Source organism: Neodiprion pinetum, chromosome 3 (assembly GCF_021155775.2).
Source record: "Neodiprion pinetum isolate iyNeoPine1 chromosome 3, iyNeoPine1.2, whole genome shotgun sequence".
NCBI lineage: Eukaryota > Metazoa > Arthropoda > Insecta > Hymenoptera > Diprionidae > Neodiprion > Neodiprion pinetum.
Genome location: NC_060234.1, coordinates 23,061,284 through 23,332,066, shown reverse-complemented (window position 1 = coordinate 23,332,066; position 270,783 = coordinate 23,061,284). Strand labels below are relative to the sequence as shown.

Genomic DNA, 270,783 nt, shown 5'->3' with positions numbered 1-270,783 from the left:
TTAACTTCGTTGACAAACCTCTGACGATTAAACGCGACCACGATTTCTTCCTTTGCCCTGTTGTTGGTTTATGAATTTTTTCGAACTCGAGTATTTGCGTGATTTCATCTTTCGTTACACAAGATACATTTTCAAGAAGCAGTGTTTAAAGAAAAGGACGAAATGAATTTTGAAATTGCAACAAAATTTTTTTTCGATCAAACATATTATTTTTCACCATTTATAATTCTTATAAAAGGATCTTGCGTTCTACGGCTATTTAGACAACTTTTGAATTACAAAGTGAGAGTGAATTTGTTTACTTGCTTGGAATCTGTTTTATCTATACGCTGTAAAGGTCCCACTATGTTGCCAATGAAGCGGTCTACGTTTCGTGAATTTTAACATTCTTATTAACCACGTTTTCCTTGTGAAACTCCAAGTTCAGCTTTCACTCAAATCATAACTATAACTCTCACACTTTTCTAACAAATTCTAGTTTCCCAATTTCCATTAACCAGGTCGTTAGATAACTTGGTTAGTGCTGAATGACGAGAGCTGGTCTTGTAAACTTGCAGATGCGACATCAAGCAGTTGGTTCATCAGAAATTAGTGAAATCACGTTTGTCGGATAAATTTTGAAACAATCGCTTAAACTTATATTCATCCCCGTCACTTTCACCCGAAAAAACTTGATAGAAACGATCTTACACATTTATCGATACTGCAATGGAATATCTCATTGAACGAAAAGAATCTTACAATTATGCATGAATCGTCCTTGGTTTGTAACAGATTATACCTATAAAAATTCTACGTGCGTTCGATTTACTACACCTAATATTTTCCATTGGGTTTCTTTTCTTTTTTTGCCTTTAAACAAGTACTTTAAAATTGTTTCTGACGCTTCGGATATTGATTGTTTCAACATCTTGTTCGAGCTTACCGTTGCATACCTATCATTGAATATAATATTTTATATTCCGGCACTTGCAATTAATCTTCAAAGTCAATCTCTTCTATAGGTTCAGTAAGAAAGGGGGCGGGGGGGAAGGGGGGGGGGGGGCGAAAGAAGTACTTGAAAAAGAAGTAAAAGATAAGTCACCGCTTTATGATTCCTTAATAAAACGTACTTTTGCAAGAGCTTGAGATACGTTCTGAGCAATAAATGTCGGCCCTGCTCTTTGAGTTCACGGGACGACAAGAAACACAGAGAAATTAAAATTGAAAAAGGTACGCCACTGCGTCGTGAGGGTACTCGGGGATGCGCCCGGACCAAATAAACATCTGCAGCTAAGGCAACAGCAGCCAGCGGTTTAGTCTTAAGCACGGTTCGAAGGGATCTGTTGACAGATCGAAAGACCGGTTTGAGGTGGTCCAAGCTCCGAGTTATTTCACGGAAGGTTATTTATTTTCACTTTTTTTCCTCAATTTTATTTATTTCGGAGGGAGGGTCACGTGTGTAACTGTATACCTTATACTTTTATACATGGGGTATTCCACGACATCTCGATCAAGATTCCACGTCGATGTCTCATATTTGCTTTACGATTTTTTGCATCAAAGTACGTCGTGATAAACGCACCCGCAATTTTTTTCAGAAATTTTCGACCCGGCGCATCTGAACTATAAATCGAAAACTTGGAAAAAAAAAAAAAAATAAAAAAAATAAAAAAAAAAAACAACCTTCTGCTGTTTGAAAAAATTCTGAAAAACCATATAAAATATAACAAAATTTTTTACACCTGTTATAAGATGGATATGTCCTAACTTTGTAAGATAAATAAGAAAAATAAGCGACAAAAAATTATTATTATACGATCGCATTTTTGTCATAAGAATGAACATAAAAGCTGATAATAATATGGGCCAAAAAATGTCTGTTTAAAGAGTTACAGGGAATCAAATATATTATGATAATATGTATTGTATTTTTTTCCATTTTCATTTTTCTGCATGCCTGTAAAAATACTAGTTTTTCATTAATTTTAGGCGAAGTATCATTGTGGGCTATAACTCGTTATGTATTTTTATAATTTATTTGGATCTGAATTTGGTCAAGTCTGTTTCAAAGAAAGTTCATTTCCCGACATCTGACAAATTCATTCCATGACATTTGTAGTTAACTTAACGCTGAATCTAAAAAAAAAATATACCAGATCGCAAAATCGACTTTAAAATCTTATCAGATTTAAAAAATACCGATCCTATACTCCCGAATTATACGTAAAACGTTCCCTGAGTGCAGTTTCAAAATTCCAGCTCGATAGATACTTGCAGCTACGATTGAGCCGTGTTAACCTCCTGCACAGACACACGGATACAGTGTTTTGCTTACACTTCAGATGGTTCAACTTTTTTAATCTCAGCCAGCCAATGGCCGCACCAATTTCAACACCGGGTCTCGTAGCTTCGGGCACCGAGTTTCGTAATACGCGATAGGCGTGTACATCTACCTACCCAGTGCACAAGTTGAGCCACTTGTCTTGTGGTGCGGACAGGGGAAAAGCAACTTGAGATGAATAAGGTGGAGGCATGGTGGTAGTTGGTACTTAGCGTGGCGCCAAGCTGGGAACAATTTTGACTGTTGGTGCAGGATTTTCTTTTTACGGTCTTATCGCGCCTCGGTGCTCTCGACGTGTCAGCGACTCGAAAGGGTGAGACGTGTGAATGTTTTTTTTTTTTTAGGGAAGTTTAGAAAAGCTTTGCCGATGATTCTTGTATCATTTGTTTATACATACGATACGAATTTCTTTTTATCACACGCTTGACTCAACTTCCATTTCTTGGAAGCTGCCCTCGGTACACCGATAGAAATTTTTAGTTCCGGTTACCGCTCAGTCCTTAACTATTTTCATATTTTACCGCAATCGAAAAATACAGTTGTAGGTACAAAATGAAAATTAGTTTTCTAGCTGTTACCAGAATTAGCTACTGTTCATTATTCGCTTGCACATTCATTGCCGCGTGTTTAGATAAGAGAAAAAAATAGGTTGTAACGAAAATGGTCAAGTAACAAACTCCTGAAAGATATGGTCGTTATTCTGTGAGCTATAATTCAGCCACTGAGTTATTTCTTCTTCGATTTACTCGGTAAGCAAATACAAAACGGTTACGATACAACATCTCACAAAAGTCGAATTATGTTGTTGTTACTGTTCAAGTATTCACGTTCCACGAAGTACGTAATTTATGAATAAGGATATAAGTAATGTTTACTCGAAATTAATTTCTGAAATTTCAAATTATCAACCAAACAATGGTAAAAGAAAAAAAATAAAGAAAACAGAGATCTACAACAAAAAAAAACTCTAGCTTACAGGGCTGTAGAATGAATTCAATGATCGATAAAAACAATTTACTAATTAGCGGATCGATCGAGAATACTTGAAAAAGTCAATTCACAGGTCAATCAAAAAACTGATAACTCAAATAACCCAATTAATCGGGAAATGATTGATCAAAAGAATCGATTAATCGAGAAGACACGTGCATTTAAAGGAGCCGATGAAGCGATTGATCGCTACATCGAAAAACTAATTTAACGGAAGTACCAATTAATCGTTTAATCGGAAGAACACGATTATAGATAAATCGAATACTTCACCCAGAATAATAAAAACAGGCATTCGTTTAAATAATTTCTAAACAATTATTTCCATATTGTAAAACTCAGTTTCGTGAATAATTGAACATGTCGAAACCATGTACAATACTTTCCCCTTTAGCCATGTGCAATTTACGCTACCGATATTTACTTTGCAAAATAAACCCGTACACCCTGTGTGCGTTACGTGCAGACACACGGGCAGAGTAATAAACGTCAGTCCGGAGTAACGAATGCAGACTGCAAGTGGTCACGGCTCATTTCACCTCGAGGTGAGTTTCCCGCCCCCTTTTTTACTCACTCGTCACAAAGTGGAGCACTTAAATACGACCGGGTCATATTGTTGGTGGAGAAAAATATTATAGGTTTGGTTGTTAAAGTTCCGCTCGTGCGTCGGTACGCGCAGAACGCTGTCGAGGCTGTTGACACAAAATAAATTAGTTCCAGGCCAAACCAACACGGCATGCTGCAGCCACGTTTCCTATGCCTGGCACTGCGGTCTTCGGTTCACCAAGAACTTTAAAAATATACCATATTTGAAACCGAAGACCCGAAGGAATAAATTAGGGCCATGCGTTGAACCCGGGTTTACGACCTTCGAAGTCGGATACCTCACGTGTTACACGCGTATGCTGTACTCGTGAATAAGTTAACGCCGTGTAATATTGTTCTTTTTCAAACCTGATCTTAATTTTTTCTTTCAAAATACGCAGTACACGGTATTTTTTCACTCGGAAACGACATCTTGTTACCGCTTGTGCCTGAAAAAAATTCACGCCGATGGATATCTCTCGAGTAGGGATTAAGAAAATGTCTAATAACGCGAGAAACATCACAGTTCTTTCTTAATTGTTACCAATTAACCGCATTTATTGATATTTATTTAATCCCGGAAGCATTTTCGACGACAAAAGTACGATTTAACGTCGTGGGAGCATACAGAAAGAAACACCCTAATTATAGACTGTTATAAAAAAAACTCAAATTTAATTTACGTAATCGCACATCGTTTAGTTTGCATTTGCAAGCATCGTTCCAACCGTCCAGCCCAGAAAATCTTTAATCGATATCTCGAGATGAGAAGCAGTGGCTGTCGACAACTCCTGTATGGACAGAGAGTTTGGACTAAAGTGTCTTGGAACACATTGCCGGGTAAACTCTGTGCCAAGTTTCACCCCCGTCCCAGCTTCGACGTCTGCGTTAGTTGCATACTGTTCCCGAATGTACCTAGTTTAGCGGTAAACCATCTGCGAGTAGCAGGTAGGTATATGAGTACCTGCTTTGGCTGCAGGATTGCAGCGTGGATATGGTATATGCGTGTGGATATATATATATGTGTGTGTGTGTGTGTGTGTGTGTATACATATATCCTGTACGTGCGAGCCATTGCTACACTGTAACGATCTGCAGCTCGCCACAGCAGGCAACGGATTGCTGAGTAATCAACTAATGCAGATTACTATTGATAACACAGGTCAGCGAAGAAGATCGTTTTTTTTTCAGCTGCATGGGTAATTATTTGGTAAATAGCACGTTCACGAGTGTGCTGAATCCAAAAATTACTTCCATTTTCCTCCATCACGTACAGAATAATGAAAAAGAACCACCATTTTATTACAATGGAGCGAGCAATATTTTTTATATGTATAACTACAAACAAAAAATCTCTTTGTGGCATGGATCTAACATTCCGTGATCATTCTTTTCGACTGTGAAAACTTTCCTTCTTCTCTGTAACGATTACTCCTTCGAATACGCTTCCGCTTTCCATTTTCCGTTTCCCTGTTTGTGCTTATTTCTTGAGTCTCACTCTGATACGTATTGAGTGGTGGTAAAGTTTTTGATTAACGGAAGTGGCATAAGAATCATAAAATATTATGTTTATAATAAATTTTTTATTCGGAAAATCGACAAGAAATATGCGATATTTTGCAGAAATCTCGACAGCAAAGAATGAAATGCCAGTGCATTCTTACATTTCGAACCGTGGTTTCCGATGTTTAAACAGTGAACGTCAAGTACGAATTTCGGAAAAGTTGGAAAATTTACAGCCACCGATGAAAATTTGATCCATATCTACTGTTACCCTTTAATCTAAGACCACACCTTCGTTTCCAAACAAGAACGACGTCCCGACAATCAAAGGTTATTCTGTATAGTAAATATTTAGGAAAATTGTTGAACTCGTGACGAGTGTGAATTTAACGAATAGATTCACTTTGACAACGTTGACACGTAGCCGTCACTCACTTAGACGCGAAAACCGCAAGAAAGAAAAGTCGAAGCAATTTATACGTTCAATCTTAAGACCGCAAAATTGCATATCGTGTCGGGCTGTGAAAACATTCAATGAACTTGCCATCTACAGCCTGAATCCAACGCTGACACCCGATCAGCCATGCGGTAGTCACTTCTCTTCAATTTGCTTGCATTTATCACGATATAAAAAAGTTTCACCTCACGGAGAAACTCAACGTCACGCAACCTTCTTTGGTCAGAGATGCAGCCTCGCACACTCACCAGAAACAGAGCGTATGCAAGATATTGATGATCCGTGCGAATTCTCTTGACGTGTTAACGGTACACTAAATAAAATTGTTCCACATGGCGAAGAAAGAGAAAAATTAAATACTTGCTTACGAACGAAAGCGTTGGAAAACCGTAAACTGTTGAAACAGTTGTCGATGTCAGTGACACGTTGTGATCAACCGTCACAAGCATTATTTTAAGTATTTATCGATAAAATCAAAGTACCTTTAAACTTTTTTATCAGTTCTATCGGTTAATGATTGAAAAGATTCGAGAGAATTGACGTAAGTGTACAATGGAATTAATTTCTCTGATCAAAGTGTATGCGTATAACTTCCTTGTAGAAATAAAAGAAAACTTTTCACAAAAACACAGTATAAATAAATATTCTCAGCCTCACATACTACTGCCAAGTATATGTCTGTTCATTAACAACGGAAGCATGATTTAAATTCAACCTTTTTCTTCCACATCTCTCTGGAATCACACTGCTGTCCCACTGGGGTCAGACTGACCCTAAACTTTTCCAATTACAAATGATAATTAAGTATGGATAAAAAACAAAATAACTCGTGCAATAACCCCCTTTTCGAATTACAGATGAAATAGGGTGGTGCCAATTGGACCCTGATGTGAGAGTCAAGAGTTAAAGCTTTCCGACCGAGATATAATCAGATTTTTATCTCAACTCTAACCCGTGCGTATGAAGGGGTGGATTTCCCTTATTTAAAATACACACTGAGAGAAACATTTAGTTCCGGTTATCGCTCAGTCTGTAACTATTTTCATTTTTTACCACAATCGAAAAATATAGTTCTAGGTAGAAAATGAAAATTAGTTTTCTAGCTGTTACCGGAAAGTCTAGAATCCGTTACTATTCTTTCTCATTACGATCACTGTTGCTATATTTTCTTGTAACTGTTGCGAAAATTTAACGCTTGTGCAGCAACAAATTGACGTTGAAGTCTTATTTAACTAAAAAAGTAGAGTAACCCGAACAAAGTGATTTTGCGTTGCAATTACCAAAAAAGGACCGACAATAGCGCAAAATGGTTACGTGTACCTCGTTTTTAGTAATCCCAACAATATTTAAACAGTTTTATTTAACGATACCTGTTTTACTGAGTTTTTGTAGCTACTGTAACAAATGAAATTTTTCTCAGTGCACGTGTTTCGGACACATTCTCAGAATATATTTTATTGTTGGATTAATAATGTTAAAAAAAAATTCGTAACTGCGAGGTCTTAGCGGGCATTAATGCTACTATCTGAGAAAAAAGCCACGTCATCGTGCCATGCAATCTCGATGAATTGCACACCCTCGAAATCTCACTTTTTTCCATTTAGAGAAAGTGCAATTCGTATATTTGCACATATATACTAGGGTGGTCCTTGAAAAGATCTTTTTTGAATTTCGACCACTTCGCCGGCCAAATTGTAAAGGATAAATAAAAAGTATACCCAGAATTCTAAGGCTATACCGATTCAGCGCACAACTGAAAACCATAAACTAGGGAAAGCGGCCTGAAAATGAGTTGAATTCTTCGAAGAGAGGCGTGGATACTGTGTTTCCATGCACTTTCGGCATGTAGGAAAATCCCAACACTTGGTGTGAAGGGTTGGTTACTCACGGTCAGTCCTCTCAGAAAAAGCTCGAAAAAGGTAGATCGAAAACAGACATTGGACAGGAATGTCGATCTTCAACGCCACTTCAACCAAATTGTTCCTTATTTTCCAAATACCGTTTGTCAGCCTTAACCAATGTTAAATCAATCACGTTTTTAATCTGTTCTCATACAATTAACATTTACTTCTGTTCATTATCAATCATATAGCTCATTATCTTGCTCCTAGTTGATTCTGAGCTTCGTATTCAAAGATCGACGTTTATTCGTTAAAGCTACTACACTCGGAAAAATTTTCCGCTTTTTTGATAATATAAATGTGTAAACGCATTTTGTAGAAAATTTTCTCATGAGAACACAATATTTCGTTGTAAACACAAGGTAAATGAAACAATTTTTTCAAAATTACAGTATATATTTTGTGGAATAGAATATACTTGTAAATACGAAACCTCAAATGTAATTTAGTCAATTGAACTAAATCGCTTTGTACAGTTCATTAAAACTGTCAGGTGGATAAAGATTAGTCAAATTTAGAAAATCATGAGAGCCACCGATTGATTACCGCTATCAAATAATACGTTACATCGTAAATCTATAAAAAAAAATTTGTTGAAGTAGCAAAATACTTTCTGAATCGCGTGAAAAATTCTCTCTCGCGAGAGATGTAAGATGAAACACGATTGAATCAGCCCGTCAATTCACAATGGCATTATTCTTAGTCATTGTTTGACGTGGCACTTAATTCATTCAGCACAAATTACAATCAAACGATATTCTTTTCAATTGCAACAATCGAACAATCATATGTCAATCTTTGCAAAATGATTTCACTGTGTGGGTCTGATTTAGCATTCGCAACAAAATCTTTGAGATTGTGCTGCCGAACCTATTCTCAAAAATTTCTGAAACATTTTGTTTTCCGCGTAATATAAAATAAAGTAAAATTTTTGGTTGTGCCAAAAAAAATGTTTGCTCCGACGTGTATTGACTCTGAAATTTTGCTGCGAGGACGAAATTTTTTTCCGAGTGTAATCTGAGCGAAAATAGGGTATCTCGGGATTCGTCTTGAGCGTGATTAGTAAAACGATTGTGGCGGGAGTGAAGACGCCCGACAGATTCTCAAATCCTGGCTTATAAAGGCTAAAAAGGACCGCGTATATCAAGGAATAGCTTAGATGGTGCGCTGAATGATGTTCAAACCGATTGGAGGATTGGAAGCTAAGAAAAGTGAGCCAAGGAGTAACCCAGAAGGATTCCGATGGCGGGAAATTGCGGAGGCTACGAGTGGAGCTCGTGAAATGAAAGAGGCACGTACAAAAGAAGCCTTAGGTGTCTGAAAATTTTGCTGTCGGTTCCGATAAGAACGAGTTATCAGATTCGGTCGCTGTACTTGAAGGCACGCTCTTGGACTGTTTCTTGTCAAACCGGAATTCCGCTGACGACTGATACTGACAATAAGTCAATCTCCGTGGTCTCCTCGTCTTATCATGTGTGTGTTATTGGCACGTCACTCTGAAGGAATATACCGTCACCTATAGTCGCGAACAGAGTTTTCCCCGTCTTTCTGTTTTTCTTTTGACGCCTGCAGCAGTTTCGAGATACAAAAGAGAGGCATATTGTACACAGTAAACAAATAGCTGGCGGAGGTGGGTCGATCATGTTTGGTAAATAGAAAGGAGCGAGGGTGGCACGAGATTGGTTCCGTTTCTCATAAAAGCTCGCTTTTTTTCAAACTCGCGGGGAACAACTACAGTACCTACTGCTACCAAAGAACCGTGGAGAAATTGTCCTGCGATTTTCGTATGATCCGATAACGGGATCGCGACTAATTCCAATTTTACTTATTATTCTAGAAACGACGAAGTAACATAAGCATTGTTCATTTTCAGACTTAGCTAACTGAAATCAACGAGATTCCAGCTCACTACGAAAGTCACAGCGAGGGGTGAACTACTCATCAGTTTATGCGTAGTTTCGCAATTTTAAAAGATTTCACGCAATTTCAGCGATCTCAGACAATCTAAATGCTTCACGAGATTTTGTAAGATTTCACAAAATTTCACAAAATTTTAAAAATTCGATTCGATTTCAGGTATCGCATGTGGTTTTGAAGATTTCAAAGATGCCAGAAAATTTCAGCGAGTGATCAATTCAAAAGATTTCGAATCATGGCGTAAGATTTCAGGATTCTTATCCGATTCAGTAATTTCACAGATTTTCACAGAGCTCGTTTCAAGTGATTTCATGAGACTGCGAGTCGTGTGAACCAGATTTCAAGAGTGGTCAACTCGTCGAGTCACAGAGGTACCTAAGTATGCCAGGTTCCGTGTAACCCGATAAGTAAATAGCAAGCACAACACAACACTCCAATCGTGAAACAAACGTATTCTGGTAATTGGACGATGCTGAGTTCACGATAATTACCGAATTGTTCTCCAAAGACACGCGGAAGGGAAAAATCGCTGTGAATTTTTGATCGTCTAGGTCAGCTTGCGGGAAGAAAGAGACGGGTGTCAGTCTTTGCCGGTCTGCGGTTGCAGCCGGCCTGCTGTTAGAAGATGCGATCGCTGGCGTCAGGACAACAGCTGCCGGATCGCATCCTTCCCCGTAATAAATGACGTGACGTAAATTGGCTAGGAGTATATCGCTAGATTATCAATCACTCCGTTCCTCTCGAGTTCGAGCCGTCCCATCGACTTCGCTCGAACGAAAAGAGGAAGATAAAGAGGAAGGTTCGGGTGCGAAATCCTTTAAAAAATGGCTGTTTCGTTTCATTTAATGTTTCGAAACATATTTCGCCTCGCATCGGTATTAGTGGAGATCTTATCTAATCACGAAATGCGCAAGCATAATGACAACATTTTCTTTCACCCTACCATGCGAAAGTGATGGATATTGATAATCATGTATCCCCTTGAACTGAGGAACGGAGAGCCGAGCAATGGGTACGATAAAAACGTAATCGGTAAGTATAGTGCATTGTTGTTGCTCATTAGTTATGGCCATTAATCACAGAGCAAGTAGGAGCTCGATATTAATTTCCAATTGTTATTTTATAATCGAATGTTATGCACCGCGTGGATAACAAACCAGACTCCGCGATGTGTCATCGAACTTTTTTGAGAAATGTTGCCGAGGCTTTGCATTTGACGGCCACGACAATGAAACAATCCAAACGAGAATCACAAAATCTTTGGAAGAATCAACACAGATGTCCGGAGAATCAGAAATGTCCCAAAACTAAATCTTAACATGGATGTTAATACGGTTCGTCTACTAATAGCTCTGAACTTGGGTACGTGTGAAGTCTTGGGCAGAAGATAATCGATTCGAACGTATATGCAGGGAAAATTCAAACTATTGTTTATAAACCTGTATCAATGAAAAGCAAATGACAGGCCGCTGCTGAAATTTGATCAAGACTTTCAATGTCCGAGTAAATTCCAATCACGATTTCCTGAGAACATTCGGGTTACGGATTCTGATGAACTCCGGTAAGGGATTTCCTAATAAGAGCATCGACCTTATGATTGCTGAGTATTATCTGGCTGGAGAATTTGGGACGAATGCACAAACCTACTGAAAATTATCAGATAAACCCGCAGGAATTTCTAGAAATTAATTTGAAATTCCCTTACGATCGTGGAGGCATGGCAAGATGGAATGAGCTGCTATGAAATTTTCCATATCAATTAAATTATGGTAGTCATCTCAAATCGATACTCGAATGTCGCGTATGAATTGTCATCAGAATTACGTCGTTACGATATCCCTTCGAGTTTCTGAGAAATGATTTAATTGTAAAAAAGACATGATTTCCAACCTGTCCTGGATTAACGTCGCAATTTCTGCTCATGGGGAGGAATCGAAAATTGGAGCCGAGTAACCATAAGCTTTCAAAACGCTTCACGGCCTTTGCTTTTTTCGATTTTTGATGAAATTATCGAACTCTGAAGTCACACGATGAAATCTTCTGCACCGGGAATAGATTCTACTTTATCCGTATTGCTGATTCGATTCAGAGTCTATTGTTGTTTTTCATATGAATATGATCATGTTTGTGTATGGAGCATTTCACGCAAAGTCAACTAGCACCCTACACAATTTGCTATGACATCATGTATAGTGCCAAAATAAGACCACTCTGGTCAAAGTTACGAACGTTTGTTTTTTTTTTTCAGGTTTTCAGAATAGTTTCAATTTTCAAACTTCATTATCTGATACCGCAACATTGTTTACATTATCGAATAAAAACACTTTGCGATATTTCTGGTTCCCTAAACTCGCAATATACACTGATATTATATTCCACCTTGCCACAGAAAATCACTTCAAGCCCTGCACTGTACGGGGCAGCGAGTCACTGGCGATCTCTCAAAAAAGACTGATATGAGTGCGTTTACGTGTCCACCAAGTTAGCCGGAAGGTAATAAAGCTGTCGTATTTCCGAGATAATTCTCGTTCCTTTTTCTATTTGCGATTACGTTAACTGAGGAAGAAAAAAAAATGGATGAAACAAAATAACTGCTCGAGTCCGCTATCGGATAGAGTTACTGATCTAACAGATTGTAGAGACGAGTTCTCTCGATTATTTACGTTGTCACTTTTACCCTCTTACATCTCACTCCCTTACGTTACTTATTCAAAAGAATACGAGCACTGGTCAAACTGGCAGTGATAAGACCTTACAATAGTAGCAGGTGGATGGTTTTGTCATTCGCCAAGTTTTGCTACTTCGTTGATTTCGAAAGCTTCACCAACAGTTTATCATTATTCGTTAAGTGATATTTCAAACAATTTTTCAGTGTGCCTCTGTTTTTGTGTTTCGTTCTGTACACTGGAAAATCTCAAGTAACGACTTGTTCAGAAATGACTTCAAGTGATCGTATTAAGAAATCTTTACTATATCACATTTCTAGAAGTTGAAACTCGATACTTTGCAGAATACCTACGAAGAAGGTGAATTCGATTCATCGAACAAACTTCTGTTCAACCAAGTTTTTAATCAACGTACTATCAATACTCGTTTGCACCTTTTTTATAACTAGGATACGAGAATTGACAAATAGAAAAAAATTCAGTCAAAACTAACTCATTTTTCAGAAAATTGCGATCAAAATGCGATGCCTGAAATTGATTTTTATTTTCCGAGATCTATTTTATCGACTAAGGATTTTTTGCCTACAGTCTGTAAATGGTCGACAAGAAAACTCAATCATCCGGCAAACAAAACATTTATCCGAGGGATCGATTTATTATTCTTTACTATATTATAAAATTACGAGAAAATAATAAGAATAAGGAAAACTACATGCAGATAAAGAAGTGCGAATAACTGTACTCCCTTATGGCCGAACGGAGTTGAAGAATGTTTGGAAAAGTGACTCAGTGCAAAATTTATGGTATTTTCTATAATTTGTGACTCTAATGTTATTTCTGGAGAACTGAAAACTGTGCCGTTCGTGTAGTTTGTCCGCAACCGTCTTCCATAGAAAATTTAACGTACTTTTTCTCAACACCGATCGATCAGCTCCGTATCGCAAAGAATTCTGACAGCAATCTCTCCAATTTATCAAACCTTTGCCCGATCCTCTGCAAACGTTTTTTTACCACACTCTTGAGTCTCGTGACTATCTATAAAAAAGGGCTATTATCGTTTAGCAATCTTTGTATAGTGAATATATACGTGTGTAACTACGATTTGGTCGTTTTCGTAAGTCAATTAGCAAATGGTACCAATCTGCATGCTGGCGCAACACGCGCGGTTCCTATTATTTATTTTTTCTCTTGCATTGACCGGTTGCCGCGAGGCCAGTTCTAGACACGCGAATGGTGGGAAGTAAAATAATTATTTCCGGTACGATAATAAGGTGTGCCCATTGCTCACTTGTACGATGTTCGAGAAACGTCTTCGGATCAGCTATCCCATGCCAACTGGACCTGTATCTAATCCTGGCCATCGTGATTACAATCTAAGTTTGTTCTTTTTCGTCCGCAAACTGTTATTCATAATTTACAATTAATGATTTCGCACAATTCGTGTACATTATAAATCATTTCAGTTGGGATTATGTGACCTAGTAATCAATAGTCACCATTACCAAAAGGTTCTATAAGTCTACCTCTAGGAGCTGTCCAGGCTTCAAATTTTCTGTGATAGTCAGAAGCTCCCGGTAGAATGTTGAATTAAAGTAAGTCAACCCAAGTTGATTAATAATGTCGTTTATTGATAACTGGCAATTTTCTTCCTAAGCTTAAGATGCGGGGGTGTGGATGGGTGTGTTTGGCCATGAGTCAAAAGTCAAAAGCTGGCTACCTGACAGGTCTATGTTGTTGATCCTGGATGACGCTGGTCGTGAGACAGGGGTTAATAACAACCCTCGGAATCTGGTGTACAAAAATCATAAAATCTTGGCTTATGCAACCTTTTGAAATCCTTTGAAATCTTGTAAAATCTTGTAAAATCAAATGAATTCTCTGAAATCTTTCAACTCGTGTTAAGTCTTTTGAAATTTTACAATCTCGAATGTTGGTGTAGATGTAAGCTAATAAGTGGTTAACGCCTTGCACTCGGAGCAGGTTACTCCACTCACCAAATTTTCGACCTTTGATTCACAAACATCCAAAAGCGTGGAATCTGTACACACCGGTGTGCAAACACATCCGCACGCCCGCATCTTAAGGTGGTTCTTCAGTCAATCCAAAGTTCTAAGCTGTATATGAGACTTGGAGTGATTGCTAATAGAAATTAAGTGAATCCTCTCGTTGAATATCAGACTAGATTACCGGCCAAAAACGCGAAAACGAGCTTCTTGAAAATTTGATTTTTAACATAGCGCTTATGGCCGTTTCAAGTTGTTTCAACAGAAATGCTATCACAATTATTTCATAAAATGTATGGACCTTGACAAAAAACAAAATAACGGTTGTTGGAATAATGATCTTTCCAACGATATGTGAAAAAGGAGACGTTGCCGACCGTTTTGAAAAGATTTTTAACGATCAATATGACGACTTATAGAGTACAAATGCCGCGTCCTGGATCCGATGATAATATATGGCGTGAAATTGAAACATCGTGAATCGTATTTTCACATAACCTGGATTGATTTATTACTAATAATAACAAAACGAAGATTGAAACGTTCGGTTTTGATTTAAGTAAATTTATAGTACATTGAGATTTACGAAAATAATGAAACTATAATATACACTCGCTATTAATTGCATCCGATGACTACGGTAGTCTAATGAAACACTATGGACCGAATTTTATTAGTAAAATCATGATAAACTACCATCCAAAATGTTCTTAAAATTTATGAATTTTATTTTCTTGCATTATTCCAACAACTTTAATGTTAATTATACATTTTATCCAAAGGACGTTCTAATGACTACGGAGTCACTAAAGAACCACTCTAAGGCTACAGGACCCTCAACGGTACGAGAGGTTGTCCACTTGGTGTTTTACTATTTACTTTTCAACATTTGACAACAATCTTCCGACCTCTCACAGCTCTTAGAACCAAATCAGTACATCTAATCGACTCGTGAGATTGTAACTATACATTGATCAATATGAATTGATCTATAAAATAGTAGAGTTTTAATCAATTTGATCTAAAGCAAGTTCCCTGAAGAAGAAGAAATGTGGGATCCTGTTTGAACCATGAAAATTTCTATTTATTAGTTTGGTTCTTCCGACAATTAGAAATAAATGAAAAATGCTTCACCATGCGTTGATAGTTCTGATCCATTTTCAGAAATGCAACTGATTTTTTTTATCTAATCGACCGGTACGAGTCATCGTTTGATTGAAAGAATGCATTTTTACCCGGTACCTGTTAGCATTTATTTGAGCGCGAACGAAAGAAAATTACATCGGTTGGTCGCAGTTCGAAGTAAGGCAAACGTTACAGCGGCGGATCGATACCAGTGAAATCTGATTACGGTCAGAGTTTAACGCTCCTCCAGATTGCGGGCGGTGATACCCACTTAGGCGGAATGGGAGAAATGAATTACATCGCAATGGGGTGCCGCAAGTCATGCGTCGCGAGCCCCGAAAATATTGTACCAAATAAAGTCGGGCCAAGTCGAAATCCCGTTTGACGGTCCGTACGAAGTTGATCTCTCGGACGGAATTGACTTCTTTTGGCGTTAAGCACGCCTTCCAACATTCGACAGCATCGTCGACTTTTCCCGGTGTAAAAAGTTGCTCAATCGTTTATCTATCACGCGTTGGAAGTATGGATTATCCGGGAAACGGAGAACTGACAATAACAATAATAACGACAAACAGAAAGAGTATCTTTCTGGTAACGAGAGTAACGATGCTGCACTTTCATGGTGTTTATTTATTATTTCAAACCTTGTTCCCTATCCTCTTGCTTCCGCCTGTAAGTATCGACCCATCTACGCAATGAATATTCATCACACCAAATATGATATTCTCACAATCAGTCCATTATTATTTGATTACATTCCGAGTTGGGCTTTTGTTTGAGAAAGGATAAAACGCAACTCGTGGCGCTTCTCACAACTCGGGGGTAAAGCTGGTACATAGTTTGTTTATTCCAATTAAACAAGGCGCGGGCAACAAGGAAAGGGCAGTGGCTTGCGAACAACCCTCGTGTATGCGCACGGCCCTGTCATCCTGTACGTACATACAGTATCCCATATGGTTTGGGATTTGGGGTTCGGGGGTTACGGCGATGCAACACATTTATGTGGGAATATGATAACTAGGGTTGACGCCTTGCATTCGTAGCATTAAGAAGATCATTCGGTTTATTGTGTCGCCTGATCGATCGCTGTTTGCCCTGTACCGTATAAGCCAGGCCATTATTTATTTGTTTAATTAGTTATTCAGGTCAACGTTTCATGGCGCCATAAAATAGTAAGTATCACACCCTAAAAGATGGCTTCCTGATACACGCCAGCATTCGAGAGTACGTCACGTGATGGTCGAGTTTTTAATATCCGATCGTAAGCTTTCATATTACCTAAACTCTAAGCCGAGCCTTCCAGCACTTTTTTTGATAATTGATTTTGTTACACTTCCGTGCGATAATTTGTCAACTGTCCGATAGTTGGAATTAAGGGTCTGTTAGTAGTTCATAACCCATTTGAGAGTTTTTAAATCTCAATTTTCAATCACCATTTGTTTATCAGGAATTTATGTCAACTGCGCCACGTTCCGACCTCGACCCTTCCATATTTGATTTCCTTTAAAGATTTTGTCGTGATTTGTAAAGGTACCTTCCCTGACTTTTTTCGAAATTTCATCCTGACCCAGTTCCGGAGTTCTCAAGAGTAAAAATTTGGCAGATGACGAAATCCAAAAATTTTTCATCGATGTTATTTTGCCATTTGATACTCGTATCAGGAAAAACAATATAAAGCATGAATTTATATTGAACCCAACTGTTTGGGATAAAATGTTCTGGAGCTTTGTGACAACATTTCGGTTGCCAAAAGTTAATTTTAAAGCAAAAAACCTAAATGTTGTTAATTTTGTAATTTTTGATTGAAGCAAAAATTGATAACTATTTTGCATCATATTTTCACATACTTTCAAAAATCGTTGCAATCCTATTAAAAATTAAATCCTATCTCCCGTTTGAGATTTTCTCTATTTTTATGCTGAAACCCACTGACGTTCATTAAGCTAATTAAAACTCGATGATATCCCGAGATTAAATAAATAGATTCTGATAACTTGGGCTCAATCGATGCAGTTGTTGTCGACTTAGGACTGATTAGGATTTGAGTAAAAATTTTCGGGCCATTTCTGAAATATTTATAAAAATTATATTGTTTCATCCAACAATAACTTGAAAATGAATAGACCGATTCAGGTAGGATTTGGTTCTTAGGTTTGGCTTCATTGAACTTGACAAGACTGATCAGATTTTGAGTTTTTGCTTGTACTGTTTGGTCATTGATTAATTCTTTCATTTAACCGTACGCCCGATAGATCCAGGGAGTTAGACACCAAGGACGTAATAACAAAGATAACCGATGTGAATTCCAATCAGCTGCCACGTTTTCTCAGCTCTGCATCGTATTGCCTAAAAGGGGTTTCTCTAACCGGAAATCCACACAGTCAGATCCACCCTCGGCGCAACGGGATTGTAGGATTCTATTTTCATCAGGGTAAAACAAAAGCAACGCCTTTCCACACGTCCCAAAGTACCGGCTAGAGAGAGCCAATACACCGGAGTACATCCTCCTCCAACTCCAGAGGCTCAAGCTGCCTGGACGAAAGCAGTTTTCGCTTCGTCACTATTCGAAGTGTACGGGCTTTGTTTATTCCGGTCTTTCTCCATCCCCCCCCGCATCTAGAAGTCAAGAAGTGACCCTCATATTCAAAAGGCCAGCAAATGCCCGTAGGGCGGATGGAGGAAGGCAGCTGCCATGGGTGAGATTGCCGAAAGAGACCCGACGCGCCAGGGGAGCTCCATGCTGGCCACGTCTTGCTGGTGTCGTGCCTCTGATGGGACCCCAAGAACTGGTCGGCAGATGGCACGCGCTGGGTCCTCGCCACAAGCCGCATTCCTCGGGGGGTCCGACGCGCATTCTTCAATAAGATCCTATCTTAACGACGCTTCCCTTATTACGGGACTATTTATCCGAGGATTTTAGTCCATTGAGACTTCCAGAGCTGCGTCATGAAATTAACCAACATTCGCTGTGGAGAAAGGTATTTGGATAAATGATTCTTTTCCGATGACCTTTAATGTCTGTGACATAATTTAATATTCATTCGACATCGTTGAATTTAGGGGGTGATGAGGAATCGGCATCGTCGTTTGAATCAAAAGCTGGAAATAGACGTGAAACCATTTAAAAAACCTCCACTAATGTTACTCGAACCAAGAATAGTGAACGCGAGTGTAACAACATCCCTGCTGCATAATGAAAATTAATCTGAAGAAATTTAAATAACACAAACTGAAGTATTAAACATTTGAAAAATGGTCGGTTTGTAATGAGAACTTTCAAGATGATTAATCACTAGTGTTTTTTTTTTTCCAACTCTAATGTTTTTGAGTGTATTTTCGTCACCGATAGAGGTTTCTAAACATTACTCGAATCTTTTAATTTTATGAATATAGTTATTTTCGAATATCCCCTTAAATCTTTTGAAACCGTTTGAAATCGTATGAAATATCAAGATACTATTTAGGTTCTCTGAAATATCTGAAGTAATGTAAAATGTTTTGAAATCACGAAACCTTGATTGAAATCTGGTGTACACACAAACTGACGAGTGATCTATTTCTTGCGACGTTGTTTCATCTTCTTCATTGATGTTGACCATCAATGTCTCGAATTGTAACATCGCTGTTGCAATTTCCAACTGTCTTTTCTTGATCCGAACGCCAGGGCCGATTCATCCATAACACCTAGACTGACTTGAGCATAATGATCTTATTCTTCTGCCAAAGATTTTGAACTATCAAGTAAATCCTCTACAGAAATACCCCAAACCCACCAGTCACATGGGATTGACGGCATAACAATTGAGTCACAGTTTCGGAGCGTAGGTTTCCATAATCGGAGAAGACCAGAGTAATTCAATCGTGAATAAAAAATTCAAGTTCGATCAGAAACTTTCGCGAACGGTATCGTCGAACCAGGATCAGGTATCGTAAATTCGATTTCAAATTTTGGTATCCGGGTCGTGTCAAAGGTTGAGATGTAAAAGAACCCCACGACCCGAAGATGAATCCAAAAGGCGACGCGCTTGGGGTGTGACGGTCTTGAAACGTGAGAAGACGAGTGACTGAAAAGTGAGCCTTTCTTAACACGGCTGTAAAGGGTACTCGGCAAAAATGACGTTATAAATTGATCACTCCGTTAGTCCCACTTAGTCAGCCGTAATGGAAGTGGCGAGAGAAGTTTTCCGTCCAAGTTTCAGCTCCTCGGGCCTTCTTCTTCTCCCTCCGGCACTCAAATATTCAGGAAAAGTACGCGGCGCAAGGGTTAGTTCCTCATAAATCAGAGGCTGGAGCGGGCAGTCAACTCGCGTGCGGCACGCCTCGGATTCCAGCTCCTGCGGCCAGGACGCGTCCTGCCGGACGTCGACAGCTGCGCCCGCGCACCCCGCCCTGGTTCAGGAGGGGCAAACCGCCCCAAGAAAAGGCTCGTGTTCCGCTCGCTCTGGACCAATTTCCTCCGGCAATATCGATCCCCGATGCAGGACTCGGGTTCGACCAGTGCGGCATCCCTCGAACCCTGCTCATTGTTACCCCACATAATTGACCTTACTTGATAGGTGATCCTCTAAGTGCCGGGACGAGGCGAGGCGGGGCCTCGACGTGTTTTCAATTAAACACCCATTACAACGAGGAGTGCTGCAGTTATTCCTGCACCCGAGACAGAGGGGTTGGGACTTAAGGAATGGGGAGAGGGTGCGGCCGAGCCCAAGAAGATTTCCTGTACAGACACCGTGTTCCCAACAGATCAGCCGTGCTCTGCATCCAATTATTCGCACCGCTGGTCCTGAGCCGCCACTTAAGTTGTGTGCTTCGCCGAACACCGTCAAGCTCCATACTCGATTCCACCTTCTCACCCCATTCTCCACCCATTCTCGATGAGTTCTGTGCATCGGTACATTCGAAAGACTGTTGTTCCTTGGGATATTTTTCCTAGTTTCGGTTGTACGTTGGGCAAGTAACGTAAGTTACGTTACTTGCTACCAGAAAAATTTACCAACTCTTGACGGATTACGAGAGATTATTAATAATAAAAATAAAAATCCGTCCATCAAAACGACGGGTAATACAAACCACCTTTGCCACGTTGAAGGGCATTAGATAGAAATAACATAATCGTACGATCTTTGTATTATTATATTATATTTTTCACTCGAAAAGTTGCTCCCTGTTAGATGGCGTTGGGATCACAATTTGAAAATACTTGCCCAGCGTATGAAATGGAAAGTTTCTAGTTTCATTTTAAAGAGCAGCTGTTCCAGGACAGGACTCACTAGCATTCATTCATTCAAATAACGTGAGTTCAGTTGAGAGAATTCTAAATGAAAAAAAAAATTGCACCAAGGTACAATAACCGGCAAACTCGGACACATTGAATCACTACTCGTTGAAGTACAACTCACAACAGACCACCACTTGCATATTACATTAAATATTTCATTTCAAAATTTGTCGACACCTTGTTCTAAGGCGAGGTGGTCATGATATAGTATATTGTGCTACAAGTGCGAAAAGTGGGTGATTGAGGTATGAGCCGCAAATTAAGCGAGGGCTGCTATCGCATGAGTATTAGTATGATCGCTAAGGACAGATGCCGAGTCCATGGCAACCAGCAGCCCTCTTCTGAAACATCACATACCACCAGATTGGCCAATTTCAAGTAGCTATAATTCGCAAACAGCAAATTTCCTAAATATATATATATAAATCTATTTTTATACTGTTTTTTTCTGAATTTATTTTTCGTCCTTCTCCCGCAATCCTAATTTCTTCTGGTGCCATCAGAGTCGCTTGGGTCATATTACGAAAATTATTTATTTATCAGTACTCGGTTCCATTTAAAACCCGATATTATGTTAACTTTTGATAAAGCAAGACCATTCGCGTTAATTTTATACATGTTATTTTTGAACAATTAAAACTGAAATTTTCCTAGACTTCTGACAACGACAGAAATTTGAAGTATCGACGTCAGTTTCGTTCGCCACTTCTAATTTTGTAGAATTATGCCAGTAGCTGCTCGTAAATTCTTACGTAAGGCCGTTAATATAAATACCGTTATCTACGATCCCTTCTGGTTTATTCTACAACCAGAAGTATCATTTCTAAACAACAAAGAACGATCCATCCTTTCCACAAATTCTCCAGCTAAAGTAAAACGATGGAAATCAGGTGCTTTTCGCCACGCATTGGTTCTGTGAAGAATCGGAATCAGGGAATAGCTGGCACGAGCAGGTGCAGCATGCCGTTCAGTCAAGGGCTTCTTGTCTTCTTGCTGGTCTCGCCTCTGCCAGTCCAGTAGACGATCAGGCATCGTGAGCCATTCCACCTGCCGATCACGTGATACTCACCTTACCTCATACTCGATTTGGTTTCCAAAGTAGGTACCGACATCGTTGAGTACAAGGTACAGGACTGCACGTTAAAAACGGGTGAGCCACATCCTCTGGATCTATAGTCACGGTTTAAAAACCGTTCAAAAAATTTCCAAGAATGTTATTTCTGCCAATTATGGTGAACCCGAGTGAAAAAAACATCCCTACTATGTGACAGAAATGAATCCGGGAAAATCCCAATATCACAAGCGAAGATATGAATGATTGAGGAAAAAATGTTTTTTAATTGAAAGGTTTAATATGATGTTTCAATAAAAAAAAATCTTACGCTGTAGTATAGTTATAGTATTGACAAACATGTGTTGTACCGTAATTACACAAATATACTTTTATCCGCTCCAGACACGACTATTTGTAAAAAAAATCTGGAAATCTCGATTAGTAAAGAAGATAAGCCCAGTAACATCAAAATCAGATTAAAGACACCAGAATTCAATTTTCTTGAACGTTCGAATTCAAAACTTTTTTCGAATTCTTCTGATCTTAGTTTGGGTTATTCGCATTTCCTGGCAATCACTTCTATTAAGTAAATAGAAACGCTGTCTTATTCTTTTTTAAACGGTCATTTTTCTTCTATCTTTTCACTCCGTCGGTGCGGCCAATTTATTCTCAATAACCTGGAACCGACTAGTATGGCCACACTTGAATTTCTGCATGCTGCTGTAACCGCAAGATTTAAAAAGGTAACATAAATGCACAGCGGCTCCGATTTCAGCAAAACCATCAGCGTGCATTCCTGCATATACTTATTTCCTTGAGTGGAAATTTCTACGTTATCTACTACTTATCTCTTACAATTAGTCACTGGCACGATTGAATACTGCAGAGTTACGATATTATTCATGTGTGCCGCATTTTTCCATCGCCCTTCGCTTGTTATGCTCACCCGGTGTTGGATCGTGGAGGTTATTTTATACAACACAAAAGACTCCTGTACCTGATATGTTCGCTCCTTCTGATCAACCCTGATAACAATTGGCTCGTAAAAGAAAGGGTGTAACTCCATGTCCCGGAATATATCGACCGTATAAGTAAAAGAATGCGTGTGTTTCGATTGCCTTAACGTGATCCTATCCGCCCCAACCTACAGATCCCATAAACCCCCTCAGAACGACGAAGACACATATTAAATTGGGCAGTAAAAACATTGTGTCCGGAAGTGAGAGAGTAATTTTATTGAAATGTAAGAAAGAAAAAATAAATGATTTAAAAGAAAGAGAATTAAATTGTATGAAAAAGGAATTGATAGTCAAGAACACGCATCTACGAAGATCAAAATTTATAAGTAGCATAGAGAGAGGATTGCAAAGGAATGAAGTATATGCCTAGGCCATATGTAAAGGTTTATACGAAAAATAATGCAGGTCCTCTAAACTCTATGAGATTTGAGACATAATAATACAAACGTGAAAAATTAAATACGTAATCTGGATCCAAGATTTCAACTACCGATGACTAACGAGGTTATTACAGTGAGTTATCTGGTGAAACGATACACTGATGAATTAGATTTGTTAAGAATGGTTCTTTGTTATTCGTCGCTTCGTAGCACCGCTGTTTTAAAGGCTTGACTTTATCTTTGTATTCTACTTTATTCTTATCTGCACTCACGCAGCATTTGCAAACTCATCGTAAAATCAAATACTGACTGAATACCGAATCAGTGATCGACAAAATTGCAATTAGTCTTTTGAAAAATTACAAATCAGGAATATAATTTTTAATCGAGACAGCAATAAAATATAAATTATCAGGTTTATAATTCGTAATTGAAACGAAATGCAGCATCGATTGCATTTTTATTTTATCGTTAAAATAAATGTAATATAATTTGTGAAATTTTATTTTACTCTTGTCGTTACGTAATTTGTATTTCATTGTTCTCTTATTACAAAATACAGATGTTGGATAGTTTTTATTTTAGTAACTTACTAATTATAGGATACCATTCTTTTTTATTCTTACCGACATACGTTAATTTAATGGGAAAAACTTCAAGACAAAGCGGGAAGAAATTACTCGTTGAATACACAATAGTTTGTAAATATTTGGAAACGATCATGTCAGCGACGAAACTTGTCTTGAATTTGAAAATGTTGTACATTTCCATATGGATAAAAAATTCTATGACAATGCTCATCACAAAGAACGGCAGACTTTGTTCGACGAATTTAAATAAAATTTTCATTAGGTATTCGAACCTGTCTTTGCCTCAACCCTTTATTCACCCGTCCAGTTTCCAACATTATTAGTTATTTGTCTGCTGCCTAATTGTTGGTAGTTCCTACTGATTCCGCTTACCAAGTTCAATATTTTGAATGGAAATTGCTCTTCCGCTACCGATACGAGTGAGCATCTCACACAGTTTCACTTGAATTCCCGAGATTTAATCATTCATTTACATTTTACGCACCGGAATTTCTACTCCGGATTTCACTGTACTGTAAAAATGCAATCTGCCTAGAGAAAATATATTACGAAACAAAAACTTTTCTATCATTATATCGACTGATACTTTTTGATAATAATTTTCTGCTGACATTTTAAGACTGATTTATGAAAAATGTGCATATGTTTACATTATACTCGAGGTATTTGAATAAAACAAACGCATACGTACGTACTACGTAAATTAACGCATATTGATTACCGCTTTAGCAAATACATTCGAAACCTTCCACGTAATAAGTTGCTATTTAATGGATGACGGTTAATGATGCTCTATTTTCTGGGGACTAAAACTGGTGTACACTTGTTGACAATCAACGTGAGACGGTTAATGTTTTGGACAGTCGGTTACGTTGGCAATGGAAAAACAGCCCGTTAAACGTAACATAACCCATTCGAATTTCGTATCGTTGAATCTATTCTGATTTTCCATTGCCAACGTAATCGACTTGTCCAAGGAATTAGTCGTCTCTGAATCACACACTGAGAAAATTTTCATTTGTTACAGTAACTAGAAAAATTGAGTAAAGCGGGTATCGTTAAAAAAAACCGTTGGAACATTGTTGGAATTGCGAAAAACGAGGTACGCTTAACCATTTTGCGCTATCGTCGATCCTTTTTTGGTAATTGCAACGCAAAATCAGTTTCTGAGGTTTACTCTACTTTTTTAGTCACACAAGGCTCTAACGTAAATTTATTGCAGCACAAGCGTTAAATTTTCGCAAAAGTAACAAGAAAATATAGTAAGAGTGATCGTAATGAGAAAGAAAAGTAACGGATACTAGACTTTCCGGTAACGGCTAGAAAACTAATTTTCATTTTCTACCTAGAACAATATCTTTCGATTGCGGTAAAAAATAATAATAGTCTAGGACCAACCGGTAACCGGAACTACAAATTTCTCTCACAAGTACAGTTGTCAAGTGTACCCGGAACAATGTCTCATGGCTTTAGTATTCAAATTGCAAACTCGCGAAGCTTTTTCTGACCTGAGATACATACCCACGTGTATCGCAGGCGAGAGTTTAAAGCGCGCATTAGGTTCTAGTGAATTGGAAAGCCGATGGCGACGCTTGTCCCATAGAGGTAGCTTGTATCCACTGTCGTCGAGAATGACGAGGGTCGACAGCAGGGATGGTACCGGACCTTTGACGATTTTCTCGACGGCTAGACAACAGGGGTAGGTACATCAGCGTCGAGATGGCAGGAAACAGGAGGTGTTATTAAGGAATGCCGCCTCATAAATAACTTCCGATCGTTCAAGCCACGAACATTTCATCCCGGTGCATCCGTGCTGAACGTTGAATGCTGGAAGCGGATGATTCCTTTTCCAATTACCGTTCAAGGAGGCTATCACCTTTTTACGCGCTAGTTTTTAGATCACTTGGAATAGCTGCTGTTGCTGCAGCAAGGCTCGCTGATAATCAATAAATATTTCACTGAAAGATACTAGTTTTGTTCCGTTTTTTAACGTTTTGGAATTCAAAAAATTCATACAGCACGTTACGTTGCAGCAAGTTCGCTGCAAAAAACTTTTGCAAGATTTTTAATGTTATAGTTAATCTACAGCGATGTTGTGACAACGTTGTCACGTCTTCGTCCGTGAGGAGATTCTGGCTAGATTGCTACGGGGTAATATTGCAACCATACAAATGGGTGAATAGTTTGATACTCACAATCAGTAAGAGTAACAAGATCGGACGCAATTGGGAGCGATGCAAAATGCTAATACAGCAACATCCTTTTTGTGAATCGGAATGAACAAATTTTACTCAAGCAAAATTCGCTTCGACTATAATTAAATATCCGAAATATCAAGTCTTAACACCCAATATCCTCACGATGTGATAATTGCACTATATGATTGGATTTGTCGCACGAACCGTGATAATGAATTGATGGGCAAAATGTTACAAGAGCCTAATTTGTTTAACGATTCAACACGCGTAAAAATAAATTCAACGAAAAATTATGCTAATGGAATATCGTCTACGTACCGACGTATAATGTAGAAATTGCAAAAAAAAATGTATCCTGTAAGTAACAAAAAAATGACTACCGCGACGTTGCAATTTTGCAACAATATCGTCGAATCTTATTTCGCAGTCGGAGATAACCGGAACATTCCATCAATATTGCGAATATGATGCAAGATTGCAAGCTCCGTTCGATATTGCGGCAATATAAAATACTGTAAGGGAACAGAATACGATATCAGGAGAGCTGTGGAATTACTTTAAGAGCTGTTAAATTTTTATGAGAGAAGGTTTAGCGCAAGAAGCTTTCGAACGAACGTCAATTTTTAACGTTATTTGACACAATGCTTCGAAATTCACTAAGTACAATCGATCCAAACATGCGAGTAAAGAGTCGTTTATGAAACTTTACCGATAAGTCGTTAAAATTTCGTGTCAAAAGAAAAACTTTACTTTCTCCGACGTGTCCCTTCAGACAAGGTTGCGAGTATACCAGAAATTCGTTCAAATATCTGGCATCATTCGAATTCTGGGGCATTCAAGACGGAAAAAATATTACTATTGGCATAAATTTTCTCTATGATTAATGGCACTGTCGATCTAGTAACCCAGATCTAGTATACAGTAACTTCAACAAAAACCTGCACGCATATTTGCATACCAAACGTCGTTCAGTTTTTCAATCTCTTAATTGTCAATATTCATATACCTTTAATTTTTTTAGTTCTCAACTCTGAAATCTAGTACTTTTTTGAGTGTAATCAAAATTTGAATCCAATTTATGCTCTCCGTAATAGTACATACGGTGTTACTAAGGTTTCAAATTTTTCACATTCCAATTAACCAGCATGCGTTCTAATCCACCACAGCAAGATTTTCTCTACTAAACTTCACCAAAGTTCACCCATCCTTGAGGGATGCAGTGGTAATTTGAAACCCACAATCGCTGAAGATAGCAAAAATTTTCTTTCCGCGAACCGAGCATTCGGAACTCTGATATCGAACATTATGCAAGTAGCGTAATAAACTACCTCCAAATATAACTTTTCAATCTTTACTGAGCACGGCAAGTCTAAAAGGATTTCGCAAAGGTACAGACGTAAAATAAACGGCGCAGGTAGCTTGCAGAGAGGTAATTGCAGCAGCGAAGAGACACGCGTAACTTTCCTTGAAAGCAAAGGAAGGCGTCGGTGTTAAGGGGAACGTGCAATGTAATAAAAATCTCGAGGTTCAAGCGCGCTGCACAAATATTTAGTTCCCAAGGCGAAATAACAAGAAGTTACATCGTCGCATCCCGGCTTCTAGGTACATGTCCGTGTTAATTGCCAACACCTGGTTTCGCCTAGAGTAGCTTGCACGTTTCGCGTATTTCATCCCCCTAACGAAGATGGAACTATCAAAAAAGGTCATCCTGGTAGTCGGCAGAGCCACTGCAATATGTTCGCAGCCATTTTCTCGGAAACATCCAAAGGGGGAATAATACTGTTTGACTGAACCTCAACGTGTTCTGCTGTAATTGAGAAAAAAACTAGAATTTTCGATGGAATATTAGGCTTAGTGCAGATGTTATTTAAATCAATACGCATTCCAACGTCAAAGAAGCTGAATAACGATTGCTTAATTAATTACTCAGTCGTGGATTCTGATACAGATAATTTTTTCCCTAGTCGATTACATTGGTAATGGAGAATTTCAGCGATCCGGTCGATCCGAAAATAGCTAATCAGCTAATTCTAACCGGCCAGACTTAAAATTGGAGAAAATTGAAAAGTAAATGAATCTTTCACGTTTTCGTTACGAACTTTTAACCAAAATACCACGTAAATAGATGTTTGCAACTTACAATCAGACCCGTTTTTGAGCGAACCTAACTTCAATATTACTGAATAACGTACTAACTACAATTGGGAAATAATACGCATTAAGTTATTCGAAAATATTCTGAGCTTCGTAAATTTCTTTGAAAAGTCAATCCAAACAAGTATCGCGATTTGACGGATGTTCATTTTTATTCTCAGTTTAGCTGATTACACTGGTCTGCAACAAAATCCTCCTTCAAAAAACTATGTCATAAATATGAAGATTTTGATGCTTCGAATCTGTTCCCGATTGCCGATTTTTTCTATCACGTCTCAATTTTTCGATATGAATTTTTTTCCGAAATATCATAAATTTAGGTTTTTGTTTCATTCGTTTTATGCGTTAACATTATAAACAACGTATATACGTACGAAACAGGTTTTAGCCAGTCGTAAGAGAAAGGAGGAAAATGGTCAGCAGCAATGCTTGCTGATTTTTGTTGGTCGATTCGCCGAGAAACTTCAATGGAAACGATGGAAAGAAAAAAAACCACAAAATAACTTGAATTATATTACCATAATAAGATGAATATACTGATATTTTTATAACTTGTCGCTGTAAAATTAGTATTTTTCGTTGTGAAACTTAGACCGTAGTCTTTTAGTCTTTTTTCACTTTTTTGTAATTGTTGTTACTTTGATCACATCGCTTTATAATCAAATGAACATTGTATTTAAAATCTATGTGCTGTATTTATTTGCATGTTAAATTCCGTGTTTAGAGCACCAAATACGATGTTAACATGCGTGAAAACAATGAGGACAAAAAAAATAATTTTTCTTTGCAGACCAGTCTTATTATTGACTGATCAATTTTTTTAGATCACCTCTGACAACTGAATAACAATAATTTTGTAAAGTGAATGTAATGAAGTTTATTTCAGTTCCAAGTTCAAATCCAAAAGGTGAAAAATGCATTTGCTTGCCGATTTTCTAGGCTTTTAGATCCAGCCGACCAAAATTAGCCAACCATCAACTCAATCAACTACGCCAGTTAACCAGCAAACTTTTTTGACCGGCTAATCGTTTTAGCCAGCTAACTTTGAAGAAATTAGTCAGATTAACGGTCCTGGCCGGCCAAGCCGGCTAAATCTCACAGCACTATTATTTATCATCGAGATCAATCGTACAAATGCGCTTTGAGCATTGAAAGAATATAGTTCCTTCAACAGCGGAGCGAAAATGCTCGTTTTCACGAAGGGTACAGGTTAGATTATGTGATCAGCTAGCGATATTTCAAAGAAGCAATTTTCCAGGGATGTTTGCAAAGCACGCTGTGTGCACCAGGTCCTTTGAGACCCGCAACCATGTTCCGCGAGGCATCGTGAGCTACGATTATAATCAATGCGCGAAAAGATATTCCGCTCTCGCAGAGCCGAGCTCAATTAACTTTAAACGAAGCGTGAGCAAATATAATGGCTGTAATGTTCGTACAATAGTTCCTGCAGCTTTTGAATAGTTCAAAAATCCAACGGTAGAGATTTATTGGCGAGAAAAATTAGCCCGTTACAAAGTTTCAAGTCCCGGAACGGTGCTCAATTCGCTGGTTGTGTGCCGTAATTTCATGAAATGTAACGTCCCTGAGGTGGATAAAAAACAGCTGGGTTCCCCCTGAGATATATCGGCGTCGTTATGCTCAATTATCGCAAATCATTGCCTCGGCACTATTCGGAAGTAGCTTTCCTTGGTAATATTATGCTAGAATTCAGCACGTTAACCCTCACCGAAGAAAATGCCGCGGAGCTTTCAGGGATAATAACGATTATTTGAATTTGCATACTCGTCTTGGATGATTTTTTTTTCAGGATAGAATTTTTTAATGTCCCGGTCTCACGCATTTATCTGCTAGGGCAAAATTTGTATACGAAATATTCCAACACAAACATTCACAAATTCTCTTTTCCCTTAATTGTAGATTTTGGCTTTGATCGGTTCAGTACTTTTATAATTATTTAAATACTTGACAAAATTTCAAAGAATCAAATAAAAATAAGGATATCTTGAAAATGGATGAATGGATTTGAATGAAAATTGGCTAATCACGCATCTGAGGTCAGATTTGTAAAATTTAAATTATTCAATAAGCTGAAGAGAAACTAAAAACATTTGAATTTTTATGAAAATCGGTACTCGTTGGGTGGTTGGGTGGCTGATCACGACTCTGAAGTCAAATTGCAAAATCGAAAATGACAATCCAATGTGGTGTAAAATTCCGATTCACGAAAAACATCCATCTTCGATTAATTCAATTACGATATTTAGTTGCATTGAAAATACGTTTTATCGACATAACAGGTACAGTCGAATAAGTGGCAGTTGATTTAAACAATCCTTTGCCTGAGTTATACAATTAAAAATGTTTGTATTTATTTTACTTTTTATCTCTTCGGAATTCGACGAGAAATTTTGAAAAAAAAAAAAATGTTTCCAAAATTGTTAAAAATTTTTGATAAACCGCCGATCAAATACACGCCGACACTTTTCAGAGGTTCACCAACGGCCGTACGGACCACCCTTATAATATAAATATAATCAAATTTCAACGCTGGCTGATGCGATGGGGGACAACCATCCCTCCAGGAGGTCAGATCTAATTTTGGTCGACCAGAGTCAGGGTCGTTTGGGGTGCCGGGGGTGCAACGTGACACGGCGTGTCATATCGATATTGTAAATAATTGATGAGTTGATTGCAGCCCGTCGAGCGTCGGTCACAGTTAGACCGGCAGGGCGTGAGGGGGAAGAAAAAATATTTCCCGAAGCCGAACAGGAATGTGAAATTTAGCTCACGGTGAGGGCGTAATTTCAACGTTCGCTGGCTGTATTTTTACTTCTTTTTTTTTCCGCACATGGTTCTGCAATTTTAGTCTTCGATACAGAGAAGAAGGCAAAGCCTGCATCAAGACTATCAAGGATCTCGGATGGCTGCCGATGACGTTGATTAAAAAGTATCGGGAGTTGAAAATTGCCGTATTTGGTGAAAAAGAAATGGACGATGATTTTTTCATACGATTGATCGCCTTTCCGTTTCCGCGTTTCTTTTTCTTCTCCTTAGACTTTTTACCTTGTCGACAAGAAATAAAAGTCGGCCAATTACGACCGAGCAAACAAATTGGCCGAGTTCAAGCACGTGCTGTGAAATAATCCATTATTTGAAACGATTCTCGCGAGTCTCTGTGTTGCCACGACGTTATGAAGCTCAAAACGAATTCAGGGATTCTAGGGAGATGTGTACCGAAAATATTTTTTCAGAATTATAGAAAAATAATGAACAAATTATACATTCACTTTCTAATAAGGTTGAAATGAAATTCGAATTACATTTGTAATTAGTCGTTATTCTCGGTTCAATTACAACTTTTGCGAATAATTGATATTACTATTATTATTCCTGTCAATTGTAATTTTCAAATCCAATCAATATTTTTGATGCAATAAATTACTGCATTAGGTATAAAGTTTCTTACAAGTGAGTATCTACAGCAAAATGCGAATGTGTACGGAAGTAAGTATTAATTATTTACACGTATACTGACATATTTTGTGTTCCATTTTGTTTTAATTACAGAGTAAACTTTCAATTTATACTACTTTTTCATAGGCCGTGATTATGATATGAAACGTTTAATCTTGAATATAGTGAAAGTCCTTGTTTATTCTACTTTTGTGTATTCAACCGAATACAAATTGTATATTTGTGTTTTTCAACCTCTAAAAGTTGACGCAGATGCGACCCTTTACCGATGACTCGACCGAGAAGAAGAAATTGTTTATCGATTAAAGTCTACCTTGAGTTTTTTTATTCGACATTTCATTCCTGTTGTATTCAATTCATTTCACCGTTTTGATTTGATGTCTTTCCTTCACCGTTCAACTCTTCGTAAAGAAATGAATGTTCATCATGCTTGAGTAATTTTAATTTCCTAACAGTCACAGTACGCTTGCTTCACAGTATCAGCACGGACGAATGAATAGTGCTCCATTTTCAAACGATTTGTTTGATCTTTATCACTGGCAAACGGCAACATCGTTGAATTTACGTCGCATCTGGGGAAGAAAAACCCTATTTCAGATGATGAGAGATCCGTTAACCACTGGAGGCTGCCATTTTGTTCGTTAAAAATAAAGCCTATGATCATTGGCAACGGCACGAGAATAGAATGCTTTATTATCGAATTGTAGCCCAATAAAACCCGTAAATATATCCTGAACTAAAACAGATTTATTGCAGCTCAATATTCCAATTTAGATTCAAAATTAGTATATTGAAATAAGTAGTGCTACTCGTTGAAATTTGCACAGCCAAGATTAATTTTACGGGGTTCTCGTCAGAGTTTGATCGACAGCGATTGATATTTTCTTTTTCGATAGCGAAATGAATAATACACTTCGTTTCATCACCAGCATTATTTTTACAAATTTGAACGTACCTTTTAATCATATTTTGATGCTTAATCAAACTCAAGGTACATTCAAATTTGTAAAAATAATTCCGGTGATGAAACGAATTGTATTATTCATTCCGCTATCGGAAAAGAAAATATTAATCGTTGTCAATCATATTTTGATGCTTAATCAAACTCTCGCTAAACTCAAATAGAAAATTAATTCATCCGGTAGAAGAATCGAGGAGTTATTCGCTTAGCGCAAAAATTGAACAGGCTAGAAATTTGTGTAAAAAAAAATATAACGCAAGAAATTTGACGATGTCTGTTTCTGAATCAAGAATAGAGTAAGAAAGTAATTAACGATTCTATAAAGATTTTGTGCAGTTTACGGTCATTTAGATGACCCAAAAATATCTAGTCCAATTTTTTTAGCAACTGAAGGACTATAATCATCTAGTGTTTTAAGAGAACGAATGAAGACGATCTTGAACGGCGTAATCGTCTTATTGATAGTTTTCCCTTTTGATTCCAACGTTTTCACAATACACCTATTTTTATAAAAAATATCTATATAACAATGCCTAACGTCCCTGAATATTAGACCCATTCAGCATCACCTACGTATTTAAGGGATTGATATACTCTTTTCATAATATATTCCAATCTTCATCGTTTCATTTCAAATCAATCTTGTATTTTCTTCTGAATATCTTTTATCTTCCAACCGTTTTGGGAAACATTTATCTACGTTTACGCTAACCTTGTAGTTAAATAATATTAACGGCAGTGTAAACCCGAACAGACTTACGTGCACGTGCGTACCAGAAGGACCGTACCAGAAAACAACTGGTATCCTCTCAATATGACATGGCAATGGTCGAAGGATCTTTACAATGCCTTTTACAGTTCCATCTATTTGTTTTGTCAGAACTTAGACGAAACTGTTACGCATCGAGCAACAGTCCGTTAAGACAAACCAGATGCCTATAAATCACCTCACGATATTTTCGGACATGCAGGAACTGGCCTGCACGTGTAGTGCAATAAAACCTTTTATCCTTCAAGTGGTGGTTATTTGGGCATCGATGACCCAAGGCTAGAATAGGGTATCTTTGTATACGTTGTGCAAGTACGGAAATTCTTACCCTCATCGGTGGGAAAGGCTGAAGTTGGCGTAACTAATCCAAGGCGAATAAGAAGGCCCAAAATATCATCTCAACGTACGTAGATCTTCCTTCTTGGTCCTCGTTCTGTTAAAAAATGGATGGAAATAATTAGGAAACACCGTAGAAAACTACACGCTTAATAATGAACTCTAAAAAACGTTTCCCAGTACAGTTCGTACACGTCATCTAACCAGAGCAGACCATAAGAAACCTTTCGATCAGCCCGTTCGAAACTATCGTCTGAACAGAGTAGTTCACAGAATCTCTTTATATCGAGACAAGTTAAGTAACTCTGAAGAAATTTCGTACCTCTCTTCTTAGAGAATATTATCATTTTAATGATACTGGTGCAAGGATCTTGTTTGAAAAATAATTAAGGGCCCCCCACTTCTTTGTCGCCCTATGGCCTCTACGCCTTTAAATTCGGCCCTGCAACTAACATTATCCAATAAAATATTCATTGAGACAGATCTAATTACCTAAGTAATTCAAAAACTAACAGTTCAATCGAATCCAGATGTTGATGAGTTCTCAAATTAAAAGATCAGCGTCAGTAGAGATCAAAATCGTAAGAATCCGTTCATTCGTTCTCGAGATCTATCGTTGGACAAAAAATTGATCACACACCCAGCCATCTGTCTAAAAATCGTTCAAGGTGATCTTCTAACCTTAAATCGTGAAGATCTGGTGAAAACTCAACTTTTCATTTTTGGGATGGTTACAAAGGGGTTACACGGGTTTGGAAATGGAAAAAAAATCCATTTTTATTTATCTAATAGTACAATATGTCAAGAATATTTTTCCAAACTTTCGAGTCAATTGGAGTAAAAGTCTAGGAGAGAGATCCTTTTGAAATTCCTCTCATTAAGCTCGACCATATCTCGTTCTTTTCTCAAAACTATATTTTCGAAATGTTATTCAAATTTTTTACACGTCTTCTAATTAGCATCGTTGTGGATATATCTGCTGCTCCGAGTCCCGCTCAGCGACTTATCGCACCGAGTGATAATTTCTGAATGATCTCTCGCGCCGAGCGCTCCGATCCTCAGCTTGATCGGTTCGATTGCCGGTGGCGCCCTCTGATCGCGATACGGATTTGTCGCGTATTTTCCACGATAAAGTCGACAACAAGTATTGATCAGTGATCGATCGAAGGATTTTCTTTTCTTCGATCGCAATTTATTTTACAAGGCAATGCAAAGCGTGGATTTCACCGAAAATCGCACTTTTCTGCATCCAACTCTGCCAAAAATTCAAATTTCAATTTTTTTAACAATCTTCCATTCAATCACGAGCTACACTTACCTACTAACAGAAAATATTTAATCTTTTGATTTCAGATGAAGCTGTCGGGAGTTATCATGGGCACCGAAAGGATACTTCTTTCCAACGCGGCTGAATTTTCGACATTTTTTGATAAAAATTTCACAAAATATTGTTCGAATGTTGTTCTTTTACATGCTTAATAGATCGAAGAAAGTAATTCTTTCATAAAGTAAAGTAACTCCTGAAGGAAGCGGAACGAAAATTGGAAAGTTGAAAAAAATGTTGAAACGACATGTTTGTACACTGTGTCTGAATTATCTGGAAATAGGTATTCCTCACATGCGAGCCACAAACCTCCCAGCTACTCCGGCTCAATAACGATGCACCGTTGCACACGGGATACCAGGAGAACAGCACAGCTCGGTGCATCAGAACAAGTAGCATCCCGGTGCAACGTCGTTCGCCTGCACTTCCGCCTCCACGTAATAGTTATATTCTTTTCTGCCCGCGAACTAAATTAAGTTCCGTCTGCATTTCCTTCCTCTCAGCACCCCTTCTTTCCGCTTTCTCTCTCTCTCTCTCTCTCTCTACCTCTCTAAAAGCTCTCTCTAAAAGATACCAAAATAGCAAAGAAGAAGAAGAAGAAGAAGAAGAAGAAGAGAGTAGCGTAATTGATGAAAAAAAATGTAAAAAATCCTTACCTTCCTACACTGAGAGAAATTTTTACTTCCGGTTACCGCTCAGTCCTTAACTATCTTCATTTTTTAGCACAAACAAAAAATATAGTTCTCTAGGTAGAAAATGAAAATTAGTTTTCTAGCCGTTACGAGAAAGTCTAGTATCCGTTACTATTCTTTCTCATTACGATCACTGTTACTATATTTTCTTGCAACTGTTGCGAAAATTTAACGCTTGTGCAAGAATAAATTGACGTTAAAGCCTTGTTTAACTAAAAAAGTAGAGTAAACCTCGCAAACTGATTTTGCGTTGGAATTACCAATAAAGGATCAACAACAGCGCAAAATGGTTACGAGTACCTCGTTTTTCGTAATTCCAACAATGTTCAAACAGTTTTTTTAACGATACCCGTTTTATTGAATTTTTCTAGTTACTGTAACAAATGAAATTTTTATCAGTGTACAGTATGAGCTCATTAACCTTTACCAAGAACAGATTAGGATTCTTTCCCAAAATCATCGAGACAGTATAAATTCTAGCTGCAAAGTGTTAGAACTAACGAAGGCAATGGCGCGACGACTGCAGCGACAACTAACTACTATAAGCACTAGAAGTACTTCAATGTTCTTTGGCAAGTGGCCATATCTCTATTCCGCAGGGCGCACATTTTCCTGATAACACGAAGAGTGCACCTCGAGATAACCTTCGACGTCTAAAGGGTGTAGTCTCACATTTCGATGCCTTCTTTTAATAAATTTTTTTTCGTAGTATAATTTATTCAACAATTTCAAAGTTTGTCCATATAACTTTCATCGATCTGAAGAAAAAAAAAAAAGAAATTATCAAAACGTACACTTGTCGCTATTTTCTGAAGCACTATGAAAATTACTTATCAATATTTAATTCATTGTTTAAACAATTCAAGTTGAAAAAAGGCAGAACATTCCAAAAGTTCGGGCCATTAAATATATGTATATATTTTTTTTTTTATCGAATTTACATGATTCTCCTTCAGACGATCGTGAAAAATGTAATTTTTCATAATCTCTGTTTTTTTTTTTTTTTCAGACGCGTGAAAGTTGAGATATCGTGCAAGCCAGATCTTAAAAAGGTAACCAGGAAGATTTACCATCAAAAAGGAACAAACAAATTTTCCGTGTTGCTTTACAACTTTCTCTTTTATGTGTAAAAAATTTTAAATTATAGCAAAAAGTCATTGAGATGTGAGACTACCTCCCTCATTAGGTTTGGAAAATATTCCGACCCGCGTGACGATGAAAGACACCGTACTGATTTACACAGGGTGTTTCCAAGTCAACATCGTAGCATGTCAATTAACTACTTGCACCGCATTCCATCCAATCGATTTCCGTAACAGTTGACTATGCAAAGTGCAAACACATTCACGTCCCGCAGCTAAGATCGTGTAGCGTACTCATTTAATCGTCAAAGTTTTGGCGGCCGCGTAGCGTCGAGTTTAGGATAATTCGATGTGATTAGTACAATAATTGCCAGCCTAACCGCCACGTCTTCATCGTGAGAGCGATCGTTTACTAGCGTAATTATTTAATCGATTTACACGTGACAACGGTCGGTGTAAAGTTTTGCGGCAGCAGCAGAGTGGCGATTACTGGCAAATTTTGAGTGAAGAGAAGAAGAAAGTGTTTTTAAAAAAAAAACGGGCATGTCGATGGATTTGTGTCGACCAATGGCTTAAAGCCAAATATTTGTAAGTAAGGAGGACCGGATACCATAAAGACAAAATAGTTGGCCGATATCAATGCGTTCACTGAAGTAATCACCGGACCTCGAAATACAGCACACGTGTGTTTTAGAAGAGAATATTTACCAGCGGATGTTGCGTCCAGATTCTACTATATGTATATGTAGACAGTTGCAGGATAGAGTAAATAATTGGTTTCTGCTATCTGACAAGTTCAACCCCGAAGTACAAACTACGGAAACAATTTTACGGAAGTCGCGAAAAATGTCAATACGTTACAGGTTTTCAGTTATCTCCCGCACTGCTTTCAAAATTGTCCTCAATATTTTCGTCACAAATACGACAAACTGCCGTCAAAAAGCTGCATGATATTTGCAAACGAAAACTTTATCGGCGATTTCCATAGGAATTATGTAATTTTGTCCTTCGCTCTCCAGGATACGTGAGATGTTTCTTCATAGCAGTGAATTTCAAGACAAAGATCTGTGCAAAGATCACGTGAAAGGAATGCGACTTTCCGTTATCACTGCACGTTTTACGTGTGACGATCAGTTCCGACACATGTAGCTGATGGTTTATAAGATAGTTTATCTTTGAATTCTGCGGAATAATTTAAATTACTTATCCTGAATTAGCCAGTGAAGCGTCCAAAATTTTCAGATTATTCGAAGAGTGAACCCACTTAACGATCAGTATCACGTACAAGGCCTCGCAAGTCTTTATCGAATGTAATCCTGAGTACGGAGAGTTTGATAATATAATTTACGTAAGAAATTGGTCTACACAATGCTTCGAGACCCCCGCTTGTTTCAATTGGCTGCGCAGATTAAAATCGGCAGTAGATACCTGACAGTAAGCAGGAAGTATTGACGGCCTCTGAGTAATTTCCTCGTACATTTCACAGCCACTGCACAAAATGCGAAAATCAAGGGTTCGAAGAGGACAGATGGGTTCAAATCCACGTCTGTACCTCGACTATGGAACCTTATCAAACCCCGATCGTGAGCAGCCCTTATCTGTCTCAATCTTGTCTTTATATTCTCCTGGACCAGTTGCTGCAGTGGGCAACATTCTTTCTATCGCAGTGTTAATCACACCATTTTCGCATTTCTCGTCATAAGTATGCGTCAGTGTAAAATGTACATGAAGCTGTGAGTTAAGTAAGTCGATAAACCTGTAATTATGTATACGGTGTACCTCTAATCATGGCCTCTTGGTAGAACTTTGATTGGAACTCTACGAAGTTATCACATTATAGTCTATATTAGCAATGATCTAGATAACCAAATGTGTCTGTGTAAAGAGTGAAAAGTCTCTTTCACTTTATTAGTTCGATTCTTATTGCCCCTTCGACGAACACTTATCGAGAAGGATTCCTTTGCAACAAAGTTACTGTAATAATTGTTACGTCACTTCGTGAATACATGATGCTATCTGGCATGAGTAGAAGTGTGGCCATAGGGTAAGTTGCTGTTGTAATCTGGTGTGCATATGCCCTATAATCTCATGTGCCCTTTGTTATCTTTTGTAATCCTACATGAACCTTGTAATTTAGGTAATCCATTGCAATCCCTTGTATTCCTCAAATCATCAGTGTAATCCATGTAGACACTTGTGATCTTTTTAAGCCAATTTATGATGGAATGTTGATATTTTTGAATCTTCAAACGCAAATGAAGAAGGAGGAAAAGAGCAATGATGATTAAATTCGATATTGGATGGGCTGAAATTAATCTCTTTGATCAACAGGTATTTTCTCACCAGTCGCTATCGTTGGATTGAAATATCGATGGCTCTCCATCCATGTTGAGTTCCGACAAGCTGTTAGCTGATTCGTAAAACCCCTTGGAAAAGTGGCGAAAGCGAACGAGAACTAAAGGCAGAAAGGCGGAATTGAATTGCCATCAACTGTCTACGGCTTCGGTCTGGTCTTGAACATCGTTGCGCGGAACACAAATATCATAAAAAATGTCCTCATCGAATATTTTTTCGTCGAGAAAAGTTAACTTTTCTGCTGAACTTTGTTAACCCCGAATTAATATTAAAATTTCATCTAGACGCTGCAATATCCAAGTGATGTATTAATACATTAATCTGTGAAATTTACTATCAGTAACAATTATCGATTGTCACTGCATTTGTTTCTTACAAATTTATCAACCTTCTGCCGTTTTGCGATACTCGATAAAAATAACTTATTCATACGTATCTACAACACTGTTACGGTAAGCAGGATATTCGTGTAATAATTTGTTCATAAAAATCACATAGATTCAGTAATTAGCCTGAGATCCTATAACGGTTTGTTTCCAATACGATTCAATAATAATTAGAAATAATTTTTGCAATGTCGAAACGTTCGTCTACGACATTTGGTATTATAAAACCAGTTTTAAATCCATTTCAGGGAATGAAAAATCTCAAGTAAATGAATAACAATAATCATCAAACGGCGTGGAATTTCACGTAAATTTCGACCCATCCAAGAGTTTCAAAGAAGAATTTTTAAAAACTTCGTACATCAAATCGATGCTAATACAATATAATCGGATATTCGACTATCGTTTAGCTTACTAGTCATACGACTAGCGTATCGTAATAAGCACCGATTACCATGCACGACGAGTGTGCGGCGGAAGGAAGCGGTAGTAACGTGTTCCGGAGCCAGTCAATCGGTGCCACATGACATCCGCGCCTCTACGATGCTTGAGGAACCGCATGCGTGGCGTCCTATTATAGATCATAGAGTAAAACCCAGTTTGTTTGGGCCAGCTAGAGGCTAGACAAATTACTGATTACAATTGCAATTTGTAATGAGATAAAAAAAAAAAAATAATAACTGTCAATTACGATTGTAATACGTAGAAAACTTTTTGACATCTAGTTACTAATCATATCTGCAATTTGTGTTAAAATTTTGTTCAATCATAAGATACAATTGTATTTAGTCTCGATTTTTTTCTAGTCACTAATTGTAATTGTTGTTCCTGTCTAACCAACCATAGTGCACATGTGTGTATACACGTATGCAAGTAATACGTTTTTTTAATATGTTCTTCACCTCCGTTCTGAATATCAAGAATAATCGTATTTCGTATCGATAAAACTATTCCACATGCATCCTGTTGTAATAAAAGCATCTTGCCCGAAATCGTTTAAATAGCAAGATTAATTGTGATTTTGGTCGATATCTTTCTTAGTTTTAAAATAGAATTATGACTAGCACCAAATTTTTTTACAATTTAAAATAAATAAAAAAAAAAAAACAAATTTCAAATGTAGATTCGAAATTACGTCTAAGAATAGTTTGCTGCGATGTCTGAATCGTTGGAATAAAGAAATAGCTTGACTTTATCAATTGAAAAATGCAACAAAGGATAAAAGACTTATCATTCGAAAGATTACGTATCTCAGTTTTACAAATTATTGTTAAGTTGACCATAAATTGTAAAACGCAAAAATAGAAAGGTGTTATTATCTCAGCATTGATTTCGGAAAGCACTACGTAGTAGGCATACAGAGACGGATGATGTCATTCTTTCATTACATTCTTGGTTGGTTTCCCCGATAGTCGGCAAAAATTTCCCATATGCGTTATCTTCACATTGCATCACCGGATGGGATTCGTATGGACGGCAACGGAAAATTTGGAGAAGAGAATTTTTGGCTCTCAATCCCTTTTCGAGAGAATATACCAAAAACCGTAAATGAAACCCGTGTGTCACTTAATTAAAAACGTGAAGTTTGTATAATGAATTACAATATAGATAAGATCATTCAACGTTCAGTTGATGGAGTCCATTTTCAACCACTAGGAAAACTTATCTTGGAATCCCGTATATCTGCCTGCGTCAGTAATCTGTGGTAAAACGTTATTAACGTCACTGTTGATTAGAGGAATAAAACCTCCGTAGGATGCGGTCTGAATTGTTAGTTATATTTATAGACTTCAATCGGAGCTGCGCCAACGTAACAGATCGTGTCGGAAAACTTGTTTCCGGAAGTATTACATCGTTCCGGTAACTCTGTTACCCTAGCACGAGCCGAGTATAAAAAAAAATACTGTAAAGATCTACTTATTGTGAACCAATAAGAGAATTTCGAATGTAAGAGGCATCACGGAAAATTTTTCTTATTACCTTCATCGGTACAAGGACTGTTCTTGTTAGCCCGTTTCGTTTTCCATTTGACGTAGATGACAATTTTGGTAAGAACATCTATGAACGCGAATTAAATAATCCAGATTGTAATATTGGCCAACTGAATTACCACGGTTCGTCGATCATAAAAGAAATTGCGTTTAAAATGAATTCTTCGAATTTTAATGTGCAGGGTGTCCCAAACGGTCCGGGACGCAACTGAATAACTTTAATATTTCGAGTCGTGACAAAACATTGGGTGCTGCGGTCTAGGATTTTTTCTTGACTATCTGGTCGAGACTTTGATTTTGATACAACTTTTGGCACTACAAATCTTGACCTCTGGAGGTAATCTCAAGGTCAAACACTCGGCTTAGACCATGGACGAATCACGATGTAGGTTCGTGTAATAGGTTTCTGAGGTCGCTAAAAGCGAATCCGATGTTGGGTTATAAAAATTAAAGATGGCAGATCCGTCATAGCGGTCGAAATTCGAGGTGAGGTCCAACCGCAATGCAGGTTCGTTTAATTTTCAGAATACGTCATAGGATTTGCTTTCACCGACCTCAAAAACCCATCACACGTTCCTACATCGCGGCTGGTCCTTGGTCTAAGCTAGTGCTTACAAGTGGATCCAAATTATTCGGATATCCGAATTGCTCGGACCAAGTATTTATGAAAATTCAAATACGAATCGTTCAAGTATATCCCGGTGATTCGGATATCCGGATGTAAGTAGAATCTGTATAATTGGATATACGGATAATTAATATGTCCAGACCAATTGTTACGGGATTCGCAAGTGAATTGCGTTTACACCACACGTTTAGGAAATTTCAAAAAAAGTAGTGTATTTTTTCAACACAGTTTAGTAAAATTGTGAATAATCCGTGAAATTCATACGGAATGTATGGGAATTCCACTTTGCTGTACGGAAATCGTACTCTCGATCCATTCGGCGTAGTGAATTTATAGTCGATTCGCATACGTTTTCATAAGTATACACATAATAGTAGTTATAACCAACACGTAGCTGTAATATTTGTAATACGTCAATCTTAACACAAACCCCGTACGGGAAACCGAACTATTCCTATTATTTGGATGTTTGAAGTATCCAAAGAAATCAACTGTTCCAACCATTCGAATAGTCCGGATAGTTCGGGTACTCGAGTCCGGATATCCGAATTTGAAGCATTGAACCCGGTAAATCCGGATCGTTCGGATAATCCGGATACCCGAAAGAGAGGCAGTTCTCGATCATACTATTTCCGAGCGAAAAGCATGAGCCCCGTTGTAAAAAGAAATCAGCTTGGCCTTAAAATGACCTTCAAGGTCATTGTCGAGGTCAAATCGAAGGTCACGACTTAAAAAATTCGTTTCAGAAAATTCTACTGCCTTAGTACCCCAACATTTTTTCTGCGACTCGAAGTATTCATGTTCTTCAGCCATGCCGGAACTCTTAGGACATCCTGTCGAACGTGATAAGTAAAGAAGCAATCCTTCTGGAAAGATTGTTAGCGGTTAGGATTAATGCAAAACGCACGTTGCCGAGACGCTTGCGTACGCGGATAAACACTGGTATGGATTTCCCGATATTTCCCCGTGATCCGTAACTTTCGTGAAAATACACTTCTAGACGGCAGAAAAACGACACTTCCGTGACGGGAATAAGATGACGCTTATCAAGCAGGACATGGAGAACCGTATATATATATATATATAGAGTAGAGCATTATTGCAAAGTAGTCTATTCAGTAGTAGACGGTGCTCTGCGAAACATCGAACACGATGAAGCCGACTGTTGCAACGATGATTCTGCTGGGATGTGCTCTTTGCCTCACGAGAGGACAGAGGCGTTCGGGACCGGGAGTCGTTACGCCGTTGGGACTAATCATAGGACGCTACAGTATTTCGAGTGGAAACCGTTCGTACGCAGCTTACGAAGGTGTACCTTACGCCGAGCCGCCGATGGGAGAGTTAAGGTTCAAGGTGAGTCTATTTCCGACGCCGCACTTACGGAACTGTTCCACGGTATCGGCGCACTGCGTGATACGTGATTCTATATTCCAAATTTTCACAATTACTTAGGTCGCAAGACCCGTCTCGCCGTGGCTGGACGCCTTGATCGCGAATCGAGTCAGTTCGACTTGCATGCAATACAGTCTCATGACACAACTGATGGGTCCAAACGGAATGACCCAATCGGAGGATTGTCTGTACCTCAACATCTACACCCCGGTTATGAAATCCACGAACGCAAGCAAGCCGCTACCCGTGATATTCTTCATTCCTGGAGGCGCGTTTAGATCCGGAAGCGGCGGCATGTACGGACCCCAATACTTGCTTGACAGAGACGTCGTGCTGGTCACGATTAATTACAGACTGGGACCACTGGGTAAGTCTTGGCTCGCGTCAAGTTTCTTCGACAACGTTTGAGAAATTCTACAATTTTCAACGTACGTTCAGGATTCCTCAGTACGGAGGACGACACGGTGCCCGGGAACCTCGGACTCAAGGATCAAGTAGTCGCGCTGCGATGGGTCCAGGATTACATCGAGTACTTCGGCGGGGATCGAAAGAGCGTAACGATCGTTGGGCAAAGCGCGGGAGGTGTCAGCGTCCAGTATCACTACCTGACGAACGTCACCAAAGGCTTGTTTCACAGTGCGTATAACTGATTCAACGACTTGACGGAAAAAAAATCCAATCTTTGCCGTCCTCTTTCGGATCGTTTAAAACCATATCACTTCTTCTCTCTTAGGAGGAATTTCGATAAGCGGTACTGCTTTGAACAGCTGGGGTCAGACCAAGGGGTCTCTGGAGAAGGCCAAGAAGTTAGCCACGATATTAAAATGTCCAGATAACGATGTCAAAGTCATGGTGAAATGTCTGAGAACACGAAACGCGAGCGACATCGTCAATGCAACGAGCCAATTTCAGGTAAGTGGAAGACAGCGATCGGCTTGTGACCATTCGAAAAATTCTCGACGCGACTTTTCGCTACGGAATCATACTGTTAGGTCTCGTTATCATACGTCTATGTAACATTAGGGATGGTTGGACAACCCCTTCGTTCCTTTCGGTCCGGTGGTTGAAAAGGGGGTCGCGGATGACGAATTTACTTTCATCGATCGTCCGCCCATCGAATCACTCAAGTCCAAGAGAGTTCAGGATCTACCCTGGATCACGAGCGTCGTTAGCGAAGATGGCCTCTTTCCGGTAGCCCGTAAGTCACGCGTTCGTCTGATTGTAAATTATACGATGTAGCGATATGCTTTCGCCGTTGTTAACAATTCTTGATTTCATATTTTCAGTGCTTACGGCAAACAAAATGCAGCTAAAGGATCTGAATGACAAATGGGAAACGATCGCGCCTTATTTACTGGATTTCAATTACACCGTTCCAACGGCTGACCAAGCCCAGGTCTCTAAGTCGATACGGAAACATTACTTCGGAGACAAAGAGATCAGCAATTTGACATTCCGCAGGATCATAAAAATGCGCAGCGATCGTTTGTACTTCTACCACGCCGCGGAAGCTGCGGAATTACAAGCACGAGTTACAAAAAGCCCCGTCCTGTTTTACTACTTCTCGTACAGAGGAGAGCACAGCGTAACCGAAGCTCTCACCGGCAAACGAACGAACTTTGGTAAGTTTTCATCGAGCAGAATGAAGAGCATTATTATCGTTACGTAAAATCTTGAAATTCTGTCGCGAATCAAGAGCGTCGCTAACAAATTTTTCTTTCACGCGTTCCGAAGGAGTCAGCCACCTCGATGACTTGGGATACGTGCTGTACACGTTTTTCAACGCAACGACAACGCCCAATGACCGAAACATGCAAAAGAGGCTGATCGATTTGTGGATGTCTTTCGCAACTAACGGGTGAGTACGATACGCCTGACGCATTCCGCCGGTTATCGAAACGGCATTGACAGTGTGTTACATTATTCTTCAGCACGCCCAAGGTAGGACAGAATTGGGATAGAGTGGAAAGCGACGCGGAGGCGCTACGTTACCTTCACATCGCAAAGCACGACGATCTTTACATGGCCGGAAACGCAAACTTTGGTGAGAGGAAATTTTGGCACTCTCTCGGGTTTCAGGAGAATCACGATTCGAAGCTATGGATTCCTCAGAACGAGTATTACAATTATCTTCTCAACGGCCAATCGCGAAAGGATGTGATCGATATCGTGTTCAACGACGTATAAGGATTTACTTTTAGCCAAAAATTTTTAATGACGATTAAATATACCTGCTGTTTTCGTCGCGTCGTTTGTGAGAATTTGAAAATAATATTTAAACGAGTATTTATACAGGTATACGTAACGTAGCTAAATTATTTCATGTTTATTGGTGTTTCAAGAAACTTAACGATACAAATGTCTAAATATGGAAAGCAGGGAAGTTTCCTGTGTACTTCAACTGATTAGTACATGAGAAAACGGCTTATAGAACAATAAGTTTTCGTTGCATGAGTAACGTTGCAACAGCAACCTTAACTTTAATTATTTATGTACTGTGGAGTGCAATTTCAAATATCCAAGAAGTTCGCTCGTATGTATTGTATTTATATATTTATCCTATTTATTGACTAAATAATAAACTTTTTTGTCCGAACGGTATCAAATGTTTGATTTCAACCCTCAAACGCGCGTACGAATTCAGAATCCGATTAATATCGCTCGAAGGCTGTTCATCGACCTTACGGTTCTTGCGAACCTATCGATCAAAATAAATAATTGTAAGCAAGTTCGGCCACCAGATTTATAGAAATTCACAAGAATATATGCGAATCAACATGCTTTATAGAATGATGCCGTGAACATGCGTGGTACCATTCTTCCAATTGTAATATTTTCTACAGAGAGAATCGTCAACACGGTCGTACCACAGGGAGCAATAACCTTCCCGAGTTACGACGAGTGAACAACCTTTTTTCCATAGGTTCTTTTGTTAAAGTCTTATCGAACCTCCTCATTTCGCAGTGTACGTATCAATAAATTTGACCGATCCCTTCCAGCCTCTGGGAATACCCTGATGTTTCATTTTCGTAATGGATACATCGTGGAATATTGTCAGTAGTTGTTATTGATTAATGCCGATGTAATAAGGATCATCACCAACGAAATATCATTCGATTGATTCGTTATCTACGTCTGTCTACTCCAGAAATTATTACTGTTGATAAATTTCTCTCATAGTCACTTACTTACTCAGAGTCTGCGTGCGTGATTCAAGGAGATTGAGGACATCCCTGGTCATCTTCATCATTCCACCGAACCTGTAACTGAAAATGTGCATATCAGTATTATTTGTAACGCGAGAAGTTGCTCAAGCTATTGATTATTACAATTATAACACATGTTATGTAACCTCACTGTACAATAAACATTTCATTATCATTCATGTTTTCGTTTCAACGAGAATCAAGTTAGCCTCCTCGGACACCCATTCGGTACCACACGATTGTGTTTTCGTTTCCTGGCCGAATGCAGAATAGGATTTACTCCAGAATCAACAAAGTTTGAAATTTCAATGGCACGACGCCATGGATCAAATTTAAAACCGACCCGTTCAATCGTTCAGTAAATATCGAGAGCACTGGCGGCTGTCTGGTAAAAACGGTCCAGGGAAGAAGAGAAAGTTGTGTTACTCCGACAAATTTGACAATTAATATCTCCGGAATAACTCGGCGCATTGTAATCAGATTTATTAACCGAGACAATGTGAGTCGGATCTCCTGATCCTGTGAGTTTGATCGGAAAATATTCACGGCTTTCGAATGTAGTTACATAGGGGCACCCAAATGATGAGGACGAAGACAAGAGCGGGGACTGATGGCAGCTTGGCAACATCAACAGCGTTCCATGTGTTCCCATAAGTTATCGCTTGCGTGGCACAATGCTTATGGCTCTTATCCTGAGGGAAATAACCCTGGAGCGCGTTTCGCGGAGGGTTTTTGATTCTTTGGAGCCGCTGCATTCGTGCGTTGCAAATATGCAACTATCGCCGCGCCCAAGGACCGAGATTGGTGGCCCACATTTTCAGACTAACAAAGAACACATCTTCCTCGTTTCCATTTCACAGTTTCTACTGAACTAGGACTCCGGGCAAACAACCTGTCTAAAACAATGGCGCTGTACTCGGCTTTGTTTCTCTGGACTACTGGTGGAAACTATCATGGAATTCCGGCACTGCTCAATTGCCGGATAAAAATAAACTGAAGGGAGAAACGATTTTTTTTGAATCCGAATATCCCAGCCGATCAATGTTCATTGTTTGCTTTTTATCTCGGACAATTATACATTCAACCACATTTTTGCCGAACTGTCAAATCTATTCGATAGCTTTTCTTCAACATTGTAGTTTGGTAAAATTCTCACTCGCTCTTAGGATACAATTCTACTACGATTCTGTTAAAAGTCCAATTGTGATTAAGTGAATTGAGAGATTGAGGAAAACCTAATGGTTTTTGGGCATAGAATATGAATGTGGCCGTGAAAGTTTCCTACTCGATTAGTAATTTACTGATTAATTTAGTTTGAACTAAAAAAAAAAAAAAAATACTGCATTTCACACGTTTTTGAGAAGGTTCAAGATACATTTAAATTTCCGTCGCTTATCCTGAAAAATAATGTCTTTGACTGACTTCTCGCGTGAATTCTGGCGTAGAATTAGGGTAAGCTGTCTTACACTCAATGACACGTTGCGTAAAATTGAGTTATTCAAAAGTGTGCAGCCGCCAAAGAAAGTCCTAGAGTGTAAAATATAGCATTTCAATTGTGCGTTTGTGCGAACGTCGATTTGTCAAAAGTTTGGATATGGCGCACTCTACGAATGCTCTACAAGCTTCGAAAATCGAACTTTCCAATGAGGTGTTGAAAGTCTAACTTTTCGTACCATTCGGTGTTTTGCCGTTGTCCTATGAAATTCAGAACCCTTATATAAAATATAAAAATACGATGTCAGGATTATTTTTTTGATACGATCTACAATTCGAAATTATAATTCTACCAAGAGCAGCTCTCCCGGTCCTTCTGATAATCTATTAAAGTCAGAATTTCAATATTCATTACGTGTATAAGCTGGCCGGTGACTTGGCTTAGAGTTTTGCACATGGAAAGATACAATCGTCAGCCTTAATATCGCGTGTCTTATGGCATGAGGTCGAACCATTTCTTTTTCTCGTATTTATGCTGAGCATATAAAAATTCGTTTAGAAACGTAAAAATTTAATTCTAGGTCAATAAAAGTAGCAGGTTTTACGTATCAGTGGTTGTCGCTTTCAACCCTGCTTTAAAAAATAATTGCTTTTACTAATTGCATAATGTCACAACCGCCAAAAAAGAAATTGATCCTTTTTTTAACTCGAGTATAAATTTATCAAATAATGCCAAAAGGACTTATATACTTATGTCAGATATGATTTTTTAGTACAAAATGAAATTAGCGCTTACAACCTTCTGCTCCTATATACTTATAATATATTCTCTCAAGTTCTTTGAAACACAGTTTTTTTCAATTCATCTTCACATTTCATGGATTTACATGGCTATTGCGCGAAGATAGTGAAAAAGGCGCTTACGACTGGTTTTAACCTACGGATACTTTTTCGGAACTCTTGAAACTCCGATCACTTCGATTTTTCCATGCGTACGAGTAGTTTGTATCGCAATTGTACAAAAAAATAAAAATACGTCCTTATGCCTCTCTTTTTTTACGTATAAATAAATTCGGTGAATTTTTATTAATTCACTAAGTTCTCATTAATTCAGTTATTGTGCACAAATTTCGATGATTCTCATTGATTCAGGTAAATTATAGTTAATTCACAAACATATTGACACGTCAATTAAACGACTTATTTCCCCCTCGGGCGTAATCTCAATATTGCGTTTCGACGAATTAGGGCGTTTAACATTCCTAAACACACGAAAGCACGATGTACTCGAAAATCTTGTCATTCGGCAATCGATTCGTTAGTTATCGCACTTAACACCGCGCTTGGTATGCCTGCAAATATAAATGACAAATACCGCGCAGGCAAGTATTTGAAAAAAAATTTGGAGTTCATATGACTGTCAGAAAATTCACGGTGTTAATAAAAAGTCCACACCGATTGGTGTAAAATTAAACATGATCGGTGTAAGTCGTTCGATTATTGACACCAAGTGGTTTCAAAATCAATACCAAAACGTTGTGGACTACAGAATATTTTCGGTGTTACATATAACACCACATTTCCAACATCATATACGTACGTTAATATCTATCATATCTCGTGTGAATTACCGATTGTGAGAAAGAAAGAGAGCTGCGGCGAGAAAGGAGAGGGTGACGGGAAGGCAAAGAGGGTTCGGAGGTCACGGTAGCAGGGCCACGGTCGGGGCCATATTGATCCCCCGGAGATATCCTCTTTACACTAACTCCCTCGCTCCTGGCGGCTTCAAGGCTTCCTGCTTTGTTCAACCGACCAAGTATCTGGTTTTCATCTGTGAGTGATTCTTTCACTAATATGCCAAAGGGGAAATACGCCAAGACTTCCGACTGCCCAGCAAAGCTGTGGTAGCCTTGCATTCGGTTTCCTGTAACAATGACGTCACGTCAAGCCCGAGCTGGTTTACACAGTCGATAAATAAGACATCGTTGTTTAGTGCCAATGGCGCGTAAGAAGCCTGACCTAAAAAATAAATAAAAAGAACTGGGCGCACCGAGTTAGTTTTTCCGATAGAGCGTGCTGTGTCTGCAGGCAAAATCGTATCAAAAGTGCTGACAATGTCAAATAATTTATGCGGTTCTAAATAATGTTCACTCGTCCAATTTACCGAAACAACAAAACCGAAGCAAAACATAACAATTCACGATGAATGTGATGAAATTTCAATCAAAAATTATATAGAAAAACAAATCACACTAATTGATTGTTTTCCAACTAATGCACGTGATTACCAAGCCACCCAATATCTGGACGCACGCGGTCATCAAGTCGTCAAGTACAATTTAATGTGATTGGTTGAAATGAGTTCAATAAATCCATCACAAATAAAATTGCTTCACGTTCATTTACGGTTTCATTAACCATTAAGAATACAAAAACATCGTAGATCCCTGACTATAGAAGCAGAAGTACATGATATTTTTATTAATAATAAAAATAATAATAATAATAATAATAATAATAATAATAATAATAATAAATTTACAAAAATAAATAAGTAAAAATGGCTACGTACAACGACAGTTACATTTGTACAGATGTTGATGAAATTTTGTTTTCTATTTTCAGATAACCTTTTACCGGGATATCATTGCCACGATGGAGGGGAAATTTTTTTACTAGTCGTCAAGTCAAGGCCCATATTTTGGTTAATTTTGAATTTTTTTTAACAAAAATTTTTATAAAACAAGTTAAATATACTAAAATATATATAAAACGTCGTCGGTTGAAAATTAACACGGCACCGTCGGTTCATCACTTCGGAAATTCCTCGTTTCAGGTTTTTTTATATTTTGTTCTAGGCTGGATTTAACAAATCCAACCATCTCAATTTTATAGCGTTGAAGCTCCACTGTATCTCATATTCAGCGGGGCGTTAAAGAGTATTCACGAAAAATGCGACACATTTTTTCGCATAAAAAAATAACAACATCCAATTCGAATTTTTAAGTATAAATTCGGATTTGTGATTAACGATTCAAATTCCCTCAGTCACCATATTACATGTGAATATGATATTTTTTTTATTTTCAACCACTATAATGGATCCACCGTTACAAATTTTGGAAGTCTGATCTTGGATACGTTATCGGTGACTAAAAAAATCTTCGTCTACTAATTTCTACCAATATCCGAATATTTTCAGGTTTTTTTTTTCACAATCTAGGATTCTCCATTTTGTATTTCGCAAGTCTGACCTCAGATTTATGATCAGCCTCCCAATAAACCTTCGAGTACCAATATTCATAAAAATCAATGACCGGATTCCCCAAAATCGCAATAGTAAAATCGTAAAATTCGTGCGATTTCTTTATATTTGCATCAAATAAAAATAAACTGGAATATTTTCGTTCGGTATTGCGTACAGAATGGATCTGTTAAGCCCTTTTTTGTGTTCGAGATACGTGGACTTCGATATTTGGAGATGCATACCTTCGGGTCGGATCACCTACAGGCCGTAACGTGCACTCGCACGAGGATCCGACCAATCACGTGTGCGAATGAACGAGCAATCCGTAGGTGATCCGGCAACCGGCGCAAGTCGTTTCTTGTGCTCCAGGCATTACTAGGGTCAAGGATCGAAGCCTTGGAGCCGGTTCGCAAGCCTTAGCTCTGTTATACGTACAGCACACAGGCATGAACCGCGTCACATTTGCGATCCGCTGAGCAGGATCAACGTGTGCGATGTATACCTGGTCTATGCCTGACCTGTTCGTAGTCCGATGCACAGGTAAACCACTTACGTATGTACCTCGTTAGGCACAGTCATAAATCTAAAGGAGCGTGGCGAGAATTAGAACTGCGAGCGTGCAACCGTCTCGGCACGGACTCACATTGGTGCCGGAAGACTCGCCGAGGCAATAAGTCCGACCGGACACCTTCGCTGCCTCACCGCTACCTTTTAAATAATTATTATTGCAGTTGTTGTCGCTTTTTAGTCGTTTGCGTTAAGGGCGGACTTCTCATTGGCAGGGGTGCGATTGTGGATGAATGAATTATATTGTCATTGAAAAGAGATGCTTATGTTTAATTGCAAGTCATGTTACGTTTCGTAGTTTCGTAGCAAGTGTGACCGAACCCTGCCACCATAATCGGAAGTTAGGACAAGCAAAACAAAAAAGTCTGGGAATCTCCAGTGGTGTAATTTACCCCGATGATGGTGAGCGCGAATGAAACAACATCCGTACTATGTGATAAAAAAGAATCCGAGCGAATTTGAACAGCACACACTAATTGGATATCATGAATTTCGGAAAAAGCTTCATGGTTCGACATTCTGAATGACAGAACCCTGGGTTTTCAACCTAGCCAAATATTTTTGGAGTCATTTTGCTCCCTGACCAGATTCCCACAAATTGTTACGCTAAAATTATTATATCAGATCTCTATGATGAAGAAAATAATCCCACAAGTATTACAGCTATAGTTTGTAGACAGCAGAAAAATTCAAATAGTAGCACGTCAAATAATGTATTGGCTGGGTGTGTATGGAAATATCGAGTTGATAACACAGATATGTAAAACATGCGTGATATTTATTTTAACCCTTTTGATGCCATCAAAAATATAACAGATATTGCATTAAATGGTTCACGAAAAAACATTACTTTTTATGCTAAAATATTTTTTGTCCGACTTCAACCATCCATTATATACGGGTTTAAAAAAAAAATCATTTCCGAAACGAGTAAATTAAAATATCTCAAAAAATTCACAGAGAGTCCCTTAAAGTAGTACTACTATATGTATAGCCAATTACGGCACAGGTCCAAGAGGATAAAAAAAAAGTGACTGAGTTGGTTGAGAACGCCTCGTATATGGAAATAATAAATCGATCCTGAAACTCATTACCGTCACAAGGATCTCATGCCAGTGTAATTTTTGAAGGAAATTTTTATTCAAGCCCATTATATCCTAAGCATTAAAATATTTTTTTTAGATTTTGTATAGCAACAGCTTTGACTGAAGTAAAATCGATATGACGTGCGCATGGCCAGCTAAGTTTTTCAAATATAAATGGCCAGTCGTAGGATTGAAAACCATAATCGAGAGGCCATTCACTTGAGAGATTAGTTGAAAATCAATAAGACGACGAAGAATTTTGAACGTTTAGTAATCACTCAGAGATCAGTCGAATTCTAGCTTTTTTTTAATATTGGGAATCACTAGGAAATCACTTGTAAATTGTTGGTGATTTTCAAGCGACGGACCCTTTCGGCCATCATCGTAGAATCTGGCCAAGTAATTTTATAATATTGCTTTAGTAAGTTTGTAAATTTATAGATTTTCAGAATCTAAAGTCGAGTCTTTCTGAAAGATCATAGTAACACCAATTCAACAGCAAATTTTCACTTTTGTCCACTTCTATTTCATTGAATATTTAATTATCAATGGCCTCAAAAACTTGCGAACTCCCTAAAAAACATCTCAGGTAAAAAAATCTTTTCCCAAGGACATTAAAGTAAAAACTACTAATAAAAATTTACTTTGCCACCAAACTGACAATGTACGTTGAAATAAGTACCGACAACGATACCTTCACCTACAAATAATATTTAAAACAAAATCCTTACTGCCAATTAACTTTTTTGCAAAAATAAGTAACGAACGCGAATAATAAAGAATGGGGGACGATATGAAAAATTCGAAGTTAGTTGTACTTGGTGGGCTTTTTAGAAAATGAAGAACGAAATACGGTGCACGTCGATAATATTTTTTCTGGTACTTATTTGAATGTTCATTGTCATTTTGTTCGTTTATAAATCACAACGTAAATTTTTTATGGTAGTTTCCACTTTAATATGTACTTGACACAAGAATTTCGCACCTTTAATAAACTTCTGTACAGCAGGCCAGAGGAATGATTTCCAAAAGTCAATCCAAATAAATCAATCCTCTACGATAATTTAACAGTATTCTTAGCGGATATGTTACGATAAAAAATTGCGTAAACTCATAGCAATTATAAGAGAAAAACTTTATTACAGGCAAAACATCGGATCATTTCGAAAGAATCACTTATGCAATAAACATCATTAAATTGGGATTATACAGAATCGATTTGCCGTAAACATATGAACGCGTAGCCTGCTCAAATCCACCTTATTTCAGCCAAATCTGTTGAAAATGAAAAAAAAATCCCCCGAGTTCGCGTGCCTGCATGTAATATTAAGTTTCATAGAGGGAAATCGTGTCTATCAACGCAAGCGAAAAAGTGTCCGACTGTTCGCGGATAATCTTCGTCCTAGACGCCTGCAGACTTTGCAATATGGAAGTTTGAGGAGAAGATTTACCACCCACCAAAGAATCGGAGCTTTTCAAGATGACGTGGATATACGTATGCGTAAGTGTATATCCGCATATACTATACAGTGCAAACTCTTGCCTGACTTATGTAAGCCCCCCCCACCAACTCCCAAGTTCAAGTACATATAAAGTATAAAACACGGAATCTTCTAACGCAGGTGTGACAGTTTCACAAGTTAAAAAATTCTACCATAGACGGAGCAATTTATTCGGAAGAATCTTCACGGTTTATACTATTACGGACGTAAGTGAAAGGTGAAAATAATTTCATATAACGCGAGCATGCTTTACACGGTTTTTCACACGTGTTTTCCGTGTACAAATTACCCGTTTTTACGACGATAGAACGAGTCTGCGAATACGCGTGTGGGGAGTACAGAAAAGACCACTTTTAACTTCAGTGATTTTTTCTGTACTGCGTGAATGCGTTGTCGCAAAGAAATCTAACGTTACGCGACCCTAAACTCAATTTCGTGCTTCGTGAAAAACCGCGTAACATACTCTTGTTATGTAAAGAATCGTATGCAACAAAAAAAGAAAAAAAAAAAACCGTTCGGCCCGAAAAGACCGAGTTGGCCTCCTTGTTACAAAATATAATATTCTCGTCCTGTCCAGTGCGAGAAAATGTGCTCACCGAAAGGTAAAAAACCATTCGACGTAGGCCGACAAAAGTGAATATAAGTAAATCTCTGCTGAGCCGAAAAGGTGGCAGGGTGGAGGAGGAAGTATTAAAAACTTTTTATCACGTTAAAGAAAGCACGCCTCCAACGAATTGGGGCTCGACTCTGCACGATGTGTAAGGGGGCATCAGCCTCGAGATAAGAATGTGCTGCGTCGCTTCCATCAGCGCGAAACACTTTAAAAATTTTTGGTTTTTTTTCCGCCGAAAATTTCATGCTGAATTTTAAATCCCCGAGTGGCTATATAATACGTATACGTTCAATGTGCATCTTTATGACACGCCATCAATTTAACGATACTTAGGTTATAATTGATGATAATTATACCTTGGTAAAATCACAAAATGGGTCTGTTTCATTTTACTTGTTTCACGTATTAAAAAATGTCTACTTACTGCAATTTTTATTTAAGGATATATTAGGCTGTTTAATATTGGAACAATTTTATTTTTGCTACATCAAGGTCTGAACATTAATTCCCGCCTGCAAAATGAAAAATCCAAGAAGTCATAGCGCTACATCAAAAATTTAACGAATTATAAGGCTAAAAGATGCCTTACAGTTTCTCACATTTTCCCCTTTAAAAAGAACGGTCTTACATGAATATAACCGTGTAAATAATTAAACTATCTTCAAAAATGATTCGAACAGCTTCTTGCACGTTCCAGTAACCGGAAATTTCATATCAGCACGATCAGGACTTTTTCTATTTATTTTACAAAGTGGATGAATAAAGTCGACCTTCCAGCCGACCATTTTCGTGCGATCACACTTTTCCACTTGTCAGAAATTTCCTACCTTCGGCACTTTTAACACAATGTACTATTTTCATCCCTCTTGTTAAATTTTGCTGGGATGTTTACGCATTTTCATATTTAATAATGAAAAAGCGTAGATTCTGCTAATATCCCGGAATGTGATATCAAGAGCATGCTCAGAAGAAACGAGCGATACCGTAATCAGGGCGGATCTCAACTTTAACACGGAAGTTCCTTGAGAGAAAATTAAGCAGCCTTCAGCCAGAAGCGCGTAGGCCGTTCCCCTTCTCGCCGCAATACTGCCAGAGAGGCGGAATCCGTAAAAATGGAAAATGAGGGTTACGCTTTTTTGGATATCCGGTCAAAATTTTGAGGATTTCGAGCGCTTTTTACGTGCATTACAGCGTAGATGTTTTAGTTCGATTACAAAGGATTATTCGAGCGATTTGTTGTTGGTATTGATCAAGTATTTTTACTTGTAACCATTCTTTTAACCCTTTCATGCTTAGTGGTAAGTATACCTAGCACCTCTTTATCCTCACAATTTCTTCTTTTCTACGTATACGATTACTATAAAAATGGGTATGCAGGGGTTTTCGAGGTCGCTGATCACATATTCACGATCAAATTGTCGATATTGAACATGGCGGTTCCAATATGGCAGACAAAAATTCTAAAAAGCCATCAGAATTCAAAAAAAAAAAAAAAAAACAGTAAAGAAATCTTACGATTCTCGAGCCACTGAACGTAGCCAACATAAGTCTGTGAATCGGCCACACTTTTGAATGTTTTACTGCCTCTTTCAAAGCATGATCCATACATGAAACGGCAATGATAGAATTCGATTTATTCCTCAAACTATTTTTCTAAAACGCCCCATCAATTACCACTTCTTAGTTAAACCTCTTTTTATTTCTGGATTCTCGACTTCCTTCGCTTCCAACAAATCAAACGCTGTCTAATCACTATTTGTACGAACCAAAACGATTCCCTGCGCAAACAGATGTATTACAAAAAACCTGCCCGTAATCCAGTAAAAAGGAAATCAGAGAACCTTCAACTTCATATTCACTCTTGTATCAAACAGATGGTAGTCAGATTATTTAACGTCAATACGTAGCCAAATGATGCCACAATATCTCGGACTATTGTTGATACTATGGGACACATAAATTTCAATTGCTTGAAAAAAAAGACTGTTGCAATCGATATGAGAGTCGAATTTCAACTAAATCCTATCGCGCTGATCAAAAAATTTGTCTGCCGTGCGCCTTATTATACGCATCTAGATAAACTGTCGCGTAGTTGCAGTTCTTGCTGATGATACTCAGGCGGAGTTAGAGTCCGACTCAATGGAGGCAACCAAAGTATCTATTGCGATTGCTTTTTCCGACAACGGTGCAATATAGAGCTACAAATTATTATTAAAACATTTTGGAGCGGAAATTTTATGATACCGTTTAGGTGCAGGTGGCATGGTAATTGCCTACCTCCGGGAGTGAATAGGAAACCTGCTGTTTATATTGTTGCATCGATTGTCAATAACAAATTGCTTTTACAAACGACGAGATTATAAAATTTGAAAAACGTGAATAAATGGTCCAATTGTTGCGTTAATAAGATTCCAATTTTCGACAGTATTCTATGACGGTGAGGTAATGATTTTACATTGCGAGACATATATTTAAAATTGATTATCCGTTTTGTGTATTTTTCGTAGTGCAATGAAAACTTCGACATACAATTAACACTCATTTTCGGATATTTTACCAACATTCAATCAATAAGAAAATTGCATTTGAGACGAACAGCTTTTTATTATTCGTCTCGGACTAAGGAACAAGGTGAGGGAATGACTTTTAGCGAAGTAAATTGACCGAATTATTTTTCCTCCAACGATATCTCGGCAGACTCATCAAGGGCGTATCCAACAAGAATTAATAAATTAACGGTCACGCTTTAATTTTGTGGGTTACGCCCTTTCGGCAGCAAAAAGGCGTATAATGCACGAAAATTGAAGAAAGATGTTTCCTCCCTCAGGCCTTTTTGATTCTCATATCTCGATATTAAAGTCATGGCAGGGTCGCCGTAAAATATGGTTTCCCATGTCTCCGAATATTTCGCCAGACCGACCAAGAAGGCAGCGCTGTGTAAACAGAGAAGGTATTCGCGTTTCGCAGGAACGAGGGTCGGTTTGATGTATAACGTCATTTCCGTACGAACTCGAACACCGTGAGCGGAAGAACGTGTTTATCCGTTACGATAAACTACACTGGAAGAAGTCGCAAAAAGAACCGAGGCACATCGGCGGAGATATAATTTCCCACCGCTGTAATGCCCCGGGAAATTATTCTAATGCAGAGACTTTTCTGCAGTAATAGTAGAAAAAATTCAAATTGATAAATGGTGATAAATTTGTTAAACCGTAAAAGGAGGTCGAGAAATATAAGAATACAGGAGGGATATTGTTTTTTCAATTCGGATGAAATTTGCATGGAATATTTTCGATTTCTTCCGTTTGTTTTCGAAAGCAGCATTAACGATTTTTTTGAAATCTTATTCTTAGCTTGTTCTCAAGCTATGATTTTTCAAAAAATTTCTTCTTCAACGTCTTCAAATAAGCATTACTCAATAACGAAACAAGACGTCAAAAAAGGCGAAATATATTTACGAAATTTTGCAGTCGATTGAGCGATACTTTGCGAGAAAAATTGATTTTATTTATCATAAAAAAAAAATGTTTTTATTACAGGTAAAAAATTAATTTTACAATAAAAAAACACTGTCTTGTACTATTACCCATTGGACTACTTTGAATAAATAATTTTCTCACTTGGTGAGAAAAAAACATCAATGATCCTTTGGATAGATTGAATGGAATAAGTAAAAGTGAAATTCGACCTTAAAATTTCATAGATTTCAAAAATAAGGCCTCAGATATGTGTTTTAGGAATATCAGAACGTCGTTTCACATATTAAGTAAATCGTCGCCAACGCAAAATGGTAGAAACAGGAAAATCGCTTGGAAAGGATCACTGTGCCAGAAGAGAATCTCCCAATTATTGTAATCTCCAAGACAACCGAGAAACAAATCAAAGACTTCTCATGTTTCCTCCAGTTTCGTCTCACCCGTGTTCGTGTCAAGACCGTTCGTTCATCCCACCCCCATTTTTTCGACATTCTTCTTCACTACCAATCCTTGCAAGATGGTAATGTACCACTGTTCAACCATCTCAGCGGGTCTGATACTGCCTCGCACCTCGCGGACAATGTGCTACACAAGTGATTATACGTGAATATAAGAGAATGTTGTAATATCATCACGTAGTAAAAAGCCAATGCCTGCGGGGCGAGAGACAATATCATGCCAGCCATTGCGGCTGCATAACTGTGTTTCGGAAACTGATCACATACCTGACCCGAATTAACCTGATAACCGTCGTCATTCGCGTAGCGTGAGGTGCTTTCAATCCACATTGGCCAAGGGGGCGTCCAAATGGGAAATGCATGCTGGGAGCTCTATTGTCTGGAGCACGGAATTCAGCCCGACGGTATGCTGCCCCCTCAAACATGCACCAACGATGAGGGATTCCAGACCTTCTTCAGCGAGACCGGAGGCGGAAAATACGTGCCACGAGCAGTCTTCCTCGACTTGGAGCCCACTGTCATTGGTACGAACCTTCGTACGCCCGCCGTTTTACATTGCTTTGGCATCGATTTCGCCGTACAACCGGTTACACACATAGGATTGGAATAAGAGATTTAGTGATAATCACACTCATCCATGCGCGACAACCCTTTTCACTCTTTGTTCTTCCTGCCACGCCCTGATTCTGATTCTCGCAATCCATACAGACGAAGTCCGTACCGGGACCTACCACCAGCTCTTCCATCCGGAGCAATTGATCTCGGGGAAGGAAGACGCCGCGAATAATTACGCCCGAGGGCACTACACCCTTGGTAAGGAAATAATCGAGCTGGTGCTGGACAGGATCCGCAAGACTGCTGACATGTGCGCCGGTCTTCAGGGCTTTCTGATATTCCACGCCTTCGGTGGAGGAACCGGGTCCGGGTTCACATCCCTACTGATGGAGCGACTCTCCGTCGATTATGGGAAGAAGGCAAAGTTGGAATTCGCTATCTACCCGTCGCCCCAAATCTCGACCGCCGTCGTCGAACCCTACAACGCGATTCTGACGACACACACGACCCTGGAACACTCGGACTGTGCGTTTCTGGTCGACAACGAGGCCATATACGACATTTGTCGCCGGAACCTCGACATCGAGAGACCGACCTACACGAACTTGAACAGACTGATAGGTCAGATAGTGTCGTCGATCACGGCGTCGCTCCGGTTTGACGGGGCTCTGAACGTCGACCTGACGGAGTTCCAGACGAATCTGGTGCCGTACCCTCGCATCCACTTCCCCCTGGCGACGTACGCGCCTATCGTGTCAGTGGAGAAGGCCTACCACGAGCAACTCACCGTCATGGAGCTAACCTCGTCCTGTTTCGAGCCCGCCAATCAGATGGTGAAGTGCGACCCGAGAAAGGGGAAGTACATGGCCTGCTGCATGCTCTACAGAGGTGACGTCGTGCCCAAGGACGTGAACGCATCCATCGCGGCGATCAAGACCAAGCGGACCATCCAGTTCGTTGATTGGTGTCCGACTGGGTTCAAGGTCGGAATCAATTACCAGCCGCCAACTGTCGTACCGGGCGGTGATCTGGCCAAGGTACAGAGAGCCATGGCTATGCTGGCTAACACAACAGCCATCGCGGAAGCCTGGACCAGGTTGAACAGGAAGTTCGACCTAATGTTCAGCAAGCGAGCTTTCGTGCACTGGTGAGCTGCAGGCTATGTTGTTTCCATTCATCTTTTTTTCTTTCAGTAAAACTAAGTGATTTGAATTCGGTGATGGGCGATTTGTTCGCAGGTACGTCGCGGAAAGCATGGACGAGAGCGAGTTTAACGAAGCTCGCGAGGATCTCGCGGCTCTTGAGAAGGATTACGAAGAGGTGGGCATGGACTCTGCGGAGGGTGGTGAAGGCGGGGACGAGAACTGACGAGTTAGAAGAAATGTTGTGGCGTGGCTCGGACGGCGGATGATCGGAGAACGTCTTTCTTCGGAGGGAATAACCAACGATCGCCGACATCCGGAGTGCCACAGCTTTAGGTGGGATGAACGAACACACTCGTCGCTGACCAAGCGACAATGTCCTTGTCATTTATATTTTGATACAAAGTATTGTACAGTTTTTTGTAATCGTGGGTGTTTTGTGTAGTATTTTTATTCAAGCCTATTTTTTTTATATTGTCTTTTTTGTCGTATTTATCGTCCTAGAAAATACACATCTATAAAAACGTTGATGTAACTTTCACAATTAGCATGATTTTTTTAATGATCATTCCGAAAGTCATCGCTTGAATCTTAGTCTTTTAGAATGAGTCCTTCATGGCATTCACTATGTTCAGTTACGAGTGCATTTGAAGCTGTTCAGCATTTGGCGGCAAATACAACGCTGTTTTATACTGATTGTAATCCCTAACTGGGGAAATTTCATCTGGCACTAATTCGGAATGCATTTCAAATTTTAAATCCTTATCAGGAACAATCTCTCATCATGGCACTTCCACTTTTTTTCAATCGCAAATAAGGTTACAAATACGGAAACGACTGCCTAGATGATTTACTGAAGATTACTCAGGGAATGATTGCATACAATAAGTGAGAGTTAAACTGCACAAAACGAAATCGGATACGTAACTTTTTATTGACATTGATGCCAATTCCAAGTGAATCGATCTCCTCGGTTTCGAGATTTTAGATTATTTCGCGAAAATGCAGCATGTTACTTTTTGCGATCGATATTATTTTGTTCCTAATACATGCAAATTTACCCTGTGTTAAGTTATCCACGCGACACTTCAAGGTTGGCAGTAGCCTACAAGCAATGCCACGATTCGTTTTCATCAGTAAGGATTGAAAAAGTAATGGTACGTAATAGTGGTAATTGCGGGTACTCGAACTCGGGTCATTATTTCACGATGATGCGCTAACGAAGCAGATACGAAAGAATTCGAGATTATATTTTTCGGTGAGTCTAGTCTGATCTTTTGAGAATAGAACCTCCGGAACTCATAATTCCAGACAGCTGCGAAATTATCCTTTAGATTGTCCGGGATTTCGGAAATGGCTCTAATCCGAAATTTGCGAAAGTCGGATTTCATTTTTGAAGAAACGAAAACAGCCATGACGAAAATTTTCATAAACTTCGCAATTTTCATCAAACCCGATATTTCCGGGTACCCGAAATTTTTGGGTAATCCATTTTACCCGACCCGACCCGACCCGGAGAATTTCAGTACCCTAGTGGTAATTAACATTACTCTAGCTATATTATGAGCAGAGCAATCCGAAATCAACATTTATGCAAGGATGAATATTTTTTTCTCTAATTTCTGGTAAACTCTGTGAAATATCTCACCAGAAGTTTGCGAATTGAGACTGTGTAAAACATAAGAGAAAAGATAATCAGAGATGTTTCCTGTAAATTTTTTACTTTTTTTAACAAGCTCTCCATTCTTCACACAATTTCATTCTAATATTTCTGAAAAATGAAACAATTCTCTGCATTTTGACATACAGTTTCTTTACATCCCTATGAAGCTGTGATTTATATTACTACACTAGTCTGAAGAATTCAACACTACGAAAAAAAGTTTCATTAATCGTACCCAATCAATAACATTCAACGAGTTATATTCTGCATATTTATTTAGTATACATCAATATCAACTGATATCAACGGAATCTTATTAAAATATTGACCACATCAGTATCAGACATACGATAATAATTTTTTTCATCCTCCCAGCGACTTTTTCAAAACCCGTTTTTCAAGAGCGCGTAACTCAGCAAGAAATTAAGATTCTCCATATTTTATAAGGCAAAACAAAAGATTCATTCTTTTAATTTTGAGCAGAAAAAAGTTCTTGAAAATCGGCCAACGTGTTCGAATTTTATTCTCGTTTTAAATTTGTCGTTGTTTCTTTTTTTTTTTTGTCCACGGTATACGTAACAGCAGCCCGCCGTGGCTCTGGTCATAAATATTTTCGTTTGCTTCTTGTGGCAAAACTATTAGACATAGCTATATGCTCGCGTAGACTTTTTGCAGATCTCACTAAGACCGTGAAAACTCTTGAACGTAACTTTCCACTATCTGCAAGAGCTTAATTGTCGTTCGCATAAGTGTGAGATCCCGTTCTGTTTCGACTTACAAATATCGTTTTATTTGATTTGAGTTGATTTGAAAAATTGGCACGATTTACATTTTAGGGAAAACGAAGCCAACGGTAGCTACCGCGGAATGATATTGTCGAACGAAATGAATGTTCCATGTAGCTGCGCTCCGTAACGTCGACCAACTAAGTGACCGAATGAACGAGCGATTGAGGATTCTGAACGATGTACGAGTATGTGTGGTACAGGTATATCCGATGCAGAGGATGAAAATCGAGCAATATATATACTCGGATTCACGTTCTTACGTACCACTTCGCGGTGATACGGGATGGAGAAATAAAAGATTACCCAGTCGTCACATGATTATTCCATGAGGATAGCGACCTTTTTATACCATGAATCGTGAAAAGCTTTTAAGACATACCACTCCGGCTCCCTAGGCGTGAAAAAAGCCCCGAATTAATCTGCTAAGCTTTCATGGAGTTATCGGATGGGCAGCTTGACTCTGCGTGTAGATGCATGCACATGGGTATGAGGAATTAATTGATTATCGAGTCTAAGGTTCTTAGATTGAACATTACCTAATTGTGGGAAATTCAGGTGGATAATTATGTCTGTACATTGATCAGAACTTCATTTTAGTCAGCTTAGAATGAGTATCATTTTGTACCATTTAAACTCTGGTTGGTTGACTTTATGCATTGAAGTGGATGTCAGATTGATTAGCGATGAGAGATAATATTGATGAGGCGGTTATCGTTGCAGTGAGGATAAAGAAATATCACGGCCGAGATGATCATCGATTACTTTCGAGCAAACGCGTTTTTTAGTACGTTCCAACCCACCACAGTTTACCCTTCCAAACTGTTTAGAGTTCAAGTCCTCTTCCGGCACCAGAATGGAGCAGCCAATTAACTGTACTCTAATAACTCCAATATTCCAATCGTACTCTCTTCGCTCTATTCATCCCTGTGTTTGTTTATTCCATGACTCACCTCTTTTTCACCACGCAGAAATATTATATGAATTTAATAAAAATTTCGTATCCAGAATCAACATGTGCCTGACATTGAATATCTTGTTACGAGTTCGCAGATTGGACATTATCATATGACTACACGCGTTCTAACGTAATTGATGTAATTAATGGTTGAATATTTTGCATCGATTTAAGTGAAGTGGTGCCTAATTCCGTTTCATGGATTAGTATAGTCGAGGAGCTCGTTAATTAGTTTGCCCTGTACATAGACCAGTACCTTCTCCCCTGTACTTCCCCGTTTCCCAGGCGAGGCGTAGCAAGATCAATGGCCAACCACGATGCGGTCAGCTCTGATCCGGTCTGGCAATCTACTGTACAAACTCTCGAACAATCAAATTCAATGCAACTTGATTTGGAATACACTTGTGTTTGCGTCTACGTTTGTTCGGGAGCCTATAAGCTCTTTCTAATTATCGAGGTTCTCTGTATCTTGCGGTCTCCGAGAACGCTGAATCCGAATCTGAAATCAGATTTCCAAAATTCTAAATAGTAACTTCGTATCATCGAACGTCGGACTTGCCATTTTGACTTTTTTCAGCATCAGATATCAATTTTAACTGATTGTGAAATCTAGATATTTTTTCAAAATTCGAATCTACCATAATGGATCAGCGATGTCGAATTCGGAAGTTCTGTCTTGAGATTCAGATCCAGCGGCCTGATTAAAAAACTTCAGATATCGAAGTATACTTGAATTGTAATATTGTCAACAGGTTTTTTCCTTTTAAGACGCGCATGTGTTTCGTTCTGCAAAAATGGCACAACATTTTCCTTGCCCCTACATACGTGTAAAAAATATTACATATGTAAAGAATATCCGATTTTTCAGTCTATTTTTTGCCAACAATGGCTAGCGATTTTTTTATTTGGAAAAAACGTTGACCATTTGTGATCAAATGATAGTCGATCTCTGGATAAGGGTGCTACCCGGAGCACACGACTTAGCGAGAATAACAAACAAGTATCAGAATTTTATTGCAATAACTAAACTCCATGAGAGGGTATGTAGGTCTCACTAGCGCTGTCATAAGTCCGTTATAGTCGGGGCATCTACTTTACCAACAGTTATCCCAAACGTTTTTTACTGACAATGAGTCTGAATTCCGTTACGGGTGTCCATTCACCTAGATGTTTAAAGCTCCGATCGTAATTTAAGTATTTTATTTGCAGGCTAACGTTGAAGATGTAACGGTTAGATGTGAAATTTATATATACGTTAACTACCCTTGTCTAGATATGATGTATAAAAATTAACGATATGGATCTAGGATCTACGGTATGAGCGCATGAAACTCTCTTATGGTAAGTGCGTATATCGATATGAATCTAAGAACTGTGGTAAGAGCATATAAGACACTCTGATGATAAAAGCTGCGCGGCGATAATTCATGTCACAGAGAGCGCTAAACGGTGAATTTATCACTTATCGTTACGTTGTAATATAGTTTTTCTATAAGCTGCGAGGGAATAAGAATAATTTCAAAGCGATTTGCAAAGTTTTATCGCGTCTACATTCACTAAAATATAACTTCACGGCGATTTTACCATGAGTTTATAATTCGCACTCTTGGCATTGCATCATTTTTTTTCGCAAATTCAATTGATTACTTGATTTTGTAAAAAATCCAAAAATTATTGTAATCGTGAGAAAAGAAACATTTTTTTGTAAATTTTACTCATTTGCGCGGAAGCTAATTGACTCATACTAAGTTTTTCCAATTTCTAATTATTAATTATTAGATATTCTCATATTCTTCATTTTTTCGTGCTACCTTAAATCTGGCTTTTTTTTATCCCTTGATGACATTGCAGGCGAATATTATAGTATTACCAGTGCATCTTCCTCTGTGTCTTGGCAAAACTCGCACCACAGTATTCACTGTCGACTATTGGATATTATACTCTGTTAATGCGATACAAATAATATCGACCGATAGAGTCGGTGAGCATGGAAAACCTGACTTTACTTCGGCACCAGTAATTGTCAATACGACTTTGGAAATAACCCGCAAAGACTGATACTACACATAACCCACATCCTCACATGACGATTTAAGGGGGTGCCTGGTCGATTTCGACGTTCACCTATATATCCTCAAATATCGAAGTCTACGTATCTCAATCGCGAAAAAAGACTCAACAGCCCCATTTCAAACACAATTCTCAACAAAAACACTCTAAAGCATTTTCATTTGACTCTTTGACGCATAAATAAAAAGGTGGCACGGATTCTACAAAATCGCAATACTAAATTCCTAGAATCCATGCCATTTCTTCGTCGATGAGAATTAAAATCATGTTCCGATGGTGAATTCAACAAATCATCACGGTAATAGGTCAAAGTGACCGATGAGAGTAATACTTTATACTAAAATGGGTACTTAATTTCACTACTTTTCATGAAACGTATCGTTAGTTTGAACTTGGCTGTCACCAGTTGCCAGTGCTCTATACCGATAAAAGAACTCATCGTCATTCCAGCACCAAGTCATGTCTAACAGCAGTTCCCAGTCATGTGTCAAGGTGGGATCTTACGGTTGTACCACAACCGGTACAATGCCTCGCTAATGGTCAGCTGAGATATTGGGCCAATGATCCGCCGACAATGAGACTTTGCAATAGTCCATGTCTGGCACAACGTCCTGTCAAAGTGGGACCAGTGACGAAAGTCATCGATGTACCGATGGAAAACCCCAGCCCAACGGTGGCCCAGTATTGGTACTACCTTCTGCCGAAGGTTAGCAAGTCATTAGCTGGAATTTTGTTACCTGCAGTGTTGGGATTGAGTGCCGGTAATGCCCTGGGCCATGTGATAAATACGGTAATGTCATATTCCATTCACCATTGGTCCCGTGTTGGGCAATGGTCTGCTGAGCTTTGGCTTGATGTTTGGCAAACGTTCACGATGTCATTTGGTGAGTAGTGTTGTGCCGGTATATTTGGTAATTCGTAAGGATAGGTTGGACACCAAAATTTCTACACGGCCATGATGCGAATTTTTTGTAACTACGCAGGTCACAACTAATCGTGATATAAGTGATTCGTGAAGGGCTGGCAAACATTTAATATTAACTGGTTGATGACTGCTGCGAGTCGTCAAGACATCGTAATTACATTCGCTACTTGACGCGAACAATTGCCATTCGTTACTATTGATCGACCCAAGAATATCTGCATATCTGATTTTGAAAATTCTTAAGTTATTACAAGTATCAAATTACACAAATAAATATTTGAGCTGATTTGTGGATGCAATTAAAAAAGATATTTTGTGTCACATCATGGCTAGACGTAATCATCGTGAAATTCGATAAAACTAGGAGGAAATTTTTGAAGTGGCTTATCAAACAAATCATTTAATATTATCAAAAATTAACGGAAATTATTATCAGCGGAATGTTTTCCGGTCATTTTCTATTATGTCAGGTTTCATCACTTACAATTGAGGCGTGAAATATGGAAAGAATGTTTTATGTATTTATTTATCTGTTTATTAATTTCACAACTCTCATGGTGTTTATCTAATGGCTTGTATGTTACATTTATTCCTTATTTCGTGTTTTCCATTACCTTGTCCGACTACAATTGCAAGTTAATCTTGTTCCGATGACTATTTTCGACCATTTCTACTAATTTCTAATAAAACTGAAGTATGCTCCATTGTACGTGAATAAATTTTCGTTTTGTCTCCCTTCAGAACATGTACCGATTAAAACTTGCCCAGTAACAACGTGATCGTACTTGAAAAACCTGCTGCATTCCTCAAAGAAGTAAGTAAGTAGAATGGAGTTTTATAATCACCGTCGATGCAACCATACGGCGCATAAGACATTAAACCGAGAATAATAGCGCGCTTGGGAAAATATGCAAGTAGCGTATCGTAATTTCCATTCAAACGCGGATATATCCAAGTATCGTATACTTACCGGCGTTAATATCCCGTCTCTCGTATATATATATATTTTGGACAGACATTCGTATAATGACGTAAGCGATACGGCCCGGGGCAAACCGGGCATCGGGACATCCCGGATAAACCGACAGCTATAGTCCGAGTACCAACTGACCGCGAGAGTGACCAACGACGGAAGAAGAGACGGGGACGTGCAACTTCGGTCAGACGAGAATGGGACAGGCAGATAGGGAGTAGGAATAGTTTAGTAGATTAGTACGGACGCGTTGGTTATCTTGTTTCTTCGGTCGATGTGGAATCTTCACTCCGATACCTCCTCACGTCGCGCAACGTGAACTTCCGAGCTTTGCAACGTATTCACCTGGCGTTGGTTAAAGTCCTCTTATCGTACTTACTGGCAGGAATACGATTCAAGTTCTCACTACCCCGGGAAGTGAGGTCTTTCGAACAGTTTCATCAAGTACCGTAGTATCGAAGTGTAGGTAGCTGCACTTGGCTTTCCACATGCGGTGGGGTACTTGCATCTCTGTTATACTGGTCGCAGCAGCCATCGCCGAGACATTGTGCAGTGAGTACCACCTGTCATTCATAGACTTTAAGGTCATCGAAGTGACGATCGTCTGGCGTAACGAATACCTCATACGCGGACAATGATTCGTTGTCTTAATGTCACGACGTACATTGCGCAATACCAAAGTAAAAATACTCCACGGAGTTTCCTTGTTACATCGAAATCTTTCGTTCTTTTTTCCTGACGTGCCTATGCTCGCCTATGATTTGTCAGATGTTCGGTACCATGACGCTCGGCGTTTCTACACGTACCCTATTTTACAGTGTGCCCGTTTAATCACTCCAAAAATTTGTCCCAAAACCAAGGTAATACGTACGATTACACTGTGTGTATGCTGACAGTGAAGTCAACTCTTCGTGTACATCGAAGTGAAAGTGCAAATCGATCGAATCATATGTGTTGGTTCAATATCGTGCCTCGGTGTAACAAAGATTTTTACGCACAGGCTGCACGCCTTGACAGTGTTCATTAATTGCATTCTTCAATCGTTAGAGCGATGTTGCTCACATATATGCATAAAAGTTTCTAGTGAATCTTACAATACAATCGCTTGGTAATACAATATGTCGTTTACCACACATTTCATAACAGTACCGCGAATTATCAACGCACACTACTTTCAATATTCGGAATATCTTGCCCCGTTGCTCGCGTGTTTCATGAAATCCGTAATTTTTTTTCCTGCTTGACCGTAACAGGAATGTATTGGACGGATATTGTATACCTACACCATCCCAAATGTTTAATGAGCTGCGACTGTTTCCATCTTCAGACTGATTCGTTACCACGAAATGAAAACCTTTGTGTCGCATGATTATGTCGAAGGAAAATTTATTCGTACTTCTTTGTCGTCTTTTTTCTCTGCTGCAAAGCAGCAAATTCATTTGCAAGACATATACAAATGCATTTCTCTTATCTGAAGCTCGTTACCGATATAATGAGTAAAAGCTGAGTATTGCACCATTCTATGCAAGAACTTCTTCCCGTTTAATTTCAATTATCATCTCTACCACAACGCACGTTGTATTTTCAATTAAATTCCGTCACTGTTTTTGAATTGATCAATACCGTGATACGTCTCAATTAACGAATAATTACTGGCAGTAAAAGGAATGAAATTAATTATAACGATGAAAGTTGAAGGCAAAAGAGTATTTAAAAAACTTGTCTGAAATTAAATTCTTTGCAAACAGTCCTTGTCGCATTTACAGTGCGGCACACTTTTTTTTTTTTTTTGTTCATGTTTTGTCATTATGTAATTTTTCTTTTCTTCTTCTATGTTTTTCGCCCATTAGGATCTGAGTTTTTTCCAGCTTAGCCATCGATGATAAACAACGAGCTCTTTTGTAGAAAACGATCGATAAGTTTCAGTGCCGGCATTTGAGTATCAAATCTTCAACCTCAGCGCAATATTATATTAATATAAAATCATATTATTCAGTAATTAGTGAAAGCTAGTGAGGCACAGTAAATCCAGAAAATTACCAATCTAGTAACAAAGCTCGTACTCTGTAAAACTTCAATAGTTGCAGTAGCTAAATTTGTTTCCCGCACGTTTGTCATAATAATATGAGTGCCAACTTTAATCTAATATCAGCGGCATGTATATATACATTATATTATTTACGTAACGGAGTCGAATGTGTGATGTTAAAACTAGACGTGAAGTTTAGCATACTGTAGCATGCTGTATCTCTCGAAAACAGTTTCCAGTGACCCTGAAACGGTCGGGTCACGGAAACGCATACTTATATTCGATTCGTCAATATTTCGGAAGATTACATTACCCCGAAGTGTGACGAGGTTTGATAAGTCGATCCACTTCCATACCAACATTCATTAATTTATTCACACGTCTTTCTCGTATACGTTTCTTGTTATGTTCACCCGAAAACTTTTGATATCTCCAAAGGTTAATATTATAAGTAAAAATTGATCGCAATACGCAGAACAATAATATATATAATTTACAGATATGTTTCGAATATTTCTGCGAAGTAGATATATTATTATTCAGTCAAAATCGGGTCAGAGATGTTAGTAATGAAATCTGTTACCGTTTTCCGAACTAACTGAAAATATTTATTTCCGCCCTTGCATTGAGTTATTTATTAGACCCTGTCATTTCCAGCGTATTTATACAATTTAGAGTACATATTACCGATCAAAATTTCTTTCACAATTCACGATTAGAGTCGGTCAATCTTAAACAAGGAGACAAATGACGGTCGATGAAATGTATTTTGAATTGCTAAAAACAGCTGTATGATAATGTAACTTAAATTGCATAAATCCAGTCGAATTTACCCTGTGTTAAATTACCCCTGTAACATTTCCACGAAATACTGCCCTGTTGTGAAATATAAGACGAGTCAAGTGTTTCGGTATCGGAATTGAAGTTGAAATCTCTACGCGTCCAAAAGCCAAAAGCGGCAAATGGCAAAAAATATCAACTCAGCCCTCCTTCAACCCACATGATTAGCTAATCGCTTATGGGAAGATACCCGAAAAAATATGGCAAGCTTGATTTAATTATTATTAATTATTGTTATTAAACAACCGCTAAGCAATAATTCCACTTTTTTTTTTCAGACTAACAGGCTTGACTTTTTTGACCAACCAAACTTAAGCATAACATATTTTTATACGGTTTGGAACGTACAAAAAGACGTATAACTCGAAATTTCTAAAAACTTGTCCGCGATAGCAGAAACCATCATGATTTTGATACCTCAAGTGCTCAAATGAGACAATTTCAGCTAGGCGAAAAATATAAGAACAGTTGAGATTTCCAATACGCAAATTTTTTGCTTTAGAAACAGTTGTGAAAAAATGTTGAAAGCAACGTGTAAAGCATTGGCAAAAATGTGTAATTCATCGTAGTTATATTGGTAAGTAACAATTACTAACGTCGACAGCCTTCGGCCAGACATGCTCAACATACCTATAATATGCGAAACTAAAAAAAAACAACCGTTTCCACTTTTTGTGTTCCTAACTGTGAAATACGAAATTTCTAGAATCTCGAAACGATGCTGATTTATTTTTTTTAAATATTAATAACCCACTGTAATGACATTAAGTTAATAAAATATTCCACTAGGATGTTCATCAGTCGTTGAACGAACTTCTTCTGCGTTGAAGAGTATTTATCCTCTAGCTATAAAATTATTTACGTAATTCAAAAATAATCGAAGAAAATGACGGGCTTTTTATTGCACAATAAATAAAACTTCGCATCTGTATAATTTCGCGTGTTTCAATACAATAAATTTGACCGTCTGCAGTCGGTAAGATATAACTGCGATTTTTAAACAATTATTTGGTTAAGAAGCAACGAAGGTTGAAATACCTCTAAGACCGTGTAAGCACAATCATGTTTTTAAATAAATATGAAAGCCTAGGGACAAAAAATAAATAAATTATACAACAGGTGTGTTTTAACATTCCAAAAAATCAGCTGTCACCATTTATTCATCCACCATTCATTATTCCTAATTGTTTTTCCGGTAGCGAGTTCCTGGTATTTATCGAAAAAAAACTGTACAGAGAGGTCAACAGAAAAAAAAACATGTAGTAAATAATTGCGAAGTAAATCTGGTCTTGAGTATGTTGTACGTTCAAATTTACGTATTATGTTTTGTATCAAAACGTACGAAAATCGTGAATAAATATCCTCAAATTTTCATAGAATTTTCAGTTAATAGATGTATTTTATGTAACACTAGTATGATTTACGCATCATTGTTACCTGCGTTCCGTACGTAAAGTAATCATTTTAGAAACAGTACAAGAAGGAGAAACGGAGTACGTAAATGTACACTTTTACGTCCTAGTACTTAAAAGTGTTCTTTTGTACACTCCGCCATAAAGAAAGAACTTGTAAACCCCACTTTTGCTACATAAAGTATTGTGTGCACCATGGAGACAGTCTTTTTCGCCTCGCATATTTGCGATATTCGTCTTCGACTTCCGCGAGCACTGGCTACTTTTGCATGGGTAATTCCAGAATGATTTCGCGGAAAACGACCCTGGGTTGAATTCATTTTTGGCTTATAGTTTCCTTTTAAGATCAAGGCGGCCAGTTGTCGCTTCAAGAATCTTCTTGCTTAAGCATGTGCAATAATAAAAGATAAAAATAAAAATTTAAAAGCAGTTTCAAGTTAATTCTGACCTCGGATTTCCATACACTTTACTAAATTCTCTCCAAACTGTTTAATTCCAAAAGTATAAAGGTTACTGCTAACAACCCTACATCTATACATGCACGTATATTGTAGTGAATAAAAGTACTCTATCGAAGTGAATAGAAAGTTCATTAATGTACATAAATATATGTACATTCATAAGCTGTCTATCATCACACGCGTGTGAGTCGACACAGAAGCCGGAACCTTGAATATGTAAGAATCGGCGCCTCAAGATCATAACAACCTGTACCGGTTTTACCTATAAAATTCCCAAGTGTTTTTTTTTTTCCACTCGGGCCCGAAGCAGCCTCTGAAGTACAGTTTTTATCGGTAAACGTTTCAGAGATACAAGTTCCTAGAATTTTTCTGTTCTCTTCTCACAGATGACGTGGTGTCAGATCTACCCACCGAAACACGCAAGAAAAGACAGTTTTCTCTAGGATCTCTGACGCAAACGCTGGGAAGACCGAGTCGCCTTAGCAGCAACAGCGACAGGGAATACAGCAGGACCACAGATCGCTACACGGAGGATCAGCCTTCAGGGCGGCAGATACTCGGCTTTCAAGCCCAACCGGTGATGAACGGCCTTGGTGGAGTCTCTGGTATAGCGTTGGATGTCCAGGCGGGCGGATTTGGAGTTTCAACCGCCCTAGGTCTGGGCGTTCAGGGACCTCAGAGATCAGAACCCAACGGGCCTCAATCCGGCGAGGAAAGGCCGCCAAGTTTCCAAGGACGGCCAGGCAACAATCCCCCAGGTCTCCAAGGACGGCCAGGCAACAATCCCCCAGGTCTCCAAGGGCGGCCAGGCAATAATCCCCCAGGTAACCAAGGTGGGAGGCCGCCGGGAAGGCCCGATGATAGACCGGGAAGACCCGATGACAGACCGGGAAGACCCGACCAAGGATTTGGACCACAAGAAGGAGGACCTGGAGAACGACCCGGACCGTATAATAGGAGACCGGAGGAATCGAATGGCTTTCAAAATGGAAGACCTGACCAGGTTGAAAAACTATCCGTGATTACTCTCGATTATCATATTCTTAAATTGAAGCTAAGAGATTGTCCAGATATGCTTTTCATGCTAACTTTTTAATTTTTGATCGTGTCTTTCAAAATTTTTAGAATTCACGATCTATTTCTCACATAAATGGTTTCAAGTAAAACAACAAAACACACATGTCTCTTAGATCAGTCATCCGATACTTTGGCTTGACCAAATCGAGGGACATGGCTGTTTTGTTTTGAAATCTCTTCTACAAGCTGGAACCACAGTCAATAAATAAAAAAATACAAATAGTGGAAGAAGACGGTTTTCTTTTCGTTTCTATTGAAACAACTCCGAAACGAAAGCTTTGAGCATAAAGATGTATCGGTTATTTTTTGTTCGTCGTGAAATTTTCTAAATGATGAAGTTTTTTCCAAATTTGCAATTGTAAAGTTCAAGTTACAAAATGCAACAAAACAGCCCAAGAAAGAGTCTTTTTCAATGGCTGTAAAACAATATTAAAATTCAATATATGGTTACGAAAATCGAGGATTGAGTGGTTCGTTCTATCCTGAATTTATACCCAACGCGCCGTTCTTTTTTTATGTTGTTTTTATTTATTGATTGAACGACGGCTTCAGTTTCTAGCAAGTCGCAGATTTCAAAGTATACATTGTTTCGAAGAAATTTCAGAAAAAAAAGCAGCCGTGTTTACCAATTTGGTCACATCACTGTAAAGTTGACCTCAGTTTTGTCAAAAAAAATTTGGATTGAAATACAGAAATTTACAATTTATTGTTCGGAGACAAGATTTAGTAGAAATAAAAGATTTCAAAATTTTCAAATGAACCTTTTTTCAACCAGGGTGGAGTTGATTCACGAGGACAAGGTGGGCAACGTCCAGGGCAGCAGAATGAGAGACCTCAAAGCACGCAGTATGATTTTGAAAATAATAGACCGATAACTGCGAATAATGGTAACCAAAACTCAAGGCCGACACAAAACAACGCAGGGAGACCTGCAGGGAGTGCAAATGACTACCAAAGCAGTGGAAATAACGTTCAACCGTCAAATAACCAAAACCGTGACGAAGATGAAATCAACAGTTACAATGGCGTATCCACCGCATCTCAACCGCTATCAAACCGAGGACAAGGGAATAAAAAATGTCGGCAAGTAGGAGGATCTGATAATCAAATGAAATCTGACAATGAATTTAAGGGGAAGGGCCCAATTCGCCTTATTTCGATTCGCCTCAGTTAGCCGATCTTGCGTAACAATACATTACGCACTATCTTATTACATAGAGTATTATTCGACTCAGGGATTATTCGAAATGGCTTTTCTCATACGCGATTACTCTACTGGCAGTTGGTTGCATGTATGTTATTAACGTTATTTGACAGTATCTGTGCGATGGTAAAGGTGTTGAAAAAAGGGTAATTTTCATTGTTGTGCCACATAATTACAGTATTAGAGTGACCCGAGCAATGTCTTCCAGTAAGAAAGGAATCGGGTTAAACTTACCTTCTAGAACATTGGAAATTACATTTCGCGCCACGTTCTTGGATAATAAGGTAGTAGCGCTACTTTCCGCTAGCTATCAACTTTGAGTGTACGATGCGTTGTCGAGTTTAGCTTCAGAACATTTTTTGTCCACTGCGGCATAGCAAGTTTAGTGTATTTGCAGTGGTCGTTTTTGAGCTTTTTAGAAGTCTCTTTTGAGAATCTCAAGATGGGCCACTCACGCAAGAGAGAGCTGAAGTTGCGCGAGGAAGGAAGTTCAGAACCTTTGGTCTGCGAAGTAAAAAAAAACTACGAAAGAAGCTGAATCGCCAGAGGATGCGCAATAGTCGTGATAGTAGCAACAAAACCTCGAGTCAAACGGGTAATGCTTTTTTCGACACCTGTACCCTTGCACAGATACCGGTAAATAACTTTCTACTTTTGACAAATCGAAGTAAAATACACATCCCACAGGACATAGGAAATGAAACCTACATGCAATCACGTCCCGGTAGAATAACGCCGTAACAAATATCACACGTGTAGATTAATGTTCTGTGGAATCAGATCGTGAACAATGTGTAGTGTACAAAATATCCATCAACCGTACCAACGATATTCATGTGGTGACGCATTAAATGTTTTGAAAGAATTCAGCATGTAATTTATTACAAATCACATAGGAAATTACAAGAGCAAAAATCATCAAATATACTAGATCAAAAAGTACAGTAACAAATCGTATATTCAACTACACAGGATGAAGTAGAAATAAAAAAATAGGTATCCCCTTATTCTCCGCGAGGAATAACCCGTAAAGTAGGTGAAGGAAATAAAAATGGCGAGAGTATGAATATGCAAGTTTCACGTAGAATGCCTAATGAAAACTGCAGCAAAATTTTTTAAAGAATTCTTATGAAAATTATAAATAATGATTGCATAATCTGACGGTTATTGCTTACAGTGGAAACCAGTACACGTGTCAGAACCGAGAGTGCGTCCCGAGGAACGCCCGATGCAATGGTATCAACGAGTGCCAAGATGGATCCGATGAAAATAACTGCCAAACAGGACAGTAAGTTTCTGAATTCTGAGCCACTTTCAATTTTAACAATATAATGAGATAGCAAAGATCAAACAAATTCCCCATCAAACGGTAAACGAACATAACAAAACTGGCATAAAACGTTCATCAGCTTCATAGATGAGTCGCCTTCGAGTCTCGCAACGACGAATCGCCGCAAAGTATCCTTAGACCAGTAAACGCTGATCAAAAATCATTTTTGAGTTGCTATCAAGGTTGCTATCAGGCATGAAATTTTCTGCGGTGTAGCTTCCTGACAATGAGTTTTGACTACCCATTTTTGGATTTATAGGAGTCGTCCAAGCCAGGATTCGTCTAGCGATTACACCACAGCGGCACCAATCACTCCGACATCCGGTAGTACCACGGGTGGGTGTATTCTGCCGGAACAACCGACGGGAGGACGCTATGAGCTCGACTCATGCAAGAGACCATGTGTGCCAAGCACAGGATCCAGAGTCCCCCTCAGCAGCTTCCTAACCTACATGTGTAACGAGGGCTACACTCTGAAGGGAAACAACGTTTCTTTTTGTCATAACAACGAGTGGTACCTGCCCCCAACTTGCGTCAGTGAGTTTACACGATCGCATATACGATATTGTGCAAACGTGATCGGAGACTTTATCAAGGGAATGCTATAGTTAATCATTACCGACTGAGAATTACCTGAAAAATGATGAATCGCGATCACGGTTTCGCATTTTTCGCGTTGTATCTTCATTTTTTTATAAAATCATATAATGTATTGGTTTGATTTTGTTCAGAATTATGCCTATAGTCTGGCTGATATTCCTTTTTGACATGCGTGATCCGTGGACTTGGATGTTGAGAGATATCTAATTGTAAGTCCACGTTGAAATCGAGTATAGCATCCCCTTAAGGAGCTTGATCGGACAACAATCTATCCTTTTTATTCACTTTATTCCGAGATACTCGTTCGTTCAGTGCTTATCAAATTATTATAATACGTTAGCTACAAGAGTGTCTGAAAATACAAAAGTAGAAAACACTGGAATCATGAAAAAAGACTTAGATATCGATCCCTCGTTATAAATGGCTTCGAAAATCATAGAAATATAATAGAATCGTCCTTATGTTGTTCAGGCGACTATTTTTTACGAATTAACCAATAGACTTTTTTTAACATGTTGGATTTCATATTAACATTGCGCCGATATTAATTGTGAACAACAAATGGCATTATTAAATTGAATACGGGAAAAATCTGTTTCGGTGATTTTGTAGAAAATAGCCCGAGTAAAATAAACCACCGTCAAGTCAGATCTAACGAATCTACTAGCTTTCTAACAATTTTGAAAGCTCTTGTTTGAAATTTTAGTATTTTTTATTTTTGCATTTTTGAAGAGAATCTTCGTAGTTTACGGATATAATAACTTCCTAAGTACTGTAAAATAAAACGATATCAAGCTTTGGCCAATCAACCTCCTCAACGGTCGATTAATTTCTCATAATCTAATACTAATTACATGAATCCTTATCTTTGTTTTTGAGCCTTAGCTCTACCTACAAGCAGTTATATTCTTACATGAATTCTTCAGGACTTGACATCTCCTGATTTATATGCAACAATACTGAGATACCTAAATACTCCCACTTTTCTTCATCTGTTTGCATTGAGAGAAATGAAATTTCGAAGTGGACTGAATGAATTTTTGTCGTTCCATAGGGCAGTATTTGCTATTCATTGTCAGATAAATCCTCAATTGCTATATACGTATTAATTTGGCTGTACTATTATATTAATCAATTGATTTTCAACTCACTAAACTCTTTGAGGAACTGTTTTTTTGCCGCTCATTGTCGTGCAAACTGCGTCATTTAGTAAACGCTTATTGAAGATAAATAAGTCATACGCGGCTAGGGTTAGATGCCGGAATAAATCAAGAACAAAGTTTGTCGCTACCCTTTCAGCAATTTTCTAGCGTATATCAACACGGTGATATATGTCCGCATTTAATCTTGTGTTTAACGAATTTGAGATAAGTTATTACATTGTATCGATCTGTGTCAGAAAATCACTGCTAATGAAAACTATAGCCTTTCAAACATGAAACCAAAGATATCTCATAGACTTCTTTAATCCATGCAGTAATGAATAACATTTAAACCATACCAGAAAATGTTAGATTTACCGTATTTTAAGCCTCTTTCAATTAAAACTGACAGACGTACCTTCGGAATTTGACAAGTCTATTCAACTTTACGTACGTACGTACGACGTTGTCTGGTTAAATATTCACATTTCTTTTCGATGAAAGCATTACATCGCCATAAATAGAGAATCAAAAAATACAGATGTGCGTATATTCAAAATGCTTCAGAAACTTGCTCACCGCTGAAATCGAACAGCGTCGACATTATCTGCAAGCTTAACGGTGCGATCGTTTCCTGCGAATCCAACATCTCGCCGGGGACCAAGGCCACATTAAACTGCAAGCATTCCTACAAACTTCCACTTGCTGATGATCCTGTGTACAGGGATCTAACATGCCTTGAAGAAGGAATCTGGGACCGTACCCTGTTTCGCTGTCTTCCTGGTAAAATAGCAGTTTTCTGGATCTTGATATGCTCCTGGAATAAATTAAGTTAAATCAGAATGGGCCGAAAACATTTTTCGATAACAAAACGACGTTTTTTTGACTAACAAAACATTATCTGTCTACTCTTTTGACGTATATTTTGCGTAAAAAAGTTGCTGTAGATTCAAAAATTATAGAGTCAAAAAACTAACAGACGTTGACAGTGTCATATCATATGAAAAAAAAAATCACTCTTAGTAAAATAATATACATCGAAACAAACCGGTACATTTTAGAATTTTTTTTTCTTACATTTTATCCATTTCAAACTGATATTATCATTACACCTGATAATTGGATTTTGTTATCATTCTTACTAGTCAAATAAAAAAGTCATGCAAGTATTGTTGACCGTTGGATTGTATATTCTGGGATATATGAGTTCTCAGTTAAGCAGTTAAAATTTTTTTTTGTTCTTTGAATTCTTTCTTATTACGAAGTCTCATTGCCAGTCTAACACAGTTAGCTATTCGTCATTATCAAGTCTATAATTTTTTTTAAAATCACTGACATTAAACTTATTCAAGATTTAATACCAATGTGTATTTACATGATAACGGGAGGAAAATTACCATTGCTCACAAGAGTCAGTCACTTCTCGCATCAAAGGTGTTTTTCGGTGAACACATCGTAAAGAAGTGACAGGTATGAAATGGAATTTAGAGACTAACGACCAATGTCAGAGAATGATTTGAAACTGGCGATTACACAATAGTCTCAAAACTTGATGGTTTCCATCCTTACTCGAAAAGCCTTTTTGGTTGTAAAAAAAAACCGCTCCGAGTCGGAATTGATTACTAAGTAATAAGTTTTATGTGATGATTAAGGTTTTAAGAAAAATTATAGATAAGATGATGGTTAGCCGTGCCTAGCCGAAACATCATTATACCGAAGGAAATTTTTGAAAAACACGATTGACCGCGCATCTCTAAACTCACACGTCTCACAATCAGCATACAACATATTTTCAAATTAATGATATATATTTTCACAGACTTGTACCAAATTTATCAACCTTTCAAAATCATATTCAACAGAAGAACTGTAAAATAAGATCCCGTTAAGATGTGTTAAAATGTGTATTTCGTTGGGATTTGAGAAATTACATTGCAAGTGAAAGTTTCGCAACACAGGCTAATATTTGTGTATTTTAGAATGCGGAACAGCGGTGGCACACGGAAATACTCTGATTGTCAACGGTTTTACGGCGAAACTTGGCGTTTTTCCTTGGCACGTTGCCATTTATCAGAGAAATTCGCCTGGCTCTTTCATGCAAATATGCGCCGGAACCTTGATCAGCCCTGCCCTCGTCGTATCCGGTACGTAACCAATTTCTTCGCCGATTTACCAATTTATATGTAAAATTTTCAGACTTTAATTAATAATATTTCAACACGCTGGAACAATCTGTCGCGGGAATTAGTATAAGAATAAATAGCAGAATTACAGTCGGATAAAAATAATTTACGTGACATTCTATGAAAATACGGAAAAATCTTTATTCATTTAATTTTTTTTTTTTTTTTTTTTTGCGAATATTTCACAGAAAACAATGAAATTATCTATAACAAAAAAAATCAACTACCAAAAAAAATTAAAATACAAGTCCGTGAATTTTCGTAATCGAACCTGAACTTCTACAGAAGTTATGATTGCCGACAGTTCTCTGCGTCAAAAATAAAATAAAAACTTAATCTGCCACAGGAATCAAAATAAAATTCCGCGAACTCGTTTAAAATTGTACTAATTTATACGACGATATTTACAGTTAAATAGAAACGGTTATAGATTCGTGTAGATAACTGCGGAAAATTGTGAGTTCTAACAATAATTGAGGAACTCTACAACTCGGAAACGAACCAATTTTTTTACCAGATTTCACGGAAAAATATTAATTCCTAAAAGTGATATGACTCTATTGGATTACTAATACGTACGATAAAGTGCGAAATACTATTCTTGACCCACCGCTAGATTTCGCATCTCTTTCACAACTAAAGCTTACTGACGAGTCGTTAAGTATGTAGCCGATGATGATTTTAAGACTCATTTTACCTTCTAATCATGATCGCAGCAGATTTATATTATTTTTTGGTCTATTTTCGAACTCACCTTATCTCGATAAGTGAGTTTAATGCAAAAAAAAACAAAAAAAAAACAAAAAAAAGAAAACATTAGTCATTTCTGCATACCAGGAATTCCAAGATACTGTAAATGTTGAGTGCATTGTAACAATTAATGTACGTAGAATGATCGCTAAAAAGCAAGCCATTCTACAATTATTTATAAAAAACCGTTCGATCAAAGAAAAATCTTTTTAAAAAACTATTACAGTATTCCAAATGCTGTAAAGAAATACGGTAAAATAATATAAATAAATTTTTGTAGAAAATCATATAAATTTTTTCGACGACAACTCAACTTACAATATCATTCCTAGTCACACGATAAGCGATAGTTTCAGTTGAACTACATGCTTTGTACTGATAAAATTTTTTCTTCATAATTCTCTACTCGTTGCCCGTTCACAGCTGCGCATTGTTTTTACGAAGATACTATCAACGAAGTGCAAGATGCGAGCAATTACGCGGTGGCTGCGGGTAAACATTACCGATCTTATAACGCGCCAGAAAAGTACGTCCAGAAGTCTATGGTCAAGAAGATTGACGTTGCTACGAGGTATTACGGAGCCAGCGGGAATTTTGCTGAAGACATTGCTTTGGTGCATCTGGAGACCACGTTCAATTTGTCGACATTGGTCCGTCCGATTTGCATGGATTGGGACAACAGATACGAGAGAGAACAGCTCCAGAATGGGAAAACTGGAAAGGTATGCGAACTCTAACGATTCGACCCCATCAGCTGAATCAAAAGTTGGAAAAAGAGAGCAACGGTTTAAAAATTTTCCAGTCAATTTGTTTGCGCCAACAATAGTAAACGCGAATAAAATAAGATCCCGAATATGAAGCAGAAACGATCCTAAGCAAACTCGAATAACGCAGGCAAAAAGTCAACAATTTGAGACAAGTTTTTACAATGCTGTTTCTCATGTGTTAAATTGTCGATGAACTTTATTAAACTATGAGTTTTCTCTTCTAAACAGGCTGTGGGCTGGGGCAAAACCGAGGCAGGGGTTCCTAGCGAAGAGCTTCAGGAGATAAACTTGCCCTTCATCCCGTACCAGGAATGTGTGTCCGCAGTTCCAGAAGAATTCAAGGGTTATGTCACAGCCGATAAATTTTGTGCTGGTTACTTGAACGGTACGTATGTGCACAATATATTGTGTACACGCATGCAAATTTCCTGTGAACTTGTCGGATTGTTCGTGATATCTGGAAATCAATCGTAATCCATTCTGATAGATTCGAAATTGAGCCAATTTTGATTGTGTTAGTCGTCAGACGATAAGAAAAATGTATTTTCCACGAGAAATCGATAGGATGTTAACTATTGGGCCGGTAACTCAGGCAGAGTTACAGTTGTTCTAATTTCTGATCATGTACTAATTCCATTACGATAAATTGTATTATTCAAGATGGGATGTCCATTGACAAAAAGGAAGAAATCGGGAATTTTTTTCCCCCTATTGTTAATCAGTTTTCTTGTTCAGTTCATATTCAGAGAAATAAATTTCGAGGAAAAGATGGTCTGTCATGTTTTCTTACTGTTTCTACAGAAATTCTACTAAAAAACTTTTATAGCCTGCCAACGTTTTTTCCAAAATCCAAAATTTACCAAAAATTCACGGAGGCTCTTGATAATGCATTAAAAAATTCGGTTACCTTAACCTCACCACCTTTATCCAAAATAACTTGAGCAACATCGTGGAATGCATTTTTTAAGCCCTATAACGGTGCAAATACTGCCGTTGAATTTTTATCAAACTTCTTACACACTTATGTACATTTTGTTTGATCCTAACTACAAAATAAAAACTACTTTATTCCATTAAATATCATTTCAATTTCGAAATACAAATGTAATTTGCATTCCGTTGCGTTTCAATTACAAAATTATAGAAATGCAATTCGGTTTCTATTTTATCATATCAACATAGAAAATACAAATTTCATTTGTATTTCACGCATCTCCAATTACGAATTACAAATGATGAACTTAATATGTATTTCATTGCCGTTTCAATTACAAAATGTATATATTATTTAGAATTCCAAATTGACTAATTACAATTTCACCCGTTACCGCTACTTCTTTTCATAAATGGTATTTTTTTTTTTTTTTACAGGATCGAGTCTTTGCGAGGGCGACAGTGGCGGTGGATTATGTTTCCAACTTGATGGTCTCTGGTACCTTCGTGGTATCGTTAGCGTCAGTCCCGTGTCCCAAAACACGTGTGACAACCATTATTACACAGCGTTTACGAATGTCGGACGTTTCCGGGAATGGATACGTGCTGCCTATATTGGTGTAGCATGAATGTAACCATACAATTATGTAGCATGATTTCGCACGATCTATTAGTCTTTTATCCATCCACGGTATATTCAACCCAGGATTACACGTCACTGCAGGAATCGATTGATTAGAAACAATTACTCAATGTTTACTATACAACCACGGAGTAAAGGGTCGTTCAATTATCTCTACGTAACTGCAACGACTTTCTAAACCAGTTTAACCACCTCCTGGATGTCGCAAAAATCACTTTTCAACAATTGAATCTTACCCCAATTATACGATATTTTGGCAATAATGTTTTGCTATTGTATAGCCTGAATTATTTTACACTCTGACGCATATATATCCAGCTATGTTTCATTTCAAATAAATTTACCGTTTAATTGTAACATCACTCGACCACGGATTGGAGTCGCTCTATACATGCACGTGTATGTATATGGGAGAGTTCACGTCAAATCGAACGAAAAAACGAGATTTTTTCTCTAACCACTTTTGATGTTTTCGCCATTTTACTCACTTGAAGTTTGCAGATTTTCCTGATCAAACATTTTCTTACCACAGCTAGTCGAAAAATTGGCATTCGACGATTTCTTATTTTTTCAAGTTAACATAGCTTAAAATTCAGATAACATATGAAAAAAATTCCTACACAAAAGTTTCGGATCTTCGTATGAAATTAAAAAAAAAAATTTTGCGCGATTTTTCATGCCTCGTTAAAGTATAGTTTTAATAAAAAATCCACGAAAATCGTAACAAAATAGTGCCCGACTCAAGTTGGCTGAAATTTTTACACAGCATGTCTTTTTCAATACCAGAGATTGTCTGTAAGTTTCGTAGTGGGCGGAAAAGTAGTTCAAAAGTTACTTACAAGTAACAGTTTACATGGAGCTGTGAAATTTGTCATTCATACGTACTGTAATGTAGCGGTATGAACGGTAAAAGTTATACAGTCGGTATTACGATACGCAACACATCGTTGAATTTTTACCTTCGATGAATACTCTTCAAAAATATTCTCCGGCCTCACGTATCGTGTCAGGAATCGTAATAAATGACGGACTGAAGCATGCTCCTCAAGAAAAAATCGTCAACTGTTATAAACAACACGCGTAACAATTGAAGATCACGCTCGAGTGCGCAGCAGCGCCACGCGGAGGGTAAGCAAATAACTTGCCGCGCCGCGAAGTTTGAACCGAATTCTCGCCACTTGGTGAATATTCGTTGATAAGTATATCTTCTGAACCACTGAACCGCCCACTGTGAAATTTTCAGACAACCTTTCGCATCGAAGAAGGCATGTTGTGTATAAATTGAGGCCCATTCGATGACGGCACTTTTCACTTACGAATTATTTGCACGCATTTTGTAACAAAACTACACGGAAACGGGGTATGAAAAATCCGAAAAAAATACTCTCGAGAAGTTCACAAGAGAACCTGAAATTTTTGTCAAGGAACTTTTTGCATATGTTATCCAGGAAAAATCAAAACATTGTTGAAAACAATTTATTGGATGAGTTGTGAATAAATCATGTGTCGAAAAAATTTGAAAAAATTCAAAGTTCATCCTTTCAATATGTACTTTGACTGTGTGAATGGGCAATCAGATTAAAATGGGTCAGAGAAACCGAACGTTCGGTTTGACACGGAATACGCCATATATATGTGTAACAGAGTGCACCAAAAGTACTAGAACTCCTGACTAATTTTTGAAAAGGTGTAGATATCGAAATGAAATTTAGATAAAACGTATCGGACCCAAAAATGAACATTTTAGAAGGGTGTGCAATTCCTCCACACACTTAGGGGGATGGATCAGTGGAATAGAGTGAAAATTTTCAGTAGGGGATTGAATGCATCAATCAGGCTGAAATTTGGTGAAGACACGCTGTTCGAAAAGATCTTTTAAACTAATCATCATTTGTCCCTGAGTAGTTCAAGATTTTCATCTCACCTTCCACATCCATCCCCCCTGGATGTGGAGCGAATTACCGATCCTTCTAAATCGTACCTATTTAGTCCCATACATTAGATCCTCCACATATTATTTCGATAAATGCATCCGTTTGAACGATAGTCAGGGATCCCAGTACTTTGCCCTGTACATGTTATCTACCAAATACATTGCAAATGACCATAATTGTAGTTACACGTTCATTCCTATTTAAGTGCGTATACTCTACTTTAAAATGCGATTCCTCCTGAATCTAATATAGGTATAAAACACGAGCAAATATCAACGAACCGTGTATATAACTTATAATGTTTTCAATCACATGTATTTGTAAATGAATAATAATGTATGCAAATTTTAAGAGCTTGAATATATAAAAAATTTTCCTCAAAAGTACATACTTTAAGTTATCGCAGTGTTTTCTGACATTCCACTCAATCGATTTCCCTAGAATTTTGAAGTATCCCCATTTGTTAACAAGCGGACTTGGGCTGACCATGAGGCAGCTTTTGAACTTCTTGTTTTCAAATTCGTTTCGAGCTGAAATAATAACGATGATGATGATGATGATGATGATGATGATGATGATGACGATGACGATGATAATGCTTACTGTCATCTTTGCTGCTGCGATAACTGCGGCCAAGGTGAGCGGGTTCAAGCTCAAGAACAGAAGAGAAGCAACTCACCGCCGAACGGACTCAAAGTCCGGATTTACCATCAGATTACCAAAGAAGGATTTACCATCAAATCGGGCGCAAATTATAAAGTCATGTAAATTCAATGCAAGGTACGGACGAAAAACGGTTAAGAAATAAATCGAATCGATCAATTTATTTGCTTTACATATATCTGTATCAATTATTAGAAGCACCGTTTGGAACGAGCAAAAGTATATTACCTTTCGAGACGCAAAATATGCAGCAAATTTAAAAAAAAATGCTTAAAGCTGTACAATTTCTACATCGGATTCATGTTGAGGGCCGACTAAAAATAAAATTGGTCCACATTCAAAATCGACTTATGCCTACAAATATGTTCACAGAATTGCAGTATTGTCACGTTCGTATTTCATCTTCGACAGCTTGGTTGTTTCCAATCTTAGACAGTTACTAATTCCGTCTGATTATTCTTAGTGATCAGCTGCAAAAGGCTTCCATTTGACGGTCTGTCCTGATTTTGACCCCATTTGAAAAATAGCCTGTAATGGAAATAACCAGTTCGTAGAGATGAACAGAGAGGTATCGTGCTGAAATTATTTACAAGGCACAGGTATGAACAAAACTGCTACATATTGTCCAATTGTCTTAAACATGCAATTACCAGGTGAATTATGAAACATTGGATAATGAACACAAAATATTATTATTGGGTAGTGCAGCGTAAATTTAGCAGAATAACATCTATGATGATTTCTCAAGTTTACGATACATAAGAAAGATTGTTGGATTTCAGGTAGCAAAAATTATACTGCTTCATCCGGGAACAACAAACTCCATCACTAGAATTTCGAATTCGAAAGATATCATTTTTCCGAAAATTTGGCTTTAGTTCTCACCCTGCTACAAATTCCAATGGCGTCCACGTTGACGTATCAGCATCTGGCATCCACTTCCTGTTCATAGGAGTATCTAGTGTGACGGGTAAAATTGTGGCAACAAGAGAATCCTTAGGAAGACCACTTCCTTCATTAGCCAATGACTTTGTCAATTGGTGAACAGCCGCCTTGGCCATTCCGTACCCAATCATACCTGAGAAGAGCAGCAATAAAAAAATATTCTCGTCACAAAAGCGTGGAATCTATGAATTTATACAATAAAAGTTTTCAAGATTCATTTGAGGTTGATGAAGGTGATTTTACTTGGAACAACTCTACAGTACGACAAAAAACACAAGTCGAAAAAACAATTTCTGTCGTGATACTTTTCGTCAAATAGGAAAAATTATTGGTTGGCCGGTATAGTGACAAAAACGAAAAGTATAAAAAAGTGTGAAAAAAAATGGAATAAACTTTTATAAGCTTCAGAGATCATTGCGGAAGTTTGTCCATCTGAGGATTCATCTGAGTATATTTGCCACTAATTGTACATTTTCAATTAAAATGATGGCCTAGTTTTTCTCATGATGAAAGCATATTTTATCAATAAAAATGAAAAGTATTAATTTAAAATCTTTCTTCCGATAGGCTTCTGCGACACTCTAGGAGTATGTTTCATCCGTGCATGAATATTTCTTTTTACATTAAAAAATTAAAGAATATGGACTTAATAGCTTAAGGTATCGTATCGATGTATAAAAGTAGGTGTAGTACCGGAAAAAAATCTATCGTTATCGGCTGTAAAGTTTTTAGAAAGGATTTCTGGGAATCACAAACCAGGTGTTCCCTCAATTGCAGGCTTGGCACCAGTCAGCGTTAGGAAACCTCCCTGTTTCAAATGGTGGGCAGCAATACTAGAGGCAATTACTGAACTCCAGACGCTTTGCTTCCACATCAGATCACTATTTTTGACATAATCTTTGCTTGCTGCATTACCACCGGCCCAGCCACCTGCCACGCAAATAACACCGTCCAGCTTCTCCCCTTTCAGAACTTCTTTAATTTGCGACAAGATCTGGTTTTCCTGAAAATAAATGTTCAAAGATGAATAGGCTGTTCTGCCTGAATAAAAAGTTAAGAATAGAGAAAAACTCGTTCAAGGAATTTCCATTGGTGTTATATTTGCCAATTAATGAACACACGTGAAAAAACATCCTTACTGTAATAGAGTGGTTATAAGCAAATTCGAATGATACAAGCTAACGATTAGATATCAACGATTTGAGACGAGGTTTTATAATTAGAACGTTCAAAATTCTCAAACTCTGATATTTTTCACCTGAATTCAATATTTTTTGGCTTATTCTATGCAACATTACGATTTCCAGGGACCATTTGAAAAGATATTTACAAATTGTTATCCCAAAAGTGGGTAAAAATAGATTTGTGTAAATACGATACAATACATGTTTGTAATCTAAGATTTCTTGGACGTTTTTAGACAATATGTGAGGGTCTGATCAGAAAAGAAAATGTACCCAAAACATTAGAATTGGATCTAAAGTATCAGAATCTAATCATTTGTCCTATTCATTAAATCTAATTCCAAATAGTGGTGAACAAGAATTAGGTGATTATCTGTTTGAGTACCTGTTCTTCCCATGTTGCATTGGATGGGACGATAACGTTGACGTCTGCGAGGTCATTCTCTCTCATGTCGATGGACCCAACCCACTAAAACAACAATTCGAAATTGATACGAAAAGTATATGTTGGTTATAAAATGATAAACAAACAATCGTAGAACTATTGAGATGTCACAATTTCAACATATTTTGTTTTAGTTGCATAATTAATTAATTAACTTTATTGACTATCAAGTTTTTTCTTCCGAAAATGGCATCAAATCGGATAACCTTTGGCTCTGCTTTTATCACAGTATGTCAACATTTCTAACGTACTCGTATGGCCTGTTTGCTGTTGGATTGCTGATGAAACAGTAGCAAAATATCAATTCCACCGTTTTAAAACATTAGTTTTCAATGTTGGATGACGACGACTTACCAAGTATTTAAGAGAATTACATTTTTGTACCTGATTAGCACCTACAGTATTTTCTTAATTTTTCACTATTCTGTGTTTAGAAAATTTGGGCAGTTACTACAATATGTAAGTCCAAAGATGGTTGAAATAAGTTTTCAACAGGCGCAGTGAAACCAATTTTTGTCCTGCGATCTCTCAGGAACCAGAGAGGATAGGACGAATGAACAGATTTTATGATTTTCGTCTTAATCGATGCGGTTCTCCGTAACCAACTAGACGTTGTTAGATTTCAATCGAAATCTGTACTGTTTGTCGATAATTTCGAGCAAACTACTGAAAAGATATCGTAATCCGAGCTTGACTGAAAAAATGTATCAGCGGACGTTTGTAGATTTTTTTAACCGCATTCTAGAAAAAACAATTTCTATTGTTTCCTAAAAATTTCCAATTCCTCGCAGAAATCCATACCAGTTTACCATAGTACGAAACAGTGCAGAAACACGTGCAGAATTCTGATTTTTCCGGTTCACAATGCAAACTGAAGTTGTGAAAGATATTCTTACAATTAGTAACAATCTGAGTGAAAACTGGACAGATAACTTGATCAGATTCTACGGGTTATCCGGCATATCGCTAATCGTCTACGTGCTTATTTAATTGCGACTCTAAATATGCTTGTTAGATCCGTTTGCTCATATGGTTTTTGGCCTCTGGAGGTGGTTTCTTTTTCCAAGAGAATTGTTTTCTTTCGTGCCGCTTTGTGGTATAAGCTTAGTATAAATAAGCATATTGATAACCGATTGATTGGCCTTTGGGCCGGCTAAAGTCTTTGACGTCTTTCCCATCCCAATGAAACATGATACAATACACCAGTTACCTGACCACTTGTGCTATTTATGCAACTTTCCATAATAATAACACTTGCTTAGTCGACAAAACACAATTTTACGCACTGTGTCAATGAGTGTAAGTTACCTAATCCAAATTTTACGCGCTGTCAGTGGCACCGTAACTGAAAAATTGGTGAAAGGATTTTTTTTTATATGACTTCTAGTAAGGATTTTCAAAATTTCACCGAAGTCGCCCCTTATTCACATTTTCCTTCATAGGAGTTGGAAAAAATAACGTATGTCACACGTGCAGATGGTGGATATCTGACTCGTGTGTACAGTGTTCGCCTTGGCTCATCTTGCAGTACTCGTATTCGTGTGATTACGCTGCAACTTCACACTAATCGGAAATCACCCACCTTCCGCACTTGTAACACAATATACTATTTCTTATTGTTTGAATATATACGCCTGATATGTTTAAGGTTACTTAAGCCAAAACTCGATACTTTTTATCAATTTTATTCCGAAATAATTGTGCATTGAGTATTTATCAAATTACTATACACTACCGCACGTCAACTTAAAACACACCGCCAGAATCAGAGAGTTTGTGAAAGGTAGTGTATACAGGAGAATCTACTTTGATGAATTTAGAATTATTTGAGCAAATACAAATTAAGATGTCTGCGAATGCTGAAAATGTTTTTAACGACAGAAGGACTTATTTTCATGCAGAACACACGTATTAAGTTCATTCTTTATAGGGAATCTACAAATCTGAGGGTGCATTGGAATTAATGATCGGCAGTGTATTCGTAAGGTCTCTCTAACAATTCACAATATTAGAATTATAAGCAAATGCGTGTCGTTAGATATCCATGCTGCGTTTCAAACTACTTCAAAAAGGTTCAAAATCTAGTAGATTAGACCGATCTTACTCCAGGGTAATTCATTTTAATCAGAAAGACTTTTCTTTCAACATGTTGGCATCAATATCTTATTTCAATACGTCGCACCGATATTGATTATGATAAAAAAATGTCGGTTTGAATTTGGCTACCGACAAAAATCAACGTTGCGATCTTCAGTATCATAAGCTTTCCGTATAATCTAGAACTTTCTGACCACAAGCTAGATTCCATGACTTTCTCCGACTTTCACTTTAACTAGCAAAATTATCCAATATTTTCAAATCTCACCAGTTTTCGATTTATTGCTTGCGTTAACGTTTCTCCACACAATTTCGGACGTTGCAAATATATCAGAACTTCATGTCATACCGAATATTTTCATACTTTGCCGAATGTGCAATGGAAAAGTACTCCTGTTCAACTCAAGTTATTTCTTTACGTAATAAATTTTTGCCGAGCCCTTTACCCATGTAGAGAAGTGCATGAAACATCATATTCAAGAAGTATTTTTCAGCATTAATCGATAAAATAGACAGTCTGAACTCTTTCATTGCTTTCTACTGTCATAATATATTGAAATCTAGTAAAAAAAAGTTGATAGAAGCAGTAGTTCAAATAGAGAGTCTAGTATAAGTTGAATTATTGAAATACTATCATTTTTACGGCTTATTCCTTACTGCATACCCAACAAGTACACCGAGGTAGGTGAATTTCACAGTAATGCAGGAGATTGTAGCAACCTAAGATTAAATGGTATCTTTCGCGTGAAAGGCTCCAGTGGTTTCTAGCCTTGGCCTTGATACAGTTTCCCTCTCACTTATGCAACATTGATCAGTATAAATCTAACGATTGAAAGTGGAAGGAATCGCACATAGAAATAAAAAATAATATGATGGTGTACATGTGCTTATGTTAATAATAGTCAAATTGGAGGGCATTTTTCTTTCGCAATATATAATACGTATAACATATGTACATATGCAGACAATCGGTCCAAGCATAAAACGTTTTGACGCAGATCATACGCCGAACAGTTATTTCAGTAAATGAATACGGGTTTGTTTTTTTTTTTTTACCTTCCCGTTCTTTTTTTTTCGAAAAAAGGAATAAAATAAAAAGACGACGTTTGAAGATTTAGAAAATCATTCCGATCATATTCGGATGGGCGTCTGGGTTTTTGTGTGGGTCAATTTTTTGTCCTACGATATCTGGAGAACGAATGAATAGATGCTGATGATTTTGATTTCAATTGTCAGGGCTTTTCTTAACTTGAAATTATTTAGATTACCATGCAATTTTTGAATTTGCACTTCTTTCATTCTGTAAGGGTTTCGAATTTAAAGTATTAATTCATTCATGAAAACGAAAAATTATTAGGTTTAACTAATACAATTTTTATGAATACTTAATTTTTGTATTTAACTTTATTACATAACAGGTGTTCGAGAAATTTAAAATGTGCTTCAAGTTACTAACGTCGATGTTATGATGCATTTAGTTTAAAAATCGTTACTTCGCAGCATTAATATTATCTGAAAGTTCATTATAGTAATTGTAATCTCAATTCTTTCACAGTAATTCTAAAGTTTCAAAATAGCGGGTATTTGAAAAATGTTTCGTTGTGTCAAAGTTACTAACTTCAAGCACGTAATTTCAATGAGTTCAATGAGAGAATTATCTGAGAAATGAACATGGGATGCCATACAAATTTGAGGTCCATTTGGAATCTAATTTATTTTCCATACAAGATTTATATTCATGACACGGGCAATAATTATAATATCGGTCTGTGTAGTATGTAGTAATCGTGTGTCTCCCGTGTGTATTTTTTCAAACTCACAAATTGTTATGTTACGAATTGAAAAATTTTATCATTAGTAGATTTCCATATAATCACATTGTGACGTAATATTTAACTCCGGTAACTTTTAAATTGCTACATCCCTATTAATTTTCGTAAAATTCCAAATAAAGAAACGAGTTTAATACTGTGTAATTTATGATAATCTATCAAAGAACGTCGGCATGAAAAATCGATTAATTGAAATGTTCTAATTGAAGAGATTTCATTCCGCGTCAATAAATAGGAAGTCCAACAATAAGTATTTAATATTGATATAATTTTCATTTGGGATTTAAACGACGGAGAGTTTCACCTGCTGATAGCTAAATGGTGCAATCTGGAAAAACCCAACAGATTTTGAAATATGACTGTTACTATTCGTCAATGTATGTGTATGTATGTGATGCGATTTAATTATCGAGGTGAAACTAAAAAGAGGATAAAATTGAATGGAACTTGTTGCTCATATACACAGACGCATTTACGCAACGCGACCTCGATTAGTAAAATACGGAGAAAATGAACTTGCGGTTTAAAAAAAAGTGACTGTAATATCGTCAACGTCTGTATCAATATAAAATTTCGCAATCCGGGTACGGCAAAATAAAATTGCGCCAGGCGGCACTAACAATAACTTGTAGTCACGGCCTTATTTTATTTTATTATTACCTATACGATTATGAGCAAGTTATTTTTCCAGATAACCGGATATCCGATCGATTGCAGGAACCGAGAGCAAGTCCTGAGAATGACGAAATACTTTTTTTCCCCTTTTTCTGACAGTGCCGGTTCCCGCCCATAAAAAAGTTCTTGAATTATCTTCAAAATTTCGACCACGAGCCACGTCGAATAAAAAAGGGCATACAACTAGACTAAATTAAAACAACGTAAGAAAGATTCTATCAACTGTCAATAAAACATTTTCCGAATCAACAATTCGACACGTGTAAAGCGTCAATGAAACGACAGCTGTCATAATTTCCTTTACTATAATGCGAGCAGCCAAGATTTATCCGGATAAAAATGTACGAATTACAGACCGCGCGACATACACATCCTCTCGAGGGAAAATAAGTATACTGTTGAACCGTATGAACGTCGACATATCAAATAAAACGTTCAACTCACCCAGTTTTTCGATTTGAATTGAGTGACGCAAGTAGAGCCGAGGGCTCCTTTGCCCCCGTACACGAGCACGCGACCGAGAACGGCGGCTGCCATTGTTCAATAAACATCAATAAGTGAATATAACGATGAAAATCCAGGGTAATATAGGTACGGATGCGTGGAGAGAAACGCGTGGAGTTCAGCGCATAGAGGTATAAGGATATAGTGTAGGAAGGGTATAAGCTCTCGTAACAAGTGGGAGTGTCTCGTTATTGGAAAGAGACGGAGAATGTAAAACCACTACTCTTCTCACTCTAATGACGCATGCGCAGTGCTATAACCGTCGCAGCCGTCATAGCTGACTACCAGACTCGATGACATACGTTGGGTTACTTAGTAATCTGCGCATGCGCTAGTAGAGAGAGAAGGGTAGTGGTCTTACGTTGTCTTTGTCTTTCTACAGGTCGGACACGTTCAGAGCCGCCTTTCCTACTCTATCCTTATACTTCTATGGTTGAGCGAGCGGCGGCGAAGATGGCCGAGCGTGTTTCGTGAGCTTCCGCCGGCGATCGGAGGACCTCGAGTGACTTCGGCACAACTCGGCACTTCCCAGCCCGCAACGCACTCTGGGAGTGTAAATCTAGTGTGACGTCACAGTAGCCTAGTTGGGTTAGGTTTTACGCTGGAATTTGTAACGAAAAATTTTTTGTTTAAACGATTATTGTTTTTTACGCTGCACCTGTCGACCTGATCGCCGTGCAGACTGGTTCAGCGTCGGTCAAGTATTCGTCGTCTGGTATAAAGTGCTCGCGCGCGGCTCGTGCTACGCGGCGTATATGAAATTATTAAATAGAAAATGAGTCGACATGAAGGTACGTGTATTTCAACTTCTTTCGTGGGCTGATCGCGGGCTGGCTGACTGCGAAACGTCGAGCCAACAAATTTCCAAAATCCTAACACTGGGCATCGGATTATCCCCCTAAAAAAGCCAACTCATTCCACAAATACGTCCAGGTGCTTCTCCCAGGCCTGCCGTTCCCGATTAATCATGATAAAACATATTTCGTATGGCCAGGGCATCGGGATATCCCCGAGGAGCGATATAATGTCACCATACAGATGGCACCACCTCATCAGAATCTATTAGAATTTTTGTAAATTACCTTTTGAATTCGATTTTATTTCAATTCCAGATTAAGTGACGATTGCGTAACCTAAGATGACAGGAATTCCGATTTTTCAACCGAACCTCGTCCCCGATTTTCAGACCTTTAAATCCCCGTCTTTGGTGACGGCCGAAAATTTTACTAAGCAACTGTCATTTGGAAAAGCTTACTCTTACACCTTCCTTGAAGTCATTATATCCTTCCGTTTTCTCATGCAGCCTTCCTTTCCCTTTTATTCATGATTCAACACATGTCATATAATGTACCCTTAACTTGCCATATTTGTCATTTTTTGTTTCACAAAAAACACTCTACCAGATTCTTATTCGCCTGGACTTGCAATATCATGCACGACTCTTCGTCGGAGAAGCAACAATAGTTGTAGTTTCTCTTCATTTTCTTAAACTATTTACACACCTTCCACAATTACTTTGCTGAATAATAATTTCATCGGATATATTCCCTTTCAAATAATAAAATATACAGTAGATTCATACAGTCGATTTACTTTCTCTTTTCTCTCACACTTTTTCTCTTTGCCATTGTTTCGAAGTAGCTATTTTACAAAAATAAACATAACTGGGGATATACTTTTGGCTCAAATCCAGCTTACAAGTTGCGTCTTAGTTCACTGTATAGAACTACATATACTAAACTGTTTGTCAACAAGTTGATGAGAGATGAAAGACTTCCCATTTAGCAGACTCCTAGAACACTGTTAATTTTCTGCCAATGATAAGAGCAATTCTGTTATTACCCTGTTATGTTGACCACTCTTGTTTCTTTTTCCTTAAAAAATATCACCAAAGTTGTAAGGGGATGATTTGTTTCTTTGTTCAGTTGATAAAACTATGAACTATAATTAGATCATTTACCAAGAATTGCGTGTTTTGCATTCTTTATTTGAGTAAACATTTCACCTCTTGGTTTTATACTACGTGCAAACACATCGAGCATAGTTGCCACATGCATTCCTAATTTCTACGATAAAATAAGACAGCAGATAAAATATCCATTACCCTCTGTGCTCCAATTTATTACTGGTTGTAAAATTTTTCATTGGATTGTCGGTTTCGAATGTAAGAATAATTCACTTTTGTCTTATGCCACTATTGTATCACAAGTGTTATGTGTGATTAGTTAATTACTTTTTTATTTTAAATTGTAAGTTAATTTGTGTACACATATTTTTGTAGTGTATCATATAAATAGACAAGTTGACACAGTAATCTCGACCCAGAAACTAAACGTACAGGTTGCTGTCTATTTAAAGCCCCCCAGTAACCTGGATAACTTGACAATTTTGCATATTTATTGAGTATTATAGAAACATACCCTGAGATTTTGATCGATCAAAGTATTTAGCCATAATCACACCATTTCGCACTCTGAAATGACCACCCAGATTTTATTTACTCATCAGAAATTTACCATCAAATCTCAGTATTAGGAGCAAATGAAGTATTCGGTAAAACCTGACGGTTCGAAACTTGAGATCCATTCAAACAACATGCGAATATCTTTAGGCTTGTAAATTTAAGACACAAAAGTAAGCATTTGCGATTCAATGCTGAAAAATGAATTTACTTGTATAAAAAATAATCATTTATCTATATAATCTTCTCTTATTTCTATACGATGTGCATAGCATACACGTATACTCAATGTGTTGATCAATGTTTGAAAAAGGCTATGAGATATTGATTAATTAATTCTTTTAAATGATATGCATTTGGTGTTAATCTCTGTTCTTGCTTTTCTTTGTGTTTTCAGGGGTAAGTTGCGATTCCTGCCTCAAGGGAAATTTCCGTGGACGCAGGTATAAGTGCCTGGTGTGCTACGACTATGATCTGTGCGCAAACTGCTATGAGGCAGGTGCTAATACAACACGGCATCTCGTCGATCATCCTATGCAGTGTATCCTGACAAGATCCGACTTTGGTAAAGCTCAATATCTTTCATGTAGCATTAAGGTAGTCGAAAAGTTACAAGAATTCCGCAAATGAATACTTTTCAAAATTTTATATCTCCCTGAAGAATTTTTTTTCTATTTTGTACTGCAGTTTAGTCACAGCAGGTCGGCGTAACTTCTTTCTTAGCATAATTAAAGCAACTATCGTGTATTCAGTTTACCTTTTTGATAGGTAGGAATAGTTTACTATAATGGAATTATTTCCAGGTAGACTAAGAATATATTGAAAGCTATGCATACAAGAAATAAGGACACAAAATAGTTTTTCGAGTTCACGCAAGGCGACGCTAAGTGGCTGATTGTAACACTAATGCACATGTATTGTTCTTCCGACTAGCATACACCGATCTATGCTTAGTGTTCAGAAGCTAGTAGCATATTTCTTCCGATTTTTCGGTTTTTTTTTAACTCTAAACGAAAAAGATGTACCTCAAATTTTGATTCACTAAATTTAATCGCAAACTTTATCTACAACTAATACTGGCTTACGAATGTAGATCAGTGCAATATTAAACCTCTAGTTAACTTACTAAGATGTTTTTATTTCTTGAGATCTTGTTATCAGAATTCAATGTTGGAATTCTAAATCCAGCTCACATAGTTTAAGAAAATAATCGAACAATTGAAGAAAATATATATGAAATTGTATTCGTTCCACAGATTTGTGAATAATTTGGATCTTGATTGTGTTTGCTGATCAACTTACACAAATGTAATTTATAATTAAATTATTCAGCACAGGTTGTAGTAGATAAAAATATTTTTCTTAATCCTTGGTCAAAGTCGACTTACAGCCGCAGCTTTTAACAAACTTTTTTTCTTATCCTTATATTCACACTTGTTATAATAATTTGGTGTAATAATTAATATTGTAGTAATTGAAATAATTCTGTTATCACAACTGTGAAGTTTCATAATTGAAGTGTGAAACGTAGGTCTAGAAGAGGTTTCACTTTAATTATGCAATATGCATCATGTACAGTAGATTTGTAATACTAGAATAATCCAAAGACAAGATGGTTGCTATGAGTAACCTACAGAAGTGAGGAATTTTCTTCAAAAACGAAGTATTCTTGAATAAATAATATATTTGTATCATATTTTGCAACCTTCGTAAGAAGTACACCATTCACAGTTTTGCTCTGTTGTGTGCAATCTGGATAAAACAAGTAAAAATAAAAAAAATCAAAGCTTTTCGTGTTTTCCTTCGTTCACTTGGTCTTTATTATTGCTGTATTTTGTTTTTCAAAACGTGAAGAAAAATTTGTTTATACCTTCACTTGTGCTTAATCCAAATTTTAAAAAATTTAAATTTTTGAAATTTCATTCGATGAAGCTTAATTCAAAATATTTGCAATACTGGACGAATAAGTCAGTGCCATGTTTAGTGTTGGCCATAATTTCACCTCTTCGTTTTAATCCCAAATAGCTAACATACTTTTGCTCAAATTGTGTAGTCTTCTTCCAAATTTTATTTTCAGTTCCAAACTAATTGTAATAATGAAATTGAGAATCTATTGTAACAAAATTTGTTATTAAGGAATTTACTTGAAACTTTCCAATCTAATAATAACCAGGTTGAAGTTAGTAACGTTAACGTAACAAATTATTTTTAAAAACATTACTATTATGTAACTTTAGAACTACTTTGAAAGACTTGAATTCGCAAAATATGATTATGTTTTGTTGTATTAGATTTTACCAAATTTCAAACAATGCTGAGGTTGCACAATAACGATTTTCTTGACAGATGCATCGTTACCATAATGTTACGAATTTCAACCTTGTTAAAAATAGCGTTATCTCCTTCGGTGGAGAACTGGATTAATTAAGGTAACAATATCTAATTTCAAATATAGAACTCTATTACGGCGGAGAAGGAGTGAGCATTGAGCAGCCGCAATCTCTGACGTGTCCTTACTGTACTAGGATGGGATTTACAGAAGCTACGCTGCAAGAACATGTTGCAGCAGATCATCCAGATACGTCGTTTGAAGTGGTGAGTACATCAATGTATTCCATGCAGTAGCCTCTTCATTTGACACACATCAACTTACTCGTTTTCTTTTTCTTCACTTCTCCTTATTTAAAAATTTTCAACAGGTATGTCCAGTGTGCGCATCTTTGCCTGGGGGGGACCCCAATCATGTGACTGATGATTTTGCTGGACATTTGACCCTTGAACATCGAAGCGGTCCAAGAGATTTAATATCCTTCCTTGATGAACCAGCTTCTAGTCGCCACAACGTTCGACGAATGCCACACCCGTCTCGAGGTGTCGGTGCTCCGCGAGCCCGGAGGTATGAGAAACCAGTAAAATGATCACGCCAACAGTGGGTGATGGATTAACCATCAGGTCTTTGTTCTCGTACATTTATTCCTAGCTAAAAAAAAGTTCTCTACATTGTGTCTGTGAATGCCTGCGAAAATGTATGTTAACCTTTAGACGGCCAGCCTGGCTCCTGTTAGAGCCAGCAGGTAACTTGGAAACTCGACTGGACGTATTAACTATTTATACACGCTATACGATATAAATCATACCTCTAAAAAATATGGAATTTTAAGGGAAAAATGTCAGCCCTCTAAAGGTTAAAACTTTCCTATAACAATGCGAAATTCTTTGATTAGTTGTGCAAAAACAGTAGATACTCAATGTATTACAGAAACCTCTCCGCTACCTCATTACACAGAATTTTGTGGTTCTTCCATCGGTACAAGTGAAGTTTATTTTACAGAGGAATATTATACTTGAATCAAGGAGTTCTTTGATTACAGAGCATTTTCTGTAGAGGAAAAAATTACCCTGTCATGTTATTGGAGAAAAAAATAATGGTATACTGAAATTGTCTGTAGAACGATTTAACGAAAACGTCAATTTTTCATAAATGCAGTAAAATACATCTAGTCTATAATTTATCTTGTTATTTTCTGTGTTTTTGTTATTTGCTCCAAACGTAAAGTAGATTCTGTCATTTATTATCAATGTACAAGATTGTATATTGATAAAAGTAATTTGAGCATATCTATTTTAAAGTAATATTGATGCCAAAGAGAAGCTATGAATTTGACAATATTTTTTTGTTGAATTTAAAAAGCTGTATGAGAGAAAATTTTAAATATAACAACGTAAGTTGGAGGAATAAATAGTAATTGATTGTCACATATAAATTTGGTTGTAGAGACAAATCTAATCAGAAATTCTTTCTATCACATTATATAGCAAGCGAATTACTATAGTCACTGTATTTCAATAGTTTCTGTGTAAGCGATGGACCTAGAACTTGAGAGGCGGAGAATTCTCAGAATTCGTTTTATGAGCCAAGAAAGTCGCTAGAATCACAAACTATTTGTTTTTTCATATACCATTCTCTGTGCACAATATCTACCATAGCCACATTTAGTAGATCGCATCAGTACCTGCCACCTTTCACACATCTCATCAATGTTTCATGAATAAAGACTTGTAGACTTTTACTTCATTTTATGTTTATTGATATGAAACTGGTCCATTTTGTCATGTATAATCTGATGATCATTTCATATAATTCATTGGAAAGTCAAGCCCGTCATCTCATCTTAGATATTGTTCATTGGAATGACATTGGACCTGCAGGTCCAACATGCATTTTAGTTCATCAGGAGCGCTGAGTCCCAGCAGTCGAGAAGGTATCGATCCAATCACAGAACTCCTGTCTCAACTGTCAGGGGTACGACGAACTGGAGCTGGCACAGGTCAAGGATCCTCTGCACCTTCGCAACTACAACAGTTGCAAATGCAGTTGCAGCTTGAACGTCAGCAAGTCAGGGTACGTTGTAAAGACTTGCCTAGTACACAATGATTTTATTTTTTACAATAGTTTTCTTTTGTTCGTCTTTTGTTTTTTGCTCTTTGCTCTTTTTCGTCGTTATCATGCGGCAAATCGATTAATGTCGAAGTAGCATGTCAATTGTGAAAGATTGTCATGAATATGTATTTCTTTGGTATGACTCCAAGTCTGTCTTAATTTATATCGTACTTGAGACGAATGAACAAGATCGTGCACAGTGTGCATTTTCATATGTTTAGATTTATATATACATGTATGTATGTGTCTGTATTGTGTGTGCTTATGCGAATCAGGCTGCACGGCAACAACTAGAGAGACTGCCAAGGAGACAGCCGCAAGTTATTGGCACAGTTAGCGGGGGTGTGGCCAGCAGTGGACACTCAGCCACGATGGCCAGCGTGGTTACCAACAGCTCGGCCAGCAACAACAACGCTGCTGTCAATGCTAACAACGCTGCTAATCCATCCAACCCATCGTCGCTGAACTCTCAGAACTCCATGTTTCTGTTACCCAGGTAAGTTTTGTCTGAAATGCGTCACACTGTAAACTCAATTTCAATAAACTTGCCTAATAAACTGAAGACGGAAGATTATTTGACCATCAAGATGAAGAAAGGGTTCTTACGAGGCATGCACTGTGGCACCAATTGCCATTGCCGATTCTATATTGTGCCTTTAATATTTTATTTGCATTCTTATCTAGGTCAAACCAGTATATTTTTATCAAATCGCAAAGGTGGTTATTATTAACCCTGGTACTGCAAAACTGAAAATCCATGATGTGACTTGGTTTAATTTCATTTAATTACGGAAGGTCATTATTCCCTATCTTTTTCATAAATTTTTCCCTAAAGTTCCATTCACCGAATGGTAATAGAAGCTGAGACTTTGAAAAACCTAAAAATATTACAATAGTTTCCATAGTCTAAAAAAATAAGGGAAATATCGTGGAAATATTTCAAACTGATTCATATCAACAATGGTAATAGCACAATCAAGTGTAATTTAGTGTTTTAGTAAAATCAAATTTTTAAATCAGGTAAAAGATGAAAACAAATCAATGGTAATAGTTAAATCATTGAAATTGTGAAACACTGAAATTCTTCAATAAATTTCACGTCCCACTTAGAACTGAGAAACATAATGCATTAACAATTACTTTTATTTTACTTTTAAAGAAAAAAAATAATAATCAAGTTCGGTGAAGATAACTTTTCACTATTGAATGAAACAATATGAGACCCCAAGACCGTATGAACGGTCAATGTAAAGTTCCACAACCACGGAATTACAAAGAACCTGAAAACAGCCCGCTGAATATTAGAATATTGTATCACATATTTGAAATGAGTCCAGAACGAGTCTCAATTCATACTGAGAATTGTCTTTTCGCTTACAGCATTTGGGAATATTGTCGCGGATAAAATCTCTGGTCATTAGTAATCATGATGTAAACCTACTGCTTATCACAAATGCATAGTTATAAAAACTGTGGTCTCATGTTAGAAAGTATAATGCCGATACTTATACATCTTGATTAACTTGGATATTCGTTGCATATGAAAAATGTTTAATAAATGCTGTAAGGTTAAACTCAGATCAACAAATAATATAATTTCTTACATGTGTGCATCACACGTGTGTTACTAATGATCACGGAATACTCATGAAAGTTAACAAAGAAATGGAAACCTGAATTTTTTTTAATAACCCAGTTCATTACTCTTCGTTAAATTCTGAACAAGTATAAATTTAATGAATAATTGAATAGGTAATCAAATGGTAAATCTTACTGATAATTCACAGTGATAATAAATTTGTATATTTCAACGAAATGTCTTGCGTCGACATGGAAAAAGTTTTGTTAGCAAGTTTAAAGTTTTTTTAAATTACGACAGAGCTAGAGACATCTTAAAATTCTTAAATTTCATATATTATTGCATGAGACTCTGCTACCAAAGTCCTATCAGTTTATAAAATTAATTACAAGCAGTGAAGTCAGGTTGAAGTATCAAGTGAAATAAAAAGTTGTTGGCAGATTTATATGTGAAACACCTGCGCTGTTAAACTATCTTTAAAAATGAATGTTAGTGTATGTTTGAAAAATTTTACAGCACATATCTTGTATGTGCATAATTTCCTGACATGATTGTACTTGAATTCGCGATTTTGCTGTTTTCAGTTTTCGTAAATTATCGAAATCTTTGAAAAGCTGTAAATTAGTAACGTAAAGTGCTGTAACAGATCGCACACTTAATTTCGTAAAAAGTCTACAAAAATTCCAGAGCTGATTTTCTGATCACATGTGATAATTAAGTTTGGAGACTCTTATTACCAGCTTTTCCCAAGTAAAATATTGTAAGAATGACTTTTTCAAATAGATCATGAACCTATTTTTTAATACCGAGTATTACAGGACTTTATTTATTAAATGTCTGAAGTGGCATTATTAATTCGAATTTCAGGAGGGAAAAATTATAATTTGGTCAGAGAAACGACAGGGAATTCATTCAACTATATTTAGTGACCATTATGTTTCGAAGCAAGCCAAGTAATTTTGTTGGATTCCGTCTTGAGGGAAATGATTATTATTATCTTAAATCAATTTAGCAACTTCAAAAATTTGTTGTCTCTGCTCTTCATAATCATTATTAATGCATTCTAAAGTACGGAAATGAATGCATAATTGGCCTTAAAATGATTGAAATTTTTTTTCACGTATCCTATAATCCAAATAAATAGTTAACAGCTGCTCCAGTGTGTTCAGGATGTTGACGAGCATTGGCATGATTTTCATCAGCTTTATTCCTTTACTATATCACTTGTCTTAAAAACAACAGAAAAAAATGATGAGATATCTTTGATGGGAACAATAGCAATGGCTCAATTACAAATTGAAAAATACAAATATAATTTGTAATTAAAATAAAATCATGTACAAATTGCTATTAATATTATATAAGCGAGATACAATTGTTTCTAGTGTCTTTGGGCGGATATAAAAACTAGTGCGACCATTGACAAAGTCTACTAAAAACTCGATTACATTTTTTGAAAAACAGTGATAATGGGTTATTTGTCTAATTTGTAAACCTTGAAACCCGAAAAATTTTTTTTTATTCACTCACATTTGCTCGTTTTGCATATCTCTATTCCATTTTTTATTGGTGTGTCCAGAAAAAAATCATAATGAGATTCTTACTGTGATATTTTAAAATCACCGAAACTTTTTATAGGATTTAATCACACTTTTCCAGCTCTGAATATAGAATTTGAAAGTATAGACATTTGTTGGATTTGTACACAAAAAAGTGCTATAAATAGGAAAGGGAAAAAAACAGTAAATAAAAATATTCTGTATTGAAACTGAACAAAGATCCTCTAGACAGGCTATGTATACATGTAAACCAAAAACTGCATGTCATCTGTAGGCTGGTCATTGCCAAACTAATTTGCGAACACTATATTTTGCCAAAAAGTGTGCAAAAAACAAATCAACCTCAATGATCACATCACATTAGATTTTGTAAACTTCAACCACTGCTGAAAAATCTGTTATTCATAAAATAACTGAATAATTTGAAAACGGCACTTTTCAAGTGATCTTTGCGTTTACAATGGCATCAAATTTGACAACAGATCTTGAAGGTTATACAAAAGTATTAATATATCCTCCTCCTCGGTTGCGCAGGTGCATGACGAATACGCTGTCCGACTCCCAGCTGCAGATTATTGAACGAGAGAGTGCAAACAGGAGTTTGTTCACGCGGGAGATTGTCGTAAGCACATTGTCTCAGGCTCTGCCTGAGCTGATTCAACAATCGGCTGTCCAGACTCCTGGATCGACAGCAACGACAACACCAGAAACTCCAAGTGGTGTAGTGGCACTGGTTCCGGCGAAGAAGAGTAACTCGAACCAAGAAGTGAAAAGGGATCAAACAACCACGAACAAATATGTTGTCCAACAAAATCCACAGCAGCAACAATCGCATCAAACTCTACAGACAGCAGCGGCTGCCACAGGAAGTCAGTCCCAAGCCGCAACTATGGTCGGCCCTACAAACCAAGGACTTCCTCCTAATCCCAATGCGGTCTCTGCTCAGAATACACCCATAGTCCAGACTTTAATGCACAGCGTATTGCCGCAGCCATTGGTGAGCTTTGTTACTTTGTATGTTGATGGAAGAACGTAGAGATAATTGGCCTTACGGGACTTACTGTGTTTCACTAAGGAGTTCAAAGCTTTGGGCGGAATTTTAGTTTGGAGTAGTTGAGGACTTGTTCACATTTGAATGGAATAAGGTTCGGTAAATTTAGGAAAATGAAACTATTCCCTGGTACACCCAAAGCCACAAACATTTACCCGGGAGTAACTGTGTTTGCTTATCTTTAGTCAATACATTCTTTGACAAAAGTTTTTCATTGACTTTATTTGAACAGAGTGTCAAACGTGAGGTCTCATAGTTTCGAATCAGTTCCTTCTACTTTTCTTCCAAGACATCGAAACCAATTTGAAACTGTCTGCAAAGATGAGAAATAAAGTAAAACTACTAAAATTTCACATATTTTTGAACACTTGCTCTACTGTTACAAAAACCGTTATTCTAATTAGTGATTGGCACAAAATTGTTGTCTTGGATTCAACCACCGGTTATTATTCCTCTTCGATCAATTTAGTTATAGTGATATGTGTAAAAACTCTTCCAAATTTGAATTCCGCCAAAAAATATGTTTAAGCATAAAGTTGGATTATGCATCCTCGCTTCTACTTGAAAAAGTCCTAACTGTGCATACCATTATAGAGATTTGCGAGATAAGGCACTTTTGATATTAATTATAAAAAATTGATCTCATTTCCACTCTTGCTGTAACAAAGATAATTAACAGTCTTCTGAATTAAAACTTTGGAATTACATTCTTGAACGTGTTACCTTTGCAGTTTTTTTTTTTTTAATGTTGGTTTAATTGGAATAACATTTGAAGAAAAAAAAAAACTTCTTTGACGTCTTCTGAACATTTCGGCCACTGAAAATTTAAACCTACTTGAACATCTCTTGAATGCCAAAACGTTAAACGCATTGATGTGTTATTTGGATAACGATTTGCAAATAATATAAGAACTATATTCAGTAAAACATTCCATAAATTTATAGCACACTATTTATTGCAGAACACGTTCAAGAATATGCATAGCAACATTCAAAGTCAAAAAACCACTGATTGTAGAGATATAACGAGTTGAAGTTATAACAATAAAAACTTTCTGCATATATTTCATATATTTTGTAACCTTTTTTTTTTATAATAATTACAACGATACGCCATTTTATTTTATACTTGAATATTTTTGTGGAAATAAGAAAAGAATTATAAGACCACACCGCATACGTATGACCTTATTTAAATTATCAAAATATTGCTACCCTTTATCCGAGGATGATTGAACAAAGACATAATGTTTCAGCACAAAAAATAAACAACACAGAAGTGAAACAAAAAGTATACAAGAGACTGCATCCTATTGATGCTAATACGTTATATGCCATGATTCATATTATTTTACATAATGACTCTTTAAACTATGGAAAATTATCATTTGTGCTGACACAGATTTTGAGGAATATTTTTTCAAAATTTACAGAATAGGCGGGTTACTTTACTTAGAAACTTAAAACTGAATAACGGCTTTAGAAACAAATATTTGAACAATAAGAACCGATCGTTTTATCTTTAGAGTCAAGGTAATGATGGGTATGAAAGAATATGGATTAGATTCGAAATTGTGAGGGTCAGATGTTCATGAGTTGGTATTGAATACTCCGTACAGATATGCATCCACACTGAACTGAACCACCAAGTGATTGCACATTTTGCAAAATAGTTTATATCTGTTATTGCTTATTAAAGAATAGCCCATCGACACATATTTCAGTGGAATACAGGTAATATGACTCAAAAAATTCAAGGACACTGTATAATGGTAATTCTGGCAGTGGCACGCAGGAATTTAATCTATGGGAAATATGATACAATAAGTTTTTGTCAATGCACATGAAGCTTATTACAACGATATTTTCTTTTTTCACACTGTGTGCGATAATTTTTATGAGCAGACAAACATTATATCATACTTTCCAAGTATTACCTGCGTGTCAAATAAATCACTTTATATCAAATATTACGTACCATAATTCCTGTCGACACACCACACAGTTGTATCTTAAATTTTCTGTTTTATAGGCAGCAGTGTATCGAAAGAATTTAGATCTACTAAAAATTTTGTGTGCAATATTTCTTGTGCGCTGAAATTACGAGTGGTAGTGCTCAATGAGCCATTGTGCTATATAACAAAACATTATGCCAGTGTACCACTGACAAGGATCTTTCTATTTCGTACTTTCGTTTGACAGAGCAGATTTGTAGCATTAAATAGGGATGTGTAGAGATGCATAAGTGGTTTTTAGAACTTCATTATACCAAATAAAAACAAATGTAACAACATCATTCAATTTACGCGTGCTTATTTTAATTCAATTTAATTATCATTTAATTCCATTGTTATTCTGTGTGGGATACAAGAAGATAGGATGGTCTGATAATCACTCGCTGTACTTCATACGTACAACAAAAATGACACTGCGTTTGATGGACAACAGTGTTCGGTAAAATTGTAATTTGTAATTGACACAAAGTCTATGACAAAATACAATCGGGTCGTTCCACGTGAATACGAAAAAAATAGTAAAACAGATTCTCACAAACATGTTAGGATATTTGTTACCGTGTAGCACAGAATAGTTTGTTTTTTCATAAATTTTCATAAAACAACAATTTCATAAATGAGCCATTGATTTCGAAATTATGAAACGTTCTTAAAATCACACATTTTTTAAAATGATATATCTAGACTAAATCGAGCTACAGAGTTTGTCATTTCAAAACTAATAATCCAGACTATCACGAGATAGACAGAGAAAAATTTGTCAAACAATTTTTTCATATTTTGTTTATATCACGACATCTTTTCAATGCCGCTACCACGTCGTTTTTCTCATTATTTTACATTAACCTAGAGTAATATTTTTGTAGAAATATGAAAAAAAGATTTAAAAGTGAATTTTCTTGCTTGAGATGAAAAATAGAAAATGGTTTGAACATGAGAGTACAGTTTCTTTTTCAAGTAAACAGATTTGTTTTGAGTTTATACCATGTAGGAAATAATTAGAAAGGTATTTGGTTGAAAATAAGTATCTACATCCGGTGTTACTATATGAAAATGACTAGTTGAAATACCCTGTAGCTCAATGCAATCTCCAGATATTATTAAAAAGCTGTGTTTTGCAAAGTATGTTATGCATCCGAAATAAATGACTTTTTCGACGTTTTTTACTCGTGCTCGTTTGTTGGCCATTATGACATCCCAATATTTATGACGACATCGAAAGAGGTGAGGTTTAGTTCGTGATAGGATTGGCATACACTGATTCAACTATATCTTATTTTAGATACCAAATCCACACATAATACATTTGTAATATGCAATTCAGACCCAACCAAATACTTACGTTGTGAAATATCTTTCCAATTCTTAATTGCTACGAAGTCAACTACAAAATATATTGAAATTTCGCATTGGCATGAGATGAATAACAAAATGCATTTATGATGCAGAATTAAGATGAGACCAAATGCAAAGTACCATTGTAAATTATAATTGAGCGGAGCTCAATTACTTGAATATTGATATTTTATCGAATAAAAATATCCAATTACACTTGAAATCTATAATCAAAGCATATACAGATATGAACCACTTTCAAAAATTGTAATTGAATTTATGTAAACAAAAATTATAAATGTAACCAACATAATTTTTGCTTTTAGATTTTTTTTTTCATGAAAATTCACTAGATTGAACTGTTAGCTTAGATTTTCAAGTATTACAAAGAGAATCATTAAAACGTCCAATCTAATGCATTAATTCATTCCCTAAAGTTTCTCATACACTAAAGCCACATACTCGTTTGAAAGTTTAATCTTCTGTTTTCGTTAATCAGCCATTGAAGAAAAAAAATTTTGTCTAGATTAAATTTTTAACATTAAGTAAAATCCTCCCATCAATTATCATAATTAATTGTGAGCATATCAAAAGAAAATCATTTTCACAATTGCTAACAGTTGCACAGTTTTCTAAAAAAATCCACGAAAAATCCTAATAATTTCTAGGAATTTTTTAGGAATATCTTAATTTCTGTGCAGCAAATTGAATTTGTCAAATTTATGGAAAACATTGGGAATTTTTTTGAGATACTCAATAGAAAAACAAGTTCAAAAAGCATCTCGAGCTGTTCCTAAAAATTTATTTGATGTTTACATGGAATTCGTCTTAGTCAGGGATAGTGATAAGAGCTTTCCAGGTTTTCAATATAGGAAATGAAGTTCACAAAGAACATAAGTCCTCTCCAGGAATCCAGACTTATTAGAATAGTTCAAACTTTTTCAGAACTAATTCAGAATTTTCTCTCAGGACTGTCCAAAAATATGGAATAATTTCTAAGAAACGTTTACAAAAAAATTATGAGAAACTTCTAAGAACTTTTTTTCATCAGAGTAATAAATCATAATTTTTCGCTTCACCAGACATTCTTTGTAAAGTAATATGTTTCTGTATTTTACATTTATATTTAAAACTACACAAAAAGTGGTAAAATTTAATGGTATTTAAGAAATTCTTAGCTGTAACTCGTATGTATATTGTCCAGCCCTGCGCGCAGCTAATAATGTTACCTCTGTAGAACTGCTATATGTACTGGATTTAAGTACATTGTATTTATAAATTTTTCTGGTTTCAATAAATAATAATAATATTTGTTTCACACTTTAGGTACTGCAACAGCCTCTGTCCCCAGCGCCAGTAAGGAACACTGGAACTGGTACGATTAGGGAGCCAGTTGCTGCTCCAGCGCCAGCTTACATGCGGGGTGGCGTAGGTCCTGTAAGTGTGACAGGACCGTCACGCAGAAAACCTGTAAGAGCTGTCGATGGGAGGAACCAATCCACTGAGCCGCCGCCACCACACTAACCCCACCCTTTTGCCGGAAAAAATTACCCCTATAGGCCCTCTAGCACTAGTCCTAGCACTGTTTAGAACACCTCATCATTATTGTTATTATTATTATAATATTATATATTGATAATTATTTGAAATACCCCCGACCCCCCACTTTATCTTCTTCTGTACCTCAGCGTAATTTCTTTTGCTGTAGTACTTTTTCTGCCTCATTTATTCCACATGACAACTTAAACCACCTTGGTGAAAGGTAGTCTGCCGATAGATGGCGAGAGTTGAAAATTTACTACTGCTGCTACTACTACTACTACTGCTACTGCTACTGCTACTACTACTACTACTACTACTATTACTATTATTATTATTAATTATTATTAATTATTATTATTGTGTTTGAATATCGTGATATTTGAAACAGTATGCATATTTTGATTGAAGAATATTTAATAAATATACATATACTCTTGTGCTTTTCCGCTGATTGAAGGACTGCTAATTCGGTAACATATACACACACGAACTTGCTACATGTAGACTGTGATATGGTGAAATTTCATTTCGCAAAAAGACTCGAGACATACGTATATTTCTGGGAATGGTGAAATAATAGTAAATGTAAAATAAAAAGAATAAACTGTTACACGTCGGGTGGAATAATATTTTTTGCTGTGTCCATAATTAACGCGGCTGACTACCTCTTGCAATTCGAAAGGCTTTAACAAGGAAAATGAATCAAATGAAATAATAATTGATAATAATTAGGTTATATAATTTGAAAGAATCGTATCGGGGTCATTTTTGATTATGATACACTACTGCTATTAGTATTACGACTACTACTACTATGACTACTGAGTAAAGTACTGCTTTTGAAACTCGCTGCTGGTGCCGCTTCTGTGGATTTAGACTACATACTGTAAAAAAATATTATTCTGTTTGTTAACTGTTGTCATTTGCCAAATCCTTATTGTTCAATTGAGTTTGATTCTTTATCTGTCACATGACTAATTTATCTTATTTTTTGGGGGGTAGTTGAACATTTTTGAAAATTAAACTACAAATCTGTGAATTGAATGTAAAAAAAGAAACGTTACAACCAAAAATGTTTTAATATGCGTGAATGAGAAAATATTTTATCAAACGAGAGGTGAAGAAATAAATTCGGAAAAATGAAACGAAAAATGCAAAATTGCAAAATATATTACCTGGCATGTGATTCTTGTTTGATAAGGACGGCAAAAAAAAAAAAGGAAAAAATACTACTCGTTTGCAGTAATTATTACTATACTAATTATTATTAATATTATTATTATTCGTTGAGTACGTTTTATACCCATGTGCTAACTCCTGGACATGCTGAAGTTTCCTGGTAAATGCATATTGAATTATACCATACGCTGTAGTTTAACATATAAAATATAACGTGAGATACGTTTGTAAAATCAATTGGTGTCTCATCAATTAATTAATTAACAATATAAAGAACACTTGAGTAATTAACGTGGTGAGTAAGTATTATCATTGGGTTAATTGGATTCTAGAAGAAAAAAAATTCTTGATGCTGTTGATATGTACAAAACGAGAGAAAATGCATTGAACAAAATCAATATATGAAAATCAGAAAAAACAAAATGTAGGTACATGAATACTAATTTCAATCTAACTATATCTATAGTCAAGAGCATTATGATATTCTTTGTTCTATCAGTGTGCATAGTGTACAATAGTACTCGCTCCGATGTGATTCTGATTTATCAAAAACAAAAAAACGAAATTTGTAAAATAACTTAAGTTATAAATAATAAATGATAAATATAAAGTTTTAAAAATACCTAGAATTTAGAACATGGTGTCAAACTTACTCAATTTCAAATATCCCTAATTATTCCTAGAGATTATTACAGTAGGCATCAATTGAAGATAAATCATTGGTGGATAAATCAATCTTAATTTATTATTACTTGGCAATCAAAGAAATAACTATTTTGAACAGAATTATTACTTTACTAATGATCATTTTGCATCTTTACATCATATTACCATCAATATTTCCTTCTTACATTGGCGCCAACTGACTAACATTTCAAGCGACATGAAGGATGATAAACGTTTTCTGATGATGGTCGGCCGGGACCGGGGCCAAAACGTCAAATAAAATTATGTGACTGTTTTATACCCAAGAACTCCATTCACTCATTACCTAATTACGGCAATGAAGTCTGTCAATGTTAGATCAATATTTAGTTATGCGATCCACTCTTTTCTATTTTCGACCTCATTATCGCATTATTTTTCCTCCTCACGTTTCAAATCAATTATTGTACAGTACAACCTAATTTTTATCTAAAACTTGTTGCTCGATTCTTTGGATTTACGATTGTAATTTGAGAAACTCTACAAGTAACACGCACTATTAAAAAATAGAATGAACGAAAGATGATAACTTGCTAAATTTTTCACATCACCTATTGTAAAAATGAACGGAGCCCAACTGGACACGTATTCGATAACATCCACTACATTATAGTACATTTTTACAAAATTGAATTCTCTGTAATGCACGTTCATCATGTGTATTGTAAACGAATAAAGCTGATCGGTATAACTGAATTCTATGGTCTGTCTTAAGAAATTAATTAATTATCCATGAATTCGCTTGTTATATTTCTTACCTGCATAGAAAAGACCAGAAATTTTCGGTAGTACAATAATCTACCATATTATATTGTGTTACAAATGTGGAAAGTGGGCGGTTTCCGATTAACGTAAAGTTCGCAGCGTGAGCCGCAAAACTGCCCATCTGCACGCATGACACACGCTATTCTATTTAACACCTGTGAAGGTTTGATTTGAGAAGCAACGAACGTGTCATTGGCAGTACGTAAAATTGGGGTTAAAGAACTTACGCTCACTAACACAGGGCGTAAAATTAAATTTTTTATAATTACCCATGTGCCAAAGAAACCCCGTGTGTAAAATCGAGCACTTTAATTATGCGCATGCGCTGGCGTCGCTTTACCGCACTGTTCGGAAATGAGGCGCTTCCCGCACATTCCACAGGCTTCGAAACTTAAACTTTTCAAGCAGGCGTTGAAAAACATATTTTTATTACCTTGATGAACAAAATAAAGAGAAAATCGTGATAGATAGAATTTCGAATTTTTCAACATCAAGACCCCAAACAAATATATTTATGCGATTTTCTTCGTACACTATAATTCACACGCCGTATGTACGCGCCCTTAAATACATACCTATGCAAAATAGTATCATCAATAGCTGTTTTTTAAGAGTTATCTTCTCTGCAAATGGCCCCCTTCTTTGTTATAAATAGCTTAATTGTTAGCGAAACTATGAGTGTTGTCGAAAAAGTTTCAAACTAACAATTTTTATTTTTGGACTTTTGATAACAATTGTCGCATACACTTGTCTTGTCTTTAATCACCAATATATAACTGTGACATTTATTTATATTTACATGAAATAAAAATATATTGGAGTGTTTTTGTTGAGAATCGTGTATAGAATGGGGCTGTTAAACCCTTTTACGCGTTTGAAATACGTGGATCTCGATCACCAGGGATATAAACGTCAACGTCGAAACCACCAACGCACCCCCTTAAATTGTGAGGTATTAGACACGCGTATTACGTACTTATATATGTCAATGTCGTCAGCATATATATTTATCTTTATTACATAGTAGGATATATAATATATATTTAGTACGATGTAGTATATTTTATTCGAATGCGTTTATATAATAATTACAGACGAGGATATTTCTTATCTCATTATAAAAACTGTCTTATCTAAATGTAAAATGCTTTACTTTTTCATACTTAATGATTACCTAAAGCTTTTATACTTTCGAAGATATAAAATATGCATTACTTTTTAATAATCTGTAAACTATAGCAATGCACATAACACTTACTATTATATGAACACATTTCCCTACTGAAAATGACCATTTCTTAAATCGTATAATGTTATGACCGAAATCAACGTATAATTTATTGCATGATTTATCTTGTAAATTCGAGTAAAATATGTTAAAAATCACATATACTAGATAAAAAATGTCATATCGTCAACTGTATAATGACTTTTGATATAGTATATTTGATGATTTGTGCTTTTGTAATTTATTATACATTTACTATACCTGAATTTTTTACACATTTTTCTGGAATTTACAATCTAAACATAAGTTTCAGTTTTTGCGTTCACAGACTCACGTTATGTATTTCTTACCCTAGTTCTGGAAATGGATTTATTTTAAACCCGTATATCATGGAAGATTGCAGTCGGGCAAAAAAAATTTAATATAAAAACGTTTTGTCTGATTTAAATCATTTGTTACTATAATCTTTGTAGTTAAATGGAGTCGTCCGAATGCCCTAAGTAAGAATATGCAAACACAAATGCGATATCTACATTTAGTAAATATCGATTTAATAAAGAAGACAGAAAGGCGCGAAAGATTACCTTTGGAGGAACGTAACTTTTAAGGTGCCGCCGGATCATTAGTGACCCAGGTGTAGACCAAAGAGTTAATCGTATCCGTAAGTTATCTGAAAACAGATATCTCAAAGGCAGAACACTGGGAGCATTCTAGGTAGAGTACGCTTACACAGCGGCTGATCTTTCGGTTTTACTATGGCCGACATAGTAATACCGGATTTACAAATGCGTGCAAAATTAAATCGGATATAACTGTGTTATGTGAAGAAATAACCGACTTGCATTAAATTTATTTACGAATTACATAAATATTCCTATTCGATACCGTACAGACTTCAACTGTGTTTCTGGTATCTATTGGTATAAAAATATCTTACTTTTTCCAAACGAGTCAAGAAAATAATAAATAAAAATTAGTCCAAGGTAATCGCAATACTGCGCTATTCACTTAATTTCTAAATGGTTTGTATGTGGCGCGCAAATACTTCCTACCAAGATGGCCGACATGGCTGATCCCCCTTCCGTCTGTGCCGTACACGCCGCAGGCGGGGAAGGCGGGGAATGCTCCGCCGTTCCGTCCCCTCCGTCCATAATATAAGTCCGGGATGTTTCAAATATGATATTCAAATCTGCTGTAACACGCGTGGCGATCTCAAAGTCCGTTCCAAGCAGAATCGGACGTTACAGATACGAACAGTTTTCCAAAGTCATGGGTCCTCTCGAAAGTGCTAAAAAAGCTGCCGCCTATAAAGCGGTTGACGAATACGTGAAGGTAATGTAATATGAAATACAATTTCATCGTACTTTCATAGTCCTCTCGAGGAAAGTGAGCTGCGTTAGGTTAGGTCAGGCTAGAATTATTATCAACCCGGTACAAACTATTTTCCTTTTTCATTGATTAGTCAATTTTACACAGGATAACAGCATTATCGGCATTGGCAGTGGATCTACAGTTATCTACGCTGTTCACAGATTGGGTATGAATTCACATAATAGTGTTTTTTTTAATTGACTGGTTTATTTTTATCTTGATTTATGTAAAAGTATCCATAATAATAATTTAGCATTATTATCTGTAACTTCAATCAGTGAAATTATTATATAGATATACGTCAAGTGTTCTGGCACAATTCAGCAAAATTGTTACTGTTGTTCCTATGTTATTACACGTCCTTATGCGAAATCATAATCATAGTAGGCTACCATCGTTTCTTCGCATGTATCAATTACAGAAAGTTACGAAGTTGAATTTGCTTAAAAAAAACCACATCTGTAAGATATGTTAATTTATGCTTTTATGACAACGTATGAATTTTATTTCATGTTCTCATGCATTATATATACTTGTGATTTGAAGTTCTTCAAACATTTATTTGTTAACATAATCTTTATTAATCTGATTTCAATTAATTTCTATAAGTCTTGTTTTTCTTTTCCTCTGCCTCTTCATGTAATAGTCATGTAATTGTTGAGCTACCTAATGTTAATATGGCAAATGTATAAATGAAAAATGTAGGTACTGCAATCACCAAAGTTAGTTTAATCACAGTATGTCAGGCTAGGAAAAATTAAAAATAATTACCAGTTGTGAAATGAATAACAAATCTTATGCCTAGTTTTTTGAGGCACTTGCTGCAATAATGTTAAAAACTTTAATCACGTGCTATTGAAAAATCTTTATCCCATGCATTTCCTTTACTTTCATTAATACTCTTATCAAATCATTAGTCGTTTATAAAATTTGCTTCATTCCTTTTCTATGTACTGCTGCTAGTACCAGTTAATTTAAAATGTATATTGATTCTAAGAGTTTTAAAGATTAAAAATTATTCATACCTGGTGAATTACTCACATTTTTTGGTGGAAAAAAAGGAGGTCAGGTAATATAATAATATGGTCAGGTATATATAATAAATCTACTCAGGCTTGCGATCTCAGAGATTTTTGCAACAAATTCAGTCTCATAAATTATTTACAGCCGAGCGTGTGAAAGAAGAAAATTTAAGGGTAATATGCATTCCAACTTCGTTCCAGGCCCGTCAGCTCATAATAAATCATCATCTGGCATTGAGCGATCTTGAAATCCACCCAAAAGTAAGATTTCATATTTTTCTTGTTAGATGTAAGTTGATTACGTCTATTGAAATGGCGATCACAGGTCAAAGGAGTCTTGAACGTCAGGTATTGTGAGGAAATATATAATTAGTCTGAGTAATAAATAATAACACAGAATATTTTGTTATTATGGAAAAGTTTCAGTTACAGGATAGAAGATGCAGATTCATGTCCAACAAAAATTTATTCACATCTTATATATTCATCCTCTTTGGGGTCATATATTCTGTGTGTGAACATTGTTGATAGTGTGATTTTGGTCAGAAATCTTTTCTCGTGGCCATTATGATTGACAGTCATTTTGTTATATTGAACTTCTTTTGTACTGCAACTAGGTTTTCGTATTCTACTCACTATTATAGTTGCAAACTTTTCTCTACTTAGCTCAGCTGCACCATTGATGGAGCTGATGAAGTGGATGCTGAAATGAATCTTCTAAAAGGTGGAGGTGGATGCTTGTTACAGGAGAAAATTGTTGCATCTTGTTCAGATGAGCTCATCATTGTTGCTGACTATACGTATGTTTGAATACATTTTTTTTCACTCTTATAATAAATTATTTAGAACTTTGCGTATTCTGAGTAAAGTAAAAAAATTATTCATTGGTTTATTAATATCGATAACTATAGCAGTGTAATTAGAAAGTCGAGAATTTTTCGTCAGATTGCTTATTTTGTGAACTTCAAACATTTAAGGTTGAGATTACATGGTGATGATGTAATTAACTATATTATTAAATCAGCCTTCTTTCGTTGAAAATGAGCCTATAATGGAGCATTTAGAGTTAAGAGTGGGTTTCTTTTATACGCATAGGAGGGGTCGATCTACCTAGGGTTCCTTGTTAGTTTAAACTTCAAATATTTAAAATTCGCGAAATAGGCGAACAGTACCCTGAATATTTTGTAATAGCAAGGTCGAAGATCATTGTGTAAGTTCAACACGACCTTTGTATTTCACCTCGTTACTTACTGAACAATCCTAATAGGTGTAGAAAACAAGTATGTCAAATAAGTAGTTCATTTAATTGGCAAGTTTACGAGACACCGTTCAAATTGTCACATTCTGAATTAAATTTTATTTTTCCCAATCTTGTTAAAATTTAAGCAAAAACTCACAGAGGCTTGGTGAACAATTCAAAAAGGGAGTATCGATTGAAGTAATTCCACTCGCCTATGTACCGATAAAACAAAAAATACTGGAAAATCTTGGAGGTAGTATCGATCTCAGAATGGCAAAGGCAAAACTTGTAAGTATTATTTTAATTATTCCGATAAATTTAACCAACATTATTACATACCTAAGTAGCCTAAGCCAATATAGAAAGGAGTTTTACAATTGCATATTGACAAAACCCTACTACCAAATATACAAGATTTTTTTCAACAGTGGTTCAATTTTTGAATATTGCTTTGTAACTTGGGAACTATAGTGTTTGAAGTAAAATGTCAAGTAAAAATAGCTGATTTGTTTTTTTTATTTTGATCATGTTATAATTTTTCTTCTAAATCTTTTCACCACCATTTGTAGTCGAAAATCTGACTGCTATCTTATCAATTTTATGGCTTAACTACCCACCAGAAATTGAATTTAAAGTTCACAAGTGTCGAACATAAAATTTTATTGCACCGTTAAGCAGTTAAATTGATAAAACAAGGGTAATGGTGAAGCTGTAGGAATATGAGCGAATAGATGGGTCACAATAACAACGCACTCACATTTTCCACATTCAATCATTCGTGTGTGAACCTCATAATAAGAATGCCCAGCTTACAAGAAAAGAAAAAGAGATACAGAGAGAGTCAGTGAGCGAGGAATGTGGGCATGATGGGGGTACTTGAATTTGTGGAAAAACTCTTCCCCTTGAGGGCTTTAGCATTCTTATTGAGAGGTCAGACTAAATCTAAAAAAAAGAAACTCGAAAATCTATTTCATATTATTTGTGAAATGTAGAATGTCAAAATATGAAAGAATGAAAATAGTGGCAAGAGAAAAACCATACCATCCAGTGAGTGCGAAGAAACTTGTAGAAAATTATTAAAAAGTGCGTAATGAAACTGGTTCTTTCTCATTTCATTTCCCAATTGGATGATTCGTTTTCACCTTTTTACAAAATCTGTTTACCAGCGCTACCATATTGTATATTCTAAATGATGTATTTTCTACCTTTTTTTTTTTTTTTCTTCACTTTTGCAGGGCCCAGTTTTAACTGATAATGGGAATTTTATTCTCGATTGGCACTTTCCAAACAACATTACTGATTGGAATAAAATAAATACAGAAATATTACTGCTACCTGGTGTGGTGGAAACTGGCATCTTTATTAATATGGCTAAAAAAGCATATTTCGGAATGGCGGATGGCAGCGTTAAAGAACAGTCTCAAGTTTGATTTCCCATAATATCTGTGAAATGAATCTTAAGTCGTATGATTGCGTCAAAGATGAATTTCCATTATCTCTGTAATTATTACGAAACATTTATAACTATAAAAGTAAATGCAGCAATGATTTTAACTCATTCTTCCAGCATTTACTGACTTGCCATTAGCATATGTAACTAATAAACATCTTGATGTGTATGAAAATTTTTTATATTTATAAAGAATTATTTTGCACAAGAATTAAACGTCAGTTTGATTGAATTTTTTTACTTGTAAGGGAACACGTACTCAAGTGTTGACTTGAAAATTCTGCATTGTATAAATAACGTTTAACGGATGTAATATATAATGGGCTGTTATAATCTTCTGTTTTTATTATTGTTATTCTTATGAAACGTATAACCAGTGTAAATTTGACAGTTGAAAACAATAAAAAATCAAGATTATAACGGGTCGTTATTTATTACGCTCGCTAAACGTTCAACGGACGTTCGTAAATTCAGGGGTTAGAAGGGGATTGTGATTACCACGTGATAGAATTAAGAAGGGGAATGCCGTGATCACGTGATGTAAACAATAACAAACGGACGCCATGGATCTGACATCTTAACACCATGCTCGAAACGGACTCTGAAATCCACTAGATTTCATCTACATTCTGATCAGTCATTCAAGATTCCGGCGATTCGGCCCTACATGGGACGACACCATAATTGGTGACCCAAACTACTGATCATGAATCTAACTGTGCTTGCGCGATCGATACTAGTGTCTAACTTCTGGAAATCGTCGTGAAGTGCTGTTCGACATCACACAAGATTCAATCTGATTGGCGCTTTCTGGAACTTTTCCTGCATCAACGCCATCTTAATTTTCCTCTACCTTACGGATACTTTAGTCCTTAAGCAAAAACTATGGCGCATGCACTGTGACAAAAGTCCAGTGAACAGTGCGCATGCGCCATGTCTGCATTTTGCTTTATAGCATCTGAATTTTCCTTGAAATTTCGACCCACACAAAAATCTACAAGCATATTGCACGGCATAACGTCAAACCAACGCTGAACCGGTAGAAATTAAACAACATAATACATAATAGTAATTTTGCCAAGAAATGGATTAATATCAACACAAAAGTACTCTTGCATCGTGTGAATAAATGTATTTTAGATAAATACTATTTGCTAATATGCGAATCGATTCAAACATAAGCATGTATTTGATTATTTCACTTTTGTAAGAATACAGTACTTTGAGGTTAAGCTGATTTTGTATAAAAGTGAAATAATCAAATAACTGCTTATAATATCGAATCGTACGTACATAGCGAATAGCTTTTATCCACATACATTTATTCAAACGTAGCAAAAGTACTTGCTTTTGTAGCAGCGCATGCGCTATGGCTTCTGCGTTGTGCCGAATGTTTCTGGAGTTTGATGTGCTTCAGCTTTTACCTCTGCGCTCCATACATACTCCGGCCAAACGCGATACAGCGGGTGACATTTTGTGACGCTGTCACGTTGAGCAGACAAATATATGTATATACACGTATGCAGGACATGCATATTCGGATTGCCATTAAACGTTCACCGAAGTCCAACTAAATTGCAATATTGCATACTTGCAGCGACCGCAGCGACTGCGATTACCCGTACGTGCGGGGTGTAGTTATTCCATTAGTGTAGTATAATGCGATAAGTAATTAGCTGTACCACCCGAATAAATAAAATAGAAGGCCGCGTTTTCTATCAGGCGGTTCATAAAGAGATTAAACGGCGCGGCAGGTAGTTTAAAAATTCTGATATGGTTGGGAACGTGACACGGTGCGGTGGTAGGAAAACCGTTTTTCTTGTCGGCTGTGCCTGCGTCGGGGCTTACGTCGCCTACAGATACTGGAGGAAAAGAGAATTGAAATCGATAGACGAAGGTTTCGAGGAGGTCTCGAAGGTTAGGGAGACTCATTCATTTACAGCTCCATATTATCGCTTATACATGTATTAAGTCCAACAGTACTTTCACTTGTTCCTTTCATTTAAAACTTCACTCTTATATCTGATTCGTCATCACTTACCGATGGAACAATGAAATTTCAAGTTTTTGTTAACGGCTCATTTCCATTGCTGTATCGAAAGTCGATCTTTTGAACTGCTTAAGTAGCTTACATTAAACTTGATGAAGTCACAACATTATTTATACATTCCATTTTCCATGTAGTAATCATACGTTCGTTATTGTTACGTAATAGATGAAAATTTTTCAATTGCTACTGTCATGAAGACAGTATTATAAAGAACTGCATCGTCACCGTTGACCAATGTACATGAAGTGTTGAATGATCAAGTTTGAACATCATATGTACAAGATATCACTGATGTAATTTCTGCTGATAAACAAGCAGTTTATTTTGATTTTGAGCCATGATTTCACTACTTGTTGCTCTTGGACTCAAATTATTTTTAGATTCTTGGAACTTAGTATCAGCTCAAACTTGACTTTGCATTTGAGCTTGATCAATCAAAACTTCATATACATGTTGATTATTATATCCTTAATACAACTAAATTATTCTGTTTACAGATCGATGATAGCAATGAGAGGAGAGTGCTTCTCCTAGGCTTGGATGGAGCTGGGAAAACTTCAGTTATGAACCAAGTTATAGCAGCTACTGTCACTGGAACCTCTTACTCAGTTCCTCCACCATCAACAAACGGCTTTGCTGTCTTCAAATTCCAAACTGGATCCTATACACTCAACATTTGGGAAAGTGTGTAGATTGTTCAATATATCATTGTCCGTTTGCCCCACTTAGATTCCATTAAATTTCTCTAAAATTTGTCAGAATAACATAGCAAGTTTGAGATTTGATTACTGTTTTATCCAATTTTTTAACAGTCCGTTAGACTGGTATCAGATGATTGTAGTATATTATTTTCAATATACATGTATCAAGATTTTTGATGCTGCATGTGTTTGAAAAAAACATCCATATTTAGAATGTATTAAAAAAATAGTACTGAAACAAAGTCTTATTAGAATCAGAAGTAGGCTTATATTTAGGATCAACTATACTTGGTACAATATACTAATATTAGTGAGGAGATATATATGAGTAGACGGCTGAAAAATTTGGTAAATTTTAGGAACCTATATCCTGACAACTAATTGTTCAATTTAATTGCAACTTTTTTTTATTCAAAAGTAGATATGTCGAGCTTCATTTAAATTGTTTATTATTAGAATCAATTATTAGGAAGCATTTTTACTGGCAATAACGTCAACCATTTTGCTTGACATGTTTTGCAGTGCCTGTAATACCTAAAAAACAGCTCCACCAATTTATTTTTAATTTGGAGACAGTATTCTTGGATAGTTCACCCTTTTTGCCATGATGAAAAACTTTTTTCTTAATGAAACTGTGACCGTTCAAAGTTGAAATTCGATTTATCGCCCAAACTTTACATGTTTTTTATTCGATTTTTGTTAAAGTACGGTAGTTGAAAAAATGCGTGATCGCACCAAAAAAAAAAAAATATCCAATAATAAATCGATTTGTTTCTAAATTTGAAGTTGGGTTAACTTTATTGGTAATAACAATGCTTCCTATCGATTGATTCTAATAAGCAAATATGTAAATGAAGCTCAATCTACACATTTTTGAATAAATAAAATCCTCATCGCATTGAATAATTTTTTATCGAAATATGAATTCCTAAGTCACCCATTTTTGTAGCTATCTATTCATATACACCCTCATCAAGCTCTTTATTATCACACATAATTTCGTTCACACATGACTTATGAAATTTCAACTCATAGTTGGCGGAGCTGATGGAACAAGAAACTATTGGAGCAACTTTCTTCAAGATACAGATCTGCTAGTGTTTATGGTAGATGCTGCGGACACGAATAAATTATCACTAGCAGTTTCAGAGCTGAAGCAATTATTGGGTGATCCAAGGATGGATACAGTGCCGATTTTAGTTATTGCAAACAAACAGGTAAATCCTTGAATTTTTGTTTTTTTCATGTTTTCATCGATTCTGTTCCTCTCATCCCCTTTTAGTAATTAAACAAATTCAATCAATACGTATAAAGAAGCATTTCATGTCAAATCAGATGGAAAAGCTTGATTCTTCCTCTAAGGCCATTACAGCACTTACACGTAAATCTCGTAAGTTTCGAATAGTATTGCACCATATTTTTTTAAATTCGTAATGGTTTGCTGTTATTTTGTAAATGAATGTTTCTCTTCGTTTAAATGTAGTTTTTACATGAAATCTGGATAAATCATGTGACGCAAAATGCCAATCAAATGTCAGATTTTTTTCACAGCATGCATTATCGTTTGTCAATGTTACTCAATATGGGAATAAAATTATTTTTCCACCACGACCTGGTTTTCAAAAAGTGATCATGAGAATTCTTTTATGACATTATTTATAGTAACATTCTAAAATTTGTAGCAGTAATAAGAATAATGAAGAGTTAACAAGTCAGAAGTAACATAATTATTTTCTTTCTGGTGTTAGTGGTACCTTAACCAGGAAAGTATACAGTCATTTATGCATTAATGAGTATTAGCAATATACCAATGTAGTCATATAAAAATGTATAAACGAATTTCGATTAAATTTTAGCAAATTTTTAATTTTATAAAGCCTTTGAAAGCTATGCAAATACAATTCCACTCCTGGATGTCAATAATTATCAAAATCGATGCAACGAAAAAATCATTCGTCTTCCAACATCAATATTTCGAACAATAAAATTTTAAACCCCCCCCCCCTATGTCACATTGATTATCCCGTTTTATTGATGGATAAGATTTATGAAAACATTACGTGAGAACCATATTTCTAATGGTTTGGAAAAAACTTCTATAAATAAGTAGTTTTAGAAAATATTCATACCAAACTGTAAAGTTATATATAAATTATAATCTATTTAAAAAAAGCTTTTCCCCTGGATGAAATTCATTTCAAGATGTGTCAATGTAACGAAACCATAAATTATTATAATTGCTTTTTGTGAATGGTAACACAAAAACATGGTTTAGTAAAATATTCTTGAAATTTGAGATGAAATATGCCATATAAATGGGATGCATATTATATTGTGCAAAATTTTTGAAAATCATTTTCAGGACTCACCTAACGCCTTGAGGCCAGATCAAGTTAAGGAGGCTTTAGACTTACACAGCATCCCACCTAATAAACATAAAGTTGTAGTTATCGGCTGCCAAACTCGACCACTACCAGACCTTCCTCCTGGACTCACAACTTACACCTGGCATCATCCGTCTATCGAAGCAGTTCGAAAAAAGCTATTCACTATGGCCGCATGAACTTCATTAACTTAATTTCAACATATGCTTAATCTAAGAAATCAATTTATTATAATAAAAAAACCAAGAAAACAAAACGGCAACAAAAAACAACTACAAAAAAGCTCTAGCCGCAAAAAGACATGAACAAAGTATATCAATAGATGGTAAATAAACAGCGCACTAATACTTTTTATGCATTTGATGCATCGGTTGAGCTAGAAATCTTGAAAATATCTTCAGGATACCTCATTTTGTAAATAAACTCTACTAATTGCAGTAATCTTACAATAATAGTTTGGTTAGTTCGCTACTGCAGTTATGTATATTTTTTTTTTTTCGTTCTTGTAATGCAATTTCACAAGCTCATCTGCAGTCAATGTTTTTCTGTCAAATTTGTAAATCTTACGTCTACGGGTGGTGGTCTTCGAAGATTTGCAATCAGGGAGGGTGTCATGGATGGATCAAGAGAGAATTTACATGTTTCTATACTATTGTTTCTGAAATGAATTATGTTCCGTCTATTACAAATTTATTGCCGTGATTTACAACGAGCTTTCCTTAGTTTTTTTTTTCTATTTATTATGTACGCAACTCAACGATGAATTCTGCGATATCTAAACTATTATAGTCGAATACAGTCATACTTAAACCAGATATTCGTACGGAGCATATTACCAACTGAGAACCTTGGAAAAGGTAGTTGAAGTTTTTTACAATTACGGTATTTTATGTTGATTCGAATTTACTTTCGACCTGATAATATTTTGATACGTTTTCAGCTACTAAAATGTTGAAATTTGTCTGATATTTCAAATTTATGAGAACCGAAGCTGACACCTTGAACATTTTATGTAGTATCCAGGACTGTATCAGTTTGTATGAAAGAAACATTTGTAGAAACGGAAACCACAATTCTGATACGAATCAAATTATCTCTGATTTCTTTTGACAACCGAATGATCTTACATTCTATTGTATACCAAGTATTAAAACGAATAAGATATAATAAGGTAGAACCAAAATCAAATTTAGACAAATTTGTTTCAATTATTCGTAATTATGAATGATGGTGGAATGAGATTTATTTAATGAGAATTGCAGCTGAAGTATAAATAACTTCTGAATTATTGTTAATGTATTCACGTAGACTGTATAAAAGGATGCATGAGTCGCATTACAAAATAAGACATTTGGTTCATATCAATATTGAGATGAGATGTATTTTTTTTAAAGTTATATATTTTTGAAGTGTGAATAGCGCTCATGTTTTGGCTCTTTTGTATTTGCATTCACTGTTACAAATCTGTAAACCTATGATTAATTATTATTACACCCCGTGAGGTACTGCCCGTATTGATTTTCGCTGATAGAAATAATCCTCATGAATTCGCAGGGTCAATAGTGAACGTGTATCGTGTTAAAATCTAGTTCTCTTTCAGGCTTCGGCATGTGCATGTCAAAAATGGTAATAATTTCTATTGATAAAAATCTGAGGAAAATAAAAACAACATTTAACCGTCAGGGTAGTGCCATATGAGAAATCGATGTACTGTTACTTGTCATTAATATAATAAAAATTCATTCAATAATATCACAGAGTTTTCATTCCGCTAAAAATGCTGTACCACCAAATAAAATGGAGATAGAAACGAAAAATCTAGATGCTGCATTTACCAAAGAATTTTAGATTTTTATAACAGAATTTTTATTATTATATTTACAGCAATACTTGGTCAGAAAAGATATGAATTTTGTACAATACAAAAAGAGGGTACTATTTTAATCACTCTCATCATTGCTGTCTGTTAGGAATTCACCATCATCTAATATATCATCTTCCGAAAGTTCTTCCTCGCCCATATCGCTCAGATTAACAAATCCATCAGCTGGGTTATCTCCATCTAGTGATGCTTCTTCATCATCATTGTCGCTGTCACTAGAGTCGCATTTTTGTAGCACCAAGTTACTCTTTCGACGCTTAATAGCCGAATCTTCAGTTTGATTTTCTTCAACTAAGTTACAGTAATTCCGCGAATTAGAATTAAGCTTATGGTCTATCGGTATATTTTTTTCATTCGAATCCAGTTGTTTTCTATTTCGATTTGCATTCTTCAGCTTAGCAGATGTTTTTTTATTTGTTTCAACAGGTGGATGTTCAGCATCACTCTCATCGTCAGAGAATAGTTTCAATTTTTTCAATCCATTCTTGCTGTGAATACTATTGGCATTGTTTGTATCATCACTCAAATTTTTATTGCCAATATGGAATTCATCAGTCTCATCGTCATCTCCAATGGACTCAACTTCCCACAGTGATTTTCTTTTTTTTGCAACTTTTTGTTTTTTCGGAACAGAATATTTCATTGCATTCTCTTCACCGATCCTTTTCTTGGTTTCTTCAAGCGGCGTTGGATCATCGAGTACAATTTCACCAGTCTTCAAAAGGTATTCTGCATACTGCTCTGGTATACTTTTGAATTTGTCTATTTTACCTCGGATTTGGCACCAAGTCAATTGGTAATAATTCTTTTTATCCCTAGCCATAGCCTGGAATAGAAAAAAGGGTGAATTCAGAAGAGTAGTTTAAGAGATCCAACTGCTATTACAATTATTTCTTGCAAATTTTCGTAGCGTCAATATTCTGCAGCATTACATATCAGTACCGTTAAATAACCTCAGGAATAATTAGATGCATAAAGTGGTTTTCATTTTACATTTTGCAAACTGAGGTTTCTGGAAAATTTCTCGATTGTGCGACAAAATGTTAATATTACATATACATTTTGAATGTAAAAAGAATCCCGGCAACTTTTTTTGATGAGATCGGAGTTCAAAACAAATAAGTAAGATATGGATTTAAAAAAAAAACCTCGTCAGTCCTATATTTTTGTTTTCTCCTTATGGTTTGATTGGTCCTTACCTTATAATCATCTCCATACTTTTCCATCATATAAGTGATAAATTGAACCTGATTCTTGGGCAGACGGAATAAGCGTTCCCTTGGTGCCTTGGCTTCATTTTCGAGATCGTTGGCAACATGGATCTTTCGTTTGAAAAGATTTATTTGATTCGTAGAATCTTCTTCATCTACTTCCTGAACATTATTCTCGGTGATAATTTTATCCCGCTTAATAACTCCAATCAAATCTTGCTTTATTGAACGAATTTGCAAAACCTCGTTAGGATCGTATGTTAGGCCCATTTCATTTAAATTTGAGCGTATCGATTTCTTGCGCTCCCACTCATTCTCAATTTCTTTGCTAGAAAAAAATGATTGATTATCGACAAATGCATCAAAGAATTGTATCTGAGAATGTGTTTATGTCTCTTGTCATACGTTTTTCCTTTTTATTTTGTTTTAATATAAGAAAAAAATGAGAATAAAGACGAATTGCGAAATGAAAAAGATTCATAAGGATATTGGTATCTTGTGCAAAAAACTTATAATTTCAGTCAACTTGCGATATCAAATAATTCCAATTTATAGGATAAGTCAGATTAGGTTAGGATTGCTTACCAATCGATTTTCGGTAGTTTTTGAAGTTTGTTTCGCAAACGTTTGCGATTCACGTTCGCTCTGAACCTCTTCTTGCGCTTTTGTTTGCGTACTTTTGTCATATTGCGTTTGGTTTTTCACTTTTTCAAATGTTGAATTTCATCCCGAAAACATGTGCCAAGTGTATTACAGCCACATTATAGCATCATCGACAATGAGGACCTCAACTATCAAGTGTAGAGTTTTGGAGTTCCGTTCCTTCCACACAGGTAAGTTTCAAACTGACTGAAGGAACGGAATGAATGCGAATATGCATTATTTCTAAATATTAAATATTTTTACTATTTCATCATAATTTCGTACGTAAGGGTCATAAAAAAGGAAGCATTTCTATATGAAAATACGTAAATTGTTTGACGAATAAAGCGAAAAGGGCAAATTTGCTTTCATTCTATTCCGTCATTCCGTTCGAAATTAAAGACGTAAAAGCGTTGAATTATAAAATTCGAAAGTTTTACTCGCTACTCATTGAACAACTCAATTTTTCGGAGATAATAGTTCAATTTCAATTGCCTATACATACTTATACATTAATTCCTATTGTTAATGCTGGTTTCTTATGTTTTACATTTTACTTGCATTATACCACGGCACGGTGCGGACATATGCTTCGGTTGGTTATGACATATTCGTTCTTACACTTCTGTGAATGTAGTTTTTCTATTTGATCTTTTTTTAATCTCTCGAGTTCGTTTAACATAAACCGAAAAGCAGCCCTGACTCCATATTGAGAATACTAAACATTAGAATTCAGACGTTGAAACACTGATTTTTCCGTTTCTGACGCAGCATCAATTACTTGTACCACAGAAGAAGATCGATAGGCTAACGTAACCTTAAATTCCGTACGCATATGTGTCTCTGATCTCGTCAATGTATATCAATCAGTCATTATACTTGATGGCTCTGCCAGTATAAACAATAAAACAAAATTAGATTGTAATACGCATTGTTGTTCATTCAGCCAAAAATGAAACCACCGAAAAACAAAAAGCCTCCGCAGGAACAGCAAGGCATTTCTGAAAAGAGACCATGGCCATCTTACATTCAGGTAATACTTCTGTCGTTCACTGAACTTGCTGCAAAATTGACACAATTTTTCTCCCACCCAGGAGCGGCAAGTATTATTTGACAAGCTAAAAGCTGAATACGACGCTGAATTAGCTGCAAAATCGACCTTTGATATTAAGGTGACATTACCTGATGGAAAGCAGGTTGATGCTCAGGCTTGGCAAAGCAGTCCTTATGACATTGCCAAGGGAATAAGCCCCGGATTGGCTGATAACACTGTAATAGCAACGGTGAACGGGGAACTGTGGGATCTGGATCGCCCTTTGGAAGCAGACTGCAAGCTGCAGCTAATCAAATTCGATGATCCTGAGGGTCAGGCGGTCTTTTGGCATTCCTCCGCACACGTCTTGGGCGAAGCCATGGAGCGGGCGTACGCAGGTTGCCTATGTTACGGACCGCCCATTGAGAATGGATTTTACTATGACATGTATCTAGGTGATAAAGGAATATCAAATCAGGATTTTCCCCAGCTTGAAAGCCTAATAAAGGGTATAGTCAAGGAAAAACAGACCTTTGAGAGACTCGAGATGAAGAAGGAGGACCTGCTGGAAATGTTTAAATACAATGAGTTCAAGGTTCGCATTCTTAATGAAAAAGTGAACACTCCAACAACAACTGTGTACCGTTGCGGTTCCCTGATTGATCTCTGCAGAGGGCCTCACGTACGGCATACTGGTAAAGTTAAGGCAATCAAGGTGACCAAGAACTCTTCTACCTACTGGGAGGGCAATGCCGAAGCAGAGACGCTGCAGAGGGTCTACGGCATCAGTTTTCCTGATACAAAACAGCTCAAGGAGTGGGAAAAGTTTCAGGAGGAAGCAGCCAAGCGGGATCATAGAAAGCTCGGTAGAGAACAGGAGCTATTTTTCTTCCACGAGCTTTCTCCTGGATCATGCTTTTTCCAGCCTAGAGGTGCCCATCTGTATAACACTCTGATAGATTTCATCCGCACAGAGTACAGAAAGCGTGGTTTCCAGGAAGTCGTTACCCCAAACATATACAACAGTAAATTATGGCAAACTTCGGGTCACTGGGCCCACTATGCGGAAAACATGTTTTCTTTTGAAGTTGAAAAAGAGGTATATGCTCTGAAACCAATGAACTGCCCTGGGCACTGTCTAATGTTCGACCAGCGCACAAGATCCTGGAGAGAGCTACCCCTCAGGATGGCAGACTTTGGAGTCCTGCACAGAAATGAATTGTCAGGGGCGCTTACTGGCCTGATTAGAGTTCGAAGATTCCAACAGGATGATGCCCATATATTTTGCACAATAGATCAAATCTAGATGCTGCATTTATCAAAGAATTTTAGATTTTTATAACAGAATTTTTATTATTATATTTACAGCAATACTTGGTCAGAAAAGATATGAATTTTGTACAATACAAAAAGAGGGTACTATTTTAATCACTCTCATCATTGCTGTCTGTTAGGAATTCACCATCATCTAATATATCATCTTCCGAAAGTTCTTCCTCGCCCATATCGCTCAGATTAACAAATCCATCAGCTGGGTTATCTCCATCTAGTGATGCTTCTTCATCATCATTGTCGCTGTCACTAGAGTCGCATTTTTGTAGCACCAAGTTACTCTTTCGACGCTTAATAGCCGAATCTTCAGTTTGATTTTCTTCAACTAAGTTACAGTAATTCCGCGAATTAGAATTAAGCTTATGGTCTATCGGTATATTTTTTTCATTCGAATCCAGTTGTTTTCTATTTCGATTTGCATTCTTCAGCTTAGCAGATGTTTTTTTTATTTGTTTCAACAGGTGCATGTTCAGCATCACTCTCATCGTCAGAGAATAGTTTCAATTTTTTCAATCCATTCTTGCTGTGAATACTATTGGCATTGTTTGTATCATCACTCAAATTTTTATTGCCAATATGGAATTCATCAGTCTCATCGTCATCTCCAATGGACTCAACTTCCCACAGTGATTTTCTTTTTTTTGCAACTTTTTGGTTATTCGGAACAGAATATTTCATTGCATTCTCTTCACCGATCCTTTTCTTGGTTTCTTCAAGCGGCGTTGGATCATCGAGTACAATTTCACCAGTCTTCAAAAGGTATTCTGCATACTGCTCTGGTATACTTTTGAATTTGTCTATTTTACCTCGGATTTGGCACCAAGTCAATTGGTAATAATTCTTTTTATCCCTAGCCATAGCCTGGAATAGAAAAAAGGGTGAATTCAGAAGAGTAGTTTAAGAGATCCAACTGCTATTACAATTATTTCTTGCAAATTTTCGTAGCGTCAATATTCTGCAGCATTACATATCAGTACCGTTAAATAACCTCAGGAATAATTAGATGCATAAAGTGGTTTTCATTTTACATTTTGCAAACTGAGGTTTCTGGAAAATTTCTCGATTGTGCGACAAAATGTTAATATTACATATACATTTTGAATGTAAAAAGAATCCCGGCAACTTTTTTTGATGAGATCGGAGTTCAAAACAAATAAGTAAGATATGGATTTAAAAAAAAAACCTCGTCAGTCCTATATTTTTGTTTTCTCCTTATGGTTTGATTGGTCCTTACCTTATAATCATCTTCATACTTTTCCATCATATAAGTGATAAATTGAACCTGATTCTTGGGCAGACGGAATAAGCGTTCCCTTGGTGCCTTGGCTTCATTTTCGAGATCGTTGGCAACATGGATCTTTCGTTTGAAAAGATTTATTTGATTCGTAGAATCTTCTTCATCTACTTCCTGAACATTATTCTCGGTGATAATTTTATCCCGCTTAATAACTCCAATCAAATCTTGCTTTATTGAACGAATTTGCAAAACCTCGTTAGGATCGTATGTTAGGCCCATTTCATTTAAATTTGAGCGTATCGATTTCTTGCGCTCCCACTCATTCTCAATTTCTTTGCTAGAAAAAAATGATTGATTATCGACAAATGCATCAAAGAATTGTATCTGAGAATGTGTTTATGTCTCTTGTCATACGTTTTTCCTTTTTATTTTGTTTTAATATAAGAAAAAAATGAGAATAAAGACGAATTGCGAAATGAAAAAGATTCATAAGGATATTGGTATCTTGTGCAAAAAACTTATAATTTCAGTCAACTTGCGATATCAAATAATTCCAATTTATAGGATAAGTCAGATTAGGTTAGGATTGCTTACCAATCGATTTTCGGTAGTTTTTGAAGTTTGTTTCGCAAACGTTTGCGATTCACGTTCGCTCTGAACCTCTTCTTGCGCTTTTGTTTGCGTACTTTTGTCATATTGCGTTTGGTTTTTCACTTTTTCAAATGTTGAATTTCATCCCGAAAACATGTGCCAAGTGTATTACAGCCACATTATAGCATCATCGACAATGAGGACCTCAACTATCAAGTGTAGAGTTTTGGAGTTCCGTTCCTTCCACACAGGTAAGTTTCAAACTGACTGAAGGAACGGAATGAATGCGAATATGCATTATTTCTAAATATTAAATATTTTTACTATTTCATCATAATTTCGTACGTAAGGGTCATAAAAAAGGAAGCATTTCTATATGAAAATACGTAAATTGTTTGACGAATAAAGCGAAAAGGGCAAATTTGCTTTCATTCTATTCCGTCATTCCGTTCGAAATTAAAGACGTAAAAGCGTTGAATTATAAAATTCGAAAGTTTTACTCGCTACTCATTGAACAACTCAATTTTTCGGAGATAATAGTTCAATTTCAATTGCCTATACATACTTATACATTAATTCCTATTGTTAATGCTGGTTTCTTATGTTTTACATTTTACTTGCATTATACCACGGCACGGTGCGGACATATGCTTCGGTTGGTTATGACATATTCGTTCTTACACTTCTGTGAATGTAGTTTTTCTATTTGATCTTTTTTTAATCTCTCGAGTTCGTTTAACATAAACCGAAAAGCAGCCCTGACTCCATATTGAGAATACTAAACATTAGAATTCAGACGTTGAAACACTGATTTTTCCGTTTCTGACGCAGCATCAATTACTTGTACCACAGAAGAAGATCGATAGGCTAACGTAACCTTAAATTCCGTACGCATATGTGTCTCTGATCTCGTCAATGTATATCAATCAGTCATTATACTTGATGGCTCTGCCAGTATAAACAATAAAACAAAATTAGATTGTAATACGCATTGTTGTTCATTCAGCCAAAAATGAAACCACCGAAAAACAAAAAGCCTCCGCAGGAACAGCAAGGCATTTCTGAAAAGAGACCATGGCCATCTTACATTCAGGTAATACTTCTGTCGTTCACTGAACTTGCTGCAAAATTGACACAATTTTTCTCCCACCCAGGAGCGGCAAGTATTATTTGACAAGCTAAAAGCTGAATACGACGCTGAATTAGCTGCAAAATCGACCTTTGATATTAAGGTGACATTACCTGATGGAAAGCAGGTTGATGCTCAGGCTTGGCAAAGCAGTCCTTATGACATTGCCAAGGGAATAAGCCCCGGATTGGCTGATAACACTGTAATAGCAACGGTGAACGGGGAACTGTGGGATCTGGATCGCCCTTTGGAAGCAGACTGCAAGCTGCAGCTAATCAAATTCGATGATCCTGAGGGTCAGGCGGTCTTTTGGCATTCCTCCGCACACGTCTTGGGCGAAGCCATGGAGCGGGCGTACGCAGGTTGCCTATGTTACGGACCGCCCATTGAGAATGGATTTTACTATGACATGTATCTAGGTGATAAAGGAATATCAAATCAGGATTTTCCCCAGCTTGAAAGCCTAATAAAGGGTATAGTCAAGGAAAAACAGACCTTTGAGAGACTCGAGATGAAGAAGGAGGACCTGCTGGAAATGTTTAAATACAATGAGTTCAAGGTTCGCATTCTTAATGAAAAAGTGAACACTCCAACAACAACTGTGTACCGTTGCGGTTCCCTGATTGATCTCTGCAGAGGGCCTCACGTACGGCATACTGGTAAAGTTAAGGCAATCAAGGTGACCAAGAACTCTTCTACCTACTGGGAGGGCAATGCCGAAGCAGAGACGCTGCAGAGGGTCTACGGCATCAGTTTTCCTGATACAAAACAGCTCAAGGAGTGGGAAAAGTTTCAGGAGGAAGCAGCCAAGCGGGATCATAGAAAGCTCGGTAGAGAACAGGAGCTATTTTTCTTCCACGAGCTTTCTCCTGGATCATGCTTTTTCCAGCCTAGAGGTGCCCATCTGTATAACACTCTGATAGATTTCATCCGCACAGAGTACAGAAAGCGTGGTTTCCAGGAAGTCGTTACCCCAAACATATACAACAGTAAATTATGGCAAACTTCGGGTCACTGGGCCCACTATGCGGAAAACATGTTTTCTTTTGAAGTTGAAAAAGAGGTATATGCTCTGAAACCAATGAACTGCCCTGGGCACTGTCTAATGTTCGACCAGCGCACAAGATCCTGGAGAGAGCTACCCCTCAGGATGGCAGACTTTGGAGTCCTGCACAGAAATGAATTGTCAGGGGCGCTTACTGGCCTGATTAGAGTTCGAAGATTCCAACAGGATGATGCCCATATATTTTGCACAATAGATCAAATCTAGATGCTGCATTTATCAAAGAATTTTAGATTTTTATAACAGAATTTTTATTATTATATTTACAGCAATACTTGGTCAGAAAAGATATGAATTTTGTACAATACAAAAAGAGGGTACTATTTTAATCACTCTCATCATTGCTGTCTGTTAGGAATTCACCATCATCTAATATATCATCTTCCGAAAGTTCTTCCTCGCCCATATCGCTCAGATTAACAAATCCATCAGCTGGGTTATCTCCATCTAGTGATGCTTCTTCATCATCATTGTCGCTGTCACTAGAGTCGCATTTTTGTAGCACCAAGTTACTCTTTCGACGCTTAATAGCCGAATCTTCAGTTTGATTTTCTTCAACTAAGTTACAGTAATTCCGCGAATTAGAATTAAGCTTATGGTCTATCGGTATATTTTTTTCATTCGAATCCAGTTGTTTTCTATTTCGATTTGCATTCTTCAGCTTAGCAGATGTTTTTTTTATTTGTTTCAACAGGTGCATGTTCAGCATCACTCTCATCGTCAGAGAATAGTTTCAATTTTTTCAATCCATTCTTGCTGTGAATACTATTGGCATTGTTTGTATCATCACTCAAATTTTTATTGCCAATATGGAATTCATCAGTCTCATCGTCATCTCCAATGGACTCAACTTCCCACAGTGATTTTCTTTTTTTTGCAACTTTTTGGTTATTCGGAACAGAATATTTCATTGCATTCTCTTCACCGATCCTTTTCTTGGTTTCTTCAAGCGGCGTTGGATCATCGAGTACAATTTCACCAGTCTTCAAAAGGTATTCTGCATACTGCTCTGGTATACTTTTGAATTTGTCTATTTTACCTCGGATTTGGCACCAAGTCAATTGGTAATAATTCTTTTTATCCCTAGCCATAGCCTGGAATAGAAAAAAGGGTGAATTCAGAAGAGTAGTTTAAGAGATCCAACTGCTATTACAATTATTTCTTGCAAATTTTCGTAGCGTCAATATTCTGCAGCATTACATATCAGTACCGTTAAATAACCTCAGGAATAATTAGATGCATAAAGTGGTTTTCATTTTACATTTTGCAAACTGAGGTTTCTGGAAAATTTCTCGATTGTGCGACAAAATGTTAATATTACATATACATTTTGAATGTAAAAAGAATCCCGGCAACTTTTTTTGATGAGATCGGAGTTCAAAACAAATAAGTAAGATATGGATTTAAAAAAAAAACCTCGTCAGTCCTATATTTTTGTTTTCTCCTTATGGTTTGATTGGTCCTTACCTTATAATCATCTTCATACTTTTCCATCATATAAGTGATAAATTGAACCTGATTCTTGGGCAGACGGAATAAGCGTTCCCTTGGTGCCTTGGCTTCATTTTCGAGATCGTTGGCAACATGGATCTTTCGTTTGAAAAGATTTATTTGATTCGTAGAATCTTCTTCATCTACTTCCTGAACATTATTCTCGGTGATAATTTTATCCCGCTTAATAACTCCAATCAAATCTTGCTTTATTGAACGAATTTGCAAAACCTCGTTAGGATCGTATGTTAGGCCCATTTCATTTAAATTTGAGCGTATCGATTTCTTGCGCTCCCACTCATTCTCAATTTCTTTGCTAGAAAAAAATGATTGATTATCGACAAATGCATCAAAGAATTGTATCTGAGAATGTGTTTATGTCTCTTGTCATACGTTTTTCCTTTTTATTTTGTTTTAATATAAGAAAAAAATGAGAATAAAGACGAATTGCGAAATGAAAAAGATTCATAAGGATATTGGTATCTTGTGCAAAAAACTTATAATTTCAGTCAACTTGCGATATCAAATAATTCCAATTTATAGGATAAGTCAGATTAGGTTAGGATTGCTTACCAATCGATTTTCGGTAGTTTTTGAAGTTTGTTTCGCAAACGTTTGCGATTCACGTTCGCTCTGAACCTCTTCTTGCGCTTTTGTTTGCGTACTTTTGTCATATTGCGTTTGGTTTTTCACTTTTTCAAATGTTGAATTTCATCCCGAAAACATGTGCCAAGTGTATTACAGCCACATTATAGCATCATCGACAATGAGGACCTCAACTATCAAGTGTAGAGTTTTGGAGTTCCGTTCCTTCCACACAGGTAAGTTTCAAACTGACTGAAGGAACGGAATGAATGCGAATATGCATTATTTCTAAATATTAAATATTTTTACTATTTCATCATAATTTCGTACGTAAGGGTCATAAAAAAGGAAGCATTTCTATATGAAAATACGTAAATTGTTTGACGAATAAAGCGAAAAGGGCAAATTTGCTTTCATTCTATTCCGTCATTCCGTTCGAAATTAAAGACGTAAAAGCGTTGAATTATAAAATTCGAAAGTTTTACTCGCTACTCATTGAACAACTCAATTTTTCGGAGATAATAGTTCAATTTCAATTGCCTATACATACTTATACATTAATTCCTATTGTTAATGCTGGTTTCTTATGTTTTACATTTTACTTGCATTATACCACGGCACGGTGCGGACATATGCTTCGGTTGGTTATGACATATTCGTTCTTACACTTCTGTGAATGTAGTTTTTCTATTTGATCTTTTTTTAATCTCTCGAGTTCGTTTAACATAAACCGAAAAGCAGCCCTGACTCCATATTGAGAATACTAAACATTAGAATTCAGACGTTGAAACACTGATTTTTCCGTTTCTGACGCAGCATCAATTACTTGTACCACAGAAGAAGATCGATAGGCTAACGTAACCTTAAATTCCGTACGCATATGTGTCTCTGATCTCGTCAATGTATATCAATCAGTCATTATACTTGATGGCTCTGCCAGTATAAACAATAAAACAAAATTAGATTGTAATACGCATTGTTGTTCATTCAGCCAAAAATGAAACCACCGAAAAACAAAAAGCCTCCGCAGGAACAGCAAGGCATTTCTGAAAAGAGACCATGGCCATCTTACATTCAGGTAATACTTCTGTCGTTCACTGAACTTGCTGCAAAATTGACACAATTTTTCTCCCACCCAGGAGCGGCAAGTATTATTTGACAAGCTAAAAGCTGAATACGACGCTGAATTAGCTGCAAAATCGACCTTTGATATTAAGGTGACATTACCTGATGGAAAGCAGGTTGATGCTCAGGCTTGGCAAAGCAGTCCTTATGACATTGCCAAGGGAATAAGCCCCGGATTGGCTGATAACACTGTAATAGCAACGGTGAACGGGGAACTGTGGGATCTGGATCGCCCTTTGGAAGCAGACTGCAAGCTGCAGCTAATCAAATTCGATGATCCTGAGGGTCAGGCGGTCTTTTGGCATTCCTCCGCACACGTCTTGGGCGAAGCCATGGAGCGGGCGTACGCAGGTTGCCTATGTTACGGACCGCCCATTGAGAATGGATTTTACTATGACATGTATCTAGGTGATAAAGGAATATCAAATCAGGATTTTCCCCAGCTTGAAAGCCTAATAAAGGGTATAGTCAAGGAAAAACAGACCTTTGAGAGACTCGAGATGAAGAAGGAGGACCTGCTGGAAATGTTTAAATACAATGAGTTCAAGGTTCGCATTCTTAATGAAAAAGTGAACACTCCAACAACAACTGTGTACCGTTGCGGTTCCCTGATTGATCTCTGCAGAGGGCCTCACGTACGGCATACTGGTAAAGTTAAGGCAATCAAGGTGACCAAGAACTCTTCTACCTACTGGGAGGGCAATGCCGAAGCAGAGACGCTGCAGAGGGTCTACGGCATCAGTTTTCCTGATACAAAACAGCTCAAGGAGTGGGAAAAGTTTCAGGAGGAAGCAGCCAAGCGGGATCATAGAAAGCTCGGTAGAGAACAGGAGCTATTTTTCTTCCACGAGCTTTCTCCTGGATCATGCTTTTTCCAGCCTAGAGGTGCCCATCTGTATAACACTCTGATAGATTTCATCCGCACAGAGTACAGAAAGCGTGGTTTCCAGGAAGTCGTTACCCCAAACATATACAACAGTAAATTATGGCAAACTTCGGGTCACTGGGCCCACTATGCGGAAAACATGTTTTCTTTTGAAGTTGAAAAAGAGGTATATGCTCTGAAACCAATGAACTGCCCTGGGCACTGTCTAATGTTCGACCAGCGCACAAGATCCTGGAGAGAGCTACCCCTCAGGATGGCAGACTTTGGAGTCCTGCACAGAAATGAATTGTCAGGGGCGCTTACTGGCCTGATTAGAGTTCGAAGATTCCAACAGGATGATGCCCATATATTTTGCACAATAGATCAAATCTAGATGCTGCATTTATCAAAGAATTTTAGATTTTTATAACAGAATTTTTATTATTATATTTACAGCAATACTTGGTCAGAAAAGATATGAATTTTGTACAATACAAAAAGAGGGTACTATTTTAATCACTCTCATCATTGCTGTCTGTTAGGAATTCACCATCATCTAATATATCATCTTCCGAAAGTTCTTCCTCGCCCATATCGCTCAGATTAACAAATCCATCAGCTGGGTTATCTCCATCTAGTGATGCTTCTTCATCATCATTGTCGCTGTCACTAGAGTCGCATTTTTGTAGCACCAAGTTACTCTTTCGACGCTTAATAGCCGAATCTTCAGTTTGATTTTCTTCAACTAAGTTACAGTAATTCCGCGAATTAGAATTAAGCTTATGGTCTATCGGTATATTTTTTTCATTCGAATCCAGTTGTTTTCTATTTCGATTTGCATTCTTCAGCTTAGCAGATGTTTTTTTTATTTGTTTCAACAGGTGCATGTTCAGCATCACTCTCATCGTCAGAGAATAGTTTCAATTTTTTCAATCCATTCTTGCTGTGAATACTATTGGCATTGTTTGTATCATCACTCAAATTTTTATTGCCAATATGGAATTCATCAGTCTCATCGTCATCTCCAATGGACTCAACTTCCCACAGTGATTTTCTTTTTTTTGCAACTTTTTGGTTATTCGGAACAGAATATTTCATTGCATTCTCTTCACCGATCCTTTTCTTGGTTTCTTCAAGCGGCGTTGGATCATCGAGTACAATTTCACCAGTCTTCAAAAGGTATTCTGCATACTGCTCTGGTATACTTTTGAATTTGTCTATTTTACCTCGGATTTGGCACCAAGTCAATTGGTAATAATTCTTTTTATCCCTAGCCATAGCCTGGAATAGAAAAAAGGGTGAATTCAGAAGAGTAGTTTAAGAGATCCAACTGCTATTACAATTATTTCTTGCAAATTTTCGTAGCGTCAATATTCTGCAGCATTACATATCAGTACCGTTAAATAACCTCAGGAATAATTAGATGCATAAAGTGGTTTTCATTTTACATTTTGCAAACTGAGGTTTCTGGAAAATTTCTCGATTGTGCGACAAAATGTTAATATTACATATACATTTTGAATGTAAAAAGAATCCCGGCAACTTTTTTTGATGAGATCGGAGTTCAAAACAAATAAGTAAGATATGGATTTAAAAAAAAAACCTCGTCAGTCCTATATTTTTGTTTTCTCCTTATGGTTTGATTGGTCCTTACCTTATAATCATCTTCATACTTTTCCATCATATAAGTGATAAATTGAACCTGATTCTTGGGCAGACGGAATAAGCGTTCCCTTGGTGCCTTGGCTTCATTTTCGAGATCGTTGGCAACATGGATCTTTCGTTTGAAAAGATTTATTTGATTCGTAGAATCTTCTTCATCTACTTCCTGAACATTATTCTCGGTGATAATTTTATCCCGCTTAATAACTCCAATCAAATCTTGCTTTATTGAACGAATTTGCAAAACCTCGTTAGGATCGTATGTTAGGCCCATTTCATTTAAATTTGAGCGTATCGATTTCTTGCGCTCCCACTCATTCTCAATTTCTTTGCTAGAAAAAAATGATTGATTATCGACAAATGCATCAAAGAATTGTATCTGAGAATGTGTTTATGTCTCTTGTCATACGTTTTTCCTTTTTATTTTGTTTTAATATAAGAAAAAAATGAGAATAAAGACGAATTGCGAAATGAAAAAGATTCATAAGGATATTGGTATCTTGTGCAAAAAACTTATAATTTCAGTCAACTTGCGATATCAAATAATTCCAATTTATAGGATAAGTCAGATTAGGTTAGGATTGCTTACCAATCGATTTTCGGTAGTTTTTGAAGTTTGTTTCGCAAACGTTTGCGATTCACGTTCGCTCTGAACCTCTTCTTGCGCTTTTGTTTGCGTACTTTTGTCATATTGCGTTTGGTTTTTCACTTTTTCAAATGTTGAATTTCATCCCGAAAACATGTGCCAAGTGTATTACAGCCACATTATAGCATCATCGACAATGAGGACCTCAACTATCAAGTGTAGAGTTTTGGAGTTCCGTTCCTTCCACACAGGTAAGTTTCAAACTGACTGAAGGAACGGAATGAATGCGAATATGCATTATTTCTAAATATTAAATATTTTTACTATTTCATCATAATTTCGTACGTAAGGGTCATAAAAAAGGAAGCATTTCTATATGAAAATACGTAAATTGTTTGACGAATAAAGCGAAAAGGGCAAATTTGCTTTCATTCTATTCCGTCATTCCGTTCGAAATTTACAACGTGGGATATAAGATTAGATTCTCATGGGCAGCAAAATTACGCGGCAGCAAGCAGTGCGAGGCTGCGACAGCGAATATTTGCCCGTGAAAATGTGTCGGCAGCGGAAGCAAAATGCTGCCAACAGACATGGGCATACGAAATACCGAAAGAGAGAGTAATATGATTAGAACATCCGACCGACCCACTACGATTTTTTCCCTTCCATTTCATAACCCCGACTACCATGGACGTATGAGAATAGTCAACCCCGTGAGTGTAGTAGAATTGAAACTTCGCCTGATGTCGCATATTATGGCAATGCTTTTTAAGTTCGTTCGCGTTGCGCATAGCTTGCGTGGTGTTTTTCTTACCCGGCTCTTGACACCATAGAGATATATAAAATAGAGCGTAAACAACGGCGTAGCGTCCCGTCAACGGATTTGAATCGGTCCTCTAAAGGACAGAAGATAATAATTCTCCCGCCCTCTCTGTTGCTCTACCAACGCCGCGAAACGGGGTAGTCACGAGGGGGGTAGAACAGCTAGACAGGCGTGTGCAGATCACCTACCCCCACTCCGCGGGAAGACGGCCAGGTACGCGGCGGGGGGGATGATTATCTTCCGTGCTTCAGAGAACGCAGAGAACTGATTTTATTCGCTTCTGAGCGCCGGGCGGCATCAGTCGGTTCCGAACAATCGGGCCGAAATTACGTGCTATCGGTATGAGTTAAACATTTAGACTGCGTTCTTCGGGTTGTGTTACGTTGTTCGGTCAGCGCATTTCCACCATACTCATCTGTGAATAATACACGACGAGCCGCGTGTAGCCTGAAGAAAAACCGAGTACTGAAATAAAAACATCCTGCGAACGTTGAAGGTGAATTTCGTGTCCCGAGTTTTCATTGTTTTGTGTAACGTCGGACTTCAGTGATGTGTATTTTTGTTTTTGTGCGTCGAGTGTCAATTTTATTATTTTTTTGCCTGATTTTCGGCGAATGCGCAGTTGCACTGTTAGCAAATTTATTCAGTCAGTTCAAACAGACAGCTACAGCACAAAAAGTGAGTGTAGGATCGAGTGTTATTGCGGTGTGGATTTGTGCATAAGAGATTAGTGATCTGAATTATGTGAAAAGTGCGTCGCTTTATCGATAAACCTGAGATGCTACAACTACTACATGTGAAAGTGTGGAACAGCCCAGAGTCGAGGTAACAATACTTATTTTAATTATTGATTGATAGTTCACGGTGGTCATTTAAAGCCGAACGAATTCGTAAATATGAAACAAGACATCAGTAATAATTAATTTGAAAACTGAAAAGCCAATTTCCTAAATTAATTCAAGTGTCGTGTTTTGTTTTTCACAGATTTAAGCAGAGACTTCCGAGTAACTTTTCCATTTCTCGGCAACGTTGGTGAGTTTGCATGTGTTAGGTTACGGGTATTTCCCTGGGATTCCTTTGTCACGTGGCGTGGCGGTAACAATTGTTACACAAATCTTCGATTTATTAGCTGCATGGATAGGCTCATTCACAATCGCAACGTGCTTGACTTTCAGTCGGATCATTTTTTTTTCGCAATGCAATTTAACGTAGCTTACTTAAAGTTAGACGTTTTACACGTTGCTAAAAGTGGAATGAGCATCGCGACAGTTAACCATCGCTTACTCGGCCCTCGCGAGATGGAATTGTGTTTCGTAACTGATGTAATAATCTACGTTTGAATTTACCGATGATGCCGTTTAAGTGGTGGGTTCACCTGAGGTTTCAAAAGTATTCAATTATCCACATTATTGTTAAATTGATAAAATTCCAAAGTCTGGCATGACGTAACGTAATCAATTTGCATCTTATATATCATTTTCAATCTTTTAACAGCCAACAAGTATTGATCAACTGCAGGCTTAGCTCGCTTAGAAAAATGCTAATTAGCATTCAGGATGTTTTAATCAATTTTACCAAAGGTTAATGTACCGATAGTCTGCCAACATTTACTAAAATAACAAATGCAATATTAGAGTTGGCGGGATACAACCGCGATACTGTATTCTGAGAAGGCAGACTACGATACAAAAACATTTTGCTCCCAACAGGTAACCAACGAAAATGTAAGTCAGTGACCACGGCGCAAATGATGAAGAATGATGTGTGTTGGAAAGAATGGAGAATAGTTTAGGTCGAATATAGGTAACCGGGTAGGTAGGTGGACGTTTTGGGATCCGTCGCGGGGTTTATGCATGAGTGTGTGAATCTCTCTTTTCCGTTGGGTGGGTTCGTTGGGAAACAGGCGAGGGTAGGAAGGTCGCGATGTACCGTGATGTTACTAACTTTTGTAATCCACAGCGTCAAACGATCACAGACATTTTTTTCCCAAAAGACTCCACGTTCGAGTCTCTCGACCTTTTGTAAACATTTGAGTATTAACGAGATTAAATTTCTCATTTCTTGTCACTTTGCAACAATTTTTCAATCGTTATGCAATTCGATTATTTAGTCATCACCGATCGTTATTCCATTCGATTAATCTCTGTGATCGTCTGAATGGGCAAAACGTATCTCTGGACCATTTATCGCGTTCCGTGGTACGCTAGATGGGGAGAGATGCTGAGCTCGAAGACTTCGCGTCGAAGAGGACCGCCGACCGTTACGCCACACAATAATGCATGCCCTCCAACCTCCCTCCCAGTTTCAATTTGATTTGTAATCTGAGAACAACAATCCGCATAGCAATGTATCTGATATCTAAAAGATGCAGATGCGGATTGGGTTTCTACAGAATTTTTGGGACAAGTCCCAGAATATACAAATTTTTTGACAGTTTAATCTGTCGCGCCTTATTGCGCGTAGATTAATCACGAGAATTGAACGCAGCATCATGCGCGTAAATTAATAACGAGAATTGGACGCAGCTTCATGCGCGTAAATTAATAACTGAAGTTGGACACGTTTTTTCACGTCGATTTTGAAAACAGTATATAAAAAAGTTACGCACTCTCGATGTGCTGATTTTTCAGTTCTTCAGCAACTTTTTAACCGATAAGAAAATTTTCAAGTTCCACGACGCCTTTTGCGCGTGGACTTAATACCTTTCAGTTATGATAGAAAGCGCGACATTTGAAAACCAGCGATCAACGCGCAGGAACAAAAATCTCGGTAGTGTATACTGATAGTAAGAAATCTTGGTGTAATTATTTATGAAAAATATCCGAAATGTACAGAAGTACTCGTTTAACTGATCACATTATTTTCTATTTCAGAGTAACAAAACCAATTTTGTAACAAATGCAGTGAGAACTATAGGATGTTCGGTCGAAAAAAATATTCACTTTAATAACTCAAAACAGAAAGAGATGTGGAATCAAAAAATTTAGAATGCTTGTTGCTCAGCAATGCAATTAATAATCGAAGCAGCTAATATTAAAATGAATATCATGTTGGACTCAACCGATTTTTTGTCAGTGTATGACTTGTGATTGTGCTAACCATACCTCTGTCTGTTTCAGCTAATTAAACCTTTTGTCTGTTTCAGCCATTCAAACTTTTTGTTTGTATCAGCTAATCAAACCTTTCGTCTGTTTCAGCTAATCAAACCTTTTGTCTGTTTCAGCGAATCAAACCTTTTGTCTATTTCAGTCAAACAAACCTTTTCTCTGTTTCAGTTAATCAAACTTTCTGTCTGTTTCAGCTGATCAAACCTTTTCTCTGTTTCAGCCAATCAAACTTTTTGTTTGCTTCAACTAATCAAACCTTTCGTCTGTTTCAGCTAATCAAACCTTTTGTCTGTTTCAGCCAATCAAACCTTTTATCTATTTCAGTCAAACAAACCTTTTCTCTGTTTCAGTTAATCAAACTTTTTGTCTCTTTCAACTAATCAAACCACTTGTCTGTTTCAGCTAATCAAACCTTTTTTCTGTTTCAGCTAATCAAAGCTTTTGTCTGTTTCAGCCAATTGAACCCACTGTATATTTCAGTTAATCAAACTTTTTGTACATTTCACCCAATTGAACCTTCTATCTGTTTCAGTCAAACAAACCTTTTCTCTGTTTCAGTTAATCAAACTTTCTGTCTCTTTCAACTAATCAAACCACTTGTCTGTTTCAGCTAATCAAACCTTTTTCCTGTTTCAGCTAATCAAACCTTTTCTCTGTTTCAGCCAATCAAACTTTTTGTTTGCTTCAACTAATCAAACCTTTCGTCTGTTTCAGCTAATCAAACCTTTTGTCTGTTTCAGCCAATCAAACCGTTTATCTATTTCAGTCAAACAAACCTTTTCTCTGTTTCAGTTAATCAAACTTTTTGTCTCTTTCAACTAATCAAACCACTTGTCTGTTTCAGCTAATCAAACCTTTTTTCTGTTTCAGCTAATCAAAGCTTTTGTCTGTTTCAGCCAATTGAACCCACTGTATTCAGTTAATCAAACTTTTTGTACATTTCACCCAATTGAACCTTGTATCTGTTTCAGCTAATCAAACCTTTTCTCTGTTCCAGCTAATCAAACTTTTTGTCTCTTTCAACTAATCAAACCACTTGTCTGTTTCAGCTAATCAAACCTTTTTTCTGTTTCAGCTAATCAAAGCTTTTGTCTGCTTCAGCTAATCAAACCTTTCATCTGTTTCAGCTAATCAAACCATTGTCTGTTTCGGCTAGTCAAACCTTTTGTCTGTTTCAGTCAAACAAACCTTTTCTCTGTTTCAGTTAATCAAACTTTCTGTCTCTTTCAACTAATCAAACCACTTGTCTGTTTCAGCTAATCAAACCTTTTTCCTGTTTCAGCTAATCAAAGCTTTTGACTGTTTCAGCCAATTGAACCCCCTATATATTTCAGTTAATCAAACTTTTTGTACATTTCACCCAATTGAACCTTCTATCTATTTCAGCTAATCAAACCTTTTGTCTTTTTCAGCTAATCAAACTTTCAGTCTATTTCAGTTAATTAAACCTTTTGTCTATTTCAGCTAATCAAACATCTTACCTGTTTTGTCTAATCAAATTGTTTGTCTGTTTCAAAAAATTAATTTGTCTCATTTTTCGTTAATTGTATGGTTCACTTATCTAAGCTAATTCTTAGTATATTTTTGTCTATCAATATATGTCACTAATGGCATTATCATCTGTTCCAGGTAACTGAGGTCTACTGATATACTGAAAAATTAACGTCTCATTTTTTAGGCATAGGTCTGATTTAGGACTGGTTCAGGGTCAGTCATTGTGATTTCACCGATACATAGATTTAGCGATATAGTTCAGAATCATCATGATCACAAAGTGTGGTAAAATTTATTCAGCTCTAGTTTTAAAAAAAATGGTTTTACAATCTTTTATTGCGATCGTTTTAGTGTCAGAGTTATTTTCTCGAGTCGCTCATAGATCATATTTGATTTGTATTTCACTGTAGAATTATACAGCTCTGTCGTATCTTGGTGGTTGTGCTTATTCTACTTCGATTTGTTTCCATTTCTTCAGAGATTTCTGCATCGTCTTCTGATAGATAAATGCCAAAGTCTTACAGGGATCCGTGTTTTCGATCTTGGTCCAGTTTTTGATTGATTTGCGTATTCACCAGGTTCTCTGTTTCAGTGGTTATCTCATATCTCATAAGAAAAAAATCCATTTGCGAACATCCAAAGTCAATCGCCGTTCGGATATAAGATAACAATCACCCTTCATCCATAATTAAAACAGTCATCTTTCATCGATACTATTCAATGCTACTATTCTCCGTGGAGTAGGCCTACTGGGGATACCACGTAAAAAAAAACGCTCCGGGTGCTCTACCGCTCGCGGTGATGTGGAAACGAGCATAAGTAAACTTATTTTCACTGATCAAATACTAACGTATTGTAATTCTTCAAATGATACTTTTATTTACGCGTAAATTTAACTCATTCGATTATGCGTAACGCATGTCGAATGTCGCATATGTAATACCTCCGGATTTCTCTAGTTTAATCAGAGTAAATTCCATGTAAATATATTTTTCTTTTTGATAATTTTCGTTTCTTAATTAAAGTCGAGAAGGTGCACATACCTTTCGCAATTCCAACATGTCTCCCTCGCTTGACCTTTCGCAATCGACACAGTAAAAGCGTTGAATTATAAAATTCGAAAGTTTTACTCGCTACTCATTGAACAACTCAATTTTTCGGAGATAATAGTTCAATTTCAATTGCCTATACATACTTATACATTAATTCCTATTGTTAATGCTGGTTTCTTATGTTTTACATTTTATTGCAGTATATGATAATACAGTATGTACGTGTGTGTATTATTCATGTTTCCATAAAATTGTAATAAAAATGAATAACAGCATTTTACGATTTGATATTCTTTTCTTAGCTTATAAAACGCTGAGCGTGGATGCGCGTTTAGACAGAGATATAGGGGGATCCATATGCGGTTTTTTCCTTCTGCTGCGCTTCCGCATTCACCATTGGGCCACCTCCGTACTTCCAAGGTCTATTCTTACATGTCCATGATCTTCAAAAACCCTGCCATCCCATGTACCAAAATCACACGGAACTACGAAACGGAGCAGATTCATAGCTGTGCTATTCGGCTTCATTTCTCCATTTATAACATTGATTTCTCAGTAACTAGATTTAGTTCAAACACGGATAATTTGTGACATAATTTATATATTTTTATCTAGACTTAATCTATTTTGTATTATTTTGCATCATATAAAAAAAAATTGTAGACGCAAGTGGAGTTTGCAATCCTGAACATCAAGTTGACACTTGTTAGAAGCATTGGTTAGAAGTAAATTGTAATTCCACATCTCAGCACAGCATGGTCCTGTGGCGCAACGGATAACGCGTCTGACTACGGATCAGAAGATTCCAGGTTCGAATCCTGGCAGGATCGCTTGTACAGTATTTTTTTTCCAAAAGTTGCGTACTTTTTTGGACGAGCATGATCAGATGGAACAGCAATTTGCAATATAATTAAACGATCTTGCTAATCAACGATTTTGTGGTGTAGAAATCCTCAATGTGGATGTAGACATTACACTTGTTGCATGTGATATGGCTGCAGCTCATACACTTGATATATCGAACATGATTTTTTTTAACAACTTTGTAGCCGCGACACGTCGTCAGTTCCAAAGTGTATTCGTTCTTCGGTTCTATGCGCATAATCAATGTCAGATTATATATTGTATGAGTGCGTTTTGCTGCATTTGAAGAGTAAGCACCTGACATGCACGTATATGTATAATGCATCAGCGGTTTCGGGCCGCAGATGTCGCTGGCTTAAGCTAACCTAACCTGACCTAACCTTAAGCTATATATCCACGAAGCAGGTGGAGTAGTTGGTCGGCGAGTTCGTGCGGCAGCCAAGATGAGCGACAGCGTAGCCTCGGAGTTACAAAACGTGAATTTGAGTGATAAAAAGGCATGAGCACGCAAGTTTCACTATTATAATCAACTTATTCCATTATTCTGTAACGTAAATATGCTGAAAAACCTCGCTTTTCGTAGTCCAAAACTTGCATTATACCACGGCACGGTGCGGACATATGCTTCGGTTGGTTATGACATATTCGTTCTTACACTTCTGTGAATGTAGTTTTTCTATTTGATCTTTTTTTAATCTCTCGAGTTCGTTTAACATAAACCGAAAAGCAGCCCTGACTCCATATTGAGAATACTAAACATTAGAATTCAGACGTTGAAACACTGATTTTTCCGTTTCTGACGCAGCATCAATTACTTGTACCACCGAAGAAGATCGATAGGCTAACGTAACCTTAAATTCCGTACGCACATGTGTCTCTGATCTCGTCAATGTATATCAATCAGTCATTATACTTGATGGCTCTGCCAGTATAAACAATAAAACAAAATTAGATTGTAATACGCATTGTTGTTCATTCAGCCAAAAATGAAACCACCGAAAAACAAAAAGCCTCCGCAGGAACAGCAAGGCATTTCTGAAAAGAGACCATGGCCATCTTACATTCAGGTAATACTTCTGTCGTTCACTGAACTTGCTGCAAAATTGACACAATTTTTCTCCCACCCAGGAGCGGCAAGTATTATTTGACAAGCTAAAAGCTGAATACGACGCTGAATTAGCTGCAAAATCGACCTTTGATATTAAGGTGACATTACCTGATGGAAAGCAGGTTGATGCTCAGGCTTGGCAAAGCAGTCCTTATGACATTGCCAAAGGAATAAGCCCCGGATTGGCTGATAACACTGTAATAGCAAAGGTGAACGGGGAACTGTGGGATCTGGATCGCCCTTTGGAAGCAGACTGCAAGCTGCAGCTAATCAAATTCGATGATCCTGAGGGTCAGGCGGTCTTTTGGCATTCCTCCGCACACGTCTTGGGCGAAGCCATGGAGCGGGCGTACGCAGGTTGCCTATGTTACGGACCGCCCATTGAGAATGGATTTTACTATGACATGTATCTAGGTGATAAAGGAATATCAAATCAGGATTTTCCCCAGCTTGAAAGCCTAATAAAGGGTATAGTCAAGGAAAAACAGACCTTTGAGAGACTCGAGATGAAGAAGGAGGACCTGCTGGAAATGTTTAAATACAATGAGTTCAAGGTTCGCATTCTTAATGAAAAAGTGAACACTCCAACAACAACTGTGTACCGTTGCGGTTCCCTGATTGATCTCTGCAGAGGGCCTCACGTACGGCATACTGGTAAAGTTAAGGCAATCAAGGTGACCAAGAACTCTTCTACCTACTGGGAGGGCAATGCCGAAGCAGAGACGCTGCAGAGGGTCTACGGCATCAGTTTTCCTGATACAAAACAGCTCAAGGAGTGGGAAAAGTTTCAGGAGGAAGCAGCCAAGCGGGATCATAGAAAGCTCGGTAGAGAACAGGAGCTATTTTTCTTCCACGAGCTTTCTCCTGGATCATGCTTTTTCCAGCCTAGAGGTGCCCATCTGTATAACACTCTGATAGATTTCATCCGCACAGAGTACAGAAAGCGTGGTTTCCAGGAAGTCGTTACCCCAAACATATACAACAGTAAATTATGGCAAACTTCGGGTCACTGGGCCCACTATGCGGAAAACATGTTTTCTTTTGAAGTTGAAAAAGAGGTATATGCTCTGAAACCAATGAACTGCCCTGGGCACTGTCTAATGTTCGACCAGCGCACAAGATCCTGGAGAGAGCTACCCCTCAGGATGGCAGACTTTGGAGTCCTGCACAGAAATGAATTGTCAGGGGCGCTTACTGGCCTGATTAGAGTTCGAAGATTCCAACAGGATGATGCCCATATATTTTGCACAATAGATCAAATCAAGCAGGAGGTATCAGGGGCTCTAGATTTCCTCAAACACGTTTACTCTGTATTTGGATTCACATTCAATCTATGCCTCTCCACAAGGCCTGATAAGTACATGGGAGAGTTAGCTGACTGGGATCAGGCTGAAAAAGCCCTCGCAGAGAGTCTGGACGCCTTCAAAGAACCATGGAGAATCAATCCAGGGGATGGAGCCTTCTATGGGCCAAAAATTGACATTACCATTATGGACGCGCTCAAACGCTCTCATCAATGCGCTACCATTCAGCTAGATTTTCAGCTACCTATCCGCTTCAATCTGTCATATATCAAGTGAGTTGACGCAGATCGATCTTAGTTGATATTTGTTTCCTCCTTGACGAAGCAACTTGGAAACTAACCAGTTTTGGTTCTTTCAGTCTTTAGCTATTGCTATTTAATTACTACACAATCTTTTTACATTACAGCGAAACAGGGGAAAAAACCAGGCCAGTTATTATCCACAGAGCAATATTAGGCTCTGTTGAACGGATGATAGCCATCCTGACTGAATCCTACGCTGGTAAATGGCCGTTTTGGCTCTCACCTCGTCAGGTAATGGTGATTTCGGTCAGTAGTCAATTTGATGATTATGCTTTCAAAGTAAAACAGCAACTATGGGATGCTGGTTTCATGGCAGAGGCTGATGTTGACCCTGGCGACACATTGAATAAGAAAATTCGAAATGCTCAATTGGCTCAGTTTAATTTCATTATTGGTGAGTAGTATCTCCTTATTTCATCAAGAATCGTAGAAAAAAAAAGTGCTTTAATTCTGAAGAGATCGTTTTGCAAAAATTCAAGTTTGACTTTGCACATGTACTTCTTTACAGTTGTTGGAGAAAAAGAGCGCAGTGCTGGTACAGCAAATGTGAGAACCAGGGACAATGTGGTACATGGAGAAATATCAGTGGAAGAACTGATTAAAAAATTCAACACATTCAAAGAAACGAAAGATAGAAACTGCGAGGAAAATTTTTAATGCAAACTTGAGATATATTTCAATACGTGCGTCCGCCGTAAGAAAAAAAAATAAAGTAAACAGATAACGATTGATTTTTATATTTTTAATATCGTATGTTATCCACTGCTTATACTTGCACTATAGTTTCTAATAGATTAATACAACAACTTTAGGTCTCTGGATAGCTAGTATCGAGCAATGTTTCACAGCATTTATGAGTTTTATAGATGATGATTTGTATAGGGTCATCTATTGAATACTGACCATCTGTGACCCTTGATCGAGACAACCGCTTATGTGGGCTTCAAGTAAGATCGGTTGCGTCAGTTGTTTGTTGTCAGTTGTAGTGATGGCCAGTATTTAAGAATACTTCATTAGCTCCGACGCTGCGGGAAACAGGCGACCGGTCCCGGGAGCAGTCGGCCTTCTCCACCAGCCACACTTCGCCCCGCGAAACCAGCACACTTGCGCATTTGCTTGTGTTTGTGTTAATTAATCATAAACGATGCTGACGAAGGGATTCAAATTTCTTATGCAAATTCCTACATATATTCTCAGTAGTTTCAACAGCTCTTTGTTTAAGTTTCTTATTTTTAACTAATTATTCTCAATTCAGAACGCAATATTCGTTGCGTCTTTTATAAGAGTCCATGCCTGAAAATTCAACTGTCTCATTTTAATATTCGTGCACAGTGTGGACAGAACTTCTTAAATAATTCAGGTATATCTCTACAATAGTGCGGAGAATATTAATACAAGGTTTAGAATTTTTTTGCACTTTTATTACACTAGTGAAACTGTGATAAATGACCCTGTAGAACAAAACATCTGAAAACTATTCTTCACATACTTGTTTACACTGTATGCACACGAAGATGTATTAGGTATTTATATTTATTGAATAGTGCAAAATAAATTTCCTGCTTACGTTAACATAAGATGCATGTAACGTATTGTTCTATTCAAATTGATTGAATAAATTATTGGTATTCCTCATTCGTTGAATAATGTTTGTACAATCATTTAGCTGCGATGATTGTGATTTCTTACATCAACAGATTTAAGTACCGTGAGGAATCACTCAGAAGTTTTTTTTTTTTTATTAAATTCAATTCTCTACTCTAATCCCCAGAATTATCCTGGATCGTGTAATAACAATAATAGTAATTACAATCAAACCCGTTATAACCTATATGGAAGATGTTCGATATGCAAAACTGCAGAAAATATTGTTCGGGTGTCTCCGGATCGAGTTCAAACCTCAGCTTGACGATCCGCCTGACAACCGATAATCAATTTTCTACGTCTCATTAACGCGCTGATGATTTAGATTTAAGTCCTACCAATAATCTCTGTAGTATCCTCCCGTTCCGTAGTCTCGCATGATTCGCACGCTGTACGCACATTGATCCCTATTGTATAATAGAGATCAGTGTAGTCGTGACGCTGCTGCAGTCGGTCAGACTCGGTCATAACCATAATCAATGTAACTTGAACTTTATTTTAATGAGCGCCGTGGCCTGATTCTCATTCTCTTTTCACCAGTGAAAACTGACAAACGCGATATATACCAGCAGGAAGCAGCTTTAAATCTGCTCTGAACGGAAAATCCTCTTTTAGTCGGTGAAGCTTGCATGCATACGTGCATGTAGGTATAAGCAATCTAATTTTCAGAAACAGTGGAACCACTGATATATAGTGTAGTTATACCTATATCAGTGAGTGAAACACGGGGATGGCGCCGCCACGAGCCTGCGGTTTCGTGATATTTCGTAGGTTTTTCGGACAAGTTGAGTATTTATTGATGCAGACATCGTACGGAATTCATCACTGGACTCCCCCGAAAGGTTGTTTGATATTATATTCATGAAAAGATTTGAAATAAGCGTTTGTTCCTAATCTGTTAATTTTTATTCATGACAATTGACAATCGCAGGTCACGTGGATCCTGGTGAAACAGATTTACAAACCGCCTTGCGTGAGACCGAAGAAGAGGCTGGTTTGTCGCGCGAGGATTTGAAAATATTTGACAACGCTAGACAAGAGCTTGTTTACAACGTTAATGATAAACCAAAAACAGTTATTTATTGGCTTGCCGAGCTGATAAACAGAAATAAGGACGCCAGACTATCGTCCGAGCATCAGGAATTCCGATGGCTTTGTCTCCAAGATGCGTGTCGATTGGCGGGATACGAAGAAATGCAAAACACCCTGAAATACTTTGACAGATATATCGTAGAGAATGAACTGTAATAATTAACATATAAAAATAAATAATTTTTTCCGCATTATTTTGCTTTCGATATTCATACATACTGTAGTTAACATTTCGACGGACAGAATGGTCAGCTTTAAATCTTTATACACATTTTATTTTTCTTTCCTCAAAAACCACGAGTTATATTACAAGTTGTAATCGTGGAAAATTTGGTTATTTAAATACTTCATTTTTCTTCTGCTCAATTTTTATATCGTACATCATTGTTGGTACATACAGTATTCAAATAGGGTATACTTATAAATTGCATGAGGTACACTATATTGAGAATGATTCTTTTATTGACAAATAAGATTCTGCTAGTGAAGCTAGAGGTGCATGTTTTCCTTTCTTTTATTACTTAATTAAGCGATACAGTAAACAAATATGGTAAACATATTCTTATCTAATTTACGTGTTTACATACATTTTATGTACGCGATAATAATTATATATCATTTGTTTGTATAAATATAAATCACATCTTCAGTGTTTTTATAATAAATAATAATAACAGTAAGAAAAATAATATTTAAACCGTAGCTGCATATCAACATTATTTAATGTTTTTAACTTGAACTTTATTTTGTGGCTCCTCTTTATAAGTCAAGCACTCAATAACAGCATATCTATTACTATTTTTTATACGAAAACTATAAGAGACTCATCTCTACCGTAATGCTTAATTTATTCAATTTGATTATTGTCAGGCGACGATTCAAGGGTCTGATTGCTTCTTCATATTGATAGGTAAATTAAGCTTTTAATTATTTATCTTTCGTGTCTCCTACGAGTAATAAACTGTGCAGATTAAACATATACCCACTAAGCATGCTCTTCTGTGTTAGAGAAATTAAAATTACGATAATCATGCACAGGTATTAAATACGAGTTATACTCCAATTCGATGATTAATAATATTTACTCTGCTGTTATTTGTACATACATACACCTATAACAATAAACTGTGAATTTAACGTAATTAAACATGTGTGTAAACGAAGTTAATAAATATATGTATGCATACAAGTATACTGTATGTGTATTGTATTTGTTTCTGTATCTAAAAAACAATTAGAAAAAAATTTTAAAAAACTTAAATCTTCAACCCAATGACTAGTGAATAGTAATATTCTGTAAATGACTAGAGTTGAAAACTACTTTTACACATGAATATGTCTCTCTGCTCAAAGAGAAAAAACACATTAATTATGTCTTGTATATTGACATTGCCTATTGAAAAATACTTCACGAAAGACCTGAATATGGTCATCAAACAACTTCGGAAGAGTCGTTTATAGTCAATTCTCAAATAATTATTGTTCCCCTTATCATCATCTCAGAGAAGAAAGTGCCACGAATTTCGACTGAGAGATGCTATTACTAGGGTGAATAGTGATCAGCGTGCCGATGTCTTCTGCGGAATACAAAAGCAAATATAGACCTGAGACGCCACCAGCGACTGTGCTTTCGACTCGCTCCTTGCGGCCTTTCTTTAGCACGAATTTGTCTAACTAGCGAGTGAAAAGCATCATCCACAAAGTGCCTAAGAGCTGCAGATGTCTCATAGAAAGGACATCCCAACTGCCTAGCAAGTGCTTTACCCTCCTCAGTAGTCACCTAAAAAGTAGAGCAAGAATCTGTCTCAACAATTCACTTTCTGATTTAAATAACGTTATTTCAGTATCACCGAAGAAAGTTGTTGACTGAAAAGCGAACAAATCTCACTTTGCGCTGGTGCTGCAAGTCAAATTTATTGCCCACTAGTACCAGAGGAATGTCTTCCTGGGCTCTAACACGGGAGATTAGTTTACGATACTCGATCGCCTCCTGGAAGCTGTGTCGGTCTGTAACTGAGTAGCAGATCATAAAACCTTCGCCGCACCTCATATACTGATCTCTCATAGCGGTGAATTCAACCTAAGAGGAGAGAAGGTGGTGCAATGAGTAATGGACATTTGTCATTAGATGAAAATCTACTTCGTAGCAAAGTAGGTGGAGGACTCACCTGCCCAGCTGTGTCCAGGATATCCAGTAAAGCGGCTTCTCCGTCAATGACTGCTTGCTGCTGGTACGAATCCTCTGAAAACATTAACATGAAACGATCCTTGCTACGCCAACGACTTGGGTACTTATAGCTCACCTATAGTGGGATCGTGATAGTCGAGGAAACTGTGGCTAACAAACTGCAGAGTAACAGCTGAAACGAAAAACCAGTAGTATTAATGGTCACGCAAGTTTAGCCTCTCGTCTCGATCGACGTCTTACCTGATTTCCCAACGCCGCCATCTCCCAGTACAACAATTTTATAAACCCTGAGACCACCTCTGGTGGTCGGTTGAGTGGGTATGGGAATGCTGTTGATTAGAGGGGCGACGACGAAGTTGTCATCGGCCGAGGGTGGCTCATTGACAGACATAGCGATGGGGTCGTTAGGTCGGCTCAGAATGAGTCTGAGCCCGCGTTATTCTGTTATCATAACCCGGTTCTCGGCTCAGAGACCCGGTGTTCACATACTAGAATGGTATTAACTGGACGAAAAGCAGGTGGATTATCGGGGATAGCTGGTGACGTTTCGCGGATTACGCAGCTGTGATCGATTTCCAATCGCCTCTCGTGCATATTTGGTTACGAGGGTAATCATTCGGCCACCGTGGGCCGACCGCTATAACGTTCGATTGATATTTAACATCGATTAAACCTTCACCGAACACACTCGACCGCGTTTAATACGGATGTACTAAAAATCATACTCCGACAGCCGCTCTCGACGACCCTGAAATCATTACGCACGCGTAGCGTCGACCCGAAAACCGCCATCTTGTACACAAATGTCACTTTTACGATCGCGTGTATACATTTCACATCTCACGAATGCGTGATTGCATACATACATACATAGGTATGTATGCCTTTAAATCACGGCAGATGTGCGTGCTGGCTGTTTGATCGCCTGGGCTAAGATAAATTCGACTGATGAGCGTCGTTTCAACGTAAACGGAAATATTTACCTCAGGAATGTGGATTATATGGTGTAGATTTCAAGCATATCTCACGCAAACGAAAAAAAGAGACAGATTTTTTGGATAGCCACTAATCCGAATTTTACAAGAAAACTGATTGCATAATAAGAATATTAATATGAATTAATCTTTGTATTGTTGTGATTAATTGCATTTAACAATTGAATCGTAATAGTATAAAACAGGGTATATTCAAGTGAAGAACCAAGAATTAGGAAGAGTGAAATGTAATGTTGAACACTTAAAAACATAATATAATAACATGTAATAACAAGAATGAAATACTAATACTATTATTATACATACCTACGTATTTAGTCGCTTTCTAGTTTTTTTCTGTTTGAATTGTAATGCAATTTCAATTCGATCCAATTGTACTCTGGTAGACATAATTTCTACTTTTATCTATGAATCCGATTTTACGATTAATCAGAGAAATTCGGACACCTGCGTAGTTTGAGCTTAGAATTTTTTGTAGATTATCGTATTCGTTAGTGAAATATTATACTTTTTCGTATATTATAGCTGTTTATTATAAATGATTATAGTACGGTTCGCATTTACACGATCGTTTTTGTTATATGAAAGCTTGAAATAGATATATAATGTGTTGTAGAATATCGTAGAATTCTTGCTATAGAGAAATAAATTTTAGTTATTTCGTGAAATCCACCTGTCAGTTCAACAAATGAATGAATAATGAAAAGATTAACATTTGTTATTTCTCTATATCAGAATTTTCACAATATATATTTTACAATAAATTATATCCATTTGAACTATACGAATAACGATCACGTAAATGCGAGCCATACCATAATTTTCTATAATACGAAAAATTACGATTAACTACGAATATCAAGTGCTAAAACTAAAAGAAAATTGTACCATTTTACGATAATCTGCGAAAGATTACAATATTTTATAAAAAAGTACAATAATCTACGGAATACTGTGATTTTCTACGAATATCAAGACCAAAAAGTTTAGAAAATTAACGAAAATTACGAAAAATAAACGACAACGAGTTAGAGCAGATTAAAAAAATCTACGAAAATCTATGAAAAAGTACATACAATGATCTACAAAAGAATTCTACGCCAAAACTACGCACGCGTTCGTATTTCTGTACTAAATCGTAAAAATTTTCGTCAACATCGTAAAATGAAATTCGTAGTTTAGCGTGGAAATTATTTTCATCCCTATTCGATCCTAATTTATAAATTTAAATTCACATGGGAGGAAATTTTGAAAATTAAAAAAATGACATCAACAAAACTAATTAATCTGAAACTTTCCGTGTGTATCATACTACTTTGCAAAGCTTAGTCAACAAATCAGAATTCTTCGATGGTGGAAAATGTGAAAAGTGAAAAAATGTAATACGCTCCTAGGTCTTCAGGCTTCTCGCTGTTTCCTGTGTAAAATGAAAAATGTTACCAGGCTTGGATTTGTATCAAGATGGCTGCCACCAGTTGTCAATTGTCGATCGGTCAAAGAGTAGAATAACTGTCAGTAAATCTGAAAAACTTTTAATCCTGATCTATAATACGTTATCGATTACCCAGAACGAAAGATAAATATGCAAGTATTTTTTCATGTAAAGGAAAGGAGGAAAGGTTAGGTTAGATTGTACTATTGTCACGTGCAGTACTTTGCCCCGTTTGACAGCTCATCCTGTTATCTCACGATCCCTGTGATTGTCGTTAATCAAATGGTGTTTGAACAATGGATACTGTGGGCGGCATTCCGGTCGAGTGTCTAACGGGTGAATTGGCAGGTGTTTGGTCAGGTTGGCGTATACTGGGGGACCGTGAGATAGTCAGAGAAGCATCGGCAAAAGGGACGCACATTAATTTGGCCATAAAATGTCTTGCGACAAGGAGAAACTGCCCACTTACAGAGGCAGAAGCTTATTTTTATCGCGAGGTCGACGTTTGGGTAAAGGAGCTGCTTGACAAACAGCAAGTTTTCAGAGCCACCCACATACTAAAAAATGCGGTGAGCTTTAGTTCTCTCTCATCTATCTTTGATCAAGCTGATCATTTTCTCACTATCATTCTTATTCTTTAATACTACAGGGAAAAAATCCCAAGGAATATATCAACGTCATTTGCATCAATAGCAGAGATCAGAAACTGCGCGATTACTTGGTACAACATTTGAGGAAAATAGACGGGCTCCAGGCATCAGAATTAAAAGCGTGGCAGCTTTTTAACATCATGAATGACTATAAGGCCAAATATTTGTACGTGTGATTTAAAAGAAAATTGGCTCAAAAATTCTCCTTTTACTAACTCTACTTGTTGCATAAATGCAAAAGCTTTGAGTTAACTTATTTTATCAAATATACCATGATTTACATTAGGAAAGTTAGTTTTTTCTAATTCTAGCGTGGAAGATGATCCTATAACCAATAAGTCAATTGAAGAGATTATCCAGATGCCAGAAGATTTGAAGATAATCATATGTACGGATTTATACTTTCATACATTCCAAGGAGAATTGGTAGAGTATTTGTCGAGCCAAATTGTTTGGGATTATCTATTAATGAGGAATAAAGTTGACCTGATTTTATTTTGGATTGACATCAACTATGGAGTCCATCAATTGAATCCTTCATCTAAAGACAAAGAGCTGTATGAAGCACTGAAGCATTTGAAAATTACTGACAACGTGATAGACTCCACTCAGCAGTCAAGCGCTGCCAGTATCACCAAAGAAGTAGTCCTAGATTACTTGGGCAGGTATGTAAAACGTGTCTGCAGACTTTGTTGTCTGTCTAACATGCAATTTCCAAATTTCAGGTATGGAGTTTTCACATCCAATGAAGCTGTAAGTGTTAAACACGTGCTGACTAGATTATTAAACAATAAAATAGTTCCAGCAAAATTCGAGAAGATACTCAGTCAGCCTAGCTGTAATATACAAAACAGGAATCTGCTGTCCAAGTTGAATATTGGACTCTATTCAAAATCTTATTTGGAGGAGGACCATATGCTTGATGTTGACAAAAAAATACAGAGGTTTACCATTGCCCTGGAACGTGTTGCATCTAGCTCTGCGAGTATTGAAGAGTTTGGGGGATGCATTTTGGCGACGATTGATTACATTTCTGACGACGCAGTTAACTATCTTGAGACAAATCCTTTGGTTTTTTTGAGTCTGATATTTTTACTGTATCGAAAGAAAACTGCACAGTTTGTTGAGAGTGACAGAGCTCCCCATCGAATTCTGAGTGATACTGTTATGAATAACGAAGGTGTTCAGTTCGGTAGTACTCTCATGGTTCCTAGAGACGTTGTGAACAGCATTTTGCACCGCTTTCCACACTTTGAAAGAGCCATTCTGGGGAAAACTGTTGCACGAGATTCAAACATGTACCAGCTTTTGAACGGTTTCAAGAACTTTAATGCCTCGCGAAGCTTTCTGTGGCGCCAAAGAACTAACCAAATGCCCACGTTTTATAATGAGTACCTGGTCAAAAGATACGGACATAAAGAGAAGCTGACTTATATTAATTATCTGAAACAAGGAAGACCGAACATGGCTGTGCGACTTTTTGTCTATGACCAAAAGAAATTTCACCATGACATATCTTCAAAAATGTGAGATTACCCTTATTCTATAGTATTTCAATATTTATTTTTCTTATTTCAAACCAATATTCCTACGAATGATTTTGAATGTCGATGAATTAACTCCTTTAGGAAATGTCAGGCATCAACCGAAGCTCACATTCTTGCTCTGCGGAATATTACCTTACCAGAAATTACCTCAGCTTGCGTTTCATTCATTGAAGCAATCGGCGTCGATTCGGAGACTCTACGGCTGCATCTCACTGTTGCTAAACGCATTCAGGATCAACTGGAAATTTCTGCTGGTAAATTCTAACAAGTCTTATTACTGGTGTGATTTCAGCAATTACTCTACTTTCTGAATATCTTGACTTATTTATGAACCACTAGGTGAACTATTAGAGTCAGTTGTCTACAAGAATGCATCAGACTTGAAAACTTTATCATCACATCTGGAACATTGCTTCAAGCAGCATCTAAAAGAAACTATTGAAGAAAACCCGTGTGAACTGATTACTGCCATCAAGGATTGGGACTTAAACATTAAGTTTGCTCAAACTCATAAGACTTTGCTGCCAGAATCATTTCTTGAATATTTAGTCCAGCGAGAGTTATGCTTCGAATTTCTTCTTGTTGGACAGATATTTGATTACCCCATAGATCAGGTATTCATGTTCCGTTTGTTACTATACCCTACCATAAAATGCTATCAAAAATATCTGTGTCTTTTCGAAACTGTCTTTCAGATGTTAAGACTCGTCAAAAAGTTAGCAAACCCTAGCATCAAGGGTCACCTGCTGGCATGTCTCGATAACCCAAATCTGTGCAGTGGAGACTCAATCAATTTTGTGGATCGTCAGTTGAAAAGTCGTGATTCAAGGCAATTCTTGTACTCAAAAATTGGTCTGAGAAATTGCGTGAGTATATTTTCGATTTTTTTCCAAAGTGCCATACATTTTAAATTCACAGTATTTTTTCCATTCAATTAATTTATCGCAGAGTTCTGGCAGCGAAAGTCCAACAGAGTCTGGATCTCATGCTCCTGGGAATTCGATGGAAAGCTTCATGTGCTTGTCCCACGATGATCTGTGGATGGCAATTCTCAAGTGTCACTATAGTCAAGATCCACCTGGATCATTGGTGCAGACAGCACACTGCCACGGAGCACCATTTTTGGTTGTTCTGGCAACTTGTTACGAGGTGATAATCTTGCAGATTGTATTCGAAGTGATCTTTAAATAGTCATACAAAGAATTTACAACTTTCCATTCCCAGCCATCAGCGATTCCAGCATACTGGTGTTCCTGGCTTGTAATATCAACTAACGACCGCTCAATCATTACCGATTACAAAGATTGCCTGGATCGCCAAATTTGGCCTGCCGATAGGGTGCTGAAGTTGTTGACACGGCTAGTTGCTTCTGGTTACACCAAAACTATCACCAAAAGCTTACAAATATTCATGCCGGTGAGCTAAAGTGCCTATTCGATTTCTTTTGTCTTGAAATTGATTGCTCACTACAGGAAATTTTGTATTTATTCTGAAAAGGAAAATCCACTGCGCCTCTTCGCTGAGTTTTTGACGCAATGCGTTAATCTAGGGGACTTTGAGTCTGGTCAGGAAAAGCTGCATACGTTCAAAACTGCTTGCTCTGGTCTTGTGAGCAACATGAACATCAGTTGGATGGACTCAGATCCATCCTACTTGAAGAATTCATACTGGATAATTCTGGCTAGTATTAAATGTGCAACGATCGCTCTGGGTTATAGTTTTTCCAGCACTGTTTCGCAGATGGAGTTTATCAAGGTGCTGTGCTCGTCTAACTTCAGTGCTGACCTGCCAGGTGAGAAGCAACTCATTGAATTCGTGTGTTAGAAAAAGAAATAAAGCTCGTATTGCAACTCGATTTGATTAATCAAAGAGGTATATACGAGTAGACTGCTGACAAAATGGATAAAGTTTGGTAATGTATAGCGACAAGAAATTATTCAATTGGATTAAGGTTTGTTTTATTCATAAGTATGTACATTGACTTTCATTCACGTATTTTTTTTTTTTGATTAGACTGAACTAAAAGAAAGCAAGATTAATTATTTGAGAGAATATATACCTGTGCAACGAATTATTTAATTCGATTCAGGTTTGTTTTATCCAAGTATGTGTAGATCGAGCTTTATTCACATCTTTTCTTTATTGAAATCATTTAATAAGAATCATTTTCATTTACAACAACGTTCCATTTTAGTCGGTGACATGCTTTTGCAGTGCCCACAATAGCTCGAAAACGGCTCGACTGATTCACTTCAAATTTAAAAATAGAATTCTGAGACAGTTTATCATTTTTGTCATGATCCAATTTTTTGTTTTAACATAATGGAGACCGTTTGAAGTTTAAATTTGAATCTCATTCAAAATTTATAACTCTTATACTTGATTGACATAAAACATATGACGATTATACAAAAAGTGGTATCGTAGCAAAGACGATAATCTATCCAAGAATACTGGTTCCAAATTTGGAGTAAATCAGTTGAGTCGTTTTTGAGCTGACGTGGGCAACGCAAAATATGTCAGTGAGTAAAATGGTTGACTTTGTCAATAACAAAGCATCCTACATACTCATTCTAATAGATAATATATGCAAATAAGGTTCAAGCTATGTACTTTTTGATGAAACAAACTTCTATTGAATTGAATAATTCAATGCAGAAATATATATTTCCCAAATTCACTGACTTTTTCAGCCATCTACTCAGATATGTCCCTTAATAAGTTAATTAATTTTATCCCAGATGCTCCAGACTTTGGACAGCTGTTCACGATCATGGAGATTCTTAAGGATACTGAAGTTAGCTTGAACTTTACATACCTATCTTCTTTCGACGATCCGAACTTGCTTGAAAAGGAGATACAAAGGTGCTTAGCTCAGTTAGCACAGAGTGACAATTACAAAGTTGCTCTGCGACTTTGCAATGCATTGAATATTAATTGTTCGGACGTAATAATAGCCGAAGTAAGGATAAGTTACTCATTTATAAGTTTACCTACATTTTTTGCTCTGTTTATTCTCATCCACAACTACTTTTGCACATGTATGTTATTTTTCAGTGGCGAAAGGAATTTGAAAAGACTCTCGTCGAGGATGGACAGTTGGTAACAAAGTGCTGGATCAATTGTTCCAAGGACTTTGAAAAGTACCATGTCAGTTATGAAACAGCTGCTCAATTTTATGTCGAATTTGCCGAGAAAGTTGTTTCGCACAAAGAACGGTAAGTGTTAACAAAATTTGAAGAGTTGCAATTTTCTTTGTCATATTAAGTGTGTTTGATAAAAGAATTATGCTACTGACAATCAGTACAAAAATCTTGTGACTTCTGTCAATATAAATAAAATTTATCGAATTAAAATTTATATTTTGTACAGATTTGAGATACTAAAGCTGGCACATGAAATTCTGCAAGGAACTTCAGTAAATCCGAATATCAAACATGGCGTAGAAATGGCGATGTGGAAGTCCTGCATTCTGGCTGATCCTGACACCATCGATTTCAACAACGCGCCAATTTCACTGAATAAGTTGAAAACTGAACTCATGTCTGGCCTGTCGGAACTTCAAGTCTGTTGTGAACTGACAGAGCCTGGTGAAAAGCTAGCTGCGGAAAAATTGCTCGAGCGATTTCTTGATACTGGACATTTGGGTACAGCCCTAAGAATAGCGAAGATTTTTAACTATAAACATAGGGTACGTTAACTTGTAAGAGTTTAGTTAAGAGTTTGCTACAGCACAACTAATAAAGAGAAGGTTTTATCGTGTAGGATTTACAAATTTTGATGCTGTGTCTCAGCTTAGCCGAAGGAGAGGTCAGTCCCTATGAGTTAACAGCACAGCAACGATTGTTGCTATCGACAAAACCGAAACTCAAGAACCAGTGGCAAGTTGCGTACAGCGGCAAAGGATTTCCCAAAGTTTCATCAATGAGTTCACGTAATTGGATCTTTCTGCAAAAACTCTGTTTTTCACTTTTATATTTTCAATTCCTCTAATGTCCATTCCTAATTTACAGAGAGCCAAAAGCTTTCGGAAGACGAGACTGGCGATATATCGATGGAGGTTGCATTAGAGGCGGCGAATTCTACCCCAGAAAAGCTGGTCAAGATAGACTGCATATTTCAGCTTGAAAGATTCACTGAAATTCTCTCCCATGGTATTGCTGCTGGAAGAAAAGTTCTGTTATGCTACAGACTGGCGACTCATCTGGGAAAAAGTTATCAGAATCTTTTAACTTTGACTGACCCAATTGCATTTCTTGAGGAAATAGTCGCTGGTGAATGTGATTACAAGCTCGAAGTGATTAAGGATGTTGTGGCTGCTTATAACATCAACAATCATCAGTTAGCCGAGTTTTTATCTGAAAAAATTGAGAGCTCGATTGTCAGACACATTGAAGGTGTTTATTTCTGTTTTTCTCGAAAGTGCTGTGCTTGATTCGAAAACTTCCTACTCACTCAATCAGTAATAAATTAATTTTGCAGGAGGCCACATCGACCAGCCGATGACCATGTGGGGATATACTTTGGATGGGAATTTCCACATAATCACAGAATTATGCAGTGAGCCTTCCTTGCTCGGTTCAAAGCTGCTTCACACTACTACGAGGCTGCTGGGACGTTTTCATGGAGAGAATCGTGATGGTAAATTCGTGTATCCCTCATTAGGCAGATATGTACCAGCACACGGATAAGAAAGTCGGTAAATTTTGGGAATTTATGTTTCAACAACGAATTGTTCAATTCAATTGATGTTTAGTTTATAAAAAAGTATGTAGACGAAGCTTCATTGGCATTTTTTTTTTTCAATTAAAATAAACTAATAGGTGGCATTTTTATTGAGCATAACGTCAACCGTTTTGCTCGATGACATGTTTTACAGTGTACACGATATCTCAAAAACCACTCAACTGATGTACTTGAAATCCGAAGACAGTATTCCTTCATAGTTAGTTCACCCTGATTAGCACGATCCTACGTTTTTTAATTTGTCGTATTTTATTGTTAATGAATCCTCAGTAATATCTTGATAATTTATTTGTATAGCCAGTACCCTCAGAGTGATTGTTGAGCTTCTCATAAAGTCTCATGACTGTTTTACTGCGGCCTGCAACATGGAGGGAATAGCATCGATCCTGAGGAAATCTCAGCAGTTAGCTAACTCCCTTCAAAATCTTAAGCAATGGGGATTGTTGGTAAATTATGATAAGAAATTTGATCAACAAATATAAGAATATCTATAACGGAAAATTGTTTTATGCACCTGTTCCTTTGCAGGTACGGCTATTGACAGGTGTTGGTCGCTTTACTGAGATGAACTACATCCTGCAGATAATAAAAGAAAATGAGCAGTTTGAGTTCTTGTTGACTGGAAGAGGTCTTGAGAAAGTATGAATATCTTTTGTTTTCAAATGTGAATTGGTAGTGGGTTTACTGTGATGAATGACAACCCACGTCTTAAGATTGGCGCAAATGACCGCAATTCTTTGGTCAAGTTTGCGAGTTCAGTCTAGGCAACAAAAACGAACTATGCATATCCAAGCAGAGTGTATTTAAAAATATTTTAATTATTATTTCGTAGATTCCGGGACTAAAAACGGCTCTTTTAGATTTCTTGAAGCGAAATTGCCCGGATAACGAGGATCTGTTTAAACTTGTTGCGCACCACTTTTGTCTCTACTCCGAAATTGCCTCAATATGGGAGCAAGAAGCAAAGGAAGCGATTAAGAAGGTCCTGATAAATGCAAGGATCGAATGTAGAAATGAGGGAAATCTCAACCCCGGAGATATTAGACTAAGAAAAAACGATATAACGGAGAAACAGCTGCATCTTGCAATGATCAATTACACCCATGCGACAGAATACTATTTGCAGGTAATGTGTAATATATTTCGTATTCAAATACAGTTGAATAAGGGACAAGAAATTGGACCGTATAATTCGAATAAATTTACCGCACATTTAAAACGTGATGAATTGAATTAATAGATTTATAATATTTTCCCTCAAAATATATTACTCACCCATGTGGATAAGTTTATATACGATCGTTTGCAAACGTAACAACATGCAAATTTAAACATAAAGTAAAAAGACAAGAGCTCCAAATTATTTTATGCCTGAAGATTACCCATTTATAAGAATTTTTTGATATTGTACATACATGGAAATGGAACAAATTGTTGAATAGCCAATTGAAAAAAATGAAACGAAATAGTAAATGTTGGCAGATGTTATGATTTCGGTGATAGTATATTCCAACTTCTTTCTCTTTTATATTGATGGATTCTGGCAAAACTTGTTTTAGTTTAGCAGATTTATTGTTCTCAGGATCAGCGTAAGTATGAGAACCCGCTATTCGACATCAAACGGCGATTATATTCAGGGTTTCAAACCCACCAAGTAAGTATGCCGGTTTTTTAAACTACTCAGATTTCACGAATTAGCCAGTGCTATTAATATGTTATATAACGAAGTGAGCTAAGTTCCTGTAATCCTTTGACGTTTTCCGATTACTGTAATCGGTGCACGCCGAGTGCAGTGACTGAGAAAACGCGTTCTCTCTCCTGGAATCTACATCAGTTCCTCTTTATTTAGCAGGACAGTAAGCTTTCGCTTGCGTACCAGTGTTGTCATCTTGCTGAGTTGGTGGCACTCCAAATATCCTTTCTTAACTCTGTGCATCAGAATCAGCAAGTTCTTTGTGTCCTGAATTTGGGGAGCGCTGACATTGACAGGATGATCTGTAACGATTTAAATTTTTCACAAGCTAACATTCTTATTCGCGCCTATAATCATCCAGTCGACTGGGGAAGCGTACTGTATGCTCAGTGCATCACACGAACCAACGCAAAGTATCTAAAAGACTTTATGACAATCAACGAGCTCACCACCGCCATTGTCAAAGATTCTGTTAAAAGGTGAACACGGTTTATATCATTGTACAAGACACGGTATAAGTCAAAACTTCAGTGCAAATTATTGTTTCATATTGATTTATTGAACAATTGACATATTAATGGGGTTGTATATTATATTAACAATTTGCATTCTGTGAAATGTCGTTAATTTTGAACATTTGATATAACTTTTTCTTTTTGTGTATCTTAAAATTTTTTGATTTTCGCTTTAGATAAGTACTGTCCAATTACATGCACATTATTTGTCTTCCCAATAGGTATCAGTTGGAGAAACATATAACCAAGGAAATGGTAGAGAACATGCAACAGCTGATATCAAGGTTGAAAGACGTGAAGTGCAAATATACTCTGGCTAGTCAGCTGGGATTTAAAAATGTGATAGAAACTATACTGGGAGATGCCGCGGTCAGTGCTTATCTGAAAGATACAGTATGGAGGAAGGGATATACGAGCACAGCCTTTGAGTAGAATCGCTTTTCTTCCAGGCTAATCCTAGAATTTTAAACTTTGACTGAGTATAATCATTTTATAACATAACAGACAATATTTATCATTTTGTTTTTACCAGTATCTGATCAGTTAGGCCACTTACCATCAAATAATGTCATAAGAAAAATAAAAAGTTACTTGTTTCTCTAGCATTTTAGTCGATGACGAAGTATATATGAACGATAGTTAAGTGTAAGATAAAGTTGAATAAAGCAAGTTTTATTACAATTTCCAACATTTATGATTTCATAAATACGGGTGGTTTCCGTTGTTGGCTTGGATGCCAAGATAAGCCATGGATAGAAGACGGATAGGCGGTGAAGAGAATTAAATGAAATTTTATGACTTAATGCGCTGATGGCTTCAACTGCATATAAGTAATTGGATTAAGTCATAAACTATTTACGGAACTGAATAGCTCCTAGCATTTTCTTCAACTCTCCACCAAACGTTTATCATACGATACAAACACAGTTATCGGTTATTTTCTACACGTAGATAGGTACAGTTGATGAAAACAACGACTGTGCAGAACAACAACACGACTTAGAATTAATTTCAAGCACAGCAAACTTGTTCAAGAATTTAGTAACACAAACTTTGATTCGAGAACATTGTATAATATCTCCGTGCCATTTTTTAATTTCTGCGTCAAATGAGAATGTATTGAGTTATTTTTATTCCGAATCGTGTATATAATGGGGTTGTTAAACCCGTTTTCGCATTTGAGATACGTGGACTTCGATATTTGGATATATATGCGCCACGTTGAAATCGACTATTAAAATTTAGTTAACAACATTTCTCAAGGTTACGCCACTGCTGACCACGTTTGATTTTTGTACCAAGCGAGTTTCAGCTAACGATAAGCCAGCCTTTGAATTTCCTGTTTTTAAACTCATTCCGTTTTCAAATAAAAAATAAAAAAAATGAAAAATAACTACAATAACAACAATGTCATTCTTATTCGAACTTTGGAAGCGCTATGTCAACTTCGTGATTAACGAGTAAAAGCGCCCCAGGTACCATAGTAAACGATAAGTAGACAAGTGCCGGGCTTTGGACTACCATATTTGACCTGCAGCTATAAATTACAGTTCTTTCCAATTCACGTTGGATTCATGACCAGCGATCGTAAAAACCTTATAATACTAAATTTAAATATTGCAAATCTGACTTTATATTCGTGATCCGCGACCCAAAAAACCTTCTGCTACGAATTTTCATTTGAATTCGTTGATCCATTCTCAAGACATCATCATTTTTATCTTATGTTTTAAAATTGCATTTAAATTATTCGAAAAACACTTGAATGATCGAAGCCAAAATCTAATCAATTTTAAGTTTAAAAAAGCGTGAGTTTAAACCAAAATCATTAAAATCCGCTAACTCGTTTTCGACGTATCATCGGACAAAAAATTGATCACAAAAATTGACCTATACACGATGGCGGTAATTCTGAGACTTCTAATTTTTGGGACATGTTGGTTTCAACAAATGAACGGGACGTCAAAAAATCGATTTATCTGAAATTTGTTCTTCTTGTGGTACGTATTAAGATGGAAAAGTTCACCAGGTTTGAACATTCTAGGACGTTCGCGAGAAATGCCAAATCCAAGTTTATTATTTCGATCTGATTCAGGTTTAAACGCGAATTGTTTTCGTATCGTTATCGGCATGAAAAAATTGTGAACATATAGGTATATTATATGGAAAATTCTCACTTTTTCGAAGATGTCATTAATTTTTGGAAAACTTTTCGAAATCAACCACAAAAATACGTTTTTCGGTAAAAACAGCTTTTTTCATGCCCCTTAAAAATTTATCTTACGTTTGAGTTTTTCATGTGAAAGCTGAGATTTATGGGAAAACTCAACTACTTATTTTCGGGGTGGTTACGATAACCTTCTTTTTTCTCTGAAAAGAGAGAAATATGGAGTTAAAAATATTGGTGCCGCTTAACTTACAAAATGAGATTTAAGATTCGATCATATGCCGAAAAATATTATGTCAATATTATTTATCAATAAAAAAAAATACCAAATCTCAATCACATTTTACGTGTCAACCTGCAGTACCAACGTCTTTTCAACAGTCGTGTAGCCTCAAAGATGTAAACGAAATCTTGACTTGTCGTACCAAGTTATTAAACCAGATTCTGAAGCACGATGTTTGCAATTAAATTCTAAGATATGAAATTATTCTAACAAATTCTTAAATACGATATTATTCTCCTCAATCGTCAAAAAGACGGAAATCAAGCAATCCTGTCCTCAAAATAATATCCGGATTCCAATATCAGAATTCTCTCATTCAACGTAGCCTTAAAGTTTGAATGCAGGTTTATTGACAGTGTAATTAATCGTTCGATCCATTAAGATTAAGATTCCCTCAAATCCTGTGTAAGCCATAGGGACGATAAGAAAATTCTTTAAACGTTTTCGTTTCAACAAATTTACTGAATTGCAGCGATTGAATCGATGCGGGATATATTCTAAATTCGCGTAGCACGAAACTTGCGATTCCTTCGACGCCTGTTCGGTAAATAATGAGTAATTTGTGACTCGTGTTTGTGTACAGGATATACATTGTATGACCTCGTTCACAGTGAAATTCAGCAGTTAGAACTTGGTAAACATTGATTCAGACAAAATTTGCGCATTCTGACGCACACCTCATTTACAGGTTCGAATTTTTTTACATATTTAATAACTCGAGAACGTAAATACATAGTCCAACAAAAATCCATAATCAATAGATAGTAAAAACTTATAATCGGTGTTTTACGATTATAAGGAAAGTTTAAATAATATTGATAGTTCGATCGAGTACTTCTGGTTCAATAAGTTTATAATTCGATGAAATCTGTTGTCAAGTATATTTGGACAGTTTGTCTTGGCCATCAAGATAGTCATGATATAATGATTAGATATTTGATTTAACTTATCCGCGTTGATCTTTCGTTTATACCACAAATTTATCGTATTTCGTTCGTTCCCTTCGGTCCAGTAAAATGAGTACCGGCAACTCAACGATGTATGTATCATCACATTAAAGCATTCGTTACTTGTATTCAGGCAAAGCACTATAGTGAATGTCAAGAAAAAACGCGTGAAAAGGAAGAAAGAAATGAAAGAATGGAAAATATCAACAAAAAATCTAAAGTCCCAATGCAACGTCACCTTATATTAAATCTTAGACAAGTATCTACACCTAGTTGAACGAGTGCCACCAACTCGAGTGCTTCGTTGACGATTGAGGCAGAAGCTCCCGGCGTGTAACGAATATTATATCTCGATTCAGAAATAAAATTTTATCGCCGCATTTCAATTCTTTGAATAAGATTTTTCTGAAGATTTAAACTAAGAAGAGCTGTAATTTATGATCGGAAATCTATGTTTGAATAAATTTGCCGTTGCAATTAATACTTACATATAATATAAAATACCGATACTCCACTTTACGACGGAGACAATCAGTGGAGATGCTTCGTAACAGTAGAGAAATTTCGGAGGTGAAATACAACAGTGCGCACGCAAAAGGTGTTTAAAAATTTTGTTGTATAAATATTTATCGATCGTATACACGAAAAGAGTAACAATCAAATATTCATAACTCACCATACACACGAGTATTCGATGATTCAAAAATATATTTTGTATCCAATTAAAATTAATTTGTATTGTAAGTTTCGAATTTATCGTTGACACACAGCAGCAAGGATCCCAAACATGAGATTTTCTTTTCTTTTTTGTTAGCTGCTCAAGAGATTCTGTAATTTTGATTTCTCGAAATGCTAACATTTTTTCATCCGGTAACATCGTATTCCTATCCGCATCCGTTGTTGATTAAATATCTTTCTCTTTCAAATTTCTGGACTATTGTGATGTCTAGTTCTGTGTTGTAGACAAAATTTTTTTTCCAATACGCCTCACTTTAACTCATTTCTGTACTGTTCAAATTTGAAATTAATCAAGTAGTTGCAACAGTCGAAATTTTTGTTTCTCCAAGTAACAGCTGTCTCGATTATAATTTAGATCTGCGTTAAAATAGATAAGAAAATTATAAAATATATAATTCCCGGATTAAAAAACGGTGGAAGTTTAAATCGTGATTGAAATAACGTCGCTCGACCGCCTATATTTTTTGGCAAAAGTCAAAATTGTTATCACGTTTCCTCAGCGATTTATTTTTCTCAAGCCTACACATCTCGATGGGTACACAGATAAATTTTCTTATGATTGAAATCATTGCATTCTATGCTGTATGCCGGCCTGCATGTGCTTTATAATTTTTTTTGATTTCAAAGTATCTGTCATTTTTAATTATTTAAGTTTCTATCTGTTATACCATCGGGCAGCCAAACTTCGATATTAGCAACGGCAGGTAGGTATAAGTATTGACTTGGTTTAACACCAATGAAATCTGAAATTCGACTCGCCTTTGAGTATTTCAAGTCGAACTTTTTCCCTCAATCGGTTTCGCACGGAAGTGTCCCGTAAAGAATTATAATAACGATCGATCGGTACCCGCGAAAATGATGAAACTTTCGATTATCTCTGGATGCCACAGTCCACAACGGATTAAGGGGGGAGCCTGCTTTAGAGGCTTCAAAAAATCTATTTTTTTTTTTTTTTTGCATAAATGTCTTCCCAAACTATCCAAGAATGTGTCCCTAAAATTTCAGACGCAATTTCGAAATATTTTCGGAGTTACAGAAGAAATAGTGAGCAAGCGTCGAGCAGGTATACGAGCGGTTTTTTGAAGTTTTTTGAAGTTTTGAACCAGTTTTTTGAAGAGTCTGAAGGGCAACTCTATGGACCAGGAATCGCTGATTAGCATATTAATTCGGTAAGTTCAAGAAAATTACGATTTTTTATGTACGAAACCTTTGACGCACGATTTCTCCGTTTTTCATTTTTACGCTTTTTCCTAATTGGCGGGAAAGATAGGGAAAAAACTAAACGTTTTATCGAAACGAGACAAATTGCATTGTACTCGGGATGAAATTTTCTTCTAGTTGAACCTAAAAAACCTTAAGAAAGTTAAGATTAACCCACTTTTTAAACAATCTAAAGTGAATTCTTTTCCCAAGAAAAATGAATTTTTTTTTTAATTTGCGAAAAATTGTTGAATTTTTCATTTTTTGTGGAATTTTCTTGGTTTAACTAGAAGCTATACTATTGAGAAGTAAAAATTTTTTTGGTTTCTTTGTTTCAGATGGAAATTGCGACCTGCACCTTTCCCGCCGCACGACAAATGCATACTCGAGACGCCTCGGTGAAATGCTTGTACCAGGCATAATATGACATGTGTCCTAATGAAAAAATTCGAGAAGACTGTTGAAATACGTAACAATAAACCCTGAAAGTTTCGTTTTAATCGGATATTTCTTTCCTTCCCAAAAAAATCCTCGAAAAAACCCTCGAAAAAACCGATTTTTCGAAGCCTCTAAAGCAGGCTCCCCCCTTAAAAGATCACGGGTACCAGAATTAATATAACGTAACGATCCATTTGATCGTACTATCGCAACTAATTTATGTGTACAAATAATTCGAGCTGTGCGATCACAATTCACGGTTGCTCAACACAAACATAATTTGTATTGTCACCAAGAGGAATAGAACAGTAGTCGTTACTTTTTTTTATCTAATCTGTGATAAACTTATCACTCGTTACCCGACAACGGGACAATTTATACCGTCACAAAGAGGAATGGAACAACAGTGATTTCTGCTTTACTCAATTTGTAGTAAATTTGTCACTCGTTTACCCGCGAACGGGACAATTATAGCGTATAAATCTTCACCGTAATCTCTGCATCGCAACATCTCTTATCGCAAATGTCGCACAAATTCAAGGGTTTACTGTACGGATGTATACATAAAGATGAAAAGGGACTAATTTGCTTCGTCTCTGAGAAAAATATAAAGTTAAATGTAATATTCACAGTAGCGATTCAACGAATCAGAAATATTTTCAAATTTTAACAACTAATTTACAACGAATAGACTAAATTATAAAGGGAAAAATAAAAATTTCAGTTCGGTTTGTAATAAACATGGGTACGTGGTAACTACCAACTTTTGTGGATTCAGCAAATGTCTCCCCGATAGATTGCTTGATCCTTTACCTTCTCGAGGCTTTGTCATGCCTGCATACTAATGATTATATTTTTGAGGTGAATTTTTGATTCATATTTTATCAGGTTACGAATTTTTTTTACATGTATTTTTAGGCACTTGAAGTTAAATATACTTTACATTACCTTCCCCACAGCTACAAAATGGAAACTGGAACAAGGAACATGCGTCAAAGCGTTTGGCGAGCTACTCGGAACGGCTTTTCTGCTCTTCATCGGATGCCTGACGGATGTCGGCAGCATGACCGTAAATCCTCGACCGGAGCATCTCACTGCGTTCAATATGGGACTTGTAGTGAACAGTATCATCATGGTTAGTGAATAATTGACTAATCGAAAAGCTATGTGTAACATACAGTACACTGGAATATACGTAAGGGGCATGAAACCTCTACTGTATAATCTTCCGCGAGAACCAATTTTAGACTGTCGTGCATATTTTTCTGTTTTTTATTCCTATCTCGTTTCTACGAACGTATACATACAATTACACATTCTTTATTAACAGGCGTAAACTGTATGCACATCCGTTTGATAATAGATACACTTTGCAGAGAGAGAGAAAAAGCAATTATTCTCAATTTCTTACAGGGAAATGTTTAAACTACATCACGTCCTAATTTTTCACGCGAATCCGTGTACAGTGTTTTCTGTACTTATCTATCGAAATTTGATCACTTTTTCTCAAATTTCCTTACTCGTCTGAAATTGTTTTTCTGTACTGCCGTGCAAGAAAAAAAACTTGGAACGCTAAATCACTTCTACCGAACATCTTTGAGTTTTCCTTGAACCTTTCTCTCATTTTTTCTCATCTTTTATCTTTTCACGTATACATTAGAGTCAGAAAGTTTTGATGAAATTGAAATATTACTAATTAAGAGAAATAGATTTTAGACAACAACAAATAACGATAAGGCTCAATACTCAAAAGCGTGTAGATATATAGATATCTAAAAACTGATCATCTTGAAACAATCCAAGACTCAACGGTGTACCGAAAAAAATCAGCAATTCGCAAACTTCCGCGCATATATTTCGTGGAGGATATAACCACGAAGAGAAATTTCGAGAGAAAAAATTCAATCGATGCTCACACTTAACATTGCAACATATCTTCTTCGTATGTATCAGATGCTGGGTCACATAAGTGGCGCATACATAAACCCCGCGATGACAATCGGCGCCGTGATATGCGGTTACAGAAGCGTACCGACTGGCATAATCCTCATTATCGGCGAGATAGTCGGCGCTGTATTGGGATATGGACTCCTACTGGTAATTCCTTGGCTCAGAAGTTGAATCGAATCCATTAGGCTATTTTGAAATGTATCACGCAAGGGAAAGCCAAGAAAAAATTCCTTTCCTTCAGGCAGTGACACCCCTGACCCTAAGGAACACGGGGTATTCGGAGTCCGGCGGAGTGTGTCTCACCTTGGTTTACCCGGAGCTTTCGTCCCTTCAGGGGTTGATAGTGGAGATTGTCTCGACTATCGCATTAATGATGGTAAACTGCGCGGCTTGGGACTCGAGGAATACTCATAATTCAGACTCGACTTCGCTAAGGATCGGGTTCGCAGTGACAGCCCTCTCGGTTGCCGGCGTGAGTTTCGCGCTTTGAACCCTCTGCCTCAGTTACACTTGTTGTTGTTCGAAGTTCCATGCATTTATACCCGTTGTCAATGTTCCTCAGGTTCCGTACACGGGTTGCAGCATGAACCCAGCGAGGAGTTTCGCCCCCGCTCTTTGGAACAACAACTGGACCAGTCACTGGGTGAGTCGATTGAGTCGGTTAATTTGTCGTCTAACCCCTGCAAGTGCATTTTAGAATTGTGAAAATGAAACAATTTTCACATATACTGCAGGTGTACTGGGTAGGCCCCGTGATCGGTGCCGTCATCGGCAGCCTGACCTACACCATCATTTTCAAAGACAGACCGTTAAAGTCTGACGAAGACACGAGGGACTGAGGCTCTTCAGGGTCTACCGTAAGGTATACCTATTGTCTTTATACTTTATTTGTAAAAATTGTTATAATAAATATTCAAGAAAAAAACCTTATAGCTACTATGCGATCCCTGCACTGCAACGTGTAAGGAAATGAGATGATCGATTCAATGCGATTATTCTGATCTTGTGAAAATCCGAGGAATCGTGGAGTAAGGTAAAGCGAATCTTGAAACATTCCTTCAAATCATTCGAAGAACGTTTAAAGATCTTTTTCTTTAAAAACAGATTGACGGCCATACAACGTTTATTTCGTCCTCCATTTTTAGCATTTCATTGCCTTTTCCATTATTTCTTGTAAAATAGTGACGATATTAAGTCGCGGGACTGTATCGAATAGGGCGTATACAATTTAAACAGAAAGCAATAGATCGTACGTAGGCAGCTGGATTGTTTCCACGGAAATAACGACAGCCGTGTATTAGAATATGAGCACGTAATATGCGAGCAACCCGTCATTAGGTACCCTTTACGAAAAATTGCTACTGGTCTCTCGTAGAATAGTACTGGTCCCCTGCAATAGTGTCAAACATCGGAGTGCAGCACCACGTGAGTGAGAAGTATAAGTACTACCGAGTAGTCAGCAATACTTACATCGTGGTATTAAGGATTAAGGAAGAATCGGAACGTGTGGATCAAAAGTTGGGGGAAAAATAAAAGAAAAAAGGTTAAAAAGAATCTCCAGAAATGTTGTCTGCGCTAATGATAGTGAACACGAATGAAACAACATTCTCGCTAGGTGTGTGATGTGAATGAATGTGATTGTGAGCGAATTCGAATGCCACAAGTTAAGATATCATTGATTTGAGACAAGGTTTTATAATCACATGGTTAAAAATTATTGAATTCTCGTGTTTTTGGGCTTATGTGTTGTTCGCCATATTTATCTTCAAAGATCACGTGAAAAGACATTCAAACATGTTTATGTCCAGAGGGAATTAAAATAGATTTGTGTAAGTACGTTGCAACGGAATCAGTCGTTACATTGAGTGTTATAACTTTGATATAATGTGAGATTTTTTTAATGCTTTTCAGACAATTTGTGGTAATATGGTCAGAGAACAAAATGAATAACACTTGAGTTCAAACATTTCAAACATTCTAATTATCCAGAACGTTTTCTTAAATTGTTGCGATATGTATTTCTGTGAGGATGCTAAATAGGGGACAATTTACGTGACAAAGGGTCGTATAAGGGTTGTAAAATTTCTGCAGTTCTAAAAAAAAGAAAATAAATTTAAGGTACGAGCACCTTCTTTAAAGTTAAAAATTTCTGTAACTCGACTCAATTTAAGTTTTCTTCAGTAAGCCGACCGCTTCATAATTGTCATTGCAACGAATAAACTAATTTGATCATGATACAATCTTTGTAATTCTAACACGGCAATAAATCTTTTTTTCAATTTTCCGTGTTTTCACTAAACGTGTGATATTGCTTACGAGTGCAAAATGAGGTAATAACGATATATTATATTAGAATTAGAAAAAATACAATAATAGTGTGACACTGAAAAAAGAGAAGCCTTGCGCGTGACTCATTGAGACTTATTGTTAGAAGTATTGAGATCAAAACGCGGTTTGTCAGCCACGTGCGTAAATTTTGTAAAGCCTTGCGTAAGTGAAAACTGCGCCTAATCAATCCCGCAAAATTGAAAGAAATAAATGAAGAAACTTGGCAAATAGCTAAAAACAACGTCGGGTTCTTGATAAAATTGTACGTTTCAGATTACGTTTGACAGTAGCGTTTAGCTTTATAGAGTGATTTTAAGAAATAGCAAAACATAGACTACTTTCAGAGTAATAGCGGATCCACTGTGAAGCCTTGTAGAAATGATGTTTGATTTGTATTCATTATCATTAGCGCAAACAACATAGCTCGAAATTTTTCCATTTTTTTTCCACTTTTCCTGACTTTTCGTGCAGGCGGTCCAGCAGATTTATCCTTAAAGTACAGTAGTATTGAATTGTGTATCCGTTTTTGATCTGGTATGAAATGTATTTTCATTGCTCTTTAGAACCCAACCCATCTCAGCCAACTGCGTGTATCAATTGCTGCAAGCAATTGAACGAAACCTTGTTCCCACGTTAACGAAATAGAATACAAGCATCAAACGATGGACCAGAGAAGGTTCCTCTGGTGGCACGAGGCTGCTTTGTCAGTCCTGGGGCTCTGGCCTCCGCAAGGCATATCCGGGGTTTCTTTCGGCGTTTACTGGGTCTACAGAATCCTGTTCCTCTTCGTCTTCTGCTTCGCATTCAACGCGTTCGAGATTGCTGGTTTCTTCGACATCTACAACGACCTGCAGGCCGTGGCGTCAAACCTCTGCTGGTCCCTGATGCACTTTACGGTGTGCCTGAAAATCGGTTTATTCTTTGCAAAGATAACAGAGTTGAAGAGAATCTGTGACCGCCTTCGGACCTCCGTCTTCCTTCCAAACCAGGAACGAAGCCCCGGGGAACCGGAAGTGGTCGCCATCGCGGTCAAGATGAGCGTCGGCTACCTCCTCGTCTACTATTCGATGACTGTGGTCATTCTTGCGAACTGCTTCATCGCTCCGCTCTATCGCGAAAAGCCCCTTGGTGAAAATAATTACTACAATATTCCACGAAAGTATGGAAGAATAGAAAAACAGAGAAAATTGTTGTTCTCTGTAGAGCTTTCGTAGAAAAAAAGGTTGAAATATTACGAAAAAATATTCCAATCATCTACAATTATTATCCATATCAAAATGAAATATCAGCAACCCCAAAAAATTGAAATACGTGTTTCGCGAATTTTCGCTAAAAGTTTTTTTCAACGTTTGATGTACGCAAAACGATATCAAAAAAAAAAGAAAAAAAATCGGAGGCTTTTGGCGGAGATGCTCCCTAAGTGGAAAATGTTTCGAAAAATCGTTCATTTTTACAATCAAAATTTTGATCACGCGGACTTCTCACAGTAACTATTGGATACTAAACAGTGCGCGATAGCTTTAATTTCAAACCTTTTCAACTGTACGCAGTAACAAAAATACGAATATGTCTTAAGAACATCTGAGAATTTTACTAGCAACATTTGATATGCATTCTAGAGAATATCGGTAGTTGGCCATCTTTTCCAGCGGGGTATTCCTCCCGGACTTGTCGAATTAAAAAACTACGATCGTGTTGTAAATTTTCTAAAAAAACTCGTAGACATTTGACAGAAGGGAATCATAGGGACTCTTTTCCTCCAGAGACGCTGAACGCCAATCCAGCCGATTCGAAGCCGGAGCCTCCGCAGAATCCGCTGCCCTATTACACCTACGTTTTTTGCAACGCCTTGAAGTCTCCATGCTACGAAATCGCCTACATCTACCAGACCCTCTCTACCCTCATTTGCAGCCTCGTTCTTATCCATTGCGATAACCTCTACCTCTTCATCGTCATGTTCTGCACCTCGCAGCTGCGAATTCTCAACGCCTCCCTCGAGACCGTCATCCGTAGGGCCGCCAGGAACTGTCCGAAACAACGGTGGAAGGAATACGCTGGACTGAGAACCAAGCGGAACGACGTCGTCGATAGGGAGTCCTTCAGACTTGGGGCCAACTGCGTAAAACATCATCATGCTATTCTGGAGTAAGGGAGATATAATGCGCGCATCTTTTTTATTCGTTGCATACTCCTGTGTCTGTTTATTTTTAATTTTCACGTCTATTTTAGTTCGTTTTACACGTAAATGACTTGCCTGTGATGCTGGTTGAGTCAGCTGGTAACTTCGTCACATAATACGGTGTATGTGCACTAAAAATTTGAAAGTTTAATCAGAGCTCGAATATGGATTTCCTTTCATTATACTATACGTAGTAGTATTAATCGGATGTTTTAGAAGCATTTTTAAAATTGTATTTTCTACGGTGTAATTCTCTTCAATTTCTACAAGCGTTTCCGAATTGTCGTTTCTACAGTTTAGATACTTTTAAAGTAGCTTAAACGTATTTTGAAGCTTCTCTCATTGAAAAGTCAACCGTACGTTTTTGGTACAATTTGACACGACATTTTTTTTGTTAGTAATTAGAAAACTTGAACATTTTGTTCAGTCTATTGATTGAAATCCGTGTGATTTTGTCTCCTAACAGTATTAAATCACTGGAGAAACGTAATTGAATCCCGAAGATATTATACAGATAAGGAAAAACTGAACTATTTCTGAAAATCACCTAACGACTTCCCTGTTGTGTCACAGAGTCCTGGATGAGCTGGAGGGAATATACAATTTGGTTATACTCATACAATTTCTCTCACATCTGGTACAGTTGTGTTTCCAAATGTTCATCGTTTCCGAGGCGAGTACATAATTGAAGTTCCAAAGTAGAGAAACCATTGCGAATAAAAATTTATCGATCCTAGTCATTCATTGAAAATATATTATTCACTATTTAATTTGTAACCATTTTTAATCTTGAATAGTGTATTTTTATACCCTGATTACAGATTTCTCTGCTGAGCTTCGACGGTCTTAGCATGCTTGCTTTCGTCGTTGCGATGGTGATCGAAGTCTACGTTTATTGCCAGTGCGGAAATGAGATCGAAATAGAGGTAAGCAAAAGAATCAAGTAACGTAACAGCTGTCGCACCTGTTCCAAAGTCTGTGCTGAACATACAATGCATGAGAATCAACTTATCTTCGCGGCCAAAAACATCTTGCACATACTGTGGAAAAGGGAAAACAGTAGAATTGATTTACCACTGGATGAATCAATATTTTAATTGTTGATCATTTTTTACTTTTCATGTATCAAATTTATTTCAATGTAATCACAATTTTTTCGGACACGATTCGTATAGATCAGTGCGCGCATTGCAAGTTTACGTTTGGATTTTTGTATTTGAAAAAAATCTGTTTCTAACCCAAAGAAACACAAGATAATTTGGTCAATTTTTTTCTTTTTCTTTGAAAAATTTAATTGTAGGTTTTCGGGCTTGCAGAAGCAATTGAATTTCACTGATTTGAAAAAACAAAAAATATGACCCAATTATTTTTTGTTTTTATGCTTAATACGTATATGAAATTTTTGCTTGCACAGACTTAATTAAGGTAATGGTGGTAATATGAATTAAATCACCTCACTTCAATTTTCTGTTTACAGAGTTCCAAGATTTCCCAGTCAGCCTACAACGCCCAGTGGACCTCGAGCTCGGAACCCGTAAAGTTAATAACAAATTTTCTCTCTATTTGCCTCTGTAAAAGGGAGCAACATGTTCCAAGTAACAACAAACAATACTTAAACAAATAATTTTCTTTCCATTCAACACTATAATTCAGCAATTTTGGTCTAATTTTCAAGTGACCATGAATATCCATGACCTTCGTAAAAAATTCACCTCATACTACAGTTTCAAATAGAGAAAAATTATTTAACGCAGTAAAATGTCCGATATATGTAACACGTAGAAGGAGATAGCGTTGCAGCTTACGACGCAGTTTGAAATTTGCACGGCTCTCCTTGATCTGCCCCTGAGGGCGCAGGGCTCGTAGTATTGATCAAGTGCCGAACCGACTCGCACACATACATATATTTAAACGTTTGCAGGAGAATGCTGCTGATCATCATGCTGCGCGCTCAGCGGCCCGTTGAATTCACAGTCGGAAAGTTCGTGAAGCTTTCACTTAGGACCTTGGTATCGGTGAGCCCTTAAACTCGTGTGACACAAACCTGCAGCGATTCTCCGCAGCGGTCTAAATACTACGCAGTAACGACCCCTCGTTCGTTGATTTACAGGTTGTCCAAGGCTCGTTCTCATACTTCATGGTACTACGAAAAATGCAGTAATAGCCATTCGCCAACGCAGCTATTATGCCTGATGTACAATTGTACGGCTTAATTAAACGCTTCGTATAATTGATCTTTCGTAATTTTGACACACCGGTTGTTTGTTTTCATTCAAAACGAACCTTCGCAACTTAATGAATAGCAATTTAACTTATAGAGTAAGCTGATATTACTGATCGTCGCTAGCGAATCCTAATACAACGTGATTGCGACCGAATTATTAGATCGAGGAATCACAGCAGGCGACTAATAGATCCTTGGGTCTACAGTCGAAATGGGAAAAAGACACCGTGATTGAATAATGCAGGGTTCTTAACCCTGAGCCAGAGCGGAGTTAAGTCAGTTGCGCAATACCGCGACATTTTTTTGTTATTGTTCGTATCGTATTTACGCTCGTTATTACGTTCTCCTTCGGTAAGTTCCAGCATCATGTGATACCCAAACCATTGGAAGGTTCTCGAGTCGGTGCGAGCTGCGCACAACCGACAACACTGTGTCGGCATGGATACACAGACACAAGAACAGCCGGCCGGTTTTGCTGCCGCCGAGTCTCGAACGATCCGTGAGCCTCTGGACGACGTGCTCAAAATCTCTTACATCCCCACCCATGCCCGTCAGCCCGGACGATCAATACTTTCGTTCACAATCCGAGATCGCCGCCACGCCTAACATATCGCAGTATATGCTGCGTAGTTTTATTCGTATTCGCTCTTATTACCCGATACGAAGCGAGTAAGCCAGTCAGAAGTCACGCGTTACCATTAATACGGGATTTTTATCCTCACTTTCAGGATTTTAAATCGACTCGTTCGAATGCATGACGGTGCTCGACGATTATAGTAACAACATTTAGCTCACGACAATACAAGATATTCTGTTTATAAGTTATCACGTTTTACGGAGTAAATAGCGGAGATGGAAGTTGTTCCAGATCCACGTAATAACAAGTATAATAACGTTACACACGCGGAACGTGGATGTCCGTTTGCATGTGTTCAATGATTGTGAGAATGGGTTTTGCCTGTAGGACAGGATCCTGTGGTGTGAGGTATGGAAGTCTTAACTGCGCATTTGCGCGGCGGAAACCACCGGCAGGCACAGCGACGCGCATTTGTTTTGACTGGCTGCTCGAATGTTCGAGATACGAAACTGCGTCGCAACAGCCGAGTAGGGTATAAATTCACGGCGTTGCGACGCCGGCCGGCATTCCCTAACAGATTTCGAAGGTGCGCGCATCCCTCGGTGGACTGGCTCGTTCTTAGTTTACGAAAATCATCATTTTTCTTTTTTTTTAAAAATTCATTTTATTACACCTGACAGTGGGCGATAATATCATCGACGGTACGATGTGAAAAGACGACAGCGCGGGCACAGCGGCGGTCCGTCGAGCCTCAGGTTAATATGATTATTAGTACGATATACTTAAGATTATCTTTGTTCTTACGCAATCAAGAATTACGTTTTTAATTACATAAATCGGGTATACGAACGTTGGTTGAATCGTGCCTGTACCGGAGCGTCAAATCCAGAAAAGAAAATTTCCAAATTTTGTAATTTTGGTATACAATTGTATATATAGGTACAATAACTTATGCGACGTATTTGCTTATCCATAATTAATTCATTCCGTTGCGTGGTTAGCTGCTCTTCTGTTCCTCGGGCTTTGCGGCAGGTACACCAGTTTTTACGATGTTCACTAGTCTCTCCGTCCCGGGTGCGGTCACGGACTGCAATAATTATGTGAAATATAATATTGAAAGACTGAGAAAATATGATCAGATAATTCAACTACATGTCTACAGGGTATCGAAAATCGAGAATTTCATTTCGGTTGGGAGAGGGGCAATGATATATTCTGATATAGTAAAATATTTGTGCAGTCGAAATTCAACTTCTATTTCAATTAGTTTCCACGAATTTAAACATTTTTAACATTGTTTTTTTTCAAATTTACAGCGCATCAGGAATGTGAGTGCTTGAATATTCGAAACCCGCAAGCTGGAGCGAGGAACGGAGGTATAAAGAAGAAACACCGCAGTTGTGATTACATCGTCAGGAATTTCGCATAGCGAGACCATTAGGTGAGACATAACCTTGATATTAGAATAGAATCTCGAAATGTTTGCAATCTTGCAAGACTCTACGTCCTCGTATCTTAAACAGAAATTTATGTTCAAATTTATGTCCAATCACAATTTTCAACGTTTGTGATCAACTCTTTCAGTCGCAAAAGCCGCTCCAGTGTGGCACCCCTTTTTCTTTTTTTTTCTCATTGTTTTTATACAGCATGCAAAATTCTGAATTTTTATGCATTTTCAGGTAAGATTATACTTAAACTTACGAATGATCAGTATTTATTTTGAATCCATGATTGTCTATAATTGTTATAAATAAACATGTGCAAAAAAAACGTATTTTCGTGAATGTAATTAGCTAGCGGAGAAATTTGATAATATACTAAAAACGCTTGGGATTCATCGATTGACAGAGATCTCAGAATAGCCATTACGTACACAAAATTCAATGCACAGGGATAGTTTTCACCCTCCTTGGGGTGCATATAGATAGTATTGGAGGTTACACCTATTCTCGGCCAAAAATCTTGTTGTCTCAAAATGAATATTCACATAAATATCATTCAAAAACACTGTCTAAAACAGTGTCGACGTTTCACCCCGCTTGTTTTTATATCTATTAAATTTGTGACACTAGATTCGCATTCAGCGTCGAAAAATACATAAGAAACGAATAATTGCACTTCCGTGCCAAGAAAAATTGAATTGGGTGACTGAAAAGGTTAAAAATAATTCATTTTTAAGGCAAATTTAATTTTTTGTCCAAAATAATTCAATTTGTACCCCTTGAAACGGGAACTCCCTATAGGAGGCATTACCGGTTGCCGGTACAAAGGCGCTTTGCCCCCCCCCCCCCCCCCCCCCCCCACTTATTCCTACCGCACCCGTTTTGTGATCGATAAAGCGGGAAAACTTGCTTACTCACAAACTGTTTCACTGACTTAGTAGTATCAATCAGATTGTGTAAATTCTTGTCCTCATTTAACGGACACATCAACTTGGTCGTATGTCACGTATGTCATCATTCATTTTGCAGAACAATCTACGCGATGCTGTTGTAGTTTTGAATCCTTGCGTCGAGGTCGGCGTGCGGTGAAACGCAATTTCATGGATTGACTGTAAATCCAGGACCTACGGGAGATGATGGTATAGAGGAAAGGAGGAGAGTAGAAGCAAAAACAGAGAGACTGAAAGGGAGCAAAAAGAGTAAGTAAAAAAGATTCGACGCGCTCTGTAGCGCTTTCGGGCGCGTGATTAGAAAGAGGAGGAGAATAGCACCAAGGAAAAGGGGAGAAAGGAGCAAGCTTCGTGGATGTATAAGGTCTAGGCGATCTCCGGAAGGCGATCTGCGTTATCCCATCACCTGATCGCTATTGCAGTATAACTTACCTTCTTTGGAGCAGTAATAGTGAGAACACCATCCGAAGATAAGCTCGAGGTAACGTCCGATACTTCGTGGGTCGGGGGGAGGAGATAACGCCTAACGAAGTGCCGGCTGATGTAGCCGTGCTCATCCTGCTTCTCCTCGTGTTTCGCCTCGACGACAACGTTATTGTCGAATTGTTGCACGTCAAGTATCACCTGGAAAGAAAAGAAGAGAGGATTTGAAGGAGGTAAAACAGCAGCATAAAATCAAAAATGAACATTATACCAGTGCCAGCAGCGCGTGATTGATCGTCGCGGTATACTGAGAGGTATTTATTGCTAGGCCTACGCTTCGTACGATAAAATCATTTCGGCTGCATCGCGTTGACGATCAAGCCTTGAATAACATCGACGAGCCCAGCAACAGTCACTGTGTCCGGAACACTGATGAATCTGGCAATTACCTTCTATCCACCTGCAGCCGTCATCGCAGCCTTCCCACGTGAGATATACAATATCACTACATCTTAATTATTAACTGGTACACAAACAATTTCTGGTATCACACATGCGTATATTCCCGTAAGCCAGGAAAGAAGTTGCGTTTGGTGGTTTTTTTTTTCTTTTTTTACTTTTTCTTTCCTTGTTCAAAGATAATTGATACTGTTTCAAAAAGGGAAAGTTAGGCGAAACTATGAGTAAATAAGAGTTAAAAAAAAAAAAAATCTGATTGGATTGTGTCCGCGATAAATTATTTAGAGACGAACGAAGAAAGACGCGAGGTGATATTATCGGAGGACAGAAAAAAAGAAAAAGGAAAGAATTTCTTCTCGTTATTACGCTATCGAGATTCGACCAAATATTAATGAATTGCTGAATTCCTTCATTAAAGACTGATATAATTTTATTTGACTGTATTGAAATCGCAACCGTAAAGATGTAGCTACACGGATCGCCTGCTTGTGCTTATTTCACCAGTATATACAAGTAAGGCGTGTTAACACTATCGGTATTGTCAAATTTTACGGATTCGCAGCGGTTGCTGCTCGTGTTGCTGCTGTCTTTAGAACTTTATATATGTGATCGTTGACTCGTCTCTCTCATCTTTCTCATCTTGTTGCAAAAGCAGTAATTATTATATATATAAAAAATAAAAAAAAAAAAAAACCAGCAAGTACAAGCAAATGTAGAGACCGAACCGAGGAACAAAAACCGTAAATCTGATTCAAACACCACCGAAACAATAGTCAGGGGATAAAAGGCAAAAAAAAAGTTGACTATACGCAACAACGAATGTCGAATCAATAATTTGTACATATACATGCGGTACTTTGTGCATGTGTGATTAAAGAATAACAAAAAAAAAACATCCGACAGTAACCAGAAAGAAAGGAAAAGAGAGAAAAGCATTGATTTCTTTCAAACATGTTACAGATTTATTACCATGATTATTATATCGTATAAAATTTTCCTATATTTTTTTATATAAAGAAAAAAGCAAAAAAGTGAAGAGAGCGTAATATATACTTACGGCAAAAATATTTATATATTATACATCAAAATAATAAAAAAAAAAAAATAAAATAAAAATAAAAACCTAAATTTAAACACGGTAATAAAGAAGCGGAATATTCAATTATATATCATACGTTGATCTGATCGACCGTCGATCTTCCGGGGAGCCCAGCTCACTGGGGGGTGCAGGCACCCGCCCCCCGAGCCCATTTTCGTACAGAAAAACACAAATTCATTAATTCAATCTGCTACTCGTTACAAGACCCATCGGTAAGAAAAACATCCTAGCGTGAGTTCTGCAGAATTTATATAGATATCTGTGAAAAGTCGTAACTTGTTTTCCTTTAAATCACTTTTTCACATAGGCTGACATATTTACGAACGAATTGATTTTTATTTTTAATTTTTCCTTTCGTATCCTTTTAACAAAAAAAAAAAAAAAAAAAAACTATACGATTGACCGACGACCAATAAGATTTTGGAAAATCTTCCGCGGCGTGGGATTTTAAATACCACCAACCCACGCCGCGCGGTGGAAGGGACGATATACAAAAATATATACTCTACATTCGCCTCTCTTAATATAGAAACGTGACTGAGTCAAGAACTGAGCATTTTGAGGACGTTTTGTGTGTTATAACGCGAGACGAAAATAGATTTAGTTTATTATGATTCCATCGCGAGAATAGTTACGAAGTCTCAGGTGTGAGGGAATAATACAAAAAACAGTCGAAAAACCGTCTAAATAGTAGATTTGTGATACTTCTTTACTGTATTTTACTTGAAAAAAAAAAAAAAAAAAAATTCCCAGCGTATGATTTGACCGCACGGTTGCAATCGTGTCTACTTGAACTGCAGCGTAACGCTGTCGGAATATATTTGAGGTGTGTAGAGATAATATCGTACGCAATTATTCTTTATTTCAAGTTGAAATTAACCAGACGATTATTGTATTCCACGGATATAAAATTACATTAAATCACTGCAGGACTTGCGTAGGACGTTTTTACCCGCGATATTTGAACTTGCAGAGCTACAAACACACCACGCAAATACAGACACAGATGCGCAGATTTACTTATCGTATAACATGTGAAATACTTTGTCATTTGTCCCATGAAAATTGACACTAACGTCATAGATACAAGCCAATATAGTTGAGATTGATGAGATATTGAATCTGTGTAAGAGTTTATAAAGAACAAGAAACACATTATACGATCGTGTGTAGCTTCCGCATTCTATTTCTTAGAATATGTTCTTGAAAGACGAGTAAAACAATATCGTATAACACTGTAAACCGAGAAATAGCTGCATCAATTTAAAAGAACAAAAACAAAAAAAAAAGCAGGAACAACACCGATGCGGTGTATAGATTATGAGTACATTTTAGCCAGTAGTACGTATAATAAGTTATGTTTACCTAACATCCAAAATGAAATAAGAATGATTACGAAAGAGAAAGAAAGGGTTTTTTTTTTTATTGAGAAAAGAATAGAGTGAACTAGAAGATAGCAACGCAAAGTTGATTTAAAAAGATAAGATCGTTGATAATTATTAAAATATAGTAATAAAACGCACAAGAGCAACGAGGAGGAGGAGAGAGCCTCGTTGTCTCGATTAATATGCTTGACTAACCATGCTGCATTTGTATAATAAGAGATTGGTAAAAAAAAAAAAACAAATAACAAAAGTACATTCTGAAATGCCACTTATATTAACGATTCTGTATCGACGTCGTACCGATTTGACTGGCGTAATTCACACGCGTTGACGCGATAATTTCCGCAATTCGAACAACTAAGTAGAAGATTATCGGAATAAAGATCATTAAGAATCGTTGAATCAATCGACGTCATCATCGCGGAGTATTGAACGCCTTGTTAGAAAGTATAAAACACCCACAGTACACGTTAAATCGTAACTAGGTGTATCGTAACATCGTGAACTCGGTATTAAAATTAAGATCTATCAGAAAACTGTGTGTGTGTGTGTATATGTTAAGCGTATAAATTCGGTAGTTTAGTTGGGAAAAAACAAAAAAAAAAACCTCAAAAACAACTACTTAAAAAATAAATAATAACCGAACACAACGACTCAGGTAGAACCTATTATTATTAATATTCTATCTTTATATAGTATTATACATATATCGATTGATATGTGTATTTTATGATAAGTTGAACATACTCTTGTGCACAATAAGACGCGGTTGGATACGAGCGTTTCATTTTCCACTTTCAGTTTTCTTCTTTGAGTTTTTGTTTTGATCGTTTTGTAATCTGTCAAATATCTATAACGAATTGCGTGATCTCAAATCGCCAAACTAAAATCCTTCGCGTTGACGGATGAATTTGTAGATTGTTATTCCGGGGAAAATTTTCGTGACTAGTATCGACGGGAGCATTTAACACGCAATAAGGGTAACTGTCTTTTTAATAGTGTCAGTGAACCCACCGTGCAAGAGCTTGTTATTATATAAATACGTACCTAATTTATGTATGTATAATACAAATAATTCGCAAGTAAGTCAGATCGACTAGGGTTACAAATAGACGAGTGGTGAAGAGGAAGAAAGAGAAAAGGGATAACTAGTAATTTATATTGGGTCATTAATCAGCCGAGAGGAATTTAGGAACCGTATTTTATCGAGAGATCTTTGTCTAACTAATTGTACAGAAACTAGAACAGAGTCAGAAACCCACGACCGGATACTGATGCAGTTTCCGGCCGTGGGTTTCTGGCAGATGACATACTTTCTGAAACAATAATTGATGAGTACAAAACCAAAAAGAAAGTCAGCATTGATTTTTCAACATTTGACGGTCTTCTCTTAAACCGATTTTGACAGCGGAACAATACATAAACTTTGTTCCTGAGTGCTTTTCCTATTTTCAGATCTCGTGAAAGCGCTAAATTGTAAATTTTTATCGGTATTCCAAGCTTCGGAGATGAATATCTGCAGATACAATTTTCATCTGTGCGAAATTTGGAATACCGATTCAAATTTACAATGAATTTAATACGTCGGAAAATTTTACTGTTTATTTCTTTGTCTTCTTTCCGAATCGATTTCATTAGTTTCTTCAGTTTATTATAAGTGTACTTAAGAACTTGTACAGGTATAAGCCGTCCGTTGTTACCGACGTCGTTATTCCCTTCGTGCGAGGAAAAAAAAATTAAAACTAAGGATCTAACAAACTTGCCTGAAACTTTTCCTTGTCGGCTTGGACGGTGCTTGCACCACCCGAATTTTGCCTTACGATGTTGCGCCAAGGCCTGTAGTATCCCGGGCTGCCGAACACCGGCCTTTGCCTAGCTAGACTCAGACTCGAAAGTCCTGAAAGCAGGTCTTCCCGGTCCAGTCCGCTTCCAAAATGTTGGTCTATCAGGCGCGACGTGGGGCGGTCAAGATCGTCCCACCAATCTCTGAACATCAGAGGAACGACCGACATCTGAAACCGAATTTGTAGATTACGGTCTCATTTTAAAAAGATATTCCCCGGAAGTATTCAGGTACTGCGAATTTCGTAATGAAAAATCGAATTATCACCAATTGTGATATTTTACTGTCACAACAACAGAGGCAATTAATGGCGAACGATTAGTCTCGAGAAGACGGAGAGGCAGCTTAGATCTTCGTTCGAATTCAATTTGTCACGTTATAGCGTTAGATTCGTCGCGTTGCGCGTGTTGACCCGATCGCTCTGTGATTTTTCGTTAACTCCGGACAAATCGCGGTATAAAAAAACTGGAAATTAGCCAGCGATACGAAGGTGAGAAGATATGGTATACAGTCGAGTGATATGTGCCTTTGATTTGAAACTGCAAATGACTTCTCTTACGAACAGTCGAGTATTTCGCGTCCCCCCCCACCTCCCGCACGAAGCAATCAAAATATCAGGACCAATTTAAAAAACGCAAGGTTTAAAAAAAAAAAAGCAAGAAAAAAATGAATCAAAATAAGAACTTACTAAGCGAAGGATAGAAATTCTGTGTGTAGGGAATCTCCGTTGTCATGCCACGTTTTCGTCATTTTGTCATTTTGTCGTTGCATAGTTTTAGAATTGAGTAATAATTATAATAATAATAATAATAATAACGAAATCACGAAATTAAATGATAATGATAACAACAACAATGATAGCAGTATGTAATAATAATTTACCCGCGCGAGGTCGACTAATCATTTTATTAACATTACATAGCGGTGTGCTGATTAATTGTAAAGATTATGCGATTAGTAAGAGTTAGTAGTAATCTAAACTTGGTACGTTAACAATTCGTTACTAATGCCAGTTCACTCGTACTATGCCTACGTCTTGTTAGCATTCGTAGTTGATTATATTACATACGTATGAGTAATAATAACGTTGATGATAAAATTGAACAAACTCATTCTCGGGTATACGTGAAGTAATGTATGTAGTAGAGTTTGTATAACAACAACAACAACAACAACAATAACAATAATAATAATAATAATAACGATCATGGTAATGATAATAAAATAGTGTTAATCACATGATTGCGAATAGAAAATCCAAATCTATTATAATATATGTTTTAAATAAGTTACAAATCAGCCATATCGTCCATATTTTGGGTACTCGTATAATTTATGCAGAATCGACTAATTGCTTTATCGGATTCAATTTGATTGAAATGACGGTGTATGAAGAAAGTGTTTTTTAATTTTCAATTTTCCGGGAAAATAATCACTAAATTTTGTTTACTGTATAATCGGGATTCAAGACAGTGCCGTACACATGATACGGATAGGGTGTATACAAACAGTATGTGTATTTTCTTCGTAAATTTATATATGCTCGGAAGTAGAGATGCCACAACTACGTTCGCCCATAAATATCATTTGCGCGTAATGAGTAAATAAATTAAAAAAATAAACATAGGGAGGGAAAATTTGTCACTGCAAGTGAGTGGCGTCAGGTTTTCTTTTTTTTTTTTTTTTTTCTTATTTTCTTTGGTAAATCCTTTTCTTGAAAATATTTAGAATATCCAGAGAGGTTGCATGTTGTAAAAGAAAATTGTAATAAAAAAAAAAAAACAAAAAAAATTAAAAAAAAAAAGACCATTCGATGAGTTCCGCAGCTCGAGACGATTTATCGCAAGTTACATACCGATTTCATTACATGATTAGTTTTTAATTCACATTACAGGCATGTATGTGAGGATATGCTTTTCTGTCATCTCATATTTAATCCACGTTAAATTTGGTGCATTTTCTGATATTCTTGTACCATAGCAATTGCCTAGATATACTTATACCATGTTATTATCAGCTATACGCGCTCTATACGTCAGAGTGCATTTACTGCAGCAATTCGCCGACTTTAAGTAGAATGCAATTATGAAGAACGCGAGTTTTTGGAAAAAATACGTAAAGCTGTAGAATTTTGTGCTGTTACAATATCTCGAATTTCAACGTAAGATGCATGTGGGTAGAAAATAACTGAAAAACCCCGGATGGTTTTACGTAACCAAGCGCAGGAGGAACAGAATTTAAAAACAACGTGATCGGGCTCTACGTTAAATTGCATTTGACTGCAATAATATTGATGAAAAAAGCCTTGACACAAAATTTGATCCCTCTACAGAGAGAACGAGAACGTAATTCCATTACTTTTGAATCGCGTGCGGATATCCAAAGACACAACCAAATGAGATATGAAAAAATAATCTGTGCAGTATACGGTTATTGTCAAGAACAATCTTTTCATTGGAAAGAAAAAAAAAAAAAACCGAATCGAACAACGAGCGTTACTGCAGTGCAGCATATACGTATATTTCAAGGAGTAAAAATAAATTTAAAAAAAAAAAAAAAATACGACAAGTGTACAAAGACTCTTGTGTACGATACGCATCTTTACAGGTATATTATATGTTATAGATTATATTGCAAGCACTAGATTGTAGGAGCGTAAGGCTAGTAGAAAAAAAAGAGAAATAACAAAAAATTGTTGAAAAAAAAAACTTAGCGATAGACTAATCATTATATAAATGCTATTAGTATATGAATTACTCTACTAGCTAAGCGATCGATTATAAGCACGCAATACGTCTTTAGTGATATAGAAAAAGTGGCCGAGAAAATCATACGGTATAATAATCGTAATAATGATAAAGAATTTGAAGAGAGAAATAAAACTATTAATTACCGTGCAGAGGGGAGGTGGCGGGTGGTTGACGATTAAGAATCCCGTGCGAAATATCCGCGCAACACTTGAAACGCGATTTGGTTAGATTATGTGATTAGAAAAGGTAAAAATACCGGTTTCGATGGAACTTGGAGAGCGAAGAGAAAGAAAATGAGCGAATATCTGACTGTAATACAAGCCAGGTTTCGGCCGGAGTTTAAATAGACGACGATATCCGGCGCCGCGACGCCCGCACGATAGATGTAGGAGGGGATTTTCGGTGATGCAAAACGCGTCTGTTCAACGCATATGAACATTTTGCTTTTAATAGTACACTCGGCTAAAAATATCCAGGCGTTCTCATACCGATAAAATTCACTCCCCGCTCTCTACGGAAAACGCGCAAAATTTCAGCAATGACTAAACATAATTCGCAAAAATAGCCCAACAGAAACGAAAGATCCGGTTGAGAAGTCAGCTGAGAAGTTTATCTCGAAAGAGACACAATTACTAATAACGACGTGTCGGTTAATACCGTGACTGTACAGGTAACGGCAACATCAAAATAATAACAACTAATCACACATATATGTATATTCCTACGATTGTAAAGTACGCGTTTAAGATTTTGACTGGTTACTGGTATTCTTGAGTTTAAAGGTTTATTTTGTGACTGACTGCTGTGTTATTAATTAGCATTGTAAGCATATCTTCTCCACTTACACAACTCTTTTTTTCTCTTTCGTCTGTTTTGTTTTTACAATATTTTTTCCACGCGTTAGTATTTCTTTTCCACTACTCCGTAATGGATAGAGATACCCAAGATTTATTTTTTATTAATCTATGTAGCCGCATCGTTACACATCGTCGTAAGAGAGGAGATTTAATTTACAATTAGGTATATATCTAATGTGTTTAGGGGTCCTTATGAATGTATTCTGACAATTAAGGATTACAGAGTTCTTTGAGGTATTCGATCGGTAGTATAACATTAATATATGTATACATATATTCGTGGAATATGATAAGTGGCATTATAGAAATACATTGTACTTATAATGTAACGTGTAAACCGTGTATAACTATTCGTAGGTGGTAACCGTGTTACGGTAGGTTGAGTCACCGATGATTATAACTGTTCGATGTATTAATCGTGATGCCTCTGCATGATTCTGTCTAATAACAACATCTAATCGTAACCTAATCGATAATATTTCATTAATCGGTAAGACATTTGATTTGATTGAAAGAAATCTTCGTTGAATTTGGTGCAGAGTGACGGTTGCCCTGTTAAAACAACGACTGCTTGTAAGAAAAACAACTAAGAAAGCTATGACATGTGTTTGAAAGAAAAACAAAACCAAGAAAAACGACAACAGTATACAACACCGTTAAAATATAATTACTCTACGTTTTACTATTAAGTGCGGATTATTTCTATTTCATGTAGTCGAGGATAAAGTTGTGTGTACCTAATTAGCATAATAATTTTCATCAATCCGTAAATAATATTATAATTTTTTTTTTCCCATTTCGTAAACTATTATAATTCAAACATTCGTCCTAATAATATTAGATATGTCTCTGTATTATCGTCCAGTATACGGAATAGAGCATTGAGTGATTGATTGGCAAACGTTCAGAGATCTATAAATGGCTTAAGAATTATATCAACTGTATCGATTCACCACGCGTCGAGAATTAACTATTGAAATTCGTTAGATGAGTATCATTCTGCTGAGATACTTGTATCGGTCAATATACAATTGATACATATACCTATACGTACTACATATGTAAAACTTGTGTCATCTGCTATACATATATAAACATATTTTGAATATTCCGCATGAAACTAATCGCAGTTTATAAAATTACTTAATAGAATAATCCATCAGTTTCATCTGTTTTGGCTGGTATGGTAATAAAGTTGATAAACCTATATCTCATCACGATGCGGTGTGTTCCGTGTCTTTATTTCAATACAATATCCATTCCTCGTTGTTCGTCAATTTACTCACTTTTTTTCATATCGGTCATCTTGTTTACGGGTCGACGTACAGCGGCTGACGATTTATACAAGGTATTGTGAATCAAATCTCGATATCTCAAAAACTGATATACCGATGATGGCACATGGTTTTCAAAAAAATTGCAATGGCTTGTACTAGCTTTTCACTGAACGGTATGTACGGAATATTACGCATTTCTATAGTGTATCTCGACAGTATAAAGGAGTAGAAGAAAGTTCAACTGTTTCATTTATCGCTCGGCCATTTCAGTGTATAATTTTAATAGTTTTATATTTTACCAAGTCCAGTTGCACCTAGTACTTGAAATAAAAACGCCGGTTCTTTGTTTATGAAAAGTATAACATGGACGAATAAGGGAAATTTTTAAATGAATAATCAACATATAGTATATATATTTTACATATATATATATATATATATATATATATATATATATATATATATATATATGTGTGTGTGTATATATTATTTATAGAGTACGTATGACAATACGAAAATAATTTACAAACGTATATTTATTTCATTTTATATTCGTGTCTGATAGCGGTATGCTACGTGCCGTGTACCAGTTGTCGGGGAGTAAGCGGTATTCAGAGTATTAATCGATGTCCCGCATTTCATAAGTTACGCCACTCGTCAGATTTCTCAATTCATTATCCAAATATAGTATTACGTAGTTCGTCGCGGTATTTGCAGTTCTGGCGATGTCTGCAGTTTTTCAATATCTTGGAGCGTCGATATTCCTTGTTCCTGCGAATTAGAATTCAGAAAAAAGTATCACGTTTTAAATAATTCAAATTATACGTGGTGTTGTTTTACACTCGATTATTAAAATTGATGATACTGCTAACCGCTGTGTAATTCACATGAATAATTCATGTGTACATTTCAAATATAACATTGCGTACCTGATATTCCTTCCACTTATCGTAGTTCAGTCTCATGTGACTAATTAATTCGGGCATGTCAACGAATGCTGAAACGTGAATAAACGATGTGAAATATCGAATCAATAAATACCTTCGACAATTATATATTTTCTAAAATATTCAAATTTGCATATGTAGCACGTCGATGCGGTTTATCTCTGACAGAAGAAGTCATATAGAAAGGAATACGTGCCGTGTCCTTTCGTGGATGCGCAACACAAGGACCCCAAATTGTTATACGCAATTCAGGGTACAAAGTCCACTCTGAGCACTACCGAGAGACGACATCAGCCGTACGATACACATTAAGCTGCTCAGAATGGTCTTATATTCCGAATTGCCTATAATCCGGGGGTCCTAGTGATGCGCCTCCAGGAACGACCCGTTATAAATAATGGCCCGATGCGCCTTGTTGCAGGCAATCCGCATAGCACAGTGCTCGGTTAATCATCCGCAACGAAAATGAATAAGCTAGTGGCGCTACCCTGCGCGGCGTTCATTCTGTGAATTGTAAGGGCAGTTTTGTTGTATTCACGAATTTGTTGCTGTTAAGTAAATTCTCTACTCACTGTCCCAAGCCTCGACCATATCATTGATTATAAAGTCGACGAATCCAATTTGCGACTTGGGTATGGAACACGTCAGTCTGTCAAACATCGGCATCACGACCGGCATCCCGTTTTGCTTCTCTTCGTCCGTCTGAAAATATTACAGGTACGTGTACTCGGCATCACGGTATAATTTTCACACGTTTTTCTACACTAACAGATGAGTATTCGGTATAAGACTTTCAGCAACATGTAAACATCACCGAATAAAATTCTATAAAGAATCACACAACTCACGAAAATATTTCATAAAGTTTGACCGGTTCTAAGAGAGTGAGGGTTTTAACCAGATCGATTAGACGTGGAATGCCCAATTTTCAGTTCAAAATTAGAATCAGGGGGGACGATTTAGTTGAGAGTAAACAAGATTGGAAAGAAAACATGTTTGGCAGTGTATTTTCATACCTGCCGAAAATATTCCTCAGCGATTCGCCTCGCCCACTCAATGCAAGCCTTCAACGGTCTAGTCGGGTTGGATACATCCGCGCATTTTATCATCATTCTTTTAACCAGGGTAATGTTCTCTGGTTGAAGGAGTACGGTCATGTCAATAACCTCGGAAACAGGCTGAAAGAAAGTCAATAATACGGTACATTTTGAACTGCATTTATGATGATATGGCAACTCGTTGAAATCACTTCACCGTATTTTTCTCGCTTATATCAAAATTGACTTCATCGATTTGTTTCTTCAAGTAAGAAGTATAATACAGCAAGTACAGTGTAGAACGAAGGTATAAGAGATACCTCGGACTGTGAGTCACCTGCCATTCGATTGCTGCAGACGTTGACGAATTTCGCGAGGTGTTCGAAGTGCCTTGTCATCTCGGTAGCGAGAATCATATCAATAACGTTCTGCCTTGCCACTTTGTACGACTCTCTGTCCAAACCCTGAAGAATAATAGTTTAAATAACAATCTTGGTAAAAATAGATTTCACGATTATTCATAAATTTCTTATGGCGCAAATGATCACGAGTTTTTACACACAATTGCTTACAATTTTTGGAATGAATGAACTCGATTCACAAGCAGTTCCTCGAGTGCAAAATATTTTTTGATTCATTTCGTGATTTTCCATTTCGGCGAAGTTAGGAACGTGGGAGAAATTTCCGAACAGTTACTAGAATTGAACCCAAAAACGCGATAATTACCTTAAAAATATTCGCCCTGTCGTCGGCCAACGTAAGCTTGAAAGTAAGGGCAGCGTGGTGCGACTCAAGAACCGCCAAGTCGTTGTACAAAATTGCAAGTTTGTTGTTAGCGTTGCAGAGAAATTGGCTGAAATGGTAAAAATATTGTAATCTTTACACACTTCCTCAATCAAAAGTATCGTTGGATGTCAGAAGCCTCGTCTCCAGCTTACCTCGATCTTCCCGGATGATCTATGTCGTGAGCCGCGGCGGCTATCAGAGCCGTGACTTCGTCGAGCGGGTCGAATATCATCTTGAGTCTCTCGGATCGCATGAACTTGGCGGTTGCCTGAAGGACGTCAGCAGCGTGCGACGAATTGTGGTAACTGTTGTCTGCGTGGTAATGCATCTCGACGAGGGTGAGCCAGTTGAAAAACGTTTTTTCGTCGCAGCCCAGTGTCGCAGGGCCTTCGTAGAGCCCGATAAGATTCATCCCCAAGTAAACGAGCGGTCTGAGAGTCCGAAAAAATTAAGCGTATGTAGCAAGATTCAGGAATCAAAAAATTGCCCCAAAGAACTGCCAGGTGCTAATTACATTATCAGAGTGAATTACAATGATACAAGAAAAGTTTCGCTGCCAGATCAGCGTGCATGCCTGGCCACCTCTACTCTACCTTCCGCAGGAAAGAACCTCTAGTTTGAATATGTCGAAGTCCCAGTCGAGACTCTTCTCCATCATGTCGTGAATTTCTTGGGGTGGCCTGTAACCCTTGAGAGACATGCGATGAGCAGAGGCATTGGTCAGTGTCTTGCTCGTTGGTATTCGACTCACGGAGTCGTTTGACGACCTTCTCGAGTCCCTCGCGTAGACCGGAGACTGCACATGGATAAATCAAGCACAATTACTCTCACCCATCGATACACGTCAAGAGTTTATTTTCGCCGATTCGATTTTCACTCACCGCTAAAAGAGCGCCGACGAGGTCTTCGGTGACCGGATCGTATCCTCTGGTATCCTCCCTTAGCTGTGGCGTGTACAATTCCGTGCCCTTAAGCAGCTCGATCGCCTACGAAGAGAACAGAAGTGAATTTAGCCGGATCACTTCAAAAGTTTACATTTTTCGCAATAGGCATGGCGACATGATCGCATTAGTAGTTCTCAATAGCTTAGTTTGATTCGGTCGAACCATTCCTCTGGTAACTTAGGATATATTGAAATAATTATTGAAAAGTTCGAGAAACGTGGCTATTCGGTAACCGGAAATGGTAAAATCCTGGAAAGTTTCATGAATCATCTCCACCCAATACTTGATTTTCCGTCCTACTTTCATCCAAACTGATGAAACCGATTTCCTGGGATTCGGGATACAATATTTTCTGCGTACACACACATGAGTCGTGATTGACGAAACTTGTTTCGAATTTGAAGAGAATTTTTTTACTTCAAATCGTCGTTTTTTGTAACAACACATTGTAACAATATTCGTTCCGCTTGACGATCATACCTAAAAACTACTTTGGTTGAATATTATTCACCCTTGTTACCACAAAAACTTCGCTATCAGACATAATATTCTCTCTTTTATAACGTCGTCGCCTAGCTGCTGTATAACGCACCTTGTACATCTGCAGCGCGAGTTCCGGACTCGTCGTCGACATGTCGTTTAGTGCGGTTGAGAGTATACCGATGACACGAGTGATCGGTGCTTCCAGTGGTAAATTGTGAATTTTCGTAAAACTGGATCGCCTGTGGGCTGAAATAAACCGATGCTCATTATTCGGTTACGGGCATTCTTAACCAGCTGAATGGGTGATTAATATTCACTGCGTGCATTTTCGCATTGGCACTGATTTTCGATCGGGACATGCTGGTAACTGAATCGGGTTTGGAGATCGGGCGCCTTACTCTCACTCCCCGTCGACTTGACGTCGAACGATCCTCTTCTTAGCGAGTGAACGCTTCCTCTGGGCATTTGCTGCGTCCCAGTGTTGCCCGGACCAATTGCCATGTTTTCGAGGAGGTAGGTAGTGTCGTGGACGTAAATGTAGTGGGTCGGTGTCCTGGTTAAACAGATTGGACGATCGTGAAGCAGGACGGAAGAACGATCTTCTTGCAACTGATTATGCTAACACGACAGATGTTCAGCCTATGTTCATATTATACGTACGACGCACCTGCCCGAGGCGGAAAAAGGGACTATCCGGCAGTTGATGGTAATCGTCTTCGACGATTTTCTCTTGCAGTTCATGTTACCCTCCCATTCTCTGCCTCGCCGAAGGTGCTGATCCATTAAGACAAAGTTGTCGGAGGACACGATGTCCATTATTTTGTTGCCCAGAAGCTCTTCCGGTTTGTAACCGAGAAAACGTTCGCTGGCCTTGTTTGCAAACTGTGAAAAAAGAAGACGAAAAACATGAGTACCGGACTATTGACTCCTGCTTGTGGTCGCAAGACTATCGATCGGATGAGGTCTTGAGATTTCACCTGGACAACGTGGCGGTCGTTGGTTACGTGGACCATGTCTCTGCACCTGTCGACGGCTACGTAAAGCGCGTGAAAAGCGGCGAGGTGCAACCTGGGCTGGAGTTCGCTTGCGTGGATATTGACGAGTTCGTTGGCCAGAAGATTTTCCTGGGAGCACTCGAGGAGCGTCTGTCGAGAAAGCATCCGATGTGCGCTAGTTAATTGCAATGCAGCGATCATCAATTTACTACGATCAGAGATTTAGAAAAAACCGGCTAGCTCGCAGTACTCACTCTGTTGAAGCCGATACCCATCAGTCCGATCGTCATGATCTGGTCCTGATCCGCGTTGATGAGGAACCTGGAAACGACATCGCGAAATCGCGTTTAGTAAACGAGGAGAAGAATGAGACGAGCAAAGAAGTATTTTACTTACGACTTTCGAACAAGAGCGACGATCACTGTGTTTGGATTGACGCCCGAAGCCCTGATCGATCTATCGGTAAGAAAAAATCAAGCTTGTACTACAGTAAATCATTTTGCTAGTGACGGACACGATTGAGGTGGTACCTGCACGTCAACAGACCTGCAGAGAGAATCGGAATCTATTCCTCGAGATCCCCGGTGATCTATCACGACAATGTCATGCCCGCGGCTGTGGAAGGTCTCGAGGGCCGTGTCTGTGCTCCTTGAGTAAGTCACCGACCACCCTAGTTTCTTCGCTGCCGATCCCAATACTTCTGATTGGTGATCGTCCCGCCCGAAGACCAACATTATCTTCGTCGTGTGAATGGGAATTTTAATTTCATGAAAATTACCAGACACCCTTTAAGCATCGGGTTACCGTGAAATTCGTTACGTTTGTTTTTTTTTTTTTTTGTTTTTTTTTTTACCTTGGTCGAGCTGGGGCTCCATGATGTCAGTAGATTCGACTTCAAATCTTGAGGTCCCTTCTGAAATCGGAATTAATAAGTTCGTTTCGTACGTGTGATTTTTCATGTTTATTAAAGTCGATGTGCAGGCAAAGACCGTAGGGGGGATAAGCACGGCAAAAATACCTTTTCCGAATATCATAATGACATTTTGTGGATAAGTAGGTACTGTTAAAATATTAATATCCCGAAAGTATCAGACCACAATCTCAATTGGTTTTCGAGCAAAATAGAGAAAACTGAAATATGTAAAATGATTTTTTCCCTAGAATTGATTTGACCGATTTGTTTAAAAATTTAATGTGTTATTGAGGGAGTCAAGAACTTTCACGAACATAATGGATAGATTTTTAGCTCAATGAATTCATGATTGAAAAATTTATTGCATTTTAAACTTTTCTTTTCAACTTGTTTTTTTTCCTAACGGTACACCGTAGTAAAATAAAAATTAGCAACAATTTTTTCAAGAAAAATTGACTTATCAAGGGTTACCCTGTCGTGACGAACATCGAAAAGGGTTAATCTTCAGGAGTTAATTTTGGAAAAACTACCGATGCAATATGAAAGTCTTTTTAATATTCAACTCGTGTACACGTTGAGGAGTGTGTCCAGCAATTTTTATTGTCAATAGAATGCAATTCGATAAAGTACGTCTCTTCGCGACTTTCGATATTTTTCGTGCGCGGCGAATCGGTTTACATTATATCGCGCGTATCGGTGATTTGACATTAAGAAAAAAAAAATAAAAATATGCACATTAAGTACATTGTATCAGTTTTTGGCTTACGAAGCTTTTCTCTTCCTTGGTGCCGAAAGGATATTCCTGAAATTTTTTCGACGTTTTCGGCTCAAGAATACGTTGCATTATTATTAACAACTGTTTGATAAAAAATGAAAAGAAAAAAATGGTTCTTCGGCTGAAAAGTAATATTGCTTTGAATATGGTGTACCTATTTCGGCAAAGTATAAGCGAACTCGTGACAATTTAATTTGAAGTGTTGTCTCGTACTCGTTACATTCATATTTCATTCGCGTATCACACTTCAAAGAACTCAATTGCACATTTCATGTACATCGTCGACTGTCGTAAAATCATATTTATGTATCACCTATGTATTCTCTCGATTTCGTAAAGCCTTAGTTGTCGTTCTGATCTCTCGCGATACAGTTCGTATCGCTATCTCGAATAAAGTATATCGTTTAATTGTTATTAATCGTGAGAAATCTTTAATTAACAACCCACTTTACCCACTTTTCTCCTTTATCGCTGATTTCGTGGATTCTCCGTCGATGATCCACCATCTACATCTATCTCTCTGAACAGTACTAAATTTCGAGTCGATTCATCGATTACAGCTCGAGATAGCGTGCGCGCAGTTTTATAAAACATAGTTTCTCGAAAAACACGTTACAAGTTTGAACGCCAATTTTTTTGAGAGCAGAAATTGAATTTACATTCACCATTTATCCTCGTAATGCATATTAATTTTAATCCTTCAAACGATCTTTTAAGGGGGGGGGGACTAAACAATTTCTGACAATTTCACATTATAGGGTAACCCGTTAAACAAGTTTCAGCCGTATTAATGCAAATTCTACTCTTGTTTCTTTATAAATAATATACTGAAATAATTTGACGAAAAACAAATGTCACAACTTCTAACGTAACTGAATCATTTCATGACATCAATTATAATGTAATAATACGACTGAAATCCATTAAATAATTCAATTTTTCCGATACGAAAAAGGGTGTTTCATTTTTTCTAACTACAGCGTGCCGTTACGAAAATTTCTAAAAAATAATTCTAATTATTGACCAATCTATAAGGAATGTAAAAATAATAGTTTCATAATTTTTCTCGAAAAGTAACGCGGTAGAAAACAAAAATTTGAAAGAGGATAATTATTTCTATCATGAACGTATTGAGCTAAAAATTTATCCATTGTGTCTATGAACGGTCTTCACTCCCTTAATAACATTTAAAATTTTTACATTCTACAGTTTCTTTATTCTTATCGAAAACCAATTGAGATTGAGGCCTGCTACTCAGAGGATCTTAGTATTTTGATGGTACTTACTTCTCCATAAAATGTCATTACGATATTTGCAAGAGGCATTTTCACCCTACTTATCCCCCTGTGGCCTTTTACTGTCTTCTTTTTCGTCGCTCATTCGGCACACAGTTTTTAATACGTGCACTAGTTGATAACCATGAATGGCCTAATCCTTGGGATTACGATCCACTCGATCTACAATTACTTTTAAATACATTAAAATAAGACGGCAGCACTGATAAGCACTATCCGAAAAAAGGTACTAGAACCAATAGTAAGGTACAAGCTTGTGCAATGCGTAATTTTTACAATAGATTCTTGATTTCATGTATCTTACTTCGATAAGCTTGCCCTGATTCATTGTTCATAAATACTTCAGAGACAGCTAAACTTTTCTTTACTGAGGCAGGTGCTGATCATGGATGATACGAAACTGCATCGAAAAGTCCATGAGATAAGATGACAGAAAAATAATCAGAAGCGCATTTTTAGCAAAGCAAAGAGGTGAACTCGAATCAATTGCTCTAGGAAACCACAAGAAATTTCAGAAGTAAGAAAAGGGGAAAAATTAATATACATAACGTAAAAAATGAGTTGCTGAGGTAAATCAAGAACAGAAACTGAACAGGGTACTTCCACTTGATAAAAAAAAAAAAAAAAAAGCACACTAGTATCAAAGTGGAAAAAAGAGAGGGAAAACGGTGGAAGGATGTATGGCCAAGATAAAAGAGCGTAAACGAAGACTGTTTCGTTGGCGTGAACCTTAAGTAAACATTATCACTGGTAATACTCCTACTACTACTACTACTACTATTACTACTACTACTACTACTACTGCTACTACTTCTACTACTATTACTACTATTACAGATCCACGTGCAGCCTTTGGTCTTATATAACCGTGAAAAATTTTTCCAAATTTACTCTCTCAGACGAATACCATACTGTCTCTTTTTTCCTCGGCCTGCAGCGTCATACCGACAGTTAAGCGTCTCACTGAATCTAGACACAAGTGCCTGAGGTTTCTCTACGTTTTATCTCGTGTAAGAGGCCAGGAGGAAGAGCGGATAGTTCAACGCGTCTGGGAAAATTTAACTCTGTCGCAACATCTTGTCACTTGAGAATGCGGACCCCAAATCGAATAGTCGAGGACAGAGCGCTGCTGGCTTGATCAAAGAAAAGAAGAAAAACGACGGAGGGGTGAGAAAAGGCGCTCGTTTTTTTCCCAGCTCCGTTTTTTTGTTTTTGTTTTTTTTCTCCCAAACGGGAAAAGTGTGCAACCGGAAGCAGGCTCCTTACGTATGTTACGGGTATGACGATGGGGATCGCGGGCTCCTTGACCTCCATGACGTATCTGCTCTGACAGCAGGTGGCGGCTAGTCGAGTGCAGATACCAGGTATCAGTCTGGTGAACCACGTATCACTGTCCTCGATACTAGTGTTCGGATTTTCACTTTCCGTAGGACCGTATACGTAAAGTATCGGCTTCGTCTGACGCCGCGTGTCCGGCATGCCGGCGTTACCGTCCAATTCTTCGCGGTCGACATCCGCGAATGACTGAAAACTTTGGACGCTCCTGGTCGACGACCGAGGAGCGCGGTTCATTGCCAAAGTATTGGCGTTCTTCATCTACGCTCCATAAAACCCAACGATCACACTAGCTCTCGACACTCCTGGATAACGGTCAGTCAGGGTTGCTACTCGATCGCCGATTTTCCACCTCAACTCATTGCACCTGATCCGTAAACGCACCGATTTGCGCGGAATCTAGCGTTAATACTGTTTCGTCAGGACTCTGGCGTTTCACGCACTCGCCGATGGCTGTTTACTCCTTAAACTGGCTCTAAATTGACCCTTTCCAACTCCCGCTTATCAACCATCGTGCTGATTATCTTTATCACTGATATGTTCGACGTACGTTCTTTATGTCTCTAATCTACAAGTTGATACCTATATACCTGCCACTGATTAAACCTCCGAGTATAATACAGTATCGGAGATACGTCATGCGATTGTGTTTCAAAATCTTCGCTAATTGATCGTTAGACAGTTTTTGTTTTCACTTGTTCTCGTTTATTCTTTCCGGATCCAATCTTCCCCGAATGCCGTAACGTATATCTATAAGCCTTGTCACGCGGACAGGATCAGCGATCATCTGTGCCCATAGATACAAGGTACCTTGGATCGGTACATCGGTTTTCTAGTCGTTTTGTACCTACTTTTAAATCAGCAACAACAAACAACCAAGCGCTCCAAGTTATTGAAGATTAAAATGATAGATATCTATTTGAACCGCTGATACGAAGCCCGAGGTTCGTTATCATTGTCTATAATAAAAATGTGCGGTTATCGATGATAGTTTCTTGCTATGAATAACAATCCTTCGATTACACTTTTCGTAATCGTCGCGATTACACCCTGTTTCACACTTTCCCAGATGCATTACTCGCGGATCAGTAATCGATCCCAGATTTTCACGGATTAAAATTTCGTTCCTAGATTGTTACGGAAATTTCTATTACGCGATTTTCGTTACACGGTTGCATCTGGGAATTTTCACCAACCGCGCATCCGACTTTTAACTCTCCTATAGAGAAAATATTTACACTCCGTCGAAGTCCTGCAGATAAAAGATTTAACGACGATAATTTTTCTAGTTCGTAAAACACGAGGCTTCGCTTTGATTAAACAGAATACCAATGCGTATACAACGTGGACGTGGCTGATGAGGAAAGAGGAAAACGTACACTCCTGTTGCTTACGGTGGGCAACGAAGTGCCCAGAAAACGCCGCAGCATCACCCAGTATACAAAACTGTGTACATTCGCGAACTAACTATAAAATCGCTATGAACCAGGTCTCGAGTCGCTTCCCGTCGTGTTTACGCATCTCAAGTTGAGCTTCTTCTTTATAGCTATTTTCACGATCCACGCTGATACCTGTATGGCCTATTAGTTTTATCTTAGCCTAGATTGATGGGGGACTTGAGGATTGAAAAGAACCGACGTACTTCTTGTTCTCAAAATGTGTTTTGAATCGAAAGAGGATAGAAATCTATAGAACGTTAAAGAATGAAAACTATTCGGTCTGTACCGCATGACGAGGGGGTATTCACTCACAGATCGGGTGACAGGCGATTACAATGATTTCAAGGAATTTCATACGATTTCATGCGATTTCAAGTAAATTCAACTGATTCACTTAAAGTTATTTCAAGCGATTTTCAAGTGACTGCTTTCCAAAGTGGTTGGTGATTTCAACAAGTGAATACACTCGCGATTTCATGCAATTTCACACGATTACACGTGATTTCAAGCGATTTCAACTAACTTCCAGCAATTTCAAAGTGAATACCCCCTCGCTGCAAGACTTACAACGGTTTCTATGATTTTCAACGCCTGTCACGCTATCTCTTCAGCGCCATCGTGGGGTTTCAAGTGATTCGCAGTGATTTCCAATGAGCTCAGTTATCTCTCGATCGATTCCTCGTAATAAAAAAGAATATTTCAGTCATTGACGATAAGTTCCATTGATTTACTGTTACTAAATTGATTTCCAACTGTCAAATTTATGACTTCCTTTAAATTAATGGCCCCTCGACTGAAGCGACAAGAATATGTTACTCACAATAACGCAGACCTCCCCATCTTCTTCGGGAAGGGTACGAATCCGGGACTCCAGACCCTCCGCGATTGATTCCTCTTCTTCAGATCCTGATAAACAGAAGTTGCAGGTTTTTACAGAATGAGTCGCGTTGCAAAGATATGGGTGTAGATTATACTCTCAATTCCGAACGGACAATTATTTATATTCTTCGCACGTTAAACAGTGGATCAAAGTGGAGCTTTCAAGAGTAATCCCTTGATTATCGATCCGATTGCTTTCTTGTTTCGATTTTTCGCTTTTTTTCTTTCAACGGGATTTCTAGCCAACCCGAGCGCGATAGCTCACGGCAACGTTATCGGGAATTGTACTCCATCTAATGCGTAGTGGAGAAGAATTGACGTCACGATTCTTATCAGCGGGAGGAGATGTACATGGGAGAGAGTGGGTGGTTAGAAGGGATATATCCAGGTTCATCCTAAAATGTATGTGCCATAAATATTTTATACAGGGTGACGTTTCTCGATGTATGATCGCGTCGCTTCTGTGGCCCAGTAATTTATTGCTCCGTTGTATACGCTTATAACCACATGTACAACATATAAACTAACGCGTATAATAGCGTGTCGAAATTTCGAATTTCCAGAAAAAAGAAGACGAGGAAAGAATTGGGTCAGACCTTGAAAAAGGTAAATAAATTATCGTAGCGTTTTTATTCTGTAATGTTGTACCAGAAAATTGTTCAAATTATCGTGTTACCGATACATTATGCATGTTCGTTTGGATGATACGATCGAATTATGGGTATACCGGAATTGATGTGAAATTTATCAAGTACATGTTCGTACACTTGCAATCTTGAAAACTTGAAAACAAAAGTAAGGGGGAGAAAAACAAAAGTCTGCCCAGGAAGAGATGATTTCGTATTTCGCCCGATTCCTGAAGGGTGACATGGCAAAAAGAGAGCAAAAAAACTTTCCGAAAATTTGAGTAATTATTTCTTCTTTTTAATCAAAAAGGAATTTTCCGAGTTTTTCAAGCTCTTTCAAATGTTAACTTTTTTATTAACTTTGAATGCTGATCAAAAACACAATTACGATATTAAAAGTACAAAACAGATATGAATCGAAAGCTTGAACATTACCGAATAAGATTTGGTTGTAAATTCTATAATTTGAAGACACTTTCAAATATTACGGATTAAAATGGCGGGCTAGGAAGGGGTCGAAAATGGCGTAAGTGCGAAATGAATATAATTTGCGAACAAAATTGTGACATTTTAATGAAAAAAACAGTAAAACAGTAAAGCAAATTAATTTTATTTAAATAAATCATGAAGCGAAGCATATTGGTGTGATCCTTCTTTTTCTCATTCGAGACGTTAAGCGATTTTGCGAACTTTCATTCTTATTTTTATTTTGTTACGTTTGTGTTTCCCCCACCGCGCGTATTCGGCTCCGATCACCTACCGTTATAGTTGAAAAGCAGCTGGCTGATACCCAGCACGTCGTCCACGTCGTCGTTTGGTATGTAAAACTTGCTCCCAGACGATGTCATGGAGCCGCGACGCGAAGGCACGACCATCTAGGCTTGTAATTACAATTAACCCGCGAGGTTTCCTCATCCGCGATTTCTGTCGATAGTCCTTTATTGGGTCCTCATACAATGTGTAACATATTTACTTGTAACCTCCGTACAATAACTGTCTCTTTTGCTTTATCTTTGTGTTTTCTTTTTTGTTTATCACTCCCTCCTCGCTTGAAAATTTATGTTTTTTTTCACACGCGAAAACACGCGTGCAAGTTACGTGCCCGCTGCATTCGGATCCGAATCGCGATTTTTCTTCCCTTCATTCGGTATTCGTTACATGCTCGTGTGAACCTATTTACCCAATAATATATTTATGCGTTCGAAAGTCGTATCGTTCGAAAACGTGCGTTGCATGTGGCGGGCGATTAATTTAAACCCGGAGTTTATTACACCGCATTGTATACATTTTCGTTACTGTAGGAAACGGTGTCGTAAAATTCTGATAATAATTACCACAGGAATAGGAGTAACCCTAAGGCAATAGATTATGTAAATGTCGGTGGTACTTTTTGTTTCGAAGAGGATATGTAACGTGTGATTATTGGATCAAATTTTATGTAGGAAAATGTTAGCAAATCTACAGTAAAAATTCAATGTTTCGTAATAGTTCACGCCGCATCTTGTTAGGGGCAGGGTTGAAGTTCCGAAAGCGCATAATTCAGAATTATTTGGTGGGGAAACTTGAAAATGATCGGAAATCCGTCGTCTCAAAGTTCCGAAATGCGATATTCCAAAAATTCAAGTTACGATAGAGCGAAGTTCCAAAAAATAAAGTTTCGCGAGTGTAAGATTCTAAAAATTATAATATACTCGCACAGTGTAGTTTACTCAACGAGTGGGTATGAAAAAATCAGAAAAACCGAAAATCAGAATGACCAGGATTCCGAAAGTAAAAATTAAATTTTAAAATTTTCTCATTTTCGCACTTTCGGTACTTTGACTTGTCGGAGTTACGTCCTTTCGGCATTTTGTCCTTCCAGAACTTTGAAACTTTGATGTTTCCTCAAAGTTCGATTTCTTTACTTCAAGTTTCACCGCCAAAAATTTCGGAACTTTTCAAATTCGGAATTTCAACCCCGCCCCTCCTGTTATTCATGTCTGTTCGGATCACCGTGCGAAAAGCGACTGGTTTTAAAACTCAGCGTCTGGTTAAACTTTCCGGCCGAAGAGTCGATACCGGCGATAAGCTCGGGTACATAATAAACGATAGATACAGGTATAGCTTTACTGATCGGTGATGAGCACCTATCGCTCTCTGACCATAAAACCTTCATCACTTTTACGAATTCCTATCTTGTCATTTCGGCAAATAATTAGAGCCGCAAAAACGGGCCTGTCGGATTCAAGAAGAGAGTGAAAAAATAGAACCCGTGAAAATTCGCATTAATTTAAGCATTCATACCCGTTTATAAATATTTTGCACTGCACTGCAACCGAAGTCTGCATGTCGATGCGGCTATACGCTGATAAATTTAACTGTTTGCAATTTATTGTTAGAGGATGTATGGAGAAAAAATTTTAAAAACGCGCAGGTCGAGTATTTGTTGTGATTTTCGGAAGTTGCGAGTTTATTGCATTAGTTTTTCACATTTGAGGTATAATGCTTATTATTATCTCAATGACTTTTTGGGTAAAAAAAAAACGGACGCTTTGAAGTTGAAATGTTGAATCGCAGTAGTTTTCTGAATAATTACAATCCGAACTTGAAAAAATACCATAGAATTACATCGTTTGAATAAGAATAATAATAACGAAGGTGATCATCGAAATTAGGAGAATAGACAGAGAGAGAGAGAGAGAGGAAGAGGGAGCTGCCGACTCTTCGGATGACGTATAAAGTAAACAAAAACGTGCACAGCTTGGATCCAAAGCAGATATCAACGTCAACGTGGCGTTAATTTATCGACCCAAAAAATAAAGTTCTCCTCCGTTCGTGTTTTTTTTTTTCTCCTTTTTTTCTTTTTTACTTCTTTCATCGACACACGCAAGGTCTTCGATCCTCGCGTCGTTCGCTATAATCACGTGCCTATAATACAGTGTTTAGACGATTTTATTCCAGAATTTATAATAGAGGATATGTTTGCACGCATGGGCCTTGAGGAAGGAACTTTTTTTTTACGTTTTCGAGTTTCTTTCAGTTGTAGAGATCACAGAAACGCACGTTTTGACAGCTAGAATGACAAGAAGAGAATTTCTTATTTGTTTATCGATTATATTCAGTGGATTTTCTTCTTTCGCTTCGTCCTGCTAAATATTTTCCTTCAAGCCTTCCAGCTCATTTTCACCGAGAACATAATATATTGATCCTATGTGTTGGATGGGACGCACGACAAAGATGCTTCAGCCCTACTTTTGTCGAAAATCTTCTTTTCTCCATTCGTTCAAATGCTTTGAAATTCCCCTGCACGTGATTCGAAGTAATTTAGAAGTCAATAATCCTGAAGGTTTGTACGACGTAATCGCCTGTCACGGGTTATAATCGGTTGTACATAATTCTGAAACGGTTACAGAGAGCTTTTTAAACACTGAAATAATTTATATAACATTTATGTATATAAAATAAATTTCAACGAATGAATGCGTGTTGTGAACTGTATTGATTAAAAATCACCCGTGTTTCAACTAACAGTTAACTCACCGTTATTTATTTTTCTCATTAATCTTATCGTTTTTCCACACTTTTATACCCCAAGCAGATACTGCTATACTGCAACTTTATTCCGATCCCAGAGATAATTTTACAAAGCGGCTGGAACTTCACGATTTTTTCTCTAGATTGCGTCAACTTTTACAATTTCTCATTCCGCGCTTCAATTCGAGTCATCGAATAACGTAAACTCTGTGCTTATCAAAGAATTCGGTGTACATTTGCGAATATCTCGTCGCTCTTCTGAAACATTTAGTTTACTCGAATTCAGCGCTTCTGTCGTGCGACCTTTCAATTATACACAGGAAGAAAAGAAAACTGCATCGATGATGAATCGATATGTATCACTTTCTTTTTCTCTTCCTACGTTTGAAACATATTTTCGCTGGAACTCTTCAAGTAGCCAAATGCCAAAAAAAACTCTGCCTACGGATTTAGTAAACAATATTAAATCTACCGGTAAACGTGAATTCGTTCTAACCTAAAGATTAAAATATTTTTTATAATTCGAAAGCTTACAAGCCTCGGTATGTATACGCGAGTAATTTTTTGTAACACATGTGCTTTGGTTGCTCTAATTAATCAGTAAATTAATTGATTAACTTCAATGGGAGATCAGATCAAGCAACGCGATTATCGTCATGTATGTTCACATATGTATATTATCTTCGCGCTAATCTTGATGCGGTATAACAAAATGAGAATAATCTTTGAATAGAAATCATCTGCCCACTGCCATTGCACGGGGCCGACGTCCCTCGCTTCTGATCTAAGATGCGTATTACGAAACTTGCGTCTTATATATATATATATATATATATATATAAAATATATATATAACGCACGTATATATATATATATATACATATACATGCATACGTGCGTATGCACGCACACATACGTAAGTCACACGTGAATACACGGGTACGTTTCTACCAGTACCGAATTGGGTTACAGCCGCAGCCGCAGACAAGACCAGTTCCGAATCACTCTCTTTAAGCCCGCAGGCGCGTAGTGGAAAATACTACGGCCTCTATTCTACCCTGCAGTGCAGCACCCGAAATCACCTTCCGCGCCCTTAATTCTCAGCAAAGAAATAAAAATAAACCTAAAAATAAAAAAAGTAAATAAAAAATGCGCCGGTTAGTATGATCCAATTCGCGTATAACTGATATTTGGGAACTCTGTAACGGCCCATTTTACGGATCACAGTTTTTATTTATCCGCGATTCACAAGAACCGCATTCATTCGTTCATTCATTCATTCGTACAGATGCACTGTTGGTCACTGCGATTCTGTACAATATCATGAAACACGATCGCGAAATTGATGTATTAGAATATCAAATAGCACGTGGTTCTGTGTTATATCGTTGAATGATCGTTACTATTGCTAGTGTGTATACCGTTATTAAAAATGTGTCGTTACGATTATTAATATTTAAATTTTCACTGTAAATTTTATCGTAATTCTTACACGAGTGATTTGAATTTTGAAATTATTTATGTAAGAAACACGCGGGCAGCGAATGCGTTGGTTAGACTTGATCTTGTTTCTCTACTTCTCAAGCGTGTAAAAATGCGTGGGTCGAACTTTTCGAATCCGCGGCTCGCGACGCGAACTTTTCATGGGCTACGACCGGCACTGACTGACTTGAGTCGCGGATTGACGGAGAATACTTTCCGACCAGCTGCCTAGCTTATACTCTCGATCAACGACTAACTAACACCGATCGTTGCCTCTGGTCGTTTGCTGTCAAGAAGAATCGGAAAACGGTTGCCGCTGACGACGGTAAAAAAATCCTTTAATCCCCGGCAAGATTGACGATCGAAGAATTCCCGATAATGTGCATAACGCCCGAGATGATCCCTGTTTCTTCATGGACAATTGTACGTCTAATGCCCTCTGACCACGCGGTGCTTGTATGACCACGATGGATTCGAACATTGTATAATATGTACAATTATGTTCATTCAATTACATTACACTGATTCGCGAGGTAATGTTGCAGTTACATTGATAGCAATGATAGTGATGAAAATAAAAACAACAATGTATGGCAAATCGGAAAGCCCTGGATTTATTGATTATTTTATACCGACTACACCCTTTACGCTGCAGGCGTTAACGGGCGTCAATCAGTCAAATGATAATACAAAAACACATATAGGTGTGTAATTTCTAGATCCCGCTTTCGAATTTTAATTTATTTGATCGATTACAACACGTGTTTAACTCTAGGATACACATTGGCGATTGTGCGGTTGTCTTAGCTCTTGAGAAGGGGATGATATTGCCGCGTCTGTGTATTTTCAAAAGTGCCGATACGTCGAATTTCAAACAGTATTCGCGCAGCATTGACGAGCGCGAGTCGAACGGTAAAACGGAGAGAAAATGTGCCTTCTCTCGTTTCGTTTTTACAGATGACAAAATTATGAATCTAGGCTCTGCGTTGTTAAAAAATGTCAACTTACCGACGCTGCGAAGTGTCTGTCTCGACGGATCGCTTGACTTTTCAGAGATCTGTAACGAGAGCCTCGGGCAGTAGTCGTCGGTGTTTTTGAACCTTTCCGAGAGATCTGTAAGAACCGTATTATACGAGGCTGAAGTTATTAACGTTAATGTAACGAACCGTTGTGGCGAAAAATTGCTATTTTTCAAGTTTACGGTGACTTTGAAATAGACAAGTATTCAAAATACGTGTAAGATGTGATAATCGAATACATTTTGCCTTATTACGATTAACTGAATTTCAAAAAATTCCTGCAAGACTATGAAATAACGATTTTCCGGAACTTTAATCGTTACAATAACGTTACTCACTTCAGCCTAATCATTTTATAGCCTATGTACAATGTTAAGTCGCGTTACAACGCTTAAACTGGTGGATTCAACGAAAAACCTTGCCAAAAAACGACGAGGATAAAAATTGAAGAAGCAAATAAGTTTAAAAAAAAAAAAGAAAGAAAAAAGTTAAAAGAAAAAACACCACATCGTGTGTATGCGTTCAATACAAGTTTTGCGTGGGAATTAGTTACGTAACTTATGCGTCTACGTATGCAATACACACACGCATGTATTTATACTCATGTGTATGTACACACACAACGCACGCATATTTATATGCGTATGTAAGTTACCCGCGGAGTGGAGCAGATCGTTGAATGAGTTTCACGGGGTAAAGCTCGCGATAAACCAGAGCAAACTCTGCAGATAAATGGCGCATGATGTACGAACATGTTATTATATCTACCACAAATTTACCAAATCCAAGACAGATTGTGTCTGCGATTGTGTATGCTTGTGTGTATTCTGGAACTTTATTTACCGTAAAAAAAAAAAAATAAATAAAAAAAAAACGTCGACACCAATTTTCTTTTCTCTTTTTCTTCCCGATTTTTTCGGCACACATTCGTCATAATTATGTAATACAAATATGAAATATTGATGTCGCAACGCTGCCGCTTATTATCGTTATTTCATTTTCTAAATCTGTGCCGATGATCAAATCCGAACGAAACGAAGGGTTAAATATGAAATAAAATTGAATCGTTGCACATCCGGTCATTATACACGATAGGAAAGAAAAATAAGGAATGGGAAGGTAATTTATTTTGCAAACGCATCGTGCAATGATTTGGATCGGGTGTCCTAAGTTTCTATATACGTATTTATAGGCTCGGAGCCTAATTATCACTTCTGAATTCCTTCGGTGAGTTTTAAACGCAAGTCGCGGCCCGGCATACATCCTACGTATGATCTTATAGAACGGCACCGAGGGGACTGGGTCAAGGGGAATCAGACTCACCTATCACGGTCCCCTTTCTATATAAGATGTGAATAACGAGTAAAACGTGCGGGTGAGAAAAAAAATCCCACGACTTGCCGACATGTCTTTTCCCTTCTTGTTATGCATTATTATACCTTGTATATACGCACGCAGACTAACGATGTTATATCGAATATGTGTATGTATGATGTACGGAGTGATTACCTACTGAACGTCGACCGACCTTCCCATCCTCGACACTGTACAGATCGTTATCTAAAATTTTACGCAATTTAGTCGTCGGTACGTCATTATAGGTACGATACTTTTTAAAACAATCCAGTCTTTCATTGGACGTTTTATGATCATGCTGTCTCAACTCACAGTATCGGAACTAACGATCAATCAAAATTCTATAACAACTGTGATAATTTTATTTTCAATGTATATGGAATACAAACTGATTTATATTGGAACGAAGAAGTTAAAACCGAAACTAGTGAAAGCCTCTCGTTTATTAATCATACATATAATAAGCCTCCCGTGCAACGTTTAGAAATTTTTACGAGGTTGAACAACGAAATATTGGGTAAAATTGCTATTTTCTTATTTTTAAAACGATTTTGAGGAAACTACAGATTGGAAAAATTTGAGTACGTTTAAGTTTTGTTTCGTTACGGTTCACTGAATTTCAAACAGTTCCAAAATCGCAAAATAACGATTTTCTTCTCATCATGAATCGTTACGATAACGTAACTAGCTACAACGTGACGAGTCTTACAACGTTACAAAGTCGAAAAATATTATTCAGACGACGATTTAGAAACTTGGTCAAAAGATGCGATATTCCTTTCCGCACGTTCTACGTTATAAAACCGTTTTGAAATTGAAGCTTTCCAATCGCCGGCCAATCAACGATCACCTTCGACAAAGAGTGGGATAATTTTGAACGTCACCCGATCGGCAAGCTTTCGGGAACGTTACAAAAAAAATAAACAGCGATTGGCGGAACTCGACGATGACTTCATATTGAAATCTCCAAGACCCGTGAATTTAGTTTTCTCTCGATCGTTTGCATCACGACCAAAGCACATCTATAACCCAAAATTGAGACGATTTTCCCGGTCATCGAGTCGCGATCCGCACAGTAATTCACACCGTAATTTGAGCGGCTCACCTGTTTTTACGAGACTCTTCCTTTGCTCCAGTTTTTCACTGGGAACGGGGATCCCATCCAGCTTCTCTCTAGCCTGCATACAACGGAGAATCGAGCTCGGCGAACATCCCATCGCCCTCGCAACTTCCCTGATCACCTGTCTCCACAAATATCGTACATACGTTTCATCCGGAGTTCGCGATGGGTTTGCGCAGAATTGCAGATTTGTTTTTTTGTTTCTCTCCCTGATCTTATCTTCGTCCGTTTCCAGTTCGTCTTTGTCTTCTCTTCTTTTTCCTTTTATTTTTCTTCCTCTTCTTGGTTGGAAAAACTCGAGTCAACGGTCACATTTTAATTGCAATACCATACCAACGTGGAGAACTGATCATCCGCAACGTCGAGCTGCGACCGCGACCACTAACTACTACGCACCTGTACTTCCGGCATGCGGGATGTGCGAGGAAAAGAGCGGCCAGATCACAGTGCGATATTTGATCTCGCAGATGTGATAATTGGATCGGCATACCGTGGCGCAAACCTCAGAGGTGAGGAGTTTACGGGTAGATGTGTAGGAATTAACCATATTACGATTGCAGGGAAGAGGAGCCGAAATCTCAGCTAACGAGCGAGTAACAAGTCGAACAAACTCGGCGGCGTTAATCGTTACATATCGCTCTCATATCGCGTCTCAATCGGTTCCGAGATCGACGGTAGATGCGTTGCGATAAGGATCGGTGAAATTTTTAATTACGACCGAGCGACCGCGGTGAAGAGAATAAAAATATAAACCCGTTAAAATTTACCGATATAATGTACTTGTACACCAGATGGATAAAACAATTTACTATATACCGGTCCAGAAATTAACCCGCTAAAATATGTGTGTATTGTCAGACAAATAAAATGGCATATTATAACCGGAGAAGCTACTATTTGACCAGAGATGTTCCTGGCAACGTTCTCGCGTGACGTAACTTATCTTTGCTCAAGACCTTATCAGATGTTTGTTCCCGCTCACATATTATTATACCTACGTATATCGGTATGCTTATACATGGGTGTATGTATAACCGACGCAGCGACTTATCTCCACCGCATCTTTCGTCAGGCTAAAATCTTCGTCATGTGTATCTGTCGACGTCTACGCGATGTACACCGACAAGCTATATTATCTCGCACCTACCCTACGATTCGTACACGAAGGATACCGCAATCAGAATAGACTCGACGACTCGACTGACCCATCGGAATTCCATCATCAACATGTATTATACATTTTCACAGTACAACGCTGCAGGATTTAATCCAACAAACGTAGGATCGTACAGTAATATTCGCAGTTCAGGAACTTTCCTTCTTCGTGGTAATGGCAAGGTAGCAGAACGAACCCTGATGCGGTACCGGCTGAGCTGCCAAAAACGCGCCGCCATCCGGCGACATTTTCATAACCATGGGACCGTCGCCTGAGTTTTCCTCGAGGGAGGCAATTATCTCATCAGCATTCTCCGTGTTGTCGATTCTGCCAGGCTAACCGGGATTCGTTATGATTGGGGAAACCGGCATGAGCAAACTTTGGGTGATAGGTTTTCGTAAAAAATAACATCACCGAAATAAGTTTCGATATGACTCAACTTTTGTGTCATTTCACGTATAACAATATATAGGGTGATCTTTTTTAATTCCCTCGGGCGAATATCTCAGAAACCAGACGAGATACGAGAATAAGTTTGATACAAGATTTGAAGGGTTTCTTCGAGGGGGACAGTTAACACCGATATGCGTTTCGAAATTTCGAAAACTGTGACTTTAGACAAGGAACACATATTTTGACTGCAACCGGCTGATAGTTGGTTGGAAGAGCAATTCAGAAACGTAAAACAATATATTTAATCGTACAAAATTGTCAAAAAAAATTTCCAATTTTCGGTAAGTAAAGTATTCAATCACTTTCCTACGAAATGAAGCAAAAACGTGTTTTCGAGGTGATCCACGCATCTTTCATAGTCCCTTAAATGCAAAAAAGTGATGAATTTTTCGTGATTAATGCCTTGCCTCAGCTAAATACGGCCGAATATATCACTCACGGAAAATTTTAAAAAATGTGGCCATATTTAGAACATTTTTTGAAAATGTTGATAAATTTAGTATTCTTTTACCACTGTGAATTTGTCCTCCAAACCGCTATTAGCCGGTCTTGGTCATAATACGCATTGTCTGACTAAAAAATCTCAAACGTCGCGCAATTTACAAATCAACCCATATCATTATTACCTTCCGCGTTCAAAACCCTTCAGGTTTTGTACAAAACTTATTTTCGTATCTCTTCCACTTTTCGAGATATTCGCCTGGGGCGATTAAAAAAGACCACACTTTATACCGATTTTTTGTTCTTTGCAGGTTCAGCGAGATTCGGTGTTCATTGATTCGTAACTATGCAACACGAATGAACGATCAATTGTGTAATATTACTACTGACAATCAGACCAGCGATGTCAACGATGCTACTTGAGGCTGGCGGTTCCTCGTCGAAGGGGGGCCTGAGGACGCCTTCTTGAAGATGGAGAACCAGATAATACATGAAGTCATTCCTCAGCTGCATTTCTTGGATCGATTTATTCGCAGACATAAGATAACGGAGCCACTTCATAACGCGGCGACGATCTTGGATATTAAAACGATCAAGAAAAAGATTTTAACGACATCTCTGTGAGAAGTTAGCCTTTCTTACCTTGCATATGCCTCATGTCAGCTATTAGTCTTTTAGCTAGGAACAGGTTATAGTTGCAGTCGTAATTCAAGCTGGCCTTTTCCTCTTCCTGCTCCATTATGCATGAAAAATATATAACAACTATCACTCGGGATTGGACAGAAAAACGGTAACAATGTTAAAGATAAAATGAATAAAAAATATGTGTAAGTACATTTAAAGAAAGACGAGAAAGACCATAAAACGAAACAAATTGGGACGGGAAACAGTCATCTGCAATTGACGTGTGAAACGATGCGCTGTGTTCAAGCTGTAGATGAGATTATCAACATTTTCAGCTGTTTCTCGGTACTATCAGATTATCATTTTCTACTCAAGGAAACGTGTGATTTATACAGGATTTTTTTTTTTTTGCTTTTCATTCTCAAATTAGTTCTATTTATTTTTTAATAAATCAAGAATCATCAAATGAGCAAGTCAATTTCCTACCCATCTTTCAACCGAACGTACGAAGTAAGCCGTTTGATGTCTTAATCATCTTTATTCAAAATTACTGCCGTTCCCTTCATCGTGGGGGTTAACCTAACCCAAACAATTTGTCCGCGTTTCATACGATTGATATTTTTCACGTTCAGCTGATGTGCAAAGAGGATCACGTTCAGCCGCTACCAGCGATAAAATCGCACCTCCGCAAAGGCCGACTGCGTTTATGTGCAGACCGGATAAATTTCGAAGACTGGTCACCGGTGTTACGTACCATCGCGAATGATCGAAGCCTGTTCGAAATAATCGTTTACAGTCGTCACAGGCGTAAAAAAATTAGAGAACAAGTAAACACCGCGGAAAGAATCGAAAAATTCCGGTAATCAAGGACTCGTCATTAATTACAGAACCACACGGTCGGAAAATGTTGATCATTTCTTTCCACACCACTGCTAATTCATCCCTTAAACAATTTGTACAGACGACGGCTTCGCAGCAGAGAACCGATGCTCTACACAAATTTCATCCTCCGTTGTTTTGTCGATGCAATTTCATCCTGCATTGGGAAATCGCCGGTGATTACCTCGCTGACACTGGACGGAATCCCTTTGCCCATCAAATATTTGGGCCCTCTCTGCGAAGGCTTGAAATGCGCAAAGAATCTTACAGCCCTTCGACTACCCCGATGCCGCATCGGAGATACTGGTAATAAAACCCTGTGATGATATACATTTGCTTTGACTGGATAGTGGAAATAAATTTGTTGAGGATGAATGGGCGGAACCATTTGATTAAAAATTTAGGAATGTAGGAGAATTATTTCAAACATCTCTAAAAGTGTTGATGGTGCCAATTATGGTGGTTAATTATAACACAAATGAAACAACATTCCGAATACGTAATAGAAATTAATACTAGTCAGTATGAATAACATAAGCTATGATTTTAATAATTCGAGAACACGTTCTGCACAATTAGAATGCGTAGAATGATCGAGCTGTGGTGTTTTTGATCCGATCTACATCTTATTTTAGTTTCTCGGGCATTTTTTGTTCGTTATCGAGATCTCTAGCAATCATTTGAAACCAATGTTGATAAAAGCTATCTCCAGAATGGATAAAAATAGAGTATTTGATGAGTACTATACTACAGCTAATCATCAACAATTACAATTGCGAATTATATATAATAACTATATTATTAAGAAAGATTTCATTAGCGTTTTCGGATATTTTATGTGGATCTATTCAGCTAGCAAACGGAGAGCAAAAACGTTGGAACCTGATCGAAAATACTAAAATTTATTGATCTTAAAAGTTCTAATTATAAAACCTTTTCTCAAATTGTTGATATCTCTGCTCATATTATTCGAATTTTGCTCTAACTCATTATCTATCACATAATAGGGATGTTGTTTTATTCGTGTTTATCATCATTGGCACAAATAACACTGCTGGACATTTTTTTAACGATGCTTTCTTTCTTCCTAATTTTTCATTCGGACGGCGGGGTCCAGTAACCTTCAAGCATGTGAACAATCTCGTCAGTAATTATCTTGTCATTTTGTTACTCTAACGAAAAGGGTGCGACTTGGTACTGAACGTGTTGGTGGACTGCGTTAGTCTTTGCATCCTAGACCTGTCGTCTTGCCGCTTGACCATCCGTAGCTCGATGTCGCTGTCGACTTTTTTGAAGAAGAGGAGAACAAACCTGCTTCACAGCGCGTGGAGTGACGCGCAAGCTGTGCAGGTATAACAAAAAATCTAATTCCGAATATTGCCCTGTGTTCATTAGATCTGTTAAATGATTGGAAAGGATCTTCACACCCTGGTGCTGAACCACAACCGTAAACTGGGCGACTGTGGCGTTCGACTGCTAGTCGACGAACTAAAGGAAGATTTTTGGATGAAGACTTTCAACATCCGACATTGCGGACTGACTTCGAGAGGAGGTGAAACTGTCGTTAGACTCCTAGAGACGAACAGCGTGGTAACATCTATCGATCTCAAGGAAAACGATATCCCGGAGACGATTATCCACAATGTGTCAAAGATTTTGCGCAGGAGAAAGGAGAACGGTGAGCGGGCATCGATGAGAAAGAGGCTGATCACTGCAAAAGAGATGAATTTTCAGGGGAATAAAGACGATCGAAAGAAACCAACGACAAGGATGACGGATCTTCTTCTGAAGAAGAAATCTCACTTCGTCAGTACCCTGAACAAAAATTTGACGAAGAACCAGCGGTCCTGGACCCGATTATTCATCAAGGTTATTGCTCTCATTGTATAATAACATTTAACACGAAACAACTCAACCTACGTGCTTAATCATACCAACCGAAATATAATCAATTTGCACTCTCATTTACATATTGAAAGAGCTCGACGAGGCGTATTCCTGGATGGAAGGTCACGCATCCGAGGTTCCGTGGACCGAAGAACACAGAACGCGAGAATTTGAATTTGAAGAAACTTTCGGCGCGACTGTCTAGAACGATTGGCAGTAACGCGGTCCTTCTTCGAGAGCTGATAAACAACCGAGAACTTTTAGGCGAGGTGAAAACACGCAGACTGGAAGCGGAGAAAAAGTTTTCCGAGCTTGAACCGCAGCTTGAAAAGCTACGGAAGAGCATCTGCGAGCAGGATAAGCTTCGTTATCGAATTTCGCAAGAACGAAAGCTCTTCGACTATCTGAAGAGGCTCTTCGCGCGGTTAGAGGAATTTCCTGAATCAGTAGCTGTTGTTTCTAATCCGGAAGATGAATCGACGGTTGCCGAAGAGATAATCGGCGGCAATCCTGCCTGGAAAATCGTTTCCGAAGTCGACCTCTCACCCGAAGGAAGAAATCTCCGAGCAAACTATGCCTCGCAACGTGGCCGACCCCATTGTCCAAGAAAATTGCGAGGGCAATGAGAATTTAAAAGCGTGTAACTTGTCCTCAGAGCATATCCATGTCTCGGTACAATCCTCCGATGATGCCGATAATGAATTGAAAAAGAAAAATAAAGAAGTTGCCCCGATTACTCTACACTTTTTTCGTTTTGTTAAAGTCGAGCGCACATTACGCGCGCAGATATCGATCGAAGGTTCCATCGAACGATGATTGGCCCTTGCAATGAATTTTTCCACTTGTTGCCACTTGTTGTCATAGAGATACGTTTGTTTTCATTTGCGTTGCCGGCTTGGCAGAAGCTCGGCAATAGAAGAATATGACCGCTGTGTTCCGCGACTGTTTCTGAACTCTGAACACTGCAAGTATGGATAAGAACTGCACCCTGAGTCCAGAAAGGCGTGACAAGAACCCGACGCAAGTCAGGGGTGACTCGAATATTGGAAAGAGAGTTCCTGTTTTGACCAAAAAAATTGAATCCTCGAGGGAATATAGAAGGTTGAAACTACAAGAGGATTTTTTGGAAAAGGATCTTGCGTCAACGATAAAGCGTATGAAAATTGACACCGATATGATTCATGAAATAACCGAGTACCGGATAAAAACGCTCGATGAAAGGTAAGAGTGCGCATATCAAATATTTACCTTCTCCAATTTGCTCGTCAAACATTCGTTTTCGCACGTTGTTCCAGGCAGCCAAGCTTGCAGAAACTGGAGTGGACGACCCTCGGTATTCTGAATGAGTTAAAATCGGTGAAATTGATGCTTCAGCAAACTGATCCTTCGGCGATTCGAAATCTAGGCGAGTGTTTGAAGTACAATTGCTCTACCCAAAACGAAACCACACTATTAAATATACCGTTTCACCTGTAATTTTAGATATAAGCGACTTTCGTTTGCGACTAATGAGACTGTCAAACCAGATCGAGGTCTTGAAGGATGTGGAAAAAAGTCTCGCTAAACTCGGCGAAGAAGAATCGGCGCTAGATTCCGATCAACGAGCATTCGACAGAATACTTTCCACCGGAAACACAAACAGAGCTCCGAAACGAACCGGAGAACGGAAGTGCCCGACTCGTACCGGGGTAAACGATCAGTTCATTGAGCTCGTTGCTCGCACCGGTCACACGCAAGGATGGTCCGAAGATGATCATTCCGAGTTTCTCAAGGTAAGGAGGAAGTGCGATTCGGTTACGAACCTCGTGACCGAAATGCGCGCGCGACGAGTTCATCTCACAAACGAGCAAGTGATAAACCACGAAGCGTGGTACAAGCTGTATACGGAATTGCGACTGAAACGGAAGAAGGACATCGCCGAGTGGCGGTCAAGGCGACAGGACCTCAAACCGAAAGCCAACGGGGAAACGGAAGGGAACGAATCTTCCTCTTTTTCTCATGGTTGTGCCCCTGCGGGTGGAAAAGAATCTATTCCTCGATGCAGGAGCGCTGACACAAAAGCGAGTGTTGCAGAAAAGAAGCAGAAAATCGACGCATGGAGGGCAGAAAGAGCGAGAAAGGCTGCGGTGAACGATGAGCAGAAGAAACGTCTAGAGATTGAAAAGGCTGATAAGGAGAGAAGGCGACGGCAGGCGCTGCGAAACGAAGCTAAGACTAAACTTAAAGAGTTCGATGACCGGGAGACAGCGAGAAAATCGAGGTCAGATCCGAACTTACAGAGAAAGGAGATTCGTACGCACGTGAGGTCGGAATCACTGAAATTGTTGAAGTCCTTCAGGTATATATTTTTGCCACTTCTTCATTTCACTTTAGTGGGAAACAGTAGATACTACGGTTACCTATAATAGATTCGCCTACCCGCTTATAATTCGCGCAATTTCGTAATTCAGAGAACAGGATGAAAAATTCATTCGAAAAAGGCTTAGCTCTCTGAAGACTTGGCGACAAAGTTCTGCTAACTCTGTAGCTCCTGATTCAAGGCCCCTAAAGTCGAACGTCTCCTCGGTCACGACCTTATTTTTACCAACGAAAGCCTGGGAGCAGAGATGCAAATTGGAACAGAAGGCGGACGAATCCTTTGGCAAAGTCAATTACATCAAAGATATCCAAAAATTGTCAGTAGGAACGAATGACTAGTGAATTTTGTTTATTATTTATTTATTTATTTTTTTTCCCGTTCTGACTTCAATTTTATCTTTCTTTTCAGAGCTCCTCCGCGATGAAAATGGTACCGAAGACTTATAGTAAATGTGATACGATCTGAGATAACGTATATGTATATTGCAATAACCACATATGAAAATTTCATGTCTTCAGTATAAAAATTCTCGTATTTGTATAATATGTTCACATATGTGTTTATTTTCTCTCATACGAACGGAACCTTTTTTTCTTTCATACGATTTACATAATAAGTTATGAGTAAGTGCGCGTCGATTCTTATCCAAAACAGTTTTAGGGTTATACTGGGTTCCATAAGATTTAATAACTATGTACCTATATCGTGTGGATATAACGTATACAACAATAATAATAATAATAATAATAATAATGATGATGATGATGATGATGATGATGATGATGATGATGAAGATGATAATAACAACAACAACAACAACAATAACAATAATAACAACAGTAAAGTATGCGATAAAAGGAAAGAAACGCTAATGAAAATCACGTAGCAGGTGAATTGTTGCGGGTAACATATTAACGCCGTTTCGACTTTACTCAAATATATAACATACTTTCTATTTACCTTTTGTTTACTTTATTCATATTTTTTCTTTTTAATTATGATTACCAAATACAAAAACATAGGTGCTATGTGATAATGTTATAATACAAGAGTGTCGTCATAATGTTATATTGGACACAATCGCTCTAGTCTGGGCAGCAACATTCTGTACAACGTAATGCGAAAACAGCTCATTCAAATACTTACGAGTTAGATTCTTATCGGTAGAACTATGTATATACAAGTATGCATTTTAGCATATACGTGTATATAATAGATTTTTTTTAGAAGTACAAATTGTATATATATATATGTATATATATATAATATGTATAAAACGAAGCGAACCGTTCTTCCTCAAGTCTTTTTTTCTGCGCAACTTTTCTCGAGCCAATTTTTTTTTTATCTTTTCCTATCGTGTTTTTTCCTCTTTCGTTTCTTTTCTTTTTCTCTAGTGCGCAAGTCGTTTTATCTATGTACACGCTCTGAAAATGTTTGCAGAATGGTAGCAGATTGTTTGCGATTTTTAAAAAATATAAATATAGGTAATATAAATCAAGTGAATAAAAAATAAAAGTTCTGACTTCTGCGCTTTCTCTTGCATTTCAATGGTAATAAGTCCCTTATTTTCGTGTAAAAAAAAATGTTTGTCAAGTCGAAAGAAAAATATTTGGGATTCCTCCCCCTTCCCGAGTTTTATATACGTATGAAATTACTGGTAAACAGTTTGGCGTTCAAAAGGAAAAAAAAATAAAGAGACAGAAGAATAAATTTGACAAAATAATTGGCTTTTGAAGATCTTTTACTGATTATAAAAATCGACTTGATTTAATTTCTCGTTTAATTATTAATTCATGGTTTTCTTTTTCGGAGAATCGCAAATCTATCGCATATAATATATTTAACGTTAATCTACACACGTACAAAACTTATTATACTGAGAAAACATTGAAACGGATCAAATAGCATTCGTTTGACAAACTGTGCTGCGGTGATTTTAATAATTATTACAACTGTTAGAGGTCGTCAAATATTTGACACCGGAATGGATTGTTTAAATCCATCAAGATTTCAAATACTTTTCGCAAAGCTGCTACCACCGCCGCATAATTTGGCACGAAAATCAAATAAAATAACCCTATATACGCGAAGTTTTATGTACACATATTACAAATAACTCTTTATTTGTTGTATTATATATGTATAGATAATGCATTTACTACATACACTCTTTCTTTAAGAAATGAGATTTGCCTATTATACACGAGAATAGTTTTACCCCATAGTCTCTCATCGCACAGTTCAGTTCGCAATTACGATTTTTAAATCAGAAAGAGACAGAGACAGCATGGATTATGTGGTGGGCATGTTTCTTTTTTCGATTCATGAAACAAGCTTTCAGTTCAATATTTATATCCCCACATTCAGGTTAGTTCTTTCAAAGAAAACCAATAAGAATATTACAATGTCCCTTTTTTTCGTTTTCATCATTTTATTCGGTAATTTTCATATTTATTACTATTATTATTGTTGTTATTATTACTATTATTATTACTGTTATTGTTATTATTATTATTATTTACATAAAAATCTTATCGAAATGAATCTAGTAACGAGACTATTGTACTTTGGATCTCGGAGAAAAACTTGGCTCGGAATATTCCGTCGAGATGGTTTTGACGAGGAAAGAAAAAAAATCTCAATGCATCGGATAAAAAATATTTCTCCTACCAAAGCCAATCAGCGGATGAGATCGAGATAATAAATAGCAATGTTGTATATCTAAGGAAAAAAAAATATAAAAAGAAAAGAGCTTATTAAGAATGATTGCGTGAAAAAGGTTTCGAAAAAGAAAAGTGTACTAAAATAAAATAGCATCCGAGCAAAGCTATTCCCCCTGAAATTTGTGTGGAATTTTTGTTTCTTCCTTTCTCACATTACACAGTGTAGGTACAAACGATTCATTAGTACGATAAATCCTTTGCGTCTGTAACTTGACCATTAGAAAGAATAGATGATTACGTTATCATTTTTTAATTATTTTTTTTTTTTTCGAAAATAGTCTCATTGTATTATGATAATTTTTTATTTCTTTCTTTTTATCCGCATCCATTTTTCACTGGGTCAAACTTTTTCCGTGTCACATATTTAGCACGTCGCCGCACTCTTGTGTCCTATTGCACACTAAATACGAAAAAAGCAAGATTAAAAAATAAAATTGAGAAAAAAAACATCTGGCATGAAAAACGCCTTCGAAAATGAGCGTCGGGGATAATAATAGTAATAATAAAAAATAAGACAAAGAAAAGAAAAAAATCCCACAAAACACGCATCTGGCATGTCAACGTTTTTCATTAAATGAGAAGAATGATTGTTTAGTGTGTGTATATATATATATAATTTATATATATAATTTATATATATATATATATATAGATAATTTAGTTATTTACACTCGTTTTTCACACTAGAAAATCAGGGTCACTATAGTCCTCAGCACTTTCGCTACTGTCTGAAATTCTTCTCCTTTTTTTCTTCTTGTGCTTTTTAACCTTTTCCGTTTTATGGGTACGATGCTGTTTTCTGTGGTCCTTGTTTTCGCTGTGGGGGTGTATGGTTAGTTTAGGTACACGTGGGGTGGTTGCCGCAGCCTGTGGAGCTGCGGGGATTGAATTAACAGAGTTAACTTGAACCGCAGGGTTACTCATGTTAATCTGATTCTCATTTAGCTGTCTGTTCATAGAGTGAGTGGGTGTGGCGTGAATATCTGCAACAGTTGGTAATCTACCGCTAGCAGCAGTTGGATCAATTTGATTGGCTTTTTGTAAAGCTTCAGGGTTTCCCCCCTCCTCATCGGGTTCCTCAGGATCAAATTTGAGCATCAATTGCTTGAAGTCGAGGTATTCTTTTATCAACTTCTTTTTACCAGTTTCGTCCAGCTCATCATTATTTGTACCATCTTTCAGTTTCTGTAGCGTTGCTTTAGGCCGGAAGTGGAGATTATTTTTTCTACTAACAGCCTTCTCGTAGACCTTCGCAGATTCTGAAGGTGAATACTGTCCAATTTTAGCATCCGTGAATCCGTAAAGATCTTTGAGATGCTGTCTCAGAGTAAGCAGCAATAAAAAACCTTGACTAGCCGTTATATACTCCCTGAGTAATGTCGTGTCTTCTGGTAACCTTGCCATTATCGTTTCCTCGTCTTCTTCGTCATCCTCTTCATCCTCAATATTCGGTAAAACTGGAATTGCCAGTGGTTCTCCATCAGGCCCAAATTTCATAAGCGAGGGATGCTCCTGCTGTTGCTGCTGTTGTTGCACCTGCGATTGCTGGGGATGAATCTCCTTAGGCAACAGGGCCTCCTTGAAAGACTGTAAGAGATTTGTGCCAGACATTGAAATGATGATGTCGATATTATGGATGATAAACAATGGCTCATCCTGAACCTGGTAAGTGAAGTAAGACAAATTGTCTGCCAGATAAAGCATTTGTGACAAACTTGTCTTAGCACTTTCGTCAAACTGTTTAAGGAAAGAGAGAACAATCGCCCTCCGTTGCTGCTTGGTATTCCTAAGTATGGTGTACAGAAAACCGTTGAGAGCAGATGGAAATTCCCCCTCCTTTATTCTCATCCCTCTAACGGTATCGTCGTTTTGCAGTATCTTCTGAAGCCGGTAGCTCAGCCTGATTCCAAACTGTGACTTCATGTGTATGAAGCCTGGATATTTCTTCTCGATGTCTTGCAGTTGTTTGTCGGCACTATGACTCACCATCTTTTCACAATCTGTACTCATGCAAATCAGGTACGGAACTATTTGCACAGGATGTACGAGACCCTGAGCCAATATCAGCTGGATTACCTTGAGAGCAGCGTGCCTCACAGATACATTTATATGAAGGAACGACTCCAGTATCTCTTTTAGGTACAACTGGATTACCGTACTAGCCATACCCGATGAAACGTCGCCCATTTCCTTGAGGTTCTCTTGCTTGGACAGCTTAGCCCATTCCTGATCCTGTTTTATCATTCGCTTTTCTTCCTCTTGCAGATATACTTCAATGTTGTTGAGGACCTGTGACCGCATGTTGATGGGCGCATTTTCGGAAGTGAGTAAATGGTGATAAAGTTCTTTGAGCTCGGGTGTCATCATGAATTCGTAGTGCCTGATGCACAATGAGCCAATAGCCGAAAGTGTGAAAAATCGTATGTCATCGTTATCTTGATGCACAAAGTAGCTCAGCGTCTCAAAAACTTGGTCCTTTATATTCTCTGGTAGGCCCTCGGTTACTTCCTTATCAGTGAAGTTGAAATGCCTGAGCAAAAGTCCGACAGTGAACAAAGCGCGTCTGAAAAACGGTCTATTCTTCTGCAGAATCGGATTGGTACGATTTTTCTCATACAACGACTTGTAGTCGGTCAAATGTCCATAATATTTCTTAAAGCAATCGCGTATCAGCTTGAAATTCCTTGTTACATTGTTTACTATAGATCCCAGACAGGAAAGGCAACTTGCAACGACAGACTTATCATGGAGTAGAATCAGTTTGACAGAATCCTCTTCGAGCTGAGCCAGAAAGGTTTCGCTGGGGTGTTCCATCAGCGGAACGACAAGCTCTAACGTGTGAGCGACACTGCTTATTATCTGATAGTCACCCTGGGTCTGGCATTTTAGACTGAGATAGGGCTGTAACGTTATCGCATGGTTGACGAGGAGCTGCGGTCTTATTTTTGCAAACAAATATAGCGTAGTTAAACAGGCTACTAGCCTTTGCGATGAGCCCTTCTTCTCAACTTTCTCAGCATCGTCAAGGCCCGTTTCTTCAAGTCTTAATACATTCTCGATAAGACAATCAACGATCTGCTTGCAGGCTGTGAGCAACGCCTTAGGCGGCTCAGTCATTGTCTTTGTGCTGTCCTCTTTGTCCTCTTTAGGCTTGAACAAGCTCACCAGGAGCTGCTCGAACCACTCAAGTCCCATGTCCTTGCTAGCAGTAACGACATCTGTGATGTTCATCACCTTTCTAAGCAGTGCCTCGGAATCTACAACAGGTCGTTCCTTGACAGGAGTGAACCACATGTTCTGAAACACTTCCATGACCAGTTTTCTTATTCCCTCTTCGTCGTTAACCCTTCTGATCATCTTGACGCATATTTCCGGTATTTTGGGGAAATTTGGGCACTCCATACATATATCCTTGAGTATCTTGATGACACGCTTTCGCACGCTGACCCCAGTGTCAAGAATTCGCGTGGAGAGCATATCGTAGTATTTGTCAATCAGCTCTGGCCTACTTAGGACAAATTTACCAACGAGATCGACAGCTGCTTCGCGAACAGACGTGGATAGGTCGAAAAACGAGTGTTTTACACCAAGCTGCATGTCAACTCTGGCCAATACACTCGAATCAGCCTCGACAATCATTGTAAGGCATTTCATTGCCTTGGTGCGAATAGCGATTGAAGATTCAGTCAGAACGTGAAGTATCTGCTTGAGATAGCGATCGAAGCTTTGTGAGAAGGGCCGCTTCGATGCAAGGTACTGTGATATCAATTCCGCAGACTTATAGTCGATGTAAGTTTGTAGTATATCACTTTTAGCGGTGGAATGACTGTAAGGTCTTATCTTATTTATAATTAATTTCTTTTTTAGTTCAATGAGCCGATATGACTCTGAGTTTTTCTGTTCATTGTTGTCATTCTCATCTGCGTCACACTCATTCTCATCTGATTCACTTTCCTCATCGCTGCTGAGATGCCTATTTTTCTTTATTGACTTTTTCTTCTGCATCTTTTTTGTTGGCGTATTTTTTGTCTGGCCAACGCGAGATTTTTCAACTACGGTATCTCTGTACCATTGTGCTAGGTAAAAGTGCCTCGCATATCCCAGAGCAGCGTCGTTCGTTCCATTTACTGCGAGATAATCGATTAGCACTCTCTGCAGAAATATCGTTCTTTCTTCATCCTCACTGATCCCAACAATGTCCTTATCTTTTGTCACCTCATAGTCAGTGTCTTTCTGCTGTTCAGTCTTTATGTCTTTTACTATCTGATCGATCGTCGACAGTTTACAGTGCGAGTTTACTGCATCCCTGCGCAGTCTGGCAGCCACAACACCAAGATATTCAATGGACGCTATCCTGAGCGACATGTCAGATCCTTTGTTGGAAAAATGGCTGACAAGCAAATTCCCCAGAAGACTGAGGAGCAGTTCAGCGGCAGGCCATTCAGGTTTGTTAACAGTCGCCAACAGATCCTGTACAAAGTTTTCAAACAACGGTCTGTAGTCGATTTCCTCGCCTTTGCTTCCACATTTGTTTAGGAAAACATTCAAAAAATTTCCAGCTGTTCTTGTCGCAGTTTCGTACTTGTTGAGTATAAGAACGTCGATGTCAACCTGGTGGGATTTCTTCTCTTTTTCTTCACTCTTCTCATCGTCATCTCTCGCCTGTTTATCACGTGGCATTAAACTCTCCGGTAGAACTACGACACATTGAATTAGCTGAAGAACCAAAGCAGTAAGCATTTGTATATAATCTTCAGAGTTCAGTCGGTAAGTCCTAAGACTCCTTTTACTGCTTGGCAGCCGTGCTATTGAGGCCAAAATATCGTCGAGTAGCAATCGCCTGTGTTTCTCATACTTTGTAAAAATAACTGTTACAAGTTTCAGCGCACTCAGCTGCAGCTCACTCACAGATTCGACAAAGAAAGGAGCAACACCCAGGGTAGAGGCATGTAGCACACTTGTGTCGGTCAAGACCTGGATACTGAGGAGTTCGGCGAGCAGACCAACAAGCACGTGCATTTTATTATAAACTCCAAGGATACTTTTCTCCCTTACTTCTTTAGTATGGGCTCGTTTTTTTCTACCACTGGCATTAAAATTTTCTGTCTTGTTTTTAGAGTCTATTCTGTAAACAGGGTCAAACGAAGGGTAAATCGTGTTCTGTAGCTGAAATTTCATAAACAGCACAATTCTGTCTATAACGTCCTCAAGGTAAACATGCTTAGACATATTTTGTGACGTCATGATGTAGAGAGCGGTAAGTGATGCATCAACTGCACGCTGCACCCTCTCCATGGCGAGTTCCATCCAGAGGCGGCTTTCATCTATGTCATCATCTGGATCAGCAAGTGGCGAGACTCTAGCGCCGTCACGTATGTTCTTCTCCAATATGTTGAGAAGTCTGACCAAGCGGTCAGGTGGGATAGATTCCATAGCCCCAAGACCTTTGAGCTTGGCAGCTTCGCTGCATAAGTCGTGAAGCTGATATTTAGATATGAGCATTTCAGGAGCTACGTCGCCGTCATCGTCAAGATCAGCTGTTGCTGCAGCGTCTTCAGTGTTTTCAAATATCGCGTCTATAGTTCTGTTGAATCTCTGATACGTGTTAGTGTCCATAAGCTCCTCAACGCTGAGTTTATGCAGTACTGGAACTAGTTTTCTTTCTACTTTCCTGATCTTAGGTTTCGTCGGCGAATTTGGTTCTTCGTCCTCTCTATAATCGTCATCATCATCTACTATCCTCCTGCGTCTTCTTTGGGTCTTGTCCTCTCCTTTCTTTCGCTCTGCTCTTTCTTTTTCTTTCTGGACCTGTCTCTCCCTGGCTCGTGCCTTGAAGTGCTTGTTATTCCTGCCTATTTCCTCTTCGCTCTCCGAATCACTCTTCACCTCATTGTTGCCTCCCATAATGCCCATTTTTGCTGCAAGGTTCGGAGATTTCTCTGCAAAAGCGCTGAGGCTCTTTTGCATCAGAGCTTGATCGGCCAGTGACAATCTTTTCAACATAACAATAGGCTCTTTCATTTTTTCCACTGGCGTAACTGCCAGTGGCAGCGTTGCTTGGCTCACTTCGCTCTTGGCGAGATTATTATTTTGAATGCTCGAAGGATTCGTCATTCTATGTGGTGAGCCGTAAGTTTCGTTTGCTTCGTTTACTAACAGGTTAGGATTAGGGTGAACCGGAATTTGCTGTAAATTATGAATGACATCCCGGATCGGCATTTGTGCAGGATTCCGCCTCTCGTCCAAATCATGCGATATAGGTAGTTGAACGTCTGGAAAGCCAGTGACCGGATCCAGAATAAACTGTTGATTATCCTGAACGCTGTTATTGACATTATCAAGTTGGTGGGATTCTAAGGGGTGAGGTAGCTGCTGATTCAGTACAGGATCGTAAATACTTTGTTGTACGTTCATACTATGATGATGTGTAGGAATTCCAGCGTGCATTGGTGAAGTATGGTGTATATTGTGCTGAGGCGTGAGACCGCCGACGTGATGCTGAGGTGTGATGTTGCCCAGAGACGTAATTGCGCTATTAGGTGAGCTGAGATGAGCCGGGGAGTAAATATTTTGTTGCGGGTTCATCTGGGAAATTGGATTCACACAGTTCACATCTTCCTGCATATGTTGCGGCGTCGTCGATGCTCTGGTTTGTTCTGTGATGACTGTGGCTCTTGGAGAAGGCGAAGGAACAGCAAATGGTGACATTTGCGAAAGTTCGGCGTGGTTCTGAGGCGCGATACTCATCCGAGGATGCTGTGGCTGGGCCACCGCTCCTGGTGGTGGCAAAACGATGCGCGCAGCAGCCGGATGAGCAGGACTGCCCTGAGGAGTGTGGCGTGATCCTGACGGGCTCGAATAAGATGGTGAAAACTGTCCGTAACTGGCTGGTGACTGATTGGGGTGCATCAGCGAAGTATTTTGGGTTGTCCAGTTCCGCGGAGAGTTGTACTGTGGCCCTTTAAACACGTGGGGATTTATCTGAAGTATCGCTTTCAGCAATTCCGGTGTATTTTGCTGGGGATCTACGAGCTGCTCGGTGTTGGCGTAGTGGTCCTTGAGCTCAATGTGGTCTGAGGATGTCTGCGAGAGAGAGAGAATTAACTGAGGCACTAAGTTCTCATCTCTTGCACTAAGAAGTATCTGCGCCTCCTGCGCCACACGTGGATGAAACAAAAGCGATTTATTTGTCAGAGTCTGCGGAAGCGGCGTTGGCAAAGGCATCTCTGGTAACAAGTCAGTCAGACTTGCTATGCCCGCAAGGGTAGTTATCGGTACGCTCGGTATAACCCCATTCATTTTGGCTAGGATTTGTTCTGGCATTACAGCCCTAACGATAAATTTATTTTTCTCTGGTATTTTTTGTTCGTTTTTGCTTCCACCCCAATATCAATTATTCCAAATTCTCTGAATAGCTCACCTCAGAGATGGATTGCGTTAAAACTAAACGATTCTCAGCTCTGCTATATCCGCGTCTCTGACGTTTCGATATTGTAGATGCAGCAGCGGAATACCAACTTTCGACGGAGCACTACATACAAGCGCACTATCAATCAATAATATCTTCGAGTCTTCAAACTTTCTACCAAGCCTGGGAACCCAACAAAGTCTCTCTAAGTTCCCATTGTTGCTGTCACTAAGAAGTCAGCCAAATTTAGATGACGCTCTAGGGTCCTGCAACAGTCGATTCATGTTTGAAGTACGGCCCGTTACTACCTGCAACAATTGAATGTAAATTAAATTTACATTTTTTACTGAACAACATGGATAATTATTAACTAACGTACAAGTTGATGTTCATTGTCAAGTAATAGATAAATCATTAATGTATCATTTTACCGTTGTCGCAAATTTTCAGGGAGGCTCCGAGGTTGTGATCTTGAAATAATGTAAAAATCTGAAATGTGCAAAAAAAAGGGCTACATAATTGAAAAAAGAAGCATGCAAAATAAATAAAACTAAGAACTAATTTCGGTAAGCTAAATGAGTGAACTGTGAAATAAATAAACAATAACTGTAGACGATGGTATCATCGCATGCAAATATGAGCATTAAATCAAGAAAAGTCATCAACTTATCGTGGTAACGAGTTCGGAGCAATAGATGATAACATTGCATAACAAACGTGGTTAAAAATGATTAAAGATGCTATGGTATTCGCATCAATTTGTGCTATTTGTAATATTGTTTAAAAATTAACGAAATATAATCGCGCCAAAGTTAGCCTGACATATTGAGGGGGGTGAGGTAAGGGTGTTATTCGATTCTTGAATGAAAACAATACTAGTTTTGAAAGTTATGAAAAGTCAAGTTCGGTATGCGTAGCTAGGTTTGATTATCAAATGCATGATATTTCTCTTACCAAGCAATACCGCTGATTATTTATACGCTGGAATGCGCGGTGGCCAATACTGTTTTGGCGGGATGCTGGTGTATTTTCTTTAGTCGAAAATAATACGGCGTGATGATATTACAGGTTGCCGATCTTTCACGTCCATCGGTGTCTCGGTTAGTTGAACGAAAAGACTTTTTCTCGCAGCGAAATATCCACTCAATTGTCATCCGCGGCTGTGGCCTACATGATTCTCTTAGGCCTCAAGTCATATCGTAACAAAACAGACGGCAATCAACACCATGCACTTGTCACTCTCATTTCACGAGACACCTTGTACTTATTTAGAATGCGGGGGTAATTAGTTCTAAGGATTATTTTATTTACGGGGTATGAATACCAAGAAAATAGACACAAAGGCGTCCATTTTGATCACCAGCGAGTTGGCGGAAGTGGCGTAGTAGGTATAAGGCATCAATGTATAATGGCAGAACTCCCAGGTTACGTTTTACCGGCTGGCGTATGTCAGTACACAACGTTGCATTCCTTAGCATTATTCCATCCTATGAAATTAATTACACATCTAATATTTATACGACATATGCTAAGTGAACTCTGGTCAAACGATTTTCTCTTTTCTGGATAATAATAAACTCTACCTCACGTACTCAATGGTTGTATATAGTTTCATTTCACCACTCGCAGCTATCTACAAGCTGCATAGTCTTTGCTCGTGTAACGCGTACGGCTGGCGCGCTGGCATAACGTCATATATACGACACGTAACTAACGTATTATTAAATCCAAATTGTTTCATCGCAATTTCTGATCACAATAGAACCTATCTAGCTGTCTGTAAATCAAGCTCCACGAATCGTAATATCACTAAATCTCAATCTCTAATTAAAAATCCACTTACTTTATTACTCTGCCTTTATACTTGAATTGTATGTATTGAAATGTTTGCTTTTCATTTATATCCATGGATGCATATGGAGACGCTACATATGTAATAGCAAAAATATGTTATACATGCATAAATTTTTGTAAAGTATGCATATTGCACTTGCTTGTCAATACCAGCAAAATGTCGCGCTGCGACGATATCGTCGTGCAACAGCTGAAAAATGAAGCCAAAAAATGGCATTGTCGACATCGGTAACGGCTAACTAAATTACTTAGTCAGATCAAGTCAGATATCTCCGACATGTCGAAGATGGCACATTCCTGAAAAGGAGATAGCCGTAGGGAAGAATAAGAAGACATAGAACGTAGTGCATACTCCTTACACTAATGTTGTAGAGCTTGTCAATTCAGTTCAGTAGGTTCAGTGGACTCTTGACTGGTCGGATTAGTTATACTCACACCACGGTCTCTACTGACCACGTTAAATATCATTCATTCTAACTATTATTATCCAAGCCTACGCATCACTGATGTGATAATACCGCAGTTAGCGCAATTCGACATATTCCGATGCCAAATACAAATACCCGAAAAAAGGTTGGTTTTTCGCAACAATAACGATAAAAAATGTATTCCTGCTGTCGAATTACTTTTTGTTGCAAAAATACATTCCCTAGTGTCACTCTCGCATAAGACAAAAGCGTATTTGGACATTTTTGTTTGATATTGCCCGTAAAATTGTGCTGGAAGATTATTCCAAAGTTTGCAAATCAACCAGAATGCTTGGATGGTGGGAAATGTGAAAAATGAAATTATAACATAATTTCGACCATGACAGCGGCGTTTCCACATCAGTGCCGCATAGATTTCGATATTAGTCAACATAAGTACCTTTCAAGGCCGAAGTACATAGAATTCCATAAGCCATAATCAGGTTGCAAAAACCATAACAAGATGTTGCTACAGCTTCTGCAATCTGCTTACGGCTTCTGGAAAAGGATCCATAGGTATGGGTATGATCCACAACGGAAAGGCAAGAAAAAGTGAGCATGGAGATACTAATCGTGATATTTTCAGGCATTTCAATCGGTTCTGGTCCTCCATTTTGAAATCTCGAAACGCCATCTATAGGCAAGAACATGTATCATCAGTCTTGGGGCCGTATTTCGACACGTCTACGACTATCTTCTTGCTTAATTTCGTGAGTCTAGTCTATGCCGTGTCCGCCAGGAAAAAAGAAAATTACAAAATGGCGTAACCCCTCGTTGTAAACACCCAGTTTTGACGACGTACGAGAATAAGCGTCACCGTATTATAACGCACAGTCTGTTATTGTGTCAAAATGGTGTAAAACAAATAATACAACCTGAATGTTTACTATTCAGATGTCTGCTATCACCCATTCTATGCCAGGTAACGATAAACAGTTAATAATATTAACGCAACGTTAGTATACTGTACATACTACATACCTGCATACACGCCAGATCCAAAGTCAGTTTGTTGTTCATTCTCGATAAAACTCAATCGTTATTTTCCTCGTTGTTCCGTGAAGTGTTTTAACCAATAATCAGCCTCTCGCACCAGAGCGAATCTCCATTACAGTGATGAATAATTCCAAAATTTTTGTGCGGGTTAAACGTCATCCGTAGCTTTGAAAATTCTCTCTAATAATAACAACCATTCATCTTTAATCGGTTCATCTCTAACCTCATCACATTTTTCAGGGACTGACCCAAGCAAGATAATAGAAAAACGCAGAGCTGGCAGTATAGGGTGAGTACTAATAACAATCTTAAAAATCTATCTCGCATTAATCCTGCCCCCGTGTACAAAACATCGGTAGACTCGCGTGCGATCTGCGGTCCAACAATCTTGAAAAGTTCCGATATCAGCTGCGTTGATTAATTTCTTGGAAAAGTCAATGGCAATTGGTAAACCAATTATACTTTTGTCAGATTCAATCAACTCAAACGAGGAATTGTTAACAACATATCGCGTCCGATTTATCTGGTCTACTCGGATTCTAATAGACCGCAGTTTCTCGTATCTCGTTACCGACCGAGCGAATAGCACAGAAACCTCTGTTACCTTTTTATGCGATCTAATTCGCACAGCGTACCAAGAGATGAAGAAAAAAATTTTTGTGCACAAAAAATAAATTCATCAAACGTCGAATCGAGATCGGAAGCGGGGCCGCATATTCTCCGATATTGTTGTAATGATGTATAGTCCCGAGGTGTGAACCAGGCGGTAAAAAAACGAGGCAACGTCTTGCCGAGGCATTATTCACGGTACGTTGTTTTTTCTAAATCCCTATCCTTTTCGCTCCTCTGGACCAAACTGTCGTTCCAAGAAGAAGAAAAGGAAGAAAGATCGGCAGAAGTACTGGAGGAGGAAAGTAAGGAGACCCCGTTAACCGTGGTACATGTACAGCATGCAGGCAAGTGAGGAACGTAGAGAAGATCAGTTACGGTTAGACCGCACGTTGCCCTCCCCCCTTATTGTCCCCGGCGAGTTAACGTTTTCGGGAAAGCAGCTCGGACAAAAGGAGTTCGAGTCGTTTTATGACTCGCCGACAGGCTAGGTAGGCTTCTTAATTCTCAAACGGTACAGGGAACTTGAGTTGTCCGCGAGAGGCGGGAGTCAAAATATGGCCGGTAACTCCCTCCTCTTCACTTACTCGCGACGTGCTTCATACTTGAGCGTTGAAGAATTTTTCCTAATCGTCAGGAAGATTTGCTTCTTCTGGGTAACGCGGCATAATCTCCCATTTTTTACGGTTATTTCGAAACCTCGGAATCCGTAAAGGCATTTTTTCCCTAATCTGCACATATGTGCTTGCTAAAAGACGTGTTTGGATTCCAAGTTGTAGGTGGATATATGTGAATAATGTTTATCGTCATTTTTATTACATTATATCGTCATATGTCGGCGACTCATCAGAGAAAACCGAGAACTGGGAATTTGAAAAATGGTCGGGCAAGTCAGAGAAAAGATGGGGAATTGTTGGGTTGGGTAGAAAATTTTGTGGCAGGTACGGAAGAAGAAAGAATAAACTTTCCAATTTTTTTTTAGTTAGAATCTAGTTTAGGTAGATGGTTACGAAGTTAAAAATTTTAGACAGGGACAAATCATAACTTCATCGAGGAAAGTTAGGAAAAGTCATGACATTGGTGACTTATGAATTGATTATCACAGGTATTGGTTTTTTGAACACAAGTTTAATATTGCAACGGAAAATTATTGACAGTTACTCGCAACTAAAAATCTTAAAAATCTTTGAACTTGAGTCTTACGTTTTAATCTCGAAAGACAAAACTTAAAAAATTGGGTGAAATCGAAGAGCCAGCGTAACCCGCGAACCAGCCAACGCAGTTCTTACGATGTTTTTCAATTCATTGCAAGTCGTCCAGGCGAGCGAGTATGATTTAATTCTTAAAATTCTGATCAATCAAGCTTGATGAAAACGTCAATTCATTGCTACTGCAGAGGTTTGATAATATTATACGTGGCTGAAGTCAGTAACGTTAACGTAACGAAACGTATAAGAAAAAAATCATCATCGTGCAATTTCCTAATGACTTTCAAGAGATGACTTTTCGAAATACATGACTACGTTTTATTTATCCTGGATCGATGAAATGTCAGACAATCATAAAGGTGCGAAGTAACGATTTTCCCTAAACATTCATCCTTACACCGCAACGTTACCGAATTCATCCTCGTCTTCTTATTTCTTAAGGGGTGAATGACTACCGAGTCATTTGTAAGTTGATTTAATGCTGAATATCGAATCAAGCTACTACAGTCGTTTTTTGATCGTAATATCAGTTGTAGCGACAATTTGTATCATCGATCAAGCTCATTGGAAATTTCAATAACATCGAGTATGCTCAACGGCAACGCCTCGTTGTCCGTGAGGTGTCTCTTTACATTGACCCGATCACGCTCGCCTTATCGCATCGGTCAAGTGAGACCAAGAAATCGAATAAAAGCTTCGTTTTTCGCTTACACATAAGCATTATAAGATCCGAAGATGGACTCGTCGAAGGAACGGGGAACAGCCGAGGTCCTCCTCTCCTTAGACTCGGAGGAGGCAGTCAGTACAGGACGACACCCGCACACGGGATATAGACTGAGTAGTAACTGCACGCGGCGGTTTAATGGTGGGAGAAGTGATAGTCTTTACCGGAGCACCACCAGCGCACATAATGCTCCCGGTATGGTGGAAGAATCAGCACCAGTCAGTTGGATCGAGTTGTGGGTGGTGTGCAGTGCGGGTTACCACAACTTCTCCCGGTTAACCGTCGTTGGAACCGATATTCGAATCGCGGATCGGCACTGTCATTATCAGCGCGAACCCCGCGGATGCGGTGTGCAAGGTGCTGTTGTGTTCTGTGTGCTGTGTTACTCGTTCATCAATGAAGCTTGTGCCGCCCGGACCATCGTCGGATGATAATAATGTGATAACAGTCCTCGGGTTCAAGGCCAAAAAGCGAATCAGACCCACAGGAGGTGCGAGATAAGAATCGAGGGGAGAAAACAGCCGCTCTTGAAGACTTTGTCCGATATCCATCCATCCATTCTTACCCCCCCGCCCCCCACCAATAAAGATAGATTACCCTGGCATCGACGGAATGTACGGAGGCAGTGGATCCGCCGGGGGTGGCGCGGGCTATGCCGTCGGACTTCATCAGGGTTCTGGAAACGCTCCGGTTTCCGGTTCCTACGCCGGGGTTTCGGCCCCGATCGGCTACCAGCTGGGCCCCAATTCTGGAGCTCCAGTATCCGGTGGACACTCCGGGTCTACCCCCGGTTCTCAGCTGCTTTCGTACCCTCAGGGTAACGCCGCCTTGTCGCCGCACCATATACACCAGATGCAAGGTACACCGTCCGATGCCTCGCAGACTAAGAGGAGAAGGTAAACTTCACCGAAACATGTCCAATGAACGCTTATCATTCAGGGTGCCACGGATCGAAGTGGCGCCGGTAATTGCGAATATCATGATTTAATCGGTTTATGGAATGGCATGTGGAAAGTATAGGAAAAGCTGTTTAAAGAAGAACCTCGTGAAAGAGAAACATATCGTACTATAGAAAACACTCGTGTTAAAATTTATGAAAATTGCCAGCTGTGGACTACTATAAATATATATATATATATATATTTTTTTTTTGTGAATTTGGAAATTCAATACCAGATAGTATTGGATTGACACCCAACTATATACTTTGAAAAAGTCCACTCTGCGTTTTTCTTACAGAACGCAAGATTGCCAATCTACTTGAAAATCTGGAATGGTGAAAGATTTTCGTTTTACCTGGAAATGTTGACATTTGAAACTTAAATTTTCATATCGTTTCAAACATTGCGGTTTTAGCGAATATTTGTATATATCCGTGATTTAGTTCCGAATTAAAATCTTGGGTATACGAGTGCAGTACAAAGACTTTGAATGAAATGTAATTTGTAGCGATAGATTACATTTTTTGTTCGGTACTTTAATTCTCATCGTGTCGAAGAATGTCTGATTTAAACGTAGGTGAACAGAGTTGCCTCCTCATTCTGCCCTATTTCCTTCTTCTTTATATGGTAAAAGGTATTAATTTTGACCACGGATATTTATTGTTTACACTCTTACCGTTAAAAAAGTCAAAATTTTCGCTGCCAAATCACTCATTCAACGATATAAGGCGGCATCGTCAAGAAGACGCGAATTCTATGGGCGCCACAGCAGAGAGGAATATTATTGAAATGAATACATTTGCAAACATCAAAAACAGCTGAACGACGCTTGTCAATTTAGTTGCTCATCCTAAAAATGTCATTAACTATTTCAATTTTCATGATGATTGTGCACAAATCACAATAAAGCCTCACTTTTTAGCTTCAAAATGAAATGTCTGCTTTGTTGTTCCGGTTTGATAATGTTTTTCAATAAAATTCAAAACCTTCATAAAACACACGATGTGTGATCTGTTTCTTTTCTTTTTTTTTTTAGCGAGATCTACTTTTCAGAATTATGTTCATTATGTTCAACATATATCTACCGAGATTAGTTCTCACATCAGATCCTGTGTTGAAATAATCAGAATTTCTATATTTTTTCTTCCCATTATTTCGTCGGTGACTTGACTTTTATACTTGGAGATATGTAATCGTCAGTTTTAAAATACTTGAACCACCACCCGAAGTGCAGATGCAGCTGCTCTTTTTCTCATTTTTCTAGGGAATTGAAACTGGGTATTCGGGGTATTAGACAAAAATCAGAGAAAATAAAAACTATAAGATTGTTAAAAACTTCGACAAATCATTCGGGGCATTCGATCATATACTGAAAGGAAAATTTGTACAGAGAATTCTAAGACAGCATATAACATATCCCGTGGCAACTTTAAAACTCGCAATAAATGCATTTAGTCGTAAAATATCGCGAAATTCAATGTATGCACCTATGTATTTCCGCACGGTAAAAATCGCGGTAAAACAAGCGCTTTTATATCTTACTTTTAAGGATCAAGCACTACTGTCCGAAAATTCAGTATCAAATTATCAGAAAAGATGTTATTAAAACTGAATTTCACAAAGCGATATGTGTTTTCTCTTCAACTCGTTACAGATTTCTATTAGAGGAGCACGTCTTATTGTAGCTTATCGATCAATTGCAATTCGTTAATCTCTTCGAAATGAAAAAAATCTATTAACAATTGCGTCACCAGACCATTTTTATTCTGTGATTCGCTCTAATGAAATAGCCAAGCATAGGTTTACTGTTAATAGATTATATTTCTTCCCTTTCCGTTCTTAAGTTATTTTTTTTTTTTTTAATATCTTGCAGTTTAATTCACATCATTCTTCATCAAATATCCGCTGAAACGTTTTCTGGAAAACCAGGGAAAACGAAGAATTTTTTAATGGAAAAAAAATTCGAAATCCCTAATCAAAACAAGAAAAACTGGAAAAACACGTTCTCTTCATTCTGTAAAAATCACGCGCATAAAAAAGAAAAGAAAAGCATAAAAATACGGGCAGTGTTGGTACACACAAGGTTTACAGGATTGTGCAATGCAACTTCCTCGCGGTATAATATCACATTTAAACATCGTAATCTTTCACTTTTCTATATCACGCCGATTATATACGTATAGTAATTATTTTTCTTCTTCTGTTTTTTGTTTTAAATCAATTTTATTTTATTATTATTTACTTTATTATTCTCGTTCTTTTTTCCATTCCATAATTCTTCTTTTTCTCCTCGTGTCGGTTTCGAGACGGTGAAATCGCTTGGTTCATTATTATACAATGTGTATACACAGGCATTTGTATGCGTATATCTAATCGGTATTTAGGCTATTATACCCGCAGTTGCACATGCATACCGTAACGCCTGTTTTACACTAGTATTACACGTATGGCCGGCTGCTCCGTCGCGATGAACAACGCTCGTAACATTAGAAACTGGCATTTTTATGGTCTCAGCGGATATAGTAAAAGTACCGCCGAATCTTCACCTATCAAAGGAAACGATCTCGTATCATTTTTTTCAGTGCACTAATTCTACGATTATTATTTTCATATATATGTATATATATATATGATTTCTAGGTAGTTGCAGTCGGGCAAGTTCATTCATAATACCTAACGATTTTACATTTAAATGAAAGCTTGAATTTTCCTGAAAATGTTATAAAAAATATCGAAACGTATAATGAGAATACAAAGAGAAATGTTCGGTTATAAATCGCGATCTTGTGTTACGTCGCGTATCAGGTAGTCGGTTCCAGTATATATAACAACTCGCGACTCGTGTTTAATATACCAAATATACGTATAATTGTTGCTGCACGATCAGCTGAAATTTTGAGTAACAACGAGCGTAAACACACTGCCATATACGACCTCTTGCAGTTACACCTTGACCATTTCAGTCAAAATGACGACTTACAGCTCTGATGAAATTAACTCTTCATTCGTTTTGTGTTCATTTTTAACAATATTTTTTTTTTCACTCAAATTAAGGAGATGTTTGAAATACCGCGGACAATTATTGCTGTACAAAAAAAAAAAAAAAGGTTTTATAATTCAATTTGGTAACTTTGATGAAAAAAAATTATTTTTTATTACGAAAGGATCATGAAAAAATCAATGGCGAGCGGTAAAATTATAGCGCGGTAATTTGAAATATAATTCCTGTACCTAAATGTTAACATATAGTTGTTATTGCACGGTACATATGTTACAAACCGATCCGATGTACACGCAAACTTGGTTGATCACGTCACGTAATAGAGATTTGTGGTCATTGGCTGGTTAATTCCCACGGTGTACGTACATTATACTCATGTATGCATTCGTATTTACGGATATAATAGAAACATGAAACATATATGTATAATATTTGTAGCACACGTTGTACCAGCTTATATCTTTCTATATTTTCTAATAAAATATTAGTTACTTACCGTGGCTTCAAACTACTGAAATAAGTTTTTGTGTTCGTGTACAAATGAGTGGAAGCACGATGTTCCGCGTAAAAGAAAGACCGGTGGTAGGACTCGTTTGGGGGTTTCATAACATTGCGTTGTTAACAGAGCGTTTCAAAACATTGCGTTTCACAAGATTCTGCAGTTACACCCGCTCAAGAAGTTTCACCTCAACATCCAGCCATAATTGTCCCGAAAATTGATCTAAAATATGTACACGCGAAAAATTCAGTTGCTAAATTTCTGTATACTGTAAAGTATTGTTAAAAACTGAATAATAATACGAAAGAACGTGGGTGGCAGTAGTGGTTGAAAAACAAAGAAATAAGAAATCGTTACAGTCGCATATGGGCTATTCCGCGTCAACCGGATCAGTCATCTCTCAGATATTTTTTTAATTTGGCATGTGGATTGTGTGGGACGAGTTAGATTTTTGTGCCAAAGCGCGAATCTCATAATGCAAAATTCGATTTTTTATTAACAATAACAAATTAGACTCCCATTTTTTTCAAAAATTCATAACTTCGGCAAAAAATTAGATACAATATATTTTTTTTTTTCAAATTACGCGGAAAGCTCCATAGAATTTAAAAAAAAATACGAAATGGTAAAAACAAGTTGTTATCAATTGTTTATTTAACAATTAATTTTTCAAAGATTTTCAAAACAGTGACTGACACGATCAAAAAATTTTTTTAAAATTCTGACATGTTCCTTGAACTGTACTACAACCTGTGAATTAATTCCAGAGGGGTGTTTTTCTTCGTTTTCGAGTAAAAAATCATTAAAGGTGTCGATGCGCATGAAATTGCGGCCCGCCGAGTCTCTACGTAATGGCGGGCGGCCGGTTGCCGTCCACCGCTACACCGCGGTGGCGTCGCAGCGTTATTTTAGAGTCATTTTCACGATGTAGGACATGATTGAAGAATCTGAAAAAAATACTGTACCTTCACAAGGCCTGCTCAAAGCGATAAGTGAAGTTTCAAGAATGTGTTTTTATTTTAAAATAAGTAGCAAGTTATGTAATTATTATCATTTATGTGCACTCTCATGGTGTGTAACCGTTATTTTGAATCTCTGTAATAAAAAAACGGTGAAAAACACATTCCTGAAACTTCACTTATCGCTTTGAGCAGGCCTTGTGAAGGTACAGTATTTTTTTCAGATTCTTCAATCATGTCCTACATCGTGAAAATGACTCTAAAATAACGCTGCGACGCCACCGCGGTGTAGCGGTGGACGGCAACCGGCCGCCCGCCATTACGTAGAGACTCGGCGGGCCGCAATTTCATGCGCATCGACACCTTTAATGATTTTTTACTCGAAAACGAAGAAAAACACCCCTCTGGAATTAATTCACAGGTTGTAGTACAGTTCAAGGAACATGTCAGAATTTTAAAAAAATTTTTTGATCGTGTCAGTCACTGTTTTGAAAATCTTTGAAAAATTAATTGTTAAATAAACAATTGATAACAACTTGTTTTTACCATTTCGTATTTTTTTTTAAATTCTATGGAGCTTTCCGCGTAATTTGAAAAAAAAAAATATATTGTATCTAATTTTTTGCCGAAGTTATGAATTTTTGAAAAAAATGGGAGTCTAATTTGTTATTGTTAATAAAAAATCGAATTTTGCATTATGAGATTCGCGCTTTGGCACAAAAATCTAACTCGTCCCACACAATCCACATGCCAAATTAAAAAAATATCTGAGAGATGACTGATCCGGTTGACGCGGAATAGCCCATATGCACGGATATTAAACTTCCCCAGTATTAATACGTATATACATATTTTATATACGGGTTGTACCGACGCGTTAAATATAATATCCGCGACTATAAAGATACCTGCACTGACGTATTTAGATGTACTATATATACACACGCGTGCAAATAATTTATACATATATACATGTCGCGTACACGATCGGAGGCAATCGAGTACCGATAACGGTATTTTTGTATCGTAAAACAGATGAGAAAGAGAAAGAAAGAGAAAAACGGAACGAATAGCCACAGTCTGCCGCATGTATAATTATACTTACAGTGTGAATTGCTAACGACAGAATCGCCCGTCGTCTGTTATAATTTACTACGTATGCGCTACAATCCGACAGAAGTCGTTTGCTGGTTTTGCGGGTAGAGGTAAGGAGAAGTATCTAATATGGGTGTTTAACTGAAAAAGCTTCCACCAAAAAGCAGCAAGTAGTAGTTGACAGAGTCACCAGAATGGCGCTCATAAGCAATAAGGGTCACAATCTGATTCGCGCTTTGTAAAGCTTTGCTGCAGCAACGCCATCTTAACTTGCTTCTACTTTACAGAGAATTTTTATACACGGAGATAGTCCTCCTTACCTCTACCCTTCATATTTGCCAGGGCAACCAACCGACATGAACGTAACCTCAAAAAGTTTAACGTTTATTCCTGGCAGTTGTTTTCAACACCGATTTTTGAGGTTACATACACCGCGGCGATCTGTGGTTTAAATTTTGACGGTTGGTCGCCCTGGCAAACAATTCATTCCTCTCGAATGTTAACGCATGTGCCTTACATTGTAGCAATGACGGACCATTCGGTCGTGTGAACATCACTCTACATATCATATTGCAATAGCTTCTATATTTAACGTGAAAATAAGAATATACCGAGAGTTCTTCTCGAAAAGACCAGCTCGTATCACCCGCGATTCAACTTACTTAATTTTGAATGGCTGACTTCCGAGCTTGCAGCCTGAAGCAAACCTTCGCTGACCAGAACAAATTCCCTAGAATCGACGATCATTCTAGCCACCATGCTGGTAACATTTTTACGAAGCTGGCTACGCTTACGAACTAGACGAGTCGCAATTGTCAAGCATGTCCTTTCAAGAAGAACTCTCGGTACATTGATTTTTTATGCTAAAAAAAATAAAAACCCTAATTTAATTTTCTCAACTCGTTAAATCAATCCATTTTTTTTCTGCAGTTCGTACGGGCGAACAACGTCTTATAATACACTTGGGGCAGTACAGCTGACATGGGTTCACATAGGATGCTCGAGGCGCATCATTGCCCGTCGTACTCCATAAATTGCCATTCGCCTCTTCTCATATTTCTCTCACAGTGGCTTCGGTGCCGGCATTACATATACATCCAACCAGTGCACTAAATATATTTATATATATATATATATATATATATATATATATATATATATATATAAATATAATATATATGTAACGCCATACCGCATCGCACGGCGTTAAGCTGCATTTTGTTGTTGATGGTTAGAATCGAGGATGATCCTGTATACATACCTGTGTAAAAGTGCAGGGTGTGCGCGTGTATGTATCTACTTATACCTAGGGGGGCCCAAGAGGTTCAATCCGCGTGGTACCCGGATGCGCTGATCTCGATCCTCCTCCTCGTCTCTCCCCGTTTTCTGCCCCTGCCAACCCGCGATTCTTCTTCCCTTACCTCCCCGCCGCATTAAGGTGATATACTCGGTCCTCTTATAACGCGGCAATGCCGCGATCATGCATCGGTTGCATGTGCATCAAGAATTATAGGGTTATGCGTATTGCGAAGTATGTGTTACAGCCTTCGCGGGTTTAGTCCCTGCGCACTCATCAGGTTGAAGTTTTTGCTGTTTTGAAGAAGCATTTTATGTACGGATTTTTGTATGCACAAAAAATAATTAGCGGTAGGGGATCCTTCGCGCCCCACGTTTCACGTTTCCCTAGTTACCTGTCGCAACTGTATTACATAGCTATTGAATTTAAAAAGAAACTATTACGAAATCAAATTGAATAGCTAGTGTTCGACGATTGAAATCGTTGTGGTGATGTATTTTTTATTTATTTATTTATTTTTCATCTTCTGAATCAAGCGAGTGACTATTTATTTCTACTAAATTTATTGTTGTATTCTTATTTCAGATCCGATGAGGACGACCCGAGCGGGGGAAAATACGGCAGAATGGAGGACGACAGTATGCAAGACAAGGAACGGTTCGCCAGGTAATAAGGATTTTCACTTAAAAATACGATTATGTATCAGAAATTAAAAGAGAAAAACAATGTAAATCATCCGAATTTTCACGTCTCTTGCGAATGTATTTAAAAAATTATTTATTAGAATACGAATCGTTTCTAGGATGAAAGTAACGAATAAATTGTAAACGCATACTTGCAAACCAAAAGGAAGTCAAGGTTTAATCGGAAATCTGTCTGCAAGAATTATTCCGTATTTGCGGATAAAGTCAAGAGCCCCAATTCATAATAATTACAGGGGTATCGGGACTCTAAATATCAAAAGACGCAGAACAAGTACTGCAGCGTGGATCGAGTCGTCTTCAACTACAAAATTTATTTCTCATCGTTCATTTTACGCCTCATTAATTCAATGTAACTAACAAAACACGAGTTGTTAGTACTGAGAGGAAATACTCAAACTTGAAACCAATTGCGCCTGCGAAAAATAATTGAATCCTATTCGTCGGTCAAATCGTATATCGCGGTAATATTTTCGTCCGCAAGGCAGGGCAGCCAAATTACTAGAAACGGAGGCATGAGATGACAAATTTTCCCGCGTCAAGGGGTGAATTGACATTATATTGTTAAGATGATTCTTAGCAGTCATCGGTCGCATCAGTCAGTTAACAATAAAAATTCCATACATTCCCGAATCACTATATCAACTATTTGAATTCTTCTTAAGCTAAACAAATTCCCATCGCCAAGCTGCTACATAACCTCTATAAGCCGAGTTTGTCCAGCCAAAGCTTGAGGTGGCCAGCCTGCATGAAAACACGACGAACCTCGCGCATGCGCAGTCGGACACTGAATCTGCTAAGCTTCACAATTTCTTCCGAGTGTAATAACAGCCTGCACAAAGTTAACCGTGCGTTTAAATTTGTATTATAATATACCTGAAATGATCTGTACATCTTCGAGTATGCCACCAATTTATCCTTAAAGCCATGCCTGTGATATAAGAGAAAGAAAGAAAAGCAAAGAACAATGAGAGAAAGAAGAGAAAAAATGTGAATAAAGCAAAACCGCCGCCGTGTCCTCAGCAGACGGAATCGTTGCTTTAGCGACGACGCGACGCTGTAAAGCGGACCATTGCATTATACTTTTCAGTTATAATAATGCAATTATCCTCGCCGCAAATCTGTGCCCTCCGTGATAGCGAACTGCTGCAGGTGGGGATCAAACCTCAGACATGAACCTGCTGCTTACCTGGCAGTCGCACTGTTCTTATCGTGTTTTCACGGTGATATTTCTCAATTCCACCGTAAACCGAGAAGTCCCGTTTTTTTACTCCACTATTATACGCCTATACGTTTATGATTGCACATATATATCGGTGCGTAAAATTATCATAATACGCAATTTTTTACTGAAAATGGACTGAAAGTGGACTGAAAATATAAAAATTAATGCTATTCGGTTACATTAGATCCGCCATTTTTAGTTTTGAAAATATCTCGGATCTGATCGTATTTTTGAAACCAGTGACTTCGGGAACCCTTATATACCCAGTTTAAAGGAAATTTACTGCAAGGAAAAATGTATACCAATCAAAATACGTTCATATTTTAGAAACTCAACTTCTTCAAAGTTATTCTAAAAATGAAAAACAATAGCTTTATACGCTTTAGTTATAAAACCTTTTCTCAAATCGTTGACATCGAATTAGCTTGTATTATTCGCGATAATCCAGACTCATTCCTAATTCTACGTAGTAATTACAAGTGATGTTGGTTGATTTGAAGGGTCGCGTCGAGAGGAAGAACCTCTCTAGTCCATTTTTCACTGAAAACGAATCAGCGATAGCATTATTGTGGCATTGGAGAGTACTTTTCGAAAGTACATCTTTTATACTCGTTGAACCTTCCAGAAAAATTGCTTTCGAATGTGATAACAGCGAATTATATTTCTCTTGAAATCAGCCCGAGTGGCCTAAAGCGTTTCTTCCCCAGGACTCTTCACTTGTTTCCGCCGTAATATATCGGCGCAAATAACACATCCGGATGTTTTGTAGACGGAATACGAGGAGAGGAAATTGTCGGCAAAAACTAAATCCTTCCGCATCCCGTTCGTGGTGGGATTTGCGCGCATCTCGGGGACTCCGCGTGGGAAGCGCGGAGACGTCCGAACCCGACGCTCGTTGATCCCCGCGGTATCAGTACGATCGAACGGTCAGCGTCGAGACGACGTCGCCGTCGGCGTCGAGAGTTTATACGTACAAACCGCGGCCATCTTATTTATTTAACCGCGACACGGGTTCCGGTATACCGACCTTCGTGCCACCCCCTCTTATCGTATAACCCTGCAGCGAGACACTGCACGTGCCCTCGTTGGAATCGAGGTAAAATTATACGACGAAAATAAAGCCAAACTCAAATATTTGAGAGGAGAGAGAGATAGAGAGAGAGAGAGAGTGTGTGTGTGTGTCTAAGAGAGAAAGAGAGGAAATTCGAAGATGTTGCAGACAAATGGATATTCGTCGTTAATACGAAAATGAAAATAAAAATGCAACATTGATTTTGCTTGGCACATTGAATTTGGAGGGAAATTTACTCGTATTTATAGTCTCATCGTTTTTATTCGTTATCAAATTCACTTGATTTTAATTCTTATCCAGGTGATACTTATGCCAAATTTTTCTCCACCGAACGCCTTACTCTGTTATGTTATCTACGTGTCGGTTCGAATGACGTCGATCGGTTAATTTGAAACTTGTGAGAGTTGCGTAATTTAATTACAGGTACACTGTAACGACGTCAACGTCCATGCAGTGATGAGATAATTTATACCCAAGTTATATTACTCCCGTGACATTGGTGACTGCAAAATGTGGAATGCGGGTTAATTTCACTCACGGAAAACTGCACGTATGACGTGTCAGATACTAAACACAACAAGACCCAACGCGGCGCTGTAACAACGACGATGGTGAAAACTTCAGGTTAGAATTACGCGTGTTGACAAATAGGGAAACATGAACAGAATAGATGATGATCACGGAGAAACCGAAAATCGAATTCAATTGCTTGATTGCAGATGTTTAAAAAGTAAAATCTGGCTACCGTGTCGATGTATAATGTAATCGTGAGACCGAAAATTACTGCGGGTATAAATTCAGAATGACGGGACGTGAAATAAGCGTCAAACATGCAGGTGTTTGGACAACTTGCCTTACAAATGGATAAAGAAATTTAGTTTCTGGAGATTTTTTGACTACGCGGGTTACTAAAATTGCGTGAGATAAGCCGATGCACGTTAATTAACAATTACATATCGCGTACCTGTATATCAGCAATCAGCATTAACGATGCCACCGAAGCGAATACACTTAAATACCTGTTTTATCGAAATGGGGACAAGAGAAGAAACTGCGTTGATTATAAATTCTACATATGATGCCGGATATGCATCGTTGTTTGCCAGTCATCATTTTCAGACCTAAAAGTAAGGCTTCGTTTCATGACTATCATTCTCTTCGTTCCTTGTTACTTTATTGCTTTGAAATCTGTATACATACATATATATATATATATATATATATATGTAAAAAATTAATGTATAATAATGTATAATAGATTTATGTGTTTTCCATGTGGCAGTACATTTTTTTTCTTTCATTCTCTTGTATACGTATATATATATATATATATATACGTATACAAGAGAATGAAAGAAAAAAAATGTACTGTCACATGGAAAACAGAAAACAGAAAAAAAATGTACTGCCACATGGAAAACACATAAATCTATTATACATTATTATACATTAATTTTTTACAACAATGAATACCGTTAGAAATAATAATGGAAACGTAGGCGATTATTGAGGAAGTGGGTGGAAGAAGATTCGCAGCTCAGCAAATAGCAGGCTAAACAGTGGGTCCTCTATTTCTCTGAAAGTATCCTATTTTTTTTTTTTCTTCCCCTACGAGCACTCCGAAACATCAATTTCCACCTAAAACCCCCGTATTTGTGCCAGACAGTTGCATTTTTGCATAAGCTAAACTGGGATGGAAAAGTCAATCGATGCGTGAAAACAATGTTTACACTTTCAACTTAATATAGGAACAAATAAATATACACCGAATCTCAAAACTTTCTTACATTTCACAAAACCATCATTTTTATAGCTTAATTTGAGTGTTATTATCTACGGGTGACGTGTGCTCACCCTAAATTATTTTATTGCTACATCTAAATGGAATTATAAACATTGTTCTTAACCATCCGTTCCCACTGTTACTTTTTAATACGCGGTTCCCACTGTGGACACTGTAGTGCTCGGATGTTATTTCGCAGAGGATTCTCCGTCAAAGAATTTAAAAAAAAAAAAAAACTCGTATACAGACGTATACGTATACGTATTTTGTACTCCAATAGGTTTTGGATCCAAATCTTTTGCTAATTCTTTCAAAAAACAATTCTTAAACTTAGCTACAGTGAGAGCTTTGCTATATCCGCTTAGCACTAAATTAAGCATGAAATTGAGTTGTTTCATCCATTTTAGTTTATGAAAAAAAAAAAATAATAATAATTACGAAACATCGAAAATTTCAAGGTATCTTATATTCAAAATTCTAATGCCCCTGCGGCACGCGTTAATATTATCCGAAAATTTTTATAGTCACAGGTGATTTTTCTTCTTCTATATTACGAACATATTTTTGTCATGCAATCGAAGCAAATCCAAGATAACTGACACCCTAGTGTGTACCTAATTTTGCTCTATTTGCTCAGTAATGTGAAAAAATATTGGAACCCTAACCCCCCCCTTATTTCTCCTAAAATTACCTGGCTTTAGCACTTCGAAGCCTGAAGTGACTATGTGAGGATCGCGCGAAGAAGCAGATAAATACTTCGGCATACAATGCTTGTTCTATTCTTCTCTTCTCGGGACCGAGAAGATGCTCGTCTCGGTGGAAGCACAGGCTGCTGGAGAGGCTGCATGCAGACGCTAGTATGCGTGACCTCTGACCCATGCAGCCCGATCCTCCCGGGCTCGCTTCATCCTTGCTGATTTTGCTTCGACCGAAGAAGGATAAACCCTAACGCAAAAGACCTGCAGTACCCTCTTCGTATACACGTTTTAAACTTACCCACAGACGTTCTTCTTCTTGTCTATTAGTGTAGTTCAGCACATACTTATGCACATACACACATGTATCTATATCGCCTGTTAACGTACGGGGCATTCCGTGCCAATTGAATTTTAGCGACCCATTGAAGAGATTGGTTGACAAAAAAATGGATGCTTTTTAATAATTTTACTACGTGATGGTTATAGGTTGAGCACGTTTATCAAATTATTAGATTCGTGAATGCGAAGATCTATTTGAAATGAAAAATACCGGGATTATAAACAAAAGCTTGGTATCGATACTTTATTTCAAATTGCTTGTAATTTTAAACATCTATAGTAGTAAGATTTATTCGATTTCACTCTACGGTATGTCAATTTTATTTTACACAACATTTTCTACTGAGTCACTGAAACGGATTTTCTTTTTACTCGGTAGTCAGGTTAATACATAGTTATGGCCATTCCTTACGATTAGTTGATCATAACCAATATCCGTGCAATTTTCTAATATCAAATAGTTATTAATACCAACTGAAATAAAAAAAATAAACGAACAAAAGGAAACATTGTAGAGTGGAATGGAACAAATATAATGAATTTTCAACAATTTTGAAACGATTCAAAATGAAGCATCGACATCTACGCTTTTAATTTATAATTGCCTTGTTTTCTATTTCTTTATTTGTAAGAAGATCTTCGTAGCTTATGAATATAATAATTTTATAAATACTTAATGTACCACTTTATGGTCATGAAATTAATTAATAAAAACTTTATTTTTATGTTTGTATCAATTGCTAATTAACCGTACGGATTTGTGTAAAACAATTTATGTAAATTACTCTGCTGGTTTAATTTCGTTGTCACTCGTGCAAGTATTTTTTCTCCCTACTATGCTAACAATGAGTCAAATTTACAGGAATTTGTATAACGACATTAGTCACGCTTGATACTCTGATGTGTAAAAGCAAATGAAGCAACACAACTTCGTTTTCCCAGCCCAGAAATCGATGGTTCAAAATAACCACCGTCAAAAGAGGGAAAGAAATACTGTAAAATCTGTACCGTATAACTAAGAAAAATTTGACTTCAGTTTTCAGTTATGGGACGCAAACGTGTTGTCGATTCGGTGTGGAATGTACCGTATAAGTATATCCCATCGAACACCTAATGTACCTGCAACGTGGCTTCTTCCTCTTTTTCTGCTTCTTCTTCTTCTTCTTCTTCAAGGCTCGCGAGAGCTGCTGCTGCTGCTTCTCTCTCTCTGCCTCTTTAAATTGCAAAGATAGCCGGGCATTACGCAAATCAGATGCGCTTCGGAGGTACACACATGCACTGACTCTTTACGTACGTGCGTCATACGTGTGCAACCACACACACACACGTATGCCGAGGTACACTCTTCGCCCTGCGTCGAAACAGAGGATCGGGTCAAAGGGCGGGCAGACTCTGCGCGGGAAACGCGATCACTACGGTTTCTTTCTTTTTTTAGTAATTTTTTTTTTTTTTAGTATTCGACGAGATACTTCAAAGCTTTATCACTGCAGATATTTACCTATCCTACCTTTGTATTCAGTTACAGTACGCAGTATGCCTAATAATATGCAATATGGCATGGCGGTGATCGACAGTTGAAAATGAACCTTCATCGTCGTCTTGTTTCCGAGCTATAATGAGAAAACCCTCATGCAACTGATGAAATTTTTCATCGAACACCCGAATCAATCATTGGTCCGACTTTTTCAGGCTTTATAGGTTTAGTTTTTTTCGGGATCTGATGAGGGAGGACCTCCAACCAGCTGAGGCACCGCCTCCTTTAATTCATACTCGTTCCCGTCACAGTAATAGTGTGTGGTTATCGGCTGGGTTTTACCTAATTCCCAAATCTGTTTACGTCTACACGTGTAGCACATATACGAAATTCGGTTAATAATCATACATTGCTATTTTTTCGCGAACGAGTATGAATAAAACGGGGAGGAAAATTCACCCCGTATATTACATTAACGTAATTCGGCGAACCAGTAACGAACAAAGAAATTCACGTACCACGGTTACATAGCGATGGTTTCTTGAAAAAAATGTATGCTTAAAAGTTACAGCTTGAAAGCAAAATCGAAAGTAATTCCATTGAAATGATTCACTTTTTGCACCGACGAAAAAGTGTTCTTTTACTTTTTAGTACCAATATTATGTGTATAAGATTTTTTCAGGTTGAAAATTAATCGATCCGATTACAATGAACTGTTATAGAAATAGAAAAAAAAATCGGTGAACAACAGATTAAAAAACCATATGATGAGAAAACTTCAGATGGCTAAAAATTGAACAAATAAGTGATCAAGCTGGATCGAAAGAATCTTGCGAAACTGATGGAATGATAATTTTCGTATTGCAGAAATCTTTAAATTAGACAAATCGTTCCTTGATTATTGATTCTATTCGTTACTCGGGCGAGAAAAATGTTTCTTAGGTGTGGAAAAAAAAAATGCCGCTAAAATTGACTTGATAAAGTGGTGTATAATTGAGCTTTATTTCGTGTTCTTTCAGCCGGGAAAATCATTGTGAGATTGAACGTCGTAGGAGAAACAAGATGACCGCGTACATCACCGAGCTTTCGGACATGGTGCCAACGTGTTCGGCTCTTGCTCGTAAACCGGACAAGCTAACGATCCTTAGGATGGCCGTTGCCCACATGAAGGCGTTAAGGGGTGAGTTTTAATCGAGGGTAATAAATAACTATCATATCATATACCATTATAAGTGGGTGAAATTGAAAGAAAGGTTGAAAAAGCATAATATAAGAAGTTTGTACACATGAAAGAATTGGCTATCAATTTGCTTTGAAGAAATGTAAAAATGTATCCTAATACGATACTGTAGTCAGTCTTTACCGACCGAGTAAAATACCAATTTTTTTTTATTATTGCCAAATCTACGCAGCACCGAAGTAAAAATGCTGAAGTCAGCGCGATTCTACATGCAATGCTGAACAAGAAATATTAAGAAAGTATTTTGTTTCACGTAGGAAGCTAGACCAAATATATTCCTATACTCAATGGTAATTTAATTGAAGGAATACGTTTCTCAGCATCATTCTTGTGTGAAACAAAACTGTTTTTTTGGCATTCGTATTCGGCATTGTATGTATAGTACTGCGCTGCTGCGGATTTTTCACATCAGTGATACGTACACTTTGACAATAGTAAATATGTATAAGTGACATTTATCGCCGTCGGTAAAGACTGACTATAGCATGCTCTTAATATGCTTAGTAGACTCATTGCTTCATCCGATATTGATATTTTAGCTTTTCTTTACGTTACTTCTGAGGTAACAACACTGCATCGACTCGCAGTCAGTCGAACGATGCAACGTATGTAGTCGCTGGTAAGTTATCGTATCGGCCTTGAAAAAAAAAAAAAACGGAGACCTAATTATACATATGTATACAATATTGTATGTGTAAATATATCTGAGAGATAAGAAAATCAGCGATACGTCACGTCATTCCCGCGAAATATGACAACTTTTATCATGTTTCTTATTTTAACATTTTTTTCCGACCACCTTTATGTTTTGGTTTCTTTTTTTCTCCTTTCAATAATCTAGTGACGATCGTATTTGCGCATTTTTACGAGCCCCGTGAGCTTCAGATCGTCATAAATATGCGTATAAAAAAATTTCTTCAAACTTTATATTCAAACTGTATATCGAAGTGTTTCTTCCGTTCAACCATTCTTTTATACGGATAGAACACTTGCAAAGCTAAAAATTTCAGTGCCTAAGCAAAGAGGAAAGAAAATTAATAAATAGTCTTCAGTTATATAATTTATAATAACACCTGATCAAAAAATAAAGGATTTACATCCGAGGCGAAACTCTCTGGCAATCGAAAAATCTCTATTCGTCGGCTCGCAATGTGGTGATGTGCAGCGGATTAGCTCGAAGCACTTCGTATGTCCTGCCTCTTACTTTTCATCCTTCTCTTCGACGTCGTCGTCGTTTCCGTACCCATAATACAGCCGTTCGTCAGGGCATTCGTATGCCAACAACGAATTCCTCCAGGATCGCCGTTCCGTCTCTTGACTCAGTCACTCGTTATTTCTCGCTGACTACCTATTTACGTTACATTCACTGACATGTACATACGTGTAAGTTTGCCGGAGGAATTTATAAAAATCTTACCTGAAAGAAAGAAAGAAAGAAAAATGGAGTGGAAAAATGTTTTACGCTGCAAAAGCAGAGTGTAGAACAAAAAATACCAAACATTACCTTACTTGTTTTTTTTCAACCACTTTCTCTCTGTTATAGTTCGTTTCTTCGGTTCTTCTTCAACTTTGAAAGAGAGTGATTCACTAATTTTTTCTACAACGAGTAAGAAAAAACTCATGTTTTGAATACAAAAGTAACAGAGATGGCAAACTGCAACGTTGAGTGAAATCTTTTGTAATCGTGTCAAATATTTCAATATACACGATGTTTAAATTGTTGAAATATAGCTAAATATTTGAGAATCCCGTGAATTGACGTCAAGAAGCCGTCAGATAGCGCAATTCTTATAGTTGCAGTATCGAGAAACCTTTTCGTTTCATGCCGAGAATAGCACCAGAAAATTTATTCCTGAAATTAATTGTAGTTCTTCAATTACGGGACAACATTTTCTCGTGTTATTGTTCGGAGAAACGAACATTTTTTTTTATTTATACCTGTGTTTGGCTATCGATAGAATATTGCGATGGGTGTAACTTTTTCGCTTCAACAATTCGCATTGTTTTTAACAATGGTAAAAATAAGGGACGCTTTACTCGGTCGGTAAAGACTGTCTTATAGTACCATCTCAATGAAGTAGAAGACTCTATACGCATAACGAGAAAACATTCGTTATTCTTTGCAGTTTCTTACGTCGTCCGGCATATCGTATTCTTCTCCATCTCCACGTCCTCCTTCGCTTGTTCATAGCCTGCACGTCATATAATCTCAGCAGGGAAGAACGCGTGTCTACGCACACATCGACGCGTAACGTTCGTTCGTATTTACTTGGAGAAATTTGTATTCAACCGCCGATGTTAACTCGTTGGTATTATAAGAGAAAGAGCTCTGGCTATAAACAATACGACACTTCCACCACCACCGACGCGATGACGCCGAAGAGGACGACGGCGATATGTCCATCTCCCCCGTCTCCTCCTCCTCGAACCGCTGCCGAGGCACCGGAAGCGTGTATCGTGCTTTCTGCATTCGATATGATCATGCTAGGGAGAGGAGAGAAGAAAATTTTCCTTTCGTACGCCATTTATTTCCTTATTTTCGGCTTTTTTCATTCCTCCTTGTTTCGAAGAGCTTGAATCTTTGTTCAAACGTATCCACACTGGGAGTTTTTCGTGAAACGAAACACCCAACGCCGGCGGATAGGCAACTGAAGCTACAATTTGCGCTTCTACATATTCACAACGTAGGTTTGGTTGCCTATCTACCGGCGGTGAGACAGTCAGGTTCACGGAATTCTCCCGGTATGTATAATATCGTTAGGGACGCTGACTCTTATTCCCGGTATCCTTCTACGATGTTCCATCGGCATACACACCGCATAAGATCAGATCTCGTGACCGCAACAACGGCAGCCTGCACAGATATTCCCCTCAACTCGAACGAGATCTTCCTCTTGATAGGGGGCGAAAGTCGCGACAGTCTACGCGCCGTATTTTCTACCGTCGAATACTAATTATTCGACCTTTTTTTCTATGAAGCATCCACGTGTCGTGCACGCGTAGAGATTCACATCTGAACCGAAAATCTTTTCTTCGCAGAGGGGGAAAAAAAAAACGGATCATAAAATTCAAAGCGCGTAGAGGCCAAATTGGTTTATTCATCCATTTGAGGGGGAAAAAACGTATCATTTTTTTACGACAATGTAGAGCATGAACATTTGTAAAATTGAATTGAAAAAATTTCATCCACTTGTTTATTTGGAAAATCTACAACATTCCCCCAAGCTGTCAATTAAGTATGTCAAAATGATGTACACTGATGACGATTAAAAAGATTACAAAGATTACACAAAGATTGTAAATAGTATAACGAATTATTTGGGATAACAAAGATTGCAAGTGATTGCAAATGTTACCAGGATTTCGAGGATTATGAAGTAACACAGAATACAAATGATTACAAAACAATTACAAAGATCGCGTGAAGAATGCAGAGGGATTAAAAGTCATGAAGAATACAAAATTGTTACAAAAGATTACAAAGAATTATAGCGATTACAGCAGATATGTACACCATATTCCAACAATAATTTAAACCCTCCCACCCACCACCCACCCGTCCCGTCGAGAAAAATAGAAACCTAACTGAACTCTTCCCTAACTTTTTTCTTTTTTCAGGGACCGGTAACACCAGCACCGACGGTACTTACAAGCCGTCCTTCCTAACGGATCAGGAACTAAAACACCTGATCCTTGAGGCAGCGGACGGTTTCCTCTTTGTCGTGAGCTGTGAAACGGGACGGATAATATACGTGTCCGATTCAGTTGCGCCTGTACTGAATTACTCTCAGAGCGAATGGTATGGTACGAGCTTTTACAGCCAAGTACACCCCGACGATGCTGAGAAAGTACGGGAGCAGCTGAGCGCTGCGGAACCGCAGCACGCCGGCAGGGTCCTCGACCTCAAGACCGGGACCGTCAAGAAGGAGGGACACCAATGTGAGTTTCATTTTTGATCAGTGGCGCGTTTTCCGTGTTTGGATGTGTTGAATTCTAAGAAGAATGAGAAAACATTTTTCATATTCTGATTTCTCTGCTTTTCAGAGAAAAAATGGAACAAGAAAAGTTACTCGAGTTTTCATTGAATTCATCCACATTTTGGGATCTAAAAAATCTCCGACCTTTTTCATGTGTGTTATCAATTTTTTGTTCAACCACATCTCGAGAATGATTGAACGGATTTTTATGGTTTTGGTCCTAATCGGCCGAGACTCTTTTTAAATCGAAGTCGATTAGGTTTTGAATTTTTTCGGTTCAGTAGTTTTGAGTTATTCAAATATATGATGAGAAAAATAATCAATTGATATCTCAAGAACGGACTTACGGATATTGATGATTTTTGTTTCAACCTATGCGGTTCATTTGAACTTAGAATTGATTAGATTTTAGAAATGGTTGATTCGGTAATCTTCGGTTTGTTTGAATACAATTTTTTTTTTTTTAATCCGTATGACATCTCGAAAAGGGATCGAGAATTTTGAATTCGATTGATCCCTAGATTCCAAGTTATTTAAATATCAAAATTTAAAAGAAAACATTATATTCAGTTATGTTTTTTGAGCTCCAAATACATCCGAACCGAAAGTTCATTTAGGGCTCTGACTATTTGAACACTTCAATTTTTAAACAGCTGACTTTTATTTTTCTTGGCAGTACTGGTAAATTTTTTTTTGAGCAAACATGGTGTTTTTTTACTCTTAAGTATAGAACCCAGATCACACAAGTGCTTCTACATATTATTAGTTTTCGCCGAAATCACATGATGTAGAATGCTCATCCTTTATTTCTATAATCCAAATAACTCTATGGGCCCCAATGATAAAACAGTTAACTCATGTGTATATGAATAGAAGACAATTGCTTTATTATCGGGGTCGGTAGAGTTACATGGATTATAATCGTCACGCCAAAGTTAGGTCTTTAATAATCAACCTCTCTAAAGTTGAGTGAATTTTATTAGAGACCATCGACATAAATGTTACTTCAACGGATTTGTTTGTAAAATACTAGTAATCTGCTGTAAAAAGACTTAGTTGATCAAATATTCGATTGCAACACAATAGTCTTCTGAGTACTATTTTTTACAACGTTCGTACATAATCTAGGCAAAAATTCAACCGTTTTATCATTTCAACTCTTACTTGAATTTCAGCATCCATGAGACTTTGCATGGGCTCTAGGAGGGGCTTCATTTGTCGTATGAAAGTTGGAAGCCTTCAGACAAGCGGTGACATGGCCGCGGCACATGGTTTGCACCGTCTTAAGCAGAGAAACTCTTTGGGACCACCCGCAAGAGACGGTCAAAGTTATGCAGTAGTACACTGCACTGGTTACATTAAAAACTGGCCCCCAACCGGTGAGTATGATGGGCAGTGGAAAGTGAAGTTGGCCCATTTATCTGAACCTACGTTTCTTAATTATGTCTGCAGGGTGGTCACAGCAAGGCAATTCAGTTTCTCGATTTTCGGTTTTCACAAAGAGAAACAATAAAGAAAAAAATTAGTCAATGTGTTGTTTTCTTCCGGCAATGAATATTTGGTAGAAAATCATATCTTAGGATGTCGAACTTTTTGATACTTGCTTTCATTGTCAATAATTACGCTTAATCGAAACATGTTTCTTTCAATACCTAATAATCACTGGTTTATTTTTATTCACGAAAATACTGCATTTACATCTGAATGAAAGGACAGTTATTTTTTTTTTTTTTCACTTATATCTGTGACCACTCTCTACATGTACATATAATTAAGTTTGTTAAGTTTTCGATGGTGGACCTGGGTACCTAACAGGCTCTTTTAAATCGTAGGTGATTTTGTTTCCCCGTGTGTACCAGGTGTGGGTATAGGTGACAGGGGTCAGGGTGGGGGAGTTCCAGGGGCACCTGATGGAGTCGTTGGTGACGACAGCGGCTCGTCACACTGCTGCTTAGTAGCCATCGGACGTCTTCAGGTCACAAGCACACCAAATACCAGTGATTTAACTGGTTCAAACAGTAACAATGGTGAGATGCTACTTTATCTTGTTTAAATAACATTAACACACTGAAGGAATGCTTATCTGTTTCTTTAAAATCACAGAAGTAGAAAAAATCTATTTAAGGTATTAATCCCCATCATATAGACTATAAAAAAGTCTCAATCAGTACGGACTGGGTGAGGAATACTCGGTAAAACTTCAGTCATTTAGATCGTTTGGCTTGAATTGGTCAGTTGAAACTGTTCTCTTTTTTTTCTCACAACATATCTTTTCGAAGTGCTCTTTCCACACAGGCTTATCGTATTGTAAGCATTTATAACGCGTTTTATGGTCGGGAGAAGAAGGGCACAAGTTGCATCATTTGGTTTTCGCTATCTTATTATCGGCCAATTCATGCTGGATATCCTATTCCTCTGGCATATCACTAGGCTTTAAAACATCCTCAATTGAATTTCGCAATTTGAGATGTCGAGTGGGTATAACCAGTCTCCTAACTAAGGTTTTACAAGTTTTAATGATAGTTCTTTGATAAATTTGTTTCTTTGTATGGCTGTTTTTTTCATTCAAATTACATGAAATGAAACTATTTACACTAGCTTGATCCAGCATACCATACAACATTCTTACAGGCCATCTAAACGATTTCTTAGCCGTTTTATACTGATGGCATTTCTGGTCAAAACTATCAATGCATTTCGAAATGACGATGCATTTTTAGAAGAAATCGTTATCTCCCAACTTTAGTACAGTTAGATATGCAGTAAGCCATAATAATGCCAGATATCTTCATGCTTTGCAAACTAAACTGCTTTAAAGTCATTTTGGAGTTGCGAAATAGAGATTTGTTTTTTCAATATTTCATTGTGTCAACATTAATACCTTCGATATCGTTGGAAACTTCAATCGCTAAAACTGACTGTCATCCAATGGTGAATTTCTCTGTACTACAGAATTCATCTCCCGTCATTCAGCTGAAGGAAAATTCACTTTTGTCGATCAGAGGGTCGGTGGAATCCTGGGATACACGCCATCTGAGCTCCTCGGACATCCCTGCTACGATTTTTTTCACCCTGAAGACCTGACGCACATGAGGGAAAGCTTTGAGCAAGGTAAATAAAACGTAGGAAAAAAATGGTCGAAACTTTTTGTTGACCGCGTTTTTTCTTATATCACAGTACTGAAACTAAAGGGCCAAGTTATGTCGGTGATGTATCGATTTCGGGCGAAAAATCGGGACTGGGTTTGGCTCAGAACGTCCGCCTTTGCGTTTCTCAACCCTTACACGGATGAAGTCGAGTACATAGTCTGCACGAACACAACGGCCAAATCCTTGCATCCTGGTGGTGAGGGACAAACCGAAGGAGAGAATGTCTCTGGTTATGGACAACCTAGTCTTGACTACAGCGTCCACAGACATCCTGCCAGAGAGGCTATTTACCCAGCCCATCAAATGATGCAGCATCCTGCGACAGTTGCTACTGCAGGTATGGTATCTTATAACTTGATTTTCCACCTGTCATGAAATTCTTTGTCAAGTGCCGCAAAACCTGAATGTCGCCAAACGAATTTTGACCAAGTTATCACTTCATCTCGGTCACCTACTTACAGGACCCCAACAAGCAAGACCATCCAGTGCTCAAAACGTTTACCAGGGATATGAAACGACCCAGTCACCAATAGCCTATGGATCCCCCGGTCAGCAGAGCACCTCCTCCTCAGTTCTAAATCGTATACCAAAACCGGCAAACACATCGCCGACTCCCGTTCAGCAAGCCTGGACACTCAGACAGGTAAGTGTCAACGGTGCAATTATTGTTCCGCATCAGGTCCTGTCAGGAATTGTCTCATTCAATGCCACCCTCTTCTTTTATAGCAACAACCTGTCACCGAAGGCTACCAGTATAACCACCAGTTAAGTCCGTCGAGATCTCCAAGTGGTCCAACTTATACTCAGCTTAGTAGTGGAGCTCGAACACCTGCGGCGTCTTACCACGCGGTTACAACAGTTCCGAACAATCCGGGTAAGTCAACGTGTGGTAGGGTTAATGATTAAATTTATTCGATTAACAGGGCTTATACCAGTAGGTGCCTGAAAAAGTGAGTGAATTCTAAGAATTTATATCTTGACAATCAATCATTCAATTCGATTGGGGATCGTTTTATTCAAGAGTATGCAGGTTGAGCTTCATTTAAATACAATTTTTATTAGAATCAATTATTAGGAACTATTGTTATTGACAATAACGTCAACTCTTTCGCTCATTGACACCTTTTGTGGTCCTCACGATAGCTCAAAAATGGCTCAACCAATTTACTTCAACTTGGAGCTGACATTCTTGGACAGTTTATTCTTTTCGCCACAATCCTATTTCTTCCTATCATCATATTATTATGTTAACTAAACTTAAAAAGAGTGGTAAATTTTTTTTTGTGAAAAATTATATTCCAACTTTAAAGGTTTCTTGTTCCGTTGAGAACAAAAAATTTTGGATTCCGGAAGAGAAGGTAAACTCGCCGCGAAAACTCTCTCCAAATTTGAGGTACCAAAACTACCACTGAGCGAAATGTTTGAATTTAGTATCAATAACAATGCTTTCTGTTAATAGATCATAATTAAAAAAAAGACCTCAATGAATCTCGATCTACATACTTTTAAATTACATAAACCATGATCAAATTGAAAATCGATAGCAGAAATTTGAATTCTCGAAATTCCCCCGCTTTTTGAGCCGTTTACTCGTATACGTAGGTATACCCCCCCAGCAATTGATTTTTTTATTTGATCATCATTTTAGGCATGTGGGGCTGGCAAGGCCAGCAGCATCAAGGGCCGCATCAAGCACAGCAGGACGGTGGACAGGCGGGTGCACCGGTCGCTAATCAAGGCCAGGGTCCTCACCCCTCGCAAGGAGGTCCAGGAGCGCAGCCTCAGGAGTTATCGGACATGTTACAGATGTTACAGGACCAAGGCGGAGCCCCTGGTTTTGAGGAGCTCAATATGTTCAATACTAATTTCGAGTAGGAAGGGGGGCAGGGGAAATCTTGGTGGTAGAAAAATAACTAATGAATATAACTATTATTGATATTGTATTTTTCCACCTTCGATATTACTCCCTTTTATTGATATTTTTACTCAGCCCTTACCATCCTTCCTGATCTTAATACTTTCAATTTAGAAAAGAAACAAAGTAAATAAAATTTAACAAAATTAAGCGAAGTCAAATAAGGATAGTTAATACGCAGAATTTCCAATTTCTACTTGGAATGGTATTTTAAATATATTTAATTGTGTACATTTTATGATCAACTTTGAATCATTGATCGATCCATGTTCCATATACTTATTTGCCAGTGTTCTGGAGAAATTCATTGCAAAAGTGGAAAACTATTTAAAATGAAGAGGAAAAAAATGAAAACTACAAGGAGTTGACAAAAAAAATATTGAAATATTTTTCAAACTTTTCAGAATAGTTACGAATAAGAAATTAAAACTTTTCGACTGCAAGCTTTCATCGTAGATATATATGATAAGGAGTAGCTTAATGAAATTGTTTTTTCATATATTTGTAAACCGTGCAATTACTATAATGTTTTTGATGACAGATATTAGACAAAGACACGACCGTGACAATGTACAAAATTATATGACTCACTCGAAGCTGCTTGTTATTTACAAAATGATGTCATTAATGGATATCAATTTTCTAAGTAATATTTTTTCTTAGATATTAGTAATAACATAGCACATAATTAAATAATTGTAATTATAATAAGACTATCACTTGTGAATTGTTGCATTTGTATATGTTTAGCAATATTTTAGATTGAGAGCAAGAGAGAGATTGAGAAATAACAAAAAAAAGTTTTAAAAAACAAAAAAAAGCCATAGCATATCATAATCGTGAGAAAACGGAAACACTTTTTCACTAATATATGGGGAATACTATACGGAGAAAACTCGTGTTTTAAATTTCATTTATTAATAATAATAATGATGAATACCTCTAATTGTAACTAACGTACTTTAAAAAAATAGTAGAAGAGGAAATTGTTTTAATTATCGACTATACAAGTTCAGAGTTTTAATTTCACCGCGGATAATGCCTTCTTGTCTTTCTTCTTCCGCACATTGCCGTCTTTCGATTTTATATGAAAGTTGACTTGATCCTGAAGCTGATCAAAGAATGCTGTGGAAGACTTTGCCGTCTTTCCACTCGTTTCATCTATCTTTGAAATATTACGCTCCTTACTCAAACTGTCAATCATCTTTGCTGCTTTTTCCTTACTGTACTTATTTCCAAGACCAGGTTTCAATTTCCCAACAATCTTTTCCCGCTTTTCTTTAGCCTTCTCTCTGTCTCGTTGATTCAACTTCTTTTGACGCCTTTCACGTTTCATGTCCGTCTCAGTTCTCTCGGCTCTGCCGATCAGGTCGCCACGCGATTTTGCTGTAATGAAACGGAATTGAATAATTTGTAATAGCGAACTTTTTCTGTATTCAGATAGATACTGATTGCTGTATTATATGGTTTACCTTTTATTTCTTCTGGTGCCAATAAAGTTGCATCACTTGTGGCTATCGGAGCTACTTCCTCCATCGTTACAGCAGGAAGGTTGCTAACGATTTTGACGTCAGGCCTGGCCTAAAATAAAATGCGAAAACCATTATCGATACATTATGAATTTGTGAATTCTAATCTCTGTCTCATTTCGGATCTAACTAGAATTAACAGATGCTGCATCAAGAAAAACTGATGGCTTACCAATTTTGGAGTGTAATGAAAATTGGAAAGAGCGTCAAGTTTGCTGAACAAAGAATGCATCATATTACGAATTTCAATGTGTTCTTTAGGTTCCTCAGTTTCTCGTTCCTCGTTGTCAGGGTTCAACGCTTCCTTTTGTTTCAAGTATTCATTTTCATAAATCTGTGCCAGACTAAGTTTGCTCTTCTCCTGGTCTAACACCAGCTTTTTTTTATATTCTATTGGGGTTTCAACAGGTTTAAATTTCTTCTCAACATCGTCCCAAGCTTTGTCTTTTATTCTCTGCTTTATTATATCCTCTAACTTCAATGTTGTCTCTTCAGTGATCACAGGAGCTGGTCTGGAAGTTATGTCAAACTCAACGTGCTCCTGCAGCAGTGAATCCTGTGGCCTAGATGCAGCATCAACTTCACCCTTTAATTGCCAAGGTTTTTCTGAAATTGCTGCTTCTTCCAATTCCTCTATTTTTCTTCGCAGTCTTTCTTGACGTGTTTCTAGGCTGGATTTTATCTCTGTAGTCCCTTCCTTTTTAGATTCATCTTCCTCTGAACTACTTGAAGCCGATTGATCATTGACACTGAATTTAACGCGTTTCTTATGAGGTTCTGTTGTTTCTTCTTCATCTACAGATAGGTTGGTATCGTTCTCAGATTCTTCATTAAAATGATTGCTCTCAGTCTCAGAGTTTGATTCATCGTTGCTCTGTGGTTGATCAAAGAAATCTTTAAACTTTACAAGTCTTGGGTCAGTTTCGTCATCTTCGCTTCCATTATCAGAAACATATTCAAATAAGTCGATAGACTCCTCATCGGCATCATCACTGTCCTCTTCATTCGACTTCCCTTTTTGCATTTCTCTTTTATCTTCTTTCGTGAGGTACTCATCCAATTCTTGGAGTTTGAAGAATTTATCATCTACTATCGAGGGCGGTGTTTTTCTTTTGGCCACTCTTTTCGATTTCTTCTTCCTCATCTGCTTCCCCAGTCCTTCTATGTCTAAATTACTTAAGTCGCCGTCACTTAGGTCTGAATCGTAGGTAGAGACCTGTTCGCCATCCAAAGATTGATCGAGGCCTGATTTACTATTGCTTTGTTGTTCATCACTCCTCGTTAGCTTGACAGGTAGTTTCAGTCTCTTACCCGCAATCAACGATCTAGAGACTCCTGTCAGAATATGAGGCAATTCTCCTTCATTCTGGAGTTCTAGCTGTTGCCATATTTGCTCAGTATCAAAACCCTCTGTGATTAGCTCTGGCAACGCCTCCGTCATGCGACCAGATTCTTCCTTAGTAAAATCATAAAGGGATTTTATCGTGTGACGGAATTCCAACGATGCACCTGCTTGTATGCTACAAAGATGAAAATTATCCGTGTTAATTGGGCCGAACAATGAAAGGTAATCACTGGCTGCGTAAATTATTTGATAAAAATCGTAAGATGAAGATTTTCTTTCTAAATGAATATATTTTACGTCTACTTCAATTTCATGGGACTGAAGTTAGTAGTGGATAAGTAACGCAACGTTAAAAGAAAAATCGTTTTACAACTTTAAAATGAGTTTGAAGAGTTTCAGATTATAAAATCTGAGTATGCCGACGGTGTTTCAGTGTTCACTGAATTTCAAACAAACCGGGTTTTGCTAGAAGTAGAAGTACAACTTGAAAATAACGTTGAGAACTGCAGCCTCATTCAATTTTAACGTACTCCAGTCGAAATAACTATTGGACCTGTAAAACTACGGTTGTTAGAAATGAATTAGAATTAACCTCAAATAATTTTCAGTTTTCTTGGTGTTTGCTTCTACGACGTTGATGATGTCGTGGAAAACCCTCGAGCTCTTCATGATCGGTGAATAATTCTATACAATAGATAACTTAAACTGCAATAGTTTTTGAATTAAAAGACATTGTCACAACCATGTGGCATTCGAACTACGATTCGAACCTTTAAGAATGCTAGCCACATGCATTCACACTATGCATACTATGGGCATTGGTCAGGACAGGGGACGAATCACAGACTTTATACGTTGACTGAAGATATACAAAGACTGATAACCCTGGGTTATTTTTCGTAACAGTTTGTCGGGTCTGGCCGGTTTGGAGGTATTAGCAGATTCCCGTATTATCAACCAAGCAACTGAACACGCCCATAAACGAAGTTCATAACCAACAACAATCGTGTGCAAAACATTGATAACATACCGTTGACATGGTGAAATTGCAAAGTTGAGAAAATCCCATTCAAGACATATGTGTGCCGAAATTATACAACGGAAAAATAAATGTCAATCAAGGACATGAACGTGTATCATTTATATTTACATGAATACATCAAATCTTTTGCGGGCGACAGTATCATCTCTAAGACGCTCAATTCATTTTTTCAAAGTTTTTTACGTAGTATTTTGGAAAAATATTGAAATGCTCTGTTTTTAGTTCCAACCATTTGAAGAATGTTTCTATAAAGAATTTTTGTTTGCTTTGATGAGCACTTTTAAGATTACGATTTGAAGAAATTCGATATCTCAAATTTTGAAAATATCCGAAAAATTCTGAAACACTTTTTTCTTTGCTAGAAGCACGTTGAAGATATGTAGAAGAATGAGCCTATTTTATGAGTTTTTCCCAAAATTTGTAAACGATAATTGGGTTTTAATTAAGAAAAATTCCGCAAGTTCTTGAATAAATATAAAAATTAATAATGGAAATGAATCTATCATGAGATTCATTGCAAATTAAGTGGAATGAAGAATAAAATATTTGCGGATTTATTTTAAATTCTGATGAGGTTTTAAAATTGTCTTTCAGTCATACACCTTTTTAGAAATGTGACGAAACAAAAAATTTATTTTATCTTCTGTATAATATTGACTTATCAAACCATATTTTTTTTCTCAATTGTTGAAATGCTAAATATTGATTATTGTCAATTCGTAGTTCTTTGAAGCGCTAAAAAAAATGGGAATATCTCTTTCTTTCAGAGCAAATTTTGAAATGTTCTGAATGCCATAAATAACATTATTGAAATATCAACGGTTGTTTTTCAATAAGTGGTTTTCAAGGGTAATGATCCGATGACTTTCAAATCATTAAATCCTGTTACCAACGCAACATTATTCGTAAAGTCAATTTTTATCCTGTCGGCTATACGTACTGCCGTTATCAAAAGATACTCATACTTATAATCTACTGGTATTCCGCATCAAAGGAAGTTGAAGCACGTATAGTTAAACCTTGCACCACTGCACATTTATTTCATTTTAAGAAGTGAGAATTGACTATATAATTGTTACGTTTCCAAAAGGTGGAGTTAAAAATGTTGAAAAGGTTGATCAAAGAGATACTTGATTTGTAGCCACCTACAATGAAGAGAGTACCGAAACCGGTAATCGATGGTAGTATAGCTAGAAGATAACTCGAAAATTTCCTTGCGCGTATTTATAATTGAACATGCAGATAACTTTGTCCCAAACCATAATCATCCTTGTCAATGGAAAATATTTTTTTGGAATATTTAGAGTTAGAAAGTGCGCGACGTGGATTTTTATTATTATATAGGGGTATCAGCCTAAAACTCGAATTGAATTATGAATTCATTTGTTTATTTATTTATTTATAAATTTATATCTTTTACGGGATAAAATTCATTTTTACATAGAAAATACAGATTAGCGTTGATAGGCAAGCCAGTATCTACTTGTATGAAGAAGTAAAGTATCAATTCTGAATTGTTTTTTATTTCTTGATTCATAAAATTAGATTTGTGATTATTTTTTTGTACTCCAAGAAATTGAAGTGGGAATTATTTTTTATTTCTTAATTCGAAAAATTATACTGGGAATTTGTTTTCACTCTCGTGATTCGAAACGATGAATAAAGAATCAGTTCTTTATTTCGATAATTGGAATAATTTAATTGAGAATTAATTCATCTTCTTCAATGAGCAAATTCGTATTATTGCAATTACTTTCAATTTCTCAATTCAAAAACTCGAATTGAGAATTTTTGTGAAAAATTTAATTTTAGTAGCGTAATTAAAAATGAGTGCTGTCAATTGTGATTTTTAGTTTGAAACTAAAATATGCCCGACACTGCTACATTGTATTACATAATTGTGTGGAAAAATGTGCATGCGGCGGGTTGCAACCCGGGGTGTTTACCGGTCCAAGGATAGTGAGTGGGGTGAGGTTGCGATCGAGCCTCTGTGCTGCTGGGCGTCCTAAGAAAAGGAGACTCGCGTAAATACTACGCAAAGGACGCCGCTTCACGATGTGTTTATCTCGTTCATTTTTGATTACGAAAAGTCCCATAAGACTATCAGTCTTTGCATATCTTCAGTCAACGCCGTAAGTGGTCGGAGAAGTGATACTTCGCCTGACGGCGCACGTTACGGCAGTCTTGTAAACATTAGATCGCGTTGCGCGCAGCTTGCGTGGTGTTTACACCCGGCCGTGAGACCATAGATATATAAAATAGAGCGTAAGCAACGGCGTGAGCGTCCCGTGAACGGATTTGAATCGGTTCTCTAAAGGATAGAAGATAATAATTCTCCCCCCCT

General features: G+C 37.6%; 26 protein-coding genes, 2 long non-coding RNA genes and 1 other non-coding gene across 70 annotated transcripts; 17 read left to right on the top strand and 12 right to left on the bottom strand.

Annotated features, from left to right (window-relative positions):
• Positions 1-20,826: 20,826 nt before the first annotated feature.
• Positions 20,827-46,793, bottom strand: LOC124214797 (uncharacterized). Its single transcript, XR_006882203.1, has 3 exons — positions 46,726-46,793; positions 33,676-33,780; positions 20,827-21,918 (listed from the first exon to the last, which is right to left on the bottom strand). It is a non-coding gene; the product is annotated as an uncharacterized lncRNA (long non-coding RNA).
• On the top strand, positions 43,277-46,091 carry LOC124214796 (venom carboxylesterase-6-like). Its single transcript, XM_046617431.1, has 8 exons — positions 43,277-43,494; positions 43,594-43,900; positions 43,972-44,169; positions 44,267-44,445; positions 44,557-44,731; positions 44,820-45,155; positions 45,268-45,391; positions 45,465-46,091. The coding sequence occupies exons 1-8, from the start codon at positions 43,294-43,296 to the stop codon at positions 45,718-45,720; spliced, it is 1,776 nt and encodes a 591-aa protein (XP_046473387.1). The 5' UTR covers positions 43,277-43,293; the 3' UTR covers positions 45,721-46,091.
• Positions 46,794-52,620: 5,827 nt separating the features above from the next.
• On the top strand, positions 52,621-61,044 carry LOC124214621 (tubulin alpha-1C chain-like). The gene is made up of 4 exons (XM_046617078.1): positions 52,621-52,641; positions 59,429-59,645; positions 59,830-60,823; positions 60,915-61,044. The coding sequence occupies exons 1-4, from the start codon at positions 52,621-52,623 to the stop codon at positions 61,042-61,044; spliced, it is 1,362 nt and encodes a 453-aa protein (XP_046473034.1).
• A 6,109-nt stretch (positions 61,045-67,153) lies between these two features.
• On the top strand, positions 67,154-85,883 carry LOC124214156 (modular serine protease-like). 3 transcript variants are annotated; one of them, XM_046616251.1, is made up of 10 exons: positions 67,154-67,178; positions 73,321-73,937; positions 74,787-75,094; positions 76,393-76,503; positions 76,805-77,082; positions 78,855-79,070; positions 80,267-80,431; positions 81,644-81,942; positions 82,216-82,372; positions 83,359-85,883. In XM_046616251.1, the coding sequence occupies exons 1-10, from the start codon at positions 67,169-67,171 to the stop codon at positions 83,547-83,549; spliced, it is 2,352 nt and encodes a 783-aa protein (XP_046472207.1). In that variant the 5' UTR covers positions 67,154-67,168; the 3' UTR covers positions 83,550-85,883. The 3 variants fall into 3 exon arrangements, with proteins under 3 accessions (XP_046472207.1, XP_046472206.1, XP_046472208.1); XM_046616250.1 differs by having other exon boundaries at positions 73,321-73,952; XM_046616252.2 differs by lacking the exon at positions 67,154-67,178 and adding an exon at positions 68,302-68,744 and having other exon boundaries at positions 73,321-73,952.
• A 419-nt stretch (positions 85,884-86,302) lies between these two features.
• Dhpr (dihydropteridine reductase) lies at positions 86,303-95,480 on the bottom strand. Of its 2 annotated transcripts, none has more exons than XM_046616289.2 (5): positions 95,345-95,480; positions 88,675-88,758; positions 87,862-88,108; positions 87,046-87,238; positions 86,303-86,688 (listed from the first exon to the last, which is right to left on the bottom strand). In XM_046616289.2, the coding sequence occupies exons 2-5, from the start codon at positions 88,738-88,740 to the stop codon at positions 86,589-86,591; spliced, it is 606 nt and encodes a 201-aa protein (XP_046472245.1). In that variant the 5' UTR covers positions 88,741-88,758; positions 95,345-95,480; the 3' UTR covers positions 86,303-86,588. The 2 variants fall into 2 exon arrangements, with proteins under 2 accessions (XP_046472245.1, XP_046472244.1); XM_046616288.2 differs by lacking the exon at positions 95,345-95,480 and adding an exon at positions 93,783-93,979.
• On the top strand, positions 94,399-112,405 carry LOC124214159 (E3 ubiquitin-protein ligase KCMF1). Its single transcript, XM_046616265.2, has 8 exons — positions 94,399-94,633; positions 96,701-96,868; positions 98,759-98,898; positions 99,003-99,199; positions 100,513-100,705; positions 101,020-101,240; positions 104,417-104,879; positions 109,610-112,405. The coding sequence occupies exons 1-8, from the start codon at positions 94,618-94,620 to the stop codon at positions 109,805-109,807; spliced, it is 1,596 nt and encodes a 531-aa protein (XP_046472221.1). The 5' UTR covers positions 94,399-94,617; the 3' UTR covers positions 109,808-112,405.
• A 2,451-nt stretch (positions 112,406-114,856) lies between these two features.
• On the top strand, positions 114,857-119,001 carry Rpi (Ribose-5-phosphate isomerase). The gene is made up of 6 exons (XM_046616283.2): positions 114,857-115,034; positions 115,179-115,239; positions 116,241-116,356; positions 116,762-116,895; positions 117,482-117,623; positions 118,571-119,001. Exons 1-6 carry the CDS (start codon positions 114,879-114,881, stop codon positions 118,763-118,765), a joined length of 804 nt encoding a protein of 267 aa, XP_046472239.1. The 5' UTR covers positions 114,857-114,878; the 3' UTR covers positions 118,766-119,001.
• Positions 119,002-120,186: 1,185 nt separating this feature from the next.
• LOC124214171 (uncharacterized) lies at positions 120,187-125,672 on the top strand. The gene is made up of 4 exons (XM_046616290.2): positions 120,187-120,702; positions 121,333-121,519; positions 122,572-122,753; positions 123,899-125,672. Exons 1-4 carry the CDS (start codon positions 120,559-120,561, stop codon positions 124,097-124,099), a joined length of 714 nt encoding a protein of 237 aa, XP_046472246.1. The 5' UTR covers positions 120,187-120,558; the 3' UTR covers positions 124,100-125,672.
• On the bottom strand, positions 125,337-127,737 carry LOC124214164 (ESF1 homolog). Its single transcript, XM_046616279.2, has 3 exons — positions 127,599-127,737; positions 127,002-127,341; positions 125,337-126,628 (listed from the first exon to the last, which is right to left on the bottom strand). The coding sequence occupies exons 1-3, from the start codon at positions 127,697-127,699 to the stop codon at positions 125,861-125,863; spliced, it is 1,209 nt and encodes a 402-aa protein (XP_046472235.1). The 5' UTR covers positions 127,700-127,737; the 3' UTR covers positions 125,337-125,860.
• LOC124214163 (threonine--tRNA ligase 1, cytoplasmic-like) lies at positions 127,713-130,690 on the top strand. 3 transcript variants are annotated; one of them, XM_046616278.2, is made up of 3 exons: positions 127,713-127,846; positions 128,602-128,688; positions 128,750-130,690. In XM_046616278.2, exons 2-3 carry the CDS (start codon positions 128,608-128,610, stop codon positions 129,992-129,994), a joined length of 1,326 nt encoding a protein of 441 aa, XP_046472234.1. In that variant the 5' UTR covers positions 127,713-127,846; positions 128,602-128,607; the 3' UTR covers positions 129,995-130,690. The 3 variants fall into 3 exon arrangements, with proteins under 3 accessions (XP_046472234.1, XP_046472231.1, XP_046472233.1); XM_046616275.2 differs by lacking the exon at positions 127,713-127,846 and adding an exon at positions 127,867-128,250; XM_046616277.2 differs by lacking the exon at positions 127,713-127,846 and adding an exon at positions 128,418-128,482.
• On the bottom strand, positions 130,414-131,990 carry LOC124214166 (nucleolar protein 16-like). The gene is made up of 3 exons (XM_046616281.2): positions 131,852-131,990; positions 131,255-131,594; positions 130,414-130,881 (listed from the first exon to the last, which is right to left on the bottom strand). The coding sequence occupies exons 1-3, from the start codon at positions 131,950-131,952 to the stop codon at positions 130,450-130,452; spliced, it is 873 nt and encodes a 290-aa protein (XP_046472237.1). The 5' UTR covers positions 131,953-131,990; the 3' UTR covers positions 130,414-130,449.
• On the top strand, positions 131,966-134,943 carry LOC124214161 (threonine--tRNA ligase 1, cytoplasmic-like). 3 transcript variants are annotated; one of them, XM_046616271.2, is made up of 3 exons: positions 131,966-132,099; positions 132,855-132,941; positions 133,003-134,943. In XM_046616271.2, exons 2-3 carry the CDS (start codon positions 132,861-132,863, stop codon positions 134,245-134,247), a joined length of 1,326 nt encoding a protein of 441 aa, XP_046472227.1. In that variant the 5' UTR covers positions 131,966-132,099; positions 132,855-132,860; the 3' UTR covers positions 134,248-134,943. The 3 variants fall into 3 exon arrangements, with proteins under 3 accessions (XP_046472227.1, XP_046472225.1, XP_046472226.1); XM_046616269.2 differs by lacking the exon at positions 131,966-132,099 and adding an exon at positions 132,119-132,503; XM_046616270.2 differs by lacking the exon at positions 131,966-132,099 and adding an exon at positions 132,671-132,735.
• LOC124214165 (nucleolar protein 16-like) lies at positions 134,667-136,243 on the bottom strand. Its single transcript, XM_046616280.2, has 3 exons — positions 136,105-136,243; positions 135,508-135,847; positions 134,667-135,134 (listed from the first exon to the last, which is right to left on the bottom strand). The coding sequence occupies exons 1-3, from the start codon at positions 136,203-136,205 to the stop codon at positions 134,703-134,705; spliced, it is 873 nt and encodes a 290-aa protein (XP_046472236.1). The 5' UTR covers positions 136,206-136,243; the 3' UTR covers positions 134,667-134,702.
• LOC124214162 (threonine--tRNA ligase 1, cytoplasmic-like) lies at positions 136,219-139,196 on the top strand. 3 transcript variants are annotated; one of them, XM_046616274.2, is made up of 3 exons: positions 136,219-136,352; positions 137,108-137,194; positions 137,256-139,196. In XM_046616274.2, exons 2-3 carry the CDS (start codon positions 137,114-137,116, stop codon positions 138,498-138,500), a joined length of 1,326 nt encoding a protein of 441 aa, XP_046472230.1. In that variant the 5' UTR covers positions 136,219-136,352; positions 137,108-137,113; the 3' UTR covers positions 138,501-139,196. The 3 variants fall into 3 exon arrangements, with proteins under 3 accessions (XP_046472230.1, XP_046472228.1, XP_046472229.1); XM_046616272.2 differs by lacking the exon at positions 136,219-136,352 and adding an exon at positions 136,373-136,756; XM_046616273.2 differs by lacking the exon at positions 136,219-136,352 and adding an exon at positions 136,924-136,988.
• LOC124214167 (nucleolar protein 16-like) lies at positions 138,920-140,666 on the bottom strand. The gene is made up of 3 exons (XM_046616282.2): positions 140,358-140,666; positions 139,761-140,100; positions 138,920-139,387 (listed from the first exon to the last, which is right to left on the bottom strand). The coding sequence occupies exons 1-3, from the start codon at positions 140,456-140,458 to the stop codon at positions 138,956-138,958; spliced, it is 873 nt and encodes a 290-aa protein (XP_046472238.1). The 5' UTR covers positions 140,459-140,666; the 3' UTR covers positions 138,920-138,955.
• Positions 140,667-147,587: 6,921 nt separating this feature from the next.
• TRNAR-ACG (transfer RNA arginine (anticodon ACG)) lies at positions 147,588-147,660 on the top strand. Its single transcript has one exon. It is a non-coding gene; the product is annotated as a tRNA-Arg (tRNA).
• A 373-nt stretch (positions 147,661-148,033) lies between these two features.
• On the top strand, positions 148,034-151,139 carry ThrRS (threonine--tRNA ligase). Of its 3 annotated transcripts, none has more exons than XM_046616254.2 (5): positions 148,034-148,191; positions 148,675-148,761; positions 148,823-150,378; positions 150,513-150,802; positions 150,917-151,139. In XM_046616254.2, the coding sequence occupies exons 1-5, from the start codon at positions 148,138-148,140 to the stop codon at positions 151,063-151,065; spliced, it is 2,136 nt and encodes a 711-aa protein (XP_046472210.1). In that variant the 5' UTR covers positions 148,034-148,137; the 3' UTR covers positions 151,066-151,139. The 3 variants fall into 3 exon arrangements, with proteins under 3 accessions (XP_046472210.1, XP_068990514.1, XP_046472209.1); XM_069134413.1 differs by having other exon boundaries at positions 148,090-148,201; XM_046616253.2 differs by having other exon boundaries at positions 148,185-148,323.
• Positions 149,660-152,396, bottom strand: LOC124214176 (uncharacterized). Its single transcript, XR_006882090.2, has 2 exons — positions 151,312-152,396; positions 149,660-150,739 (listed from the first exon to the last, which is right to left on the bottom strand). It is a non-coding gene; the product is annotated as an uncharacterized lncRNA (long non-coding RNA).
• Positions 152,397-152,506: 110 nt separating this feature from the next.
• Apf (purine phosphoribosyltransferase family protein Apf) lies at positions 152,507-153,335 on the top strand. Its single transcript, XM_046616293.2, has 2 exons — positions 152,507-152,894; positions 152,984-153,335. Exons 1-2 carry the CDS (start codon positions 152,783-152,785, stop codon positions 153,298-153,300), a joined length of 429 nt encoding a protein of 142 aa, XP_046472249.1. The 5' UTR covers positions 152,507-152,782; the 3' UTR covers positions 153,301-153,335.
• On the bottom strand, positions 153,336-156,138 carry Ric (Ras-related protein interacting with calmodulin). The gene is made up of 5 exons (XM_046616291.2): positions 155,573-156,138; positions 155,448-155,504; positions 155,313-155,386; positions 155,033-155,224; positions 153,336-154,924 (listed from the first exon to the last, which is right to left on the bottom strand). The coding sequence occupies exons 1-5, from the start codon at positions 155,721-155,723 to the stop codon at positions 154,688-154,690; spliced, it is 711 nt and encodes a 236-aa protein (XP_046472247.1). The 5' UTR covers positions 155,724-156,138; the 3' UTR covers positions 153,336-154,687.
• A 749-nt stretch (positions 156,139-156,887) lies between these two features.
• SPG11 (spatacsin) lies at positions 156,888-167,591 on the top strand. 6 transcript variants are annotated; one of them, XM_046616235.2, is made up of 23 exons: positions 156,889-157,911; positions 157,999-158,328; positions 158,409-158,575; positions 158,721-159,074; positions 159,135-159,935; positions 160,038-160,210; positions 160,296-160,570; positions 160,652-160,822; positions 160,905-161,105; positions 161,181-161,372; positions 161,454-161,748; positions 162,698-162,918; positions 163,014-163,174; positions 163,329-163,647; positions 163,722-163,890; positions 163,970-164,353; positions 164,439-164,597; positions 165,000-165,148; positions 165,231-165,341; positions 165,535-165,828; positions 166,285-166,356; positions 166,552-166,874; positions 167,132-167,591. In XM_046616235.2, the coding sequence occupies exons 2-23, from the start codon at positions 158,056-158,058 to the stop codon at positions 167,340-167,342; spliced, it is 5,475 nt and encodes a 1,824-aa protein (XP_046472191.1). In that variant the 5' UTR covers positions 156,889-157,911; positions 157,999-158,055; the 3' UTR covers positions 167,343-167,591. The 6 variants fall into 6 exon arrangements, with proteins under 6 accessions (XP_046472192.1, XP_046472191.1, XP_046472190.1 ...); XM_046616236.2 differs by having other exon boundaries at positions 156,888-158,328; positions 166,555-166,874; XM_046616234.2 differs by having other exon boundaries at positions 156,889-158,328.
• A 2,999-nt stretch (positions 167,592-170,590) lies between these two features.
• Positions 170,591-192,102, top strand: LOC124214404 (aquaporin AQPAn.G-like). 6 transcript variants are annotated; one of them, XM_069134871.1, is made up of 11 exons: positions 176,447-176,462; positions 176,545-176,751; positions 177,525-178,089; positions 178,725-179,106; positions 179,714-179,813; positions 179,962-180,066; positions 180,618-180,679; positions 181,062-181,155; positions 181,251-182,696; positions 183,258-183,382; positions 184,413-192,102. In XM_069134871.1, exons 3-9 carry the CDS (start codon positions 177,624-177,626, stop codon positions 181,299-181,301), a joined length of 1,260 nt encoding a protein of 419 aa, XP_068990972.1. In that variant the 5' UTR covers positions 176,447-176,462; positions 176,545-176,751; positions 177,525-177,623; the 3' UTR covers positions 181,302-182,696; positions 183,258-183,382; positions 184,413-192,102. The 6 variants fall into 6 exon arrangements, with proteins under 6 accessions (XP_046472241.1, XP_068990973.1, XP_068990974.1 ...); XM_069134872.1 differs by lacking the exons at positions 176,447-176,462; positions 176,545-176,751 and adding an exon at positions 175,881-176,176; XM_069134873.1 differs by lacking the exons at positions 176,447-176,462; positions 176,545-176,751 and adding an exon at positions 176,049-176,058.
• Positions 182,600-192,576, bottom strand: LOC124214173 (protein lethal(2)essential for life). Its single transcript, XM_046616292.2, has 4 exons — positions 192,436-192,576; positions 189,463-189,711; positions 184,766-184,957; positions 182,600-183,028 (listed from the first exon to the last, which is right to left on the bottom strand). Exons 2-4 carry the CDS (start codon positions 189,709-189,711, stop codon positions 182,939-182,941), a joined length of 531 nt encoding a protein of 176 aa, XP_046472248.1. The 5' UTR covers positions 192,436-192,576; the 3' UTR covers positions 182,600-182,938.
• A 2,307-nt stretch (positions 192,577-194,883) lies between these two features.
• Positions 194,884-215,980, bottom strand: Pde8 (phosphodiesterase 8). Of its 8 annotated transcripts, none has more exons than XM_046616242.2 (20): positions 215,356-215,980; positions 212,884-212,988; positions 206,196-206,281; positions 200,472-200,531; positions 200,165-200,355; positions 200,015-200,074; positions 199,873-199,939; positions 199,601-199,768; positions 199,291-199,505; positions 198,941-199,176; positions 198,733-198,869; positions 198,078-198,182; positions 197,790-197,992; positions 197,349-197,627; positions 197,137-197,263; positions 196,731-196,874; positions 196,390-196,551; positions 195,946-196,075; positions 195,356-195,423; positions 194,884-195,197 (listed from the first exon to the last, which is right to left on the bottom strand). In XM_046616242.2, exons 1-20 carry the CDS (start codon positions 215,465-215,467, stop codon positions 195,117-195,119), a joined length of 2,736 nt encoding a protein of 911 aa, XP_046472198.1. In that variant the 5' UTR covers positions 215,468-215,980; the 3' UTR covers positions 194,884-195,116. The 8 variants fall into 8 exon arrangements, with proteins under 8 accessions (XP_046472198.1, XP_046472200.1, XP_046472201.1 ...); XM_046616244.2 differs by lacking the exons at positions 212,884-212,988; positions 215,356-215,980 and adding exons at positions 207,641-208,052; positions 211,815-212,062; XM_046616245.2 differs by lacking the exons at positions 212,884-212,988; positions 215,356-215,980 and adding exons at positions 207,641-207,928; positions 211,815-212,062.
• Positions 215,981-216,163: 183 nt separating this feature from the next.
• On the top strand, positions 216,164-221,436 carry LOC124214158 (protein Cep78 homolog). 7 transcript variants are annotated; one of them, XM_046616263.2, is made up of 6 exons: positions 216,164-216,910; positions 217,732-218,040; positions 219,006-219,229; positions 220,107-220,273; positions 220,340-220,792; positions 220,903-221,436. In XM_046616263.2, exons 2-6 carry the CDS (start codon positions 217,892-217,894, stop codon positions 221,434-221,436), a joined length of 1,527 nt encoding a protein of 508 aa, XP_046472219.1. In that variant the 5' UTR covers positions 216,164-216,910; positions 217,732-217,891. The 7 variants fall into 7 exon arrangements, with proteins under 7 accessions (XP_046472219.1, XP_046472215.1, XP_046472212.1 ...); XM_046616259.2 differs by lacking the exon at positions 216,164-216,910 and adding an exon at positions 218,677-218,903 and having other exon boundaries at positions 217,906-218,210; XM_046616256.2 differs by lacking the exon at positions 216,164-216,910 and adding an exon at positions 218,677-218,903 and having other exon boundaries at positions 217,906-218,389.
• On the bottom strand, positions 218,073-235,006 carry LOC124214153 (Nipped-B cohesin loading factor). Of its 3 annotated transcripts, XR_011176807.1 has the most exons (4): positions 234,255-235,006; positions 233,732-233,789; positions 233,313-233,608; positions 218,073-218,150 (listed from the first exon to the last, which is right to left on the bottom strand). XR_011176807.1 is itself a non-coding variant. In XM_046616230.2 (3 exons), the coding sequence occupies exon 3, from the start codon at positions 233,213-233,215 to the stop codon at positions 226,571-226,573; it is 6,645 nt and encodes a 2,214-aa protein (XP_046472186.1). In that variant the 5' UTR covers positions 233,216-233,608; positions 233,732-233,789; positions 234,255-234,911; the 3' UTR covers positions 226,097-226,570. The 3 variants fall into 3 exon arrangements, 2 of the variants coding, with proteins under 2 accessions (XP_046472186.1, XP_046472188.1); XM_046616230.2 differs by lacking the exon at positions 218,073-218,150 and having other exon boundaries at positions 226,097-233,608; positions 234,255-234,911; XM_046616232.2 differs by lacking the exons at positions 218,073-218,150; positions 233,732-233,789 and having other exon boundaries at positions 226,097-233,608; positions 234,255-234,911.
• Positions 221,781-224,627, top strand: LOC124214160 (coiled-coil domain-containing protein 112). 2 transcript variants are annotated; one of them, XM_046616268.2, is made up of 5 exons: positions 221,781-222,031; positions 222,106-222,215; positions 222,293-223,148; positions 223,261-223,485; positions 223,578-224,627. In XM_046616268.2, the coding sequence occupies exons 1-5, from the start codon at positions 221,781-221,783 to the stop codon at positions 223,591-223,593; spliced, it is 1,458 nt and encodes a 485-aa protein (XP_046472224.1). In that variant the 3' UTR covers positions 223,594-224,627. The 2 variants fall into 2 exon arrangements, with proteins under 2 accessions (XP_046472224.1, XP_046472222.1); XM_046616266.2 differs by having other exon boundaries at positions 223,261-224,627.
• A 1,368-nt stretch (positions 235,007-236,374) lies between the features above and the next one.
• tgo (Aryl hydrocarbon receptor nuclear translocator homolog tgo) lies at positions 236,375-265,414 on the top strand. 5 transcript variants are annotated; one of them, XM_046615982.2, is made up of 12 exons: positions 236,375-236,543; positions 236,858-236,906; positions 247,536-247,616; positions 255,262-255,422; positions 259,101-259,421; positions 260,635-260,838; positions 261,292-261,486; positions 262,412-262,570; positions 262,637-262,945; positions 263,070-263,251; positions 263,335-263,482; positions 264,257-265,414. In XM_046615982.2, exons 1-12 carry the CDS (start codon positions 236,501-236,503, stop codon positions 264,481-264,483), a joined length of 2,079 nt encoding a protein of 692 aa, XP_046471938.1. In that variant the 5' UTR covers positions 236,375-236,500; the 3' UTR covers positions 264,484-265,414. The 5 variants fall into 5 exon arrangements, with proteins under 5 accessions (XP_046471938.1, XP_046471936.1, XP_046471937.1 ...); XM_046615980.2 differs by lacking the exons at positions 236,375-236,543; positions 236,858-236,906 and adding an exon at positions 239,392-240,054; XM_046615981.2 differs by lacking the exons at positions 236,375-236,543; positions 236,858-236,906 and adding an exon at positions 239,393-240,054 and having other exon boundaries at positions 261,319-261,486.
• Positions 264,567-268,222, bottom strand: LOC124214030 (U3 small nucleolar ribonucleoprotein protein MPP10). The gene is made up of 4 exons (XM_046615986.2): positions 267,990-268,222; positions 266,225-267,572; positions 265,996-266,104; positions 264,567-265,909 (listed from the first exon to the last, which is right to left on the bottom strand). Exons 1-4 carry the CDS (start codon positions 268,064-268,066, stop codon positions 265,536-265,538), a joined length of 1,908 nt encoding a protein of 635 aa, XP_046471942.1. The 5' UTR covers positions 268,067-268,222; the 3' UTR covers positions 264,567-265,535.
• Positions 268,223-270,783: the final 2,561 nt, after the last annotated feature.

Bases quoted from the DNA above. Each gene is read 5' to 3' on its own strand.
- LOC124214158 (XM_046616256.2), top strand. From the start codon at position 218,336: ATGCGCTGTGTTCAAGCTGTAGATGAGATTATCAACATTTTCAGCTGT. The intron at 218,904-219,005 runs GTAATCAAGGAC...CAATTTGTACAG, and splicing joins GAAAGAATCGAAAAATTCCG to ACGACGGCTTCGCAGCAGAG. The intron at 220,274-220,339 runs GTATAACAAAAA...ATGATTGGAAAG, and splicing joins GTGACGCGCAAGCTGTGCAG to GATCTTCACACCCTGGTGCT.
- LOC124214161 (XM_046616269.2), top strand. From the start codon at position 132,450: ATGTTTTACATTTTACTTGCATTATACCACGGCACGGTGCGGACATAT. The intron at 132,504-132,854 runs GTTGGTTATGAC...TTGTTCATTCAG, and splicing joins CGGTGCGGACATATGCTTCG to CCAAAAATGAAACCACCGAA. The intron at 132,942-133,002 runs GTAATACTTCTG...TCTCCCACCCAG, and splicing joins CATGGCCATCTTACATTCAG to GAGCGGCAAGTATTATTTGA.
- tgo (XM_046615980.2), top strand. From the start codon at position 239,771: ATGTACGGAGGCAGTGGATCCGCCGGGGGTGGCGCGGGCTATGCCGTC. The intron at 240,055-247,535 runs GTAAACTTCACC...TTCTTATTTCAG, and splicing joins TCGCAGACTAAGAGGAGAAG to ATCCGATGAGGACGACCCGA. The intron at 260,839-261,291 runs GTGAGTATGATG...TTTAAATCGTAG, and splicing joins TAAAAACTGGCCCCCAACCG to GTGATTTTGTTTCCCCGTGT.
- Rpi (XM_046616283.2), top strand. From the start codon at position 114,879: ATGATATTCAAATCTGCTGTAACACGCGTGGCGATCTCAAAGTCCGTT. The intron at 115,240-116,240 runs GTATGAATTCAC...AATTATTTACAG, and splicing joins CTACGCTGTTCACAGATTGG to CCGAGCGTGTGAAAGAAGAA. The intron at 117,624-118,570 runs GTAAGTATTATT...TCACTTTTGCAG, and splicing joins GAATGGCAAAGGCAAAACTT to GGCCCAGTTTTAACTGATAA.
- LOC124214165 (XM_046616280.2), bottom strand. From the start codon at position 136,205: ATGACAAAAGTACGCAAACAAAAGCGCAAGAAGAGGTTCAGAGCGAAC. The intron at 135,848-136,104 runs GTAAGCAATCCT...ATTTTTTTCTAG, and splicing joins AAACTACCGAAAATCGATTG to CAAAGAAATTGAGAATGAGT. The intron at 135,135-135,507 runs GTAAGGACCAAT...TTTCTATTCCAG, and splicing joins AGTATGAAGATGATTATAAG to GCTATGGCTAGGGATAAAAA.
- LOC124214166 (XM_046616281.2), bottom strand. From the start codon at position 131,952: ATGACAAAAGTACGCAAACAAAAGCGCAAGAAGAGGTTCAGAGCGAAC. The intron at 131,595-131,851 runs GTAAGCAATCCT...ATTTTTTTCTAG, and splicing joins AAACTACCGAAAATCGATTG to CAAAGAAATTGAGAATGAGT. The intron at 130,882-131,254 runs GTAAGGACCAAT...TTTCTATTCCAG, and splicing joins AGTATGAAGATGATTATAAG to GCTATGGCTAGGGATAAAAA.
- LOC124214621 (XM_046617078.1), top strand. From the start codon at position 52,621: ATGAAGAAAATAATCCCACAA. The intron at 59,646-59,829 runs GTACGAACCTTC...CAATCCATACAG, and splicing joins CTTGGAGCCCACTGTCATTG to ACGAAGTCCGTACCGGGACC. The intron at 60,824-60,914 runs GTGAGCTGCAGG...ATTTGTTCGCAG, and splicing joins AAGCGAGCTTTCGTGCACTG to GTACGTCGCGGAAAGCATGG.
- Pde8 (XM_046616241.2), bottom strand. From the start codon at position 204,197: ATGAAGAACGCCAATACTTTGGCAATGAACCGCGCTCCTCGGTCGTCG. The intron at 198,183-198,732 runs GTGCGTTATACA...TTCTCTTCGTAG, and splicing joins TCGCGCTGCAGATGTACAAG to GCGATCGAGCTGCTTAAGGG. The intron at 196,552-196,730 runs GTATCTCTTATA...ACTTTCTTTCAG, and splicing joins CAGGTGACTCACAGTCCGAG to CCTGTTTCCGAGGTTATTGA.
- ThrRS (XM_046616253.2), top strand. From the start codon at position 148,252: ATGCTGAAAAACCTCGCTTTTCGTAGTCCAAAACTTGCATTATACCAC. The intron at 148,324-148,674 runs GTTGGTTATGAC...TTGTTCATTCAG, and splicing joins CGGTGCGGACATATGCTTCG to CCAAAAATGAAACCACCGAA. The intron at 148,762-148,822 runs GTAATACTTCTG...TCTCCCACCCAG, and splicing joins CATGGCCATCTTACATTCAG to GAGCGGCAAGTATTATTTGA.
- LOC124214159 (XM_046616265.2), top strand. The intron at 98,899-99,002 runs GTGAGTACATCA...AATTTTCAACAG, and splicing joins CAGATACGTCGTTTGAAGTG to GTATGTCCAGTGTGCGCATC. The intron at 101,241-104,416 runs GTAAGTTTTGTC...TCGGTTGCGCAG, and splicing joins TCCATGTTTCTGTTACCCAG to GTGCATGACGAATACGCTGT.
- Dhpr (XM_046616288.2), bottom strand. From the start codon at position 93,875: ATGGCAGCCGCCGTTCTCGGTCGCGTGCTCGTGTACGGGGGCAAAGGA. The intron at 88,109-88,674 runs GTACTCAAACAG...ATTTATTTTCAG, and splicing joins ATGCAACATGGGAAGAACAG to GAAAACCAGATCTTGTCGCA. The intron at 86,689-87,045 runs GTGAGAACTAAA...TTTCCATTACAG, and splicing joins CCATTGGAATTTGTAGCAGG to GCTATTTTTCAAATGGGGTC.
- LOC124214173 (XM_046616292.2), bottom strand. From the start codon at position 189,711: ATGTCGGTCGTTCCTCTGATGTTCAGAGATTGGTGGGACGATCTTGAC. The intron at 184,958-189,462 runs GCAAGTTTGTTA...TTTTCTTTCCAG, and splicing joins CCGACAAGGAAAAGTTTCAG to GTGATACTTGACGTGCAACA. The intron at 183,029-184,765 runs GTAAGTTATACT...TAATTATTGCAG, and splicing joins CTATTACTGCTCCAAAGAAG to TCCGTGACCGCACCCGGGAC.
- Ric (XM_046616291.2), bottom strand. From the start codon at position 155,723: ATGTCTGTCAATGAGCCACCCTCGGCCGATGACAACTTCGTCGTCGCC. The intron at 155,225-155,312 runs GTGAGTCCTCCA...CTCTCCTCTTAG, and splicing joins TCCTGGACACAGCTGGGCAG to GTTGAATTCACCGCTATGAG. The intron at 154,925-155,032 runs GTGAGATTTGTT...TCTACTTTTTAG, and splicing joins ACTTGCAGCACCAGCGCAAA to GTGACTACTGAGGAGGGTAA.
- LOC124214167 (XM_046616282.2), bottom strand. From the start codon at position 140,458: ATGACAAAAGTACGCAAACAAAAGCGCAAGAAGAGGTTCAGAGCGAAC. The intron at 140,101-140,357 runs GTAAGCAATCCT...ATTTTTTTCTAG, and splicing joins AAACTACCGAAAATCGATTG to CAAAGAAATTGAGAATGAGT. The intron at 139,388-139,760 runs GTAAGGACCAAT...TTTCTATTCCAG, and splicing joins AGTATGAAGATGATTATAAG to GCTATGGCTAGGGATAAAAA.
- Apf (XM_046616293.2), top strand. From the start codon at position 152,783: ATGGCGCCGCCACGAGCCTGCGGTTTCGTGATATTTCGTAGGTTTTTC. The intron at 152,895-152,983 runs GTTGTTTGATAT...TGACAATCGCAG, and splicing joins TCACTGGACTCCCCCGAAAG to GTCACGTGGATCCTGGTGAA.
- LOC124214030 (XM_046615986.2), bottom strand. From the start codon at position 268,066: ATGAAGAGCTCGAGGGTTTTCCACGACATCATCAACGTCGTAGAAGCA. The intron at 267,573-267,989 runs GTTAATTCTAAT...TCATCTTTGTAG, and splicing joins AAAACTGAAAATTATTTGAG to CATACAAGCAGGTGCATCGT. The intron at 266,105-266,224 runs GTAAGCCATCAG...ATTTTATTTTAG, and splicing joins TTCATTACACTCCAAAATTG to GCCAGGCCTGACGTCAAAAT.
- LOC124214153 (XM_046616230.2), bottom strand. From the start codon at position 233,215: ATGCCAGAACAAATCCTAGCCAAAATGAATGGGGTTATACCGAGCGTA.
- LOC124214156 (XM_046616252.2), top strand. From the start codon at position 68,681: ATGCGGTGGGGTACTTGCATCTCTGTTATACTGGTCGCAGCAGCCATC. The intron at 73,953-74,786 runs GTGATTACTCTC...TTTTTCAACCAG, and splicing joins ACCAGGTTGAAAAACTATCC to GGTGGAGTTGATTCACGAGG. The intron at 75,095-76,392 runs GCAAGTAGGAGG...TATTGCTTACAG, and splicing joins CAAGGGAATAAAAAATGTCG to TGGAAACCAGTACACGTGTC.
- LOC124214164 (XM_046616279.2), bottom strand. From the start codon at position 127,699: ATGACAAAAGTACGCAAACAAAAGCGCAAGAAGAGGTTCAGAGCGAAC. The intron at 127,342-127,598 runs GTAAGCAATCCT...ATTTTTTTCTAG, and splicing joins AAACTACCGAAAATCGATTG to CAAAGAAATTGAGAATGAGT. The intron at 126,629-127,001 runs GTAAGGACCAAT...TTTCTATTCCAG, and splicing joins AGTATGGAGATGATTATAAG to GCTATGGCTAGGGATAAAAA.
- LOC124214162 (XM_046616272.2), top strand. From the start codon at position 136,703: ATGTTTTACATTTTACTTGCATTATACCACGGCACGGTGCGGACATAT. The intron at 136,757-137,107 runs GTTGGTTATGAC...TTGTTCATTCAG, and splicing joins CGGTGCGGACATATGCTTCG to CCAAAAATGAAACCACCGAA. The intron at 137,195-137,255 runs GTAATACTTCTG...TCTCCCACCCAG, and splicing joins CATGGCCATCTTACATTCAG to GAGCGGCAAGTATTATTTGA.
- LOC124214404 (XM_069134872.1), top strand. From the start codon at position 177,624: ATGGACCAGAGAAGGTTCCTCTGGTGGCACGAGGCTGCTTTGTCAGTC. The intron at 179,814-179,961 runs GCGAGTACATAA...CCCTGATTACAG, and splicing joins AAATGTTCATCGTTTCCGAG to ATTTCTCTGCTGAGCTTCGA. The intron at 180,680-181,061 runs GTTAATAACAAA...AAACGTTTGCAG, and splicing joins TCGAGCTCGGAACCCGTAAA to GAGAATGCTGCTGATCATCA.
- SPG11 (XM_046616235.2), top strand. From the start codon at position 158,056: ATGGATACTGTGGGCGGCATTCCGGTCGAGTGTCTAACGGGTGAATTG. The intron at 160,571-160,651 runs GTATTCATGTTC...ACTGTCTTTCAG, and splicing joins TTGATTACCCCATAGATCAG to ATGTTAAGACTCGTCAAAAA. The intron at 165,342-165,534 runs GTATGAATATCT...ATTATTTCGTAG, and splicing joins CTGGAAGAGGTCTTGAGAAA to ATTCCGGGACTAAAAACGGC.
- LOC124214796 (XM_046617431.1), top strand. From the start codon at position 43,294: ATGAAGCCGACTGTTGCAACGATGATTCTGCTGGGATGTGCTCTTTGC. The intron at 43,495-43,593 runs GTGAGTCTATTT...ACAATTACTTAG, and splicing joins TGGGAGAGTTAAGGTTCAAG to GTCGCAAGACCCGTCTCGCC. The intron at 44,446-44,556 runs GTAAGTGGAAGA...ATGTAACATTAG, and splicing joins ATGCAACGAGCCAATTTCAG to GGATGGTTGGACAACCCCTT.
- LOC124214171 (XM_046616290.2), top strand. From the start codon at position 120,559: ATGGTTGGGAACGTGACACGGTGCGGTGGTAGGAAAACCGTTTTTCTT. The intron at 121,520-122,571 runs GTGTGTAGATTG...TTCAACTCATAG, and splicing joins TACACTCAACATTTGGGAAA to TTGGCGGAGCTGATGGAACA. The intron at 122,754-123,898 runs GTAAATCCTTGA...AATCATTTTCAG, and splicing joins TAGTTATTGCAAACAAACAG to GACTCACCTAACGCCTTGAG.
- LOC124214160 (XM_046616266.2), top strand. From the start codon at position 221,781: ATGGATAAGAACTGCACCCTGAGTCCAGAAAGGCGTGACAAGAACCCG. The intron at 222,216-222,292 runs GCGAGTGTTTGA...CTGTAATTTTAG, and splicing joins TTCGGCGATTCGAAATCTAG to ATATAAGCGACTTTCGTTTG. The intron at 223,149-223,260 runs GTATATATTTTT...TTCGTAATTCAG, and splicing joins AAATTGTTGAAGTCCTTCAG to AGAACAGGATGAAAAATTCA.
- LOC124214163 (XM_046616275.2), top strand. From the start codon at position 128,197: ATGTTTTACATTTTACTTGCATTATACCACGGCACGGTGCGGACATAT. The intron at 128,251-128,601 runs GTTGGTTATGAC...TTGTTCATTCAG, and splicing joins CGGTGCGGACATATGCTTCG to CCAAAAATGAAACCACCGAA. The intron at 128,689-128,749 runs GTAATACTTCTG...TCTCCCACCCAG, and splicing joins CATGGCCATCTTACATTCAG to GAGCGGCAAGTATTATTTGA.